Source organism: Pongo abelii, chromosome 10 (assembly GCF_028885655.2).
Source record: "Pongo abelii isolate AG06213 chromosome 10, NHGRI_mPonAbe1-v2.0_pri, whole genome shotgun sequence".
Lineage (NCBI taxonomy): Eukaryota > Metazoa > Chordata > Mammalia > Primates > Hominidae > Pongo > Pongo abelii.
The window spans coordinates 63,742,554-64,002,432 of NC_071995.2; the positions used below are offsets into that span (position 1 = coordinate 63,742,554).

A 259,879-nucleotide genomic window follows, 5' to 3' on the forward strand; every position below is an offset into this window, starting at 1 on the left:
TGAATAGTCTCTAAAGGCAGCTAAGGCTGAATACGTGGAAGTGGGCCATGTCTGGTTATACTGACATCAACAAGTATTTGAAAGGAATTGAACTACATAATTGTACCATTTTGCTTGTTGGTATTTGTAAAATATTTTTTGTGTCTTCTATGAAAACTCCCTCCAGTCATGAATGTTTTATTAATTTATTTGTTGCCCATCAACCTTATGCACACTGCTATATGAAACAATAGAGGAAATGTGGTCACTACCCTGGAGAACTGTGCTGCTCAGTTCTTGGGCTTTCTTCCCATGCCTCAGGACCTGTTGTAATGTTTTGGTTATTTTTTAAAGTATTTCCTAGTAATTAAGATGCATGTCTGAAAAATTATGTATAATGTCAGAGGCCCAAAACCTTGGGATCTGACACCGGCTGGATTTCTTTTTGGATCCTTGGGAACTTTGGCTTCATTTAAATTAGAAAACTCATCTTTTGAAACTACAGGCTTTTTTTTTTTTTTTTTTTTTTTTAAGCCTCCTGTATTCTCTGTAGATCTTATTTGGCTCACTGGTTAGTCACCTGGTCTTTTAACTTGGGCCAAGCTTTCTCTGAATACCAGAAGGATTTCAAAAGTAGATGTTTAAAGACATCTGATCCCTGATGTATTGCTTAAAATCATCATCTACACATGTATATACATAAATATATTTTTAAAAATATTAACTTGGTATTTTTTAAGCATTTTCTATGTTAGGAAATATACTACATTCAGATTTTTTTCCTATTGAATTTAAAATCAAAACAGACATATGTGAGTCAAACAACAAAAACTGTAAAAATACCTGTATGGTTTAAAATGATTTGCCTGGGGAGAAGAATATCTTATGATTTGAAAATGGGAAAGAAGTTTTATCATGGAAGGAAAAAAAGACATCATGCTCGAGGAAAAAGGACGAGTTTCATGCGTAGACATTGGGAATGGATTACAGGCATGACTCAGCAGGAGGTCGGAGCTGTCGGCACATCACAGTGTGGCACCATTGTGAACTTGTTGATAGAATGTTTTGTAATTGTTCTCAAGTCAGCCAGTATATGAATATTTTGTCTTCTGAGTCAGCAAAGAGAAGAATATTCATCACCTATTTCATTAGTATTTCCTTTCTTTTCTTCACCTGTAAGTGTCTAACAAAATATTTTATCTTAGGTACCTAATAAGTATTTATTGATGAATAACTTCACTGTTTAAATCAGCTCATTGGCATGTCTACTGATAAAAGAAAAGGGGGGCCGGGCATGGTGGCTTACACCTGTAATCCCAGCACTTTGGGAGGCCGAGGCAGGCGGATCACGAGGTCAGGAGATCGAGACCATCCTGGCTAACACGGTGAAACCTTGTCTCTACTAAAAATACAAAAAAATTAGCCAAGCATGGTGGTGGGCACCTGTAGTGGTGGGAGGCTGAGCAGGAGAATGGCGTGAACTCGGATGGCGGAGCTTGCAGTGAGCAGAGATTGGCCACTGCACTCCAGCCTGGGGACACAGCAAGACTCCGTCTCAAAAAAAAAAAAAAAAAGAATGAACTTAAAAATTCTGGAGAGAAAATGCATACATTCCAGAATTGTTTAAAAGACAACCTTTAAAATGGTTCTAGATGAATTTATCAAAGTTGATTTCAAGTGATAGCAATTTGTCAATAGATGAATTGGCCCTATGACTCATTTGCCCATTTAATGATTCATAATTTTGTTCTGACAAGTAATAAAGTAACAGGAATGTCTGTTTCAGTGAGGCTGCTCAATATATAGCTTACTTTGGAGGAAGACAATTTCTTGGGTTTAAAAAAATTCAGATATCAGGCATATCATCCATCTCAATGAATTTTTTAAATAGTATAGTGAATTTTAAATAGTTTAGTGAAGTGAAACCAATCTCTTGCTTTTCCTGCCTCCTATAATTTACAGATTTTCTTTCTTGACAGGGAGAGAAAGGAGTTGCATTACAAGTATGGACTAGGAATATTTTTATACATGGATAAGGAGAGGCTTGTATGCCTGTGACTGTGAGTCATGAACTGATATAAATGGGAGTGTGAAGATACTCAATGGTTTTAAGATTGGAATTTTTCAAGTGGTTGTGCCAAGAACTACAAAGCAACAAGTTCTTGGTGAATCAATAATGTTGAAAATTGTTTTGTTGGCAAATTGGTTTTTTAATGAATCGGTAGTCAATCACTTACTACTTGACTAATTTTCTTCACACTGGTCTATCTCTTATGAAATAATCTTCCCTCTCCATTAGACACCCACTTATCCGGATGCCAAAACCAGCCTTATCTGGAAGCAGGTAAATGAAGCTGCTGCCATATTTCCCAGCCCCCATAGCTTTATAATGATAAATTGTTTTATTCCACGTAAAGAAAAACAATCTTTCAAGGTGTCTTTTTGGAGAATTAGTTATTGAACATTTCAATGTGATAACATTAAAAACAAGATTTCATTTTAACCACTAAAATGGCTTAGCCATAACTCCTAATAGAGGTATGGCCTAGAATGTAAAAGAAAGTACTTGGCTGTGTATAAAAGAAAGGGAGAGAGAAGAAGAGTAAATGTAGAAAAATGAGTGAAAATGCCGCAGGCTGTAAGAAATAGAAGAAAGATGCCTGAAGACATAAAATGGCATAGGGCTATTAGAGTCTGGTAGGTGCTTATGTACATGGGTGTGTATCCTGGTATGAGACAAAGAAGGTTAAGTGTATGTGCATCTTAAAGATAGAAGGTCCACTCTCCCAAAATATTCAACCTTTTCAAAATATTCAGCATCATATAGTGGCTAATAGATATAAGTAATTTCCAGGCTTACTCTGTTGATGTCACCCTGTCCCTATGTCTTAGCAATTGGAATGGGGATTCAAGGACTGGAAAGCAGGGTATTGGGTCTGACATTCTAATGGCATTGGACAAACTCCTCTCCACTTGTGTTTTCAGTGGTGACAGCCAGAGATTAATGGCAAGAGGGTACTAGAATTGACTGTGTGAATAATGAAAGGTACTAGGGGTCACTGCCAAAATACTGATCCACATTCTTTTCTGTTATCAGGACACTGGCATCCATGGAAAAAAAAAAGTCTTTGTAGAAAAAAACTCTAGTATTATTCTACCTAGTTTCTCTTTGCAACTTGTGCAATGTGCCCAGAGTTTTAAATTGGTCTTTCTATTCTTCAAATAAGAAACTGTTCTTATTTAAAGAACAGTTCTTAGTGTTCTTATTTCAAGTATCAGTGCAGAGCCCAGATTTCTGTCCAACCTGTTTTCCCAACACAAAGAAACTAAACTTGAGGTCCTTGGAAATTCTGCTTGGTATGAGTCTTTGTCTTTCCATTTGATTTTTCTTTTTCCTCCTCTTGTTTTCACTAGATTGAACTCCATGCCTTTCTTCTTTGAAAAAACAGAGCTGCATCAGGCATGGGGATCAGGAAAAGGTTTTTTCATCTCCATGATTTTGGTAGCAATACAGACATCTGGCAGCAAGGAGTATAAAAAAACTTCTTTACCTTTTTTACTTATTTTAAGGAAGCCATTATTTCAGGTAGAGGACATCAACTAACATATTCTTGCAGGCATTGAGCTCTTTCTTTCAAGACCTCCATTGGTGATCAAACTAAATATTTAAAAGGACATTCCTGTAAACAAAAGCATGGTCTGCATTCACAAACCATTTTCAACAAGATCTCTTTCCAGTCAAGACTCTGACCATCTGCTTGCCATCTTATATTTTTAAATATTATTCTGTCAAATACATGCTCTGTCAATGCAGGTAAAGGAATACTTGAAAAATCTGAACATACACAAATCAGTGGGTCCAGATGACATGAATCCAAAAGTCTGGAGGGAATTAGCTAATGCAGACTTGCAAATAAGTGCCCCAAACAGAGCAGCTTGACAATATTTTATCAAACTGCCCTTCTTTCAGGAAGTACACAGATAGTAAAATAAATACAATCAACATTCCCTTTGACTCTCCTGGTAGCAACTGTTACCTTGGACAGGTTACCATTTACAAGGCTGCACGTATGAACTTACTCTAAAAGCAAAGCCAAAAAAAAAAAAAAAAAAAGGAGCATATCACCAACAAAGAGCAAACAAACAAACAAAAAAAAAGAATTAGTATTTTCTAAAGATTATAGAGATAGTCTGTAATTTGTTATTGACTAAGAGTACCTTTGAGATCCAAAAAAGGGTAACCAGGCCAGATGCAGTGGCTCACACCTATACTCCCAGCACTTTGGGAGGCCATGGTGGGCGGACAACTTGAGGTCGGAAGTTTGAGACCAGCCTGGCCAACAGAGTGAAACCCCGTCTCTACCAAAAATACAAAAATTAGCCAGGTGTGTTGGTGGACACCTGTAATACCAGCTACCTGGGAGGCTGAGGCAGGAAAATCGTTGAACCTGGGAGGCAGAGGTTACAGTGAGCTGAGATCGCACCACTGCACTCAAGCCCAGGTGACAGAGCAAGACTTTGTCTAAAAATAAATAAATAAATGGATAACCACACAGGAGATGTGGCTGAGAGGTTCAAGGCAGACAATTCAGGACTGTGAGCCAGAAGGACCCTGAGTCTGGTCTTGTTTGTCATCTGTCTGTGCAACCACAGCCATGGACCTTGCATGGGCAAAAGCTGGGCTAAGCAAGAGAGTATGACAGAAGTAATGCTATACCAGCTCCAGGCCTATTCTTCAGAGAACCAGTAACTTCCACCCTGGCCACTTGAAAGCCATCCACCATGTAACAAGTTGAACTACCCTAAGACTCCCATGTTGTGTGGAAGCCCAAGCTAGTCATCTGGAGAGAGTGAAGTGAGTGGTGGTGGGGGTGGGGAGGAGAGCTAGGGGGAGAGTAGGGAGAAAGCTCTTCTAGCCACCGTGGCATCCTAGTATGGATTCCAGACAAGTAAATAAAGAAGCCATCTTGGACATTCCAGCCCCAGAAGATGCCGTATGAAGGGGAACAAAAGAACCCAGCCAATATCCAGAACAGAGAGCCCAGCTATATGGCCCCAGTTGATCTGGCCCCGTTATTTCCAACTGTCCAAATCACCTCAACTGAGGCCTCAGGTATTGTGAAGCAGAAACCACCATCCGTACTCTGCCCTCCTTGAACTCCTGATTCATAGAACCATGAGCTTAACAAAATGATTTTAAGGGGGTGAGGGGGCAAGGGGTTACACAGCAAAAGGTAGAACTAACAACTTTTCTTTTACTTCAGGAAATTTTATTCCTTTTATTCCTTGTGTTTCTCTACTTTGTTGTTCCTATTTTCCTTTTTCTTCCTCTATTTATTGCTATTTTTCTCTACTCATCATGCTAAGATAATTAAGCATATTTTAAAATTTGTTTTGTTTGCAAATGAGATGAGTTTTGGTATGCTCCCCTGTCCACCCCACTACTTGTATATTATCTTATTTTATTATTTATTTATTTATTCATTTAAATAAATTTATTTATTCATTTATTTATTTATTTAAAGACAGGTTGCTTGGGCTGGAGTACAGTGAGTGGTGTGATTGTAGCTCACTGAAGCCTCATCATTCATTATTTTAAAATGAAGTGAGTTGTACTTGAAATTTCCTCTCAGAAAACTAGATTAATCGATTCTATTTTCATGTAGACACCAATGACCTAAACCTTTAAAAATGTATGTAAATATGAAAAACTGGAAAGAAATAGAATGTCCAACAAAATAACTAAATACAATGCAACTGATTAAAAAATGCTCCACTGACTGTATCTGGAGCAGCCATTGCTATCTCTTTGCTTCACCTCTGAACACTCTCACCTGCTAACCCTGATCCAGTTACAAAAGCCCTGGTACTGTTCCTCTAGCGTACCAGGCATGCTCCCTTTGCCTCTGCTGTTTCCCCTGCCTGGAAGATTTCAAGAAATGCACACAATGTGCCTTCTTTCTTCTTTGGGGTTCTGATTATCAATGTAGCCTTCCTTGACCATTGCACATACGACATGAGACTCCTCCCTTTCCTAACATGCTCTATCTCGCTTGCCCTGCTTGATTTTTCTCCTTAACGCCTCTCACCATCTGCTGTATCATGTATTCACTTATTTATTTATTCATTGTTTTCTCCCACTAGAATATCAGCTCCATGAGGGCTGAGACTGTGTAGTCTTGTTCAGGGTCTGTCCCTGGCATCTCTAGTACTGTATGGCATATGGTAAATATGAGTCAAGGAAGCATGCTGTGCAGCTGAGATGCAATGGATTTTAACTTCTGTCAAAGCTACTAACAATACGTCATTAAGAGAAAAGAACAGGTTACAGAAAAGTATGGAGAGTTTATACATATGCTTTGAAAAAAGTATAATAGTCTTGACTGGATGCATAACTAGAAATGAGAAAGGTCCTCATTTTGTCAGCTGGGTGTAAAATTGGAGGAAGCGTTGGTGCTCCCACCTGTGTGACAGAACAGCACAGGTTACCAAGAGAATGGAACAGGTTGTGGGTGATGCAGGAAAGGGAAGGGGAGGCAGAACACAGGCTGAGCCAGAAGCAGAGGCAGCACTAACTTTCCTACCCAGCGGCCATTTCCTCCTTGCCCTTACCAACAAAATCCTTATGTCGTTGAAAGGAGCGAGGGGCCCAGCCAAAAATACTCACTTTCCTGAACTCCTTGCAGCTAGGAGACCATGCGAAAAGTGCTGGCTAATGAGAATTAAAGCAAAAGTTTCAATAAAAGCTTTAACTTTTCTGATAAAGGCACTACCCTTTCCTCAGAAAGTTCCTTTGAAACTTTTTGTTGCATTCTTTTAGTAACTCGTGTGCTATTCCGTCGCCCAGGTTAAAGCACCAAGGCTTCCTCCAATTTTACACCCAGCTGACAAAATGAGAACCTTCTCTTTTCTAGTTATGCACCCAGTTGACACTATTACACTTTTTTCAAAGCATATGTATCAACTCTCCATGCCATTGTGTGATCTGTTCTTCTCTCTCAATTACTGAGGGGGGCACTGCTTCTCTCCTTCCTGCCACAGAAGGATATGAGGCCTGGAGCTGCAGCAGCCATCTTGTGACAAAGAGGCACCAGCTGTGAGGCAGAGGCTTTCATGATAAGAATGGTGAAATGGAGCAATAGAAAGAGCCTGGGTCCTGGCCAGGCATGGTGGCTTACACCTGTAATCCCAGCACTTTGGGAGGCCAAGGAGGGTGAATCACGAGGTCAGGAGTTCGAGACCAGCCTGGCCAACATGGTGAAACCCTGTCCTTACTAAAAATACAGAAAATTAGCTAGGCGTGGTGGGCGCCTGTACTCCCAGCTACTGGGGAGGCTGAGGCAGGAAAATCCCTTGAACCTGGGAGGCAGAGGTTGCAGTGAATCGAGATCACACCACTGCACTTGCCCGGGAGACAGAGTGAAGCTCTGTCTCAAAAGAAAAAAAAAAAAAGAAAGAGCCTGCATCCTATGGCTGGGCACAGTGGCTCATGCCTGTAATCCCAGTACTTTGGGAGGCTGAGGCAGGCAGATCACCTAAGGTCAAGAGTTTGAGACTAGCCTGGCCAACAGGGTGAAACCCCGTCTCTTCAAAAATACAAAAAAAAAAAAAAAATTAGGTGGGCATTATGGTGGGAGCCTGTAATCCCAGCTACTTGGGAGGCTGAGGCAGAAGAATTGCTTGAACCTAGGAGGTGGAGGTTGCAGTGAGCTGAGATCACACCATTGCACTCCAGCCTGGGCAACAGAGCAAGACGGAGGAAGGAAGGAAGGAAGGGAGGGAGGGAGGGAGGGAAGGGAGGGAGGGAGAGAGGGAGGGAGGGTCGGTCCTGAAGGCATCGTGGAGCTGCTGCACGGTCTTCATGTTATTTCCTGTAGACTTATCATAGCAGCCAAACATGATCCTAATAGATACTTTTGGATTTTCCTCCTTCTTCTGTCAACTTACCATTTTTCGACAATGACATATGTTATTTATATAGCTAAAACAATCGTGTGTGTGTGTATGTGTGGGCACGCATACACATATATTTGAGGATGGTTGTGAAAAAAACATTTGGTTAGTCTGAAGCTAAGGCAGGAATTTTTTCTTCCCTTGCCCACTTACCCCAGAGGAGAGAACTAGATCCCGAATTGTTGGACCAGCCACCCTCTCTTATGACACTTTGTTTTGTCCAAATACTAGACCCTTTGTGATCTCAGATCCCTTTGTAATGAACTGCCCTGGTGAACTGGCCCCTGTGTGAGCCAAACAGATTTGAGTTTTGTAGCTAATAACCTAAGATAGAAATGAATTGAATTGTCTCCTTCTACTTGGACTTCTGATGGCAAATAGCAGATTAAAAAGAATTTGAAGAGAAAAGAACATATCTCCATAGGCTTGGAGCAAAACTTCGTTAATCTGAAACTCTCTGCTCCCATTTTTGCCTAAGCTGAGCCTAATTTCTGCTTGCCTGTCTTAGGGGAGATCCTTCATGCAGAATCAACCCCTCCAAAAGAGAAGAGTACAGATGATGCAGCTTGTATACCTCTCAGCTCCTCCTACCGCAGTGTCTCTTCTCCGCATCACAGCCCAGTAGTGAATCCAAATTTTTCTTGCCTGTGGCACCTAATCCACTATATCTCCTGGACCCTGCTTCTTCCTCCTATTCACATTATTGAAATTTGAGGCAGCCCAGTTAATAACACACTGCTTTCTCCCACTTAAATTCTGGACCAAGTAAGAAATAAGACAAAAGAGTAAGGCAGAGAGGAATACAAAATATATTTTTACTGATGATGCTGATGTTGGCCAATGTTTCCCCTATCAGCAAGTTGGCTTGCAGAATGAGACAGACTGACCAACCCAGTCAGAGGCTGCATTTGGCAACCATAAATCCTCCCCGGAGAAGAGGTCTGTCCCTGCAAAACTTGTAACATGAAAAAGTAAGGCAATATGCTGTCTTCTCATAAATCAGCAGCTCCCAAAAATAAAATGAAGAGGAAGGGCTGGTCAATGCATGCCCAGTTTCTTTCCAAACCCATCAGTCAGACCAACTCACTCTTTTTCCTGGCTGAGGTCCCTGGTTAGTTCACTCCTTGCCTTCCCCACTCCATCCAGGCCAAAGCTTGCCTGCCCTCCCCTTGCTTCACCCCCAGACAACATCCCCCACATGTCCAGCTCCCGCTCCCTGCATGAAGCCACCCCAGTGCAGGGTGGCAGGTGCTCCAACTCTCCTTTCTACTCTTCCATAGACAAAGGTTTAATCTCTTCTAACTGTCTCAATTACCTGTATGACCTTTGTATCACTTCGGTCTCAGTCTGAAGCTCTTACTCTAGAGAAATACTCTGTTGACAGGGAACATGTGAAAAGACATATAGAGTCCCCCCACTCAGCTCTGACTTCTAGAATTATGGAGAAGAAAGTAGTCTTTTTCTATAGTGTTAGAAAGAGAAAGTCTACTTTCAGCTTCAGGAAAAGGGCACAGGCTTTGGCACAAAACATACTTTAGTTCCCAATCTGGTTCTGCCATCTTCTTGCTCTTACATCTAGCACACTTGGTTTAACTTAAGATTTGGTATCTTTGAGAAAGGAGTGTATTCATATCATGGCTACCATGCAGAACATCTTTTATAAGTATTCCTGGGACAATGCCCAAAACACAGGAGATAATCAAGAAATATTGGTTTCCATCTCCCATATCCAACCTAATAGTAGAAAAGTTTCACTTCTCGAGGTTTATATTCTCATTTTCTAGTCTTCAGGTCAGCCTAGTCTTTGGATTAGTCTATCTTCTCCCATCTTAGGATGATACATCTAAGTTTTAAAAAGATATTTCTTATTTCTTTCCAGATTCTCTGCTGAAGCCAAGCATGATCCAAAGGCAAAAACTTTCTCATAGTCCACAGTCAATATGGCTGCTACAGGATACAATGAAAACCCTTAGGGACAGTGATTGTTCTTCCAAGACCCATCTGCTGACGCTGATGTGAAGAGGCATTTCGTATACCTAACCTAACGAACATCGAACATCATAACTTAGCCTAGCCTATTTTAAACATGCTCAGAATACTTACATTAGCCTACAGTTCGGTAAAAATCCTCTAACATAGAGACTCTTTTATGATAAAGTGTTAAATATCTCATGTAATTTATGGAATATTGTACTGAAAGTGAAAAACAGAATGGTTGCATGGGTACCATCATAAAGTAGAAAAATCGTACTTCAAACCATCTGCAACCATCTGTAGTCTCGAGCACTCATCATGTCTGTACTCTATGACACTCATCCCAAGCTAGTATGATTACTCGTTTGTGAATGGACTTTTCAAAAGTATCTCCATAACTTATTCTGTGAATGCCCAGCACCCAACCTAGGCTCAGGGACACTGGGCTTTAAGTAATGTTTACCAATGAATGAATGAATGACCAAAGGCCAAATAATTGATTCAAAAGACTCTTTATATAAAAGCACCATGGAAAAGTGTTGTTACCATGATTGTTTTCCATAAGTCAATTTTATGTAAAATAATAATTTCCTCCAATATAACACAGGGAGGATTCCCTTTGGACAATAGCCATGCGTGTCATAGATTTTTCTTTCTTGCCAGACTCCAAAGACATCTAGTCACTTCTATTGGCACTGATTGGTCTATTAAGGATGTCTCAAGTGAATGGGTGTCCTTAAAATAGTGTTTTCCTCTCAGCTAGTTGGGAGGCTGAGGTGAGAGGATCACTTGAGCCCAGGGAGATTGAGGCTGCAGTGAACTGTGATCGTGCCACTGCACTCCAGCCTGGGTGACAGAATGAGATCTTGTCTCAAACAAATAAATAAATAGTGTTTTCTCATTGGTTTACATCATAATTTTGGAGATATTTTGATTTTATTCTAATAAAATGACTTTAGTTTCAATGTTTGCCTATCTCCTGAGAAGTTACCATTCAGAATCTTTTTGTAATGTAAATTCTCCTAATTTATATGTTGTCAAGTTTGGGTTGTAGTATACTGTATTTGGCTCGCTTAAAGCAGGGCACACCTGAATTAGCTTTTGAGATAAAAGGAAGGCAAAGAAAATTGATTGTGAGCAAAACATCTGATATAGTTTCAGTTGCAAAGTTCGAATTTTCTGAATGGGATCAAAATGGCATAGTTTGAAATGTGGCTGAAATGTCTACACACCTGAAAGCAATGGTGGTGAAGTTCTTATACCATATTTCCTGGTGTATTTCTCTTTAGGTATTTCCACATATGTACACATATATTGGGGAAAGCAAATGAACTTCCCTTTTTCTTCCCTAGAATCATTTACATCCCATACTTGTTATACGAAAATGGCCACTCATTCTTGGATCCATTTATTTATGTAGATTTTGCTTTGACTTTACCAAACAAGAAAAAGAGCTGAATTTAAATAGCAATGAAATTCTGCTTGCTGCTATGAGAAGGACTGTCCTCAAAGATCTCTTCTCTTGCCACTCCACCTTCCAGTTATGCTTTGTCCTTTATCCCACGTAACAAATCTTTATCTAGCACTGGCTAAGGGTTAGGCACTATGGTAAGTGAGGGAGATGCTGTCCCTCCCCGCACTGAGCTTACAATCAAAGGGATGTTTTATGAAAATAACCAGTCATATCTGGGAATAGAGCCAATTACAGTGTCCAGATCAGAAACTGGCCTCAATTAAAAGTGATACTGATAAGAGTATCAAAAATGTATCAAAAGTGATATTCATCCCATATTTTGCCCACATTTATCTTCCTAGAATGTTTTTTCTACAGTGCTGGATTTACCCCTTGGAGCCACACAGAATAACGCTTATCTGTGCTCTGCAAGATGTTTCAGGTTTTAAAAAACAGCCACCTTCTCCCTCTGACTGATCTCTCCTTTAAGGCCAAGTAGACCCTGCTCCTTCAACACTCTGACATAATTGAATTTTTTTGGAGACAGAGTCTCTCTCACTTTGTCACTCAGGCTGGAGTGCAGTGGTGAGATCATAGCTCACTGCAGCCTCCACCTCCCAGGCTTGAGTGATCTTTCTTCCTCGGCCTCCTGAGTAGCCGGGGACACAGGCACACACCACCATGCCTGGCTAAATTTTTTATTTTGTATTTTGTAGAACCAAGGTATCTCACTATGTTGCCCAAGCTGATCTGAACTCCTGGGCTTAAGTGATCCTCCCACCTCAGCCTCCCAAAGTTCTGGGATTACAGATGTGAGCCATCATACCTGGCCTGAAATAACTGTGAATTCCCTCAAACCTCTGTACTTAGATAACTAACCTCTGTAGCTAGATTTTGCAACAAATGACCAAAAACCTAACATCAAGTGGTTTAAACAATATAGGAGTATATTTCTCTGTGTAAAATTTCAGGTAAGTGATTTACCTCTAGTGTGGTGCTCCATAATACCACAGACCCAGGCTCTGGCCAGCTTGTTGCTCTCCCCTACTTCACTTGCATCTCAGGATCTAAGTGGTAGCACCCAAGTTCTAAGCAGCAGGGTAGAGGAAGGGGAAAAAAGAAGGGCAAAACAGTGGATGGATGCACGCAGTCCCTTAGGAAGTGTGTCCAGAAGCGGCCACTCTGCTTCTGTTTCATTGATCTTAGCTACATGCCTGCACCCACATGGAAGGGAAATTGGGAAATGAAATGTGTTCTAGGGAGCCATAGGCCTTCCTAAAACTTGGAGGTACTGTTGCTTTAGAAGAAAGGGACATGCATACTGAAGCAATCAGCTTTACTTACCACACTCTCTCCTTGTGCTCTCTGGTCTCTCATGAAGTGCTGTGGCCAATATGTCACTGCTTTTTTTTTTTTAAAATGAAAGATATTACACTGCAAAAATAGCAATTTTATTTCATCATATACAGATGTAGGAAAGTCCTTGTACTTTTCTAAATCAAATTAAATCTAACCGTGTGCCTTGTCTCACCATGCTAATGAAAAATTCAATGTCCTTTATCCAGTATTGCCTCTTTAGGGTCACATGAAAGTAGGATTGAGGTTTAGAAGGCATTATGTGGATCCTGGAAATTGAGGAACGTGGCTTTTATTTTCAGGCCATCATAATCCCCCATGAGAGTTTCATTGTCCAAGTCCTGTATGCTCCATGTGAAGACAGGAGACCCTGCTCTTTTCACTCCAGGCTTGGGCCTTAGGGTCTTTGCCAAAGCTAAAATGAAACCCTTGATGCTGGGTGCCCAGCCTTCCTCAGTGCGCTGTGCAGTCATTTCTTTCCAGGATCCTGTGACTTCCCCAGGGTGCTATAAAGCAAAGATCCCTCCATTCCCTTCTCAGGTTTGCAGAATCTCCCCCTTCCCAGGACCAGCCTTTTCTGTCTTTACCCTCCAAGCATATTCTGTGATTTCTCCAATTCTGGATCAGCCCAACATCATTTCCCCTCAGAAGACTTAAAGAAAATAATTTTTGCCTTTTTTTGGAGTAGTGTGGTAGAAGGAGATTCTGGCATCCGTCAGTTTTTGTGATTGCTGTTTCACGTTTGTGTCTTGTTTTGTTTACTCTAACCCTGGTATAATTCATTAATGCAGTCTTAAATCAGGTGGATCATTTTCATAATCATGTTATATTGCTGACCAGTATCAGGAATTGAGCTCCTCTGCTAGTAACAGATATTCAACTAGAGGCATAACTAGTTAAGAGATTATTGTTTCATATAAAGAAATTCCTGTGGTAGTCCAGTCCAGAGTTGGAACAGAAGCTTCAGAATGTCATCAGGGACTCACTGCTCCCTTGCCTTCCTCCTCTGCCACCCTTATTGATGTCCATCATCAAAGACACAATGTGGCTGCTAGAGCTCCAGCCATTACATCTGTGTTCCAGGCAGGAAGAACGGGAGGGGCAAGAGCAAATGAGACACACCTCCCAGATGAGTAAATACCCTTTAAATAGCTATCTTTAAACTTATGTGCAAAAAATTCCATTTAAATCTCATGGCCAAACCTTTCTTCATGGGATGCTGGAAAATACAGTTCTAGCACATTGCTGCTCCAAATAAAATCCAGATTTTATCATCAAGGAAGAAGGGAAAGTGAAAATCTATAAGCAACACAATTTCTGTCTACTGTGTATTATTGCTAACTCATGTGTCTATCTCTTGGTTTATACAGTTAGCTATTAATATTTGCACCCAAGCAAAGAACTCAATTTTGTCTTATTACTATTGAGTTCCCATTGCAGCCTATGAACATATTTTAAAATCCAACATGTTCATTATTCCTTGCAGCTAAATCACCTATACATGTGATTTAAGTGAGCCAGCTGCTAAAAAGCTGTTTCTGACTATATACCAGTTGGTGAGGTGTTGAAGAGATGGTAACAATCCCATTTCCAAATATTTTCCTCTGATGCCTTCAGCTTCAAAGATTTCCATCTCTTATTTCATAACTTTGAGATCTGTTTGAACAATTTTTGCTTTTTATTTTTGCAGGGACATCTATTGCTAGAGAGATGCAGGGGTTTTTGTTGTTGTTGTTGTTGTTATTGGCGTCTTTTTTTTTAGAGATGGGGTCTGGCTCTGTCACCCAGGCTGGAATGCAGTGGTGCTATCATAGCTCACTGCAGCCTAGATCTCCAGGGCTCAAGTGGAGATGCAGTTTTTATTTCAAAAAAAAAAAAAAAAAAAAAGAAGAAGAAGAAAGAAAAACAAAACAAAACAAAAAATTTCCAGTTCATCTTCCCTTTCTTTCATTTTATTAAGTTTAGTTACGTTATTAAAGTGTTACCCTACATTCCTTTTCTCCTTTTTTAGAAAATATTTTACCTAAATTAAGAAAACATTCCATGATGTATACCTATATCAAAACATCACCCTCTACTCCATAAATAAAATTAAATAGGTATATAAAAGATAAAGCTTTTAAATAATTTTGACCAAAAAAGTTCTAAACATAATGTAAGAAGCATAATACCAATTCTTTACATCAGAAAATTGGCATAAGATACAAAATTGTGACTAGTTTTCTTTGACTAATACTTTAATAATGTTTCATCAAAATTTTGGAAAAAAAAAAACAAACCACTTTGTTTAACATTTTTTTCTTGCCAAACCTTTTGTATCAGCCTGATAGCCTCTCTGACTCATTACACATAATTGAGTGATTCTTACAAGACAAATAAAACCAAAACAAAAGAAACTTTAAAAATAACAGAAGAATTATTTCTGCAGCATCAACTTTGCCTTGTCAATTATCAAGTCCTCTCCCCTTTTTGAGAGCTGTGGAGTAATCTTTCTAAATAAATATACCTTTTTTTTCCATTAGAGATTTTAGTTGGGCATATAATCATCTGGGTGGGAAGATTTGTTCAGGATTTTTTTTTAATTGAGAATTGAGTCGTGCCATTGACCTTGTTTCTGATTTCAAGCTTTTTGTTTTTTAACTTTTATTTTAAGTTCAGAGGTACAAGTGCAGGTTTGTTACGTAGGTAAACTTGTGTCACGAGGGTTTGTTGGTGCAGATTATTTCATCACCCAGGCATCAAGCCTAGTACCCATTAGTTATTTTTCCTGATCCTCTCCCACTCCACCCTCTGATAGGCCCCACAGTGTGTTCTTCCCTTCTTCAAGCTTTTTTAAAAATGTGGAAATAATGACATTGCAACAACAACAACAAAGGATTATTTTTGAACTTAAAACTAGCATCAAATAGTGAGAGAAATAGATCATCATCACTAATTCCAGCTCCCGCTTTCTTGAATCCTTATTCACAAAATACTCTTTCAGCTTCTTTTCTCTCTCAATGGAAATTGATGGTCCTTTGCAACATTTTAAAATCTGTACACTCGCCTTGAAGGTAAAGGGCCCCAGCCTTCTCCCTGAGGGGAAAGGAAATTATTTGCATTTCTTCCTGATGAATCAGACATGCACACACACATACACGCACACACACACACACAGACACACACACAGACACACACACACACACACACACACACTCCTTGATTTATCAGTAGCTCTTTGGTGGGATGTTCTGTTACAAGCTGAGACTCCCATTCATGAACTCGATCACTTATTCACTGTGTGCATTTGGGTACATTGGAAACCTTTGTGAGTCTCAGTTTCCTCACCTGTTAAATGGGGATAATAATATCTTCCATGCAGGATTTTTAGGGTTAAGGGGATAACGAGATGCATCTAATATAGTAAATCCTCATTCAGGATGGAATAAGTAAGATTAGTTCATCTTTTTTAACTTTCTGTATTTCATTGTTAATGCATGAAGTTGAATATCACAGTTTGTAACATGCTGCTCTGAAACCTATAAGAAACACTGAACTGACCAGGAGTACCTGCAAATGTATGCTGTGAGGCATACATTTGGTGGCAAGAACGAGAGAAAGCATTTATTGAATGAATTTCATGTGCCAAATACTGTCCAGATGTTAGTACTTTTATTTTTTTCAGAACGTCTCTGAGGGAGCAGTATTGCCCTAATCTGGAGGAACATGAGGCACAGAGAGGTTTAAGTCACAAAGCTAATCCATGGCCAGTTGAGAGTTGATTCTCTGTATGCAGGAGGCTTGTGCCCTGTGGAAGTGGAATTCTAAGACAGATCCCAAGATTCCCACTCCTCAGTGTCTGTGTCCTGTGCGATCCAATTCACTTGAGTGTGGGTTGGACTTTTGAATATGATGGGATAACCACTCCTGTCATTACATTCTGGCAGAAGTCAGGAAGATTCTCCTGCTGGCTTTGAAGAAAACAGCTGCCTTTGAAGAAAACAGCTGCCTTGAGAGGATCAGGTGGCTAGGGCCTGAGGGCGATCTCTGGGAGCTGACAGTGACCCCTGCCAACAGCTAGCATGAACCTGGGACCTCAGTCCTACAACCACAAGTTACTGAATTCTACCAACATTGTGAATGAACTTGGAAGAGGACCCTGAGCTCCAGCCGAGAGCCACAGCATGGCTAACATCTTGATTTCAGTCTTGTGAGACCCTGAGCAGAGAACCTGGGAGTGCCATGCCAAGATTTCTGACCTACAGAAAGTGTGAAATAATAAATGGGTGTTGTAAGCTGCTGAGTGTGTGGGAATTTGTTACACTGCAAAAGAAAACTAATACGTGCCTTTTCTACCAGGCTCTGCTGGACCCACACTCAGGTGACAGCAAATTCAGCTTCTGTATGCTCATCTATCAGATACTGGCCCGGAATGCTGGGTCAATACCTTTTTAAAGAGGAACTAATAATGCTTGTCTTTCCTACCTGAAAGAGTAGCTGGGAAGTTCATCTGAAATGGTGAACACAAATGTTCCTATGGAATACAAAGTGCTACACAACGGTGATTGTATTAGTCCATTCTCACACTGCTGTAAAGAACTACTTGAGACTGGGAACTTCATGAAGAAAAGACAGGTGATTGACTCACAGTTCTGCAGGCTGTACAGGAAGGATGGCTGGGGAGGCCTCAGGAAACTTACAATCATGGCCAAAGGTGAATGGGAAGCAGGCACATCTTACCATGGTGGAGGAGAGAGAGAAAGAACAAGGGGGGAAGTGCCACGCACTTTTAAACCATCAGACCTTGTGAGGACTCACTCACTATCAGGAGAACAGCCTGGGGAAATCCATCCCCAGGATCCAATCACCTCCCACCAGGTTCCTCCCCCAACATTGGGAATTACAATTCAACATGATATTTATGTGGGGACACAGAGCCAAGCATATCAGTGATATTCAAAATGTTAAACAACCAGTTCAGCACGAGGGGCAACTGATCAGAAAGGATATGGTCACATCGATTACCTGGAAATATTTCTTGTAGGGCAGATGTAAAAGATAGTTCCAGGTTCAAATATTGATGTATGAAAGCCTGGGGCGTGGTCAGGCCAGGGGGAGGTCAAGTTTATAAAGGAAGCTCCTCCATCAACATTCTCCTCTGTATGTCTCAAAGTTTTGCCTTCACACCTATTTTCTTTATTTTATTTTTTTATTTTTTATTTTATTATTATCATACTTTAAGTTTTAGGGTACATGTGCACAATGTGCAGGTTAGTTACATATGTATACATGTGCCATGCTGGTGTGCTGCACCCATTAACTCATCATTTAGCATTAGGTATATCTCCAAATGCTATCCCTCCCCCTTCCCCCCACCCTACAACAGTCCCCAGAGTGTGATGTCCCCCTTCCTGTGTCCATGTGTTCTCATTGTTCAATTCCCACCTATGAGTGAGAACATGTGGTGTTTGGTTTTTTGTCCTTGCGATAGTTGACTGAGAATGATGATTTCCAATTTCATCCATGTCTCTACAAAGGACATGAACTCATCCTTTTTTATGGCTGCATAGTATTCCATGGTGTATATGGGCCACATTTTCTTAATCCAGTCTATCATTGTTGGACATTTGGGTTGGTTCCAAGTCTTTGCTATTGTGAATAGTGCCGCAATAAACATACGTGTGCATGTGTCTTTATAGCAGCATGATTTATAGTCCTTTGGGTATATACCCAGTAATGGGATGGCTGGGTCAAATGGTATTTCTAGTTCTAGATTCCTGAGGAATCGCCACACTGACTTCCACAAGGGTTGAACTAGTTTACAGTCCCACCAACAGTGTAAAAGTGTTCCTATTTCTCCACATCCTCTCCAACACCTGTTGTTTCCTGACTTTTTAATGATCTTCATTCTAACTGGTGTGAGATGGTATCTCATTGTGGTTTTGATTTGCATTTCTCTGATGGCCAGTGATGGTGAGCATTTTTTCATGTGTTTTTTGGCTGCATAAATGTCTTCTTTTGAGAAGTGTCTGTTCATGTCCTTCGCCCACTTTTTGATGGGGTTGTTTGTTTTTTTCTTGTAAATTTGTTGGAGTTCATTGTAGATTCTGGATATTAGCCCTTTGTCAGATGAGTAGGTTGCGAAAATTTTCTCCCATTTTGTAGGTTGCCTGTTCACTCTGATGGTAGTTTCTTTTGCTGTGCAGAAGCTCTTGAGTTTAATTAGATCCCATTTGTCCATTTTGGCTTTTGTTGCCATTGCTTTTGGTGTTTTAGTCATGAAGTCCTTGCCCATGCCTATGTCCTGAATGGTAATGCCTAGGTTTTCTTCTAGGGTTTTTATGAAATTCTCTCATATTTTCAACAAACATCACATCAACATATCCTTCTAAAATTTGTGAAAAATACTCCACTTTTAGAGATTGTGTTCTAAATGTTTATGCTCTCCCCAATTCTGAGAAACAATGGTACCATTAGCTCTTCCCTGAGTCTGCTCAAGAAAAATAAAATAGAGAGATTATTTAATGCTGAAATGTATACTACTGAATGAGATATGAGGTTGTTTCTTTTGAAGTGTCATTCACATGGATTCAATTTGACTGTGTAGATGCAAATTTTGACCTTCAACATCTACCTTTTTCCTGCAGATATTTTGCTTTTTTTCCCTGCAGGTATTTTTGTATTGTTTCCTAGGCTCAAGCTGTCCAAAGTGTCTCAGTTGATTTAGTAGCCTAATTGTGCAGTGGCATATTTAAAAGTCATTATTTTCATCATCTATTAAATGTAGCCCAGAACAGTTTAAAAAATTGGGTGAGGCATTTTTGCAAAAGCATTTATGATGTGGGCTGCCAAGGAATGTGCAGCTGCAGGAGCTTCTTTCTCTAATCTCGGACTTTTACTTGAAAATGTATTAAGGGTGGATACCTGTGAAGAAGAACCAATTTGATCTCCCAAGTATTGCACCCGTTGGAGAGTGAGACACACCTTGTTTGAACATGCTGACTCTATTGTTCCCAGGAAGTGTTAGTTGTTACAAAATAGCCCTTTTATATCGAAACGAACTGCTTTACCTTGGATAGCATTTGTTATCTTGCTAGTTCTTAACATCTTTGAAGAGTGGATCCTGAGCAGTGGTGAACTGGTAAATGTTTAACAACAGGCTTGGAGGTAGGGAGAACCCGATTTGTTGCATTTGCCAATTTCCTCGGTGTAAATACTCCTACCATAACCAATTTCAAGCTATCAAAGTTAGGACACTGAATGTAGAGTTGGGAATAAATGTGCAGTGGTACACCATCATATAATATTTTTTTTACCATACAGATACAATAGACATACATAATCCCAGGAGTAAAGGTAACAGTAAAATGGAGTGAAATAATTAGGAAGTGATGATCTTTGACAATTTGTTAACTTCCTTTGTCATATAACTTATTTAATTGTAATTTTGTCTCATTTAAACTTCAATAATGGCCATGGTTAACAACCAGCTCCAGTTCACCACTGAGCCTGAGTCAAGAGGATTAATTAATGTTGCTGGATGATAATAACACTGAAGTCATTCTGCTTTATTTTTGATGGAGGCACCAAAAATCCAAGAATAAGGCAAGACATTCCAAGTACCGCATATTAAAATGTGGAATGCTAGGCTACCTGAGTGGGACTTGCAAAGGCGATGACCAAGTTGGTCAGCATCATCTTCCAGTTGAGTTGGAAGAGGTAGGGAGAGAATTTCCATGGGAAAAAATTGTTGGATTGTACTTCAATACAAGTAACAGGAACTTCAAGAGGACCTCTAAGAAAACTTATATGTACCAGTTGGAGTGTAGGAACATGCGGACTGGATCTGAGACCCAGTAAGAACAGTAAGGGTAAAGTCTATGGCTGTGACCACAGCACTGTGTCTGGTCACAGAATAAGGAAGCCTGCAGTGGGAGCAAACTTCACCTTCATTGATAGTGAGCAAAAGATGCTCAGGTCAAAGGTAGCCAGCATGGGGCTGCCTTAAAAGGGATCCTACTCAAGAGGCTAAGTGCTCTAGCAGAACAATGGGACCTTAACAATGAAGTAAGCACCCCAAAAGTCCTCCAAAGAGACAATGTTAATCGGACAGCTATGTCAAGGTGGTGGCAGTCAGAGACCACTGGCCAAGGATCACTAAGGAGCCAGCAATAGCCTTGCCTGGGAGAAAGAACCAACTTTGGAGTATCTACCTTCCCAGGGGCCATCAACGCCATGTTGCAGCTCCTCCTTTCATCTCCTCTATAACTTGATGTACCCTCCAAGGGTCAGAAACACCAGCTAGAGGGAAGAGGAGGGGAGAAAGGAAGTGAAGAAGGGGAATAAAATAGCAATGCCCATGACCCAATAAAGTTTACATGGAAAGCTCTAAATTGAATAAAGTTTGGTTACAGTGTGTTGGACTTTGTGATGATTACACTGGATCATTTTAAATGCCCAAATGAAGGAACTATTTGTTTATTACCCAAGAACAATGGGAAAAACTAGAGAAATTGCCCAATATTTCATCTGGGGGAGGGGAGGGAAGCAATCCAGAAATCAAATTTGCAGAACAGTGTAAAAACAAAGGTAGAAGTTTGGATTCTCCTTATAACCTATTGATGCAAAATCAGTCAATAAACAAATACAACTATATTTTTGGAAGATTTTCTGAGTGCATTAAGTACTTTAAAACCCTTACCTGGCCAGGTACTGTGGCTCATGCCTGTAATCTCAACACTTTGGGAAACCAGGGCTGGAAGATAGCTTGAGGCCAGGAGGTCAAGACCAACCTGGGCAACATAGCAAGACCCTGCATCTTAAAAAAAAGAAAGAAAGAAAGGAAGAAAAGAAAAGAAACAAAAGAGAAAAAAAACCCTAACCAATTGCTACTTAAATAAAAGATGAAGATAAGTCATAGGGCCTTTTCAAGTGAAAACTACAATAAGAACTTAGAAACATTTTTTGGAATTAAATATAAATATTTCACAAGGAATCTTGTAATTGGGTGCCAAACTTGTCCTCCTCAATTCCAATTCATAAATCTTCACAAAAAGATAATAGAAAAGATAAGCTGCCTTATGAAAGTTAGAGTGAATATCACTTCCCATAGGCTGTCTAAATACTAACATAGTAAGGAGCTAAAACTTATTTTGATAATTATTTACATAATAATTTTCAACTACAGAACACCAAACAACTGCTTTCTTCTAAACTACCAGACTTACTTTTTGTTTGGAACTGTACAAAGTGCACAGCAACCAAATTCTTTTTAAAAGGTATTTCAACTTTTACATACTCAAATTCATGAATGTAAAAGTAATTGTAGAGTGGTGGGTTATTTTGGGGGATGGGCTGGGAGTAAGTGGAAAAACTCTCAAGTTCCATGAAACAGCCTTACGTCTGTTCCAATTTACTACTAGAAATTATATGCACAACAATGATTAGGCCCAGAAAAGTCAATGAGGTTACTAGGCAAGGAGGCCACACACTCTCTTCCCAAGAGGGGTAGGTTACCAGGCTGCAGCCTCTACTCAGATCATATTGTCTAAAGAAAGAAGCAGTTTTCTTTTAACAGTCACACAGCAAAAGAAGCAAAAAAGAGGACATAGGAAAAATGATACAACACTGTTAGGTCCCTTTCAATTTACAAATCCGGTGTTCTGTGATGGACATGCAGACTGGAATGCCCATGGGGACTGGGAAAATTGAAGAAAAGAAAAAGGAAAGCAGACAGTTATGAGAAAAGACTACAACACAAACACTGCGGTAAATAGCTTTTGGCACTCCATCAGCGTCAGGGAGCAACAGGGAGCAACAGAGAGCGAGGAGGAGTGCGGTGAACTGTAGACGATGCCGCAGTCAGTGCTTGCTGACTGTGCCAAGTGACAAAGTGAATCCAGCAGCTACGGTCTTCCAAGTTTTATAACGCCCTGGTTTTTCAAATGTTGCCAACTAATTTTAAAAATTGAAAACACTGTGTTGACTAAATCAAACATGGGTGCTCTATGAGCTATGGTATGTGACCAAAGTATTTTTCATCCAATATTAATAATAATAATAATTCAATATTGTTCAGATTCTTTTATAATGCTTACTAGTGACTGGAACTAAGTTCTTCACATGTATAAACTCTTTTAATTCAGACAAATACATAACATCATATTAACCAAGAGCCCAATGTAAATTTCATGGCCAAGTATATCGATTTCCATTGTATATTTGGGGGCCAGAGAAAGGATCACTGGAGGAGGGGTGGTCTGCTGTCCCAGTGGACCCAAACCAGGACCCCATTTCATACTTGGCCCCCATGTGACCACATGCTAACCAGGAGACAAGGCAATGCTTTGGGTCTCTGCACCTCAATGTCCCCTTTCTTAGTAAATGGCCACAAGCTTCTTCAGGGAAGTAAAGGGGAGTCATTATTGTGTTCATTTGCTAAGCTATTGGAGGGTCCTCCCTCCTGGGGACTTTGCTTCTTCAGTCACTGAGTACCAGGTTGAAAAACTGGCTTAGGTTCAGAAACATTTTGCTGGGGTGACTGCCCTCAGCCTCCTGACCATTCATCCTTCAGTTCTTTTGATTTTATGGATTGAGCAGTACCCTTGCTGGCTGCCCATCTACTTTGCCCTCAGGGACACTGTATTCTACTAACAATTCCATAACATTCTTGTCAGAGACCCATCTCACTGCCTTTATGGCGTTGCCCCTGATTGGATCATCATGTCCACCTCGTGGGCTTATCACCCCCATTGCTATCAGGGATGGCATCTCCTACCATCAGCCCTAACCTACAGGGCACAGCCACCACTAAACTTCCTAGGGATGCTGATGCCCCTCTTAATAGCATAACCCTTTTTGCTTGGCAAATAGTGCTTCACTTCCTCCCAAGCCTCCTGCGGATCAAGGGCCTCTGGTGGTTTTCTGGCCTTACACAGTATACTCACTCCAACATGTCAATTTCCTTGAGCTTTGAAACCCCTTCTCGTGCCATCTATCATGGCAATTCTGGCAGGTATACACATGTCTGCTTAGCGCTCTGTTACTTTTTCTAGGAGTCATCTTATAGTGTATTTGTACCATTCCCAAGGTCCTTGCCAAGGTGTTTAATTCTATATCCTGGGTAAATTCTCCCTTTCTAACTTTACATTTCACCACTGTTGATCAAGCATTCACAGAATCCAGACCTGTGGACCCTCATCTGGCTCCTGCCAGTTTGCCAGCTCTTTGGAGTCTAGTCCCTTTCCTCTCATGTCAGGTTCAACACATCCTCAGCTGGGTGAAAGGGAGGGAATCCTAGCTATGGGCCCAGCAAGGAGCAAGGAAATGTGCTAGTCCTTAACTGGGAAGAGTATGCCCCTTGTTCGTGCTCAGTAGGTTCAGGTTCAGGGAGGTCTGCGAATTCACTTCCTTCCTTCCTTCTTTTCATTTTTCTTTCATTCTTTCCTTTGTTCTTTCTTTCCTTTTTTTTTTTTTTTTGGACACAGAGTTTTGTCAGGTCACCTACGCTAACGTGCAGAAATGCGATCACAGCTCACTGCAGCCTCAACCTCATGGACTTAAGTGATCTTCCCACTTCAGCCTCCCGGTAGCTGGGACCATAGGTGCGTGCCACCATGTCTGCCTAATTTTGTTTCTTTTTTGTAGGGATGAGGTCCCATTATGTTGCCCAGCCCCGTCTCGAACACCTGGGTTCAAATGATTCTCCCATCTTGGCCTCCCAAAGTTCTGGGATTTACAGGCATGAGCCACCGCGCCCAGCAGTCTGTGAATTCGTGATTCTCATGCACACTAATCCAGATGTCCCATCCATTGCCAGAGTCATTCCCCTGCTCCCACCCAGTCAGGGCCCTGACCTTGGCATAAGGGATCTGCTGTGCTCGAGAGCTTAACCTTTTGAGCTCTGCTACTATAGGGACAAAGTCCTGCATCTGAAACTCAGCTTTCTCTGCCTTCACTCCACAAGGCGAGAGCCTCTCTGTGCTACCAAAGATGCTCTTTCTGGCTTTCACATTTAGCTTTTAGTCAATTTTAGCTTTTTTGTCAGCTAGTTATTTTTGGTTTTTTGTCATAAATTTTTTTTCAGAGCATTAATCATGCTTAGGAATGGCAAACCAATTCCATCAGCCTCTAGTTACTTTTTCCCACACCTTTCTCAAACTCCACACCAGGTAATACTTTCACTTCCATAGGTCACCTGTAAGTACATCATCCCAGTTCACCACTGGCAGAAGTGTTAACCATTGCATTGCTACTTTGTACTAGAGGTTGCCTGGCCACCACCTACCCCAGTGATAGGATTTGAATTGCCAGTCAAGACCTCCAAATTCCACCCCAGGATCTGCCTTCTTAACCATTCCTGATGCCAATTGTCACTGGTTGAGTTCCCCAGGAGGCAGCCTATGAAATGGAAATTAGAGGTCAAGTTTATTATGAAGCCTCTAAGGATCTCTACCTGCAGAAGAGAAGTGGCAAAAGCAGGATTGCGCAAAGGGAGAATCAAGCTGTGATGCAGTCTCAACCAACACTGCAGCTGATTCTACAGGGATCTCTGAAGCTGGGATGACCTCTGTAGCTGTGTTGTCCTGAGCTGGGGTGAGAGGTTGGCCTTTCTACACCAACACTGATCAGTCATTGGATGCAAGCATCTTGGAAAAGGGGCATGACCTTGGGTGAGGCAGCTGTCTTCAGCCAACACAATCCCCATAGAGAGCTGACAGCTGAGGGCTCTGTGCTGGCAGTGCTCCCAGCAGCTGGGAGAGTATGGCCTTCATCCCTGAAAGGGGTTCTGGGTGGTGAATCCCAGTGTCCACCACACCCGGTATTCAAGGCTCTCTTAGCCAGATATTCCTAGCTTGGTGAATCACTTTCTGCAAAGGTGAATATTAACATTAAACATTTGCAGATAATAGCTAAATAATACTGTGGTCCTGGACTTTACTCCCCAGGTAAACTTTAGACTTCATCTCCCAGGACCCTCTGTCATTCTTGGTGTTCCCTATTCACACCAGTGTTCTCTAAACCCACAACTCAGGGACAGGACTCTGTGCCTTTGGGAACACCAGGTCCTAAGGCTGAAATTGCCTTTCTTCTTTGTCCTTCTGGCTAACTCCTGGTTACCTTTTAATGCCTGCCTCAAATGTTACCTCCACTGTGACACTTTCATCTAGTCCCCAATTACAGTTATTTGCAACTTTCCTTTTGTTCCTACAAGGATCTGATAGTATAGGACTTAGCAGTGCATATTCTTAACACTATGAGCTAAACTTCACAGCTAGACTTCACCTTGATTGAAATCTTACTTCTGATATTTTGGAGTTGTGGAACCTCGAGTAAGTTATTCACCTTATCCCAGCCTCAGTTTTCTTATCTGTAAAAGAGGGATCTATCTCATTAGTGTTATTGTGGGGATTAAATGAATTAAAATGAGAAAATCACTTTAAACTGTGCAATGCACATAAGGTGTGATACACATCTTTGCCATTGCCTCACTGTAACTGTTATACCTTGGACCTCATTAGTTGGCTGGTCAGGAGCAAGGACAATTTCTTATTTGGCCTTAAACAGCCAACTATTAGCACAGTGACTGGCACAGAGAAGACAACGATAAACACTCACTGAGTAAAGTCGGTATTTATTTAAGATCTACAAATCTAGCACCAGAATAATAAGCTAATAGTGTGATATGTTGTAGCCTTGAAGAAATTTACATATGTTTTTCTTTGTGATGGCAGTGTTAAACCACTGTTTCCCAAAGTGTCTTCAATGGAACACTGGTTCTGCAAAATTATCCACAAAAATGAATTCAGTGGTCAAATATGCTTGGGAAATGGTACACATACTACTGGATTCACATTAGCATATTAAGGTCTCTACAAAGTTCTCGAGATATGTGGTGGTTTTAATATATACTCACAAATTCTTTGACACTTCTCCCTCCAATAATTGGAGTTTATTTCCCTTCCCATTGCATATAGGCTGAACTTAGTGACAGAATTCTAGTGAATAGATTGTGATAGAATTGACAGTGTGTGACTCCCAAGACTAGGTTATAAAAGGCATGGCAGCCCCCTCCTTGCTCTCTCTTGGTCCCTCACTCTGGAAGAAGACAGTTGCTATGTCTCAAAGAGAAGCCCACATGGCAAAGAATGAATGCCTCTGCCAACAGCCACAAGAGTGCACTATCCTGGAAGTGGAAACCTCCATACCCACTGTAAAGTGAAGCAAATATGGCCTGAGGACTCCTTACGTCTATACTTGAGTCCTTGTGAATGAACCATAACCTAACTTAATAGGAAAACACAAGATTGAAAACCTAAGTTAGGAGTATGTGCCTGTAACAATAGCTGAGTCTTGGTCAATCCCAGCAGCTGTACTTCAACCACTCATCACCACTGAGTGTTCAAACTGTGTTCAAATAAGGCAAATGCTGAGCTGTAACCAGTCCAGCTGTTTCGGCACCTCACTTCCGATTTCTGTACGTTACTTGACTTTTTTTGTCTATAAATTTGTTCTGACCATGAGGCATCCCTGGAGTTTCTCTGAATCTGCTGTGATTCTGGGGGCTGCCTGATTCCCAAATCATTCATTACTCAATTAAAGTCCTTTAAATTTAATTCGGTTGAACACCACTCAAGCCTTCAGATGACTGTGGTCTTGTAAGGCACCTTGACTACAACCTCACGAGAGTCCTCCAGCCAGAACCATCCAGTTAAGATGCTAAATTTGGGAGGAATTTGTTATGTAGCAATAGATAATGAATGTATAATGAAACATGTTTAACTTTATACAGTTCAATGTTTAACCCAGGACACTGATCCCACATTATACCTATTAATACTGTAGCCCATTCTTTTGTTAGAATGTTGAAAATCACTATATAATTAAATTTTATCAAGTTTTTCTGAAGCTCTGTTTTAAATCTTTTAGAAATAACCATTTAAAAAATCATTCTATACTTGATATCTTAAAATATGAAAACACTGTCATACTATAACCTCTATGCTTTCTAAATATCAGATTTAACATCTTTGTTCTACTTAAATACCATCTTCTCCTTTAAGAGTAATTTCACTTTTGTTAACCAGAGATTCATGTGTGGTTTTAAAATATGTAGCAGGTTTTATTATTTAGGTGCATTTTAATGTGCCTCATTTAAATTAATTTCTATCACATTCAGATTAAGCATTAAATATTTTATCTAAAATGAAAGAATTTGAGAATTTCCTGAAAGTGATTCTTTTCTCTCAAAAGAAAAGTCTTTCCAGCTTAATGTTATTGCTACATCAGCTCTTTAAAAACTCACTTAAAAATATGTTTATATCTCTAAATAAATAATAAAATCAGTGGTGCAGGCTTTGTTTTGGTATATTCAGATCTATGCCTATAAATATTCAAAGCACACTGCTGTTAATCAGTATTTTCCTTGGGTGGTTTATCAGAATTTGAGGTTATACCGTAACAAGCTAGCTTTCAAGTTCAATGCAGTTAGTATTGCATTTGTTTAATTATAGCGTTTTAGACATTTCAATTTCCTCTACTGAGTTTGCATGCCGAGAAGTCCTTTGAAGCTCAAATACTTAGCCACCTCCTTACTCTAAGGAAGTTTGGAGAGTGCACAGATTTTTCATCAGTTAAGGAAAAGCAGACTTTTTTTGTTGTTGTTTGTTTGTTTGTTTGTTTTTTAACCATTGCGTGGGTTAAGGGAAGAGCTGGACAGAGAAGCAGGATGGGAGGAATTGGGCATCTTTCTCTGTGCCTGACCCACAGCTTCTCAATCCATCTTCATCATTTTCTTTGAAGTGAATACCAGACTCCCAGACACACCAATTTTCAAATGTAAGAATCAAACACATTCCAAAGCCAAATGTAAAGAAATTTAAGTTTCACGGCTGTTTTACATTAACCTAATCTGTGATCTTCCCAAATAGTATGAATAATTATGAAGACCTAAGTAACAGATGAAGCCTGTGATTGCCTTATAGTTGGTTAACTTTATTGAGATACTCTTCTTCAGTATCACAACCAAAATAAGAAAAATTGGTATCATAAAATTTATGGCTCTGGGCTTTAGAATTGCATGAATTCTAAAATAAACACTAATAGAAATTAGTTAAGCACAGTGTTAGACTCCTTACATACATCACCTCTCTTTATGCTCAAATAAGTCCTTAAAGATGTGAAGTATTTCTAGCTCCATTTTCCAGAAAGGAAACTGAGTCCCTGAGGAGTAATTTGTATCAGAGATTATAACTAATGATTATTATTGGAAATAGATTTGTCTTGATATCAAAATCACAAATAACTAGAGGAATCATTATTTTAACCCTATTACCATAATGTTTGCCCATTTAAACTAAAAAGTTCTGCTTATAGGCTATCCTTTAATTGATAGAAGTACTACATATAACAACAGATTTCAGTACGAAGACAGAAGTTGCCGTTTGTTTATAAGATTTTATCTGCTTTCCTGTTGTACCTTGAAGTATATCAGGTATATCAATTCTATAATCAACTATGATAATTAGGGGGACAACCAATGCCCCAGAGGGAGCATTTTCTAGTGATTATATCATAGATACATAATAATATCTTTATAAGCTAAGCAGGAAAACATTCTCAGAAGCATATTGTTCAGGTCAGTGATTTTAAAAGAATTCCATAGGATGAATAGCCCCTCTGTCAGAATAAAAGTTGTGGCACAAATTCCATTTTAATTCTCTTTTCTCAGTCACTTGGAACTTTCTCAGAAAATTTCTTTCCAAGTGAAACTGTCCCTGGTGACTGCCTTCCAAATGTGATTTTTTTTTTTTTGTAAAAGGAAAATTTGTTTTTTCATCTAAGAAGAAAATAGTTATTCAGTCACTTTTTTTTCAAAGGCTTTTAAGTATAAATACCTCAAAATGCAAATTGTTAAATACTTAAAATTTTATGTAAAATTAGGCAGCATTTAATTATTGTTCTTCTTGTTATAGCATATGAGAAATTAGGAAAATCATCTAGAATTTTCCAGAGTTCAATAAATCGCTTACCATATTGAAAAATTGGAGTTGAAAGCAAGACTGGCTTTATAGAGCTATAGTTGGATTGAACTTGACTAAACACTTGATTAAGGTTTAATTCACAGTGATTTATCCACATAACCTGTCATGGAGTCAAGATAAAACATCACAGGCCTTTCTGTTCAAACGACATTAAGGCCTGTAGCAAAGCTGACAAAGCTGTCTTATTGGGATTCGTCTCTACGCCTTTAATGATTTGCCTTTGTTAAAGGAAATCTTCCTTAAGTTGAGCTTAGCAGCTCCCTAGGATCTACAGTGCCAAGGTCTTCTTCAGCCTTAAGGTTGAACAACTGAATATCTCCACCCTCCCACCCTTCCTAACCTGAGAATACAGAACGCCTGACTTTTTGCATGTGAATTTATCCTCATGTTGTTCACACAAGTACAGTGCCAGAAAACGTTATAAGGTAGGCACACAATAGACTTCACTATTTCAAGGAGTATTTCACCTGCAAAATCTGTTGAACTACACATTGTCAGATATTATTCAGAAAGAAAAGTCATTTTGTACCATGTAAAATATAAGAAATATTAACCAGCAAATAAATTCATAAAACATTAACTCAGCAATGTTCTGATCATCTGAGCATATGTTTATGCCTGACAACAGAACTCTAACACTAACTTGTGCTGGACACTGTTGAGACACTTTATAAGCAATAAAGATCAAACGTGATAGTAAATTATATATTGTTTTGGAGAAAGTGATTTGATTGCAAGTCACAAAAAAATAAAAAGCATATTAAATAAGCTGCAAATGTCTGTCTTAAGTTTAAGAAGTCTGAAGGCAGTTGATCCTGGCTGGAATGGTTTTCCCAAATGGCAAAAGTTCACCTCCTTCCAGGTGGTTGTCTTGCTATGTGAAGCCTGCTTTTCAAGATCACTTCATGTTCGAAGATGGCTGCTGAGACTCCAGACATCACATCTCCATTTCAGTCTACGTGAGGAAGATGCTAAAAAAGGGCATGCATTGTATCATGATTTTCATTTACATTCCATTTGCTAAAATTACTCAGATGGCTTCACCTAGCTGTAAGAAAAGTTAAGAAATGTCATCTTTATTAGGTTTTTTTTTTTTTTTTTTTTAAGGGAGTCTTGCTCGCTCTGTCGCCCAGGCTGGGATGCAGTGGTGCAATCTTGGCTCACTGCAACCTCCACCTCCTGGGTTCAAGCGATTGCCCTGCTTCAGCCTCCCAAGTAGCTAGGATTACAGGCAGCTGCCATCACGACCGGCTGATTTTTTTTTTTTTTTTTTGTATTTTTAGTAGAGTTAGGGTACTGCCTTGTTGGCCAACCTGGTCTCAACCTTCTGACCTCAAGTAATCCACCTGCCTTGGCCTCCCAAAGTGCTGGGAGTACAGGCGTGAGCCACCACAACTGGCCAGAAATGTCTTTATTCTTGAAGGCCATATGTGCAGCTAAAACTCAGGAGTTTACCTTGTGGAGGAAGAATAGATATTTGAGGCAAAACTAAATTTCAGCCCCGCATATGATTAATGAATACAATAAAATTGTATAAAGTTACAGCAATTACAAAATAGGTGGAGCAGGAGAAAACCTGGTAAAGACTGAGATATTTGAATTAGCTGGAACAAGAACACAAAAATCAATTATCGTGGAACATTTCCTTTTGTGCATCACTGTCACAAGATCTTCTCAAGGTCTTTAAGCTTAAACATCTTCAAAGTTAAGATCTGGCTTAAAAGTTGCATCTGCACATTCTAAACCAAAGTTGATACTTGGCAATTAATGAGTAAATTCAGATTGTATAGTTAGCAGTCCAAAGGTTGAAAAAAATTCCATGTTGAATCAAGAATTGCCCTGGTTGCCACTGTATGGTATGTTTATGCTTAAATATTTATGATCTCCTGGAAAGATCTTATTCCTAAGAAAATATGAATAATGTCATCCTTGCTATTTAGTACTTGGCTCTAGTGTACATTGCTCAAATATTTTAGCAACCTAAAGTTCTCATTTTTTCCCTACATTTTTTTCTGTTTAAACAAGAGAGAAAATGATTTAGTTCATTTCAATATAAAAATACAATGTAGAGGCCAGGTGCAGTGGCTCACGCCTGTGATCCCAGCACTTTGGGAGGCCAAAGCAGGTGGACCACTTGAGGTCAGGAGTTCCAGGTGAGCCTGACCAACATGGGGAAACCCTGTCTCTGATAAAAATACAAAATTAGCCAGACATGGTGGCGCATGCCTGTAATCCCAGCTACTTGGGAGGCTGAGGCAGGAGAATCGCTTGAACCCAGGAGGCAGATGTTACAGTGAGCCAAGATCATGCCATTGCACTCAAGCCTGGGCAACAAGAGCTTAACTCCGTCTCAAAAAAAAAAAAAAAAACAGAAAAAAGAAATAGAATATTTAAAAATGCAGGTGATACTAATGAAATACATAATGAGTGCAAGATACCTACTTCAAAGGATTGTCATGAGGATTAATGAATTTATGTAAGTATGCTTAGTTTTAAGCTAATATTACTTTAATTTTTAAAATAGTCACAAAGTGTTATATACAATTACACATAAAAACATATTTTAGGCTGGGCGCAGTGGCTCACGCCTGTAATCCCAGCACTTTGGGAGGCCGAGGCGGGTGGATCACGAGGTCAGGAGATCGAGACCATCCTGGCTAACACAGTGAAACCCTGTCTCTACTAAGAATACAAAAAATTAGCCGGGCGAGGTGGCGGGTGCCTGTAGTCCCAGCTATTCGAGAGGCTGAGGCAGGAGAATGGCGTGAACCCCGGGGTGCGGAGCCTGCAGTGAGCCGAGATATTGCCACTGCACTCCAGCCTGGACGACAGCGAGACTCCGTCTCAAAAACAACAACAACAACAACAACAAAACATATTTTAAAGTGCTTTCATGGCAAAGTAAATGGATGGAGGTTAGAGATTTGTGATTTTACCGAGTAAGATCTATAATTCACAGAACCACCAAAATATCAAAAGTCAAAATCAACTTTCCTTTTTCTTGTGAAGTTCATTTAATTTTGTTGTTATTGTTGTTTTCTTTTCTGAGACAGGGTCTTGCTCTGTCTCCCAGACTGGAGTGCAGTGGTGTGATCATGGCTCATTGCAGCCTTGACCTCCTGGGCCCAAGCGATCCTCCCATCTCAGTCTTCCAAGTAGCTGGGATTACAGGCATGCACCACCATATCTGGCTAATTTTTTTCATTTTTGTAGAAACAAGGTCTCTCTATGTTGCCCAGGCTGGTCTCAAACTCCTGGGCTTGAGTGATCCTCCTGCTGTGGCCTCCCAAAGTGCTGGGATCACAGATGTGAGCTGCCTTGCCTGGCCCATTTAATTTTTTAGAATTACAGGTTTAATATTTTCTCTTTGCTGCCAAGGATGTTCCCTTTAAAGATATTTCAATAGTGCCCTGAAATATATCCATATGTATGTCTATATCTACATCTATACTGTATATTTAAACAGTTTTGCCACATGCTTAGAAACTGTGCCTTGAAATAACTTATCAGTGGTCCAAGACCTACCAAAAGAGCCTTGTTCGAGACATAATGAACACATGTACAAAGATTGCTTTTTAGCTTCCAATTCCTAAGCCCAAGTCGTACTGCATTTGCTATAATGGAGCAATATATTATCTTGAAAAGTACTGTGTAAGCATTTTTTTGGTAGTTGAGCTAACATAAAATTTTAAAGAATGAATATATCACAGTAAAAAACTGTAAAATATGGAACATTGCATCATTTGTTTGCATTTCATATAAATATCAATATTGCTATTTCCAAAGAAAATATGGTAGAATATTAATTCTGATTAGAAAAATAAGTATTGTTAATGAGCCAAGCACATTAGATATTTGTCTTGCAGCTTTGTTATAGTTTTGTTAAATAAAAAACTCTACTAAAAGAAGAAAATTGTGTTACCTTTGGGCCCTATTTTGCAATTTTTAACGTAGGCAGAAACCTCCTCTACTTTCCTGGGAGCATGCTCTAATTAAGCATGATGAGCATATTTCAATTAAGGTTTATATTTCATAGTATTTTCCCACGTGTTAGTGCCTAGGTCCATAAATAAAACCAAGAGAATCACATGGCTCTATAAGAAGGTCCCACTCTGTGCTTCTGATAGTGCATATATGTGACTCCAAATGTCTGTGCAGCCAGTAGTTACAACGCTTTTTCTTACTGAAATTATCATTATAGCATCAATTTTAACCATTTTCTGGCTAATGGTTATAGGTTGTAATGTCCCACAAGAGAAGTGCAAAGTTATCCATTCTTGATGGTTCACGGTGTTGGAGGGACTCAGAGGTACAGGTCATCTGGAATGGCAGTGTGCAAAGAACGTTAGTGGTATGCATTGTTGCAGTCATTTTTTAATATGGGCACTAAGAATTGAATTCCAGGTTAAGGTCTTATTAATATTACTTGACCCAGGAACCTGAGGTAGTTACCCAGTGTCTGCAGCTTTCAGACTAATAACTAGGTGTGCTCACTGAATTATTTCCTTAAGTATCAGCTTTTCAAAGGACTTCCCTGCATACAAAATCAGCAGTTGAGATGTCAAAAAATATGTAGGTAAATAAATGCAAGTTCTCACTCCAGAAAACACCAAATGCGTTCCATTGAGCGAATGTATAGAGATATCAACAAAACAGGGAAGTGTATAAAAAGGAGTTGTCAGCAATCATAAAATTGTGCTGGCTGGTCTGCTCACAGAAAACACTAATCTATTAGAGCGACTCACTCATTTTTTTCCCACCCTGAGGCAGGGGAATAGCATGATTATAATAGTAGAAGCATGAAAAAGTTATGGTCCATCAGAGACTTTCTGATGGTTAAATGAAACTTACCATTTGATTTTAGTTTAGAATTAAAACAATGAGGTTGACAGGTTTCTTTTTTTCAAACTGACCATTTGACTTTAGTGTATTAAAACTGTTAAACTGATTTGACCAAAACTACCCTTAACTTTCCTCTGGATTCTGTCTCCTGAGAGATCAAGCCTCAGCTAATAGATCATGCTTCTTAACCCCAAGAAAATCTTCAGTGAAGCCATCCACATGTTTTTTTTCCTTGCAGTCATTTTTAATTCTTTAGCAAAACATTGTGGAAGCAACTTAGCAGTCTTGTTCTTCCTCTGTTGGGTTTCTGAAATGACTGGAAATGTGACATCAGTGTTTAGGGAGAGCTTCCTTTACAAAACTCAAAAGAAATCATTCTAGACAAAAAGATTATGAGCAAATGGAGCCTGTGTTCTATTTGTTTGATGACAAGTCTCAGATTAATCCTGGAGCTCAATAATCCTTTCCCATTGGCTTAAATGTTGATTTCGTTTTACAGGTGGATTGATTTTTTTGTGACAAGGTCTTCTCTGTTGCCCAGGCTGGAGTGCAGTGGCACGATTTTGGCTCACTGCAGCCTCAACCCCCTGGGCTCAGGTGATCCTCCTGCCTCAGCCTCCTGAATGGTTGGGACTACAGGAGCATGCCACCCCTCCTGGCTAATGTTTTTTTTTTTTTTTTTTTTTTTTTTTTTTTGTAGAGACAGGGTCTCACCAGGCTGCCAAGGCTGGTCTCAAACTCCTGGACTCAAGCGATCTGCCCACCTTGACCTCCCAGAGTGCTGGGATCACAGGTGTGAGCCACCACACCCAGCCAAAGCTTTACAGATTTTTGTCTCTGACTTTTCTGTTTTAAGGCAGCAGTGTGTGGTGGGTTGCACTGTATCCCACAAAAATGTATGTACAGGTTCTAACCCCTGATTCTGTGAATGTGACCTTGTCTGGAAGTAGGGTAATTGCAGATGTAATTAAGTTGAGGATCTCAAGATGAGATCATCCTGGATGCAGGATGGGCCCTAACGATAATGGTTGGTGTCTTTATAAGAGAAAGGAGAAGGAGATTTGAGACACAAACATGCAGAGAGGAAAGCGACATGAAGACGGAAGCAAAGACTAGAGTGGTAAACCTACAAACCAAGGGTTGCCAGCTGTAACCAGAAGCTGGAAGAGAGGCATAGAAGATTCTCCCTTAGAGTCTCTGGAAGAAACCAACCCTGCTGGTGTCTTGATTGCAGGCTTCTGGCTTTTAGAATAGATTTCTGTTACACACAATTGGTAGTAATTTTTTATGTCAGCCCTAGGAAACTGATATATAATGTAAGTCTCCTGTGTGGTTCTAGGGACAATTCTTTTTCAAGAGGCTGTCAGAATGTTACAGGTACAGCCACAGAAGGCAGAACAACTGATGCTTCACCATCAGCTGCTTCCATCACAGAGATCGGTACTCACACAACCATTTGTTGGCCTTAGTTGGTGGAAGTGTGTGGCCAGGATGAAAGCCCATGGTGTGCTTGCAAATATCAGTGTTGTGGATAAACAGTCTGATTACTCCTACGCAAAGTGCAGATTTCTTTGACCAGAAATGCCCACACCAACTACCCATAGTTACAAACCTAACTTAAGACAAACCCATGTTTTCTGTGACAATGTAAGTCAGATGACAACACCTCCCATTTCCTGAAGGCAGCACTTTTTTCCTGAGCATAGTACGAGAGGAAAGGAAAGAAGAATGGGATGATGAGGAAAGACAGGAAAGCAGAGAGAGAGAGAGAAAGAGAGGAAGGAAAACCCTATTCACATCTGAAACGTGGAACGTACCACATTAGCATTAAAATCAAACTGCTCGCTGGGCAATGCTCATAGAATATTTGAATGTATTGTTCAATCAAACCTTGTCTATCTTCTTCATTGACCACAGAAAGGTAAATTCATTGGCACAGTTGACCAGTGCAAGATGGAAGGGCCTGGAGGAGAGCTGGGATGAGGGAGGCCAGCAGCCACCTCTTAAGGGCAGCTGAAGTCCTCACACACTCAGACCTCATCTGCATAGCAAGGCAGTTGGGCCCCTTCTGTCTGCACATTAGCCTGAGTGTCATCACAGCCCATTTCAGCACGCTGTTGAAATTCATGCTGTCTCCATTTCTCATCGGATGGAATAAGTAAACCAGCACCAGTGACAACACTGAAGCTTGTGGCTAATCAGAAATTTTCTGTGTGCTAACATATTTTTCTTTTATTTGGGGGTTAGGTCTTTAGTGAAACAGAACTTCCTCTGCCTTTTTCCCTTCCTCCCTCCATGCCCCTCTTCCCTCTTAATTTCACAAAGTGGAGGGGAATTCACAGGACAGGATATCTGGCTTTATGCCACTCTGTCCTGCAATTGAACAGTCACCAGATGAAAGGAATGATGGTATTTAAGAACAAACAAAAGGAAAATATAAATCATTTGGGTAGCAGATATGTGTAATTTACTCTAGTTTTCTGTTTCAACTTTTAAAAGAATGCAAGATCTTAGACAATAGAGAGTCAGAAATAGGTCAGTTATAGCACTCAATCTCCCTCAGTTAGGGTCATCACAAAAACACTATTTATAAACATATGGTGCAACTTCATGGAATTAAAAGAATAGTGGATCCAATTTGCCATCTCCATCCACAATGTCCCAGGAGTCGTGAAAACCTGCTCCTTGTGGAGTCATTTTAAGCATTCTCAGCAAATCTTTCAGACTCTCTGGATTCCACAGCATAACTCTATTTTCAGCTATGGACTTGGGCTCCAGGTCTCACCTCTTTGTTCTCCATCAGCCCCAATATTTATGGAAAAGTGTCATTTAATGGCACATCAATGTTGGTGAAGGCTGTACATGTCTAAGGAAAATGAAATATTTGGCACAACATCAACCACAACATCTCTAGTTTGTATCCATTTGCATTCTATTCTGTGCAATTCTGACAGATCAACATTCCTAAAGGCTAGATTTAATCCTTGGAGTCCCTACAAGTAACCTTGGGCTTCTGCCGACCATGAAATGCTTAGACTGGCCTCATGGCCCTCCATGGTCTGGCCTATGCTAGCTGTCTGCTCTTACCTTTTGCTGCTCCCTTTCATACACTCTTCCAGATGGAATAATTTAAGTCACATGTATGTATCAGGCTTTACTTCTTCCCCTTTGATTAACCATTCACTTGACCTTATTTTTTCTTCTCTCTCCCTGCCTCATATGTCATGCCTTTACATTATTTTGAGTGTTATTTGTATGTTGGGTCTTGCTCCTACTCAACTGTAAGCTCTTAGGTGAAGGGACTTATTCACTTTTATTCCCTCTCCCTCTTTATTAGCACCTAGCACAGTGCTCTGTGTACAACAGACACTCCATAGTTATTTGCTGACTGCAAATATGAACAAATAAATGATAAGTAGATTAAAAGCTGAAAGATGAACATCAAATAATTTAAATCATGGCTTGGAAAGACATAAATGGGGAAAATAAATCTAAATCACATGTCATTCATAATTCATGAGAAAAATACTATACTTCGAATCATTTTATATTGTTACCCTGTGTTACAATTATTAAACTGGAGCGCTCCCACTTAAAATGTCTGTGTATGGGTCAGGCTTGGTGGCTTACATCAGTAATCCCAGCAGTTTGAAAGGCTAAAATGGGAAGATTGCTTTGAGGCCAGGAGTTTGAGACCAGCCTAGACAACATAGAGACTCTATCTCTACCAAAAAAAAAAAATTAATTAGTCGGGTGTACTACTTAGTAGCTACTGTGTGCTACTCCCAGCTACTCGGGAAGCTGAAGTGGGAGGATCACTTGAGCTCAGGAGTTTGAGGCTGCAGTGAGCTACGATCATGCCACTCACTGCAATTCAGCCTGGGTGACAGAGTTAGACCATGTCTCTAAAAAAAATAATAAAATTCTGTGTATAGTATATGTTGTGAGAGAAGTTAGGTTGGTAAATTATTATGTCATGTCAGTATTAATGTTATTTTTATGCTATTTCCTGTAAATGAATTTGGAGAAATGCACATTTTAAGACTGTATTACAAAAGAAATTCTATCTTGAGTTCTGTTGCCAAGCCACTAAAAATTCAGTTGTTCATACTGAAGTTCAGGTGAAGTCATCCAAACACCTCAAGGAATTTTTTCCTTGTACTGCATGATTGCTCATCTGAACACAAGAGGAAAATTTATATGTTATAAATATTTGATTGGCATTTTTATCTGAAAAGGAAAATACTAAAAAAGCATAAAATAGTACAGAATCCTTGTTAAAAGATTTAATCAAAAGGAAGAGCAATCTGCTTTTCTACAAGATGCATATTCAGTGAATAACCAAGGAGTTGTATGCTTTCATAGAAAGTGTGGAAAGACATGATTTCAACTTTTGATAATTATTTCCTTGTTAATAACAAAGGCTTTGGAGTATCATGGCTCTAAGCATCAAAAAGCAAAAGAGAGATATCAGATTGAATACAAGACAAAAAAAGCTCTAGCCCATTAAAAAAAAAAAAAGACACAAAAGCATTATCATCTCCTTCCAGAGTTTCTCTCCCTGATCCTAAACGCTGCATCCTCACATGACTTCAAGCTTCAAGGGTAGAGAAGATAAGAAAAATGAAGTGATGGGGGAGAGGACAGGAAAATGGGAAGAAAGTGGGATAAGGGAGCTGGAGGGAGGATGCTCAGGAGTGGTTAGAATCACAAAGAAATGGGGAATGGAATAAAACCTGCTATAAGCACCAGAGACAAACAAGGCTAATTGAAGATGTTTGTGTCCTGTGTGATGTTCTACACCTGCTACTCCTGCTACTACAATCTAGTGGATGCCATGTGCCAGGTATGGTTCTGAGTATTTTACATATATTAAATCATTGAAGCTCATGGCACACCTACTAAGTGAAAGTCACAGAAAGCCTGACCCAAACAGTGTCAAACAAAACAAAAAAGGAAATAGGTTGGGTCTAGAACAGAGGCATCCTTCAGGCTGGGATTTATTCAAGGCTTACATAGTGTATCCCTTTTTCCATTTCTTTTCCTCAACTGGTGCTATATTGACTCCAGACCCTAGCAAGCTCCCCACTCCTAGTCCCAAAATGGTTGCCTACAGCTATGAGCTAGGTACATATTTCCTGTTCAATTAAAATGGAAATTTCTATTGTACTTGGAAAAAATATGCAAAAATTTCATGATCGTCCAGTAGAAAAAAACTTGCCTATCTTTTCAACTTCTTCTCAGGCCCATTGTACCACTTGTACTCTACACTTCTATCACATGGGCCTCTTTAAAGTCTGAAATCCATCAGGCTCTTTGGTGGGAGTGGAGGTGGGTAGAAATAAAGATTAAATAAAGGTCCTGGAATTTGTTGCCCTGATTTGGCAGATTTGCTCTTGTGATCAATCCCATGAACCAATCCTACTTTGAGGAATGTGGGAATTGATGGTTGTCTTAAGCCAATTATATAGATCACCCCTGAAGCCAAGTGGGACCAATTCTATCCAAACTGGATTGATGAAAAATTCAAGGAACCCTTAGAAAGGGGGCAAGAAGAGAATCCTCATAATAATAGACTGGTGAAAATGAACGTAAAAGTAGATGGCTAAACATAAAAAAAGCAAAGAATAAAAATCTAAAATATTTTTGTAATACTGTTAATAGTATGTCTATATTTTCATATGTGTATATATATACATGCATGTATCTATATTGAGGTGCAAGCAAGAGAAACCAATGTATGCTAATTTAGACAGAAAGGGAGATTTTTTAAAAGGGATTTTGACTGATACAGAATCTCCTGAAAGTTGAGTGTCTTAGGTAGATTGCCAGGAAGCAGACCCTGGAGAATTTATGTCTTAGTGATTTATTAAATGATGCCAGGAGAAGCCAACTAGAGAGTGGGGAAGTAAGGCAGGGAATGGGAGAAAGCCCACACCCATCAAGGGTGCTATCCTAGGCAAAGGTAGTTTCAGCCTGATCCCACAGGGGAACTGTATAGCGGAAGTTATGGCTGTCTTGCCCCAACTCAAGGCACAGAAGCTGGGCTTTCTTATTCCACATCTCTGAATCATTGGTTAAGAGTGCTCCTTGGAAGGCAAATTCCTAGGATTTCCAGCTCTCTATGCATTCTGGCAAAAGCTAGCTCTACAAGCCAGAGGACAGCCCTTGAGAGAAAGATTTAGGCACTGGCTTTTGAAATAGAAAGCACCTCAGATGCTGGGGAGAAGGAACACAGAAAATAGCAAAAAAGGATCCAGTGAGACCTGGGCAATGCACAAATGCAATGCACCAGTTTGAAACAATCAGCTTTCAATTTACACAAGCAGTAACAATGCTCCAAATCACACCCTGCAGCTGTCCCATGCACCATCAGGGAAATCTCTGATGCTGCTGGTGCCCTGCCAGCACCACTACCCACTGCTGCATCTAATTGCTGACTGCAGTCATTGCCTCATCCTCACTCCCATGGATTCTGCCTGTCACCTGCTCTTGGAATCTCTAACTTCTAAAGTCTAGCATTTATGGAATACTACACAGCCACACAAAATAATGAAATCATATCTTTTGCAGCAACATGGATGCAGGTGAAGGCCATTATCCTTAGTGAAATTAATACAGGAACAGAAAATCAAATACCATATGTTCTCACTTATAAGTGGCAGCTAAACACTGGTTACTCATGGACATAAAAATAGGAACAACAGACACTGGGGAATACTGGGGAGGGGGAAGGAGGGAAGGGAACAACAGTTGAAAAACTAACTGTTGGTTACTATGCTCAGGACACGGGTGACAGTATCATTCATACCCCGAACTTCAATATCATGTAATGTACTCATGTAACAAACCTGCACATGTACCCCCTGAATCTAAAATAAGTTGAAATTACAAAAAACAAAAAATAAAATACAACAAAATTTAGGGTGCTAAGTGATGGCAGCCAGGGTGTGTTTATACATCAGCTTCAAGAAATGCCAGAAAAGGGAATATCTGGCAATTTTAGCTGCCATATCAAGAGGCAAGATCCACCTCATTAAATACTAGGTGGGAATTCCCAAAACACAGGGAGAAGATGATGATGTTGTGTAGAAAAAAAAAAAAAAGTAAGTGGTATTCACTCCACACACAAATGCATAAAACATTTAGAACTAGGCCGGGCACAGTGGCTCACGCCTGTAATCCCAGCACTTGGGGAGGCCCAGATGGGTGGATCATGAGGTCAGGAGATCGAGGTCATCCTGGCTAACACAGTGAAATCCCGTCTCTACTAAAAATACAAAAAAATAGCCAGGTGTGGTGGCGGGCGCCTGTAGTCCCAGCTACTTAGGAGGCTGAGGCAGGAGAATGGCATGAGCCCAGGAGGCGGAGCTTGCAGTGAGCAGAGATCGTGCCACTGCACTCCAGCCTAGGCGACAGAGTGAGACTCTGCTGCAAAAAAAAAAAAAAAATCCATTTAGAATTAACAAGAAATTGCCATCAGAAATTACCTCTGGGGAGTGGAACCAGAGCTATAGTTTCAGGAGTGGGTGAAAGAAGATTCTTACTTCTCATTTTATATGTTTCGGTGGTATTTAAGAATTTTATAAGCGACATATGTTTCTTTTTTTGATTTCAAAGAACGGGTTTACTTTTTAAGAAGACCTGTCTCTTTATTTAGAACTGCTTTTAAAAAGAGGCTGGAATGTTTTAATTAAATTATGTACCCTCTGCTTTCAGGAAGGGAGGCCACTCAGATTTGGTGGCGGTGGTTACCATTCATTTTTTCATTCATTTATCAAAGATTTATTGATTGTATGCAAGGCCCAAGGGATAGAAAGATGAAAGACAGGGCCTCTGTTCTCAAGGAGGGAATTAATGTTATGATGATAAATGTCTTTGAATGTCTTGGGTTTTGTGTTATTTTCTTACATATTGGTGAACCTTTTACTTCAGATAGTAAGTACCCTTTACTATACAGCTTTAACTAGATTTACTTACTTTTTTCCTATTAAATGGAATTAGGAAATATAAGTTGTACATCTTCACAATGATTTCCAAGCTAAATGATGTTGGTGGGGTCTTTGAAATGAGTTACTGTGGAAGTATTTTATGCTCTTGAACTTCATTCAAGAATTCAATTTAACTTCATTTAAAGATTTCATTAGAATTAGGTGACATCACCTTATGTTTTGTGTTGGATTGCAAAAGACTTATTGCTAGCCAGATGTGTTCCTTTTGCTGATAGTAATATAAGCATTCTAAAAGTTCTAATTTCTAAGCCTTGGATTTAATACAAAACCATAGGTAATAAAGATGTATAAAAATCTAGCACTGAGTCCGGATGTGGTGGCTCATGCCTGTAATCCCAGCACTTTGGGAGGTCAAGGTGGGTGGATCACCTGAGGTCAGGAGTTCAAGACCAGCCTGGCAAACACAGTGAAACCCCATCTCTACTAAAAATACAAAAATTAGCCAGGCGTGGTGGCGGGCACCTGTAATCCCAGCTACCCAGGAGGCTGAGATAGGAAAATCGCTAGAACCCGGCAGGCAGCAGCTGCAGCGAGCCAAGATCATGCCACTGCACTCCAGCCTGGGCTGCAGAGCAAGACTTCATCTTAAAAAATAAATTTAAAAAAATTGGCTGGGCGCGGTGGCTCACGCCAGCACTTTGGGAGGCCAAGGTGGGCGGATCACCAGGTCAGGAGATCGAGACCATCCTGGCTAACACGGTGAAACCCCGTCTCTACTAAAAATACAAAAAATTAGCCAGGTGTGGTGGCGGGCGCCTGTAGTCCCAGCTACTCTGGAGGCTGAGGCAGGAGAATGGCGTGGACCCGGGAGGCGGAGCTTGCAGTAAGCCAAGATCGGGCCACTGCATTCCACCATGGGTGACAGGGTGAGACTCTGTCTCAAAAAAATAAATAAAATAAAATAAAATAAAATTTAAAAATTAATAATAAATAAATAAATCTAGCATTGAATTCTTCTGTCTTCCTGACACCTAGTATTGATTTATGGAACATTTATGATATGGTCAAGCCAAGTGGTAGCTTGAAGGAGGATGCTTTATCCCACCCTCGACAATCACTCTCAGTCCCCCCAAAGCCACCTTAGGCAAGGAGCTGGCTGTGTGAATGCAGCAGCGGGATGAATCCAGCCCCTTCTAGCAATCAGCTTATCTCCCCTGATGCCTCCTCTCTAGATACTCTGGCGCTACTACTGCTTTAAAACTGGCTGAACTAAAAGAATGCGCTAGTCTTTTTTTTTTTTTTTGACAGAGTCTTGCTCTGTCACCCAGATCGGAGTGCACTGGCATGATCACGACTCACTGCAGCCTTGAACTCCTGGGTTCAAGCAATCCTCCAACCTCAGCCTCCCAAGTAGCTGGAACCACAAGTGTGCACTACCACGCCCAGCTAATCATTTTTTTATTAATTTTTGGTACAGAGATAATCTCTCTATGTTGCCTAGGCTGGTCTTGAACTGCTGGGCCCAAGTTATCCTTCTACCTTGGCCTCCCAAAGTGCTGGGCTTCATGAGCCACCATGCCTGGCCTACCACTCTTAAGGTAGTCAAAACTCTTTCGTTTGGAATTAATTTGTTATGTAAATCATGTTTTAAATCCATCTTTACATTCTGAAATAAAACATGTCAATTCAGTTGGTTAAAGCAATGTTTTCAATCTGTATTCCATGGAACCCTAGGGCTCTGCAGAGGCCTCTTAGGACAGTGAGAGGCAGAGTTTAAGAGAGAGGCTAAGGGGTTGAAGCTTTAGAGCTCTGCTTCCCTGCCCCAGCTCAATGACTTTCCTCTTAACTTTCTATGCATTGGGCTTCCATATAAAAGTTCGTTTGGAAAAGGTTTCTGCTGATAAACATAATAAATACTTTAAATTTAAGATGTGCACTCTCTTCGACTCAGAAATGTAACTTTTAGAAACCATTCTGCAGAAATATTTGCACACATGCTCAGAGATGTATGTATCAAGAGCTCCTTTATCATTGTTTTGTAATGACAGTAAATTGGAAACAATCTAATATTCTTCAATAGGGGCATAGTTATGCAAATTATACTATGAAATACTATACAGCTGATAAAAATTCATGGAAAGATCTTTTGGACATGTTAAGTTTTTTAAGAGCATTTTTCAATACAATGTGAAGAGCATGGTCCCATTTATGTAAAAGAAAACTGTATATCTGCCTATTATATACATGTAAGTGCTTGGAATAAAGAACTAGAAGGGTATATATGAACTGTTTCCAGTCATTACCTCTGGGGAGGATAATATGTAGACTTGGGAGGCTGGTAAAGAGGTACTTTTACATTTTACTCCAACTATTTCTCAATTTTTGAATGTTCTACGATGAGAATTCATTCAAGTATAACTTGTGTACATTATTAAATAAATATTTTTTCCAAGAGTTTGGAAACCACTGAGTTAAAGCCTGGTGCTAATGAGGCCATGAATGTATACCTTTTCCCTATATAGGCATGTTGGTACCTCATAGAGAAAATCTCTTTGTCTGACAAAGACTGCACCCCATATAACCCCAGCAAGCTTTTGCAACCACACATGGCACTTGTCTCAATCAAGATCAAGTGAGAGGGTTTGACTGGTTAATTGCTGGCCCCCCAGGTCACAGCATGTGTTTTGTTGGTAGGTTTGTGGCTTCATCCTTTGTTCTTCATTTTAAATGGCTTTATTGAGATATATCACACAATTAACCCATTTACAGTATACAATTCACTGGTTTTTAGTATACTCACAGTTGTGAAACCATTACCAAAATCAATTTAGAACATTTTCATCACTCCAAAAAGAAATCCTTCACTTATTAACAATCATTCCTCATCCCTCCCCCTATTATCCCCAAGCCACAAATTTACTTTCTGTATCAATAGATTTGCCTACTTTGGACATTTCATATAAATGGAATAATATAGTATGTGGCCTTTTGGGTCTAGCTTATATCAGTTAGCATAATGTCATTCACGTTGTAGCATGTGTCAGTACTTCATTCCTTTTTTATTGCTGGGTAATATTCTATTGTATGGAAACATCACATTGAGTTTATTCATTCATCAATTGGTGGACACTTGTGCTATTTCCATTTTTTGGCTATTATGAATAGTACCACTATAAGCATTCATGCATAAGCTTTTATGTGGATGTATGTTTTAATTTCTCCTGGTGGTATGTCCAGGAGTGAAATTGCTGGGTCATATGATGATTCCACTTTTAACATTTTAAGGAACTGCCAGACTGTTTTCCAAAGTGGCGACATCATTTTACATTCCCACCAGCAATTTATGAATGTTCCAATTTCTCCATATCTTCACCAGCACTTATTTCATCTCTCTTTTTAATCATAGTCATCCTAGTTGGTGGGGAGCTGCTGTATATGTTATTGTGTTCTTTAGAATGACCACTTGTATGAATTAGGCTTCTGCTCCAATACTATTGCCTATAAACAATCTCAAAATTCTCTGGCTTGAACCATAAGCATATGTTTCTTCCTTATGGGTTTGCAAGTTGACTGTGGTTTTACTGGGCTTGGCTTGGCAGTAGTTCTGATCTGTTTCATGTGTCTTCAACCTAGGACCAGGCATGCTCTTCTCACAGGGAATCTCAGAACCTCAAGCAGCAAGCAGAAATACTCTGTGGCCTGGGACTGGCACTTGTTATTTCTGCTCTCAAACCTTTGTCCAAAAAGTTCATGTTGCCAAACCCAACTTCAATGAAGCCAGTAAGTAAACAGTGGCTCACAGTGGCAAAGGGCAAGAGTGTATAATTGTATTAAGTAAGGAAGAGTTGGAAACAGTAATCCGGTCTACTTTACCACTCAATTCTCTGTCCCCAGTTCCATCCTCTTTCTCAGTTTTCAGCACTGCTTAGCCATTATGTTATTATTATAAATTGATGTCATTCAAAATTCCATGTCTCTCAAATCTCAGAAACTCTCTTAATTCCCCTAAGAACTCATTTCCCAACTTCTCCATTTGAGACAACACCACCCAAATTTAGAATTATTAAAAGACCAAATGATTAAGAATTACAGTGTCTTTCTCCCATCAAGCCTACTCCTCTTTTGTATTAAATGCTGCTAGCTGCTATGCAATGATGTTTTTTTTTTCAAAACAAAAACAAAAACAAAACAAAACAAAAAAAAGGTGTTTTTTTTCTGGTAATGTTCTTTTTCCCAGCCTCCCTTACTTGCAGCTGGGGTTGACCCTGTGGTGAAACTCTGTTGTAGACTTCTGGAAAAATTTGGTTTCCTTGTCATTGTCCTTGACATTGAAGATAATTCAATGTCCTTGTCATTTTCTTAGTATTGTTTTGTCTAGGTCATGGATATGAAACTAGAGGTGGAGTGACCATACTTTAACCATAAGGTGATCACAGCAAGGAAAACCAGACGCAAAGAATTGGGACATAGAATGGAAGAAGGCACATGAACACTGATAACATATGGAACTCTGACTCAGCTGGCATACTCACTTCTGGAGTTTTTGTTGTGTCACTATCTTGTTGATAAAGCATCAGTACCTTTGCACCAACTATCAAGTAATTTACAAACTCCTTAGTGTGGTAATTAAGATGTTCCAAAGTCGTCTCTAAACTTCTAATCTTTCATGTCATGATTATTCTTTGATTTACCACTAACTGACCACCCAAGATCTATTCTTCATCCTTCTCTGCCCTGCTGTGTGCCCTACCTAGAGGGTGATGCTGGTAGCCCAAGTCAGCCAGGACCCCTTGCTTGTTAGCTACTTGTTGAGTTTGGCCAATGGGATGCACTGGCATAAGGAAGCAAGAGTGGGAAGAGAAAAAATTCAGGATATTTCTTCCCACTGCCCTGCTTTGGTGCTTTCCTTCTGGCAATGGCCATTTGCTTCCTGACCTCAGCTACTACCAGGTAGCTCCTCCTCCAGGGCTCCAAATCTCACTGGGTCTTCAACATGATTTCTTCCCCTTACCCCTTAAGCCCTAGAGTGATAATGGCTCTCCATTGCTGCCAAAATCTAGGTGCCTTAACATGTCTATTTTATTCTTATAACCCTGTCCAATCTCTATACATGGTCCTTGCATTCTAGTGCCTTCACAAGAACCATCTGCAGTGAATTGTTTCCAGCTGGCATCTGACTAATATAGTAAAACCTCTCCTGGCACATACATTTGGGCTTGTATTTCAGCAACTTTTCTCATAATCCTCCCTTTGCTTGAAATCCCTGTCCTCCCATCTCTGTGTCTAGCTGTCCTTCAAGGCCTTCTCAAAACACCACTCCTCCCAATAGCCTCCCTTAATCCCCACAACATGGGAAATCTCTTCTTTCCTTGAACTCACTCAGCACATACTTGATAGTAATTATATTTTTCTGGTTTAAATTATAGTGACTTATGTACATGCAACTCTGGGCAGTTGGTAAACACTTTGAAGTCTGAACCCACATCGAGGTCTGATTTGTTTTTGTTTTTCTTTTTCTTCTTTTTGCTTCTTCCCAAACTTTGCTTCTCTCTCCCAAAAGCTTGGCACCAAATGGGTACTGTTTCATTCATTTGTATTACTACTTATTACTACTTACTACTTATTACTGCTTCTTATTAGCACTACAAGAGATACCAGTTACAATGAACACTTTATCAAAAAATAGAAAACGATGGAACAGACTAAAATTTTCCTTTTGGTGATAATGCATTTGTTGCACTTAAAATATACAATAATCATTCACCTATGATACAAATATGATAAGTGATTTTATTTTTATTTTAATATTTTCAGGTGATAAATTTGGTTTTCTCCCAACACTTTTATTGGGTATCATAGAAAAAAAATGTATAAGCCAATATTCATCTGTAACTGAGGGTTATCTACCATTATAAGTTAGAATCAGAGGTATAAAGTTGTTTCCTAACCCAATGTTTTTCTGGTTCCTCTGCTCTAGGAAGTTCTAGAGATTATTTCCAAGAGTGGGAATGGGGGATAATGGGAACCAGTGCCAGGGTGGGAAAACATGAACTATAATTGATGAACTGCTGGAGGCTCAGAGTATGCAAGCCTAAGAGTTGGAAAACTCCATGGGGTTCCAGCCATGGGGTTGTCCACACTTCTGTGAGTTTTATGTAAAGGATCTCTACCACGTCTTCACAGTGATTATCTGAGAAAAATCTTCTCATGCTTCTGGCAAGGGAAGGGGAAAATAACCCATTTTGAAACTTGCAACAGCATTCTGTCCCTAACAAGGCCTGCTCTCAGGAGAAACTATTAACTGGAATCCAATCTATTGGGGTCTTACTAGAGCCTAACCTACTTGAAGGAAGGAAAATAACCCCAGCCTCCTATAGCCATCCTGCTCCACCTAACAGGCAGGGGAAAGAAGTGAGAAGCACTCAGTTCAGGGGCACAGGCTCACCAAAAAGTGCAACCTGATCATAGGACTATAGAAGACTCTCTCCCCTTCACACCTTAGGATTACATTACTGAAGGTCTAGTCACCTCAGTTGTTTATACCCAGTACAGCATGTCCACCTTTCAACAAAAATGGCAATGCACACTAAAAGACAAAAAAACGCAGTCTGAGTGACTGAACAAGCATCAGAGCCAGAGTCAGAAATGGGAGGAATGTTGGAATTATCAAATGAAAAATTCTTAAAAACTATGATAAGTATGTAGATGTCTCTAATGAAAAAAGTAGAGAGTATATAAGAACAGATTATAATGTAAGCAGAAAGATGGAAATTCTAAAAAAGAATAAAAAGGAAATGCTAGAGATCAAAATACTGTAACAGAAATAAAAAATGCTTTCGGTGAGCTCATTAGTAGACTAGACATGACTCAGGGAACAATCTCAGAACTTAAGGATATGACATTAGAAACTTCCAAAACAGTAAAGCAAAGAGAAAAAAGATTCAAAAAACCAGAACAGAATATCCACGAATTGTGGGACAACTATAAAAGGTGTAACATGCACATAATAGGAATAGCAAAAAAAGAAAGAAACAGAAGTAATATTTGAAGCAATAGTGACTGGGAATTTCCCCAAAGTATTGTCAGACACCAAACCACAAATCCAGGAAGCTCAGTGAACACCAAGGACAAACACAAAAACACCCACCCGAACTCAAAACAAACAAACAACAAAAACTACACCTGGCTATAATATATTCAAACATCAGAAAATTAGAGATAAAGAAAAAGTCTTGAAAGAAGACAGAGGAAACAAACATTTTACCCATAGAAGAACAAAGATATAATTACATCAGACTTCTCAGAAACCATGCAAGCAAGAAGAAAGTGGAATTAAATATTTAGAGCACTGAAAGAAAAAAAAAATCTGTCAACCTAGAATTCTGCACCTTGTAAAATTATTCTTCAAAAGTGAAAGAGAAATAAAGACTCAAAGACAGACTAAAATTGAGGGAATTTGTTGCCAGTAGAACTGCCTTACAAGAAATGTTAAAGATCTCTTCAGGGAGAAAGAAAGTGATAGAGCTCAGAATCTCAGATCTACATAAAGAAAGGCAGCACATCAGAGAAGGAATAAGTGAAAGTAAAATAAAAACGTTTCTTTTCCTTTTTTTTAGTTGATCTAACAGATAACAGTTTCTTCAAAATAGCAAGCAACTGTGTAGTTGTATATATATATTTACACACATACTTATATATTCTTATGTGTAAATAAAGCAAATAACAGTAAGAGACAATAAAAGGGAGGGAGGAAGGAATTAGGGATGTTTTGTTATTGTAAGGTATTTGCACTACCCATAAAGTGGTATAGTGTTATTTGAAAGTGGACTTGAATTTATTGTAAATGTATATTGCAAGTAAGAAAAAGTTTAAAAAATACAATTTATGGGTCGGGCGCAGTGGCTCATACCTATAATCCCAGCACTTTGGGAGGCCGAGGTGGGTGGATCACAAGGTCAGGAGATCAAGACCATCCTGGCTAACACCGTGAAACCCCGTCTCTACTAACATACAAAAATATTAGCCGGGAGTGGTGGCAGGCGCCTGTAGTCCCAGCTGCTCAGGAGGCTGAGGCAGGAGAATGGTGTGAACCTAGGGAGGCAGAACTTGCAGTGAGCCAAGATTGCGCCACTGCACTATAGCCTGGGTGACAGAGCGAGACTCCGTCTCCAAAAAAAAAAAAAAAAGTACAATTTATGTGCTATGAAAAGAGACAAAATAGATTCATATAGAATACTCAGTTAAAACCACGAAAGGCAGAAAAAGAGTGGAAGACCAAATAGGAACAAAGAAGGGCAACAAATAAAAAGCAGTGACAAATCATAGATATTAATCCAACTGTATCATCAGTAATCACTTTGAATAGCAATAGTCTAAATGCACTGATTAAAAGTTCAAAGTGGATCAAAAAATAAGACAGACCCAAGTATATGTTATCTATAAGAAACCCACTTTACATATAAAAAAACATAGATTGAAAGTAAAGGGATGGAGAAAGATACACCACACTAACACTAATCACAAGAAAGAGGAAGTAACTATATTAATTTCAGACACAGCAGACTTCAGAGCAAGGAAAGTTATCTTTTAAAAGGGAGCATTATATAACAACAAATAGGTCAGTTCTCCAAGAAGGCATAACAATTCTTAATGTATATGTGCCTAACAACAGAGCATCAAAATACATGAGGCAAAAAACAAATAGAATTGCTTTGTTTTCTGAGGAACTTCTATACTGTTTTCCATCATGGCTGTACTAATTTATTTTCCCACCAACCATGTGCAAGAGTTACCCTTTCTCTTCATCCTCATAAGCATCCGTTATTTTTTGTCTTTTTGATAACAGGCATCTTAAGTGGTGTGAGATGATATCTCATTGTGGTTTTGACTTGCATTTCCCTGATGATTAGTGGAGTATTTTTTCATACATCTGTTGGCCATTTGTATATCTTCTTTTGAGAAATGTATATTCAGATCATTTGCCCATTTTAAAATTGGATCGTTTGTTTTATTGCTGTTGCATTGTTTGAATTCCTTATATATTCTGGTTATTAATCCCTTCAGATGGAGAGTTTGCAGATATTTTCGCTCATTCTGTAGGTTGTCTTTTCACTCTTGATTGTTTCCTTTGCTCTGCAGAAGCATTTTAGTTTGATATAATCCTATTTTATATAAATCTACAGTAATCAAAGCAGTGTGATATTTGTTAAAGAATAGACAGGCCAGACGTGCTGGCTCACGCCTGTAATCCCAGCACTTTGGGAGGCCAAGGCGGGCGGATCATGAGGTCAGGAGATCGAGACCATACTGGTTAACAAGGTGAAACCCCGTCTCTACTAAAAAACACAAAAAAACGTTAGCCGGGCGTGGTGGCGGGCGCCTGTAGTCCCAGCTACTCCGGAGGCTGAGGCAGGAAAAGGGCGTGAAACTGGCAGGCGGCGCTTGCAGTGAGCCGAGTTCGCGCCACTGCACCCCAGCCTGGGTGACAGAGCGAGACTCCGTCTCAAAAAAAAAAAAAAAAAAACAGACAGACAATGGAACAGAATAGAGTCAAGAAATAGACCTACATAAATACAGCCAACTGATCTTTGACAAAGAAGCAAAGGCAATACAATGAAGCAAAGATAATCTTTCTAACAAATGGTGCAGGAAAAACTGGATGTCCAAATCCCCCCCACCCCAAAAAAAAAAGAATCCAGTGGGACTGCTCTGAAAAGGGAACACTTTTACTGCTGGTACGAATGTAAATTAGTACAACCACTATGGAAAACAGTATGGTGATTCCTCAAAGAACTAAAAGTAGAACTACCATTTGATCCAGCAATCCCACTACTATGTATCTATCCAGAGGAAAAGAAGTCATTATATGCAAAAAAACATGTGCACACACGTTTATAGCAGCACAATTAGCAATTGCAAAAGTATGGAACCAGTCTAAATGCCCATCAACCAACGAGTGGATAAAGAAAATGTGGTATATATATCTATATATATCTATCTATCTATATATAAATGTGGTATATATATATATATAAATGTGGTATATATATATATATATATATGCACATACACACACCATGGAATACTACTCAGCCATGAAAAAGAATGAAATAGTGGCATAGGCCGCAACCTGGATGCAGTTGGAGACCATTATTCTAAGCGAAGTAACTCAGGAATGGAAAACCATTATATGTTCTCACTTATAAGTGGGAGCTAAGCTATGAGGATGCAAAGGCATAAGAATAATATCATGTACTTTGGGGACAGGCGGGCAGGAGGGAAGGGTTAAAGGATAAAAGACAATACTTTGGGTGCAGTGTGCACTGCTCAGGTGATGGGTGCAACAAAATCTCAGAAATCACCACTGAAGAACTTTTCCATGCAACCAAACACCACCTGTTCCCCAAAAACTATTGAAATTAAACACACACATACACACACACACACAATAAATCTAGATACAGACCCTATATTTTTCACAAAAATTAACTAAAATAAATCTATGATTTATTAATAAATGTAAAATGCAAAATTATAAAACTCCTAGAAGATAGCATAGGAGAAAACCTAGATGACTTTGAGTATGGCAATGATTTTTTAGATACAGTGCCACAGGCATGATCCATGAAAGAAATAATGAATAATCTGGGCTTTACAAAAATTAAAAACTTTGCGCTGCAAAAGACAATGTCAAGAAAGTGAGAAAACAAGTCACAAACTGGGAGAAAATATTTGCAAAAGTCACTTCTGATAAAGAACTCTTATTGAAAATATACAAAGAACTCTTCAAACTCAAAAATAAGTAAATAAAAAAAACCTATTTTAAAAAATAGGCAAAAGACCTGACCACAACAGAAGATATACAGATGGCAAATAAGCATATGAAAAGATGGTCAACATCATGTGTCATTAGGGAATTGCAAATTGAAACCACAGTCAGATACCGCTACACACCTATTAGAATGGCCAAAATCCAAAACTCGTAACACCAAAAGCTGGCAAGGATGTGGATGGAGCAACAGGGACTCTCATTCTTTGCTTGTGGGAATGCAAAATGGTAATGGTATAGCTGCTTTGGAAGACAGTTTGGCAGTTTTTTACAGAGCTAAACATACTCTTACCAATCCAGCAGTTGTGCTCCATGTTCTTTACTCAAAAGAATTGAAAACTTATGTTCACACACACACAAAAAAACCTGGCACATGGATGTTTATAGCAGATTTATTCATAATTGTCAAAATTTGCAAGCAACCAAGATATCCTTCACTTTGTGAGTGGATAAACTGCAGTACATCCAAACAATAAAATGTTATTTGGTGCTAAAAAGAAATTAGCTATCAAGCCATGACAAGGCATGGAGAAAACTTAAATGCATATTACTAACTGAAAGAAGCATATCTGAAAAGGATACATATGGTGTGATTCCAACTTGATGAAATCTAGAAAAGGCAAAACTATTGAAACAGTAAAAATATCAGTGGCTGACAGAGATTAGGTGGGAGGGGAGATGATGAGCAATGCATAGGGATTTTTAGGGCAGTAAAACTATTATTCTGTATGTGACTACAATGGTGGATACGTGTCATTCTACATTTGTCAAAACTCATAGGATATACATCAACAAGAGTGAACCCTACAGTAAACTATGGACCTTGGGCAATAATGATACGTTAGTGTAGGTTCATGGATTGTAACAAATGGTGTCAATGTACATATAGCTCGGGAGGTTGTATGTATGTGGAGACACAGAATATATGGGAACTCTCTGTACTTGCCACTCTATTTTGCTGTGAACCTAAAAGTGCTGTAAAAATAAAATTCATTGATTTTTCTAAAAATCTAGTCACATTATAACTTTTGCCAATCACGCATGGATTGCATATTTTATCAATTAAGAATTACGTTTGACTGTTCATGACAGAGAATGGCTTGAACCGGGAAGTGGAGGTTGCAGTGAGCCGAGATTGCACCATTGCACTCCAGCTTGGGCAACAAGAGCGAAACCCCGTCTCAAAACAAAACAAAACAAAACAAACAACAACAACAAAAAAAGGTCATAAATTATAATGTGCAGTATGAACCTATATTTGTTCACTTAAAGTCCGGAAGGATTAAAATAGTTTTAGAGTTTTCTCTCAGTGGTGTGATAATTGGGGAATTTTCTTCTTTACTTTTCTGTCGCCTGCATTTTCAACAATGCATTTTCTATTACAGTTGTGATAAGAGAAAAAGAACAATAACAATAACTGATCAGAAAAAGAAAGAAATCCTTCTAAAAGCAGTGAAGAATGGATTTTTACAATATAAGACTGAAAGCTAGGAGACCATGGAGAAAGACAGTGAAGTAATCCAAATGAGAAGGGGAGGGAGCCCTAACTAAGGCAGTGACAGTGGGGTGGGAAGTAGAGTCAAGAAATACTTAGAAGGCAGAATTAGAGGGACCTGGTGATCATTTGATGTGGAAAGAGAAGGATCTAGATTGATTCCTAGCTAAGTGTGATTCCTGGTTAATAGTGATTGGTAAGAAAAGAAAATCGTTTTGGGTAGAAAATTATGGGCCAGTTTCTATGGCTATGTAACAATTCACCCAAAAACCTAGTGAATGAAGAACAAACACAACATGTGTTTTACTCCTAAATCTGCACTTGGGTCAGAGCTCAGCAGGGGTCTCTCCTCTTTCTTCTGCTTCACATCTGCTTGGAGTGGCTTAAAGGCAGTTGGGGGTGGGGGCCTGGAATTATCTGAATGTTCATGCACTCACTTATCAGGCAGCTGATGGGAAGATAAATGTTTGAGACCTGTCACAGCAAGGGCTCCTTGGCATTTCTATCTCTGTGTGGCCTCTGCCAAGCTCTCTCCAGCATGGTGGCTTCAAGGCAGCTAAGCTTCTCACATGTCGATTCAGGAATTCCAAGGTGGCAGGAGGAAGGCACGGGGAGAGAGAGATTGAGATCAAGGCACCAATTGTATTAACCGTGTTTGTAACCTTGTGTTATCCAGTCTCCAAAATGGTACAGCATGATTTCTACTGCCTTTTATTTATTACAAGCATGTTAGTAAAATTGACCCACGTTTAAGAAGAGTGGAAATTAGATTTCACCCTTTGTGGGAAGAATGTTGAAGAATTTACAAACATGTTCTTAAACCACCACAGATGATCAATTCAGTTTTACAGACACTGAGTTTGAATTTCTGGGTGCCTTAGTCTGGTTCCTGAGCAAACAAGAGTCTTGGGTAAGGATTAATCCTTATGCTTTATTTGAGAAGTACACACTCAAGGCAGTGAAAGTAAGGAAAAATGAAGATAAGGCAGGGAAGGATGGAAAGCAATTCAAGATGATGCTGGTAACTACTACCCAATTACCCCAAAGAGACAGGGCAGGTGGCTTGGTAGGAGTGATGCAACCACGTGGGGCATTTCCAGATAAATTCCAGATAAAGTCATTGTGCTTTGGAGCTTGGTGACATTTCACGGATGGTGAAAGGAGAGGAAGTTTATTTAACTAGATCCCTCCTGTATTAGTTTTCAATGGCTGCATAACAAATTACCACAAACTTAATGACTTAAAATATGGTTAAAATACCCATTTAATAGCTCACAGTTTTGTGAGTCAGAAGCCAGGTATGGGGTGGCTGGGGTTCTTACTCAGGGTATCATAAGGCTGAAATCAAGGTGTCGGCCTGGCTGTGCTATTGTCTGAAGGCTCTGGGGAAGACTCCACTTTCAAGCTTGTTCTTGTTGTTGGTAGAATTCAGTTCCTTGTGATTGGAGAACAGAGGTCCTTATTTCCTTGTTAGATGTTGGTCTGGGCTGCCCTCAGCTCCTAGAAACCACTCACATTCCTTGCCACCCATGTCCTCCATCTTCAAAAAGCTATGGTATGAGTCAAATCCTTCTTGAGCCAGAGGAAACTCTCTGCTTTAAACACACATTTGGTATGATTCCTCTGGATAATTTTCTTGTCTGAAGGTCAGTATGTCAGGTAATACAACCTAGTCACAGGAGTGAAGGCCAGCCAGTGATTATGTACTCATGTACACCTCGAGGCAGAAGATCTTGGGTGCCATTCTCCTACTACACCTCCTGTCCCTAAATCTGATTTCAAAGCCCATGTTCTTCCTGCTACCCAAAGCTGCTTGATAATATATGGAGACCGAGATTGCTTGGGGCTGACAATACAATGTCAGTAGATGAAAGGCAGACATGAAACTCTTCCATTTCTGTTCTGGTTCCATGACTTTTGTTGAAAGGAATGTTCTGTGAATCCCAGCATGTATTAAGTGCTCAATAAATAGAGCTGAATGAATGATGGATTGGACAGAGGAGAGTACTGGAAGACTTAATGCGATAAGTAAATAGATTTTAAATGAAGATCTAATTGTGTTAATAGAGATTCTCTCTAGTTCTAGATGAATTACATTTCTGAGTCCTGAGAGAATAACAGGTGAGATTTCTGCAAAATCAACTCAACTCAATATATGTTTCTTGAATGAAAGAGTGAACAAATTTATTTTGTTTGGTGATCCTCTGACTACAGGACTAGGAAGCCTATCTGAAAGAATTTAAAACCCCAAAGCTAATTTGGCAGCATATATTTGTTCTTGATAATACTGTAGAGAAACTGTTAGAGATAATCTCTCCTACATTTCATTAACTATTAAGCATTAAAGACACAATTATTATTATTATTATTATTATTTTCTTTTTGAGATGGAGTCTCGCTCTGTCACCCAGGCTAGAGTGCAGTGGCGTGATCTCGGTTTACTGCAACCTCCGCCTCCCGGGTTCACACCATTCTCCTGCCTCAGCCTCCCGACTAGCTGGGACTACAGGTGCCCGCCACTTTTTTGTATTTTTAGTAGAGACAGGGTTTCACTGTGTTAGACAGGATGGTCTCGATCTCCTGACCTCGTGATCCACCCACCTCGGCCTCCCAAAGTGCTGGGATTACAGGCGTTAGCCACCGCGCCCGGCCCACAATTATTATTAAATAATGAATTATTAAAGACATAATTTCTAAATTGTGGGTTTGAGCAGTGCAAATGACCTTATATTAAAACACATGAAATGTTTTTCAGCCAAGGTAGAATGCAAAGCTCTGAAGGCCAGATTATGTGTTTATTTTGCTTTGTTTTGTTTTGTGTGTGTGTGTGTGTGTGTGTGTGTGTGTGTTTTGAGACAGGGTCTCACTCTGTCACCCAGGCTGAAGTACAGCGGTACCATCATTGCTCACTGTAGTTGTGACCTCTTGGGCTCAAGTGATCCTCTCACCTTAGCCTCTTGAGTAGCTGAGACTATAGGTGCACATCACCATGACTGGCTAATTTTTTTATTTTTTGAAGAGACAGGGTCCCACTATGTTGCCCAGGCTGGTCTCGAACTCCTGGCCTCAAGTGATCCTCCCACCTCAGCCTCCCAGAGTGCTAGGATTACAGGCATGAGCCACTTCACCTAGCCTATGTGTTTACATTGTACTTCACTAAACTTCTATTTACATACACACACGAGTACTATGCATTCTGTTCAATCAATATTAGTTATAATTTTTTTCTGTGACCTTATATAGATTCAATTCCAAAATACCTGATTATTATAAATTTCCATTTAATTACACATGAAATATATTCATGATTAATCAGTTATAATCTGAGTAAATCCTTAAATAATTCTTTTTAATTTGTGAATGTATTAAGGTGTCAACATATCATGATAAAGTGCAATATGAGAACTTAAATCTCCTTGTCACAGATGCATCTTTCTTTCATTAAAAGAATGCCAAAGGTATTTTAGTATATCTAACGCTTTTCTCATCCTGTATGGCATGTTCTTTAAAATAGTAAATTTATTATAGGTTCCTTCGTCGTTGTAATAAATTAATAACTACCAGAAGTCTATCATGAACAGATGAACAGAACACTACCTAGACAAGACTAGTGCAAAAAAAAAAAAAAAAAAAAAAAGAGGTACTTGAAATGCTACCTGTCTTCTGGGAATATACATAAAATTTACATATAAGCATGTGTATTAGTCCATTCTCACACTGCTATGAAGAAAAACCCGAGATTGGGTATTTAGAAAGGAAAGAGATTTAATTGATTCACAGTTCTGCATGGCTGGGGAGGCCTCAGGAAACTTACAATCATGGCAGAAGGCAAAGAGGAAGCAAGACACCTTCTTCGCAAAGCAGTAGGAAGGAGAAGTATGAGAGCTGAGCAAAGGGGGGAGCCCATTATAAAACCATCAGATCTTGTGAACACTTACTCACTATCATGAGAATAGCATGGGAGAACCACCCCCATGACTCAGTGACCTCCCACCGTGTCCCAACCACCATACGTAGGGATTATGGGATGAGTTTTGGGTGGAGACAGAGCCAAACCATAGCAGCATGTATACCACCAAAATAGAAAAGACACCACCTAGTATGTGATAACATAGTGCTAAGACACCTTGAATTCTAAGATACATCCCAAATTCCAAGATGTTAAAGATGAAAATACAATATATCTTAATAGTTTTCATACATATGTACTATATATCTAAGACAGAAATTTTACATGTGATATTCTCAATCCTAGTCTACTTATTTTTTAAATGATGTTATGGGTTTGCTAAATTAATTTTACCACCCACTAATTGGCTGACCTGATCTAAACACTAATCTACATCATGTGTCACAGATAATTAAAAGCCTTGTTAACATATACAACCAAGGTGCTAATTGCTCAATTCTATCGTGGGTGCAGAAGAAGAAAAGACACAGTTGAATATGGACAGAAACTACCTGGAAAGTTTTCAAATTAGAAAGAAGAATTGAGCCTTGAATATATGGATAAGATATGGTGTGATAAAGAAGAGGCAGTGAACGGTTAAGAAACTTAAACTGGGGGAAAAACCCTCAGATGTAAATGTAAAAAAAAATTACTTTCCTTAAAAATAAAATCTAACCATTTAACATTATTTTAAAAATATATAAGAACACCTTTTTGTATAGTAAAAGTCTCAATAATTTCAAAGATTACAACAAATTTTAATGTTTCACCTACAGAAAGTATACAGAACTCTGAAAAATCAAATACAGCTTCCAAAGAATGAAAATATATAAAATTGATTTAAATAGAACTTGATACAATATTTGTTTTATACCCTTGTTATAAATTCAAAAGGGGTCAAATAGTCTAATAGCAAAATGATAGCAGCCTGAAAACAAGTGGCTGTATATTCTCCCACCCCCAATTTTTCTGTGCTTCTCTTATATTCAAAGATTAATGCAAAAACAAAATTTTGGAATCCCCTCTTTGCTGACGTCCGTACACATTACCAAAAAAAAAAAAAAAAAAAAATCCTAGGATATAATGAGGTATACAGCACAAAACCGGCTGGCTGAACTCCTCAGTGACTCCCCTTCATTCACCTTCAGAATTTCTCTCTACTCCTGGCAAAAAGTGAGCAAACAAACACAAACCCAAAAACCTATTTTGTACGTGTATGTGAAATGTGCACACCACAGTGCAAATATGTGATCATAGTTTTTAAATGTGCACGCTTGGCAGTTAGGAAATGTCCCTGTAATCGTTAGGTGAAACTTCAATCCCTTTGATGAAGATACCATCTTTGAGCCAAGCCCTGACAGAAAACCTTTGGTTCCTGTTAGACCCCTCCCTCCCCAGTCAGCTGCTGGGCTCCATCCGGAGGGGTGGAGGCTCCCTCTCTCCATTACAGCTAAGCGTTCCCAGACCCAAGAGAAACCCTGGGTTCCTGCAGAGCACTCAACGTGCAGCAGAGTGTCCCAGCTCTGCAAAGGGCAGCTGGAAATGGATTTAAAATGGCAACGCGGACCAATCAGCGCTGCCGCGCCAAAGCAGACATTTACACGCGCCTCCTCCACAGGCACAGTGGAACCTGGCGGTGCCTAACTCCTGCTTAGGGCTGCAAAGTAGGCGTTTTTATTCCACGGTGGTCTGTATCTTTGAAAAAAATAAATTCTTCCCCAGGTGAAAGTTTTTATTTTGGGATTAGTCCAAAATAATTTGGGGTGTGATGTGTGAAAATCTGAACCTAATTTTTTCAGAGTTTTGTGTTATTCAAGGATGAAAAGAGGTACATTTAAAAATGTACTCCACCTTTTAAAAACGGACTGTGGCCATTATGGTGTTCACATAACTCAGAAACAGCCCAGGCTATAAAATTAGGACTTGGCAGAAAGAGAGTTCTCAGGCAGAAGGTTAAATCGAGGTAAACTGAAGGGAGAGTTGGGCAGTGAGTGCAATTGTGGCGTTAGGAATCTACAAGGTGCCCTTTACCCTGGGAACGTCGGATCCCCGGGGAGGGGGATGAGGAGGGAACTTCGGTTGCCTCTAGTCTTTCCTGGAGAAAAAAGTTCAATGAAGAAGCTGGGGCGCTCTGTGTGTGCACATTGTTTTCACGTGTCTGCGAATGTGCATGTCTATCTGCGTGCCTGTGTGTATGTGTGTGTGTAAATGCGTGTGTTTACCAGCGCATGAATGCCCCCGTGTCCACGTGTATCTGCGTGCATGTGCTTACACGCGTGTTCGTGTGTATCTGCATGCATGTCTCCGTGTATGTGCGCGCTCGCCCGCCCGCAGGCTCTGTGGTGAGGGCATTCCGAGGCGGAGTACGGCTGTCAGGGGCCCTCTCCCACTCCTCTGCAGTCCCTTCCCACTCACAGTGAACCGGTGCGCTGCCTGAGGTGCAGCCTAGACGCTTCCTGCAAAGTGTTGGCTCGGCACGGTAGAGGCGCAGGTAAAGGCCAAGCCCCGAAACGTGGCTCCAGGACAGTCACGTTCCCGCGCCTTCCCAGGACAACTGCCCAGGGGTGACCTCGAGAGGCGGGTGGAGCTAGGCCCACGGCGAGCCAGCCCGGGATCCCCGGCCTGTCCCTTTAACCCCGCCGCCGGGCGGGAGCACGTGAGCGGGGCTCCGGGTGGCACCCGGGCGCCGCCGCCGCCGAGGCAGTTGTATTTCGAACGCTGCCTCTGGCTAGCAGCCAGGCGCCTTGGCTCGGCGGTCCGCCTGGCCTCCCTCCTCCTCATACTTTTCTTCCTGCGCAACCCCCTCCCCTTTATCCGCCCACGATTAGAGGTGGGCACTCCCCCCCACCACCCCCTCCCCAAGCGCAAGCGCGCGCACGCACACACACCACACACACTCACACTCACACACACTCACACACACTCATCCCACTTGAATCTTGGGGCAGAAACTCAGAAAACTTCCAGCCCGGGCAGCGCGCGCTTGGTGCAAGACTCAGGAGCTAGCAGCCCGTCCCCCTCCGTCTCTCCGGTGCCGCCGCCGCCTGCTCCCGCCACCCGAGGAGGCGCGGTGCCACCCACTACTCTGTCCTCTGCCTGTGCTCCGTGCCCGACCCTATCCCGGCGGAATCTCCCTATCCTCCTTTGCTTTCCGACTGCCCAAGGCACTTTCAATCTCAATCTCTTCTCTCTCTCTCTCTCTCTCTGTCTCTCTCTCTCTCTCTCTCTCGCAGGGTGGGGGGAAGAGGAGGAGGAATTCTTTCCCCGCCTAACATTTCAAGGGACACAATTCACTCCAAGTCTCTTCCCTTTCCAAGCCGCTTCCGAAGTGCTCCCGGTGCCCGCAACTCCTGATCCCAACCCGCGAGAGGAGCCTCTGCGACCTCAAAGCCTCTCTTCCTTCTCCCTCGCTTCCCTCCTCCTCTCGCTACCTCCACCTCCACCGCCACCTCCACCTCCGGCACCCACCCACCGCCGCCGCCGCCGCCGCCACCGGCAGCGCCTCCTCCCCTCCTCCTCCTCCTCCCCTCTTCTCTTTTTGGCAGCCGCTGGACGTCCGGTGTTGATGGTGGCAGCGGCGGCAGCCTAAGCAACAGCAGCCCTTGCAGCCCGCCAGCTCGCGCTCGCCCCGCCGGCGTCCCCAGCCCTATCACCTCATCTCCCGAAAGGTGCTGGGCAGCTCCGGGGCGGTCGAGGCGAAGCGGCTGCAGCGGCGGTAGCGGCGGCGGGAGGCAGGATGAGCGCACGCGGTGAGGGCGCGGGGCAGCCGTCCACTTCAGCCCAGGGACAACCTGCCGCCCCAGCGCCTCAGAAGAGAGGACGCGGCCGCCCCAGGAAGCAGCAGCAAGTCAGTACGCTGGCGCGGTGGGGGCACCAGCCCACCCCGTCCCCACTGCCGGGGCCCAGACACGCGCGGGGCGGCCGGAGTGCGGGAGCCCAGTCGCCGCGGCCGTCTCACACTGCCCGCCGGCCGGCTGGGGGGAGCGGCGCAGACCCCACGAGTGCGCCGCGCGGCCCCGGGGCACCAGCAACCCTCCGGGCGGGGAGGTGGGGAGCCGCGGCGGGCGGCCTGGGGAAGGCGGGAGGTGGGGTCGGGCGAAGCGCGTCCTCGGACTTTCGCTATTGTGCACGGCCCCGAGTGGCGCGGTGTCGCCCGGTGACTGGAAGCGACCGGGATCCGACAAACCCGAGCTCGCAGGCGCTTTCCGAGCTGCTTTTGCAACTGCCCGGGAGGAAGGAGGTGCCGGGGACCCGGGCGCTTCGGCCGATTTGGGCTGAAGGGGCTAGAGTCCTGGGGGCCGGAGGCTCTTTCTCCCGCCTCCAGGGGCTGCTGGCGGGTCGGGGGCTGGCGCGCCGCAGCCGCCCCCTTGGCGCCCTCCTCCAAGCTCTTGGTGGCCCAAGACTCGCGCCCTCCCGACAAAGAACGCGTGGAGACCCGGCTGCCTGGTCCTCTTTGGGCTCTTTAAATATGCGGCAGCCGCCGGAGGGAGCCCGGGGCAGGGGCTACGGGAAGCCTGGTTCCCCGCGGGACGGGGTTAACTCGCCCAGCTAAGGGCGCGTTGAAAGGAGTGTCCAAGAGAGTGCAGGGTAGCCAGGGTCGCTTTCTCGTCAGGGGCCCGGTCCCCCTTTTGCCCCTGGATCTCGCGCCTCAGAGCTGCAGCCATTAAATGCTCTTCTCCAAGGCCAGTGGCCGGGGGTTGAGTAGGGGACGATCGAGGGGCGCCCGGGACCCTGCGGAGTGGAGGGTTTTGTCTGCGGATGCAACCAATTAAGCGTGCAGCCGGCGCTTGCAGAGCTGCGCTCAACGCGCAGGGCTGGGGGTTTTGTTCGCCGTAATTTCCAAGCCGCGGCGGGCAGGGTTGGAGCGGGATATGTCTATTGAGAACATTTAAACTCCACTTTCTCGGGCTTTAAAACTTCCTCGCTCCTTAGTCTTAAATCGCTTCCTTCATGGCAAACACGCCGATTAGAAAATAGTCCTAGAGTCCAAAAGTTGTCCGAGAGCAAGGTGGGGAAACTGAACAATGTTTGCTTGCCAGTGCATTTCAGAAAAATTGAGAGTTGTACCTTTTTGAAATCATCAAAGGAAACAAGCCGATCTAGAGGCCCCTGAGTTTTCCCGCTCTGCCCAAGCGACACTTTACACCGCATTTGAATCCTGTTTTACACCTCCCAGGAAGTCTCTGCCCTCCCCCACTTTTTTCCCACCCGCCACCCAGCTCTAACTCACTAATTACCCCCCCTCCAAAAAAATAAAATCCAAAAGGAATTACAATGGGGTCTGGAGGTGATTGGATACTTTACCTTTGAGTTAAGGCAGAATTCACAAAGAAAGAAAAATGTGTCTCCGATGTGTTTGCTCTCGATGTGCCCACTGGTGCTAGTGGTCCCACAGAAGCTTGCAGGGAACCTTCCCGAATTCTCTAAATGGGATGCGAATTTTCATTGAGGACGTTCATAGGTTTTAAGTTAATTAGCCTCACTTAATCACCGAATCTGAATGAAATGTGAATAGATGATTCACTGGATAAATATTTGGGATCTGGAATATTAATCATCGCATTCTCTTAACCACTTGAGTATTTACTACTTGGCATAGGAGCCATTTAAAGTTTTGCTAAACCTAGTGATTGCTTCCATTTCTCATTCCCAGACACTCCATTCCTCCTCGCTTTTACCCCCTTTTAGTTTTCTCCACTCCACCCCCATAAGAGTTTTCTCAAAAGAAAGTTTTGAAGAAAATATGTTTATTTTTATCAAAAGATATTTAAATTTAGACTGGAGGCCATGCCTGCATCTCCAAAAGGAAGTGGAGAATTGAAGCAATTAACTAGATAATTCAAGCAAAACCTCCCACCATAGATTTACTATAATTATTTGGAAATTTTAGGGGGAATGGAGTTATTTTGAACTGAAGAACTTGAATAATTGCTCCAGTATTTCACTCAGAATGTGTCAGTTGAATCATAATCCACCTAGAAGGCAGGTATACAAAGATGATTAAAAGCCACCTTTTCAATATGGAAGATTGTTGAAATATCTGTGATGGTAGCTTCGTATTTCTGTTGTTTGAAATGCTAGTATAATGGAGAGTGGTGTTCGTTTAAAATGCTTATTATTCCTATGAGTTGCCAAATGCATAGCCCTGTAAACTTTACACCTTAAAAGTATATGACTTTCTTTCTAGAACATGCCTCTTCAGTCTTTGTTACCATTTTAGGTTTGAAGTAGAATCTAGTTTTCATATACAAAACAGAGTTTCCTCTTTGAACCCTTGCATTAAAAGTATAGTTATTTCCCCTTTCTGTAAACTCTGTACCATCATCATCCATTTATGCTTGAACTGAACGTCTTCCAACAGCTCTTTTGAGCAGCACATGCAGAAAATATAGCTAAAGAGTCAGGGTCAATTTCTTTCAGACATTCTTGCCACAACAGCATTTTTTTTCCCTCACAATTAGGAACCAACCGGTGAGCCCTCTCCTAAGAGACCCAGGGGAAGACCTAAAGGCAGCAAAAACAAGAGTCCCTCTAAAGCAGCTCAAAAGGTGAGATTTCTCAAGTCAAGCTCTCCTAACTTCATCAATGACTGACTACAGGAGCCTGCCTGTAACTTTCCCATTCTAACTCCGCAGCTAGGAATTTGTTCCAACTGGGTAACGCAAGACTCATTTCTTACATTTAACATTAGTTAGATATGAGTTAACCTTTTTTCTAAGCAGATGCTCAGCATAAAAAGTTTATGAAGATACTTAACAGTGTTGTTTTTAAACAAACAGCCACCAAATAATTTGAACCTTAAAACGGGTAGAAGTGAGGAAGGAAGGAGTGGTGGGGGGGCGGGATGGAAAATGACACAATTAATATTTGCACCAGTTGTAAATAGTTAAAAACAAATCAAAACTATAGATTTTGCCTGGTGGTAAAGTTTTTGCAATTTCCTCTGAAAAATGATAGAGATTGATTTACTTTGTGCTTATTACATGGCTACTGCAAACCAAATCCCCCTATTAAAGTACTTTGCCAAATAGATGATAATTAGAAGTAAATCTAGTTGTAGCATAGTGGAAAAATTTCATGAATTTTACAGCTTTAATTTTGATAATAAAGTATACTGTTTGTTTTACAATAAACCTGCAGTATAGTATATCATAATCTCAAAATGCCTTTTCATCAAGTGACGTAGAAATGTCTGAATTGGACAATGAGACTTTTTAAAACAAATATCTCTTTTTGGGCAGAATAGAACCCAGTTAAGTGTAATATTCAGTGTTTTTCTTAATAAATTTAAACTTGCAGTTTAAGATAACTTCAGGTTGGCTGTGTTTAAGCTAGCAAAGAGGAACTATGTCAGGGTTAATGCATGTATAGAGAAGTACCAGTCACTTTTTTGACTTTATAAATAAATTGGAAAAAAAAGTTTCTGCGTCTTATTTGTAGGTTTGTGTAGTAATTGAGAACAAAGTTTCAAAAATCAGAACTAAATTTGGATATACCTTTTCACCGGTTTTGGGTACTCCATGTACAGTATTTGTTAGAAAGGACTATATGCTCATCGTTTGGGGATTAATGTTTTGTGTGGTTTTCTTTGTGACTGTGGGTACTAACTGTAATATATGTAAACTGCCATAGCAACTAATGGTACATATAAAGTTATTTAAGAAGTTACTATGAGTTCTTGTCTGTTTTAACAGTTTTGAACAGAGTTGAGGAGCATATTTTTAATATATTTAAATTTAATTGCTTCTTAGAGTTTAGATTTGTGTTTCTTATTTAATCAATAAACTTTAAAATAGCTCTAACCTTGTTATTTAAAAACGGCAATATATAATCTGGTATTTTTAATATGAGTACTTTATATTTGTTTCATTTTATCTCATTTATAAATTAACTAAAAAGGACTGATTTTACCAAGGAGTTTTTCTATGTTGTGTAAGTGTGGAGTTTACCTAATTTACTTTTATTCTAAGGAGATGCACAAATGAATATCTTGTTAGCTAACACGCATTTAAGCTGTGGTGTAATTCCTCTGAAAAACACATCATGATAATATCTCCTAGGAAGAAATCTTTAAATTTCACCATAAATAAGTAATTTGAAATTTCATACTAAAAAGGAAAATGAATTGTCTCCCATATTTTACTGTATTTCATGTTTTTTGGATGAATAGATAGAAACGCTCCCATTGCCTCCTCTTCATTTTAAAAAGCTTACCACTGACTAACAAAATTTGTATTGAGAAAAGGGAAGCTGAAACTAGTGCCTAGTTTACCACCTAAAGTAAAATTTTTAAAGTTGATCTATTCCTAAGTAAGGGTTGATTTATTTTTAGTGACTCTAGTGACAGGCGTTTGTAAATGACCCCCCTAAGCCACTCATCTTTCTGAAAATTCTTCATGTGTATGCATACATTATTCCAATTTCCAAAACAGAAGTAGGCTTTCTTTTTTCTAAAGATTCCTTCTCCAGAATCTTTCATTCTTTCAGACACAATTATTTCCTACAATGGTGTTATAAAAATCCCTCTTGTAATAAAAATGAATAAATACATTTGCCCATAACATGACTTATTTTTCTTCAGTTTTATAAATTACGCTTCATCTGGAGAAGAGAATACCTTGCAAAATAATGAATGACATTGATGAATCGTTCATGGCATGTATAAACTTAAGGTATTTTCACTTTCAAATCAGAATTTGTTAAGCATGTTATTATTCTATATAAACATGATTTTCAAACATATTTGTTTATTAAGCATATATTGTGTTCTAACAAAACATATATGTTCGTCAGGATTTTGCAATGCAAATCTTTTTAGAAAAAGTTATATTGTTCATAACATGTAAGATAAACATACCCTGTGAGACTGACCAGAATAGATATGAGAAGTCTTCTATGAGTAACAAAGTGAGTGTTTTCCTGTAAACTGAGACCCATCACAATGCAAAATACATTGCAAAGACTGGTAAGTATATGAGAAGAAAGAAGCCTAAAATTAGAGGAGCTGCAATGCACACTGAAATCCTGATGGTTATATACTTAAAATTTCTTGCTGCTTGGAGTTTCTTGACTTACAAAGTTTATATTTGGGTTCAGTAACTGGCCTTGGGACATTTGAAAACAAAGCTGTTGATTAGAAAATTAACAGTGTGAAACTGGACAATGCATGCAGAATGCTGCAAGACCAAGTGAATGACTACTAAATTAGCCATCACTTTAATTTCAAACCGTATTCAGTAGAAAATTGATTTATATAATATGTAAAACAAAGACATTTATAAAAACACAATTCCCTATGCTTGGAACTTTTGGAAGAGAAGATAATTATTCTTCAGTCTACTTAATATTCCATTAAAACTAATTACTATGCATGACCATTGTGTGATGATTCTAGTCATTCCTCAGAACTCCAATCTGAGTGCTCAAAATTTGTCCCTGAATCAGTTTCATATAGTTACCTGAATAAAAGAAATCAGAAGTTAAAGTTTTCCTGAATAATTCATTTGTCCATGTGTGTATATGTCTGTGTGGGCATATCTTTACCCTTTTATTTATTTTTTAGTCTGAGGTACACCTATGACCAGTTATGTCTTAACTTCCTTTTTTGTTTTGTTTTGCTTTGCTTTCCTTTCCTGGTTGTGCTGGATGGAAATCTTTGCATTTTTACAGTTCCCAGATGGTTAGAGAGAAAGAAGTTATAATCTCCTTTAGTTTAGGGTTTTGTTGTACTTTTTTAATCATGACAGAATACTGGAGGGGTTGTCACTAATTCTTCAGTGTTGAAGGTCTCAAGTCAAATTCATCTTTAAGTTTTAAGCCAATTCTCATTCACATATTTTAGGAAGTTTTTTTTCTGAGGTTGAATTAAGTTTTATTGGAAGGAAAATGAAAATTAAAAAAAAAGATCTCAGGTGTGAGATAACCCTATTTCATCATGTCATGTATTTGCTTCACCACCCTTTTGGCTTTAGGTGTAATGGACAGATCTAGGGAGCAAAGTGCAGAATGAAAATATCTAGATAAAGTAGTTATAGTTAAAATAATGTGTTCAGAGTAAATGTTTAATCTCTGTGTTCAATTTGCTATAAAAAGAAGGCCTGAATTAATTAGATACTGTAAAGACTACTTCATGCTCCTTCTAATCATTTGCATTCCTAGAAATGTGGTTTGCTTTTCATAATCATTACCCACACCAATCACAGATATTTTAAGAAGAGAGAAGATAGTTTTAGTCACCATTTCAGAAAAATCATTCAGCATAAATGCTGAGTGAAGACAGAATTTTCTTCAGAATATAGTAGGCCTAATTAAAAGGAGAAACCAAAGACATTATTATAGGTGAGTTAAGGAAAGGTAACTTTGGAAGTTATCATATAATTCTGGCCTATGGTTTCTAAATTAAACTACTATGATTTAGTTTAATTCCTCTGTGTTTCAATGGGCAGGTAAGTTTTATTGTGAGATTCAGGGCCCTATCTGAGGGTACAAATGAATTCAGCAGGTGAAATTAAGTAAAGCCCAACTGTTGTTCCATTATCTTGATATTTAGGCTGACTTACCTAAACAATTGACTCATTTTTTTCTTTCACTTTGCCAGGGAAGACAAAGCCTTACTTAATGCACCAGCACATTCTATCTGGCAATGCTTTTAATTATCACAGATTATGATCCAAATATGGGAGATTGAAATACATTTGAATTATCTTATGAAGTAATTTTATTTCAAGGGACCTATAGTTCTACTTCTCTGGAAGCTCTCATCCTTCTGAACTCTTCTGAACTTGAAGTCTCCTCATTTCTCTGGCTGACCTACATTCCTGGCTCATTTTTATCTCAAGTTCTCAACAGATCATTTTGCTAAGGAGATAGAATATACCAGATTGGTATTCTATTGCATTTCAGTTCTTTCTCAAGAATAGATGGGTGCTGAAGAGGATTTTATGTCAGTTAAATCATTCAAACATGTCTTGTCTTGTTAGTTGACTTTCTGCAGTTTACAGAGCAGAAGGCACAAAGTGGAAACTGAATTAATTTCACTGATTCTGAAGGTTTTAGTTATGAATCTTTGTTCTGCCAACCAAGAGAAAAGGGGAAATAGAGAACTGTTATCTGTTAGGGCATTGCATTATTTCATATTGTTTTAATACACTGAGCAATTTTGAATGGCATATTCTATTTAAATTAGAGAAGAGTAGTGCAGGCATTCTCTTTTGTCTAGGATAATGTTTGCTCAGAAGGTAACTCCTGTGATCAATAGCAATGATCTCTTGTATCATTGCTATTGATGTTTATGATTACAAAAAAGGTAGAGAGAAGATTTGGAGGAGAAGAATCTTAAACTTTGAAAATGATAACTTTGCCTGTCATTTGGCTTTGGTTTTAATTTAGTGTTTGTATACATGAAGATAAGCATGTGCAAAATAAGGACACCAGAGTTGACAGTAAGGGCTAACTTGGGTAATAAGCAGGAACTACAATGGGTGATGGAAGTTACTTATATTTTCTATTGGAAAATATATTGTGATAGCAAATTGTAATGTCTCTTCAAGGCTAAAAGTGTTGCATGTAAAATTAGGAAACTTACAGAACTGGATTATCAAAAAGGTAAAATGAGAATTTCCTCAGTACTTAGTAGGATTGATTCATAGAGTTGATTTTGATATCAGTGTACATTGATTTATACTGTTTATATTTTTAAAAATAGCAACTGAAGGAAATAAAATGTGTTTTCTAGGCTTTGGATAGTGGGCTTCATGCAGATCAAGATACATGCAAACAAGACAGGGCACCTTCACACCCAAATATTTTTCTAGTTTTTTTTTTGGTACAGATGCACTGATGGATTTGCAGTGGGGGAGTTCTGGCTATATCATAGTACATAAAAAAATATGATGAGAGAACTTGTAATAGCAAAAAATTAATAGCCACCTAAACCTGACCCTGAAGTCAGAATTGAATTATTCTTAGTTTCCAACCTCTGCTCTTGTCCATGTGTTTGTAGGAAACTTGGAAATACATTACTTTTAACTAATTTGATTTTCACCCTAGAAGGTTATCTTTTATTTTTTAAATTTTCCCATGGCAGTTTTATTTTATATGGGAATAGCTCTCCAAAGAACAGACACTTTACTGCATTGAAATCAGATTGGGTCTCAGTTCTGCTACCTGTGAACATGGGCAGGTTGCTTAATCTCCCATTTGTAAAACAGGGGAAGTAACACCTGCCCTGCCCTACTGAAGTAAGATAACGCTTGGAAAGTCACTTTGGAAACTAAGAGAATTGGTAAGTATTATATTTGTGGGTAGCATTTTAAAATAAGGGGAGGGAAAAGAAATTACATTTGACTAAGTGCTAAATGCCATAGCTTTTGTCAGGCACTTTACATATATGTTAGCTCCTTTAATCCTCTGATTTAGGCATTGTGGTCTTCATTCCACAAATGAGAAAACTGTGATTCAAAGATGTAAACAGGACATATCTGATATTCAACTCTGGTAAATGGTAGCACCTGGGTTTGAATTCACTTTAATTCTAAAGCTTATACTCTTTCCACTACCATGTGCTCCCGAATGTTCTGTAAAATATTTGTTACAAGGTAGATTTCTGTTATCTCCAGTAACCTGAAATGCAGGTTGGAAATTACGCTTTGGGAAACCTTTGAAGGGCCACTCCAAAGGTTATAAAGGGGTTGGAAATGTATGCCTTCTGCGACTGATACCCACAAGACTTCTGGCTCCCAAATATATCATGAGGCTATGTCTTTGGGAATTGTAACACATCCAGAAGCTTTCTTCTTTGCTAAATGAGAGGGCTAGGTGAAATTATCTCTAGTTTTACTGAACTCTAGAATTCTGATGATAAGAGGGAAATAAGACACACATATAGTATAAACACTTTTCCTTCCTTTCTTTTTTCCTTCCTTTCCTCTTGCCCTCCCTCCCTCCCTTCTTCCTCCTTCCTTTTTTTCCTTCCTTCCTTCTTTCCTTCCCTCCCTCGCTCCCTCCCTTCCTCCCTTCCTCCCTCCCTCTCTTCCTCCCTTCCTCTCTCTTTGCCTCCCTCCCTCCCTCCCCTCCTTCAACAAGTATATAGTGAACACCTCCTGTACACGAGGCACTAGTGCTAAGCACTGCTTTCAAGCTCAACAGATGTATTTGCTAGTGAATTTCTTTCCTAATTAGTTTTTAAAATGTGCAGTACATTGAAGAGCCTGGAGTACAGAACTTCTTAGAGAAAGAAATAATTATATTTCCCATTTAACATTTCTCCCAGTCTTCATGGACTTGCTTCTAAATATATCATAAAATTAAGTGTACAGTTTTGAATCTAAAGTTTAAAACATAAAAATATTAATGAGGGCAAACAAGGGAGAAATGACACTTTTAATGAGATATGATTGTTATAAATATTCGCATAATAGTGCTGGTAATAGTCTGAAATTTCAGTTCTTACCAATGAGAATTCCAACCATATCTCCGTTTTCTCTCTTGATGTGAGCAATAAATAGTGAGAATTAGTTATGTCTCTGTTATACATGGGTTTGTAGTATAAAGCCAAGTTCTATTCTGGCAAAGGAAAACCAAATATACACTTCTACAGTATTGCATATGTTAAAACAAAACAAGCCTCCTGAATGTTTTGTTTGTCTTTTTTGAAAAATAATATCCTGAAGAGCATTAAACACAGGAAAACAATATTAAAGCTGATGTTTTCCAATATGTAAAAATCCTGGATCTAAGCTGGTTTACAAACTAAAACCCTAACTTGTTTTGCAGCCTTTGTGGAGTTTGATTAGAATGATTAAATAATGTGGGTTTTAAAGAACAATGAAAACCTCCCAGATTGACGCCACACAGCACAGCTAATGTGTTTCTTCTAGATGTAGTCTCAGAAGAGGGTTTCAGTTTACATGTAACACTGGCCTGAACGACCAAGGAGCAAGTTTGCTTTTAACAAGTCCGAGTGATAATCGTGATATTTTGCCCTTTAGTTAATCGTGCAAATTTTATTTCTCAATAGGCTTTTTGTAAATGAGATGCTCATTTAAAAGTCATCTTATTTGCAGGGCTTTTTCTGTTTTTGAGAGATTTGCTTTCTCTGACTTTGAAATACAGTGAAACCCTTTCAGAAAAAAAAAAAAAAAACTCTCTCTTCAATAGATTTTAGATACACCCGGATCACATCATGGCCCCTGAAACATAACAACCGTGCAGAAAAAGCCTGGTGTAGCACTGTTAACTTCTAAAGTCAACGGGCTCCTTCTCCCACCCCAACTTCACACCCCCTTTTCAATAAAAAGGATTTCTATTTTCCATGTTTGTGTAATTTACTACTGGGTTAACTGTGCAATCTTACAGTTGCTTCCAAAGATTAAGTCAGATGCTGCTCCGGTGCTAGAGAACTCCATACTCATGTATAACTCACTATGCAATAGCCAAAGGGATCCTTAAAAGCCTCATTCTAAAGGTGACAGATGGGTGTGAAGGAATACTTGCATTGACCAAGCCTCCTGTGAGAGGAAACTAACTTGAAGAAAAACTCCCTTTCTGGGAGGCCGAGGCGGGCGGATTACGAGGTCAGGAGATGGAGACCATCCTGGCTAACACGGTGAAACCCTGTCTCTACTAAAAATACAAAAAATTAGCCAGGTGTGGTGGCAGGTGCCTGTAGTCCCAGCTACTTGGGAGGCTGAGGCAGGAGAATGGAGTGAACCTGGGAGGTGCAGCTTGCAGTGAGCAGAGATTGTGCCACTGCACTCTAGCCTGGGCGACAGAGCGAGACTCCGTCTCAAAAAGCAAAAAAAAAAAAAAGAAGAAAAGAAAAATTCCCTTTAAGGGTTCCATCTAGTTAGGAGTGAAAGAACACTTATGGAGCACCTCATGGGAGGCAGGAACTTTCTAAGTACTTCTAGGAATGACTTCTCACAGGAGGAGTCATCTCCATTGCACAGATGAAACCAAATTGAGGTCTTCAAGGACCTGCCCAAAGTCATAAAGCTAAAATGGAAGAGGAGGAATTGGAATCTAAGCGTTCCAAGGTAGAGTCTGTGATCTTCTCAGGGCACCTGCCTCTCCATGAGGCAATGCTCTGAAGAGGGTATGATTTACTTGACACTCTGGGCTTTCGATAAATTCATGCCCTTGGGACTGAAGGTAAGACAATGCCACTAACATCTGACAATAAATGGTTCCTTTGTGGAGCCATTCAAAAGTAATAAACAATGATTCAGAGTGTCCAAATCTGATGGTTAGATAGAACCCCTAAAGGCTACCAGGTTTCCTTTTGTTCTGGGAAATTAACTGAATCAGTGACAATTTTAGTTTCCTAAAGTATTTTTTATGGTAGCAAATGCTTGTATACTACCAGGTAGTGGCATTGTTAAGAGGCTAGGAGCACAGTCTTTACAGTTAGACAAAACTGGGTTCAAATCCCAGGCCTGCCACTTACCTGCTTTGTTTGTGACCTTGAGCCAGTTGTATACCTAACCTATCTAAGACTTAGTTGTTCATCTACAAAATAAGAGAAATAATAATACCCACTTTATAAGGCTGCTGTAAGGATTAACGTAACACATGTGACTGACAATCGAGTGCCTGGGATATTTAAATGCTCAATATGTGTGAGTTAACATTACAGTCATATAGAGTTTGGGTTAATTCATGGGACCTGTTGGATAGTAATGCCAGATCAGGGAGATACTATTTGGTGAGAAATGTTGTGGCTTCTTTTATCTCTTATCTACCTGTCTGTCTACCTGCCTATCCATCTATCTGTTTGTCAACTATCATGTAAAGCTATCTGTTTTTACCAGGCAGATTGAAGAGAAAAAGAGGAAAGTTTCATTTGGCAGTGTAGACAATCAGTGTCACTGTACCAAGTACCCCCACTGGCTGCTACAGTCAATATCACTATACCAAGTACCCCCCACCGGCTGCTAACTCAGATAACAAAAGTAAAACGTGGAACAAGGTATCCTGGTTCAAGTTACCTGTATTTGTGTGTTAATATAGCCATGGATGATTCTTATACATGAAACAATATGTACTAAGTTTTCTTTATCCTAAAAAGTAGGAACACATGTTTTTATAGATGTATGTGATATGTGTGTGTATTGATGTGTTGTTGTGTCTGAAGATTGGACTAGGGCTGACAAAAACAGTGAAAAACTAATTGCTTTATAAATAATGTTAACAACTGTGACATCAGAAAAATCTTCTGTGAAGTAAAGCAATGAAACAAACTCTCAAGATAGAAATGTATTCGTGTTAAGTGTGGGATTATTGTTAATAAAGTACATTTTTAATTAGTCATTATTTCTAGGCACATAATAGTTTTCATCACTGGGACAAACTGATGATTTCTGCCTGCTTTTTTTCCCTCTGCTTTAGGTGAACTGATTGACAGGTGATTGTTTCAGGCAAGGAACATTAAATTAAACATGTAGAAGCGTGCAATGTTTGTTATTTTGAATTAGAATGCTTGTGTATTCTTTTTCACATTTATACTTGCTTTTGACTACCAATATAGGTAGAAGAGCTTTGTAAATTGTAAAGTAATATATCAATATTAATTTTTGCAACTTTAGTTGTGACATGGAAAGAATCTTGATCATCTTAAGAAATATTAATTTTCTAAAATATTAACTTATGTAGTTACAGAATGTGGGGATAATGTTTTTAATATGGACAGAAATAAAAGCAAAATAGCTTTTGAAAAAGCATTTTCATGTACGTCAGAAGAGATCACTACAGGGGGAGTCTTTTAGGGTGAGGGGTTGCATAGGTACTTCTTTACATCATGCAATGAAGAAGAATCTACTCAGAAATGTGGAAAAAGATTAACGTTAGAGGAGACGAAGTTTGTTAAAAAAAAAAAAATCGATACGTCATCTGCAAAGCAGAACATTCTTACTTCAAATGTATCTCTTGGTGCAGTACTTATAAACAATGTCAGGTAGAAAATTATAATGACTTCCTTTTTCATTTGCAGAAAGCAGAAGCCACTGGAGAAAAACGGCCAAGAGGCAGACCCAGGAAATGGGTGAGTAATAAGATATAATTTTTCTTCTTTTTTTGTAAAGAAAAATTTCTGTTGTATTAAATGAGCAAAGTTTTATTTCGTCGATTACATGAATTTCCAACTTCTGGTTTGATGAATCTTTGAAAGGGTTAAGGCAAGAGACAAATTATCATCACTTTCTACCACTAGGCTCCAGGTGTTTATGTAGAACACTTTTCTTTCCTGAAGGTGGACTCATTTTTCTATCTCTTATCAACATCAAAAGAGGCTCCACTCTTCCTTCAAATGGGGTAACAATGAGATGATTTGTTCAGTAGATTGAGTAACTAAAGTTAAAGGGTATTATGAAACCTTGGAAGTTGATTACAAATGGTGATAAAATTCATACACAATGTGTATGTGATAACTTTTTAATGTTTTTCTTTTTCTTTTTTTTTTTTTGGTTTTCTCCATGGCTTTTTTTTTGGACACATCTCGTTTTCTAGGTGGTTTGTGTTTTCTTTTTCACATGGCTTTGTTAGGAAGCAAGGGTTTATTTCGAGTTTTTCTTGCTTCCCTTAGTAGTCATTCTCCACATGCAAACATTAGAGATAGCTGTATCCATACAAGTGCATTTGATCCTATAGGCACACAGATCCTGTATCTTTTGAGGCCAGAAATTCAGTGGTCACTGAAGAGCTTTGCTAATTTTACTGCTTGAACTCTGTTCCCTTGGTTGCTGTGTTACCCACGTTCTTCTGGTCTGTCTTTCCCACTGACGGAGAAAAGAAGTCCTAAAAATGAATGAAATCGTTTCTCAAGAAGGATGAGAGTATCCTTTACACCCAGTGTTGCATATGATGGGTTCTTTGGCTTTCCTTTTTCCTCTTCCCCAGTTCTTTCTTCATGCTCCAAATTTTAAAAAGTTTTTTTTTTTTCTGTTATGCTGGATTATGTGTTCCTGTTTGCCATTCTTTTCTCCTCTAGAGTTCTGTATCACTTTCTATTTACACTTTGGTATTGCCTTTCATTTAATTTATTCATCTTGTATTTTTCCTCTGCTCAACATGTGTTGGAATTAGATTTCTTAGCATAAGGAAATGGGATGATCTTTAGATGAAAAACATCTCAGTGTTAAAGTGTAACCTTAAAGTAAGGATATTTCATTCAAGCTTCTGTTCATTAAATTAGTTCTCTCCAAACCTACTTATCAACTGGTGATCATCTAGCCTGTGCTTGATTACCTTTAAAGTTAGGGAACTTGCTACCTCTCAAGGCTGCCTCTTTTTTTCTAGGAAAGCTCTGAACATCAGAAAATTATTCCATCTGACTACCTGTAACTTCAGTCCACTGTCTCTAGGTCATCCTCCTGGGAATATACAGAGTAATTGTTTTCACTTTCACTCATGATAGCCCTGCAAATGATTGAGGACAATTAATACATACTGTTTGTATGTATCTGTGTTTTTATGTAACACATACTCCAGTTTTCTCATTTTTTCCCCATAAAGGAACATTCTTGTTATTCTTTTCTGAACATGTTTGTTCTTTAATCTTTTGAAAGATGTCACCTAGAACTAAATATCATATTTCAGGTGTGGGTTCCATAAACAGTGGGTTTATCACCTTCCTCGTTGTACATATGGTTCCAGTTATCAATTGCTGCTTAGTTAACCACTCTAAAACTTAATAGTGTAAAAAAACTATTTTATTATGCATATGGATTCTTTGGGTCAAGGATAGGCAGGGTAGAGCAGAAAGTCTTGTCTCTGCTCCATGATGTCTGGGGCCTCCACTGGGGAGACTCAAGCATCAGGGGATGACTCTAATACTTGGGATCCAGAATCTGGAGCTGTTTCACTTACAAATCTGGTGCTTTATCACGATTGGCTGGAAATCTGGGCGGATCTGGGAGTGCGTGCACTGGATCACCCATACATGGCCTCCCCAGGATAATCAGCCTTCTTACATGCACTCAGAGCTCCCTCTGGGAATTTTCTGGTAACTGAGGAGGAAGCTGCAAGGCCTTTTTTGCCATAGTCTCAGAAGTCAAAAACTGCTGCTTCCATTATACTCTAATGAGCACATTGTTGACTAAGTTGATACTGGCATACATATCAAACAGAGATCTGCTATTTTCTAAGCATCAGAACTCTGAAAGGACATCCCATACCATTGAACTAATTAATAAGAAAGACGTGTATAATCTTTCTAATAGGCAACATAATAGAAAATAGATGAGTTCTTTGAAGCCATGGGATTAATGTGGCTAAAATGAAATAAAATAAATTGCAAGCAAATACAATGGCAGTTAACAAGCAAACTAACCTCCATCAAATGGGACCTCTTAACTCTCTCAGCCTTTCATCTCCTCTGCCTTTGGGCTGTCCTATAATGGTCACCAATTCACCTCCATAGGTTAGAGTCCTGTCTTCTCAGAACCTTCCTATGGCTCCACATCTGGCCAGATAATTAATTACAGCCTGCCCTAATACTTCGAAGTCATTCAGTTTACATCTACCTTTCTTTACAATTTTCTTTCTCACCACGCATCCTTAAACAGTTGATGATTCAGCCAAGCAGGAGTTAACTATAGAGCAATTAAAAGATTTATATGTTTTTTTTCTTAACGGGTTCTTGCTAATTTAGGGGGGATCTGGATTCCAGGCATCCGATCTTCCTGTTGGGTAAGAAGCACATGTGAGGCCTCCACCACAGAAATCCTTGTCTTTCTGAGAATAGCTGGGTCATTTTCTTTGACTCTCCTGGTTTCTAATTTTTACTGGCTGTGAGAATGGAAAGTATTATGTGGTGAATTGTTACAAGTCCCTGATTTGGTCCCCAAAGAAGAGTTGTTCTACTGAGAAGAGGAAATAAAAGGAAATTGTATATTTTTTCTAGACAGTGTGTTTCCTCTTTGCTTGTATATCTTCTGTTGGGTAGAGTACGCAGCCAGTCACAGCAAGGCATTCCGTTCAATGGCATTCTTTGCTGGAAAGCTTGTGCTGAAGAAATAAATCATTGCATTTTCCATAGGAAATGGGCTTATACTTTATAGCAAGTTCAGTTCTTTCCAACAGTGTCATTCACCAATTTCCTTGAGTTAGAGATATATTTTTGAACCGACTGGATTCATTAGGTATATGGGTTAGAAGCCAAATTGTTCCCCTTTTATTCTTGTGGAATATTTTGCTTTGTTTTAAAGTTCTTGTGCTTCTAAAACTTGTTCCAGTAGATATTATAGATTCATGTAAGAGGCCTGGGGAAAGATACCTACCGAGGAATCCTCTGATCTGATGTAATTGGGATCCATATGGGTAGGTGTGGGAGAGAAACTTGCATCAGTCTTGCTTTCAGAGGGGATGAAGCATTGGCCAATCCAGTGATCTAATGAGTGTGTTAGCTAGATTTGCTTAAGAACACTTCTATTGTTTACTTTAATTCCCTTCATCTTTTTTTTTTTTTAAATCTTCCTAGTTTGAACTGGATTTCAGATCTATTGTTTTTATGAGGTGGTCTGATTTTCATGTGTATGTGTGTGTGTAGAAGAGGCTAGAGGTAAATTGGGTCTCTTTTTTTCCTGGCTTTTTATAGTTAAGAGCTCAGGCTCTGGATTCAGATGGCTTGGGTTCAAATTCTAGCCCGTCACTTAGCTAACTGGAGTCTTAAGAAATCACATGACCTTTAAAGGTCCAGTTTCCTCATCTGCAAAAGGTATATTTCTCATAGAGTTGTAAGGATTAAATGAGATAATGCATGCAAAGGGCTTAATAAAGAGCATGGCACATAGGAAGTGCTCAGTAAATGTTGGAAATTATGATTAATTTCACTGTACACTTTCATTTTGACATTAGCTGTAGGCTAAACCTTAATTACTTACAGCCACCAGTAGTTACACATAGAATGAAGTAACAGAGTTATATGTCAGACTAACCAAGTACCCTTGAAAGTATCATTATGTCCTCAATATATTTATGCTGAATATTAATCAAGTTTAAGAACTGCTTATAAATAATACTAAAGAACATTTTAATTCTCTTTGCTATTAAGGAGGAGTTTTACACTGCAGCTTAGAAGCCTTTCTTCCAATAGTAGAGATTTGGTGTCATGTGGTGTTCATCAGTTTGAAAAGAAGTATTTCTGCTGTTTGCCTCAAGATGTACATACAGAGATGTGGTGATTCTCAGAACTTCTATAGAATTCCATTAGCCAGTCCTGCCAATTGAAATTTGGCATTTAATATTTGCATTTTTCTATTCTTGCCTATGAAAGGAGCTCATCACATACCTAGTTTAGTGATGGAAAGTATTTGGAGAAAGTTTTAGAGAGTGAGGCTTAGGCTCAAGAATACAATGAAGTAATAAAGTTGTTAACCTCATGTATAAAATCCTCCATCCAGATGTTGCTTAGTGATGCAGCTAGTGCTTCTGGAGGAAAAGAAGCAAGAACTAAATAATGAAGACTACATCAGTGGGAACAAGTGATACTTTTAGGTGTTTTGTTCTCAGAATATTTTAAAAGAAAGGAAATTAACAACAGAAGAAAAATATTTCCCAATATGAATTAATGGTTTTTAAAAGAAAAAAAAATCTTTCTGGAGATACTAAGATTGACCTAGAAATTGATCCAAGGACCAGATGCTTAAACTTCACTTCAATTGGTCACTAGAAAGATCCCAGCAATCCCCAGCTGGTTTCTCAGGCTGCTGATTCCCTTTATTTGGTAATGGGGTGTGTGCAGTACGTTGATTAAAAAATATGCATTTCCATTCCATTGCTTTTGAAGGGGGGCAGTTGTCTTTCTCTTTTTAAAGAGCTTGTGATACACAGGAAAGTGATGTAATTTTATTTATTAGACAAACATGAGGATTCTAGATAAGACAACAAGGGTTTTTTCCCCCTAGTTTATTGAAATCTAGAAATTTAAGTGATGATTTGAGGATCGAGAAGGGAGAACTGAATCAAAATAAAATCTACTACACACATTCTTTGGTTTTGGAATTCTTTGGCCTTATTTTAAAGATCCCAAGAATTAATGTATTGAAGAACCTGGAAATCTGATTTTGAAGCTAAAACATTAAGTTTTACATGTCCATTACTTTTTCCCTCCAGAGGTTTGCTACTTAAACACACACACATGCACACGCACACACACAAAACAAAAACTTTTAGCCGTTTGTAATTTAAGACTTTCCTTGTTGAAAGTGGCCGGGCGTGGTGGCTCATGCCTATAATCCCAGCACTTTGGGAGGCTGAGGCGTGCAGATCACTTGAGGCCAGGAGTTCGAGACCAGCTTGGCCAACATGGTGAAACCCCATGTCTATCAATAATACAAAAACTACCTGAGTGTGGTGGCCCATGCCTGTAGTCCCAGCTATTCAGGAGGCTGAGGTAGGAGAATTGCTTGAACCTGGGAGGCAGAGGTTGCAGTGAGCTTGGTGATCATGCCACTGCACTACAGCCTGGGCAACAGAGCAAGACTCCATCTCAAAAAAAAAAAAAAAGAAACTGAAATATATAACTGCAATGTTTAGAAAGGAATATCCAATAATGTAGATTGCAGATAATTGCAACTTTGTACTGGAGTCGGAGGGGAAGAAATAGCTTTGATATAACATCAAAAACTGTCTGCTAATGGAATGTGTGAAGGTGAAATCATTTTCCCTTAGACCCTTGCCATTATCACATGCTTTAAAAAACAGGAGATGCTCTTTTTAAAACAACTGCATTTTTAAAATATATGCTTAGTAATTAAATATAAATTTACTGATGCATATAATGCATTCAAAGTTGGTAAGTAATATTTTCTGAAACTATCTTTTCCTTTGCAATATTTTATGATAAAAATAGAGTACTTTTCAAATTTTTTCGCTATGGGGAAAAGTAGCTTAATATTATTTTAATAGTTTACCACAAAATTCACTAAAATGATTATTTAAAATTAAAAGATTAAATATGAAAACACTAATAAGTCATATCTAAAAGGCAAGAATTGAATTTGATCATTCATGTTTTGATTCAATACTAACATCTTTTTCATTTGTTTTAATATGTAAGTGCTATTCTTAATTATTCTGTTAAATGAAGACTTTCAAAAAAAGAGATTGATAATCTGCCCTACTTCGTCAGCCAGTTCATCCAGTTTAGCATGGCCAACCTCTACCAGACCCTAACCATTTAGGATTATAAAAACATTGACTGCAGAGTCTGAAGCTCCAGTGGCTTTGCTGCTGTGCCAAAATAGCATCGACTATCACCAAGGAAGAAGAGATTTTTCTCACTTGTGTGGAGTGGCAAATTCTAGACAGGAGGTAGTTCATAAAAATATCTTATTTCTCCATATGCTATCATCAGATCAGTAGAGTCCTGGCCAAGACAGTAATCTCAATTTTTAATTCTAATAAAATGACAAATGTAGAATCAGTGACCATTTTGTATGACAACAAATGTATGTAAGACTTTCCTTACACAGTATACTATCCCTACTCCCATACACGTATTTACCTACATTCACCTTACTGTAAGTGTTTATGGATGGTAGTAAATATTTCTAAAAGGTTGGAAATCCCCACGCTGTATATTAATAAAATTAATATGCCACATTTTTTTTTACTAGGTAAACAAGTGAAATGATTATATTCCAGGAGAACATTTTTGTTGTGTTTTTAAAGGTGGAGCCTGCTTTTATAAGGGTTGTTGTTTTTGTTTTGTTTTGTTTTGTTTTTGAGACAGTTTTGCTCTGTCACCCAGGTTGGAGTGCAGTGGCACAATCTCGGCTCATTGCAGTTTCTGCCTCCCAGGTTCAAGTGATTCTCCTATCTCAGCCTCCTGAGTAGCTGGGACAATAGTCCCACGCCACCATGCCTGGCTAATTTTTGTTTTGTTAGTAGAGACGCAGTTTCGCCATGTTGGCCAGGCTGGTCTCGAACTCCTGACTTCAGGTGATCCTCCCACCTCAGCCTCCAAAAGTGTTGGGATTACAGGCGTGAGCCACTGCTCACGGCCTTTAAGATTTTTTTTAAAAATCAAGGAATTCCTGATTCTAAACTCTTCAATACTTGACACAAACATTTAAACATTTTTGACAACAAAAGATGGGATGAAACCAAGCCTACTCCTTGTACTCCAGATTGAAAAAAGGACCTCTGCATTTTGATGGGCTGAATACCTTCGGGCAGGTTGCTTAATTTATCCATGCCTTTTCTCATGTTTAAGTGCCTGACAGGAACATTCTGTCCGTAACTAATGGCTGTCAAGCATTTATGGTTGTAAAACACAAAAACCTTTATTGCTGCAGCCAGCTCTATCATCCAGGGACTGATTATTGAGTTTGTGACGATCCAGCCTCTTGTCCCCTTCTTTGCTTTGTTTTCTCTGCTCCCCCCTGCTGCCTGCCCTTTGGCCATTTCACTGCTCATTAGCGCCTCCACCAGATGGGGGGCAGGGTCAGGAACAGGGGGTCAGCTCTGGTAAAAGGCTTGGTAAGAAGGAGGCAGAGAGTAACAGCCAACGTAAGGTTTTCAGATTATCTACATCCAGGCTCGCCCCCAACCCTGTCCTCAGGAATCACTGAATGCAGCCATGACACTGAAATTTGCTTTTCATTCATTTTTTCATTCTTATAATAAACGTGGTTTTATAAGTTAGTTAAAAAGTCTTTTTCAGGATGCCGTAGTAAACAAGAGTCCCTTTTGAGCATTTCCTTAGTAAACGATGAATGGCTGCCGGTCAAGCTTGTTCTGGCAAGTCCTTCGCCTCTGTTCAGATTCAGAAGAATGGCATCAAATCTATGCTTACATTAGACTCAGGTTGTGGAACGTAGTTCTTTCAATTCAGGTTTAGGGAATTTGTCTGATGATGCTGAAAGAGTCCTGTTTGGGTGTTAAGAGGCCACAGAGCTAACCCTAACTATATGACCAAGGAAAGCCCGTGTTATCACATTGTACTGTAATTTCAGTGCATTAACTCAGAAAATGCACCTCGAGTGCCTCTTTAAAGGTGATGTTGTGCAGAAGGCACAGCATGTACAGGACAGAGATAGAGACAGAGGCTACTGAAACACTTTTTTTTTTTTTTGTTCACCTATTTGGTTGCTTGTCTCTTTCTTGGCTGGATCATTTAAACCCTAGAGTTCCAATTCTGAGACCCTTTGATTTTGTGATTTTCCCATTTGTCTAAACATTTTGCCAAAGCCTTCTGACATTATTATGAATCAAGTCTGTGCTGAGTCCTAGGGATGCCAAGGCTGACAAGATAGGTGGGGCTGCCTTTGGGGAATTTATAGTCTGGGGAGCTCTAAGGAGATAACCTGATACCTGCCAGGTAGATTATTATTCTGTGCTTCAGATGTTAGGAGGCTAAATTAAATAACAGTTTTCAAGTATTTTGAGCTCTTTAGAATTTAAGTCCTTCCATAGAAGTAATTATATTACTTTCCAAATCCTAATGACACACTGTTTGAATTTACCTATGTTAACACCATGATTTGAATGTATGTGTATATGTATACATTCATACTATATATATATACACACACACACACACACACACTTATATATGATATATGAATTGGTTGTGCTGTGCGCTGTGTGCCTGGGGTTACATTCTCTCATTATCATCACAGCAAATATTAAAGCTAATACAAAATGTATACAGATTTGATTTATCAAAGTAGTCAAATTTTATCTAGTTAGTATTGGCTTAAAAAGATAGGTGTTAAATCGTCAGATACAGGCTCCAAAAAGAGGGAGAAAAAGGGAATCAGAAAAACCAGGAAAATTCTGTTGAGCCATTTAACATATGGTGATCTTATTTTTCCTCTTTGTGCATACTCAATATAATTTATGTTTATCAAATAATTTTTAAATCACCAGGTCTTATAGCAACTTAATTATATACTTTAATATTTCTGAATAGTGCAGCCCTTTGTGTTTTAAAATGAGCTCTTTGAGGGTTGGGTGCATATCTCCTATTTATCTTTTTACCGTCAGCACCTAGGACATAGGAGGGAATTCAGCAAAGTGATTAAGAGCTCAGACTGCCTGGGTTCAGGTATCAGCTTAATCAAGGCAAGTTGTTGATCATCCCAGCCCCAGTTTCCCTGTGTGTAAAACAAAGGGTAATCATAGTTTTTGTCTGGTAGGATTGTTTCATAAGAATTAAATGAGAAGCCATCAAAAAAACTTTATTCAGCATGTGGCAATCTCTCAATAGGTCATAATTGTTGATGTTAGTACAGTCCCAGGCCCATAATGGTGCTTACTAAATGTTCCATGAGTAGGATGACAGTTTTTCTTTAGTGTGTATAAAGCATGGACTTTGAATTTTTGTTTTCCAGTAATGAATGTGGATTTGAATTACATTCTTTGACTTAAAAAAAAACCAAACTAATGATTTGTATATCCAAAGAGGCTACAGTAGGTTTTTTTTTTAAAAAAAGCACAACCTATAGGCATCAAAGCAGTATTTGTAATAATTTTGAATTCCATCTTATGCCTCTCCACTAAAGAAGTGAGCTGCTAGCCACTATCACCCAGGCCCGATAGAAACTTCGAATGTCTTGCCGTATATTAATGTTTCCATTCCCTCACTCCTGGAAATAGCATTCTGCTTTCCAAAATAGACTCTTGTGCTGTACCTTAGAAGGATTTTTGTCACAATTTTGGGTCATCAGAAAAACAGAAGACAGCTTTATTGGCCAAACCTCATGAACTAATTTTCTAAGGTAGTTTCTCTCTCTCTCTCTCTTTTTTACAAAAAACTTATTTTAATGGCCTATTTGTGTCCCATTTTCTTTCTGTTAATTTTTAGTACCAACATGAGAATAAAGAAAAGTAAAAAGTCAATAACTCTATTTGTTTCTTTCAAGGGCATTTGAAAGCACTTAAAGTGATATATTAAGGCAGTAGGGTGTACAACTAAAGATTTACTGGGGACAACAATCTGAAATCCTAGGCTTACTTCAACATGGGAGTAAGTACTTCAGTTAGAATAATAGGTAGCAATGTTACATAACTTAACAGTTTAAGCATTACCAATAACGGAAGTGCAGGTTTACCAAGTTCCCAGAAAACCCAAATATCTTCAATATTAAGGCAGTTCCCTGGTGCAGGAGGCACTAAATCCCAAGAAGGTGAGATAATAACTATATGTGCATGGAGGAACATGGACTCATACGATTATGGTTGGTAATGTTCTAGAAAGCACTATTTGTTTTGCGGTCCCTTATTATTTCCTGTTCAGAATGATTCTGATGTCAGAGAAGATACATCCTACGCAGTTTGTGTCAGAAGCTGATCCTCGAGTGTAATTTCCTTATTACAGGGTCTCTGTCCCTACATTTTCTTTCCTGCCATTATTCTCTCAGGTAGTCCAACTTCAGTATTCTTTAAATTCTCTAGCGGAAACTTGATGAGGCATTTGCATGCCTGGGCCCACTCTCCTAGGGGTGGAGTTAGAATGTATGAACATGGCCATCTTTGTGGCCCCTCATTCTCTTGAGAGATGGACATTTTTGGCACTGGTTGCACACCTTATAAGTTTTAAGGAAAGGATGAAAAGGCAATGAGTGATAATGCTGTCCATCTTATAACATGTTCATTTTTGTGCTATTACTAAATTTAAATTTCTCTTTTAAGAGAAAGTATAGTTTGATTTACAAATCAATAAATAAATCCCTTATTCCCCTTTCATATCTTTGGACTATATATTTTCCATATATATTTGGTGAAAAATATCTCATTCCCAGTCCTAATTCTCCTTATTATAATTTCTTTCATAGCAATGTGATAGAGTTTAATGACATTGTTTGGATTTGCTATTGAGATTTTCCTAAATGAGAGTGGTCATTTCCAGACTACCAAACCAAGACAATGGTAGGCTCTGTATTTTTTTTTTTTTTTTTTTTTTTTTTTTTTTTTTTTTTTGAGGCTGAAGTGCAGTGGCACGATCCTGGCTCACTGCAACCTCCGCCTCCCAGGTTCAGGCTATTCTTGAGCCACAGCCTCCCGAGCAGCTGGGATTACAGGTGGCTGCCACCACGCCTGGCTAATTTTTGTATTTTTAGTAGAGACAGGATTTCACCATGTTGGCCAGGCTGGTCTCAAACTTCTGGCCTCAAATGGTCCGCCTGCTTCAGCCTCCCATAGTGCTGGGATTACAGGCGTGAGCCACTGCGGCTAGCCTCTATTTTTTATTTAGTATTGCCCTTCCTCTATTGGTAGTTGAATTTTTTGTGGATATTAAAATTTGTCATCAATTCAGCCAGGCTTAAAGTTTTGTGCCTTCCATCCTGTTTAGACAATTGATGAGCTACATAAAACCATTTAAAATCCATAATTTTATAAGCAATAAATAGGTAATTTTTTCTAACATATAGTCCGCCTCGCTATTAAATCACTCATCTTAGTGGAGATCAGTTGGGATCCTTTTCAACTGTTAAGACCTGTGGGAACAAAACTGTTACAGCTATGACCCTATTTGCACTGTTGGAAGTTCTTAGGGAGCCACAGTATTTACAGGAAACTAATTCACACGAAACTCACTTGTACTGCATTGTTTCCTGCTATGATAAAGCAAATGGGTTATGTATATTATTGCTTTAATAGAATGATCAATGTACTTAGATTGTATAGTGTGAGAGAGCTTGGCCTTACATAGTCACAGTATGAAGAGACCGAATTTTTTTTTTTTTTAACTGAAAAAAAGACTTTTCTGCTGGGATTGTAATAATGTGGTAAGTATTCAGACTTACTATTTGCTATCTTTGAAACAAATATATTACAATAAACATTTAGAGAAGCTGACATTTTATATCCATAAGGCAAACACAAAATTTCCCAATTTGTATGAAAATTTGGGTGTTTTACCCTGTGGCTTTATTTTTTTTTTATTTTTGAGTCTGAGATATTTTTGTGTCCAAGAAAATGTTTAGATTAATTCACTTGCAGTCTTGAAGTTATCTTTGGTAGAAAAACATCCTTATGTGTATGAAAAAAGCAATTTAGAAAGGAGATTTCATGAGCATCCTTGACAGTAGTGTACAAGTTTAATCGTCTTTCCTGTGACAGGAGGGTCTTCGTGTATTCAACCTAGAATTTCTCCTTTTACGGTTCTTAGTCCATTTCCTCTTGTCTTGTTCTTAATGGTGACAGAGAACATCTGCTATGTTCCTCTTCAAAACATATCTTCCTACTTGGGGTACTGTAAAGTGTACATACTTTGGGTCCTAACATATCTGCATTTGAGTCTGAACCTTATCACTTACTAACCTTAGGCCTTTGTTACCTCTCTGAGACTAAATTTCTTCTTTTGTGAAATGAGGCTGGTAATATCTCCATTGTAGTTTTAGCTAAAGTATCCAGTACCTAGTAAATGCTCAAAATACCATTATTTTGGCCTGGCACAGTGGCTCAGGCCTGTAATTCCAGCACTTTGGGAGGCCGAGGCAGGTCAATCACCTGAGGTCAGGAGTTCGAGACCAGCTTGGCCAACAAGGTGAAACTCCATCTCTACTAAAAATACAAAAAATTAGCCAGGTGTGGTGGCTCATGCCTGTAATCCTAGCTACTTGGGAGGCTGAAGCCGGAGAATCACTTGAACCCGGGAGGCAGAGGTTGCAGTGAGCTGAGATCCCACCATGGCACTCCAGCCTGGGTGACAAGAGCGAAACTCCATCTCAAAAACAAAAACAAAAACCAAGAAATTAGACAGCTGTGGTGGCAAGCTCCTGTAATTCCAGCTGCTCAGGAGGCTGAGGCAGGAGTATCGCTTGAACTCAGGAGGCGGAGTTTGGAGTGAGCCAAGATCACGCCACTGCCTGGGCAACAAAGCGAGACTCTGTCTCAAAACAAAAACAACAAAAAATCATTAGTTTTAAACCCTGTGAAAATATGTTGTCAGCTTTCCATTTTCCACAATAACATTCTTAAGTCTTTCTCACTATGTCCTGTTTTTCTAACCCACTAATCATGGTTCTGAATGAGACTTCAAATGATATGGTAGATGGAACACTACGTTCGTGATGAAAGCCCTTTCTGACTTGCATTCTGACTTAATGAATTTCTAGCTTTGTGACCTTGGACAGGTGACTTATCCTTGAACCTGCTTGCTCTTATGTAAAAGGGGAATAATAATTGTCATATCTTCTTTGTCTTCCTCTCTGGGTTGTGGTCAGAATAATATAAGAAAGTAATTTGTAATTTACAAATAAAGCAACTTGCAATCATAAGGTAACAGCAGTAAGTATCAGCAATTAAAATTTCATACACTAGCTGGATGCAGGGGCTCATGCCTATAATCCCAGCACTTGGGGAGGCTAAGGCAGGTGGATCACCTGAGGTCAGGAGTTCGAGACCTGCCTGGCCAACATGGTGAAACCCCATCTCTACTAAAGAAAAAAATACAAAAATTAGCTGAGCATGGTGGTGCGCTGCTGTAATCCCAGCTACTCGGGAGGCTGAAGCCAAAGAATCTCTTGAACCCGGGAGGTGGAGGTTGCAGTGAGCTGAGATTGTATCACTGCACTCTGGCCTGGGTGACAGAGTGAGACTCTGCTTCAAAAAATAATAATAATAATAATTAAAATTTCATATACTACAATAGGGTGAATGAAATTGTTCCTGTTATTTATATAACTTCTAACACTTAGCTTGCTATCTTCAGCTTTTCCCTTGTCTTATCTAATGGTTTATGAGGCATTTACTCTTTTTCCATTTCCATCTGCTCTTATGGTTGAAAGGCTAAAACTGACAACTTTCAGATGTATCACAGAGACATATCAAAAGAATTCCAACATGAAAGGTATTGGGTTCGTGTGCAGAAGTAGTGAATAAATAAGCAGGGTTGGGTGAGGTTAAGAGAGTGCCACATGATCTAAGTGGTAATAAACAGGTGAAGTGCCCAGGAGAGAGAGATGAGCAGAAGAGACCTCTCCAGTAGTAGACATTGAAGAGGAGGATTTTAGAATTCGTCTCCTAAGTCATTCACTGCCAAATTCCAACAGAACATCATGGACAAAACATATCTAAATGAGAAGGAAACTTTGGGACATTGAGGATTGATTGGAGTGGAAGTGACCTGGAAGCCTGCAGTGATCCCAGGCAGGAGAGGACAATGGCCATGTCTGCAGTGGTACAGTCTGAGGGGGAAGGTTGTGGACTCATATGTGGAGAACTGGGAGTGTGGCACTGGAGAAGACCAGTTGGAAAATTGATTGTCCTAGCTGTGAGAGCTGAACCATGAGGAATGTCTAAGAGCACTGAAACTGGGGAGAAAAGAAAATAGCGTGGACATGGTAATGCTTAAATGAATACTTACATATGATACTGGCTTAATATTTTAAATCTATTGAATATACTGTTCAAGTTCATAGAAGCAAGAAACTTCCCCCCATATTTGTACTGTATTAATCTTTTGGTTTCCTTGCCTCAATTCAGTTTTGTTTCATGTTTAATTATGGGGCTGAAAGTACATAAGTTTGAGTAGTCTAGAGTGGAATGTGGTTAAATATCCCTGCAGATTACTTTATGTGTTTCAGTATTCTAATAAAATCAGCCGCAGTGATCCATATGGGATTTGTAGATGCTGTTTTCCCGAGGCCCTTTTCTCTATGGCTGTCTGTGACCTTAGCCATTGAATCGCTTAATCGTTTTTGGCCTCCTAAGTCAGTGATTCTGAGCGGGCAGAGTGGTAATGTGATGTCATGTCTGGGGCATGAGCCTGCATCCTCGCCGCACAGGGGTCCCACCCTTCCTGGTCTAGGCAGCTCAATGCACAGTGCTTGGCGCATCGTGAGTGCTCAATAAATTCAGTCGCTTTTCCCGTCTCTCTTTGGATCTCAAATAGAAATATCCAAATTTGGGAATGCCACCAAAGCATTAGGTTCCCTAATTAAAGTCCATAGTAAAAGCTGAGGCAGATGTGTAGGAATGCAGTTCCAGATACTGTAGTTAATCTAGGAGAGATGATCGCACTGTATTTACAACAAGGCTTCCCATGCTCATGAATCATAATAAGAACTCTTACAGGATTAATGAGTTTTAACTTAATGAGTTTTAACTTAATACAGAATTTTTAAACTATGTGTAATACTGGGACATTTCAAAGTGTTTGTCATGAAAAATGGCTGATGGAGGTACACATTTTGAGACATTCTGTGTTACACCTACGTTGTTTGTTATCTTGTTGACATTTTCTGTTCCTTTTACAAAAAGGTCAGAAGGAAGGCCCTCCACATTTTCTGTAGATTGCTAGATAAGCAATCCATCAAGATAGAAAGGAACATTTTGATAGCCTTACACATTTATGTTTTTCAAAATAAAAAAATTCTTTAAATAAAACTTTCTTTCGTGCCCTTTCTCTGGTAGAGAGAAAAATTAGCCCCCTTTTCTTTCAGAGACATGCCTTGTGCGCTTTGCCCAGTTTTCCCCTAATGCTGGCATTTTGTAAAACTGTAGAACGAGATCTCAATTAGGATGTTGACATTCATACAATCCATTCATCGCAATTAGATTTCCCCAGTTTCGCATGTACTTATTTGTGTGTGTGTATGTGTGAGCATCAAGTTATATACAACTTTATCACATGTAGGTTCATGTATTCACTACCAGAGGTATTATTATTTTTTAAGTTCCAGGGTGCATGTGCAGGATGTGCAGGTTTGTTACACAGGTAAATGTGTGCCATGGTGGTTTGCTGCATCTATCAACCCATCAGCTAGGTATTAAGCCCAACATGCATTAGCTATTCTTCCTGATGCTCTCCCTCCCAACTCCAGTATTCTTTTAAGACTGTCAGTTGCTCAGGAGTTTGTGGCACATCCCATGATGACATACACTAAATGTGTCTTCTCTAAGTACACAAGAACTTTGCGTGACTGTAGGAATGTGGGGAGAGGAATTCTGGCCCATGGTTCCTGTCTTTGGCTGTGCAGTTACTCTTTCACATTCCCTCATTATAAAGGTCTGGCTGGCCCTGGCAAAATCATAGGTGGGCTTGGCACACAGCAAACTGCTTGCCTGAAGTAACTTACACTTTTGTACTGCACTCAGAGTTCTGCCAACTTCAGAGGCCAGGAAAGAAAGAAAGGATTGGCCTGGGAGTGTTACACACCTGCTTTTCCTGAGGGCACATACAACAGGCGTATTTGAGTACCTGCTTGCCCTTTGGGATATATTGAAACACATGCCTGTATCGTCCTGAAGTTGTGGATGAATACCTTCATCCCCTGGAAATTGCTTGTTTCACATAGATATTAAATGTCCATGTGGGCAGATATTCATTAAGGAAACTGTCCTGTTAATTGTACTTTGGCTATCTGGCCCAGTCTCTAGAACAATTATAGTAGAACCACGTCATCTTGACACATTTAGGAAGATCCACATTTGAGAATGCCACTGTAATGTTTAGGTTCCCCAAATAAAAATTTCACATTACAACCATGTCTCTCTCTTTCCTTTCTCTCTCTCTCTCTTTCTCATTCTCTCTGTCTCTCTCTCTCTCACACACACACACACACACACACACACACACACACACACAGCAAAGCTGTGCTAAGATGCAAACACTAGGCAGATGGCCAAGTTGCCCCTCCAGGTTAAATGTCTCAGGCCTGCACTGTAGTCTGAGAAAAAATGGATTTGCAAACAGCTCAAACTGTGAATATTAACATTTAAGAATGGCCAAGGTCTATTGCATTCCACTAGTCACTCCTAGAATCTGAGTGTTTGTTTAGGTAACCAGAACACAGATGATGATAATAATGATTGAGCATAGTAACTGAAGAGTAAAACACTATCAATGTGATCATTATGGGGTTCTTTTAGAGAATACATTTAGTATATTTGGACCCAAAGCCCTATTGGATCCTAAATCCCAGCTATGCTGTGGCATACAAAGAGCTGTTTTTCTTTTTCTTTTTTTTTTGGACTAATGCTTTTTGACTATTGGCACTTCAAATATCTACTAATTACAAGTGATATTCTTTATTTTTGGTGGCAACTATTATCTTATTTAAACAAAATCATGCTTTTGAATCAGCTGTAGACATTTTTGACAATCTTGGAAGTACAGAAAAAGTTATATTTGAAAGAAAATAATTATAGAATATCAGCATATGCTGCTGTTGCTTCCATAGCAAACTCCTTTGGGCCTTACTCAACCAAAATAAATGTGGCCACATTGCTGCGGTAGGCATGGCTCTAGGCAAACGGAAGACTGCAATTCTGTTTCCTGTGTCCTGCTTTCTGTCCCTGAGGTCCAAGCAATGCCAGAACAGTGAATTTGAAAGTATTAAAATGTTGGTCTGTGTGGTCCTTGGTCTTCCCATCTATAAAGCTAGACTTGGTGTAGAAGTTATATAGTTAAATCCTCTTATATTCTACAGGTGACAAAATGAAAACCCAGAGCAATTGTGTCCAGTTCAAGACCATGCAACCTTGTTAGCTCTGACAAGAGCCAGGTTTCCTGACTTCTAGTCCATTGCTTATCCCTGTAGCAAGCCGCTTCCTCTTGCCTCACCCGATCTTCCTTGGATTTCCATTGGGAATGTTGACCACAGTTCTGATAAATCTCTTCCTTCAGGTCCTGTGTTAGTTTCTTCAGGGCTGTCGTAACAAAGTGCCACAAACTTGGGTGCCTTACCACAACAGAAATTTGCTCTTTCACAGACTGGAAACTGGGAGTCTGACATCATGGTGTTGGCAGGGCCGTGCACTCCCTGAAGGCTCTAGGGAAGAATCTGTTCCATCACTTTCCCTTCACTTCTGGTGCTGTTGGTAATCCTTGATGCTCCTTGGCTTTTATATGCATTGCTCCATTCTCTGTCTCAGTTGCCACATGGTGATAATAGCAGTTCCTGTGTGTCTGTGTCTCTTTTCCTCTTATAAGGACACCAGCCATATTTGATCAGGGCCCACCCCACTGACTTCATCTTACCTTGATTATATCTGCCAATACCTTATTTCCAAATAAGGTCACATTCATAGGGACAAGGTGGGTTAGGGCTTCACTATATCTTTTTAGGGGACACAATTCAACCCATAACAGTTCTTTATAACTTTAAACCTGTTAGAACCAGGCTGGTATTTGTAATGCATAATGAGAAACTGCAGTGAATTTCATTAAGTGTAAAGCATCATATCCAACATTTGTAGTTTGTTACAATAACACATTCAAAAGATTTATAGACTGTTTTTGGTGTGATTTTTGGATTAATTCCCTCTTTTGAAGACATTTGTTGGGTTTAGTTTATTTTAAGGAAGGAATGAATAGACCTGAAAACACCTAATTTTTATTTTCAATTTAGCCTGGAAGCTAGCAAAAGCTTTTGCAGAGAACTGAAACTGTGTCACAGAGCACCAGCACTGTATTTGTTATCATTTTGGCCTTCAGTTTTATTAATGCTTGTTTGATGTGTTAAGCCTCTAGCTAAGACAAAAAGACAGAACTTTAGGGTTTTTTTTTTGTTTTAGCAGTAATAAAGTCTAGAATAAAATGTTTGCTCTATAATATTTAATGGTGTGTGTTCGATTTTTAAACCAAAATTTAAAAGAAAGAAATCTCATTCTCATTCAGCACTGTCAAATGTATTCATTCCCCCAGACTTCACTGGTTGAATATAATAATTTGTGTGTATAAACAGTCTTCCTGACTGCATTCTCTTTAATATTCGTTTATCAATTTGGGAGGAAATTTCCAAATAACCTTTATTTGTACCTTAAAAAAATAGTTTTAAACGAAGTCATGGGAATGGATTGCTGTGTCTTTTACTGACTTTTATATATGTGATTCCAAACCTTCCTTTAAATTAATGTCTTTTAACTTCAAATACACCTCTTCCCATAAGGCTAGTCCCCATTTCCTATAATCTTACAGACCTAGGAGAACAATATTTTCCCTTCTGTCGTTTTGATAATTACGTCCTCTGTGCTCAGTGGTGGCCTATTAACTCCCATGAATACCATGGGCTTGCAAAATAGCCTCAAATTTCCATATATTGGAACTGTGAGAATTTTCTATAATGGTGCTTTAGCAATAATGATGGAGGTGCAGGCATTTCCTGAGGATTAATGACCAGCTGGGAGGAACCAGTGGCCCTTGGCTCTGCCTCCCAGCCAGCCATTAATTCTAAGGAAATGTCTTTTGCTGAGGTCGTTATTGCTATTATAAGCTTAAAATGGAAAAACATAATAGGCGTATGAGTTATTTTTATGGGTTGATGCAGTTTCCAATGGTATGTACTAATTTGAGAAAATGAATGTGTATACATACAAGAGTAAGTCAGATTGTTAGACTCATCCCTCAGTATTCCATATGTTTTGTGACTGATTTTACAGTTCTCTCTACCTTTCTCATTTATAAAAAAAAAAAGAAAGAAAGAAAGAAAATTTGATTCAGCAATTCCTAAAAGTGTTGTATTCAGTGACACCTTTGGAAACACCAGTTTCTGTTATCAACTTCAAATAATAGGTTTTATGTATGATCTAAAGGGAAAACAGGTTTTATGTATGTTTTTCAATCCTGTGATAATTTTTCTTTTAGAATGAAACGTTGCAAGAAATGAAAAATAAAAAAAACCACTCTGTAACGATTTTGCTGTGCTCCTTTGATTTTTCTCTGTTTTTGTTTAACAGGTTCCTTATATTTGTACCTTTACATATTGAATTCATGAGAGTTATGCACAGCCTAGTTATTCGACATTCCAGGGGTTTTAAAAAAATGTATATTAAATATTGCAGTAATGGTGAATGCTTTAACATAAAACCACAAAAAACCTCCTAAAAATAAAGCCAAAGAGTCAAAATCTCACTCCCTGTGCTTCTTTCTGATTCTTTTTAAAAGGCAGCCCTTCTTGTACAGTATTTCTACTTTTTATTCTAATCAACTGGCCTGTTGCATTATTTTTACGTAGATTGCTAACAAGGTTTTTGGAGAAACATTCTTAAAAGTCATAAAAGGGAAAATCTTGACAGTTCTGGAATATTGCCACCCTTGACCTTTTGGAGAAATGTAGACAGCATCTCCCAGGCATGACGCCTAGGGATCGTGTTTATCTGTCATCAGTTGGTGACTCCATGTTTATTGAGCACTGGCTATAAGCCAGACTTGGTGAGGGACTGAAACAATTACAAGACACAGTTCTGCACTGGAAGAAATAGGAATCAACCTAAGATTTCCTGTCCTGCTAGGTCATCAGGTTCCTGTCCCACTACTTTCCTTCCTCTACCAAATTCACTTATAGCCTCTAAGTAGTGTAACTATCAATAGCACCGCTTTCACTCCCCAAAGTGTCCTAATTTGGAGAGTAAGTTGTATGATCACCCTACCTACAGTCTGCCTGTTTTCCAGTGCACACTTTGTCTCTCCCCCGCTCTTGTTACATGTGTGTTCTGAGGCCACTTCCAGATTGTTCTTCCTCTGTCATTACTCCAGCATGTCATTGCTCTGCTCAGAAACTGCTAACTGGGTCTTCATTTGTGATTAAATAATACCATTTTTCTTATATACATGTAGCCGAAAGCTCTATTTCCAATATGGAAATAACCAAGAGTAAACATCCTATTCCATGAACAGGACAAACACTTACTTTCTCACCTTCACTTTTACCTGCAATTTCCTTCTCCCATTTTCAGCTGCTTAAAATCTTCTTTAATCTTCAAAGTCCAGTTTAGACAGCACCTTTTATGAATTAGCTCCTTACTGCCCTAGTCAGAAGTGGGCTGTCTCATCCCTGGAGGAGGGTAAACACGCATTGCAGATGCTTCTCAACTTGCCATGGGGTTATGTCCTGATACACTCATTGGAAATCGAAAATATCATCAGTCAAAAATGCATTTAGGCCGTGTACGGTGGCTTACTTTTGTAGTCCCAGTATTTTGGGAACCTGAGGTGGGAGGATTGCTTGAGCCCAGGAGTTTGAGACCAGCCTGGGCAATATAGTAACGCCCCATCTCTAAATATATATATATATATATATATATATATATATATAAAAAATTAACCAGGTGTGTGGTGGCACACACCTATAGTCCCAGCTACTCGGGAGGCTGAGGTGGGAAAATGCTTGAGCCTGGCATCTCTAGGCTTCAGTGAGCCATGACTGTGCTACTGCACTCCAGCCTGGGCAACAGAGCAAGACTCTGTCTGAAAAGAAAAGAAAAGAGAAAAGGAAAAAGGGCATTTAAGACATCTCACCTACTGAACATCCTAGCTTTGCCTAGCCTACCTTAAATATGCTCAGAACACTTACACTGCCTACAGTCTAAGCATATTTACATTAAATATGCTCGGAACACTTACACTGGCCTACAGTCATCTTACACAAAGCCTGTTTTATAAGAAAGTGTTGAATATCTCATGTAACTTACTGAATACTGTACTGAAAGTGAAAAACAGAATGGTTGTATGGGTATTTGAAGTACAATTTCTACTGAACGTGTATCACTTTCACACCATCGTAAAGCCAAAAAATTCCAGTCAGGTCATCATAGGTCGGGGACTGTCTGTATGAATGCCTTGCTTTCATTATAGCATTCTCCATTTTCTCTTGTACTGGTAATTTTTGAACAGTTATCTTTACCAGTTTTGTAAACTCCTTGAGAACAGTTTTGCATTTTCTTCAAAACCTAGGACTGTGGCATACAGTAACTGCTTAATACAATATTTGTTAAATGAGGAACAAAAAATACGTGGCTGGGCTACTCAGGTCATTCCCACAAAATGATTTCTTTAAACTGCGTAATTGGAAGTTTTTGTTTTTTCAAAAAAGTATGTCCACAGTATTATGTCATTAATTACTGTACCCTGAGGAATTACTGCTGCTGCTAATCTCTTGGATCCAGTACTTAGAGACATAAATATAAGTGACATTAGCACTGCTACTGTTCAATGAGATTACAAAATAGAAAGTAGACATAGAAGCAGATGTTGGAAAATATCCTCAAAGATAACAAAATGTAGAATATCTTACTAGGCCTGCTTCAGGGACATAGGCTAAGCTGAAGCTGCCACACATGGTGTTTGACTTCATGGCACACTTTTCTGCAGAACTGGAAAGAGATGTGTCTACTTTGGGGCATTTTCTTCAAAATTTAAAAAAAAAAATGTGTCTATGATTGATTTTAAAAAAGAAAATTTAGGCCGGGTGCGGTGGCTCATGCCTGTAATCCCAGCACTTTGAGAGGCCAAGTCGGGTGGATCACGAGGTCTGGAGTTCGAGACCATCCTGGCCAACGTGGTGAAACCCCATCTCTATTGAAAATACAAAAAATGAGTGGGCATGGTGACACATGCCTGTGGTCCCAGCTACTTGGGAGGCTGAGGCAGGAGAATCGCTTGAACCTGGGAGGCGGAGGTTGCAGTGAGCCCAGATCATGCCACTGCACCTCCAGCCTGGCGACAGAGCAAGACTCCGTCTCAAAACAAAACAAAACAAAACAAAACAAAAAAAGGTAATTTAAAGAAACAATACATGCTGTTGTATTGGATGGATAAAACAGAGAGTTCCATGTGACAAAACCTGTATGTAAACATATTTCTTATTTTTTAATCATCGTTTTATGTATGTGGGTCACTATGGAACACTGAGTTCAGAAAATAAATTACTTTTCTTTTCAAAATATTGCATTGGTAGTTTCATCTCGTTTTAGGTAATATTGATTTATCCTAAATTGGTAAAAAAAAAACCAAAAACTAGATACTATATATATTTAATTTAAGCACCTTGTAGTTCCATGGAAAACAAACTGATAAAATTTTAAGAGTAAATTGAGTAAATAAATATAGATTATACTTAAATTTTTTTCTCTCTATGAACTGGCTTTACAGATATACTTTAACATTTAATATACCAACATATTTTTCAAAAAAAAAAATCCGTTTTTGTGCAACATGTTTCTTTTTTTTTTTTTCTTGGAATGAAATTTCGCTCTTGTTGCCCAGGCTGGAACGCAATGGCCCGATCTCGGCTCACTGCAACCTCTGCCTCCCGGGTTCAAGCGATTCTCCTGCCTCAGCCTCCTGAGTATCTGGGATTACAGGCACCCGCCACCACGCCCGGCTAATTTTTGTATATTTAGTAGAGACGGGGTTTCACCATGTTGATCAGGCTGGTCTAGGTCTTCTGACCTCAGGTGATCCACCCGCCTCGGCCTCCCAAAGTGCCGGGATTACAGGCCTGAGCCACCACGCCCTGCTGTGCAACATGTTTCTAAGTGAACAGTATGACTTCAGAGAGTCATACTGTTTTAAGAGAGTTAACAAAAGAATAAGCATTGGATATACTTACCTTTTTTCAAATGTTATAACAAATTTACCAAAACGCACCATACACACACACACACACACACACATTCCACAACTTCAAACAACAGAAAATGGGATTCTGTCTGTCTCTGTGTCCCACAGTCAGTACCACCACCACTACTAGAGTTTGCTTTTATTATAGTATTATCAATTTTCTGCAAATAAGCCTAAATGTCTTAGGTAGTTCTACATTTTTATATTACACAGTAATTGAGGAAAAACTAAATATTTTTGAAAGTGCATTTAAAATACTACTTTAGAACAATTAATCTACTTGGGTGTACAAAATGAAAGCCAGTTGTTAGAAATCTCTTATACTACAAAAATTAAAAAAGTGTTAAGCATCAAGGATTAGACCTGGACTAGAAGCGTGGGTCACTTGGTGTGGATGACCATGCAACTCAAGAAGAGGAAGAGTGGATTTAGAATTCAAGATAGAGATGAAACACTCATGTACTTAGTGTGTGTGAAGTTTAGGAGAGGGAGCTGAGCTGATGGAGCCATGGGTCGCAGTAGCTGAAGCCATGGCTCGCAGTAGCTGAAGCCATGGCTGTGGCTAAAGATCCCAAGAGAATGTGGAAAATGAAACGTGATATAGAAAGTGGAGAAGAAAGGGAATATGGGGACCACTGCACACAAAGGAGATAATATAGGTTGTTAACTGCCAACGGCAGTATGTGGACCAGTGGTCTTTACTACATCCTTCCCCAGCTGTCCCACCGTCCACACGAACTTACGTATGCTTCCCTTGCTCTACCCCACCCGTGCTCAGCTCATGGTAATTGGCATGGCTGTTTCATATCTACTAGGTCACTAGACTGAGCTTACCATTGGGATAACCAACAACAGCAGTGAACCTTAAATCCTGACAACACTATCAGCACTTAAGTAGAGCTGGGGAATGAAACTAGAATTCTTTTGGGGTCAGATAATTAACTCATATCTAGTGACACCCCATTTTGCCTCTGGAAAAGTTAAGGTTTTGTTGCGCAATTAGCTTTACAGAATGGAGCATTTCTGTTGGTTTACTAAAATTGTTAAGCCAAAATAGGGCACAAGTGCAAGTCCTGGCTCCAGAAGTTGGCTGTACCTTCCTTTCTGCAGTACAAGGTGAACATCTGTAAAGAAGAGTGCAATGTCCCGGGTGTGTTTAAACTCCCTGCCTTGGCTTTAAACTAAAACTGTTAAGCCAAAACAGGGCACAAGTGCAAGTCCTGGTTCCAGAAATTGGCTGCACCTTCCTTTCTGCAGTATGAGGTGAACATCTGTAAAGAAGAGTACAGTGTCCCTGGTGTGTTTACACTGACTGCCTTGTTTTCAAGGATCATTAGATTTCAAAGAAAAAAACATCACAACAATGTCCTTTGCATGGACCAGATGATGAGAAACTAAATTGTAATTTGGGATTCATTCACAAGAAAAGGCCTGAATGGTTTTCCCATGGACAGGATCTTGGAGGTTAGGAATACCAAATCCTGTGCCCAGCTCAGTCTCACTGACTAGGGAACATTGTCTTTAGACTATAGAAGTCACAACCCTCACCCCAAAACATGAAGTATTCAAACCTTTTGAAGGGTGTGATGTTTCCAGGTAATTTGGCTTGGCGCAGGAATTGCATTTATGCCCAACTTTGGCTAAGCGATTTTAGTAGTCCAACAAAAATGCTCTGTTCTGTAAAGCTAATTGCAAAACAATCTTCACTTCTCCAGATGGAAAACGGGATATGAAAATCCACCAAAGGAAAGAAATATCATTTCCCGCACTGTGGCTCTGCAATCTTAGAATGGTTCCATGAATATTATGTATGTGCAGTAAACATTTATGACCTTATTTAGGTCCAAGCAGCATGAGGGATTTTGTGCTAGTAGTTGTTGATGAGCACTACAAATAGGAATCCTTTATATCTGAGGTATCCATAGTAACTAAGTAGCGCCCATTTCCATCGTGCTTATTTGCTTCCAACCTGCCAACCATGCTTAGACTCTGAGGGCTCCAAGATTCCTAATTCATAAAAAAACACCCCAGAGAGGTGGGTAAGTGCTTTTCAGAAAAAGCAAACTTAAGCAAGTGATTTTAAGAGATTTGAAGAGTGCTACACGGCAGCCAAGATGATAATTTTTGGCCCAAATATAAATTTAATTGAGTAGTGTTATAAAGACAAAATTACATAGCCAGAAACAGAATTATGAGCATTAGGAAAATAATAGTGTTGTCTTGCATCTCCTTGAAATCCCCTCTTATGTTACTCACTCCACTGTTGACTATTTTGCAGATAGCACACATTCACCTTGCATTTGGCAGGGAACACCAGCTTTGCTATGAATGCTCACAATTTTTGTAATACAGGGAAATATTTAACATACTAGGAAAAAAAGGTCTAAATTCATTAACATTAATATTGTAATGTTCATATAATCCTCTTTTCTTAGGACACACTCACTACAAATGATTTTATAGTGTTTCCATTTAACACACATAGTAGCTTTTCTTATGGATTGTATGGGCAGTGCCGTTGAACAGAAGCATAAAATTGTCAGTGGCCTATATTTTTTAGATTATTTAACTATGATTAGAAATATTTTGATCCATTTTTTCACTTCAGCTCTTTTTCATATTAGTGCACACTTGACCCTTGAACAATACAGGTTTGAGTTGGACGGGTCCACTTATATGTAGATTTCTTTCAGTAAAAGTTACACCGAGTGCTCCTGCCTCTCCTGCCTCTTCTTCCACCTCTTCTCCCTCTTCTGCCTCTGTTACCCCTGAAACAGCAAGACCAACCCCTCCTCATCCTCAGCCTCCTCAACATGAAGACAATAAAGATGAAAACCTTTATGATGATCCATTTCTACTTAATGAGTAGTGAACAAATTTTCTCTCTTGCTTTTCTTATTTTTTTTTGTAGTTTACATGTAGTTTGTAAGGATGCAGTATATAATAATATCACATACAAAATATTTGTTAATCGACTGTGTTATCAGTGAGGCTTGCAGTCAACAGTAGGCTATTAGTAGTTAAGTTTTGTGGAGTCAAAAGTTTTGCATGGATTTTTGTTGGATTTCTGACTTCACAGGGAGTCAGTGCCCCAACCCCTGCATTGTTCAAGGGTCAATTGTATTTTTGTCTGATTTCATGAGGGTGAACTTTTTATACTATACTTTTACAGATAGAAATGAAAGTACTTAGTAATAATTGAACATATGTACAGTAAAAATATTATAGCTGTTGTTTTAAAATAATTGTATTAAATTGAAACCTAAGTTAGTCTTCAGGCTTTTTAAGGTTTTCAAATTTGAACTGGAATGTGATGCAGAATGCGCTAGAATAACATTTCTCCATTTCTCCAGTGTCAAGATGGGAAGGCACATATTCTAAGCGTCTGTATCTCCATCTATTTTTCTTTTTTTTTTTTGAGACAGAGTCTCGCTCTGTCACCCAGGCTGGAGTGCAGTGGCTCGATCTCGGCTCACTGCAAGCTCCGTCTCCCAGGTTCATGCCATTCTCCTGCCTCAGCCTCCCAAGTAGCTGGGACTACAGGCGCCTGCCACCACGCCCGGCTAATTTTTTTTTTGGTATTTTTAGTAGAGATGGGGTTTCACTGTGTTAGCCAGGATGGTCTCGATCTCCTGACCTCGTGATCCGCCCACCTCGGCCTCCCAAAGTGCTGGGATTACAGGCGTGAGCCACCACGCCCAGCCATCCCCATCTATTTTTCACTAATATTCAAGCTATAGTTGCTGGCTAAAATGATGGAGCATCAGAATTTGTGAACTCTGGGAATCATAGCAAGTGTATAACTATAATTCCTTTGTGTCTAAGGAGGGTGGACCTCTATATTAGAGAGAAAATTTACAAACATTGGGGAAAAGACAGAAATTGAGACTGACTCCTAAGGAAACATCTGTTCACTCACTCAGCAAACATTTAGCCCACTCTGCTAATGCTAGGCACTGTGCTAGATATTTGGAGAGACACTGGAGAAAACTTAAGGTCCCTAGTCTTGTGGCTCTTACATTCTAGAGAGGGATTATAAATGACGGCATAGTTATTAAAAAAACAAAGATGATGATTTGAAGCCTTATAAGAGCAAAGAAGGAAAGTGAACCAAGTTAATGTAATGGAGAGTATTGGAGTAGGCGAGGCTGCTTTAGATCAGAGAGTCTGGGTGGACTTGATGGAGGAGGTCGTGGATAGCCTTGCAGCTGGTAGACCTGTGGGCAACATTAACAGCAGATAGGACGGCAGGGTTAGGGGCTAACTGAGCATTCACCTTTGTCTTCTTTTTCCCCTTGGTTATGAGTGTGACAAGGTGGAACATCCAAGGGATATGTTGCAGGTGTCGTAAGAGTCAGGTAAAAGGCAAGATGATTCATTATATCTGTTCTTTTTGTGATACCCATGGAACTACCTATAAGCTTCAAAGTGAAATAAACATTACCTCTTCTACCTTAGCCCGCTTCTCATTCTTCATTACAAATTTAAGAAGGCAGTTATTAATGTTAATAGTCATTCTTCTTTTCAGCAGTGCTAACTTTAAAAAAAAATCACTAGCACTTAGCTGAGATGCAGCTGACATGTACCAAGATTGCTTGCCATTGCCCTCTCAACCCATCTGAGTCAAATTTTTCTTTCTGCTGCTGTTTTCCTTCTGCTGCCATTTTTCTTTCTGCTGCTGTCAAGATGGGAACATGTGCCTTCCCATCTTGACGCTGGTAGAGAGAGAGATTGAGAGATTGAGGGGGGAGAAATCAGTTCTGATTTTCTAGTTTCTAAACACTGCAGAAGAACAAAGTAGAGAAGAAAGAGGAGAGTGTGTGAGGAAAGAAATGGCAAGAGGTATATGAGATAACTTAGCAGGGAGTTAAATCACTAGCTCACATAATGACAAAAAAACGTTGACACTAAATTGAGGGCCTGCCATTTTTGTTAACTGGTATCCCTGAATGTAGCTAATGGCACAAGCTACGTAGAAACAGGCCCTGGTCCTGTTTTTGCAATGAGCAGAAATCTAGCCCACTGAGACATTGAGTTCTTTTCTAACTTTTTGCTCTGTTGAGAACATCTTTGCTTTTGGATACAAAGGCAGCATGAAAATCCGGAGGCCTTCTCAGGAAGGGGAACTTCTAGGAACTTAATCTGCTAGTGGGAGAGCCAGGAACCAGCACACTTGGAGTGTCATCTGAGCAGGAGGAGTCAGAATTGGCTGGCCAGTTTTCCCTTAATGAGTGTTTATTATGTTTAAGCTACAGAACTAATTACTGTGAAAAGACATAAAGGAACGAGAAGACCAAAACCGTATCCTCATGATACTGACAAATCAGTTGGACTGAGCACACATGAATCAACTGAAGAACACTTCTGCCAAGTTCAAGTTGTGTAAAAGTGGAGGATATGAGTCTTGTGGGGACACAGAATTGAGGCATGAGCTATTAGTCAGAGTCGTAAGGCTGCCTGCAGGAGAAGAACTTTGGATGGAGTTTTGAAGGAAGTGAGGAAAAGATCTGAATTAACATATTAACACATAAAGCTTGTCATCTAAACAGGACTAGAAGCATCTCGAGGGTAAGAACGTGCCTTTTCTTTCTTACACATTCCCAGAAGACCCACATTCCTCGTTGGGCTCTCTGTAACAGTATTTACTAAGCACTTGAATAACTGGACATGGGCACCATGTTGCTAAGTTGATTAAAGGTTGGTCTTCCACTCTGCCACTGGCCACAGCACAAAGTGAAAACAGATGTCACAAGCACCTTGTAGATCTGTCCCTTTTTTCTTCTGATGTTCACCCTCCTTTTGAGCTCTTTCTTTCTCCAACATTGCTTACAAAATAATCTTTCTGCATCTGAGAGGGAGCAAATATTCAGTAACTTTCTGCAGCTGTCCTCACTAAAGAGGAGAATCTGTTGAATGCCACTGGAAATGTAAGGATCTCTTGTGACAGTAACGTCTCAGGGGAAAACTAGTGGTTAAATTGTTAATTCTTTGAGTCTGAAACTTTTTTCATTTGCAGTGCAGATAAGTGCCTGATCTTGCAGTATCACGTTTCTGACTTCTTTGTTCTGGCTTCATTTTTTTTCCCAAAATGCCATTTTCATTTGTTCTTAGAGTTCAGAACATGTCAAAGAGCTTCTCTGAGCAGTAGGTGGTTTTACAGAGCCCACAGAGAAGGAAAACTAAATATCCCGAATGCAGTCCACTAGGATCATGGAGGAGTCAGATTACTCTCCGGACTTTGCTGTGTCTGCTTGTGAAACAGGAAAGGGAGAACTGAGGCAATGAGTCACCTCATTTGGGCCCAAAGCACCACCTATGTTGAATATGGAGAAAATTTGAAGCAAGAGTTTCTTTTTATACATAATCACCATTTGTACATAATCACCATTTTCTCCATGGTTCTTATCCAATTCAGTGCATCTTAAAGGATGGCGTATGGAATCATGTTATAGCAGAAAAATCCAGGTACTATCACTCTTGCCTGTTTCTACCTAACTCTTTCATTTAAACTCTCACTAGAATCTACAGGAACTGTTAGCATCAATTTTAATAAGTTGTCAACTAAGTGATTAGTGGTATTTATTGGTTATTTTTGACAAAATAATAGAATCATCAAATTTTGAAGTTGAGAAGTAAAGTAAAAATTTGTGCCAAACCCCAAATGTAGACAAGGTCATATTATAAACATTAATGCTGTCCCAAACTGCCAATGCATTGCATAGAACTGAGTTTAGCAGGTTACCGTTGAGTTCCTCTACTTATGCTTTAAGAGGCTGGCATTGGTAAGCCGCTACACTTTCTTGGTCAATGAGGCAGAAACCCCTTTGCAAAACACTCAACTGATGAAAAGATTAGCTAGAATGACTCTAGGAACTGTTTTCTAAGGATCTGACTCATTGATTCCTTTTTTTTGTAGGGTTCTCTGGGCCAAGTTAGTTTGAGTATGTATCATTTAAAATAGGATATTACCATCACCATCATCATGTACATTCATAAATCAAAGCGAGATTAGAGAAGGAATATGGTGGATCACAGAGCAACTCAGAAAGATGACAGCAACAACTAGGAAATGAAACACCATGGTTGTATTTCAGGAACCCTACCCAGCAGAAAGGAATTACCATAGCTCCTAAAATTCCATCTGGGTGGTTGATGGAGCCTCAAGTAATCTGACACCGTAGCCCATGCTCCCCTTTTGCTACCTGCTGAAGTTAGCAGGGAAAAGTCAAAGAGGGTGCTGTCAGTGGGGTCAATTCTTAGGGATCATAGTGAACCACCCTACATTGCACTGACTCTTTCCCACAAAATGGGCTAGAGATAGCAGCTCTCCTTATGCATTTAAGAAAGAATGGTCAAAAAATACAATTCACATTTTATTCTGGTGTATACCATTTTGACAGTGTTTTACAGTGTAGGTAATATGAATGGAAGTATTTAAACACAGTCCTGTTTAATATTCTTAGCCAGTACTTATTAAATGCCTACCAAGCCTGGCATTGTTCTAGAGACCTCAAAATACACCTTTAAAAACATATTTTATTGACAGTTGTATAAATGAAAAAAACAAGTCTCAGAAAATTAAAGTAACTTGCACAGATACACAAGCTAGAAAGTAATAAAACTGAATTTTGAACCCAGGTTTGTCAGACTCCAAAGTCCATGATTTTCTGCTCCATGTGGCCAACCCAGTTAGAAAGGTTATAAAAAATCTTAACAGTTTTTCAGCCCTTCTCACACTTAGCTTTAGGATTAAAAGTATTGGTCATGATTTGCAAAAAAAAAAAAAAAAAAAAAAAAGTAGTGCACAATATTCCAGCTATATTCAATAAACATTTGTTGAATACAATGTATGTATATACAGGTCATTATTACAGGTTTGTGTATAAGTAAACACAATATGGTCCTTAGCTTTAAGACCTTTCAGTGTAGGGGTAGATATGCATGTGCATACAACTTCTATTTATTTTTGAATTTCAACTATGTGTCAGGTGTTAGGCTGAGCACATTATGAACATTGTCTTGATTTATTATTTAATCCTTGTACGAGCCTTGTAAGGTAGTGGTTTTCGAAATATTTTTGCCAAAATGTAAATAGTAAAAAACAATATGTGAAGCCTTTATTCCAACTAGGTAAAATAAGGAAGGCTTTACAAAGGAGATGAATGACACTTCAGCTGAGTCCTAAAGAATGAATAGGATTCTAATAGAACAGCTGGGGGCAGGTGTGGTGGCTCACACCTGTAATCCCAGCACTTTGGGAGGCCAAGGCAGGCAGATCACCTTAGGTCAGGAGTTCGAGACCAGCCTGGCCACCATGCAAAAACCCGTCTCTACTAAAAATACAAAAATTAGCCGGGCATGGTGGCACATGCCTATAATCCCAGCTACTCGGAGGCTGAGGCAGGAGAATCACTTGAACCCATGAGGTGGAGGTTTCAGTGAGCCGAGATTGTGCCAATGCACTCTAGCCTGGGCAGGGGGAGACTCCATCTAAAAACAAAACAAAACAAAACAAAAAAAAACAGCTGGAAGAGGACTTTCCTGGGACAGGGCCTTCCATGTCACGTGAAAAGTAGGAGTAAATCAATGGAGGCAGGGAAATGTAGGGTGTATTTAGGTAAGAGCAGCTAGTTTGGATTGGATAGTGTACATTAGAGACATACCATGGGTGAAGGGGTGGATGTGGACAGTGAACCTAAACGCTTTGTGGTAGCAGATCACAGGGGCCATGCATACATGCTTAAGGAGATTGGATGTTACAGGAAATGGGAAGCTATTAAAGATTTCTAAGCAAGAGAATGACAGGTCAAATCCGACATGATTTAGGAAAACGTAGGCTCAGTCAGAAGCCATAGTCTAATGACCAACGCATCATAATTATTTGCTACACTAATTTTCTTCTTTAGAAGTCAGCTTTTAAGATATGTGTTTATAATACAGATTTATACAGTTTTACATGGTTGAAACAAAGAATAATAATATTTATTATGTAAGATTCAAATTTCAGTATCAACAAATAAAGTATTCCTGGGCACACTGCACCTATTGGTTCACGTGTTGTCTATACCTGCTTTCCTGCTACAGTGGCAGAGCTGAGTACCTGCCACAAAGACCGTCTGCCCAACAAAGCCTGAATTATTTACTATCTGACCCTTAAGAGAAGAAGTTTGCTGACTCCTGCTCTATTGCGTCTTTCTGGCCCTCTTAATCCATTTATACAGGTTTCTTCCTTTTGTGTGTGAATGGAAAATGAATTTAAGTTCATTAGTAGAAGCAAGAAACCTTTAGCTTGGCCTCCAGGTATTTTTTGTTTTCCTTCTCATGAGAATTTTGAATGTTCTATATCTAGATCCTAGAGGCTAAAGAATAATGACGCAGAATATGTTTTCTCCATTACTATATCCTCTTCCTATGGGGATTCTGAAGGTGAGGTTTTCCCTCTAGGTGAGAGAACTATATTCCTTTCCTAGGCAGATTCCATTTTAGTTCACACTCAGGCTGTCAGATGCACAGAACAATGTCACATGGGCTTCTTAAGACCTCTTAAAAATCACTTCCAGTTTGACTTCTGCCCATACTTTACTCTGTTAGTTTTCCTCAGAAAGGCTTGGCAATAGCAGAATAATCTTTGATTACCAACAATATATTTAATTTTCCTATTTGATATGCTGATGCCACAGAAAATAACCAATTGCCTTATGTGCTTTGTAGCTTTGTGCTCCACTGCATCATCACTTTCTTGGGTTTAGGGATCTGTGGGCATAGCAAAAGAAGGTGTGACAGCCTGTCCTTGTTAGACTGAAGCCAGTCTGAAGTGGCAGGGAGGCAACAGGATGCCAGCCAAATGAAACATATGCTCCAGATCTTTCGTCCAGTCCGGAGCCTAGTGTGACTTGGCTTCTGCCCCCTTCATCCTTCCTAGAGTCCCCCTACCCAAAATCCTCTAAATGAGGTCACCAGTAACCTCTTAACTGCAAAATCCAGGGGACACTTCTCAGTCCCCGTCCTGATGTCTCTTCTGAAATACCTGACACATCAGCCACGCCTCCTTATTTCAAGCTTGCCCTCCTTGGATGCCTGAAGGTAAACCTGTCCTGTGTTTCTTCTCTTGTCAAGAAGTTCCTTGCACCTGGGAGGCTCTTCTCTCTCTACCTGCCATCTGCACGTTGCTCGTCTCCAGGGTTATATCTGAGGTCCTCTATTTTTCATTCCATGTGTTCATTCTGAGTTAGCTCAGAAGGAAGTGTTTCAGTCACTGCCTGCATTGACTGACTGTATTCGTAGCTTATCTGAGTGCCATCATACACCTGGTCATCCTTGACTCGTCAGTCTCCATTTTCAACATTTGCAAAGTTCTGCCATTTATTACTCCTAAAGGTGCCTGGAGCTATATGTTTTGAGTTTTCTTTTCCTCCATTCCCACTGCCACATTCTTTGTACAAGTCTTTATCATCTCTCACTTAAACTATTTGCACCAGCCTCCTCCTAGTTTTCCTGCTGCCTCTACTCTTCTTTGTCCAGCTTACCTCCATTATCACTGCAAATGTTTTCTTCAGAACAGACACTTTATCACTCTCCTGCCAAACATTTTCAATGACTGCCATTCACCCAAGGGATAAAGTCTGAACTTCTTATGTTGATTATAGCACTGGGCCTAGTTTCTAATCTTGCCTCCTACCACCCACCAGTTGAAATCTTCACTTCCTTAGGACAGAAAGACCCGTTTTTCTGAAACTTCCATTAGGTCTTTCACACCTGTGCTCTTATTGGTATAGTCTTTACTTCCATTTGGACCAATCTCAACACATCTCCCAAGACCCAGTTCAAATATGGTGCCCCCCATCCCAACCTCTCCTGAAATTATTTCCTTCCTCTTTGTCTCATGGGAATTTGCACACACCTGAGGTAAAGGACATTTATCCGTCTACTATAATTATTTGTTTACATGTTTTTCATGCATGAAACTATGTCTCATCTTCCTTTGTATTTTCAATACAGAGCATAGTGTGTGTCTTATAAAAAGTATCCAAAGAATGAATGTGTCCAAGCCATGTGTCTGCACCTGTGCCGTGAGCCCTCTAGAGTCTGTTGTCTGGTGTGTTACAAATAAATAATGCTTTGAGCACCAAATATGGCAGCCATCAACAGAAATGGTTTATTTCCTTTTCTCAATATCTTTTTCATACTGAATCTAGGCTAAGTGTAGATGGCTATAAATAGTCATTCATGAAGTCAAATGCACCGGTGGGATTGGAGGATAGTATTTATTTTAGAAAAAAAGAAAGAAGGAAAAGAGGAGAGATGTCCAGTGTCACTATTAGTGAACCACATATATTATACTTTAATTTCCCTTATAAATATGAAAAGAGCTTGGTAGAAAGTAAGATATATAAAGCATGTCTACATGTGTTTTATGATGTGTATATATATATGTATGTAGATACATACATATATTTAAATGTGACCATTATCACATTACTCTGTTATATTTTATTATATTCATCCTCACAAAATTCATTGTTTTACCTCCAGTAATAAAGACAGGGAACTGAGGACTTGTTTTCAAGTCTTGCTTGCGATATTTGCCCGTGCTTGCACAACAGTAACAATAATGGCAGAATCATTTATTAGATGATTGAAAAGAGCAGGCACCCATGGAGGTTTAACATATGGTCGCTGTCCTTATGGAATTCAAAAATCACACACCAAAAAAGGTAGGTAACAATATAGGGCAGTTTGAGGTATGCCAATTAATGGCACACAGTTAGTGAGATTTTGTTTTTTATCTCTCCATGGCCTATTATAGCACTTTGCACACACTGGATAAACATTTGCTGAATGAGTGGACAATAAAACAGAAGCAAATTTGTACTAATTTTTCAATTATGTTTTCTTCCTTGTATGCATTAAACTAGAGCTGGGTTTTGGGCTGTGTTTGTTGACACCAGCTTGTTGGGAATAAGAGTAAGAATTTATCCTTTACAGTTTCATAGATCTCATTTGTCATCTACAAGAAAAGAAAACTTATTTTTGTTTTATAAACTTAAAATGTAAATTAATAAATATATAATATAAATAATAAAGCTATATAAATAATAGATATATGTAATGTACAGAATTTAAAACTATATAAAGTCTACTACTTAGTTGAAGACTTTGTCAGTCTTGCTGAGACACATTGAGTGAAAATATATATAAAAACCTTTAATGATGTGAGGTGAATACTCAAGAAATTTTAATCATCTTTTCAGTGGTAACGAATTATGCTCATACAACAAAGCCTAGGTTTCCAGCAGGAGGGAAACCATTTGAAGATGTGGTGCCCTTTAGAAATTGTTTAGAATCTTTTCAGAAGGAGGTGTAGTGTGACTCCAGGTGCCTCTCCAGGGTTGTTGAAGTGAGTGCAGGTGACCTCTATGTACTTGTTCTTCGAGCTGCTTTATAATAAGCAGCTCGCTACCCTGATTTACTTACAGAACCACCTTAAGACTTGGCAAGATATCTTTTTTTAAAAAAAAAAAAGTAATGGATAATCATAGTTCAAACTCATTTGTTTTTCTGTATGTATACATACAGGTAAACATTTTCACAAGTACGCTTAAAAATAGTAGAAGAGTTTCAAGATTTGCCCCAATGGGCTCATCTCTCCCTTTTCCAGTTTGGTGCTCCATCTCAGAAAAAGAGAGTCACATTTTGAGACAGATGTAGCTCTTTCTACAGATTTTTCCAGAGCAAGAAAATTGGGATCTCACACATCTGCAGTACTTATTTTATCTTCTCATCTCCCTTTATTCAACCAGAAAGGTTCCCCGCCCCCTCCAGTAATACTCTTTTAGAATTATCATGTAGCTTGATGCTATGGCCATAATGGGTTTTGTCTTGTTTTGTTTAATCACAGATGTAAAAATAAAAAGAAATGCTTATATTTAAATAGAGTTAATACAAGTAATTGTCCCAAAGTAGTCCCAAATTAATTTTTACTCCCCTGTTCTCATATGAGAAAATATACTGACAGTGGCTCAGTACCTGCTTGCTTTGCTTGTCTTACTGGCAATAATACCAGATGTATTTTATTTAATTGAATAGCTGTGTTCCTGAGTGAGTAAATGATACTATTCTAAGTTGATCTATTTACATACACTAGAACTTGCAGTTTATGACAACTGTTAGTTTATTATTTCAAAGATTATATTGTGTTGCAAATAAATATTTTATTCAGATTTTCATATATTCAGTTTTGTCTGTTTGTTTGTTTGTTTGTTTTGAGACAAAGTCTCTCTCTGTTGCCCAGGCTAGAGTGCAGTGGTGTGATCTCGGCTCACTGCAACCTCCACGTCACGGGTTCAAGCCATTCTCCTGCCTCAGCCTCCCGAGTAGTTAGGATTGCGGGCATATGCCACCATGCCCAGCAATTTTTTTTTTTTTTTAGTAAAGACAAGGTTTTACCAAGTTGGCCAGGCTGGCCTCGAACTCCTTACTTCAGGTGATCCACCTGACTCGGCCTTCCAAGGGGCTGGGATTATAGGCATGAGCCACTGTGCCCGGCCTTGTCTGTTTTTTTAATAGTAGGCCTACATAAGCCATTAGTCAACTTTCTGTGAGTTTGAGCTACCAACTTAGTGGATGTTTTTCTTTTTTTATTTGCCTTTTTTCTTTGAATTATTTTTGCTATCATTAGAGAATGGGCAAGGTTACTTAGTAGAGAATGAGCTCATCTCTGCTACTTCAGCTATTTTTAGAATCTGATTTTTTTTAAAAGTGGTTGGAGGAAAGAAATGAAACTGCATTCAACTAGAGTGACCTTGGTGGCCATTAGCATGGGGATTGGTGAGTTTTTCTCTTTGTTGATGTCTTCAGTTTTCAACAAAATTGCTTCTTTGGAAGTTTTTTCTTTTTCTCCTAAACTGGTTATATAGGAATGTAGTAGGTACAGGTCATTCCATTATATAAATGCGTGTTTATAAATGATTTACTTAGCTGTTCCAGCCTGTTAGTTAAGTATGTATTTAAGGCCTGTTTTTTCAAAAAAAAAAATATGTATATATAGAAAAAAAAATGGAAGCTCACAGAATGGATACTGAGTTGCTGAAAATTAGTTAGTCATTTGAATTTAAATCTTTTCAGGAGTTTTTGCATTAGGAATTTACACCATATACTCACTCTGAAACCATGGCATAAAAAGTATAATTAGTCACATCTATTAAAACAGTGAAAGAAAATATTTGGTAATTTTCTATTAGCCAGTAAGTTACTTTGCATAAGGCAATTGTGAATACTCTTTCTCTTCCTAATCTTAATATGTACACAACTATACATTCAATATTTCTTTCAAGAAAACCAAATCCTACAACTTTCAAGAAAACCAAATCCTACAAATCCAGAAAGAGATTCTAATTTGGTTGTTCTCCATTTCTCTTTATATCATTTATAAAGTAGGCAAAACAATTTCTGGCCTCTGATTTTTGAAAACCATAAAATCATTTCACCACTTAAGCCCAAACTTTCTAAATCAAATTTTTACTCTAAGAACATATACTTTCACCATTTATAAACCTTTCAAATTAAGGTTTTGAGTAGAACTTTCCAGACAGCCTCCGGAAACCATAGCAACACATGTCCCTAAAGCACATTATATTATATGGTGCTCTACCATAGATGCCCAGTATTTGCCACAGAAGGAACAGAACTTGTCTTACCCCATGAGTAGGCCAATTGGTCAGTGGAGGAGTGACAGGTGAGCAGTCAGCGAGGTGCTGGAGGAGGGTGGATATGGGGGGTGTGAAGGTTTAGGAGTAGAAAAACCTCACACTCGGGGCTCTGGGTTGCTGAGTGCTTTCTTTGCAGCCCTGGTTTGTGAAGTGATTTATGGGCCATACATCACCTTCCTGGTTGGCTTTGTTGACACCTTGTCACATTCTTGCTTGGACTTGAGGAATTCATTGTTCTTGTTTGAACTGATAAGAACAAAAAAAAAAAATGAAGAAAGAAAAAAGAAAGGTTTTCTCACTGAGACCTTGGGAAAAGCTAAGGGGGTGGAATGTTGACGTGGAGCGGCAGGCTGCACTTTCCCAAGCAATGCAGCCCTGCGTCTGCTGGCTGCTGCAGCAGCAGGGAAGCTTTGCCATTAGGAGTTCTGGCGGAAGCTTTATTTGCCCCGTGGAAGTAGTTTCCTGGCTTGGAGCTGTTCCTTTTTGCTAGAATGGTACTGTGGAGAGAGGCCTTAGGAGGGGTCAAGGAGAGAGGTTTTCCTTTGAGAACTGGGAGACATAATGGCTGAGAGGAGATTCCAATGGGAGGTAAAATGACCCCGGTCATTGGGAGAATGTAAAACACACGATGACTTGATGTGAGCTGGTCTCTCCAAAGTTCATCCTGCTGTACAGCATGCATTTTGGGCATGGTGCCATGCTGACCTTTCCCCCTTAATGTGTAGTGCCCCATGCTTCACTTAGTATTTTGGCAGCCTGCACACAGAGGCTGGCATTTGAGCCCAGTGCTTTGAAGAGAGCAAAAAAGTTTCAGAATGAGAACTCTTCAAGTCACTGGCTATACATAGGGTATTATCTCCCACGTCAATGAAGCAATGGATGACCTGCCTGGTCTTTTTTTAAGGCCTCTTCCCTTTTGTCTTTGCTTCAAAAAAAAAATTAATAGACTAAATTATTTTTCATCTAAGAGAAGTAAACAGGTCAGATCCTATGTTCCATATCATGGGATTGTAAATGCTCATATTTCCTTTTGTGAAAATATATTTTCTTTAAGAGCAGCCAAGCATGAACATACTGCATTCACTAATATTCTCTGTCATCATGCTACTGTTGATTGAAAGGAGAGGAACCTACTTGCACCCCAGCCAAGGGTGAGGTGTCCCAGGAAGTGTTCACACTTTTGTGTTATACTGTTAACAAGTTCATGTGTAATGTAATAAATCACTTTACCTGGAAGCGCCATTCACACATCCCCACTATGAACCCCATTTTGAACTGGAGCCATAGAAAACTGTTTTTAAGCTTCTTAAAATGGTTCTCTGCAACAATGTTTCTTGTAGAATGAGGATGTATAAAGTTGTTATAACATACTTGACTTTCCAAGTGGTCCCTGTAAACAAGGGATGCTTGAAGAACTGCCAAGCTAGGTAGCCAGAGATTGGGATTGAAGAGCTGACATTGTTCTAACACTGAATGCAAATGGAAATGACCTAATACATGTGTAATAGTAAAGCTAATAAACGTGTAACCGTACAGCAATTGCAGGATTAAAATAAGAAGCGAATTTTGGAAAGCGCACACTTTTTCTTTTGGGTCATCTACCTTGCTATGAAGTGATATTTTGAATAACATTTAAATATCTAAATATATGTATTGCCATTAATATTGACATCAAAGTTTCAACACATATCTGTTTTTAAAAATCTACAAGCCCAGTTTCCCCAGTTTCTTTATAACTCTGATGAGCCTGCTAGTTCTGCCTTTGCTTTTTTTCCAACTTGGAATCTACTCTGGTTTCCAGAATTAGGTTTATTGACAGTGTTTCACTGCTCTCTGCTGGAGAAGCCCAAAGCCAAGCCAGGCATCTAAGGCTCTAATGACTTGCAAGGAATGCAGGTGAGATGGCTCAGCTGATAAACTCCCAGCCTCTGAAATTAAACTCAACACAAGACTTATTCATACTAGTCGAAGATCACAGTTTACAAGCTGTGCTGTACAGGCTAGATATGGGTTTCTCAGAGAATAGTATAGGTAAGATAGAAAGTGTAATACTGCCTAAGCTCCAATTTCTTACTTCGAATGTTGTCCTTTGTAAAGATATCCTATATGATGTTGCACAGAAACTGTGCAGTTTCTCAAATCAATTTTCATCCTTCCATTTTTGACACATAGGTATAAACTTAATTCTGGTATGTACGTCTGAGACAGTAATCAACCATTCCCCTGAAAGAAAAAAAATAAAGAGCTTTTTTTATTTTTGAGACAGTGTCTAGCTCTGTTGCCCAGGCGGGAGTGCAGTGGCATGATCACGGCTCACTGCTGCCTTGACTTCCCTAGCTCTGGTGATCCTCCCTTCTCAGCCTCCCAAGTAGCTGGGACTACAGGCATGTGCCACCATACCCAGCTAATTTTTTTTTTTTTTTTTTTTTTGGTAGTGATGGGGCTTCGCCATGTTGCCCAGGCTGGTCTCGAATTCCTGGGCTCAAGCAATCCACCCACCTTGGCCCCCAAAAGTGCTGGGATTACAGGTGTGAGCCACCATGCCTGGCAATAAAGCACTTTTAACCAAAATATGTCAAATTTGAAACAAACTATATATAAAGTTTTTTTCTTCTAAACTTCATATTTAGTATGTGCATGGCCAGAAAAAAGAGAACAAGAGTATTTACCAAGTAAGCAAAAGTGTGTTATGACATTTTTTTCCTGAAACTTTTCTAGGTAAGAATAAACATTAATTTACATCTTCATTTGCATGAACACAAAACTCTACTATAATCTAGATGCTATACTTCTCACATTTAAAACAAAAGTACAAAAACAAAAACAGTAAACACTTTAGGTGAATGTTGTGTTAAATGTCTATATTGAGCGTATATGTACACATATATTTATGCATATGTGGATGTGTGTTTATACATATATTCTATGTATATATCCTTGGGTGGGAACAGGGAGCAAAGATCTAAGTATAACATATCTCCACAGGGATTTATGTTCTTTTCAGTCTGGTATCTTTTAACTTAAAAACAACTCGATGAATAGAAATCATAAAAGCCATCCTTACAACAGCATTAAAGTGCTATTCTATTCTGCAGCATTCCAAGTGAATTATTGCTGTGCTGTCAAAGAAAACAAAAACATTTGAGAAGGACTGTTTATTTTACAGTGGTTGACCAAAAGTATGCAAGTGGTTATAAAAAAATGTAGACAGCTAACGATGGGAGGTGCCACTTGCACATTCTGAAATCCATTCACAAACCTTTGACACTAACTCTTGATCACTGGAGATAATATTAGAAGCAAAGCATTTTTCACGGGGAAAATCCTAGCACTTTAAAAGCATTTCAGGTCAAAGCAAATAAATAAAACCTCTATCCCTCATCCTGTATCACTGGCATCTCCTCACTCACAGAACCTAATGGCATGATTGTTTTTTCCCAAGAAGAGCAAGAAAACTTTGCAAAAATATTTCTCTCAGAGGTTATGGCAATGAAGGATTTTTGTGCCATGGAACATGTGTTGCCCTTTGTATTTAAAGATTAAAATAAAAACTGCTGTTGACAATGTTAATAGATTCTTTCATTAAACAAATATTTCATTTTAGAGCTATATGGGAAATTAGAGACCTCAAACACAGTCCCTGTATATTAAAGATAACAAAATGTATACTTAAGGAAGATACATGACTTGCTTAAGGTCACACAGCAGGTAGCATGGAAGGATGAGTTAGAAGTACTAGTTCAGTGTTTGTATTTGTATGTTTTGTCTCAGAATCAGGCAATATACAGTTCAGACCTCATCGATATCTCCTGGTAAATGCTTATTTAATGTTTAAGAATTTTCACTGGTAAAGAGATTCTTATTCCAGGAGTCCAGGTCTTGGGGTTTAGGTTTCTTTTACTTAAAAAAAAAATTCCTCTGATAAGTGAGGATTCATTTAACTTTCTGGTGGATCATTAGGTAACTTTCAAGAAATGAGAATAATCATAACTGGCTCTATTTATCCTTAGCATGGGTTGAAAGATATGAAAAGTTCCTTGATATGACTGGCACAATTCTATCCCATAAAACCGCTTGTAAATATCGGTTGAAATAATGCCTGTAGGGAAAATTTTCAAATGTCCTTTCTGTCAATGCAGAAATGCCAGTGCAGCTTGTTTTCTGGGTGGTATGTAAGTTGTAGACAGGCACCACATTTTAGACATATTATGGTGATGCGGTGAATTGACAGGCAGTTTACCACCATTTCCGTGTATTAGATTATGTGTACCTCTGGCTATCCTGACGCTTTGCCCCCAAAGTGGAGATAGTGAAAGAGAAGGAGAGAGGGAGAAGAACTCCTCGCATCTGTGCCCCTACCTCAGCAGCTCCTCCTCCTTGTCTCTGAGGGTCTCCAGAGTTTGAGAGTTTGGTGTCATGTTGGCCCAAGAGACTGTTGTCCTTTTGACAGCTCGGCTGTTTGTGTCTCCAGAATGAAACATAATCAGATTTTTTTCAGATGTAGCATCTGCCTTCCCTCCAACATCCTTGGGTTAATCACGGGCTTGCTGGCCAGGATATGTAAATAAGACTTGGCTAAAAAACCCTTAAAGGATTATGAAGCAATCTTGCTTAATAGTAGCAGAACAAAACAAAACAAAAAACCACTCCAACAAATCCTCCTGTGTGCTACCAAGTAATGGAAAGATCCAGTTATGACTGGAACTGTCCTGGCCTGAGTATTGTCCTAGACCCAGAGGGAGCGAAGGAGGGAGGGAGGGAGGAAGAAAGAGAGAGTGGAGAAAATATGAGAGGAGGAGAGAAATTGCTGAAGGAGAGCTTCACTCACTGACTCCGCACACACTCCCTCCCAGTGGTTGCTAATGAAGATCCCGTGCTGGTGAAGGAAGCCTGCTGATCCCGGAACTGGCCTTGCGCGCAAGTGGTGGGATGACAGACACATTCCCTTCCTTGAACTGCACTCTTTTCTCTCGCACTCAGAGGTGGCCCGAGAGAGCCCCGGTAGGTCCCGGAGTATGTTCCATGCTGCAGAAGGCATGGAGAGATTCCAATTGCGGGGGTTCCTCCGTAGCCTTTGCAGCTGAACGTCTCCATCTCCTGTCCCTGGGCGGTCAGTCGCTGGCATGGCTCTGTGGAGTTTTACCTCCCAGTTGTCTATCACCAAAGCTGTCCACCCTGTCCGGAGGGGAATGAGCGTGGAAACCCCTGGCGGCTGTACTGACAAAAGCAACCTTAGTCAATGACAGAGCTGGGCAGGCGGCGAGGTCTTGCGGGCTGGCCTTTCTGCTGCTGGTAGGAAGATCATGTGCTGCTATTTCGGAGGCTCCTGCCAGTTGGCCCCTGCCCACCTTTTCTGTTCATACTGAAGCAGCCAGTAACTGAGAGAAAGAGGAAGCCTCGGCTGTGCTCCGGGCTGCGCTGCCAGGGTTGCGTCTGTAGTAGGTCCAGCAGCAAAAACAAAACAGGGCAGAGCCCAGGGAGGCCCCAGCCAGAGCAGCTGAGTGTGGAAACAAAAGCAGCCCGCCTGCCCTGGGAAGCTGCCGCAGGCTATGGAAGGGAACTTCTAGAGAGGCTGCATCCTCTCCAAGCCGGGAAACTGAGGCCTAGAAGACATGTGACCTATCTGAGCAGTGACCAAGCCAGGAGTAGAAATGTCTCCTGAGGGCCTGTCCCCACTGCTGTTTGGTTTTAATCACTCAGCTCTTAATAGTGTAAACCTGGACAAGTGACTTAACTCTCCCCAGCCTCCATCTCATCTGTAAAATGGGGATGAGAAAATACCTCTAAGGGTTGTTGTGACAATTAAATGAGAAAGTATAAACAAAGCACTTGGCACAATGCGCAGCCACTTACTGGGCCCTCAGTAAATGTTGGCTAGTTATGTGAACCAGAACTTGAGATGGAAGTGAAGCCGAAAAGATAGGGAGTTGTTCAAAAATACCTGATCTGCTAGGGAAATATTTTTTTAAAACAAGGCTGCTTTTCACAAGGAGGGGTAGGCACACTTGAATTAAGATCAGATTGATTATATGTTTTTGTTCAGCTTTGACGCTGAAATGTTTAATCAAATGGCAGACTCTACCCCGCTTCCAGGAAGAGCTCAACTCCAACTAGGAGGAAGCAGGTAATGTGAGCCGTGGCATCTTCCCCGTTTAGATTTCCTGAATCTTTGTTTATCTTCTTTGTCAATGTGCGTCTGAATCTTCCCAACAGAGTTTAAAATGTTCAACTTCAAAGTTATTCTGATGGAAAACACTTCCTAAGAGGCTGAAGGCTTACTCTAGGGGTGAAAGAAGAGGAAAGGCGATGGATCACACCTCATTTGTGGAAAATGTTAATGCTATGTGATCTTGCCTCCTTAGACCAAGATGGATGCAAAGGATAAGGAACTCAGTTTATAACAACAGATACTCCAAAAGTGCTTTGCATCCTGTTCTGACACTAACTGGTTGTGAATCACTTGTTAAAGATAAGGATAACAACAATACCATTTCCTGAGCCCTTACTGGGTGTCTGGTATTGTGCAAAGTACTCTCTATATATTACCTCAGTTTCCACAACAACTTTATGAAATATTTCTTCCTTTTGTGATGAGGAAAGTGAGACTTAGAGAGAAGTTAAATAACTTGTTCAAGATCACTCAGCTAATAAATGCTCCTATGTACTTAGTCATTGTGCTATGTCCTGCTTACCCCTTAATGTTAACCTTAATCCTAACTTGAATTTAGGTTAATGTCTATGCACCGCTGTTTTTTCACCTGCAAATCAAGGGCTGTACTAACAGTTTTGCTAAGGCCACTTCTTTGAAAATCGTAAATATTTCCAGAAAGAGGCACCGTTTACAATAAACATTCTTGCTTTCCAAATAAATTCTCCCCTATTAAAATCAATGTACCAGTTCTTATTTTCATACATGTGCATTGTTTAAGATAGAGAGTTCAGGACACAATTGAAAACTGGGAAAAATAATCTCGTGGTTCGGTTTGTTAGTTTGAGACGTAGTCTCACTCTGTCGCCCAGGCTAGAGTTCGGTGGCCCAATCTCAGCTCACTGCAACCTCCAACCTCCCAGGTTCAAGCAATTCTCTTGCCTCAGCCTCCTGGGTAACTGGGATTACAGGCGCGCACAACCACGCCCAACTAATTTTTGTGTTTTTAGTAGAGATGAGGTTTTGCCATGTTGGCCAGGTTGGTCTTGAACTCCTGACCTCAAGTGATCCACCCACCTCGGCCTCCCAAAGTGCTGGGATTACAGGTGTGAGCCACCATACCCGGCTCTCATATTTTTCATATACAGATTGAATATCCCTAATTTGAAAACCTGAAATCTGAAATGTTCCAAAATCCAAAACTTTTTGAGCAGTTACATGATATTTGAATGAACTGTTCATAGGAACATTTTGGATTTCAGATTTCCAGATTAGAGATACTGAAGAGGTAAGTATAAGACAAATATTCCAAAATCTGAAGAAAATCAGAAATGCAAAACAGTTCTGGTCTCAAGCATTTCAGACACTCAGCCTGTATTTGCATGCTCATAGCTGTTGGGAAAAGTTAACATATTCACCAAATTGTGCCTGGTCAATTGATAATGACTGATCAATATTAATGCACAAGTATATCTACTTTTGCTGTCAAGGGCAAAATTTAAACTTTACTTGCACTAGTCTTTATCTCTAAGGAAACTTGTACATTTATGCATGTAATTTGGTATCCTCAAGGTAAAAAGTCCAAATAGTCAGCATTATTTACTAAGTGAAATTTCTCTATTAAGATTTTTCATATCCTAATGGAATTATGCTTCTAAATTCTCAATATTTATTAGTATTGTTGAAATTTTGTGAATTAGACTCATCTAGATTAATATGTACTAGAATCATTACCTGTGTGAACTTGGACGAGTTTCTTAATCTATCTGGGCCTTAGTTGCCTCAGCTGCAAATTGGGAATGAAAATGGTATCATCATATTATAATGGTTGTTGAGAATATTAAATGAGCTAATTATGTAAAGTGCTTCAAATTGCACCTGGCACATAGTGCTATATGTGTTAATTAATTCTTTTAATCACTTGTGACTTCCAATTGATTCTATTTTAATTGATATAATATAATTTAATTTATAATTTATAATAATTTATAATTTAATTGATATAATTTGCTTCCTTTATCTCTCATGTATACAAATTAAATTTGTATAGAAAGTCTTCTCTTCTAAGAAATTTTCATTCTTCTACTTCACCCTCTCTTTAGCTCTGTAGTAAGTAGTTTCTGTTTATTTATTCCTTAGAACTTTATCTAGAGAAGCTTTTGATATTAAGCTGTGACATATAATGGATGAAATTACAGTCATTGAATTTATTTTCTCTGAATTACAGATTATTTTAGGTAGAATTTATCTTCCTTTTTTTTCTGGTGCCCAAGTCTTAGAGAAACATGTTTTCAGCCCTGATCCTGATAAATAGTGGGTTTTTTAAATGACATCACGAGATACATATTTCTCAGATACAAAGGATTGTTGTTATGTTCTTTTGGCCAGAAGACACTCATCTTCCTGGGAAATGTAGCCACAAAATGCTGGGTTTGAGTTTTATTAATATCCTTGTAGATTAAAAACAAAATGTTTTCCCTCTAAGTTTTTGTTCTTTTCCATTTGGCAAACCTGGTGATTTGCCACATGAGCCAATGTGTGTCTCATTTGCTTATTTTCTTGTGCACTAGCAGCCCTGGTGATAGCATCTGGAATGTGTGCAGTCCCTGGGAACAAATAACATGTTGGAAAATGGTTTACTTGGTGGCAGCAGGATCACTCATGCACCTGACAGCACATGCCACGTATCTCAAGCCATTTGCCTTTGGTAAAAGTAATTTTAAGATAGGCTGCCTCTCCCCAAATTTTTGTCCAAATAATAATAATAACAACAATGATAAGAAAAGATTTTTATAACCAATGACTTTGAGAGGCAGATTTTCAAAATTATTTTAATATTTGAGCTGATGATATCAACTATGCCATGAAATTTTGTTTTGTTTTGAGGGAAATTACTCAGTTAAATGGGGAGGAACCCTCAGTTCCAGGAATTGCCCACCCCTTTCCTGGAAAACACATGAATAAGCCACCCCCTTGTTTAGCATATAATCAAGAAATAACTTTAAGTATCCTTAGTCCAGCAGCCCAAGCTGCTGCTCTGCCTATGGAGTAGCCATTCTTGTATTCCTTTACTTTCCTAATAAACTTACTTTCACTTACGAAAAAATTACTAGGTTAAACTGAATCAAGAAAAAGATCAGACTTTGAAAACTTGGTTTACATATATATTATATATGTTGCTTTATTTTCACCATTCTTAAAAGCTGTTCATTGACTAAATGATACACAGATTTAAGAGGTTAGGAGACTGAGTGGAATTTAGACCGGACTGTTCTTAAACTGCTTTCAAGCTCATATTTCACTTAAGGGTGGGGACTCCCTGTCACCCTTAGTCCCTGTTTCCTCCTCATGGGGAGATTCTTTCTTTTTTTTTTTTTTTTTTTGAGACCGAGTCTCCCTCTATCGCCCAGGCTGGAGTGCAGTGGTGCAATCTCTGCTCACTGCAACCTCCACCTCCCAGGTTCAAGCGATTCTCCTGCCTCAGCCTCCCGAGTAGCTGGGACTACAGGCGTCCTCCCCATGCCCGGCTAATATTTGTAGTTTTGATAGAGATGGGGTTTCACCATATTGGCCAGGCTGGTCTCGAACTCCTGACCATGTGATCTGCCCACCTCGGCCTCCTAAAGTGCTGGGATTACAGGCGTGAGCCATCACGCCCGGCGGGGAGCTTCTTTTGATTCATCATTCTTGCAGGGAATTACTGAGAAGGACATGAGCTAAAAGACAACACAGAGGTGTTCAAGGAAGGAGGTGTGAATCCAACCAGTCCAGACCACTGAGTTCCAGAGAAATTTCCAGACAAAGCTTCTCAACCCACCAGCCAAGACCCAACCCACAGCGGTCACTTTCACTCTATCTTATCTTGAACATACTCTTGCTTTTTGAAGGCACAGTCTATAGAATTCCACATTTTCTGTTTTATTCATTGCCTTCCTCAGTTTCCCTTAATAAGTAAGCAAGACTTGAACTACAGGTTATGAAATTCTTGGGATTAATGACTGAACTAATTTAGAAAGAAATGCATGTTCCCCATGGCCCAAAAATGTAGAAAGCCAATTACCTAACTCTTATCTATTTGACAATTTAAATGATGCGTTTTCTATAAAGAGTTCATTACACAAACGCTGACTCTCCCCCTCATAAAATGGATGATATTTTAGTGAGGCGTTTCAAAGACAAAAGAATTTGATGACTCGGTCTAAGGCCAGTTCAATGAAGGCAATGAAAACCTTATCTTGGCTATTCTTTTTCGAGTTGGCATTCCAATGAGTCACCATATGGAAGAGGATTAAGAAAAATATTTTATACTTAGGCTAGGCACAGTGCTTCATGCCTGTAATCCCAGCACTTTGGGAGGCTGAGATGGATCGATCACCTGAGGTCAGGAGTTCAAAACCAGCCTGGCAACATGGCAAAACCCTGTCTCTACTAAAAATATGAAAATTAGCCTGGTGTGGTGGTGTGTACCTGTAATCCCATTACTTTGGGAGGCTGAGGCCGGTGGATCACTTGAGGTCAGGAGTTCGAGACCAGCCTGGCCAACATAGTGAAACTCCATCTCTACTAAAAATATACAAAAATTAGCTGGGCATGGTGGTGCGAGCCTGTAGTCCCAGCAACTCAGGAGGCTGAGGCAGGAGAATCACTTGAACCCAGGAGGCAGAGATTGCAGTGAGCCGAGATCACGCCTTTGCACTCCATCTCAAAAAAAAAAAAAAAATTTACAATTAGGATTTGTAAAATTCTAAAAATCTTAAAAGAACAATAGTTAAATCTTACCTTCTATAATTAAAATAATTAAATATTAAGGATTCTTTGGAGTTGCGTCATTAGGAGCTTTACAGTAAGATATCTTACTAGCCAATATTAGCCTGCCACAGGTAAATTTAAAAAAAAAAAAAGCAATGACAACAACATTTGAGTTTGTTAATCTAATTGCCCTTTCCTTGCCATCACTCCAAGGCATTAATGTGTCTTTTAGATGACTGCATTAAGTTTTCTATTAGAATTTCCTCTCCATCTCTCTCATACACACACACTCACACACACAGACACACACACACCCCCTAGCCATTGGTGTTTCTGAGTTTATGAATCCCCTTTCCATAGCGGTTTGGGAACATAGGATATAGTTTATGAGTTAGGGAGGCACAAATATGTTCTTAAAAGGAAACCTTCAAACCGACTGAGTGCAGTGGCACACGCCTGTAATCCCAGCACTTTAGGAGGCTGAGGCGGGTGGATCACTTGAGGTCAGGAGTTTGAGACCAGCCTGGCCAACATGGTAAAACCCTGTCTCTACTAAAAATATAAAAGTTAGCCGGGCGCAGTGGTGTGCGCCTATAATCCCAGCTACTCGGAGGCTGAGGCACGAGAATTGCTTGAACCCGGTAGGTGGAGGTTGCAGCTAGCCAAGATGGCGCCACTGCACTCCAGCCTGGGCGGCAGAGTGAGACTCAGTCCCCCCAAAAAAAAGAAAGAAAAGAAAAGAAACCTTAGAATAAAACTACCTTTGACTCATAGACTCATTCATCCAATAGGAATAGAGTGTCCGTGGTGTGCTAACTCTTTTTTTTTTTTGAGACAGAGTCTCACTCTGTCGCCCAGGCTGGAGGGCAGTGGCGCGATCTCTGCTCACTGCAAGCTCCGCCTCCCGGGTTCATGCCATTCTCCTGCCTCAGCCTCCCGAGTAGCTGGGACTACAGGCGCCCGCCACCACGCCCGGCTAACTTTTTGTATTTTTAGTAGAGACGGGGTTTCACCGTGTTAGCCAGGATGGTCTCGATCTCCTGACCTCGTGATCCGCCCGCCTCGGTCTTCCAAAGTGCTGGGATTACAGGTGTGAGCCACCGCGCCTGGCCCCATGGTGTGCTAACTCTTATGACAATGATGACATAGGGACCCAGGGACCACCCTCCCGTTAGAGATGCACCATGCTCAGCCCGTCTAACTTCGAGCCTGCTCTTTCCACCAATAATCAGCTGCCTTCTGTGCCCACACTAGGAGGAAGGATATATGCTTGATATCTTGTTTCATTATACTGTTGAATTTCATCATCACCCTACTCTTACCCACAAAAAATATCCAAAGTCTTAAATGTTTCTTAAAAGAAATATTACTTGTGCCCATTTTAATCTCCTGAACTTTATGACCCTTGTCCAATGTTCAACTAGATATTTAAGATTTCTTTCATTTGGCTTTTGGTAAGACTCATTTTTGGAATTAATACAGGATCACTGTTTGTTCTCCTCAAGTCCCAGAAAAGAAAAAGGGACTTTTTCCTACAAATCAAACTTCAGCATACCACGAGCTGCCAGTGTTATTTGCTATTTGTTCCTTGTCTTTTCCAACAAAGTGACCTTAGCACTGAATCAGGAATGCTTAGATGTAGATGTGCACAGAGGACCCTTTTTATAGTAAATATATCATAAATACATATCTAATAGGTAAATATACGTGTGTGTGTGTATATATATATATATATATACCCACAGATTTTTCAAAAGTGAATATTCTAGAGAGTTTCCATTCCAAGAATGCTCATTGAAAACACAGTACACAAGGCCAACAAGGAATAGGATAGAATATTCCAGCTTTGCAGAATGGTGAGTGAATTGGGCTTTGACTTTAAAGAGGTATGTAGGTGAGGAGTTGTTGACAAACCTTAGTTTGAAAGTGGTTTATGTCATGGGAAAGTACGTATCAGGGCTGTTGCGAGGATTATCTTATTTCTTTCTCACAGTAACTCAGTGCGGTAGACACTGTTATCATCCTCATTTCACTGATGAACAAACCAAGGCACAATGAGGTAAAGTCGTCTGCTGTAGGACTCAATAGCTGATGAATGAAAGAGCCAGGCAGGGCAGGCTGGCTTTAGAATTGTACTGTTTTGCTTCCTATTTCTTCCTACATCCTAGCCCCACTCACAAGGAAATCACTCTGAAAAATTCTTCTGTCTTATTCCCTAAAGACAATCAAGCCGTCTTCCTCCTAATTCTTACCCACTTGTATTTCTTCTATAATTGCTGCAAAAATGGTCCTACACAACAACAACATTGTCAACTCTCAGAGTAGAAAAAAAGCAAAGAACCTTACAAATTCCTCTGGGCTAATTTTATCAGCAAAACACTAAGCAAAATGAGAGTTGCCCAAGTCCTGAAAATCATTATGCCACAAAGTTAGTGGTTACCAAGTTCAGCCCACTATTTAAGTATAGTCATTTAAATAGGCCACTATTTAAAACATTGTGTTATCCTCATATACTCAACTCAATAGGACAGAGACCATGTTTTATGTCTCTTTGCATGTCCAGCCCTTAGCACAGCACCTGAGGCATATTCTTCAACAATTTATGCTTGTTGGATGAATGATGGACTGAATAAATTAATAGGTGTTCGCTTTTAGTTTTTTCAAAATCATGCTTACTTATTCATTTATATATTCTTGTGATTTGATCAATGCAAAGAAGAGCAAGATTGTCATCTAGCATTATCCTGAATACTATTTAATATATTTCTATAATGTTGCCTAAGGTATATATCTTTTGTTTTGTTGTTTTGGAAACTATACTACCCAATTGACTCAAGCAAGCTACATATACCATGAAAATCAGCATTGTTCTCCCTCACAACCCCCATGCACACATACCCAGCTTTCAGATAGACCTGAACGCCATGAAAGGGAAGTCCTTCTTGGATTAAGCTGAGATTACTGCTTCTTCAGTATATTCTTTTTTTTTTTTTTTTTTTTTTTTTGAGATGGAGTCTCACTCTGTCACCCAGGCTGAAGTGCAGTGGCGCGATCTTGGCTCACTGCAACCTCCGCCTCCTGGTTCAAGTGATTCTCCTGCCTCAGCCTCCTGAGTAGCTGGGATCCCAGGCGTGCATCACCATGCCCAGCTAACTTTTTTTGTATTTTTTGTAGAGATGGAGTTTCACCATGTCACCATGTTGGCCAGGCTGATCTCGAACTCCTGACCTCAAATGATCTGCCTGCCTTGGCCTCCCAAAGTGCTGGGATTATAGGCATGAGCCATAGCGCCCGGCCGACTTCTTCAATATATTCGTATATGTGAATTGAGCCTTCCATTTCTTCTTTTACCTCCTCTTCCTTCCATTGGAACCAGTTGACTTTTTAATGTAAAGTATAGAAACTCAGCCGCTCTAACCCTGTTTTGATTCCAAACCCTTGTACCTACCAGGCCATTTAGGAAGACTGGGATAAATAAGCATTGTAACTCCAGGGAGCTTTCTAGTTTCATGATCCATTTCTGCTTCTTAGGGGCCAGACAGTGCTGGGCTTACAGGAGACTCAGCCAGAAAACTGGCAAGTCGATTAATCTGTAGTTAACCACAGCAATAAATGAACACAAAGGAAATGCAGATGTAAGTAGGGGATAAACTTTGAGTGGTTCCATCAGTAGTGATTCATGATGTTGAACTACAATAATATTTTCCTCCACACACTCTCCCAGTTCCCATTGTGACACTGGAGCAGCATTTAGGGAAGACAGTTAGGCTTGGGGGTGCGTTCTGTGGTCATGGCTGTGGAAGATTGGTCCTACGGCTGTTAATCTGGCTGACAAATGTTTCATCAACATGCATTGTTGAAAGTGACATGATGCACAGTGCTAGTTAAGAGAGTTGCATAAATAATAAAATTCCCAAGAGGGGAGAAGAGCAGTTTTCCTGGCTTCTCCAAGTTTGAGATGCAGAATCAGAAGCGGTAGACTAGAGAGAGAAGAGACAGGACACTAGCTTGGGTTCCAGCCCCAACTCTGCTGCCCTGTGCTGCGTGGCTGCAGCAAGTGACTTATCTAATAACGGTGGGTCTCAGTTTCCTCACTCATAGTATTAATGATAATTTCTCAGGAGTATTAAATGAGAGTGTGAGTTTAAAGAGCCCAGTCCCGTGCCCAGCACAATGGAGGCTACCCTCCAAAGGTCAGTCCCTTTTTCTGTGTGTTTCATCCTCTCTTGGCAGCCTGTTTGCTGCATCTCTCAGCTGACTTTTGTCCCTTCCTGCTCACTTAGTCAATTCAGAGATTACAGTTTGTACAATAATGCGCTGCCTTGTCTTCTCGCTGGTGAATCTGGACCGGAGTGCTCTGCCTCTGCGCCGACACTCACTCTGATGGTCTTGGCTGGAGGACAGAGGCTGCTGGCAAAAACCTAAGAGGGAACATACCGTGGTAGCAGCATGAAAGAATTTGGCAAGGAGGTGCTCGTCACATGATTGTGATTCATACTGTACTCTCAAAATGTGGCAGGAGGGCTAGGAGAGACTTTTAATGCCAGCACACAGAGCAGAGACACTCATTTTCAAACATCACATTCTTTTTATAGTACAGGCATGCCTCACAGGGAAAATATTGAACTTGGCCTGCCAGCACCACGAGAGTCATCCCAACTGTGATTTTATTGCTTGAGTCACTCCCTGAATCAGATACTGGCTGCATGGAGGAAGTCTTCTATTAGGGATGCTTTGAAATTGTGTTTTTAATTAATTAACACCAACTCTGGGCAGGTTTTTCATTTACTCCTAGCTGACTCTTTTTTTTTTCTTTTCTTTTTTTGCCTGAAACTTGTTAGACATTTTTGTAAGGTCTCAGTTGGATCGCTTTTAAGTATCTTGGTGAAAGAGTCATCTGTGTTGGGCGAACAAAGCGAGGGGACCCTTCAAAGTAGAGTTTGTCATCTCCAAGAGAATCTGATCCATGGGAACGGGGTCGTCGGGAAAACGGTCCCTAAAAGTCTGGCATAACACTTTTTGATGCTTTCAGCCATCCTCAATCCATTCATCCTGTTGTTAAAACTTAAAACTAGAGCTGGCCAGCTGTTGAGAAAAGTCCTCAGTTTTATTTCAACCAAATGGTGCTGCCTCCTGGGGCTGGAAGGGGGCTGACTTCAAGCACAATTATAAATGTGTAGCTCTTTCAAGCGGCGGAAACCTACAAAATGGCCTTGATTCACAGGGCCCCTCTGGCTCAAAGACTCTCTGCTTCCCGTGTGTCATAAATCTGTATCTGCATCAAAAAGTGTAAAGACGGCAGTGTATGGAAGTCCCTCTTCCTCTGCGAGTGTGTCTATGACAGATTTATACTGATGGCTACACTGCACCCCGGTCACAGGCTCCTATTATAGTCATGCCCCACTGACTCAGCCCCCATTTCCTGTGGAAGGGGAGACAAGGTCCTGCATGAAGGAGGGTGAAATTACAGCTCAACTCTAATTGCTGTTAGTACAGGAGGACCTTTAAGGGCTGCAGCAAGACCCATTTTGTTCATAGCAACATCTACTGTCTCCTCACCCCGGTGTGGTCACAGCTAAAACCTAAGGCATGTAGTTTCATGACAAGATCTGCCATGACAGGGTACTCCAGAATTCAACAAGGCCAAATGGATACATGCGAAAAGAACAAACCACCTCATTTGTTATAGTTTTTGTTTCTTCAAAGTGGTTTTCTTTTTCTTCCTGAGGGTACAAGTTTCAAATGTGGAAATTTTTTAAGGTAGCATTGAATCCACCTCTCTATTAGTATTTGCAAATGGATGCAGAACAGGACTGGTTTTTGAAACCACCTCCTTGTTAGAGATTTTTCATCCTTCGCGAACATTGCAGGGTTTCAGAGGTAGCGGCTGGTGAGAACCTTCTTGTGTTTGACTGCCACCTTCAAGGTTTAGAGCTGTCCTGCATTTCAGGGGGTGAATGGCTACTGGTAAAGAGGTCAAAATGAGCTTTATTTCAAGAGTTAAGCAATGAAGTTGCAAAGTTTAATTGGTCTAATTTTGGGAGATAAGGATGGAAAGGGAAGTATGTTAGGATAGGTTGAATCCTCTAAGAGGAGAAAAGGCAAAACTGTTGTTTGACTTTCCCACTGTATTTAGAGTATAGCCTTCAAGGGGTAGCTGTTCCTTCTTGTGTTGGTATGGCTCAGAGCACTCGAAAATGTCACTGGCTGAAGAAGAGTGCTTGTGATGATATTTTTTAATTCATTTTTTTTTGTAGATTTTAGTACTATAAAGAAATGATACATAGAGGGGAGTACAAACTTGTCTAGCTAACAATTGGTATTATGGTTTTGAATGCACAGTTCTGATTAAATTATATACATTTCTTCCGTTGGTCAACTTATCGTGAGCCTGGTTGTATGCCTCTGGTGTTTGTATGATATCCACCGCATTTTTTTCTAACGTGTTAAGGATTCTGTTTTAAATAGAAAATCAGATTGCAGTTTGAAAAACTTAGTTTTAAAACTCTACCATCTGCTAGATTTGTGAAAGAGGATCTGGTAAATGAAAATTGTGTGTGTATGTGTGTGGTTTATTTTATAAGCACTGCATATTTCTTTGATGATCTATTTTCCAAGCTCATTCTTATCTTTTAGAAGATGTTTCAAGGATTTATGCATCTGGCAAGATTTCAGAGAACTCCATAGTGGTGGAGATGTACACTCCATTTATAGGGAATCCTGAATCAGGGTCATTCAGAGCATTTATTTTGTTTTGTGCTTAAATCTATTTCTGCTCTGGACATTTCTTTCAAATGGATCATTTTTACATGGTCAAATCTAAGCATTTTATTCATAAGAACTCTAATAATAAAGCTTTTTCAGTCCAGACATAGGTGGAAATTTGCAAAATGCATCAGGAAAGTATGGCAATTGTTTTTCAAGCCATCTTGTATTTGAGAAAGTATTGCATTCATTAGTGTTTGCAAAACTACATTTAATGGTGCAAAAGTAAAGTTGACCTCTCCCTTTTGGTGCACAGATGTATAAACTTTATGGAAGTACACCCCAAGGTAGAGACTTATTGGAGTAACTCTTAGAAAGGGCAAAGTTGGCCATAAACAGTGATGCAATAACCCCACAATTATGTATGCTCAATTATTTGGAAGGGAAGTCTGGGAGAAGTGTTTTATATGATTACATGGGCAAATAAGAAGTGAGTGTGGAGAAGCACGGTCCAAAGGTTTGCATTTGTTGTGTATATCCCAAATAGCATCCTAATACAGCTTTATAATGTAAATCCACCGGTACTAGTAAAATGGCACTTAAAACAAATTGTAAAATGAAGAACATTTGCAAAGCAATAAAGACACCACCTTTGCAATCACTTTACTACAGTTTTGAAAAATGTTAGTGAATAGCTCTCCAAAGATGCAAATAAATAATATTTTATTAGATTTCAGCCTAGGAGAAAGGGGAGGAAAACCTTCAACTAGAATTACATGATTATTGCTTTGCTCCTCCCTCAACCCAGCAAACATTAAAATGGAACATAAAGCAAGTCTATAACAAGATTTATGAGGAAAGGTATTACACTTAGGGGCACATTGTGCAGAAAAGTCATTAAAATTGTTTGGGCCTTAAGAAGGGGAAAAAAAAACCTTCTGAGAAAAATGAGAAACTCAGATGTATCAAAATGCCTTCCTTATGATTACCTAAGGCTTTAGGTTTTTAAAAGCCATTGTACCTAAAGGTTCTGATTCATTCTCTATTGTGGCAGCTTTTTCCTACCAGACAAAACTGAAAGATTTTGTTTCTCTAGGAAACATACTTAAAGAAGTATAGTAGACCTGGCATTCCTTTTGCATGCTCTGGTAGACCCCGGCTCTTGTATAATAAAAACAATATAGGCATGTTATATTTGCCATATGTTAGTTAGGGGGTTTCAGCAAACAAATACCTCCTTGTGCACAGAAGTAGATGAAAGCAAAGCTTACTGATGTCTAGGGTCCCTATGCCTTAACTTACCTCCTTTGTCCTACTTAGTCTGCCTAGCAGACTTCTTTCTGGTTGGTTGTATGCATATTTGGATAATGGTGATAGCTCAGCATATTCTTTATGCTTTGTTCCACTCTGAGGACGGCTAGTACACTCGATTCAGTATTATATGCTTTCCGATTTCCTTGCCTGATGCTTCTGTGTTATGCCAAATCTCAGTTTATTCTGTCAGTAAAGTTGAGGAGAGTGAGTGAGGAGTGCGTGTGCATGTGTGTGTTTTCTTATCTGTGAAGTTTTAACTTTGGCTTACTGTTTAACCAGGAAACTCAGCGGGACAAAGGAGATCTAAATAAAACTATATTCCTGTTGAGAATCTCCAAGGTTCTGCAATACTATAAAATGGTGGTTTGAGTAGAAGTTCTGTAGTTCATCCTTATCAGAGTAATGGTTTTGGGGTTTTTGAAAAGGAATGTTTCAAGGAGGTCTTTGAAAACCATTTTCTTCAAATGTTCACTGCATCTGAGATCCCATTTTTGTCCCTTTATTTGCTCCAGAATACCGCCCAACTGCCAACAAAGAAGGGCCTGTGCTCCCAGGAATTTTCTGCATTCCTCTCTGGAGTAGGCATTTTTCTCAGCTACAAAGGCCCTTTGGCGAATTCCCTCTAATCATTGGATTTGCCCTGGGCTCTGATAGGTGCCATTCATGGACTTGGTCTGCTGTTTGATGGGGCTGAGGCATTAATGGGATCTTTTCATGATAAACAAAACTGGGTAACATTACCAGAGGGATCACAAAGCTGCTGTTGTGGGGGGAGTGTGGTGCTTTCTCTCTCTTTCTCTTTCTCTCTCTGCTTTTTCCTTCTTCCTCCTCTTCTCCCTGTTCTTTTTATGAACGCACATTTGTGTGCGTGTGCAGCATGGCCATTTCTAGAAGCAGATCTTCTGACCTTTGCTGCTACTCGTAAGTCAATGGCCAATGGCAAGGCCTTTGTTGAACATAAGACGATTCTATAAACTGATCTGATCTACAGTAGCTTCACAGGCTGCGGGGAGGTCCGTGTTTTCTTAATTGATTAAACACTGGAAGAACACTGCATGAAGAATCTGATTTTGAGATCTTTCTTACATGCTGGCATTTAATTACTGAAAGTATCTGGTAGTTGAGATGAATGAGTCTGTGGGAATAAATACTTAACACAAGAATTCAACTTCATGTGGCTGCTGTGGTGGTATATCCCTGGCTGTGTTATCAATGCCAGACTGAATGGGGTAACTGGTCACTGTTGTTGTATCCTATTTGCTTCTAAAAAGAATGCAAAAATGGTTAGTTGAAACCTGATTCCTGCAATAGTGAAGAAGTGAAATTAGAATTATTTTAGATGATGAACACTATTTTTTAAAAATTTTTATTTTTGTGGGTATGTAGGTGTGCATATTTGTGGTGTATGTGAGAGATTTTGATGTGGGCATACAATGCTTAATAATCACATTGGGGTAAATGAGGTATTCATCACCTCAAGCATTTATCCTTTGTGTTGCAAACAATTCAGTTACACTCTTAGTTATTTTTTAATGTACACTTAAATTATTATTGACCATAGTCACCCTGGTGCATAACACTGTTTTTTTGATGAAAAGAAACTGACAGTACAAACTAGAGAACTTGCGGTCATATTAACGGCATTATTTTTAAGTTTCTGAGAAAATTAAGGAAAAAGTTTCTTATTTTAAATGGAAATCTCTGATGTAATTTGGGAATAAATAGTACATTAGGCATCCTGATAGAGGTAATTCTACTTACTTGCCATGCATTTTCTTATGTTCCATCTGAATACTGGGGCTCAGGCAAAAGGACAAAAAGGAGTGGTCAGGGAGAGCACAGAGTGAGCAAGCGTGCAGAGCAGCGATTTAAAAGTCAAAAGGAATGTTAGGTTAAGGGAGAATGGGTGAAAAGCAATGCTTATTATTTCTCCTAAAGCAATAAGAAAGGCCGGGCGTGGTGGCTCACGCCTGTAATCCCAGCACTGTGGGAGGCCGAAGCGGGCAGATCACCTGAGGTCAGGAGTTTGAGACCACCCTGGCCAACGTGGTAAAACCCTGTCTCTACTAAAATTACAAAAATTCGCTGGGCATGGTGGCACGCCCCTGTTGTAATCCCAGCTACTTGAGAGGCTGAGGCAGGAGAAATCACTTGAACCCGGGATGTGGAGGTTGCGGTGAGCTGAGATCGCGCCATTGCACTCCAGCCTGGGTGACAAGAGCAAAACTCCATCTCAAAAAAAAAAAAAAAAGTTAAATGATTCATCCATCGGAAGGGATAGCACAGTGCCCTCGTGTTTCCACCAGCCACTGATGCTAATTCTTCATTTTAATTTTGCCTTGACTTCCTGGCTAAGTGTAGGTATTTTAATATGAGTTTCAGCCTCCAACTAAATAACAAACAGGACACCAGGTTTCTGTCTAGCCAAGGTGTCGTGATGCTGTTTAACAGCCCCCAAATCCCTACCTCAATACATTTTAAAATATCCAGGTGCTGTAAGTCGGATGGGAAAAAGTTTGACAGCTAGTCAAAGAGGAGAGAAAGTCATTACCTTCGGTAGAGCAGCACTTTATTCATTTTTTTTCAGGTTTTGCTTTTTGATTAATGCTTTTTGTTATCATCTGTTCAGTATAACATATTGTAAATCATAAACTCAGGGTTCAGATCTTTCAGAGACTTTTGCAACTTGAAAGGTGGAGCTTCCCAGCCTCAACGGAAATCTGCAGTGGCTAGTGTTTCCCACAGGGCCCCATTATCCAGGCCTGGAAAGGTGCTAACGAGGCATCTTTTTTTTCTCATGAAGAAAACATCATGCATTTTAAAATATCGGTGTTATCTGATATTCACATGTTTCATACATATGGTTACGGTACATATTCAACAGCCCTTAAGGGCTTAAATATCCTTTGTCTCTACTGTAATCCTGGTGGTAGCCACTATACAATGAGCACCTACTATGTCCAGCACTTGATTCACATTATCCTTAATCCTCCTAGCCTCATTGCCAAATCATGTTACGATTATTCTCATTTTAAAGATGAGGAGGCCGGGCGTGGGCTCACGCCTTTAATCCCAGCACTTTGGGAGGCCGAGGCGGGCAGATCACAAGGTCAGGAGATCGAGACCATCCTGGCTAACACGGTGAAACTCCGTCTCTACTAAAAATACAAAAAATTAGCTGGGCGTGGTGGCGGGCGCCTGTAGTCCCAGCTACTCGAGAGGCTGAGGCAGGAGAATGGCACGAACCCGGGAGGCTGAGCTTGCAGTGAGCAGAGATTGTGCCACTGCACTCCAGACTGGGCAACAGAGTGAGACTCCGTCTCAAAAAAAACGAAAAAAAATGAGGAAACTGGGGCTTAGGGAGGTTCTAGTGTTAAAAGACAATGGAGTCAATTTCCAGCGATGCCTGGCAAGTGGCACTGACTGTGTTCATCCTATTTTGCCTTCTCGTCAGTTTGTAACTCGTGCTTCTGAACAGATGAAAACTTAAAAGTTTAGTTGAATATCCAAATGTTTCCAAATATCCTTATATTTCATAGCTTGTAGTTTATGACACATTTGGGAGCAAGTCCTTTCCAATGTTTATTTATTCTCTATAGTACCTACATTTAACTTTTTTCTCCCATAATGACTTCCGATCCTACTTCTCCCTGATTCAGTATTCACTCCATTACCTCACTGGCTCTCTTCCTTATTATCTGTCACAGGACACACACACTTTGGAAAAATCTGCCTTGTGATATGATAATTGCAGGATGTTTTCTGAATTGCAGAAGGCTGGAGTAGAGGGGGATGAGGGTTTGAATCAAGTTTATCTCTGGATGAGAGGAATTTTGGCCTGGGAAGGGAACTGGAAACATTCTGACCAGCTTTCCAAATGCTGGTTAAGGAAAAGCCTAACTCACTCTAGACTGTGCTCTGCATTCTAGACATTTTATCATGGTCTGTACCCTTTAGGATCTTATATTCTGAGGAAGAAAGTGATTATTTCCCAGGTTGTGTTATTTTTATGAAGAGAATTGAAGCTCTTTTATCTCTGGATAGTTTTCATTTTAATTTATAGATATCCCACTACATCTTAGGAAAGCTGATATTTTTAGTTCCAAACTACTGGATCACATTTTACCTGCCAGCACTTTTGCTACCTGAGTAGTTTCCTGACACTTGGGGTTTTTCTACTACTCAAGTTAGACACTAAGGCAACTATGCAGGGAATTTAAGCAAATAATAAAATCAAAATAGGAGGGAAACCTTTCGTCTCAATCATCTGAATATTTTGTAGTTTTAAAATCTTTACGGATAGGGTAATATTTTAATACTTACAAGATAATGACTTCATTATTTTAGATTATCTTGTATATGTAATTTACATTACTCTTCTAACTGCAGTAAGCAAATTAGGTCATGTTTACTCTGTAGTCAGTGAAAACGATTTGTTCGAATTGAGTTCTCCTTGGATTATTTCAGTCATAACTACCTCTCTATTAGAGAGAAAGGTCACTAATTATCAGCCTCTCTGCATTCTCTAAGAGGGCCTTAATGCACTCTAAATTTGTACATGAAGATTTTGTTAAGAAAATACTAGATCTTACATGACTAAATGGCACGCTACTATTCCAATGAGCTTGTTTTTAGTTTTACTTCTCTCCTGGACTCCTTTTCAGGGTGTTTTCAAGCAAGGTAGAATCTGTTCCTAGGTCACAGCATAGCTGAATGCCAGAGAGCAGAACTTACCCAGACCCGAATCTTGAACCTGGTTCAGGTAGAAACCAGACAAGTGTCATTAAGTTTTCCTCTTAGTAGCCACAGCAAGCTCACAGCAGCCTCTAGCCAAGGACCAAGTGTATCAAAGGAGACTGACCAGCACTGTGGACTGCAGTGAATGCATAGAGTGGGACATGGAGACCACAGGGACAATTTTATTTTTTCTCGTTCTCTGAAAGACCACTAGGAACAAAATGAGCCCAATTTTTGTAGTACAAGCGCTGGTAATTACTGAACACTCACTCAATTCAGTTAATAAAGCTAAATATACCCAAACTGGCCATTGTTTTGAAGGGAGATTTTGTGGTGTGCTGGAGGCAGGTTGGAGCCAACTGTTACATTTTTAGGAAGTTTGGGAGCTGGTTGTTAAACATAGCCATTACTAAAAATTAACATATATAAATGTATAATTAAATAAATTATGTTTAAAAACAGGCAATGTGTAAAGCTCATCATTTCCAAGTTATTCTTCTGGACTTTACTATTATTTATGCTCTTGATGTTACTTATGTTTATTGTATTTATGTGGAGAAATACTCCACATATTATGTGTGGTATGCCACCTCCCATTTCTTTCCAGCTCTGTGTTTAGTGATGACACGTTGGCAGCTGAAATTGACCATGGTAGGAGCATTTACACTACAGAAATTGGCAAATGCTACAGATAGGACTTGACACATTGTTTTGATTATTATCTAGACTTTAAAAAATTATTGAGAACATTTTAATAATGCAGGTTAAACTTAATAATACCTGCAGCCTTTACATTATAAATAGCATAAAACATTTAAGGAGATATTCTTTGGATACTCAAAAACTATCATCCGGTTTAGCAAAGAAGTCACTCACATTATTGATGAATGAGTAAACCTCTGACTTCACTGTTTCACTTTGGTTTTACTTATTGATGGAAAGAAAAGTATCAACCAATGTTCATGTTGAAACTGCACTTATTTGTTAATGACATGAGCTGTTTCTTTGCTGAAATGAATAGTCACCAAGCATTTATTTGTTGTCTGATTTTGTGACACTGTTGTTGGTGATAGAATTACAAAAACCGATACTGAATTTTGCAAGAAATAGTAAGTGAAACAAGTTACAGGTGTATGGAATTTGAAAACAGAGTATCACATATTTTATTATCACTTGTCAATTATTTACTAAACATTCCTTAAATCACTAATTTTATAATAAACTTATGAATATGTATATATGCACACATTGTTTTTTCTCCCAGAGATCCTGACGTTAAACATTTACTAGATAATGGAAGACAATGGACGCCTTATGACATGAATCCATAAATCCCCCACAATTTTCTGTTGAGTCCTATTTTTAGATCCTTGTTATTCGAAGGACACAAGCAGAACTTTTCAAACAAAATAAAACACACACACAAACCTAAGAAACATGATCTCCACCAACTTAATATTCTGAAGTATGTGAAAACGAAGTGTTTTATGTGAGAACCATAGAAATGTTTTTCAAATATAGTTAAAATGGATGGTGTTGATTAACTTACTTTATAAAAACTTTTCTTAGTTTATTCTCTGAGAAATAACTATGTAGCAAACTTTGTCCTGGGCTCTGCACCAATATAAGGAGGACTTGGTGCCTGTTTCCCAGGTTGAGTTTAAATGTTTGCTCTAATATGGATCATCCTACTTTTAAGAGTTTTTTTTTCTTTCCAAATAAATAGCTAAAGAGCCATTTTCAGTTTCTTAAGAGAACTGACGTGAATTTGTGAAGACCGTTGATCATCTTAATTTGTCTTCCATAGATAGTAATAAACAAACAATATCGAACACCTGTTATGTGCTACATTCTATACCAGGCACGTTCCTCAAATCTAATCTTTTGAAAATCTCTGTGAGCTCAGTTATAATATCTTCATTTTACACAAAAATGAGACATTATACTGGTAATAAATGATGAAGATGAGATTTGAGTTCAGGTTTTTCTGACTCAAAAATTCTCTGTCTTTTCTGAAAAAATGTTTTACCCCAAGAGCCCTTGAAGAAGAAAACAATCAAAAATTATATTCCTTTAAATTACTGAACACACACTGAGCCTGGGGAAATGCTTTCATCAAGTGTGAGAATAAAACTAAGTGACAGCTGGATGGCCAGATCCATTTTCTGCAGTAGATAGCAGAGTCTGAGAAAACAGCTGCCCAGAAATGAGGAAATGGAACAGACAGTATGTTTTGGTATCTTTTTACATTCAGAAGAAAGTAGAGAACCATATTCTGAGGTCATTAGTCATCTCTGATACAACCAAATTTTTGACCTGCTGATACTACAGGATTTAATTGTGAAACTCATGGTGTGGCCTAAGATAATTCCAACTTCCTCACTCTCCTCTTGTCCCATACAAAATATCAATGTACTAATTAGTACTTACCAATACTAATTCAAAATTTTATATCTAAATTTTGTAGAGTGAGATAGTTATATAAACCAAGTAGTAGTATTAGAAAAAAAATAAAGCAAGCTGAAACAGGATCTAAGAGAAGAAAGAAAATACATTATTCGTATATATTGGTCTAAATGTTGCCCTAGTTTTTGTTTGTTTGTTTGTTTTGGTTTGGTTGCTTTTTTAAAGAAACAAGCACCAGGATATGAGATGTCACTGGGAATACTATTTCCCTTCAGCTGCTTTATATTTCATTGTCTCTTGGTCTAGAATGTGTTTATATACATATAAATATATTCTCCACCAAATATACAATTTGGAACTAATGGCTTTGCTGATTGAAAAGACTGAAACTTGTGTCACTTCACTAAAGCATTTCCTAAAAACAAATGCCATAAAGTTAAGTGTATATATGGCCAATGTATGCTAGAAAATAAAGGGACATGTAGGATTTTAAATCAATTGATTTTTCAGCCATCAGTTTGAGTAACATAAATTGCAGACTATTAGGAAACTTTGGAGAAATGCATAGGCTCACAGTAAAAGGATCTGAGTGGGGAAAAAATTACCTTCTAGGGAAAGCCAAAAAGACTGTAGTCACAAGAGCAGAATGAACATACTGAGACATCACCGGGGAGGTGGGGGCAGAGCAAGGGTCTCTGGTAAACAGGAGCCACTGTGAGAAGGATCCAAGGTAAAAGGTTCGAGACATCACAGTGAGTATTTTTTTTTAGGTTAAATGTTAGCAAAATGCTTCTGACAGGCCTGTCAAACACTGTATCCGTGGACCTACAGAGGCTGTTTGTGTTCCAAGAGTAGTGCTTTTTCATTCTGAGGAAGAATAGGGATTCGATCACAGAATTTCTGAACTCAGAGTTATGTCACGTCTTTTGGCTTTTTGATTGGTGAGAAGTAGGCTTCTGTGGATAACTAGCAGATAACAGATAACATCCATTTTTGTTGCTGGAATGAAATAAGACCCAACACTGGCAAATTTACGTTCATGATAACGGCCTAGAGCCGCTTGATTTCCTAGTGGAGATAAAGAGGTAATGTTTTATTTGGGGGAAGTGGGGTTATATTTGTCAGTATGTAGTAGTAAATAACAAAACCAAACACATCACGTAGTGATCCATGAGCAGTAATGATAATATCTTGAATTTGTACAGTAATTTGTAAAGCACTAGTTAATCAGAGAGAACTTTAAATCATTAGCTTCATTTTCCAGAGGCCCTGGGCCAGAGATGTCTGACAGATCTGTTCAACGTCATAGAATTAACTCATGGGTTGAGAGGCTCGGCCTAGAATCTGGGCATACTGCTTCCACCCAGTGTGTTCCTTGGCTCACTGAGTGACCAAAGCACCGCAGTCATCCAGTCTACCTCTAGATTATAGACTCATCTAACAATTGAAGCTGCAGAGCAATTCATTTTTAAATGACTTCTAATATGAAGCACTACACAATTATCAGTATGCCCTTTTCACATAGAATTGGGACCTATCTTGTTTTTCCACAGTAGAAAGCATCCAGAATCAAGACAGTGCAAGCCACCTTCTCCAGTTCCTTAGCAATTGTTCTTTAACTTATTTTTTTGCTGCAACTTTACAACTAAAGAATTACTGTTTTATAAATGAATAAAACAAGGTGCAAGAGAATGGTTCTGATATGCGCAACTGGTTGATTTGATGATTCTGAATGATGTGTTTATTAATTGATTTAAATAATTGTTTTTGACATTTTGAGGATTAAATTTCTGGCTAGTTTGATGATATTAACTACTTATTTTAAAACTCTTAAACATCTTACATATATATAACTGTACAACCAAGTCAGCTTTTGGTTAGGTAAATTATAGAGTGAAACTGTATAGAGTGAAAATTTTTTTCACTTTGGGAGGCCGAGGTGGGCAGATCACCTGAGGTCAGGAGTTCAAAAGCAGCCTGGCCAACATGGTGAAACCGCATCTCTACTAAAAATACAAAATTTAGCTGGGCATGGTGGCGGGCACCTATAATCCCAGCTACTTGGGAGGCTGAGGCACGAGAATTGCTTGAACCCGAGAGGCAGAGGTTGCAGTGAGTCAAGATCGTGCCACTGCACTCCAGCCTGGGCAACAGAGCGAGACTCCATCTCAAAAAAAAAAAATTTATTTTAATTGCAGATAAATAGAAAGTCTTTGAAATGCATGTCCTAATTTTTATTTCTTAGAGGTGTGGCTTTATGATTATTTTGGGAGTAGGTTATAATGAATTGACTTTATCTCTCTCACACACACACACACACACACACACACACACACACATATAATAGAAAATAAGGATAAATACTAAAATGGGCATTTTTCTGTATAATTAACAATATTGATATAGTCAGTTAAACCAAATGAAATAGCCGTTTTTGTAAGTTAAAAAAATGGTTGAATATTGTCTATTTCTCGTGCTTTATTCTGCTTAATTTTGTTTACGTGTTTATCAAGCTTCTTCTGTGGGATTCCATTGTATTTTGAAACCAAGCTCTCTTCCAGAAGAAAAAGAAAATGGAAAAAAAAATTACCAATATTCAAATATTTTGATTGTTCATTATTACAGTTTTATAGGTTGAGGAATAGAAAGAAAAAGCAGAAGACAAATAAAATACCTCATGTCCAAACCTGTGTGTGGACACTAACTCCATGGCACAGACATGTCATCACTCAACTCCACTTCTTCTGAGAATAGCCACACAGTGTGCATGACAATGCCTGCCCTGTATATGCACAGTACTCTTTGCACGCTTCTACTTACATAAGGAATATTTTTCTTTAAAAAATACTTTCCTTAAAAACACATATATTCTTAAACTAATACATTCTCTTTAGAAATTTTAGATGATTCATAAAAGCTGAAGGAATAAAATAAAATTGTCAAATCTTACTACTCAGAAGAAATCAGTTAATATTTTAGTGTAAATTTTTTATCTATGAAGTAAACAATTTTAAAAGCTAAATATAGAGTCTCATTTAGAAAATATGGATTATACCTTGTGTAATTTTGTATTCAGCTCTTTACACTTCACATTATATTGTTTCCCAAGTCATTAAATATTCTTCTAAGTAACCAGATTAGATCAGCAATAGTTCACTTAAAACAGTGAACAAGCTGCATTAAAAACCAGCCAGAGCCTTACCAAAGAGCTGATGCTATGAATACCAATCATAGCTTAGTTGCTGTTCCATATGTTAATTTAATTTGACAGAGTAAGAGTCTTTGAAGTCCTAATTCTCTTTTGCATCCAATAAACCAGTTTTTATAGTGCGTGAACTTTTAGACATCAGCCTGCAGCTAAACTCATGTCGGGAAGTTGCCAGTCACACGTAACAATGGCTGGAGGGGCGTTCCTTTGGAAGTCTTGTGGGAGAGGTGAGGGGACTGTCAGGGGTCACTTGGGGGGGTCAGTGCCTCTGATGATAGCATCTTATGGGCATACAGATTTGTTGCCATTTTATGTGAGCTCTTGAAGGTTGATTTCTACAGAAATGGGTCCACAGTAGCCCAGCAACATTCATTAATAAGTGTTTAGGTGCATCTTTGTGTTTATTCATGGGCTTTGTAGCTTCAGAAGGAAAAAGCTAAGCACAAGTGTCTTGCTAGTATGTTGTTTCACTTCCCATACTTCAGCAAGAAGGTGACTCTCTAGTCTTCCCTACCATCAGCATTTAGAATCCGCGTGGTGAGTTAGTTCAACTCATAGAATACTATTGGGGATATTTTTTGTTTGATGCTGATTAGGGCTGCTGGTAACCACTAGAAGGGTAGAGGGGGAAAGAAACAGGGCATTAGAGAAGAAGATCATAAAGAAAAAGGTTAAAAATAACAAATTATGCTAAACATTAAGTTCTGTAGAGTAAGGATTTTAAGTTTTTTTATTACTCTTTTTTAGATTGTACGTTCTTTGAGGGCAGAAACCATGCTTATAAGATATTACAAGTTTAAGAGCTGATGTTACTGTCTAATAGTTATTCTGGAGGTTCAACGTCAAATATAGTGTCCTAATTGCTACAAACATTAAAGATCAAGACCCTGTGGAAATGGGTTTCTTTTCCAATTACTGATCACCTCCAGTGTGCCAGGACCTGTCCAAGGCTAGCATTTGACTCCAAAGGTGTATGGGCATTCCCTATACCTGAAAACGAGTGGGAGCCAAGCATGTGAACTGTTAACTTCAATATAAAGGCGTTGCCGGGCGCGGTGGCTCACACCTGTAATCCCAGCACTTTGGGAGGCCGAGGCAGGTGGATCACGAGGTCAGGAGTTCAAGACCAGCCTGGCCAACATTGTGAAAATCCATCTCTACTAAAAACAAACAAAAAAAAATACAAAAATGAGCCAGGTGTGGTGATGTATGCCTGTAATCCCAGCTACTCCGGAGGCTGAGGCAGGAAAATCCCTTGAACCAGGGAGGCGGAGGTTGCAGCGAACCGAGATCATGCCACTGCACTCCAGCCTGGACAACAGAGTGAGAGACTCCGTCTCAAAAAAAAAAAAAAAAAAAAGGTTGGGGATAAAGTGCTCTGATAGTCATATGCTGAGAGTTCTGGGCCTCTCAGCATTTGTGCAAAGTTAGGGGATCACTCAACAATCAATTAACTAGCATAAAAGAGCAATTCAGAGAGGACTCTATGCCCCTCTTTGGAAGGACCTAGGAGGCCTATTCTTTGGGGAGTTCTTCATCAATGACAGAGATTTGAGAATAGGGAACCAAAAGATAGGGTGGCCACTTACAAGGCACACAAGCCAACGTTTAGGGAAATTGGTGATTAGCAGGAAATTGTTGGACAAGTGCTTAATTTTTCAAGTAAGGATGTTTCTAGGTAACAATCCTGTTGTGGCCACATGGTTCTGGGAAGTGGTAGACATGGGATTAAGCAGCTGCACTGGATAGTAATGATGTAATTGGGTTTCCAACATAATTTCCCAGTCCTTCTACTGCTTCTGGGTGGTTTCAACGACTGTATGACCTAAGTTTCATTTTGGCAGTCCATTTCCAGCTGTACCATTGCTTTTCAACCATTACAAAGGTAGCTTGACTCTCTCTTTACACTTAATTACTCAAATCTTTGTCCTTTAAATAAAATTGAGATATCCATAGAGTCTGCCAATTGAGCATTTAGAGGAAACCACACACTCTTTGTGGAGAAAAGAAGGCCAAATTAGACAATCAAGTGTACCAACAATTTGCTTAAGTTTGGTATAATTTTGTTGAAGATTAACTTATTTTCATGGTGAGTTATGGTATTGCATGGAAAGCACACTTTACATTACTGTACCTGACTGTCAAACAGCCATTACATGTGAAGGGCAGCCTGTATACAGGCTGGGTTTCCCCTTCCTGCTTGGGAACAGGTACGGGGAACTGTTGGCATGAGTCATTCTCCTTAGCTCGGCATATCTCACACACATATTGTAGTTCTATTCTCTGTGTGATTTACTACTCTGTGTGATTTCTTACTCATACATTCCAACATCTCTAGATTTTTCCTCATCTCTTCAAAGTCTCATTCAGTTGTCTTCCAGATATTTCCCTTCACATCCTTTCTTTTTTTTCCTTTGCCTTTCTCTTTGTTATTACCCTTTCTACATTTTCAAAATGAGTTTCATATGTCTCCAGTTGTTGCTGGGAAGTAGATTTAGATGGTCCTCTCTTCGTTTATCCACAGCTATTTTAGTGCACAGTGTTAAAATTATTTGTTTATGCATCTATTTCTTCCTTGAAGGAACTTTCATCTTTAACGTCTTCCTTGGCATCTAATGGGGACTTAATAGATGCCTATGTTTTTAACCATTGTAATTTTAGTAAGAAAGTTTATTCTGCTTTCCCGATAGTCAATTCACAAACAGACTTTTGCAACCCAACTCCCATATAGATTGAGGAGTTTCTGCAATGTGGTCAACTACAGCAAAAGGCTTTTTTTGTTACAAAACTCTAATCTTGATCTACTTTGGCCTGACCTGAATTCCACTATAATTACCTTTACAACATATATCCTACCATCATCTTAAAAAGGTTTACTTCTGAACACATCCGCTGGCAGAAGATTTGTTTTGCTTTCTTTTCTAGGAAATTGTAGCTTAGCAAACTATGAGACTGTCTGACTTTAATTTTTCTTACTTTCTAACAGTTGATCTAATTTTTTTAAAGTAAATAGATTACCTTTAATTTGCTTATTATGCTCAATAATCATACATTAGCAATGTAATAATTTTAATAACAGAAAGTACATCTACATCTCTACTGTTTGTATGTAAGTCCCATACCTGGGAGCCACAATACTTTCAAAAGTGCACATCAAAGTAATTGTTTTGTCTGGCACCAGCACAAATTTCTGCTGGGACCTGCCCCATTTAATATAAATTATATTACCTGTGGAATTTAAAAGGATGTAAGGTGTAGCGTGCCCTGCAGGCAGGAAATTTAAACTATGGATTGCCTTCTTTTTTTTTTAATCTCTGATTTATTCCTGTAATGTGGAACATTTAGCATCCCTAATTTCCATTTAATCTTTTTACAGGCATATTTTGAATTTTTCAGTCATAGAGAAGACAAAGTTAGAAATCCTATTATTCTCTCAGGCTAGCTTGAGAATGAAAAATATCTAAAGCTAGGGGTGAAGTGGGAAAGAGATGTCATTATCTGAAGGAGTCTATTTACAAACCAACCAACCAACAAAGAAAAAAAGCGATGATGAAGAAAAATAGGGAGCTTTGACCTAATTTAACCAAAAACCATCAAGCCTCAAACCTGATGTCTTTGCCTCTTTTTTGCCTATATAGACGTGAATGTAGGAGTAGCACATCCACGGGAATGAATATGGAGATATAACCTCATCTCCTTAAATCCATTGAACATAGTTTTATACCCTGCTTAGAGGACCAAGATGTTACCTTTTAAGCCTGTAGGGGGAAACACATGCAAACCCAGCTGTTCAGGTGGAGAACTCTGGCTTCCACATTCACACCCTCGGTGACCTATTTGGTTCACGAAGTCCTCTCTTAGGAGATTGCTGCATGCACATCATCTTGGATGTTGAATGTACAGAATACTTTCACTAGGACCAGTAAAAAGGGCAAATAAAGCTAACAGCACAAAAGAGGATATATTGAAAAGAGGTAGAGAGGAAGGAAGGAAGGAGAGAGAGCGTACACTAGAGAAGAAAACTAGAGGAGCTAAAGACCAAAGCAATGAAGACGAGGCTCCTGTCCACCTCCCCTCTTTGTGTTCCAGGTGGTTCTCACACTCATTTTTACTCAGCCACAGCTAAAAACATGCTCCTTTCTCTGCCCTTAGTCAGGGGAAGGGGCCTCTGCTCAGTCTCTTAATTCAGTCATTGCCTAACCATTCTCATGAAACAGGTCCCCATCACCAAGAGCAGATACCTTCTCCAGGTTTTTTTCTTTTTTATTCAATAATCCAAGTATTCTCTCAAATACTAATATTGCAGTCATGAACAATAGTCACTGCTGACCGAGGTACTGCATTAAATCTTTTATATCTCACTTAAAAATCTTTACACCGTACTCACTCCTCACGCCTACCGCATAGGTTCTGTTGTCCCAGTGTTATAGATTATTGAATAAGATGTTCTGTATCTTTAGCCATGAATATAAACGCATGTAGTTGATAATTCTACATAAGATTTTGGTGTTTTTCCTTTGCTCCTGCATGCATTTCTCTCTGTTCAGTGTCTGTGGTCCCTGAATTTTCATGACATCTTCTGGTAGGAACTTGGGGTACTAGGTCCTCAGACACTTTTTACAGTTTTCTCCTTTTTTTTCTTTTTAAAACATCTTATTAGTTCTTGGGGTACTGTCCAACAGAAACTGAAATGCACATCTCCATAGTTTTCTTTTGGTTTCTTATATGTTTCCTTTTGACTTAGAAAAGAAAAGGGGGCTAAATACCCTTTGTTCCAAGCGTTGACTGAATTCAAAGGCGCAAATTCAACTCAAGTTTTTGAACTGTATAGACCAGTTAGTAGCAATTAGTAGTCACTGAATGCCAGTGGTTAAGAGAGGTGGTGTTTAGCTTCCTTCCACCTCATTCTCTATTCACCTTTATCCTTTCAGCATTAGAGCCCCCACAGATTCTGCAGCAATGGGCAAGATCTTTGAGAGGAACAATATTAAGAAATAAGGCTTCAGATATGCAGAGGACATTTTCTAATCTTAAAAGCTGATATCAAACAATAGAACTATATTTCAAAACGACACTCCATGTATCCAACTCAATTGGTATACTTTGATGACTTACATTAGCATTTAAGGTACAAGCAAATTTTTAGAAGATGCCTCTAGATTCAAGTGTTGGAGGTAGGGAGCAGCTGGTCTTTGTTGTTAGAAAAACAGATATTCAAAGGTTGGGATAACAGATGAACCATCTCTACCACTTGACTTTAGTTTTTAGATAAGAAGATAGCTTAATAATGGGCTGGTTGTTGAGAGGATCAGCCTTCTAAAAACCTTAATATGCTTTCAGTCTTCCCTGGAAACAGGTGATAGGGTAGTTAGCATCCACATCCTCTGCTCAACAGAGCAGCTTCTCTGCTGGCACATTGCTTGGCAGGACTCCAAGGAAAGCTGTGTGATGACAGCAAGATTAAGATCCAGGAAGCAAGACCAGGTCATAGGCTCTAAGTTGTCCATTTCTTCTATTCTCTTAGCATGTTCGATTCCACAAACATGGCTTATTCCGAAAGCCAATCCTCCTAATGAGCATTTGGTCATTAGAATTTTCATCAATACCAAACGGAATTACATTTGGAACCCCTTTTGGTCTTTCTTGTCATACCCGAGATGATGAGATCCTTTATTCTCTAAGTGCCCCTTATGCACACACCCAGCCAGGGCATCCATGTAGAAATAAGAACTTACCATGGTAAATGGTCAGTATTGTTGAATCTCCAAGATGTGGAGTTCACCACATTTAACTGTATGTTTATTAACAATTCCATTCTAAAAATTATGTTACAAGCATGGCCAAACAGAAATGAAACTATGATAGTGGCATCTCTATACTAAAAGTCTACTCTCTATGGATCTGGCCATATCTACACTTATAGATAATACATTGTATGGAAGTTCTAGTGTCAGAGCTTCAGGTGATCCCTGATTTAGATACCGTATTAACTGTATCTTTCCACTAGTCTTTCTGTTTATGTTCTCTTTACAATCCCCAAACACCCAATAGTTTGCAACCCTTACCATACTTCACAGAATGATTCTTCAGTAAATGATAAATATTAAATTTTTAAATTTATGCATATTATTTTTGTAAGCTAATCAAATTTTTTACGTTAAAGTGAACTTGATATATTTTTATATTCTGTCATTTATTTCTCCATTAAGTGCACAGCTTTAAAAATTTTCAGTGCTGCAATAATAGGCCAAAAAGTGTGACCTCATGTATTTTAAATTTAAATAAATGAATGAATATACAAATGAAAGAAAGAATGTCCCCTGGGAGCACTCTTCATAGTGGGCCTCAGCAAAATAAAGAACAAAAGCTTCTAGACCTTGCTTCCTGCTCTGTCTAGAACCCTTCTGAAACTCATTTCCTCCAATCTGTAGAGTGGCAGGGGAGTCCTAGATACTTGGGTCCTTTTCATTGTCCTGTTCACGCTGAATTATCAGTTTTATTTAGCAGTTATAAGTGATTCACATTGAAGTTAAAGGAACAACCTGAGGAGGTGTTGTTCACAGAGAGCCAACCCTCAGAATGTGTTTGAAAGCATAGGTTTTGATTCTGGAAAGAATCCTGGATTTGGAATCTATTCCTGGATTTAATGTCAAGCCGTAGCTCCATCAGCTATTTACTGGATGAGTCCCTCTTCCTCTCTGGCCCACAGTTTTCACAAGTCTAAAATGTGGATTGTCATAGGATGATCATGCTGAATGGGGCATTTTAGTTTCTAAAATGAGAACATTATTCATCTATATAAATATAAAGTTAAAAAAGAAGCTGTTTTAGGGATGACAAAAACTCTCAAAGCAGTCCTTTAGCACTTCTGTGTCCCTGCTCTGAGGCAGGACCACTCTTAAATTCTTCCATTCAGATAAAAAATCTATATTGTTTGAAAATACCTTCAGAGGAGATGTGATAGGAATTTGCTTCACAAGCACAGTTACACTAGACGTTATTAAAACAAAAAGGTTTTAATTAATTACTTATAAACATGAGTCTCTTGTTTTCTGTGTAGTTCTCCATACAACAGTTCTTCTGTTCCTCCATTCCTTCTGCCATTTTGTGCTATTTTTTCCTTCTGCCATTTTGTACCATTCTGTGGCAGTTTGCCTCTCCTTCCTTTTCTCTGGTCAACTCCTTCAGTGGTCTTCCCCATTTTAAACAAACTTCACTTCTCCGCTTTTCTCCGGGGTCAGTCATCTTGACTTCTGCACAGGAAGAAGATCCCACAATCTTCCTCAGTCACTGAGTCCAATAAGTGCAATCCTTCTGGTAAGGAAACTTGCCTTCTTGTTGCAGTTGAAGCCCATTTCCTATTCTTATTTCTTCAGAGCCCATTTCAAAACAGCTGGTTACCATCCTTTAGGTTAGTCCTTCCTAGACAGTACTTCAAAAACATTATATCATTTTTCAGTCTTTTTTTATCAAGCATGAGTTATAGAACTTCCTTTAACTTTTTCTCATAAGGCGTATTATTCAGCCTTTTAATAAGTAGCAGGGTGTAATTGAAAGAATATGGACTTTGTAGTTAGACCTAGATTTGAATCTGGGCCATGTTACTCACTAGCTGTTTGACCCCACTCAGAGCTCATGACTTCTCTGAACGTAAGTTCCCTCATCTGTCAGGTGGGGTTCATGGGACCTGTCTCACAGGGTCCCCATCACAGCTGATGTGTGTAGTGTTCCTGATGTGTCATCAGTGCCCTAAGAAGTGTTGGTTACCCTTCCTCTTCCCTTTCGTTATACTCTCCTCTACATCAGGTCACTATTTCCTGGCACTTATGGAGCCTAGGGTTGAACCCAATGTTGAGAATTTGAAATAATTGTCTTTATTCATCCCCCTGCAACATGCTTTTTAAAAAATGTTTTGGTTGTTTGTTGTTGTTATCGTTGTTGTTTTTGAGACGGAGTCTTGTTTTTGTTGCCCAGGCTGGAGTGCAATGGCGCAATCTCGGCTCATTGCAACCTCCACCTCCCAGGTTCAAGCAATTCTCCTGCCTCAGGCTCCTGAGTAGCTGGGATTACAGGCACCCACCACCACACCCAGCTAATTTTTGTATTTTTAGTAGAGGCGGGGTTTCACCATGTTGGCCAGGCTGGTCTCGAACTCCTGACCTCAGGTGAGCCACCCACCTTGGCCTCTCAAAGTGCTGGGAATACAGGCATAAGCCATCACGCCTGGTCTAAAAAGTGTCTATTAGTGTTCCATCACTAGATCTCTTCTGAGGTATTCATGCCATATGCCCCGTCCTGATGTCATATCCACAGGACAATCTACTACCAAGAACCATCTCCAAGAAGAAAACATCTCTGGGAAACAGTATCAAAAGGAGTCACTGAATTGTCATTGGAGGAGTCCAGGATAGCTCTTCACCTTATTTTCACCTTGAGGAATTGTCCGTTACATCTATGAGCCTTACGTGTGGCTTTCTCCAATACAGAAACCTATCAGGTGTCTTTCAGATCATTTCAAAACACTGGGTTATTCTTTCTTATGTTTCCACCTGAAGTCTGCATCCCAAGATGCAGTTTCACTGCTACCCCATATGGCACCCTTGTGCGAATTTGAAAAAAGTACTCACTCTAGGCACATGCAGAGCCATGCCTGGGGGGACAGCTTAGAGAGTAGAGGGTGGGCTGAACTCCAGTTACTCTCGTACAGGGATCCACCTTTTTGCAGAAATCACAGTGTGGCTATGGTGTGGTTTGATTTCATAAAACAGATGCTTAAAAAGTATTCACTGTCTCTGTCTCTTCAGTGCCATGTAATATCACATGACTTTCCTTTCTCATTCCATTGGTATTTTCCTGTATCTTTTATCCTCTGTGCAGTTTGTCAGTAACATTTCATTCCCAGCTTCAGATGAACTGCCATGACTTCTACCACTTCCAGCTATTTCTTTGGATGCACCTTTGAATACCTACCTTGACTTACTTTTTTTTTTTTTTTTTTGTGGAGTTACTCTTTGGGTTTAAATTTTGGACATTTGGGTATTAACCCAAATAGATTTTGCTAAAAATTTCCACATTGTATTAACAGATTCTTAGTAATAGCACATTGACAAAATCAAGATAGTTAATTCATATTAACGTTGCTTCCCCCTCTTCTCTACCACGCCTCTAGAGATGACTTAACTGAGCATCCAAATGACCTAACCCAGGGTACTGGAGGGAAAGAGGGAATGGGTGACCATCAGTCTTAAATAATCTACACACTAATAACTTTCCTAGGAAGTGAGAGTCCAGTCGTTCTAAGAGGAGTACCGTGCTGTCATCCTTGCCGGAAAAGAAGATCCTTTTATACTAGGCCCACAACTTTGGACAAGTCCTCCATAGAACAGTAAGGGAGTGCAGTGGACCACTACATTTTCCAGGGCTCAGGAAAATTGGTTCTGGTGATCAATGAAGCTGCAAGTCTGAGGCAGCTGGTTCCATGTTCAGTAACTGATAGGTATTCTTACATTCATCTCAAGGAGGTAGAAGAATACTTTAATATAAAAAATGTGTAAAAAGGGATGAAGATTAAGAAGTGGAAAACTTGAAGATAAGCCAGAGGCAAAATTTCCTGACAGCATGATGTACTGGACTGCAGATAGGTCTTTTGATGGATATGCTTGCAATTCCATTGTTACATTTATCTTGTCTGCATTTTTCCGAATTTATTTCTAATGTGTCTGCTAGGCCAGTACCTCCCTGGGAACATAATATAAAAACAACTATTAAGTAAATAGAATAGCTTAAACAATACGCATATAACTCCAGCTTGAAGCATTTTTTTAATTCTCTTTAAATTACTAGAAAACACGTGACAGGAACTATTCCCGATCCGTCTTAGGATGTGCAGGATGCCCCAAAAAGCTTTTCCTGTTTACTACTTTTTTGAGTGTATGAATATATGTTTTTTGACTTTGAGATAGTTAATATCCAGAAGAGTTCTTTGGCTATGGAAATAGCCTTGAAGGCTTGGGTCTGGGAAAATAATAGAGAGAAAGAGTTACTAGGGCTTAGTAGAAGAATTGAGGGAAGGATGCAGGGAAAAGGGGACAATAAATAGAAAGAGGAAGCTGGTGAAGGTAGACTTTGGCAGCTGGGGCAACGGCACTTGGGCCGCTTACATGAGGTAGCCCGCAGAGGCAACTTTGGGTGGAGAGAGAATAAAATCTGGTTTTGACATGTTTGTTTTAGATGGCAATGAAATGTCTAGCCTATATATTTTGTAGACATTGAGAAATAAGGGACTGAAAAGAGGAAGAGGAGTCAGGGCTGAAGATGGGGATCTAGGGCTCATCTGAGTATAGGTGGTAATTGAATCCTTATGGCTGCACTAAGGGAATAAGTAGAGAAAGAAAAGATGAGCTAGGAGCCCCTGGCTGAACCCCAGGGGCACTAAGTGGTAATGCATGGAGGGAGGGGGAGAAGTTAAAAGAAGGAAGAAAAAGCAGACAGAAATATCTGAGGAGTCCCAGGGCCTAAGGTCCGTGCCACTGAGGCCGTGAGAATGTTGAGAAGGCAGCACAGATCCCTGGAATGGGGGAGCCACTAAGAAGTTAAGTAAGAAGCCATTGTGTTTGACAGCTTCCATAAAAGCAAATGACAAAAGCTAGGACTGCAGAGAGGTGAAACCAGGGCCGAATCTGGGTCTGGTCTGGATTGTTTCCTCCATGATCTCTAGCACAGAGCTTTATAAGATAGTGTTGGTTTAACGAATGAGGGAGGGAATGAGTGAATGACTGAATCAAGCAAGTAAGCAGATATAGAAACATGGGCGTTTTCATAAAGCAGAGTACTCAACAGTGCCTGTGAGCATCACTGACAGGCCAAACACATAAAACAGGCAGAAGGGAGAAAAGGAATTGAGAAAAAGAAGGACAAGGAAGAAACGGAAGGGGGAAGGAAAGAGCAGTAAGAACTGAAAAAGGCTGGGGTTTCCTGGAGTGTGCAGTTATGGAGCCCTAGATCTGTGGGTTTGGCCCTTACTTTGCTTGTATCTCTAGTTGTTTCTTTGACATTCATCTTGTCTCTGTGATGAAACTTTAAGTTTCTTAGCAAAGACAAGAACTACTATTGTGTATCTCTTTAGTACCTAATACAATTCTACAAGCATTTACTTTATACTTGATAACAGGTGGAGAGAAAGAAAGCAGGTTTTCAGTAATTTCTAAAAGTGAAGAATTATCTAGAAATTTAGTCAGTGAAAACATCCAGTTTTGATAAGTCAAACTAAAACATCCATTCTTCACTCAGAGGAGGCTTTTAAACTTGGATTTTCTAAGTAATTTACTCAAAGCCCTGTCTCTCAAAGACCCTCTTGTGAAATGCCCTTGTGAAGTGCTTGTGAAATGGCCTTTTGAGTTAGCTCCACAAAATGTCCTTCCTAATCTTAGCAAAATGAAGAAATGGGTCGAAATGATTTGAAATATGCTTCTCTGTCTCTTCCTTTACCTCTTTTTGGTTTCATTTTCGTAAGAGTACCTGTCAGCATTTGCAGATGAACTAAAGATAGTGTCGTTCTGGAGGGAAATCACATGTTCCTTTGATTTTGTGATGAAAGGACTTATAAAGAGAAGTGGAGCTTGGTTAGAAAGGGGAGATGTACACATGGGAAATGTAAGCAGGGCTGGTGAGAAAACTTGGTGGTGGTGTTTAATTAATTTTGAAACTGGGAAATAGTTCTATAGTTAATCTGTAAGTTTTTTTATGCTGAATGCTTGGAAAATTTCAACTTTTTTATTTTCAGCCACTTTGTATGCAGTGATGACATAAATAAGAAAAATGGCCTTGAAAACATCAAAAATGTAATTTTCACCTTCTTATGCTTTAAAAACACCTGAATGCACTTTTCTCAAACTTTTAAGAAAAGAAACAAAACTCAGATTTTGGTAAAGATCAAGATGAATGGTGTTGACAAATTTCAGGAGGCTGGAGAGTCTGAAAATAGTCCTATGGATGACATCTGTATGTAACTTTATAATGCTCTACAACAGATGCTCCTATAAGGGCAACAGAGAAATAGCTAGAAAAGGTAACAATGTTACTTATTTTATTAAATATGTAAGAATTGTTTGCATCCATTTCCTGGCAGTATTTCCTATTTTTAGGAGTGAGGTGAATGATGTTGTAGAGCTGGAGATACCAGTGGGCTGACTACAATTTGAGTCACTCAAGGTGACTCAAAGCACCTTGAGATGTAAAAAAACGTTTCTGTAGGAGGGAAGGGGTACGGTTCTGATAAATCTCTCAGCAGGATGAAAAAGAAAAGGGAGGTCTAGACAGTCTTGTTTCATCTGATAGAATTTTCCCACAGAAGATGGGCAAACATCAGATAAGAACATTTATCAGACCTCACACATTTTACAGCCACATCCCTTTGGGAACATTGCGCAGCATAGACTTTCTAAGTCCTGAAAATGGAAGACAGAAAGCACTATAAAAAATATGGACTGGCGCCCTGAGAAACAAGTCTTTATTACTCACCCTAACATATACATTTGGCATTTTGGTGTACTTGTTAAATGATACATAAAACCGTATCACTAATGAAAATACAGTAGTAGTCCATGAGCTCTGGGCTCAAAAGAAAGCAAAAGTAAATTAAGCAAAATATCTACTTTAAAAAAAAATGTTAGTGATCCCATTGGAAAACTAAATATATGCTGACCCACTTTCCTATTCTGCTCTTGCCTGATTTTCATAACAGTGGGTGAATGCAGAGGAGCCTTGAGCAAGATTGCAGAAAGCAGGTACCTATAGACGATTAATCCCAAACTTGAGAAGCAAGAACGAGTAAGCTGGCAACCTAGGAGATGCCTTAGTAGTAAGTGCAGGTGATGCCAGGGCAGATTTTTGCCAATGAAATAAGAATTTAAGAAAAATGTTAAATTCATGTAATGTTATTTCAAAGGCTAATCCAATAATTCTTAAACATTTATGCAAATCTGCCATTTTCTCACTCTGGAAGACAGATAAAGAGAACCACGTGGGAAGATATAGCATGTTCTATTACTTGCCATTAAATTGATAAGAATTACAATGTCTGTGAATCCATCAATACCACTGAAGGACATGCAGTGGAATCAAATAGGTGGCAGAATAGGTATATGAATCATATAACAAATCTTTTCACCAGATGGTGTTCAGATTTGCCGTTTATTTATGGCTTATTGAATATTATCCTGCTTTTCCTCAATCCACAAAGGATTCAAAGCTTCTTACAAAGAACACCTTGGGCCTCAGGCAACCAGTTTTTAATGACGAAAGATGGACTCTGAAGTCCATGACATTTAGTAATTTGTCACTTTTCTTGTGCACAAAGTTGAATTCTGGCTCCGGGAAGCTGATGTTTGGGAGAAAATCATTTAGTTGTGGATGAAGTGAGCCAATACATAGCTGGTAGTCCCAATATGACTTGTTTGTTTCCTAATTTGAGTTTACATAGTAACTCTTTTAAAGAAACAAAACCATTTTTTAGTGGTGGGGGAGTTCTTTGTGAAAATAGCCATGAAGTGACAGATGAGTCCTGGGTAGAAGCTGGAAAAGGAGTTAACTTGCGGTCTGAGGATGTGCACAGGAAACGCTTGCCTCTAGATAGTAATACAGTTTCAGGAGAAATCTCCAAACCTGAGTGAACTATTTCCTGGATTCTTAAGTTTAGAGACTGTGAATCTGGGGGCTTGCCAAGTCCTCAAAAACATCCAGCACCTACTAAAATATAATAGAAAATCTAGAAAAAAAAGAGAAAAAGACAAGGAACATGTAGATTTGTTTAGAATGCATATTTTAGATGCAATTCTCCTATTACCAACTGATATGGTTTGCCTGTGTCCCCACCCAAATGTCAACTCGAATTGTATCTCCCAGAATTCCCATGTGTTGTGTGAGGGACTCAGTGGGAGGTAACTGAATCATGGGGGCCAGTCTTTCCCATGCTATTCTCATGATAGTGAATAAGTCTCACAGGATCTGATGGGTTTATCAGGGGTTTCCACTTTTGCTTCTTCCTCATTTTCTCTTGCCACTGCCATGTAAGAAGTGCCGTTCGCCTCCCGCCATGATTCTGGGGCCTCCCCAGCCATGTGGAACTGTAAGTCCGATTAAACCTCTTTTTCTTCCCACTCTCAGGTATGTCTTTATCGGCAGCGTGAAAACAGACTAATACAGTAAATTGGTACCAGGAGAGTGGGGCATTGCTGAAAAGATACCTGAAAATGTGGAAGCGACTTTGGAACTGGGCAACAGGCAGAGATTGGAACAGTTTGAAGGGCTCACAAGAAGACAGGAAAATGTGGGAATGTTTGGAACTTCCTAGAGACTTGTTGAATAGCTTTGCCCAAAGTGCTGATAGTGATATGGACAATAAAATCCAGGTTGAGGTGGTCTCAGATGGAGATGAGGACCTTGTTGGGAACTGGCGCAAAGGTGACTTGTTATATTTTAGCAAAGAGACTGGTGGCATTTTGCCACTGCCCTAGAGATTTGTGGAACTTTGAACTTGAGAGAGATGATTTAGAGTATCTTGCAGAAGAAATTTCTAAGCAGCAAAGCATTCAAGAGGTGACTTGGGTACTGTTAAAGGCATTCAGTTTTTTTTTGTTTTTTTTTTTGAGACGGAGTCTCGCTCTGTCGCCCAGGCTGGAGTGCAGTGGCAGGATCTCAGCTCACTGCAAGCTCCGCCTCCCGGGTTCACGCCATTCTCCTGCCTCAGCCTGCCAAGTAGCTGGGACTACAGGTGCCCGTCACCACACCTGGCTAATTTTTTTATTTTTAGTAGAGACGGGGTTTCACCGCATTAGCCTGGATGGTCTCGATCTCCTGACCTCATGATCCGCCCACCTTGGCCTCCCAAAGTGCTGGGATTACAGGCGTGAGCCACCGTGCCTGGCAGGCATTAAGTTTTATAAGGGAAGCAGAGCATAAAAGTTTGGAAGATTTGCAGCCTGACTATGCAATAGAAAAGAAAAAAATCTCATTTTCTGAGGAGAAATTCAAGCCAGCTGCAGAAATTTGCATAAGTAGCAAGGAGCCTAATGTTAACCCCAAGACCATGGGGGAAATGTCTCCAGACGATGTCAGAGACTTTTACGGCAGCCTGTCCCATCACAGGCCTGGAGATCCAGGAGAAAAAGTGGTTTTGTGGGCCAGGCCCAGGGTCTCCATGCTGTGTGCAGCCTACGGACTTGGTGCCCTGTGTCCCAGCAGCTCCAGCTGTGGCTGCAAGGAACCAACGTACAGCTTGGGCTGTGGCTTTGGAGAGTGGAAGCCCCAAGCCTTGGCAGCTTCCACATGGTGTTGAATCTGTGGGTGTACGGAAGTCAAGAATTGAGGTTTGCCAACCTCCACCTAGATTTCAGGAGATGTATGAAAACGCCTGGATGCCCAGGCAGAAATTTGCTGCAGGGGAAGTGCTCTCGTGAAGAACCTCTGGTAGGGCCACGGGGAAGGGAAATGTGGGGTCGGAGCCCCCACACAGAGTCCCAACTGGGACACTGCCTAGTGGAGTTGTGAGAAGAGGGTCACCGTCCCCCAGGCCCCAGAATGGTAGATCTACTGACAGCTTTCACTATGTGTCTGGAAAAGCCACAGACACTCAACACCAGCCCATGAAAGCAGCTGGGAGGGAGGCTGTACCCAGCAAAGCCACAAGGGCGGAGCTGCCTAAGACCATAGGAACCAACCTCTTACATCAGTATGACCTGGATGTGAGACCTGGTGTCAAAGGAGATAACTCTGGAGCTTTAAAATGTGACTGCCTCACAGGATTTCAGACTTCCATGGGCCCTGTATCCCCTTTATTTTGGCCAATTTCTCTCATTTGGAATGGCTGTATTTACCCAATACCTGTACCCCCCTTGTATCTAGGAAGTAACTAGCTTGCTTTTGATTTTACAGGCTCATACACGGAAGGGATTTGCCTTGTCACAGATTAGACTTTGGACTGTGAACTTTTGGGTTAATGCTGAAATGAGTTAAGATTTTGGGGGACTGTTGGGAAGGCATGATTGGTTTTGAAATGTGTAGATATGAGATTTGGAGGGGCCAGGAGCAGAATGATATGGTTTGGCTGTGTCCCCACCCAATGTCAACTCGAATTGTAGCTCTCAGAATTTCCAAGTGTAGTGAGAAGGACCCAGGGGAGATAACTGAATCATGGGGGCCGGTCTTTCCTGTGCTATTCTCATGATAGTGAATAAGTCTTATGAGATCTGATAGGTTTTTCAGGAGTTTCCGCCTTTGCCTCTTCCTCATTTTCTCTTGCCGCCACCATGTAAGAAGTGTCTTTTGCCTACCACCATGATTCTGAGGCCTCCCCAGCCATGTGGAACTGTAAGTCCAACTAAACCTTTTTCTTCCCAGTCTTGGGTATGTCTTTATCAGCAGCATGAAAATGGACTAATACACCAACCTTGGGAAACTTCATTGCATGACCATTTCCCTAGTTTCTTCAACTGGAAACGAGGGGAAGCTGCTCATCCCCACCAATTGTTGTGCCCCAAAGAAGGGCAGCATGGTCCTCCTGCTAATTTAGTTGGTAAACTTGGGCCCAATCAAGTAAAAAAAGAAGAAAAAAATCCCTATGGGCATTCTTAAAGAAGATCCCTCAAGAAATAAAAGAACATGGTTCTGGGTCCTTTCCCAATCCCAAAGGAGAGCAGCTCCATTTTTATGATTTATATAAAATGATGTTCTGAAGACTGGGGATTAGGGCAGAGAATGAGGAAGTGGAATGTTTCTTTGATGAAGGAACACTCACCACCCACTAGGGGCTTCCCTGTGTTACATTCAGACCACTGTCAGTTCCTGGGCTTTCAGGGACTAAGCTGGTACAGTAGTGGGCTCCCCTTGCCAGCTACAGCACTGGACCAGTCCAACAAAATATATTTTGAGGCGAGGATCAAACAACTTAGTGAATAACGGAAGCTCCTGTAGGCTCCTGTACCCTGTGGGAACCTAGAAAAGTATGGTAGGACAGCAACATAAGGGCCATTTTCTGGCTTCAAATGGGAGCTCTAGAGCTCCGATTGGAGATGCCAGACTTTATCACCCTTAAGAAAGTCATTCTCGCCGGGTGTGGTAGCTCATGCCTGTAATCCCAGCACTGTGGGAGACAGGGGCGAGTGGATCATCTGAGGTCGGGAGTTCAAGACCACCCTGACCGACGTGGAGAAACCCCGTCTCTACTAAAAAATACAAAATTAGCCAGGTGTGATGGCACATGCCAGTAGTCCCAGCCACTTGGGAGGCTGAGGTAGGAGAATCGCTTGCACCTGTAGGGGTGGAGGTTGCAGTGAGCCAAGATCGCACCATTGCACTCCAGCCTGGGCAACAAGAGCAACACCCCATCTCAAAAAAACAAAACAAAACAAAAAAGCAAACAAAAAAACCAGGAAAGTCATTCTCTGACCCCACCCCCAGCCTACCTTGGGAAGGATACTATTTAATAGTAACTTAAATTCCTCTTAGGGTAGGGAAGGTCCATCTTGTCTTGGCTTATTCAGGGCAGTGGAAGCTTTACCCACTTCCTACTCTTCTTCATGTTATTGAAGCCCAGTTAAAATGAACCAACTTAGAATATAAAATTATTTTAATATTTCTTCATCTGACTTCTAATCCCGTTGTTCTTTTTGCTGTATCTGAAGATAGTCCCAACTTCTCAAATATGTTATTAATTTCTGGGCTGTAAAGTGAATATGGAAGAGGGACTCAAATTTTGTAAATGCTGTGGGGTTACAAATCACCAATTGTCCTCTGCCTCTGTGTTGCCTCAGCCTACCGCCAGACCTCCCTACACACACACACACACACACACACACACACACACACACACACATCCCTGAAGTCACTCTAAATATCGGTAATTATGAAGTTGGCCAGGCGTGGTGGCTCACGCCTGTAATCCCAGCACTTTGGGAGACTGAGGCGGGCGGATGGCTTGAGGTCAAGAGATCAAGACCATCCCGGCCAACATGGTGAAAACCCGTCTCTACTAAAAATACAAAAATTAGCTGGGCGTTGTGGCGCGTGCCTGTAGTCCCAGCTACTCAGGAGGCTGAGACAGGAGAATCACTTGAACCCAGGAGGCACTGGTTGCAGCGAGCCGAGATCCTGCCAGCCTGGCAATAGAGCAAGACTCCATCTCCAAAAAACAAAAAAAGGAATTATGAAGTCTTTGGCAACTTCCTGAGGCCTTCCAACTCTCTCCCAGCCTTTCAGAACAGGTCTTCCTATTTTCTTCCATCCCTCTTCTGCCATTCTGTCATATTTCTAGAGTGGGGCTGGCAATAAAACTATCAGAGAAGAAAGAAACCATATGTTCTGAGGTAAAATTTAACAGAATAAAGAAAGAATGCCATTAATTTCCAGCCCTTGAAAATGCCCAGAAGCTTCCAAGCAGACCCTCCTTAAAAGTTTCCATCTACTGTCTTTTATTAAACCCTGGTATTCCTCAAATGTGAAATTCCTTTCTGAATTGTTAAAATATTTTTATAAATAAAAAAACTCAATTAATTTTGAGTAGCTCAAAAGTATCTTTTCTACAATTTCTAAAGTAATATGCTACATTTTAGGTTATAAGTTTTTGCCACCAGGTGTGACTCTAACTACTCTTTTATATCTTTTGTTCGCTCAAGGTAAAACATGTCCCAAATTTGAAACAAATTGACTTTTGGACAATTTCTAATAAGCATTTGGGTGGTCCTGAGCAGGAGGAACTTCTTCTAGTTTATGAAGTAGCTAAGGAAAACATCTTAGACAATTTTAAGTTCCAAGAACTTAGCCCGACCAAGTAACCTGACTTGCAACTTAGGCGTTTAATTAGGAGCAATTTGGACACCAGAGTTCCGATTCTGCTCTTGGTGCCATCTTTATCTTTGGGGAAGTGTTCTGCTTACAGCTTATATTTTGTGAACATCGTTTCCTGTATATCTTTTTGTCTAATACGGCACTTCAAACATAGTAGGCATTTGGAAATTGCTCCCTGAACTGAATTAAATGCAAGGTTAATTCATGGTTGTACATGATGTTGGAGTAAAAAATGAAATAAAATGAAAAGCACTATCACTTACTGCGGTTAAGTCATGTCAAGCGATCATTAAGTTTTCCATAATCTTGCAGATCTTTGAATGAGAATGCGGATCTTGGGGCATTTTCAGTTGTGTGCACTGACATGTGAATGTGTGTGTGCCCTCACATAAGTTCTTACATAGCAGAAGGAAGGAAGTTGTGAAAGGGGAGAAAATAGAGCTATTGACTGCAGAGCCATAAAGCTGTTTTTAGAATGACTGCTTCTGTTGTATTGGGGAACGCTTCCTTTGAGAAGGGGTATATTATGCATCCTCTTTCCATTAAGTCTATTTTTGGAAGAAATTACAGAAGATAATATATTACCAGCTCCCAGGGATCTCTTATCAACATAGCCTCTGTTCTCATTACACACCTGCTTAGAGCAAAATAAATTATTCTGTCCTCAGGAATGCCAACCCCAGACAATCAAAATCTTCACTAAATCACTGTATTTATTAGGGAAGCTTGGATTTTTGAAAAGTGTTAACTCTGCCCCTAAAAGCAGTAAGCGAGAGCTAACAAGAGTGGAGTCTTGTGGTTGAGCATTCAATCAGCTTCAACAGGGGCAAAGTCTAGGAATTGTTTTCAAAACAGTGTGGAGCTTCCTACTCAGGGGGAAGATTTATCTGCATTTGGCAATTACTCCGGTTACCTTGGAACAAGAAATTTACTCCTCAGTCGTTTTACAAATTAAGTGTTTAACTTCGTCTCTATAGAATTAATGCCTGGGAGGTGGGGAGAGGGAGGCAGAGCAGAGGCTTTCAAGGCCAGTTCCCAAGTTTGACATTTAAAGTGACAGTAGCAATTTTTTCTCTAACTGCAAGAGTGTGAAGTTCTGTTTCCACCTAATTGCAGTTTGCATCCTGCAAGTATATTGATTTAGACATTAAAACAACTTAAATGTTTAGCAGTAAAAAGTTGTTTAATCATTAAACCACTACCATTTTCTTTTGCCCTTTAAACCTGCTTTCAATCAGCAGATGCTGATTTGGATGCTGGTTTACAGTCTCATTAACCATGAAGCTCACAAAGGAAAGGTTGTGGCAGCAGTGGGAAGCTCTGAAACACCCTCATTGTCACATGAAACATTCAGTGAGACATTCAGCTGTCTCACAACACACACAGCTCTGAGAGAGGTTTGGTGACAGAAATGCAGCCTCCAATTCCAGAAGCAGCACCCTGTTCATTCCAGGAAAGGAAAAAAAAGTGCTTTTCTGCATGACCATGTTGATCACTGTTACCATGCAGTAATCAGGGGTCTTTTTGCCGCTTAAGTGTAACGGGAGGAGGGTATATCATTGCAGACTCCTAGGTCAATGGCGTGGATGTTACTCTTTTGCAAAGCAAGGAGGAGTTGCAGTGTTTCATGGCCTTTTTTCAACACACGGGAGTTTTATCACTCATTTTAAAAGCACAACTTAACACCATTTTCAAACTGAGTTCCAGCCCTGGATTGTTTTTTTACAAAATGGCCCCTTTCCCCTCATAGTAAGATGGCCATGGGTGCCCATTAATTGCTACACTTGTAGGAACTGAATTTATTCCCTTCATAGTAGAAAAACCAAGCTTATTTTCTGAAACTTAATCCTGTGAGCTACCATCCACGGCCATACCAGGCTCCAGGAAGGGATCACAACTTTCTGGAGAGATGAATTGCTGCTTTAACAAAGGCTACGTGAGCCTTTTGATTCCATATCCTGCCTCCACTAGATGTTTGGTTTTGCTGCCAAATATAAAAACCACACTGGAAAAGACAGTTCTTCACTTTTAAGTAGCTGTGTGATAGAAAATTGGTAATTAGTTCAGTTTTGAGGAAGACAGGGACAAACTCTTCTTTACGTTTTATAAAATCACAAATTATGACAGTGATCTCCATTTGAGATGGACAAATGGAAACCTAGCAAGTTCCAGAGACTTGTCCAAGATCTTGTAGCTAATTATTAGAAGCAGGAAATGGGTTAGAAACTAGAACCTTGACTTACAGCTAATTGTATTTTCGGCTATCCAAACATCTTTACTGGATTAATATAAACTTCTCTTGTCCTCAGGTAATACAAATACCTGTCCTCATGGAAAATAAAGGCTTACTGGTCTGTCTCTTTCTCTCTCTCTCTCTGTATCTCTGTGTGTGTGTGTGTGTATATATTTTTTATATATGTATGTATATATAAAATATGTATGTATATATGTATGTGTATATATGTATATACATACATATATACATACATATTTCTGTCACCCAAAATATGTATGTGAGTATATACATATGTACGTATGTATGTATATATGTGTGTGTATATATTATATATTTTATAAAGATATATATTCAGTCATATATTGCTTAACGATAGGGGTACATTCTGAGAAATGCATCTTTAGGCAATTTCATTGTTGTGTTAACATCAAAGAGTGTACTTACACAAACCTAGATAGTACAGCCTACTGCACATCTAGGCTAAATGGTGTATCCCATTGCTCCTAATCTACAAACCTGTACAGCATGTTACTGTACTGAAACTGTAGGCAATTGTAACACAATAGTAAGTATTTGTGTATCGAAACATATCTAAACATAGAAAAGGTACAGTAAAAATACAGCATAAAATATTTTAAAATGGTACACCTGTATAGGGCACTTACCATGGATGGAAATTGCCGGACTGGAAGTTGTGGTTGCTCTGGGTGAGTCAGTGAGTGAGTGGTGAGTGAATGTGACAGCCTAGAACATTACTGTACACTATGTAGACTTTATAAACACAGTACACTTGGGCTACACTAAATTTATAAAAAATATTTTTCCTGGCCAGGCGCGGTGGCTCACGCCTGTAATCCCAGCACTTTGGGAGGCCGAGGCGGGCAGATCACGAGGTCAGGAGATCGAGACCATCCTGGCTAACACGGTGAAACCCCATCTCTACTGAAAATACAAAAAATTAGCCGGGCGAGGTGCCGGGTGCCTGTAGTCCCAGCTACGCAGGAGGCTGAGGCAGGAGAATGGCGAACCCCAGGGGGCGGAGCCTGCAGTGAGCCGAGATCGCACCACTGCACTCCAGCCTGGGCGACAGCGAGACTCCGCCTCAAAAAAAAAAAAAAAAATTTTTTCTTTCTTCAATAATAAATTAACCTTTGCTTACTGTAACTTTTTTACTCTATAAACTTTAAATTTTTTTAACTTTTTTACTCTTTGTAATAAAACTTCACTTAAAACACGAACACATTATGTAGCTGTACAAAAATATTTTTCTTTATATCTTTATAAGCTTTTTTCTATTTTGAAAATTTTAATTTTTTTTAAATTTTCAAACTTTTTGGCTAACAACTAAGACATAGCACACACATTTGCCTAGGCACACATAGGGTGTGGATCATCAAAATGTCAGTAGGCAATAGGAATTTTTCAACTCCATTGTAATCTTCTGAGACCACCACCATATATGCAGTTCCGTCGTTGAGTGAAACGACATTATGTGGTACATGGCTGTATTTATATCTGTATAAAGATTACACATATATAAAGGATGCAAAGACAAAGAGTACATATATATTTATATATGTAGTGTACTGTATATATGCATGTATGTATGTATGTATGTATCTTACTTTGGGATTTCCATTTTTCTAATCTTCTTACCATTTTAAGAATTGGTCTATGCACAGCAAACTTTTAGAATCACAATTAAAATATTCAGAGAAGTAGCCAAGTTTTTGTATAGCTGTTTGGATACTGTGCAGACAAGTTCTACATTTCCCTGTTCTCTAAACTCCTTCCTACATAAATACTGAGAACTGTTCTCTGGCCAAAGTTTGTCAAACCATTTCTCTGAGTAACAAGACTTCCTCGTGTTTTCCATACTCTATAGTTCAGTGTTGCAGCCTTCCCATACTTGATTTTTAAAGCGGAGTTTTGTTTTGTTTGTTCATAGTGCATTATGACTATAAAATTTAAATACCTTTCCTCTTTGAAGATAAAAGGAAGTAATCCTAATTTTAAACACTTACTCGTTTTAAAAAATTGAAAAAAAGTATCAATTTGATATGTCTAAAGAGACCTATGTATATATGTATTAGATATTTATATACATACATATATGTACATATGTAATATATGTCATATATGTATTTTAGAAATCTGCAGATTTAAAAAAGGAGTGTTTAGATTGCAGAAGACCTATCCCTAAACCCCGAATCCCAGAATTCTTAAGCTAGAAGGGCTCTTGAGAGGTGATCTTATCTATAAAGAGATGTATGTTTAAGGAGCTAATTTACACACGTAGATAACAAAACCTTACACCAACTCTTCAAGCACATGAAGCACCTTACACGAAGCACTTTGGTGAATACTCATTTCTACTCAATTTTAAACTAAATTCAACTGAAAATACCTCATTTTAAAGAGGATATTCAGTTGACTCACTGGGGAAAAACAATTGGATAAACTGGTTGTTTGCCCTTACCCAGATAAAATCACTGATGAGTTGATTGCATTTTTGTAACGTGTCAAGACACAGGTGGCTTTAATAGTCACACACATTAACTATGGGATATGTGGCGAGGAATGGAGGTTTTTATATACAGAAGTAAGAACTGCAGAGGGGGGAGCCATAAAAGATGGAAAAAGATGAGAAGAAAAAGGACAGAGATGATACACTCAAGAAAAGCTGCCTATTTCAGAGTAGAATATATTGTAAGCCCCAGTATAGTTGAATGCTTACAAGAGGAGAAGCTTTCAGCAACTCGTTTGTTTCTTAATGTATATATTATATCTGAACAGAATGCTTCTTTCCTGTGAGCTAGACAGTGGGAAGTAATCTAACTTCAATCTTGTTTGGTGTGTAAATAAAACCTTAGAAAGGGTCTGTTGAACTTTGGACAGGCAAGCTCCATGAGCTCTCCCTCACTCTTTGAGGCAGGTTAAAGGGTATGGCCATGACCATCACCTTAATCCTTCAGGGACTATTTACAAAAGATTGGAAAATGTGCCCAGGGCCCGTACCTGCCCCTCTGTGGAACTAGACCAACTCAAGTGGGCTGGCAGGCAAGCCTGGCTTTCATGGGGACAGAAGAGAGAGTTTGCGGTGAGCTTGGCATCTTTCAACACATGCTTTTTGGCTTCTCCTACTGAATTTGTAATTTCCATGATATTTGGTGGGAAAATGGACACCGGCCTCTTTTCCTTTTTGTCTGCTGCTTTGCAGCTATTGGGATTCTGCGCCTTGGGATAATGAAGCAGTCTGTCATTTCCTCCCCCTAAATAATGCATTACAAAGTGGAAATGCAAATTTCCTGTGCAAGCTCTAAGTAGCAGGTGGTATTTCCTTAATATATTGTTTTTGACCTTTGGGGAAATTGGTATTACGAGCTGACTTTGGAAAATTAAAATAGCATCAAGGTCCTACATTTTAAATAAGACAATCAATATCTTAATTTTTAAAAATCAGACTAGATTACGATACCAGGAAAAGACATGCATATTTTGCTTTTATGTGTTAAAGTTTTGTAATTCAGGGAGGATAAGTAAAGGGATATGGTGCAGCTGAACTTTCTAATTCACTAAGACAGGAAAAAAGGAAGGAAAAAAATGTATATTTTTAAGTTTCAATTTAAACCTTTGTTATTAACTAAATGCTTTGGTACGATCAGTCATACAAAGAGTTAAATTAAGCATGGAGCTGTTCAGATGGCAAATCTGAGTTGAGCTGAAGGTAAAAGACATCTGTATTTTTCATTCATTTGCTCAGCAGCACTAAATTTCAAGCTTGTTTTTTGTTCAGCATCAAAGAAAAGGTTGTTTTATGGTTATTGGATTTTTTTTAACCCACATATTTCATGAAAGGGACTCAAGTCACTGGGTCTTTATATTCTTTTAAGTTATTTTTCTGCCCACAGCCCTTCTGCAAGTCATCTTGTTGAAGAGAGAAAACATAATTTCATTCTTTTTCTCTTCCTTTGAAGAAAAAAATTTAAGAGATTTAAATACCTTTCACATTTTGGAACTTCCTTCTTTACCCCCTCCCGAAACCATCATCTCACAACTATGTAAAGCAATCAAATGTTGAAAGACTTAAGAGATTTTCCCTCCCATAAATATCCTTTATATACTTATAACTGTTCTACTTATCAAGGGCAACAAGAATGGAACCCAGGAGCTAAGTTTATAGATGTGTGTGTGTGTGTGTGTGTGTGTGTGTGTTTGTGTGTGTATCAGTATATCTAGATGTGTCCAAATGTACATGGTATTTCTAGCATACAAATTGCTGATTAGGCATCTATGTCCCTTTCTCCTCTAAAACCTCTAAGTGCATGGATCTATTAGTGGATGGGTGCCAGAACGACACAGTCAATGAAGGACTGAAATATTTACCAAACCCAAGAAATGAAGGTTTGTCTGAATAGTTTAAACTTGACAGGAGGCTGAGACAAGAGGATCACTTGAGTCTAGGAGTTCGAGGCTACAGGGAGCTCTATCATCATGCCCCTGCACTCCAGCCTGGGCGATAGAGCAAGACCCTGTCTCTCAAAAAAATAAAATAAATTTGAGTAGTGTAAACTATGTACACTTGGATAGTCCGGTTACCTTCATTCTTTAATTGTTCCATAGCATATATTTGGCTTCAATGTCCAGGTTTTTGAGCACAAGAAATCTGCATTTTCATTCTAAGAAGTATAAAACAAGATAGTTATATTTCATGTAAGGTTCACATTGTCACTGCACCTCTTCTTCCCAGAAGGAAGAGGAAGTGAGAGCTGGAGTCAAAACTGGGTACTGTAAATGCTCATCTAATCTTGGAATCTCAGAGGATATTAATTTTCCAGATAGTTGAGTTATTGCCTTCAAATTTTAACTTCAAATTTTGTTAATGTGGTTGTATATGAAAATTTAGCCAATGTGCATGATCTGTGTGTCTCAAACTACATTTATGAATTCACTGAATGTAATTTTATGTGTCTCTTGATAATGTTTGATTGTTAACATAAGCATCACTAGACTTGTCAAGTGGCAAAGATCATATTCTTTCATTCTTTCTTCCTTTCTCATTTCTTGAATGCAGGCTATATGCCAGGAACTATGTACCCACCCTGGTGCTTGGTGTATAGAAGGCACTCAATGAATGTATGTTGAATAAATGAAAAAAATAAATGAATAAACAAATTCAATGGATAGTTAAAAGGATAGTTTCAATTCTGTAAACCCTAATTTGGGTGTAGGACCAGTCACAGTGCCATGACAGATAGAGCTATTTGGTGATAAATAGTGTGGAATGTATTTACCACCAGGCAGTAATGCCCTGTCCCTCCTTGAATAGTACTACAGATATGAGAGTGCTTTTTTAAATTTTTAATCATTGGCCATTTTCTCATGAAATTGGAGGGAAACTGTGCAGCAACAGGACTCTCTGGGAATTGTGACAAGTCTACCGTCTACAAAATTTGTGTTCAAGACAAAACCTAAAGCAGCCATCTTTCAAAAGGATATCCTCACTTTCTAAAAAACAACTATTGCAATGACTATAGCCAGTGAGGTTGTTCTTGCCACTGCCATTCAAAACATCAGTGATTTTGGCATCTTGGGCACATATCACAGACACCAACTTGTTTTTTATTTCCCACACCTCTGTCCCATATATGCTAAGTTTATTTTTGGGCTGTGACAGAGGAGCATTCCTTATCACTTTGAGAAGTTCAGCTAGGATATTTAGGGGATGAATTGCATTCTTACGAATTCTTTATCAAGATTACACTCCTATCTAGTGTAATGTGAAGGTAAAGTAGGGCCTTTGGAGGTAGACTAGCATAGGTTTGAAATGTTTCCTTCATTCATTATCAGCTGCCAAGAGTAACCTGGGGATATTTCCATGCTTCGTAAACGTGGTGTCTTCATATACATGCTGATATACAGGAAAGACCTTTGCAGAACTCCATGAAAGTTTGTTTTTATTATTGTACCAAAAATTACATATACCTGACCAGACACAAAATTAAGCTGTAAGTTTTCTTTAAGCCTCCTTAATATTTTGTCCTTTAAGCATAAGCGATCTTGCAAAGCACCCCTTTAATTTATCCTGTGTAAACAATCACTATAGTCTGCAAAATAGATTGCATTGCACTTCTTATGAAATCCATTTTGTAATAACATTTTGTATACGGAATGATGCATTCAATGAATGAGGTAATTAATGCTAAAGGATAAAAAGATTATTTAAAAAATTTACCAAACTATACCTTGCTTCCTCAGTAGCTATGCATAGGTAAGTCTGTTATTCTGAAATTATGGTTGACTGAAAGAACAAATATAAAAGATAGTGGGAGGTATCCATCAAAAATGTCTTTATCTTTTTAAACACTGGTATGCACTCTATAAGCATAGAGTGCTTATAAGCATATTCTATAAGCATAGAGTAAGCAAAAGTGACAATTTTTCCCTAATCACTAAATGTTTATTAACCTTGTAAGAAGAGTTAACCTGTCCTTAATTTGTTTGAACCCATGGGGCCATGAACAAACACCATAATAGAGTGAAGAAAGCAATGCCAACGTAGACCAATTTTATCAGTAATATAGAACTGTCCTGGGACAGAGTATGCCCAGATATGAGTTCTCAGAAAAAGCCACAGAACTCTTCTGTAAACTCCTTTTATCAACTATATCCTACCTCCTCTTCTGCCTCAGCTTGCAGTAGCAGAAAAAGTTTACATGTGTTTGTATATTCACTGAACAGTAGCCCTCAAAGAATAGGGAATTCTCACATCTTTTTAAAAAGAGCCACTTAAAGAAAATACATTCTAAGTGCTTTAATTCAGATTTAAATGGCTACATTGCGAGATATTATTCCATATAATTGGAGTAATTGTGAATTTATACAGATTTTCAACAGTGGCACTGTGTAACCATTGATAAAATACAGGGGGGTGGGGGGATAAAACCAGTATTGCGTGGATCCAATGACATTTTCCCATGCTCACTTTTTCCAGTTGTGTAGCAATGACCATATTCTTTAATAACATCAGCGTACTTTTATGCTTCGGTCTTTTTCCTTTTCATTAGGAGAACACTGGAATTCACGCTATAGAATGGTTCCTTTTAACCCCAGCCCACTTGTGCAACGACATTCCTGTGATTTTACTATCTAATATGTTGTGGCTATAACCAGAGAATGCAAAATCTGTCTTCCTGAGAGCCTTGGCCTCTATGTTTTCTACCAAATCATACCTCCATTTTCTCTATAAAGGCTGTTGGTACACCCACAAATGTCATCTGTTTGTGATGAGCAGAACTGAGACACTTTTGTTCTGATGCTTACATTTGTTCACATGAATAGAAGTTCCTCACTTGAAAGTGATTTGCACATAGGTTGAGGAACTGTGAATGAAATCACTCAACCTAGAGGCTGGCATTCTTCATGCTGCTGGCTGTTGATTTCTTCATCTTCTCCCTGAAGACCCTGCATGAGTGGTGAGTATCCATAAAGCACCGGGAGACCCAGACACCTCTGTGGCAGCCAAGCAGGTGTTACCCTGCAGGACTAGAGGGATCTTAAGAGCAAGAGAAGGAAAGAGTGACTTCTCTCACCAGCGGTCAGAGCAGAAAGTGCAGAGCAGCAAGTTGCAGGTGCTGGCAGTGATGGCTTCTGAACTGAAGAGCAACCAAACCCTCCTATGTAACCCTGTCACCACAGCTCAAAGGGAGGCTTTCTTGCCCCCCAGTAGAAGGGAAGTGACAGAGCCTGTATGGCTTTGCATCCTGAAAATACTGTAGTTGTTGCGTCTGTTGGGGAAGCATCAAGAAAATTAGATTGTTCCAACATTCAAGCTCTTCCATATTAGCTTTGTGTTCCATTTGATGTCAAACAATAGGCTGAAAAATTAGCTTAATTCTAAGCTTATATGTATATAGGGAATTTTATCAATTATTAGCACCATTGTAACTTGTTAAACAGTGAACTTGTAGTTGAATGTGATCTATTAGATGGCTGCTTAACATTTGCTCGAGAATAATCTATTAGTCATCTGAGCACAAAGTAGCTATTTGAAAATTTGTTGAGTAAATGACATCTCTTTGACAGAAATATCTGCATAATTGCAGTGTGTTATACATGCTCGTTATAGCCTAACTACGCCTGTTTGAATTTGGGTTTTTCTTTTTTTTTTTCTGTCTGCCTAACACACATGCAGACATCATAGTGGGAATACTTACTGTTATGATCTTGGAGAAAAGTGTATCTCTTGACTCTTTAACAGCCTAAGCATACTAAAGGTAGTCTGTAAGCAACACATAACTTTGAACATGGAAAAATTGTTTGCTTTTAATGAAATTCTAATTTTGTAACTTGCTGAGAGTTATTTTTAGAGAGTGGTAACTTTTGAAGAAAAAGAAGCTTTTTTTTTTTTCTTTTAAATCCTGAAATGTAATTGGTAGTCATTAATTAAATTTTATAAAATAGATGTTCCTTTCAAAAGCAATCTCAAACAATAGTACATTTTAAAGTCTGGATCTCTTTCCCAGCAGCCCAGGGTGTTTTGAAGACAGGAGAACAAGGGAAGTACTTTAAGCTGTAAAGTCTTGCAGGGTAGCAGTTAAGTGCTTAAGGCACTGCATTCTTGATGCAGCGTCCTGTTACAGTAATATTATGAAAAAAAGCTACAGGGAATTCTCATACATGTCTAATACATATAGCTTTAATGTTCATGTGGCTGGACCCATTCAAAAATGGAATCTGTGGGTCAGATGTAGTTTGCAAGCCACTATTATTAAGCTGTTTTCCTTTTACTATTAAGTAATGGTTCCTTGTTAATATTATGAATGCGTGTGTTCTTTGCTCTCTCTGTAAATCTTTTGTTCCATTCATTTTTTTTTTTTTTTGGCCTTACAAGAATGTGGGGGGAGGATATCCCTATCCACAAATCAAGTACTTTAAATAGCCAGGCTAGAGCTGAATGAAGGAAATCAGTCTAGATAACATCTTTGTGAAATGTATGCCTATGAACTCTGCGTCACACAATACAAAGGAAATTCCCATTGTCCTGCACAAGTTAGGTGAACAAAGCACATAAAAAATCCTGTTCTGGTTGCCATACATGTTCCTTTGCAGCTGAAACTAGAATTCCAAAGGCCACAGAAACGGCCAGGCTTAAGTGACTAATTTGCAAATCAGAGAGTGCAGGTTTTACATTGATAATACAGAGAGACCTGTAATCATTCATCACAGTGGTACAACATTTTTTGATACTGAACACTGCAAATCATAAACAATAAGGATTACATGACCACTGCTGCTACGGTGACTACTACTGCCATCACCAGCACCCTCCCTAGTGCTATTAAATAATGCTTATTAAGTTCTTTCAGCCAGCAACTGTGCTATGTACTTTAGTGGCATTCATCATATTTAATCACCCCAGCAACCCAATGAGGAATCCACTTTATACAATTAAGGAAATTGAAGTTTAAATTGCTACCAGGTCACACAGCTTACGTATACCTGGTCTCATACTTGATCTCAGAGGTCTTTCTGGCCCCAAAGCCCTGTTCTTCCCCACTATCTTGAACTTCCTTTCCCTGTATGTGAAGGGAATGGAACTCAGCAGGTACCAAGATGTCACCTCCTAACCCTTACAAAGCCCAGTGAGTTATTTGGAGGAGAATTTTTCCCAAGGCCAAAAAGCTGCCCGTGTAATACTCCAAAGTAACTTCCATATCCTGGAAAGAGCAACTACAATCAAAGATAGCACCTTACAAACATCCTTCCTTTATTTAAAAAAATTAAAATTTTTTTAAAAGCTACCACCACCAACAGTTCTTCCCAAGATCAGAGAGATACCTGCACATCTGGCAATAAGCCCAGACATACCAAACTGTGTATTATCTAGAGCCAGGGACTTGAATACCACTGCATCTGCAGCGAGACAAGCATCTCATTTCAATAGACAACTTGTTCCTAGAGTGGGATACTCCTCTGCTGAACTGACAGGGAGCCGGAAGAGCGGCATGGAACAGAGAGAATAGTTATGACTGGGCAGCAGACAGCCCCAAGCACAACCGCAGGTTCTGCTCTTCTTCAACTTAACCAAGCAGAACTGCAGTTGACTCCCATTAAAAGTCAGTAGACATTTAGTCAGCTTCCAGAATGTGGGCAGAAGCTCATGTTAGTTATTTACTACCCATCTCTGGAATTCCTTTTGGACATGACCAATGAGTTACAGCTGGTCTTTAGGCAGTATGGCACACTCATTAACTAGCTGTCAGGAACAGCTACACCCTTTGGTCCACAAATCTGGATTTGCCAGAGGAAAATTCCAAACAGACTAGGAAAGCAAAAACCACTGACACCATCTCCATAATAACTGTAAAACTGAAACATATACATGCTACAAAGAGGGCTGTTCTTCTAACTCCTCAGAAACAATTTGACAAGGCAAACACTTTATGCACTAGTCCTGGACAAACAATACAAAGAAAAATCTTGTGCAGCTGATTTCAGGGTCAAGAGGGCGCTTCTTACCAACCCTCAAAGACAAACCAGCACAGAGAATAGTAAAATGTGCAAAGCCAAACCGGTTGCTACTCTCTATCCATTCCCCAACTTCCTTTGTTCACAGAAAGTGACCCTCTCCATGGCCCTGGGGTAAATCTGATTTGTCCATGGTGGTCATGCTGGTCCCATTCCCCTTGCGAGGCAGGTCTGGCCTGTTAAAAAGGGCCGTGAAATCTGCAGGGACTGTCAGAAGAGACTCTCTCCTTCTGCTGGACCTTGACATTTCTGGAAGTGCCACTATGAATGGACACTGCAAATGGCTGTACCCATTTTTTGACTCTGAAGGAAATAGACTGAGAATAAATGTCAACTGGAACAGCAGAAAGAAAGAATCTGAAGCTCCGACATTTCTTGACCTACTGAATTTACCAACTTTAAACATGCGTCATCTCCAGGCTTGTTGTTATGTTAAGTAAATAATATCCTTATTATTAAATCAGTTTGAGTTGGGGTTCACTGTTATACCCAAAAGCATACAGTAGGAATTATCTTTGGTGGGCTATTTGAGACTCATCAGAATTCATTATCTACAGTCTTACAAATTGGTTGGATTTCCATTACCTCCTTACATACACTGATCTGCAGGAAATATGGGGAGATCAAATTATATTTAATATGTCCTTTAAAATATACTCATTTTCTTCTATCCACTTTTGGAACTCCAAAAAAGTAACTCTCTCATGCTAACAACTCCCTTGTTAGAGAAAAGAATTGTAGGTGTGTAAGCATTGCTTTCCCGTGACAATGTTTTTTTTAAATTATTTATTTATTTAGAGACAGGGTCTCACTCTGTCACCTAGGCTGGAGTGCAGTGGCACAATTACAGCTCATGGCAGCCTCGACCTCCCCAGGCTCAGGTGATCCTACTACCTCAGCCTCCTGAGTAGTTGAGACTACTACTATCAAATGGGTAGCATGTACCATCACACCCAGCTGATTTTTGTACTTTTTTTAGAGATAAGAGTTTTGCCATGTTGACCATGCCGGCCTCGAACTTCTAGGTTCAAGCCATCCTCTCACCTTATCCTCCCAAGCAGGTCACTGGGCCCCCCAAATCTAAGAGTCATGTCCAGGAATCAGCATTTCTAACAAGCACTCTTTTATGAGATATATGGAAGGTATGACTTAGCGCTTGAGGAAGAAGAGCTAGAAGAGGAAGAGAACTTCTTCCAGGCAATGAGAGGCTTAGAAATTAGTTGGAAACCTTTTTTGAATATTTACTTCTTCCAGAAGACTAGAAACATGGTAGGGACTGAGTGAGTCAGGTAGATGGCCAATTTCCCTGCTTTGGGAAGATTCTTCCTGAAATTTTCCACTGGTGTTATGGTCTGCTCAATGTTTGTAAACACAGCTTCTCTGATACTGGAGCATGAAGCAGTGTGTCAGTAGCTTTGACTAGTAATGTGCCTTAATGTAAATATATATAAATATTATATGTACACACACACATGCACACATACAAGCTTTTTTTTTTTTTCTTTTTGAGACCGAGTCTCGCTCTGTCACCCAGGCTAGAGCACAGCGGCGTGATCTCAGCTCACTGCAAGCACTCCGCTTCCCAGGGTCAAGCTATTCTTTTGCCTCAGCCTCCTGAGCAGCTGTGAATACAGGCACCCGCCACCACGCCTGCCTAATTTTTGTACTTTTAGTAGAGATGGGGTTTCACCATGTTGGCCAGGCTGGTCTTGAACTCCTGACCTCAGGTGATCCACCTGCCTTGGCCTCCCAAAGTGCTGGGATTATAGGTGTGAGCCACCATGCCTGGCCACATACAAGCTTTAAATGAAGTCTTTTAAATGACTTCCTCTGTATTTATGTATCATAAGTAAAAAATAATGTCATGGATGGTAACATTCTAAAGAAATGAACACATGCACAGGAGCACCAGCCAGTGAACACAGAGACCATACTGGACAAGGGATTAAAGGCAAGAGACGTGGAGATTTCTTGAGTAGAAAGCCATGTGGATGGGAAGGGGAGAGACGTGATGATGTAGATGGGCCTACATCATTATGGGAAAGACTCGTATGGCATCTGTATGGGGAACAAGCATTTTTATTCTTCTCCATATTTTGGTCACAGACAATAACACATAATACATGAGACTGTAAAGTCCAGAGATACAGGAACTGTGCCTGTATATTTTCTATATCATAGATACCACAGAATTTATAGCTAACATTTGTAACATAATCAAATATCATAGCAGGTGATAAACGAGAGAAAAAAAACAAAAATAAGTCATTAACATTTATCATGGATATTTTAGCCTTCATAGCCTTACCTGAATTTCTTTTCTATAGAGTTTTCAAAAGGAATAATAGAAATAAAAGGATTAAAGAAAGCATAGATAGATAGATATAGCTATAAATAAGAATAGCAGGATAGGGTTTCTACTTTTATAGAAATCTAGTGAGAAACAAGATGCTCTTTATATTTCTAAAACATCTTGAACTTTTTGATGAGAAAACTTTTTTCAGAGCAAAGCTGTTATTATAAAAATAGTATTCTAGTGCTGATTTGTCCTTTAAATATATTAGAAACATTCTTTTGAACTAAGATCTTTTAAATTGTTACATTAAAATGCAGTTTTTCTCCTTATTTGGTCATTTTTCTTCTTAGTGAAATCATAGTCCAAGGAAGCTAGATTTTTATTATGTTTTTAAAAACAGATGCTATTTTTATAGATAAAAGAGGATGGTTGCCTATAACACTGATTTTCTTCATAAAAAAATAAGAAGCACAGAATATGCTGAATAATTGCCCAAAATTCTTTTCTGGGGCAGTGTAGAATAGTGGGAAGGGAAAAAGATGCAGAGCTATATAACCTGGGCGGGTGCTATAGCTTCATTATATGCTGGCCTTGGAATGTTTTGCAAGTCAATTACTGTCTTTTGGATTCAGCTTCTGCATGCATGAATCTGAATGGCAATACTTCTGTACATGGTTGTTGTAAGGGTTAAAATGAATCAGTGCACTTTTAAATCACATTACAAACTATGTGTCACTGTTATATGACACATACAAACTATGTGTCACTGTTATATGACACATACAAACTATGTGTCATTATCATCATATGGTCGATATCAACAAAATGAAAACTCATGTCATCTCATCTTGAAATGAAAGAATGTTTGATTCCATGAATGTGATCGTGAAGCCAAGTTCAGAGAGACATTTCTGGAATATTCTATACAATGCTAAACAAAGATAAGCAGTTTTTAAGTTAACAGAATGCTGAACCCAGAATCATGCATTTTAGAGAAGTTGAGCTGGGTTAGGTAGTTCAAGACAGTTGCCTGAAGCTCCGCTTAGGTTTGAGATGGAGTAGATTTGGAAGACAAGATGAATGAAGTATTTGATTTTCTAAAAAAGGGAATGGAGACATTTTAATTTACAGCTTCTGAGGAAAGGTCATCAATCCAGAGAAGACCATGAAGGAAGGTCCAGGAAGAAGATATTCTCTGGAAAGGCCAGGGTGTCAGGGCCACTGTGGAAGTGTGAGCATGTAGCAGAAAGAACTCACTTCACAACTGTTTAAAAACGTTAAGGATATAAGCTAATGTTCGGGAATAGTTAATGTTTCTCGGAGTGAATATTAAGCTTCCTCCAAGGAAAACAACTCAACTGCTAAAGTCAGCCCTAAACTAGTGCCAAGAAAATAGTGCTAAATTAGGATTCTAGGAGAGATATGACTCAGTTAAGTATCATAGAGCGCTCAACCCATAAACTATTCATTTGCAGTCCTTGAGAACATAAGAGATTACAAATAAATGTACTGACTCTTTCCTTAAGGAAAAGAAATGCCTAAAATCATGATTCAGCTTTTTAAATTCAGTTTCCATGTGTAACTGTTATAGCTGCTGGGAAATACTTGATAGTCAAATCATTTTGTAAAACCATTTTCAAATGTTTAGTCTAAGACCGGGCAAATGTTCTTGGAACCAAACAAATTTTCTGAGTATTGATTCTAAATCTCTTTAGTCAGAATGAAAGTACTAAGAACTGTTTTAAAAATCATATTATTTCTATAAGCTTATGGGCAAGCATACAAGAAAAGATATACATGTTACATGTCAAATTGTGTATATCTAGTTCAAGTCCTGATCTGATTTCATATAATCTCTATCTGAATAACTGGCCAAATGTCAAGAAGATGCATATCTTAAAGGGACTTTCAAGTATATTGCCAATGTGATTGGAGTATTAACAACAAATTTGGATATTAATTCTTCGTAATCTCCAATAGCATCTAATTTCATTTCCATTATTTCATAGATGCCTCCTTTTCATCTAATATTGAGCATTAATTAGTCATTATTTGGCTGGAGTTGACATTAGCTAAAGTTTGAACTTAGGGTATAGCATCTGTGCATACGTGTTTGATTTGTGAAAACCCAGCAGCATGGCAGTTCAAATATTTATTCATTGTCTTGTGCTGGCTTTTAAGCACATGTGCGTATGCAAAGTGACCTAGCTTTGTGAATGGTCATACACAGAGAAAAAGAAATACATATAGAATAAATAATTTGAGCCTTAAAAAAAAAGTATATATATATGTGTGTGTATATATATATATGTATAGCGTTCCTTTTTTGAAAACTTGTAGCGTAAGGAAATAGGACTGAAACATTCATTATTTTCTATGAAGTAACATTAGTCTCACAATTTTTACTCCACTTTTTGACCAAGGGTGGATTTTTCCCCTAAAATCTTAGAGAATCATAAAAATTGAGATGAAAAGTCAACTCCTGAGACTGTGTATTCCTTTACCCCACCTGTGTGTGACTGTTTACTTCAGACTGCTTTATGTTCCCCAGAGCACAACCATCTCCTGTAAAACAAAAATGCCTATTAAACTGCTATAACTCGGGAGCACACCAGAGCATCCCCTTAACACTAACCGTGGTTTGACAACACTATCCCCAAACCACATCTTTTGCTTTCTAATTTGTTAAGCTTAATTGTAATCTTTAACTTTCCAAAGTGAAGGCAAAGAAATTTTCTTAATGTATTTCTTTGTGATAGGGAAAAAAGTGATACTTTTCTTCTACTTTGTCTTCAAATTTCTTATGGAATTTTTTTTCAGTGACCTTATCTCTACTTTCTCATTTTCTCTATTATAAAGAAAATAGTCATCTCTTCTTTCCTACATTTATCTTTTCCATATTTGATGAACACGCCTCCCCACACTTAAGAAAACATTGTAGGAAAAAATATTAATCTAAAATTGTACATTGTACTCTAATATCTGTTTTTCATTTGTCTCCCCCATTAGACTCTAGGTTTCTTGAAAGATTTCTTCTTTGTTTTCTACACCCAGTTCCTGTCTGTCATATAGTTCAAATATCAATTAGTATTTGATGAGCCAATGAACCACTTCATCAGGTCAGGATCCAGAAGGCTGCATTTTGAAACTAATCATGACACTGTGATTTTTAAAGGGCTTCCCATTGATCTTTTCACTCCATTCCAAAGGTGTCTGAAAGGCACCAGAGGGAAGGCAAAAACTCTAAAGTATCAGCCCCCCAATCTGTTCTCATGAGAGCTGCTATGGCTCATTGCCACACATACACAGTCTGATGTTAATCAACACTAACTAGAGCAGCTTGTGGCTATTCTCATCCTTGAGCAGATGAAACGAGGCCAGCAGCAGTGAGGGCACTTTGCTATAATCATCCAATAAATACTTTTGAAATGATGCTTACTTTTGTCTTTTGCATTAAAGTCTAAGCGCAAAGCCAAGTAGAATAGAAAATAAAGAACACTTCCCCTCTTCCACAATACCAAGCAGAAATTCCAGAGATTTTGCCAAAACTCCCCCATAGATTTATCACTTCTTAGGAGACTTTGTACAGAGAACTACAAAATCTCCTTTGCACCATAAGGGCCAGATGTTGCTGTGGAATTGTAACCACCCATAGCTATATGTATACACACATTGCACAGTCATCTCTAAATGCACAGAGGAGGCACAAGGAATGGAAGTTAAGACCTAACCTAGGCTTTTTCTAGGTTCAGAGAAAACTCTGACTAGCTACTCCTGTTAGATGGTTTCTCCTCTTTACCAAAGCCTCCCATCACTAGGGGGCAGGTTCATTCCCAACTTAGGAAGCACTATAACAGAAAAGCTTTCAACCCCAGAAAAGTGGTGCCTAGAGGTGTGATTTGTATAGCTAGCTATAGCTGAGTCTCATCCTCACAATGTTGCAACAACATTTGATCTGAAATAAATCCTTCAAACTTCAGATATACCATATTCCTATCTAATTATCAAATACATTCCTTAGGTACATTAAAACTTTTTGATCACTTACTATTGTAGAATACCTCGAACTGAACTCCCCTACATCTGAACGATACCTGAGTTGACCATTAATTTTAAATTTAATTCAAAGTGACAGTTTTCATTCTAGACCTTCCTTGGATAGCCACAGAGAAGTGTTATGTACAAATTATTTCAGTCATCCAGTTTCAATGAAGAGGTAGAGTTCAGGTGGATTTGGAGTGGGTATGAGAATCTAGCCAGATGGCCACAAAGACAGTCCTGGTGCTCTGGAAGAAGTACCACAGCATAAGCAAGAAACTGGAACACCACACCTGGTATAGGCCAATCCCTCTTTTCACTGCAATCTGGCAGTCTTTGGTAAAATAAGTGTAAGGGGAAGGATCCAGGCTGGAGAGGAGTGAGCAGAAAAATTGAGTACAGGATCTCAGAAGGTACAAAAAGGTACGCAGAAGGTACAAAAATCTGTTGCCTAATACAGCCTAATGACAAGTCACAAAAATTACTCTTACTGAATTAGAAAGACCTTATCTTGATTGTATGGGATTAAACCATATGAAATTGCTGATAATTGATTGGTTTTGACCTACAAAAATGCCAGTTCATGTGGCTCAACCTGATAGTATGAGTCACACGGGGTGAATGCTATGAAGACGCTCTGCCTCCACCTGTCCTGGTGATACAGGTCTGCAGGAGGATTTGCATCTAGAAATCAGAGATTTTTAAGACTCAGAGTCTTGCTATGTTGCCCATAATGGAATGCAGTGACTACTCACAGGTGCAATCATAGCACACTGCAGCCTCGAACTTCTGGACTCAAGAGTCCTCTTGCCTCAGTCTCCTAAGTAGCTGGGACTAAAAGCATGTGCCAACATGCTTAGCCCTAAGATTTTTTTTTTTTTACTTAACTTCCCCTGGAGCGCCAGTTTTTCGTTGAGTGGCCTCAGGGGCATCCTGGGAGGGCAGAGATGGGTTCGAGTGGAGGCCACGTGAATGAGTCTCAGAAATACCATTTTGTCTACTTTCTGTTGTACGGTTCCACATAAGATCTAACATAAAAGGTGTGGGGGAGGTTCTTATGCTTTAAAAAAAAAAAGTGATTCAAAGCCTCCAAAGCCTGAAGTTCATTCTTTGAAAAGTGACCCAAACACAAATCTTGACATTCTGGAATACTGAAGTTTTAAAACTGTAAATCCAGAGGGCCATGAACAAGTATGTCGATCACATAATTTCATGAAAGGCAAATTCTTGATAATGGTCATCCTCCTTCAGCCAGGTAAATGTCAAATTCAAAGAAAATGTATTCAGGACAGCAGCACTATGAAATTTCTGAGGATAAGAGCATATTTCACAGCACATAAATGAAAGTGGATCTTGGTGAATGTTCTATACAGAGAGAAAGGTTGTGTTTTGAACCTTTGCATAACTTTGGACAAAGAGTGAAGAAGGATATTGTTCACACCACAAGTCAAAACTACTCCCATCAATGTGCCCAATTACACAAGTCGAGGCTGCTGCTGGCCTTGATGGTTCATGGCCATTTGGAGTGTTTGCAGAGAGATTTGATGATTACTTGTCTAGAATTTGAGCTGTGTCTACTTATTCAATATTTTGGGACATTTTTTCTATAAATAACCAGTCAATTTTGTCTAGAAATCAGTGAAGTGATTAAGTAATAGGTCTATGTATTTATTGAAATGTTGTCTATATGGTAGGGATATATTCGTCTGTCAGTTCAAGCAGATAAAACTGGCTACACTTGTGTGGATACAAACATGATCATAAGCCTCACTAGTTCAATGAGCTGGCTTACATCTAAAGGACTCTTTTGGAAGTTGAAAAACAAATATCTTTTGCATAAACATTTTTAATATGACACCATATTTAACTTAAAATTTTAAATAACAGATGATCCTGTGAGATGCTATTTTGTGAGGTGTGAAAGGCCCCCAAAATGTAACTCTCATTGAGGAATTTTTATAGAAATTAGGGTTTTTATATTCTTTATTAGTAAATAGCTAGAAGATCTGTCTTATACTATATTGCTATGAGAATGGAAAACAATCTACATGAAAAAAGATTATGCTATGGCACAGAAGTACCTATTGGTTGAACAATGGTCATATGATTTTAAAACAAAATCATATGATTTTAAAACAAAGTGGGCAAAATCACCTACTACTGCCTGGCAAGAAGCAAAGGATCTAATTATATTAAAATTCTGCTGCTTATGTTAAACACAGAGACTCATCTGCACAGACAGCCATGTGAAGGGCTTCTTTCTTTCTAAGGTCAACTTAAGACCCTTTACATAATAATCATGCTTGCTTTACCATACATTGTGCCTAATTTAAAAAAAAAAATAAGTTGGTAAGCTCAATTCAAGCCTCTTTTTATTTAATGTTTAGATTAGCACTAAAATGAACTACTAATGTCTGCGTCCTTTGTTAGCAAGGATTTTCTTTCAATACCTACCAGAAGGAGTGGCTTAGCTGTCTGAGTATCAGCTTTAAAATACCTAGACTTCCTGGAACCATAGATTGTATTCTTAGGAGGGCTGAGGAACTTCTTAATTATTCTGAAATAGGTGGAATGGCAGACCATTTCCTACACAAGTGTCTTTCTACAAAATCTTAAAAATCTAAATACTCTGTGGATTTTAAAAATTCAGTAACTTTTTTTCTTCCATTTGGAGAAATGCTCGTTTGCTGTATGACCTCAGAAATCCAAAAATATGTCCTTTCCTTTTGCTTATCCTCTACAGTTTCTTAGCATGTTGTACCCTAAGCTATTTGTATATTTACAAATATACAAATGATATTTATTTGCTTAAGCATTATACTTTCAATTGTGGCTGAGCTAGTCCATTCTAAGGGCTAGACTGCAGAGAACTACTCACTGAAATCCAAGTAGTTAGAAAGAGCCCTTTTAAGCTTCACATGATATGTTCAACTCATGGGGTCTTTGAGTTCTCACCATTTTTTTTTCTTTTGAGGCAGAGTCTTGCTCCGTCACCCAGGCGGGAGTGCAACGGTGTGATCATAGCTTACTGCAGCCATAACCTCCTAGGCTCAAGCAGTCCTCCCACCTCAGTCTCCTGAGTAGCTGGGAGTACAGGCATGCACCACTACACCTGGCTAATTATTTTTAATAGAGATGAAGTCTTGCTAGGTTGCCCAGGCTGGTCTCAAACTCGTGAGCTCAAACAATCCTCTCAAAGCGCTGAGATTACCGGCATGAGCCACCACACCCGGCCACAGTTCTGTTTTAACATCTATTAATCCAAAACATTTCTTCAAAGTCCTTTGGTCAAATGCTTTTTGACCAAAGTCAATGCTGCTATTGATGTTTTATTCTGGGAGGAAGCTCTATTTCACCCCACTGTATTTTAGAAGTTTCAATGCAACCATGGAATGAGGATTTTCATTACAAGCTTTTTGAAAGGTGCAGTAGTCTCAACATAATGAACTCAAAATCTCAGTGCATTGAAGGGTTTGTATGTCAAGTTGACGAAGTGCCTAAATTGTATAAACTCCCTATGTGCACACTTAGAATTGGATCATCAGATTTGTCTAAACAATTTGAAAGGCTTTGCTATCTGTTCACTGAACAGTCATTATGATGTCCACACCTTTAAGAGGGACTCAGCCCCTCCACAACTGATAATGAAGGAAGAATGTCCAAGTGAGGTGAGGCAGCTGGACTTTGCAGGTCTGACTCTTGTCCCCCAGATTCACTTTTCATCAGCAACCTGGAGGAATCAGAACTAGGCCCTGCTGAACAATCTGGAGATGAAAATCAAAGCCGGGAAGTACAGCTTCTCCTGGATTGGATCTCGATTTGACGTTTTTCTTTTTTCTTTTTTTCAAGGAACAGACTGAGTTTCTTCAGAGCATTATATCAGGGATTAAGAGAATCAGTAGACTCGGGTTATTTTGGTTTTAGAAAAAGATCTCAGAAGATTATTTAAATTCCCTATGCCTTGGTTTCCCTGTGAGAAAATGAAAACAGTAAGGCTTGGACCGTCCCAGTAACAAAGGGGCAGATGTTAAAAATATAAAGGATTCTAGCTTTTATATAGGAAATGCATGTGCAAAATATTACTCATTTATTAAGGTGCGTGAAAATTTACTGTTAACAACACAGAAGACTAATATGTATCATTGATGTTATTCAGGTCTTATAAAACTCCAGTGGCCAGTCGTGTTTTTAATGCCAAGAACCCCGAGGAGCAACTGGTTTCTAAGAATCAACACTTAGTTCTGAGCCCAGAGATGCCCCAAGGAAGATAAGAGACTTACAGTTTGTTTGGCATCCAAAAAGCTTTCCAGACAGCAGTTTGTTTCCTTTCCCTTTTTATGAATGGTGGTAGTATTATGCTTCAGTCTGCGTTTTCTACCAAAGCCATTCATAAAAATAAAAACAAAACAAAATAACAACAACAAAAACTTTCTCGGCACAGTCTGGAGCCATTGGGTGCCAGAGGCTGGGAAAACATCCTGGCAGCCATAACCCCAACCAACATTGAAAGTATTCAAGGGTCTGTTTGTTTGGTGGTCTGAAAAGTATGAAGTGCTGTGTCTGAGGGTAGCTGGTAGAAGTTCCGTGACACAGACTAGGCCGGGAGCCAGGGCTGGCAGAGATTCAGACATTGTCTTTCCCCTCATTGAAGTGTCAGGACCTAATTCATGGAAAATTGGGTGAGCTGGCAGCCCTTTCAGAGGATTTCATTGAGCTGCAGTGTGCAGGAGTCACATGAATGCGGGAGCCTCGGCCAAAAAAGGAGGGGGATTTCTGAGCAGTAGGAACCAGTCAGCCTGCAAGAATGTGTGTGGATTTGAAACGGTTTGGGAGTAAACATGTATACAGGTGTAGTCGACAGGGAAAAAGGGGAGGAAGACGAGTGCTCTCTTCTTCCAAATGACCCTTTGGAAATGAATCCTCTATTAGCTCACGCTTTTGTGTCCTAAGAGGCAAGAAGTCCTCATTGTTCCTGGTTCGATTTCCCCTGGAGAAAATATCATCTCAAAACTTGGGCTTTTGTGATGACATCATCTTTACTGTGATTTAAAGTCAAAGGGAAGAACGTCTTTTCCTTTGAGCAAAAGTACCTTGCCATTTATTTTATTTTTATCCTGTCCATCTAAAAAAAAAAAAAAAGTTCTGATGATTTTTATATGGAATTTTTAATGTACCAGCAATAAACCACTGTACCTCTGAGAGGAAGGGGCTCTCAGAATGAATGAACAGGGGCTAGTAAATAGTGAACGTAATCTAACTGCTGTTATTTGGGAGAACTGTAGCAATTTTATTTTTCACTGGTGCAAGAAAGCATGTCACTATCCACATCAGAGTACCTCAGGTGTACTCACAAATCTCAGTGATGTGTAGATAGAATAATACATGCCTATATTCAAACACGAAAGTCAGGACTGGAAGTAAATAATCCATCGAAAAGCTTAGGCTTCAAATCCATCTTTTATAATGCCAAAGTAATAACAAGTATTTTCTAATATTCTATTGGAAAGTTAGGCATGCAGAAAAACATTCCCTCGAATGTTTAACTCAAAAGAGGAGAGTTTTGCTCTACACATACAATAGATATAGATATAACACAATATAACACAATATTCTTCCTATGATACCATCAAGAAACTGAACAAACTCACAGCATTATTTGCAAATCATAAGGGACTTGAATGCAAAACATTAAAACAACTTACAACTTTGTCATGAAGAGATAGCAAATTTTTTTTAAATGGGCAAAGGATTTAAATAAACATTTCTCCCCAGGAGACATATAAATGGCCAATAAGCGCACGAAAAGATGCTCAACATCATTAGTTGTGAGAAAAATTCAAATTGAAACAGCAATGATGTTTAACTTCACACCCATTTGGATGTCTATAAGCAAAAAGACAGGCAATAACAAGCATTGGCATGTATATGGAGCAAGTGGAACTCCAGATTCATTGCTGGTGGGACTGTAAAATGGTACAGCTGCTTTAGAAAACGGTCTGGCAGCTCCTCAAAAAGTGAAACAAAGAATTACAATATGAACCAGCGATTCCACTCCCAGATAGATACCCAAGAATGAAAACATGTTCGCACAAAAACGTGTATATAAATGTTCATAGTAGCATTATTCATAATAGCCAAAAGGTGGAAACACCCCAGATGTCCACCAGCTAATGAATGGATAGGTAAAATGTGGTATATCCATACAAGGGAATATTATTTAGCATAAAAAGGAATGAACTGCTGATGCTACCACATGGATGACCCTAGAAAACCCTAGGCCAGTGAAAGAAGCCACACACAAAAGACTCTACACATATTGTATGATTCCACTTACATGAAATGTCAAGATAGGTAAATTTGTAGAGATAGAAAGTAGATTCATGGTCACTTAGGCAGGGGAGGTGGCTAGGGATGTGGAGGGTAGTGGGGAGTAACCACTAATGGGTACAAGATTTCTTTTAGAGGAGATGAAAGTGTTCTAAGTTAGACTGTGGTGATGATTGCACAACCCTCTGAATATACTAAAATATACTTTCAATGAGTGAATTGTGTGGTATGTAAATTACGTCTCAATGAAGGTGTTTGAAAAAAATAAAATATTAACAAATTAGGTACCTTCGCTCCTCAGTTTTGTGATATATAGGCTAAAAACAAAGTGAATCAAACAATTAAGTTTCTTTCAAGCTAGTTGGCTTGTATGCCAGAATTTAATTGGGAATTGTTTTCACTGAGATAACCTATGTTGTATTTCCTTAATATAGAGAGATCATGAATAAACAGTTTTCTTTTTTTTGAGATAGGGTGTTGCTCTGTCACCCAGGCTGGAGTGCAGTGGCATGATCACGGCTCACTGCAGCCTTGACCTTTCTTGGCTCAGGTGATCCTTCCATTTAGGCCTCTGAGTAGTGGGACTACAGTTGCAATGCCACCACACCCTGTTAACTTTTGTACTGTTTGTAGAGACAGGGTTTCACCGTGTTGCCCAGCCTGGTCTGGAACTCCTGGGCTCAAGCCATCCATCCGCCTCTGCCTCCCAAAGTGCTGGGATTATAAGCATGAGCCACCATGCCTGGCCAAGTATAAACACTTTTAATGTTGTATATACCAGTTGAACTTTATACTTTCCTCTTTTCTTTGCAGACAAGTATCTATATTTAAAATATGTACACCTAATTTTTTCTATAATGTATATTTTCTTTTAAAAGATATCTTTTTCTTTTCCTCCTTAGCCACAACAAGTTGTTCAGAAGAAGCCTGCTCAGGTAAGACATAGTCATTAATTCTTTTCTCCCAATTAATATAAAAAGTGAAATATGTACTGAAAAATGTCCCCAAACTAAACTTTATTTCACATTTTCTTAATTTTGATTATCATCTTGCAGTATTCCTGAAAATGTGTTGTAGCCTTCAAAGTTAGGAATACATAGTCTGCAATCGTACCAGGAAAACCTCCCAAAATGTAAGGTCTTAAGTGTACAAAGCAAATATAAATTCTTTTACAAATAAAACTATTTTATTACATTGCCTCATATGTAAAACAAATATTTAATCTTATCCTGTATTTTACCAATTCTTAAACATCAGATTTTGTCCTTCCAACTGACTGTCTATATTCTGTTGACTTGACACCAGACTTATATCTAATGATTCATGACTGGAAACGTATTTCTTCATTGAACCATTTCATAATATTTGATGATCCCAAAACACTCCAAAGAATGCTGGAATACTTGGAAGTTAAGTTATACTAACTTGCAGACTGATGCATTCTTAGAGCTTATTTAAATAACTTGAATCACAGTCTCTGAAGTTTTTGGCAACATCAAATTGGGAAATAGCTCTACGTCTCTTGCCCCATATTCCTGGAGCACCTTGTCCTCACTATAATCTATACATAGAAACATTAAAAAAACATATTTATTGAGGAAGCATATCTTGAAGAAAACAAAACTGAAGTATAAATTAACCAGGATTGCTAATAATGTGAGCCATTATTAAAGTATAAGAATGTTCTGCTGTTCTCTTCCCTTCTGGATGTAAATAGTCATTGGAGATCTAGGTGGTAACATGCTGAACCTGCTAAAATAAGTAGTAAGCAGTGTCATGAGCTATCAAATTAAGTAGAACTCTTTCATGTAATTTTAAGTATCCATGAAATCTTTTTCCCTAGAAGTCTTTACAAATCTACCTTGCATCCTATTTTCTTAGGTCAATGTTGCCTTGCCTGGGAAGGACCACCTGGGCAATCTTATATATCTACTATTCTCTAAAAATGCCACTTAGAAGAGAATTGAAACTTCCAAACACATGAAAGGATCCAGGGAAAGTGTCTTCAAACAACTACATATGAGCTTTAAGTGGAATAAAAACAGAGTTACCATGAAAAAAATCATTATCATTGTGCTCCCATACCTAAAAGCTAAGAGTGGGAGAGGGGGCTAAAAAGACCCAGTGTTTGTGTATCTTTAAGCAATATTTAAAAATATATATATATAAACAAAAACTTGACATTTTAAGTAGGAGAACCCAAAAATATTTAGCTTCTCATCCTTTATCTGTACAAAAATCAAGAGAAAGTAAATTGATAATTCTGTGCATTTGAGTCAAAGGATGAGGCAGAGTTCACATTTGCATCACAGGCTGTGAACTATAGATTAATAACTTTATGTGGTTTGTTAATATTGATTCAGCCCCTGTGCTTAATGTCATAGGGAAGATGAGTCAAACAAAGAAAAACAGTCACTGCATCTGAGAAATGTATTTATATGTATATGCCTGTGTCCTATCCAGTGGTATGCTGGAACCGGCCCTTGTGAGCAAATAGTGAACATCTTTTCTGAATTCCGTGTTCAGTGATGTCAAGTAGGTAGCTTGAAATCCACTACGGTGGGAGTATTTACACCATGGAAAGTGACAAATACTACAAATCAGGACTTTTTTTTTTCCTGAGGAGCAAATAGTTAAACATTTACCTCCCCAGCATGGCCCCACCCTTGAGCGATTCTGTTTATTTGGTCTGGAGATATATCAGTATTTTTTGTGAACTCCCTAAGTGAGTTTAATGTGCAACTAGAGATGAAGACACTCCGTGAAAACACATGAGAGGATGTCTGAACATTTGTTGAGCAAATGACCACAGAATGTCAATGTGTATGGGACACACGGGGGATACAGATGAATGAGTGGAATGCCTCAGGTTATCAAGGGGATGATAAGACTGGAATTTTCTTGTTTTGTTTGATTTTGTTGTTGTTGAGTTGCAGAAGGGAAAACTGAAACATAAATTAAGGGAAAGAAATTACAGATGAGATGAATGGCATATACAAAGGTAGAGAGGCAAGAACAAATACACCATAGGTGGAGATTATTAATGTGGCTAGAACTGATTGCAAGTTGGACATTAATACATTAAGAAATAATATAAGTGAAATCACAGTTTTTTTCCCAAGAGAATCCAAAATCTCAAAGAAGCCACAAGCGGACTGAGTTGATCTTCAAGGATCAGTCTGGCTATCTTACAGACCCTGTTCCAGATTTGCCCTTTATAGGAGAGTTCAGACTCAGAATTATAAAAAAGAACATGAGCTTATTGGGCTATCTAATTTATATTGTCTAATGACACAGTGATGAATTATATAAACATGAAAACTACGTGAAAGTTCGTGAAAGCTAATGTAAATTTTACACTACATTCAAAAGAATCTCTTCCTTTTCCATCTGTTTCTTTCAAAATACCCTCCCAGATGGCTTTCCCATGTGGCAATGTGGATTAACTCAGCCTCATATCCTTCCTTCAACAGCACTTTGAGGGGTTACATTCAGAATCGCTTTTGAGGTGGTAAAAATTTTAGCACAACTAAATATTTTACATCTAAAGAAAAGGGCTCGGCAGTGTGTAAACAGACCTACATTTTTCTTTCTGGCCCCATCACTGGGCTAATTAATTTCTCTTTGCTCTATTTATCCATCTAGGAAATGGGATAATAATAATGCCTTTTCCCTTACTCCCAAGAACATTACATAAAATTCATAATTATATAAATTCCAGGTAGCATTATTACATTCTGACTTATTTTTGACTGTTAAGTTTTTCATTTCCAGAGATTTATAGTCTCAAAAATTCTAGAATCCTGATTTATTCCAAAGTACTTCCTCTTTGACATCAAGTGTTTTCATTGAATGTTTTTTAAGGCAGGAATTTTTTAGCTGGAGGAAATTTTCTAGTAATTGCTCCATCCTATCATTAGGGCTAAAGCATTTAGAATCATCTTCCTAGCATTTATGTCACACGTATACAGAATTACAAAGGCTCTGTGGTGAAGTATCCTCATACTGCTCAATGCTGAAGTCTCCTCAGAACTTCAAGAATGACCCTTGTTGAACCTGGGGTACAAAGCAGCAGAGTTTATTCTGACGAGACGAATTCAGAATTATGATAAATCTCAGCACCTACATACGCACTTGTGTTTGTGTATACAAGTACATGCATCTAGAGAGAAATGAAAAGTGAAGGACCACCCTGTTGCAGGGGTTTGTGTTTGGGAAATCCACCAGGTGTCATCAGCTGCAAACATCAAGTGTGTCCCATAATCCTAATGAGAGAGTTAATAGTCTCTTAAAAAGCTAAAGGGGAAAATCTGTAATATGCACGTTAACTTTTTTCTAAAATTCCAAAACCAATGAAAACAGCTTACAAAATAACTCTACTATATTTGCACTTCAAGTGATAAACAATAAATTAAAATCAGCTAATTAGAAATAAATAGAAATGAGGCTGGGTGCGGTGGCTCACGCCTGTAATCCCAACACTTTGGGAGGTCAGGAGTTCGAGACCAGCCTGGCCAACATGGTGAAGCCCCGTGTCTACCAAATACACAAAAATTAGCCGGGTGTGTCAGTGGGCACCTATAATCCCAGCTACTCGGGAGGCTGAGGCAGGAGAATCGCTTGAACCTGGTTGGCGGGGGAGGGTTGCCGTGAGCAGAGATTGTGCCACTGCACTCCAGCCTGGGTGACAGCGAGACTCCATCTCAAAAGAAAGAAAGAAAGAAATAGAAATGAGCTCGTTTTTTAGCAATTTGAGCAGTTGAATTCTCAGTCATATGAATTACATTCTTAACTCTAGTAGGAAATGGTGGTAGGTTTTTCTTTTTCTTTTTTTAAAAAAAGAAACACGATAAAAGTACCAGATTATTATTATTATTAGAGGGTGCTTTGTTACTCAAGTTTTTACTTTGATAAAAATAAGCCTCTCTCCATCTGAGTTGTCTAAAAATGTTTCGCTAGTTTATCAGGTATTTGATCGTTTATTGCTATTACCCTTTTAAGGCTTTAACCTGAGACTTAAAGGGACTCCCTAAATGTAATTCAGACATTTTTCTCTCACCTTTCTTCTACCCAAAGGGAAAACAGGTTTTTAAAATCCTAGCAGCTCTCCACCCTTTCAATCTACTTTCCCCATTGTTGTACAGCCCTGGCAAACGATGCCTCTGGCAATTAGGACAGGTATAAACCTGCTCCTTTTCAATTTCCCAATGAGAGGATTGCAAAGTTTTCAGTTTCTAAAAGACTGGAAACAAAGCTCTCTGTTTCAAAAAAAAGAGTTTTTACTTGCGAGTAACATCTTCTGTGGGTGGTGTGCACCCGGGCAAAGAAATCTCAGTAAGCCTTGATTATCACGGGATTTCTTCCCCCTCAAAATAAAATGTTGAATGTTTTTACAGAGACTTCAAGGGCAGTTTTAAGGATGTTTATATTTCAGACAACCTAAACATTGTTTGGAGCAAAATGAGAGATTTCATTTTGGGACAAGCAAGTTGATGAATTGCAGTCAGCATCTCGTTCTCAAAGAAGGCATTTTTACTGGGGGCTTTTAGTCTAGACATACAAAGAGGGAAGGAGGAAAGGGGAAAGCATTCTCACTCGAACACTCATCTTTTACATGGTACCTTGGCCAGTGCAGTAAATAGTTCATAATAAATCAGACTTACAAATACTCACTCGTCTGCTCACTCAAGGAGCATAATGATTTATACAGCCTAAGTCACAAAGATTACTGATGTATTTTTTTTCTTGCTTATGCACTTTCAAGCTAGTAAAACATCTTGTGGGCCAGTAAATGTTTAGTACCAACTGGCAAAACACGAAGAATCATATCAAAGGCTGCCCTGAGTTGCACTGTTCTGTTGTGTAGGAAATACTTTTTGACTTAACCTCTGATCTCTGACATCACAAAGGTCAAGGGAAAAGGAGACAGCAAAGTAGAAACCAAGGTTTAACCCTTAGTAAAGTAGCTCAAGGACACAGAAGCACAGGGAAATTGGAGGGCAGAGGAAGCGTATCAAAATGATTATTAACTGTAAACAGATGAAGTAATTAGCTTAGCTAACAGTTGTAATACAGGAATATTGGCAGGATGAAGTCAGCGGTTCTTGGCAGGAAATGTTTTATAGAGATGACAACTTCTAACAGAAGTGAAAGAACATCACTCAATTTAGGGCAACTTATAAAACTCCAAAAAGCAAAATTTAGTGTTTCTGGACTTGACAAATTTGCTGTGAGAGTTTTTTTTTAAGTATGACTGTTTCTGTGTGGGGAAGTCTGTGCATTAGGCTCAAAACAAAATGGCAGTGGCTGCCTGCATTTCCCCTTCATATTGCAGAATTTTCCTCTACATTTTGATGTGTACTGGATAACAACCAATTATTTACTCAATATATAATCTTTCTTCTTACTCTCCAAACTTGCTGACCCAAATTAATGTGGAACAAATAGCAATTGGCTTTAAAACCTGGTCTTTCTAAGAAAATCCTTAATGGTTGCATAGAAATATGTTGCATTGCCTCAGACACTTACATTCAGGAAATGTTTGCTGGACGCTCAAATGTCTACTGAGAAATTGTTAACTTACTGTTATTGATATCTTTATAATCTTACTCAAAAGTCATAACTCAGGATAATGAAAAACGTTTGGTGCAATAATGATTAAAATCCACAAATGTTCTGTTCCCTGGTCTCAAATACAACACCTATGCAAAATTTTACACATCTACAAAACAAAGGGAAAAGGTTTTTCCTAGTCTATGCCACTAATAAGCACATCTGGAATATAACCCTTAAGCAGTTTTTAATCATAATTTAAAGCTACTTTGCATAAAAATAAGAACATTCCACAACAGTTGTGGAAACATTGAAATAAATTTTCTTCTTCTGGGCTGGGCACGGTGGCTCATGCCTGTTATCCCAGCACTTTGGGAGGCCCAGGCAGAAGTATTCCTTGAGCCCAGGAGTTTGAGACCAGCCTGAGCAACATAGTGAGACTTCATCTCTATTTAAAAAAAAAAAAAAAAAAAATTCCCTTCTTTTGAATACTTTGTTTATGCAAAAATCCTTTTGCTGTCTTTAGCTATTTTTTTAAATGCAGTGTTCCTGCAATATGAATTGAACCTGGCATGGAAAACTGATCAAACCGGTAATCCTCAGAAATCATGACTCCTGAAACTTGCAATTAGTTTATACCTAAAATGATTTCCCTATTTGAAAAATGTGCCTACCATCTCCAGATTTTTTAAAAATGGCCCTTTATCCCAGAAAGGAGAAATTCATTGTATCCCAGAGACCAGCGTTACTTCTGTTGCAATATTTTCAGTGATGGAACTCTGTTGAGGCTACAGACAAGAAAAGCAGGAGAGCATTTTAGGAATCTAAGATTTTTTATTTTACTTTCCTCTGGGGACCTTCTTTAATAGTTTTTTTCTTTCTTAAGAACCTATCCTTGAATCACAGGTAAAGAAATAATCACAGAATGAGTAACTGACATTAATAATCACAGCTTCACACTATAGTCTTACTGGATTTTTACTCTTTTTCAGGGTTTCCCCAAGTGGTGGTCACATTTCTCACACAACCCTGCAGTGTAGATAGACATGTATAGTCATTACTGGGCTGACACGGTGGGACTAAGACCTGCTAGTGCCATGGTTGGCATCTATGATTAGTGAGGTCCAAGATCAACCTTCTTTACATTAAACATGCCCTAGCAAGACCTTCAAACCGACTTTATTAAGCTGATGCTAACGCACACAAAGAAGTCCTAACAATTCTATGTTTTTATATACATAATGCAAAAATAAAGACAAGATCAGGTACAAGTGCTGTCAATATCTCAACTTCTTGTCTCCTTTTGAAAAACATATTTCCCGCCTAGCATTTCCACCAGAATCCCTTGCTCTTGCCAGATTATATGGTTTATATATGTTCCATTTAACATGTTTTTTAAAAATCTGCTGTAGAGTTTTCCTAGTTGGGGGAAATAATCACTTTCCATTAAGTTAAACAGTCCCAATAAATTTTAAATGAAAATATCTGACAGAGAAATAGAAAAACTGAGCTTTGTGGTCTTGCCGGTCACTTAGCTACAGATGGAACTTGAAAAACTGGTTCCTGGTCATTGCTGCTGAAGAGAGAGAGCCCTTTATTTCTGTTGTGACAGGACTGACTCAAGATACTCATGAATGTGGAAAACTCCTAAGTGTGTCATTCTGAGTTCCTGAGAAGTTGAACATACACAGATGACAAAAAAGAATGCCATTTAGCCATAACTACCCTTTCTAGATTACCAAGTATTTGTAGGTTTATTGGCAAGATAGCTTAAATTACGTATGTATTTCTGGCCTGCAACATCATGTAATAGAATAGTTGCAGAATTCTTTGCAGTTAAGAAAAAAAAAAAAGATAAGGACTTATTAAAGCTGACATGGACTTCTGTGATTTTTGCACTCCGTACCACACACAAAGGAGGGCATCGTGGTGACAACACCCCTGTGTTTGTATTTCCCGGTTCCATTTAGAATTCACTGGCCTCTTCTACTGCAGACCTGCTGTTCAGTCTGCATCTGAAAATTAAACCCAGAGCTTCAGCTCTTAGCATTAAATATTGAACTTTCTTCCAGCACACACCCTCATCCATGCCTGTATGGTAAGTCTGATTAAATTCAAGACATTTTAAAATTCTGTCAGCCTTAGGAGTTAAGTGTGGATATTGGGCTGCATCATGCATGATGGCTGGGAGCTTTTCAGTGTTTAGAGGCCTTAGTGGCTGGTGCTCATAAAAATGTCACTGTGTACTTGCACTTTGAAAAGTCCTTTCATCTGAACATTCCTGAAGCCCCATTCCAACAGGTAAGCCTTCTTGACCAAAGAGCGGCTGTTTAGCCTTCCCACCCTGCCGCTAGACCCTAAGGAGATGTGTTCAACTCTTGGCTACAGTTTTCATTTCCTTATTACTTCAGGGCTCCTCTTGGGAGCTACACAAGCTCAAAGGTCCTTTGACCATTAGGTGACAAATGCGAAGCAATTTTTTTAAAACATGTCAAGGTAAAAGCTATTGTCTATAACACACGGCCATGTCTTTTCTTTTTTTTTCTTTTCATTTCAGACGGAGTCTTGCTCTGTCACCCAGGCTGGAGTGCAGTGGCACCATCTCGGCTGACTGCAAGCTCCACTTCCTGGGTTCACACCATTCTCCTGCCTCAGCCTCCCAAGTAGCTGGGACTACAGGTGCCCGCTACCACACCTGGCTAATTTTTTGTATTTTTAGTAGAGATGGGGTTTCACCGTGTTAGCCAGGATGGTCTGGATCTCCTGACCTTGTGATCTGCCTGCCTAGGCCTCCCAAAGTGCTGGGATTACAGGCAGGAGCCACCATACCTAGCCCCAGCCATGTCTTTTAAGTTATTAAAGATGATTGAAGCTCAGGGGTCCCTACCAACTCCTCAGTTACAGAAACAGGACTCTTTGGGGATGTCGGAGCCAGCTGCTTATTCTCCATGTCACCTGTTTCTGTTCCCTCTTTGCACCACAGAAGCACCCTGTGTTAAGTCTGGCCAAACCATGACACTTAGGGGAGCTGAGAATGGGTTTTCCAACCTCATTCCTGACAGGGAGGATTTTTCTTCTCTTCATTGAATGCACACTTGTCATACAGAATCCACACATGTAACCAAAGACCAAGTCACTGGGAAGGTGAGAGCTGAGGTTTGCAGAGGTGGGAAGAGCCACCTGCCCCACCACATCACGCCTTTGGGAACCATTCCTTCCTTTGAAGGGTGGCCAGCCAGGGCTATGCCAAGAAGAGAGAGCTCTCCACTAACTAGACATTTGAGAAAAGCATCATTCTGAGCATGTGAGAGCCACATTGCCTCCAAACCTTTAATGGAGTGAGACTCCCACCCTCTGACATCCTAGTCATGTTCCCAGTACTAACTGATAGTTACTAGTAGAATTCCAAGGTCAGCAGAAAGATACATTAATAAAACAACTATCCACATTGTCTTAAGGACAGTTAAGGAAACAACATGACCTACTACCATTTTCATCTGAATTGTGTCTAAAGGGTTGGAATTCAGGAGTTTCAGGAGCTCACATCAAGCAAAGTTTCTGGGAATGTTTTGAAAAGCTGATCACATTCCATCTAGTACAAGGTCTTTGTTAAGTTCATGGCCTGAAAATTCTGCTTCCTTCTGGATTTGAAAGTACCTTGGTTTCCGGATAATATAGAAAAATCAAACAGTTAGAAATTGAATAATTACAGCTCAATCCAGGAGGTCTGCCAGCTTGACTGAGTTCTATTAATTTGTTAACCGTAAGAAGGAATAAAATATACCTGCTGGCTTTTATGCCGTGGTCTGTTTCAGAGTAGTCACCTAAGTCCACACCTCATGTCAGAATGAGAAGTGAATCATCTGGGGACAAATGAGGTGTGTATCTGCCTAACAGCTTAGTGACTTTCTGGAATTTAAATATTAAGTGAAAGGACAGGGTCACAGGGCAGCTGATCTTTGACTCATCTGTCTTTCGTCTGCCCATGGCTTTAATCATGCTACATCCTCCTTTGTGGCCAGGGCTCCACAGAGAATCTCAGGGTCATGGCCTGTTGCCTAGTCAAGAGGTATAAACCTGCTGCTTAAATATGTGAGGCCCACAGTTTGGGGGTTGGGAGTTAAAGAGGAGGTAGCCTCATACGTTCCACTTTTCCCACAAAACCCAAAGCAGACTAAACAAAACCGGTGTGAAATCTCATGACTTGATGCTGCCGTGGTTATATTTTTCAAGCTGTAATCCATTCATTTGTATGTGTGTTTATTCCCAGGATTTACAGCTTGCTCAGTCTTCAGGGGGAAAGAGAATATTTGAAACCTTTTGCAAAGGGTTTGAAGTATGCAGTAGCCTGTGATTAAAGCCCAGGATGGTGTGTGTGTGTGTGTGTGTGTGTGTGTGTGTGTTTGTGTGTGTGTGTGTATTCATGTGAATGTGTGAGTGCCCGTTCATGTGGGTTTTTTTTCTTCCATTTGCTGCTTTTACGCAAAAGCGTCACACATGGTAGCATTTAGGAGTCCCTTCACAGCTGAAGTGTTTCAAACACTAATGAATGGAAGTTTGGTCATATAATGCAGACAAGCTTTAAGGCATGCTTTACTGAATGGTGTACTGTAGTGACCTGGGAAAGGAAGAGAGGTATAAATTGTGTCGGTTAGCCACCCAGACAAAATGAAGCCATGTGGAAAATCAAATCTATTAAAGTATGAAGACTGTTATAAGCTGTTTTAAGCTGGCCATTCTTAAAGGGGCTCGGTCTGCTGCAGGAGTAAATGTTTACCTCTTCCCCCAGATCTTTTTCACATGCCGTCTTATGAGACAATGTGCAGCATTTGATAAAAATCATCCTCTCACTAACGACGCTTTTATCGGAAATGTTTATTGTCTCCGCTTTACCACCCATGTCCTGAAAGGTACTGCACATTTGTTAAATAAGCAAAAGGAAAGAGAACTTTGCGGCTCAAGCCGGCTCACAGAAACCCCAACAAATTCCAGAGCCATAAGGAATCAGAAAAAGGAAAAGGGAAGGAGGAGTTAGATTTATATGAAGAGGGGGGCCTTGCAAAAACATATATATTAGATTTTCTCTGCTTGGCTAGCCCACCATCAAATGTTTGGTCGATGAGGATTAGTATTGAGATTGAGCAGTTACGCCGAACTTGGGTCACTGTCTCAAAATGTGCTTTAATAAATACAGGGGGGAGGAAATGGATTTGGGAAGGCTCGTTGTCAGCTCTGCCCCTGCTCTCACACTGCCTCTGCACAGTGGTGTAGCGGTCACACACAGGTGTTGGCACCAGTACCAACCCGACCCAAATCCTGGTCCCACACACCCTGTAATTTTGGGCACATTACTTGTCTGTGCCTTGGTTTTCTCAGATGTAAAACAGGAATATTAACAGAAGGTGCCTAAGCATCTGGTAAGCACTCTAAAAATACCAGCTATTATTACCAGTATCTGGAGGGTGGGTTCATTTATACCTTAAGAAAGGATCCCCCTAACTCTATTTTTCTTGTGTGCCGGTTTTTAAAACTGATGAATGGCATGCTGTCGAGAAAAATTTATCCATTCCTATTTTTTTCTAATTGGTGAGTAAGTGTGCATTGCCCTGACATTCTCTGGACAGCAAACAATTGAATTTGCTGACCAGCCGCCATGATGTCAAGCCTTAAGTCAACAGTGGCTAATGACCGCTCTGGGAAAAAACAACACCTTGATTCCTCAATTACGGTTTAAGAAGCCCTGGGAATGAGGGCTCGCCAGTCATCGTCATCGTCTTTTGAGGCAAGCATAATATGCTGTGGAAACAGGTTACCTCTCAACTGTTGGCAAGAGCAGCCCAAACAGTATAACGATTGAGCGTCATGGCTGTGCCCTTTGTGTGTTCCAGGAGGAAACTGAAGAGACATCCTCACAAGAGTCTGCCGAAGAGGACTAGGGGGCGCCAACGTTCGATTTCTACCTCAGCAGCAGTTGGATCTTTTGAAGGGAGAAGACACTGCAGTGACCACTTATTCTGTATTGCCATGGTCTTTCCACTTTCATCTGGGGTGGGGTGGGGTGGGGTGTGGGAGGGTGGGGGTGGGGTGGGGAGAAATCACATAACCTTAAAAAGGACTATATTAATCACCTTCTTTGTAATCCCTTCACAGTCCCAGGTTTAGTGAAAAACTGCTGTAAACACAGGGGACACAGCTTAACAATGCAACTTTTAATTACTGTTTTCTTTTTTCTTAACCTACTAATAGTTTGTTGATCTGATAAGCAAGAGTGGGCGGGTGAGAAAAACCGAATTGGGTTTAGTCAATCACTGCACTGCATGCAAACAAGAAACGTGTCACACTTGTGACGTCGGGCATTCATATAGGAAGAACGCGGTGTGTAACACTGTGTACACCTCAAATACCACCCCAACCCACTCCCTGTAGTGAATCCTCTGTTTAGAACACCAAAGATAAGGACTAGATACTACTTTCTCTTTTTCGTATAATCTTGTAGACACTTACTTGATGATTTTTAACTTTTTATTTCTAAATGAGACGAAATGCTGATGTATCCTTTCGTTCAGCTAACAAACTAGAAAAGGTTATGTTCATTTTTCAAAAAGGGAAGTAAGCAAACAAATATTGCCAACTCTTCTATTTATGGATATCACACATATCAGCAGGAGTAATAAATTTACTCACAGCACTTGTTTTCAGGACAACACTTCATTTTTAGGAAATCTACTTCCTACAGAGCCAAAATGCCATTTAGCAATAAATAACACTTGTCAGCCTCAGAGCATTTAAGGAAACTAGACAAGTAAAATTATCCTCTTTGTAATTTAATGAAAAGGTACAACAGAATAATGCATGATGAACTCACCTAATTATGAGGTGGGAGGAGCGAAATCTAAATTTCTTTTGCTATAGTTATACATCAATTTAAAAAGCAAAAAAAAAAAAAAGGGGGCAATCTCTCTCTGTGTCTTTCTCTCTCTCTCTTCCTCTCCCTCTCTCTTTTCATTGTGTATCAGTTTCCATGAAAGACCTGAATACCACTTACCTCAAATTAAGCATATGTGTTACTTCAAGTAATACGTTTTGACATAAGATGGTTGACCGAGGTGCTTTTCTTCGGCTTGAGTTCACCATCTCTTCATTCAAACTGCACTTTTAGCCAGAGATGCAATATATCCCCACTACTCAATACTACCTCTGAATGTTACAACGAATTTACAGTCTAGTACTTATTACATGCTGCTATACACAAGCAATGCAAGAAAAAAACTTACTGGGTAGGTGATTCTAATCATCTGCAGTTCTTTTTGTACACTTAATTACAGTTAAAGAAGCAATCTCCTTACTGTGTTTCAGCATGACTATGTATTTTTCTATGTTTTTTTAATTAAAAATTTTTACAAATACTTGTTTCAGCTTCTCTGCTAGATTTCTACATTAACTTGAAAATTTTTTAACCAAGTCGCTCCTAGGTTCTTAAGGATAATTTTCCTCAATCACACTACACATCACACAAGATTTGACTGTAATATTTAAATATTACCCTCCAAGTCTGTACCTCAAATGAATTGTTTAAGGAAATGGACTAATTGACTTGCAAAGACCTACCTCCAGACTTCAAAAGGAATGAACTTGTTACTTGCAGCATTCATTTGTTTTTTGCAATGTTTGAAATAGTTCAAACTGCAGCTATCCCTAGTCAAAACTATTTTTGTAAAAGACATTTGATAGAAAGGAACACATTTTTACATACTTTTGCAAAATAAGTAAATAATAAATAAAATAAAAGCCAACCTTCAAAGAAACTTGAAGCTTTGTAGGTGAGATGCAACAAGCCCTGCTTTTGCATAATGCAATCAAAAATATGTGTTTTTAAGATTAGTTAAATATAAGAAAATGCTTGACAAATATTTTCATGTATTTTACACAAATGTGATTTTTGTAATATGTCTCAACCAGATTTATTTTAAACGCTTCTTATGTAGAGTTTTTATGCCTTTCTCTCCTAGTGAGTGTGCTGACTTTTTAACATGGTATTATCAACTGGGCCAGGAGGTAGTTTCTCGTGACAGCTTTTGTCAGTATGGCTTTTAGTACTGAAGCCAAATGAAACTCAAAACCATCTCTCTTCCAGCTGCTTCAGGGAGGTAGTTTCAAAGGCCACATACCTCTCTGAGACTGGCAGATCGCTCACTGTTGTGAATCACCAAAGGAGCTATGGAGAGAATTAAAACTCAACATTACTGTTAACTGTGCATTAAATAAGCAAATAAACAGTGGCTCATAAAAATAAAAGTCGCATTCCATATCTTTGGATGGGCCTTTTAGAAACCTCATTGGCCAGCTGATAAAATTGAAGCAATCGCTCATGTTGGCCAAACATGGTGCACCGAGTGATTTCCATCTCTGGTGAAGTTACACTTTTATTTCCCGTACGTTGTACAATCAAAACACACTACTACCTCTTAAGTCCCAGTATACCTCATTTTTCATACTGAAAAAAAAGCTTGTGGCCAATGGAACAGTAAGAACATCATAAAATTTTTATATATATAGTTTATTTTTGTGGGAGATAAATTTTATAGGACTGTTCTTTGCTGTTGTTGGTCGCAGCTAAATAAGACTGGACATTTAACTTTTCTACCATTTCTGCAAGTTAGGTATGTTTGCAGGAGAAAAGTATCAAGACGTTTAACTGCAGTTGACTTTCTCCCTGTTCCTTTGAGTGTCTTCTAACTTTATTCTTTGTTCCTTATGTAGAATTGCTGTCTATGATTGTACTTTGAATCGCTTGCTTGTTGAAAATATTTCTTTAGTGGATTATCACTGTCTGTTCTGCACAATAAACATAACAGCCTCTGTGATCCCCATGTGTTTTGATTCCTACTCTTTGTTACAGTTCCATTAAATGAGTAATAAAGTTTGGTCAAAACAGATCAAGGAGGGAGACACTCACAAGTCATTTTGTTGCACCCCTTGCACACATCTTGGCTCACATGTACATAAAGTGTGTTTTACATATCATACTCCTTCAATCAACTGCCCTGAACTCGGCTTTCAGATTTTGACATTTAGTTCTACAGAGACAATCTTAGAAGAAGCGTGAAGAACAAGCTGTAGTTCCAAACTACAGAATTTTTACTTCAGGCTAGCATCTACAAACTTTGTAAGGGAAGTAGCTAATGCACTAGTTGTCTTTGAAGTAACATTGGAAAGAGATCCGGAAGTTTGATGAAAAGAGTAAGAAATGAAAGCCAAAAAGTGTCTCCTAGATAGGAGCCTTTTAACTCTAAAAACTACTAGCAGAGTCAGAATGATTCTACCAAGTTCAAGGTCAACTTGACACTTAAGTTGCTAATTATGAATAAATCCAGGATTTTTAAAAAGTTAAAACTTTTGGTTTGTACTATCACCGTTGTTACTCAAATTTTCTTCATTTAGCTTCTTAGAAGGAGAAATTTGTTTCTAGGAAAAGCTTGCCAATTTTAAGACGTCTACTGTCAGGAAATTTGTTAAATGTATTATTTCATTCCTGAATTCATTCACTTATTCTCACAGCCAATATTCTGTGAGTACCTTACTGAGTTGTCCTGAAAAGTGGCTGCATCCTGAAGCCCCTGCCAATACCAAGGACAAATCACAGGCCCTCTCACAAAAAGCCTTTATGGTCACCATCAGAGAGGGAGAATGAGTTTCAACCAACGTAGCATTTCACATGGGAGCGTGGGGACGGTATGTACCTTTTAATGGGCTGAGGATGCTCAACTCTTTGGTGAGTTCAGGAATAGTAAGTGGTTTAGGAGTCTAGGCAGAAATAAAAATAGAATTTAGGAATGAATACCATCCAGCTAGGAGGCATATGATGCAAACTCCAACTGTAACAAAACTTCAGAGAAGTGAAACATAAGAAGCCCAAGACCAGCACAGTGGCGCACTCCTATAGTTTCAGCTACTCAGGAGGCTAAAGCAGGAGGGTCACTTAAGTCCAGGAGTTGGAGGCTGCAGTACACTGTGATCACACCTCTGAATAGCCACTGCACTTCAGTCTGAGCAACACAGCAAAACTCTGTCTCTCAAATCAAAAACAAAAAAAAAGCCCAAGAGCAGAGAGAAGACGGCAGATTTGATGCTCTTCTTTTCAAGTTAGTTTTATTTCTGTGAGATGACTTTTTATTGAGCAAGACTAATTTCTAGAGTTAGGTAAGGTCATTCTTGAGCAATTACTCTTCAGATCTAGGAATTCTGGCCTAAAAGTGGAAGAAAAGTTGAATCAAAATATTTTTGAAATACATAATTCAGATAGACAACAACCAGGGGGGGTCAAAAGGCAACAACAGGGGTCTACACCCCTAGTCTGAGTTCAGCCATCTGTAAAACTTGGCAATCTTTCTTCTGAAGTAGGAGGGAAATGGCTGCAGATATGACCCTCTCTCCTCCATCCTCAGCCTCTGTATTTGGGACTCCACCCAAGCTAAGCCAGTCATGCCTTGGTTCCACTCTCATACCAAGACCCAGTTGCGGTCCATGGGAAAATGCTTCATGTCAGTGAGCAATACTCCACTTTGTACCTAGTTTGCAATAGTTAGGTTCTTGTTTTTGCCTTTGAGCCTAACTCACCACCTTGATGATCTGCCTCCACTCCATGAGTAAGCCCATCTCAGCCTTCCCAGGGCCCTAAATTCTTCCCCTGTACTGCCACCAACCCTAAGGTTGACCCTTGTGTCCCATCTCCCTTTCTTCTATTCAATTACCTATTTTCTCACTCTTGGAATTTGCTTGTCCTGTGGCTTCCTTAGTCCTAGTTTAAGCATACATTCTTGAGGATGTGAAATAGCAACATTTGAGAATGCTACACTGCCAGAACCCAGACTGTAGGGTATCTACCTTGAAAGAAACTGGCTATGTGAGGAAAATGGTAGACACAGATCTAGCTCTAGTAGTGTGCTGCTGCTGAGAATCTAGAGAGTTTGGAGAAAAGAGGAGCCCTTTAACACACTGCCATGTTCTCCCCAAATCCTGGAGATCTCAAAAGCGTCAATGTCCTCCTAAGTCAGATCTCTGACTGATGTCTGCTGTTCCGCTGGGCACATTGGCCAGGTTTTAGAGGAACCTAAGGAAAAGGAGCTGCCATTTAAGTGGCAATGCTCCAAGAGATGCAATGAAACAAAGACAAAGTTGATATTAAAATGCAGATAGTTTAGTCTAGTGCAGGCTAGCAGCTCCTGCCCTAGAAATGAATGGCTGTGTTAGCCAGGATCCCTTCAGCTGCACAAGACATAAACCCAATGCAGAATGGCTTAAGCCAAACAAAACAAAACAAAATATGTAGTAGCTGATAAACTAGGAAGTCCAGGATGTGGATCTTTAGGTATGGCTTGATCCAGGGACCCAAGGATGTGGCAAGAACTATAGTCTGTGTATAACCTATAGTTCAGCTTTTCTCTATCTTGCCTTCATTCTTGGATAGGTTATCTTCTAGTGATGACAGGGTAGCTGCTAGAAGCCCCAGACCCACATCATCTTGGTCTAGCAAACTCTGAAGAAAGATCCTTTTTTTTTTTTCAATATTTCTAACAAAATCTTGGGGTTGAATACTGTTGGGCAAATTTGGATCTCAGGCCAATCACTATAAAATCATTCTGGCCAGAAGTGGGTGGGAGTGGGGAGAAAACAGTGATTGGTTAGATCAGATGTGGGTCACATGTCTGTCCCCAGAGCCAGTCCATAAAGGCGGACCTCAGTAAGTGAGAGGGAGGGAAGAGAGGAGGCCCAGCCCCATGTGAAACATGAAATGAGAGACGCCCCAAAGACAAGCCCAAGCCCACATCCAGGAAAAGGGAAAACAGATACAGGAGAGAAGAAAGATAGCAGCTGCCTGTTACAATGGCACAGCCAACAACTCTCACTTAACACCCGGAAACTGAGGTGAGACGAATGTGAGCAAGGCTGAAGAATGTCACAGACTTTACCATGAACGTGAATGGAAATAAAATACCCTGAGAATTGTTGGTCTGGCAGTGGACTTTGCAGGGGGATAAAGACACCTCATTTAGAGGCACTGAGAGTTTGCTGTTTCTTACCATGAAACAATTTAGCCTATCTTGACTGGGACAAGTAATGACAACTCTTTTTGCATCATCAGTTTTTTGCTTACAAACCACTTTCACAAATTTTCTTTCTTTTCATCTTCAGCACCATGGTGAGTAATATAGCAGGCATTATTATTATTATATTTATTTTACAGATGGGTTAACTGAGGCTCAGAGAGCATAAGTGACTGACTTGGGAAGACAGCTAGTAAATGGCAAAGCCATAATGTAATCTCAGATTCCTCACTGTCCTCTAGACTGGTGTACACCCACAGAGTATTGCATGCAATTGCTGCTCAGGATGAAACTCCTCTTGGGTGCACAACCCTAACATAGTTAATCCTAGCTTCCCAAGCTTCAGTCAGATTTTCCAAAGTTATACTTTCAAAGGGAACACTGAAATAGCAGCACACTCAGTCTCTAAGTCTTCAGTACCCTTCAGTTGGAATGATTCTGTTGCATTGTGGAACAGCTAAACCTAGCTATTCATCCCATTTAGCAATCTAAGAATATATACCAAGAGACTATGAGCTCTATCAGGTTGAGGGGATTCTCGAAATTGCAAGTAAGTTGGCCATAAGACTCAGAACATTCTGCAAAACCAGTAACATTTAAGGTCCCATTCCTCTATCTTTAGTCTAGTCCCCAAATCTGTAGGCTTGTCGAAGTTTCCTGTGGCCTCGTCTCTGAAATCAGGCATTAAGTGGGCTGATACATGGTAATTATTTATTACAACGGGATACATTTAGCCATAAAACAATTATGTTTAGCCTAATCCCAGCCAACTTAATCACGTCATGAAAAATAAAACCTATATTTACACCAGCTAATGAAAACGTGAAACTTATCTAAATCCATAAGATATGTTGTACTGCCCGTCCAACTATTACAGAAGTCATCTTTACAAGACAAAGGTCTTCAAATATCTCGTGAATGTGTCTGCTTTCTCTTCGTCACCATTGCCACTACTACAGTTCAAGCACCACTGCATTTTTATGCTCCATGTGCTCTTACCCACTTCAATTTTTTCTCTACCCACAGCCAGTGTCATCTTTTGAACAACAGAAATCCAATCACAAAATTAATGGTCTCAGTAAAATTCAAAATCTTTCCTATGGTCCAAATGGCCTGACAGTCTGGCTCCTTCTTCCTTTTTGAGCCCGAGCTCTCTCAGTCTTCCTTACTTTGTGCTCACTTGCCTTACAGTGGCTTGGAATGCACCTTTCTCTTTCCTATAACCTTGAGCACTTTTTCCCAGGCTCTGGTACCCCCTGTTTGGAATTCTTTTCCTCCTCGGCCTCTCTTCCACTCTGGCCAACCTCCTCCTCAGTCTTCAGATCTCAGTTGAAATGTTTCTCTGTCTAGGGTAGCCTCTCTGCCTTCTTACTCCCAACTCTGACATACAGTCAGGTCCTCTAGTGCAAAGGTCGCCAGACCCCATTACCAAACCATTACCAGTTTGTAGTTTGTGGCCTGTTAAGAACTGGTCTGCACAGCAGGAGGCAAGTGGCAAGCAAGGGAGCACTTCCACCCATGCTTCGCCTCCTGTCAGTTCAGCGGTGGCATTAGATTCTCACAGGAGCACAAACCCTATCGTGAACCGCGCATGCAAGGGATCTAGCTTGTGCGTTCCTTATGAGAATCTAAGATGGAAGAGTTCCATCCAGAAACCATCCCTGACTCCCAACATTCCGGTCCATGGAAAAGTTGTCTTCCATGAAACCAGTTCCTAGTGCCAAAAAGTTTGGTGACCCTCCCCAAGTGTATATTCTCTCTTTTTTCATTTGTATAATTTAAGGGGTACAAGTGCAATTTTGTTACATGGATCTGTTGCATAGTGGTGAAGTCTGAGCTTTTAGTGTAGCCATTACCCAAATAATGTACATTTTACCCATTAGGTAGTTTCTCATCATCCACCCCCCACCCTTTATAGTCTCCTATGCCTATCATTCCACACTCTAGGTTCATGTGTACACATTATTTAGCTCCCGCTTATAAGTGAGAATATGTGGTATTTGACTTCCTATTTCTGAGTTGTTTCACTTAAAATAATGGCCTCAAGATCCATTCATGTTACTGCAAAAGACATGATTTCATTCTTTTTTATGGTTGTATATATACACTGCATTTTCTTTAATCATCTGTTGATAGACACTTCAGTTGATCCCCTGTTTTTGCTATTGTTGAATACTGAATATATTCAAAAATATATTGAATATATTCTCTTGTAACACCCTAGACGTCTCCCTGGTAGCAATTACTGAAGTTGTCATTAACCAATTGTGTGATGTGCCCCTGTGGAGCATGAGAGCAGGTCTGTCTTGCCACCTTTGTCTTTCTAGCACCTGGCACAGTGGTGGAACACAGTTCCTCTTCCAAAACTGCTTGAATGAAATGAACCATACCCAGTTTCCTCTGCACTTAGCAGACAGATTCTTTCTAGCATCCTCTCACCTGGCCTTTTCCTAGAGCCCTCCTGTCCTTCAACACCCTACTAACCTTCACTCAGAACTTATTTTCCCTCCCCTGTGCAAGGCTCTGCACTCCAAGCCTCTCTCTGTTGCCACCCCATCACTTCTTCAACACAGCCAATGTAATCCCTCCTCTGCCCCATTTGTATGAGTTCAACTTTCTACCAGCATGTTCACCCTGAAAAAGCATCTGCTAAACAAATGAATTGACAACAGATGCTCCATAGACAAACACCTAACACAGTGTCTCAGATATAGTGTGCCCTGGGAACAGAGAGTTGTTGCTCTGAACTACTCGGCATCTATTTTACCTCTGCTAACAGAACTTTTTTTTTCTTCAGGAGATTTCTCTCTTCACCCAGCCTGTGAGATTCAGCTGGAGCTGACATCCAATCCCTGGTGGCAGGGGAGGGTATGTGACTTAGTTCAGACCAGTGGCTATATTTTGACCCTCTGATTGGTTCAAGCAGAGGCACACAACCCAAGGCATGCCCATGATGTTTAATGTCACACTTTTCTGGGACTGGTAGGAAAGTCAGCCCTTCTCACTCTGGTAGACTTGAAGCTGGTAGACTGTATGCCTGTAGCTTCTGAAGAAGAGTGGTGAGGAGGAAGCCCTGTGGCCACAGCATTGGATGAGCTTGTCAGACAATGAATCCAGCACAGAGGAAAGCAGAGACAAGATTTGGAGACAGACCAAGTGTTGAAGACATTATTTAAGCCACCGGATTTCTTTGTGCCTGGAGATTTTCAGTTACACGAGCTAATAAAGTTCCTTCTTTTCTTGAAGTTTGTCAGATTTGGGTTTCTCTCATTTTCACCCAGAAGAATCCTGATGATGCCATAAACTAAAGCATCAGTAAATACAGGAATGAGTGAAAGTCGACAAAAATGACCTTCAGAAGACCCTATTCTAGCCATGGTTCTGCAACTCTCAGAGGCTGAGACCTTGGACAAACTCTGAGTTCCCATCTCCTTACCTATAGACTGAGCTTGGCGGTTGACCTTTATCTCCTTATCTATAGACTGACCTTTAATATTGTTTCTGGGTTTAAAATTCTATAATTCTGTGATACTAAGATGTCCACAAATCTTAAACACAACAGAACTAGTTCACAGAGGTGAGAATTTAGTTTAAGAGCCTGTAGAGGAAATAGTACTGAGTCGAGGGACCTTTCATGGGTCTGACATATCTCACGTGTGCACAGCTTCCTAGTCTATTTCCAAGTTAGAGAAATGAGGAAACTCCTGGGCTGATAACAGAACCTACTGAAGTTTGAAACCCACAAATAACAAAATAGCAACCCCACAGGCAGCAGTGGAGTTTCATGAGACTGCTTGTTTTTTTCAGTATGTGTTTGTGTGTGTGTGTACATACATACACATATACATATGTATATGTGTATATAGGCATGTATCCATATATATGCATATATATGTATAATATTACTTTAAGTTACATATATGCAGGATATGTCTTTTCTTAAATTTAAGATAATATAAAGTCATTCATAATTAACCATATATAGTAACAATAATAATAACAGTGATAACAATTAAAAATCCTAGCCAGAGGCTAGTAAAGAAAGTAGAGCTAGTGAAGAAAGTAAATGAAACATCACGTATCATGGCACATGGATCAGTGTAAGAAAATGTGCTATTATTCTGGTCATAATGGAAAACAAGATATAGATTTGTAACTGACATGGTTTCAGCTTTTAACTAAATATTTCTCTGGAACTCCATTTGAATCACAAGGGCATTCTGCATGGAGTATTCTTCCTACCGAAGGAACAACTGCCATATGGAAATGGACATTGAGCCAGAGTCTAATCTTACATCATTCAATGAAAATCCTCCTACAATCATTATTAATAGTATCCTGATTTATGCATTTTCCGTTAGAGTTATGTTAACTGAAAATCTAGCTTCACACATAAGACTATCAAACTAGAATCATTCTCTATTTCTTCTTACTATTCATTTGTATATCCTTGAGGCCATTCCAAGGAATTCTTTTCTATTTGATTTGTTGTTTCTGAGCCTGTCACATAACTTGAAATAAAAAAATGAAATCTTGCCCAATTTCCCAATGATCACAGACAATCACACCTCCTTAAACAATTATCTTTCAACTAGCCTCAGATTAACATTTTAGAACCACCTTTAAAATTTCTTTTCATGGCCATGTCCTGAATGGTATTGCCTAGGTTTTCTTCTAGGGTTTTTATTGTTTTAGGTCTTATGTTTAAGTCTTTAATTCATCTTGTGTTAATTTTTGTATAAGGTATAAGGAAAGGGTCCAGTTTCTGTTTTCTGCATATGGCTAGCCAGTTTTCCCAAAACCATTTGTTAAATAGGGAATCCTTTCCCCATTGCTTGTTTTTCTCTTGTTTGTCAAAGATCAGATGATTGTCGATGTATGGCATTATATCTGAGTCCTCTGTTCTGTTCCATTGTTCTATATATCTGTTTTGGTACCAGTACCACGCTGTTTTGGTTACTGTAGCCTTGTAGTATAGTTTGAAGTCAGGTAGCATGATGCTTCCAGCTTTGTTCTTTTTGGTTAGGATCGTCTTGGCTATATGGGCTCTTTTTTGGTTCCATATGAAATTTAAAGTAGTTTTTTCTAATTCTGTGAAGAAAGTCAGTGGTAGCTTGATGGGGATAGCACTGAATCTACAAATTACTTTGGGCAGTATGGCCATTTTCATGATATTGATTCTTCCTATCCATGAGCATGGAATGTTTTTCCATTTGTTTGTGTCTTATTTCCTTGAGCAGTAGTTTGCAGTTCTCCTTGAAGAGGTCCTTCACATCCCTTATAAGTTGTATTTGTAGGTATTTTATTCTCTTTGTAGCAATTGTGAATGGGTGTTCACTCATGATTTGGCTCCCTGTTTGTCTGTTACTGGTGTATAGGAATGCTTGTGATTTTTGCGCATTGATTTTGTATCCTGAGACTTTACTGAATTTGCTTATCAGCTTAAGGAGATTTTGGGCTGAGATGGAGGGGTTTTCTAAATATACAATCATGTCATAAAACACCAAAAGCAATGGCGACAAAAGCCAAAACTGACAAATGGGATCTAATTAAACTAAAGAGCTTATGTACAGCAAAAGAAACTATCATCAGAGTGAACAGGCAACCTACAGAATGGGAGAAAATTTTTGCAATCTATCCATCTGACAAAGGGCTAATACCCAGAATCTATAAGGTACTAAAACAAATTTAAAAGAAACAAACAACCCCATCAACATGTGGGCAAAGGATAGGAACAGACACTTCTCAAAAGAAGATACTTACGCAGCCAACAAACGTATGAAGAAAAGCTCATCATCACTGGTCATTAGAGAAATGCAAATGAAAACCACAATGAGATACCATCTCATGACAGTTAGGATGGCTATCATTAAAAAGTCAGGAAACAACAGATCCTGGAGAAGATGTGGAGAAATAGGAATGCTTTTACACTGTTGGTGGAAGTGTTAATTAGTTCAACCATTATGGAAGACAGTGTGGCGATTCCTCAAGGATCTAGAACCAGAAATACCATTTGACTCAGCAATACCATTATTGGATACATACCCAAAGGATTATAAATCATTCTACTGTAAAGACACATGCACATGTATGTTTATTGTAGCACTGTTCACAATAGCAAAGACTTGGAACCAACCAAAATGCCCATCAATGATAGACTGGATAAAGAAAATGTGGCACATATACACCACGGAACACTATGCAGCCATAAAAAAGGATGAGTTCATGTCCTTTGCAGAGACATGGATGAAGCTGGAAACCATCATTTTCAGCAAACTAACACAGGAACAGAAAACCAAACACTACATGTTGTCACTCATAAGTGGGAGTTGAACAATGAGAACACATGGACGCAGGGAGGGGAACATCACACACTGGGGCCTGTCAGTGGGTGGGGGCTAGGCGAGGGATAGCACTAGGATTACATGTATACCTATGTAACGGACCTGCATGTTCTGCAAGTGTATCCCAGAATTTAAAGTATAATAATAATAATAATAAAATTTCCTTTAAAATTTTTAATATCATTTGTGAGGGCATTCAGTGCATATTAGCTCTGGTCCAATGAAGAGAGATAGGAAAAGCATGGAGGAGGCTGGGCATGGTGGCTCATGCCTGTAATCCTAGCAATTTGGGAGGTTGATGCAGGTGGATCACCTGAGGTCAGGAGTTTGAGACCAGGCTGGCCAACATGGTGAAACCCTATCTCTACTAAAAATACAAAAATTAGCCAGGCCTGGTGGTGCATGCCTGTAATCCCAGCTACTCGGGAGGCTGAGGCAGGAGAATCGCTTGCACCTGGGAGGCAGAGGTTGCAGTGAGCCGAGGTCACGCCATTGCACTCCAGCCTGGGCGACAGAACGAGACTCTGTCTCAAAAAAGAAAAAAAAAAAGACATGGAGGAGCTATGATGCTTCCTATGGCCTCTCCTCCCCCAGTGGAGGGGGTAGTGGATGACAGGGAGAAGGAACTGTATTGAAAACATTTTTGCTTCACATAATCCAGAACCTGATCTCATGAGTGATAAGGCAAGTTAACTTTTCAATACGGTCTTCGTTAACTATTATTCAAAGGCTCTGAAGAAATAGGAAAACATAACAACTTTCTCTCACCTATTTGTCAAACCATAAATAAGAGGCTAGGTTATAGCATGTGGCACCAACCATTCTGAAAGCATTTTACTTTCTTCTTTCATGGGGCTGTAAAATTATATGGTGCATTCTTAATTTACTTAGGAAATGGCTGGAGGAAAAGAGCTTAGGAAATATTCATTTCCTATGGAACACAGGAAATCTGCATAACCTTCTCTCTATCTCTTTCCCTTCACTTTTGGGTTTAGGCCAATATTTTTTAACTCATTAGCCTTTAACTGAGCAGTTGTTTAACACATCTGAGGGTTGTTTAGGTTGTCATTTTTCACATAATCAGTGTGTGCAAACTAAAGTGGAACTGTACACAGTGACAGTGGCTTTCTTTCATTCATTCAACATGTTTACCGAGCACCTACTATGTTCCAGGCACTATGCCATGTATTGGAACTACCAAGAGAAATAGTCCAGTCTCTGCACCCATGAAGAATAAAGTCCAGCAGGAGAAACTGAAAACAAATGTCATGGTTGAGGGGATAGATACTCCATCTCCATAAAGTGATTCTTTCACATTCCATGCCTGTAACAAAGTATCTCATGTATGCTGTAAATGTACACACCTACTATGTACCCACAAAAATTCAAAATAAAAAAATTTAAAGAAAACAAACAGCAGTGATAATAGAGTATATGAAGGAAAATGCCAGAGGGATGCACCCAGAACTGTAGGAGGTACAGCATCCCCATTTAGGTGGCGCCATTGTTGAGAATGGCATCTCTAAGGAGGGCACAGCTAAACTGAACCTGAAAGATGAGAAGGAGTTTAGCCAAGCAAAAAGGAAAAGGGAAGTGGAGGATGTTCCCAATAGATCCATAACATAGTCTACACATCAGCACCATGCAGACAAAAGAATTGTGCTAAAAAGATTTTTAAAACAACTATCCATGTTTACATTACATCACTGTAATGACTGAAGAATGAGTTGGCATGTTATCTGGTTCCGTGTGCTCTTGAACAACTAACTGGTGGATGACAATGTGCCAGCACAACTCCGGGCACAGACAGAGTGAAGCAGATCAGAGCTGAGGCTCAGAAATGACTCTGTCAGAAGCCATTTCATGTTGTGAAAATCTCATGAATTTCCTGAAACAAAGGTCATTTATACTCCAGATGAACAGACAGGAAGATAAATGTAGGAAGAAGGGTGGTGGGAAAGCAAGCAGAGGACACCAACAGATGTTTCCAAAAGAGTGTATACACAACTTTTCCTTCACTTTCTATAGCTCCTGTTGCAACAAATCCTGTTGACAAGCACTGTTGCAGTTCTACAAGAATGCCCTAGTAAACACAAATGATATTCTTAAAAGTATTGTATGATGCTTTTTCCTTGCATTTTAAGGACATGAATAGGCATATCAAATTCATACCTGTTATGAGGATTGATAAGCAGAATTTATCCAATTGAGTTTATGTTACTAAATATTTATATTTTTGGATTGAGTTTTTCTCTATTTTTAGGCTAACTCCAGATGTTTTCAATCCATGCACGATGACAACAGAGATGTAATACATTCTTCAGTAATACACATAAAGCTTAGCACAATGCCTGGCATGTAATAAGTGTTCAATGCTCAATAAATGTTAGCTATTATTATTGTTGATATGACCTCTTTACAGAAAATAAACAGAAAATGTTTTCTGAGACATGTACACTCTTTTAAAATCAACAATACAAGCACATGATGAAAAAAGCAAGTAGTTCACAAAATCTTATAATGAAAAACAATGGTGACTTGCTTCCTCCTGCCCACAGCCTCTCTTCTTATTCCTCAGATACAACTAATTGCCTTTCACTTTTTCAGCTGTCCCATCAGGTGTTTGCTTTCCTATTTTTAAATTATAGACGTGTATCTTTTTATTGATTAACTCATTCCAGGCATTATCAATTGACATCTTTCCATGGCAGATGAGGATTTAGGTCTCTCGCATTATTTCCTTTCGTCATTCACTCAAGAAATAATAATAGCTAATATTATTATTTTGAGACAGGGTCTCTCTCTGTGGCTGTGGTGCAGTGGCGTGATCAATCTTGGCTCACTGCAACCTCCACCTCCTGGGCTCAAGCCAATCTCCCACCTCAGCCTCCCAAGTAGCTGGGACTACACAGGAACATGCAACTACGCCAGGCTAATTTTTTGTATTTTTTGTAGAGACGGGGTCTCACTATGTTGCCCAGGCTGGTCTCAAACACCTGAGCTCAAAAGATCTGCCCAACTTGGCCTCTCAAAGTGCTAGGATTACAGGCATGATCCACTATGCCTGGCCAACTCAACAAATAATTATTGAACACCCAGAGTGCTAAGCACTTATCTAGGCACTGAGGATACCGCAGTGAACAAAACTGACAAAAACTCCTTGCCTGCAAGAAGTTTACATTCTAGTGGGTAAGAGAGACATTAAACATGTCAGAGGGTTACATGTTCAATGGAGAAAAATTTAGTTGGCGAGGAGGATATGGAGCACTGGCTAGAGAGGACTACAGTTTAAATACTTTGGTCATGAAATGCCTCTCTGAGAAGTTGACATTTGACAAGACTCTAACTTTGGGAATTTTCTGATGTTTCTTTGATAATTTCTTTGCCTTCATTTTCTCTCTTCTACTTTTTTGGATACCCTATTAATCAAATGTTGAACTTGCTGGTTTAATCCTCTACAATGCTTGGATTTTCTTTTCTACCTTTCTCTGTCTTTGAATTTTTGTTCTATTCTCTGGGAGATTTTCTTGATTTTCTGTTTTTAACTCTTCATACAACAAGTTATGTGGAGGTCTTTTTACTTGAGACTCTTCAGTTGTCCTGGAAAGTCACCTCTGAATTCCAGGCTTGGGACAGAAACCAGGATGTTGACATTTTATGCCCAAAGAAATAGACAGAAGTCAAGTGATCCATGTAATCCCTCTGTTTTTAGACCTAAGCCCAAATCCCATCCACTACTGTACCTGGAATTCCAGAATCCAAAATTTTCCTGGTATTCCTCTGGACAAATCTGATTGATTTACTTTTTCTTTATCTTCATCTGTGGGCAAAGAGGCTGCCTCCTCTGGTCTGCTAACTCTGTGCTTCAGAAACGTGTGGAAAATTCTTATCTGCTATGGACTCCTATACTATTCTCTTCTTTTTTTATAAATATATGGAGTACAAGTGTGATATGGTTTGGCTGTGTCCCCACCCAAATCTCACCTTGAATTGTAATCATCCCTACATGTCAAGGACAGGGCCAGGTGGAGATAATGGAATCATGGGGGCAGTTTCCCCCATCCTGTTCTTGTGGTAGTGAATAAGTCGCATGAGATCTCATGGTTTTATAAATTAAAGTTCCCCTGCACAAGCTTTCTTGTCTGCCTCCATGCAAGATGTGACTTTGCTCCTCCTTTGCCTTCTGCCATGATTGTGAGGCTTCCCCAGCCATGTGGAACTGTGAGTCAATTAAACCTGTTTTCTTTATAAACTGCCAGTCTCTGGTATGTCTTTATTAGCAGCGTGACAACAGACTAATACAAAGTGTAATTGTGTTACATGCATAGATTGAGTACTGGTGAACTCAAGGCTTTTAGGGTATCTCCCATCTGAATAATGTACATTTACCCATTAGGTAATTTTTCTTTGTTTGTTTGTTTTTGTTTTTGTTTTTGTTTTGAGACAGAGTCTTGCTCTGTTGCCCAGGCTGGAGTGCAGTGGCACAATCTCGACTCACTGCAACCTCCGCCTCCCGGGTTCAAGCAATTCTCCCACCTCAGCCTCCCGAGTAGCTGGGATTACAGGCACATGCCACCATTCCCAGCTAATTTTTGTATTTTCAGTAGAGACAGGGTTTCACCATGTTGGCCAGGCTGGTCTCAAAATCCTGGCCTCAAATGATCTGCCCACGTCAGCCTCCTGAAGTGCTGGGATTACAGGCGTGAGCCACTGTGCCCAGCCACCATCAGGTAATTTCTTATCATCCACCTGCCTCCCAGACCTTCATCTTTCTGAGTCTCCAGTGTCTATCATTCCACATCCTATGTCCATGTGTACACATTATTTAGCTTCCATTTATAAGTGAGAACATGCAGTATTTGTCTTTCTGCGTCTGTGTTGTTTCACTTACAATAATGGCCTCAAGTTCCATTCATGTTGCTGCAGAAGACATGATTTCATTCTTTTGATGGCTGAATAGTATTCCATTGTGTATGTACACCACATTTTCTTTATCCAATCATCTGTTGATGGGAAATTAGGTTGATTGCATATCTTTGCTACTGTGAATAGTGCTGTGATAAACATATGGGTACAGGTATCTTTTTGATATAATGGTTTCTTGTTATCAGTATGTGAAATATAATGAGTAGATACCCAGTAGTGGGATTGCTGGATCAAATGGTGTTTTCTAGCGATTTGAGAAATCTCCAAACTGTTTTTCACAGAGGTTGTATTAATTTACATTCTTACCTACAGTGTATGTGAGTTTCCATCTCTCTGTATCCACACCAACATGTTATTTTTTGTCATTTTAATAATAGCCATTCTGACTGGTGTAGGATGATATTTCATTGTGGTTTTAATTTGCATTTCTCTGATGATTAGTGATGTTAAGTATTTTTTCACATGCCTGTTGGCCATTTGTATGTCTTCTCTTGAAAAAATAAAAAGGCTATTTATGTCCTTTGCCCACCTTTTTCTTTTTTTTAATTTTTATATTTTTAGTAGAGAAGAGGAGTTTTGCCACTTTGTCCAGGCTGGTCTCGAACTCCTGACCTCAAGTTATCCACCCGCCTCAGCCTCCCAAAGTGTTGGGATTACAGGAGTGAGCCACTATGCCTGCCCTTTGCCCACATTTTAATGGGAATATTTTTGTCCTCATGAATCTGTATAGCCTTTGCTATAATTGTAATGAGGTTTAGGGAAAAAAGGGAAAATTAATGTATTGGCTCATCTGCTCTCTATTATTGGATATCCGTGTACAATTTTAAAAAGCATTTGTTGATTGCTATAATTTCCATCATATACATACATATATGTACATTTCCCCACATATTTATCCAATATACATATTACATATGTTATATATATGTGTGTGTGTGTATTATGTGTATGTGTGTGTGCAAATATGTGTGTATAATCTTTTTTCCATCATTCTACTCTTTTGGAGGTAAGATATGTAAACTCAAGAAATATCATTAATCTCAAATACATAAAGTTCTGTAACTATGTTTCAAAGTGAAAGGTCATCGTACATGTTAGGACCCACAAAATGGCTGGAGTATAGATTTGATTTAGGGAGAAGAAACTGATTACAGAAGATGCTGGAGAGAAATTTTTTTTAATGGAGACTGACCCTGAAAGACCATATAAGCAAAGTTAAGCAGTTTGAAATTTATTCTATGATCTGTTGAGAACCACTGAATGAGTTGAACAGAGAATACTATAATCAGATTTATATTTTAGAAAATTCACTGGCTACAGCAGAAAGAATTTAGTAGAGGGCAAAGCAGAGATGAGGATCAGTTAGAAAGTGATTGCAATGACAGTAGAGATGGACAGCACGGGGTCAATTTGAGAGATATTTGGGAAATAGAGTTGATGAGTCTTGGTGTTTGTTAGAAGTGGGGGTGGGAGTGGAAAGAGGACCCCAGGATGATTCCTGGTTCTGACTTAGGCAGGCAGGTTCTGGTGCCATTCACCAAGATAGGAAGGATAGAAAAACTGGGTTAAGAAGAAGCTGATGTGAGGAGAGGGAAGAGATCAGAAGCCAACTACACATGCTAAGGCCACAGCCAACTACAGACCTCCCTGTGAAGGGAAGAGCAATCTCCCTTGAATGTAGATTGAAGCACTGATTCATATCTCCTGCAGGACACTGACTAGAGAGAGTGATTTGGGGACCAACGTAAGAATGGGACTGTCTATTACTTAAGAGTCCACAGAAAAAACACCACATTTTCCAGAATTTGCATCCAGGGACACAGAAAATTTACTCCCATTGAATAAATTCAAAATTGTATTTTTGTTACAACCCATGCATCATAGATTGAAGATACTAATTACAGCTATATAAAATTCTGTACTCTTCCAATTGAAAATACACATTCTTTCCAAGTACACATAAAACTTTTATCAAAATTGACCACATAACCAGGTCACAAAGGACAGCTCAAAATTTTTCAAAAATGTAATCTCATAGAGATTACATTAGTAAAGCACATTATCCCTAAATTAGACACCAGCAATAACAATATAGAAAGGAAGATATATTTTGATTAAATGCACCTCCAAATAATTCATGGATTAAAGAGGAAATGACAATGGAAATTACAAAATATTTAGACCTAAACAACCATAAAAGCCCTACATATTGAAATGTATGGGGTATGGCTAAAGTGGTCCTTAGACATTAATTTACAACTTCAAATGTTTCTTTAAAGGGATACTGAAAACAAATAAGCATTTACTTTAAGAAAATACATTAAGTCATTGAAGGAGACTAGATACCAATGTAAGAGCTTGTCATTTTTCATATATACAAAACATTACTGGGTAAACAAATAAACTCTTGTTTGCCCCAAGTAAAATTTATTTCAGCCAAGTAATAAAAATGCTAATTTCATTTACTCTGCCCTTTTTGTCTTTTCTTTCCATTTATTTATTTATTTATTTTTGAAATAGGGTCTCACTTTCTCATCCATGCTGGAGTGTAGTGGTGCGATCATGGCTTAATTTAGCCTTGGCCTCCTGGGTTCAAGCAATCCTCCTGCCTCAGCCTCCCAAGTAGCAGGGACTACAGACATGCACCACCATCCTTGGCTAATTTTTAAATTTTTTGTACAGATAAGGTCTCATCAAGTTGCCCAGGCTGGTCTCGAACTTCTTGGCTCAAGCAATTTTCCCACTTTAGCCTCCCAAAGTGTTGGGATTACAGATGTGAGCCCTGACACCCAGCCCTATTTGTCTTTTTTATATTTGTATTGAATAAAACTATGGTGGACTGGTAGATATTCGGCTTTCTCATATATATTATGTATACATAATATCTGTATATAATACAATAGGATTCTCTGTGCGTGTGTCTGTGTATAATAAAGTTCTACTTGTTCAAATTATCTCTAAATAGAAAACAGCTCTGAGAGAAGCAAGAGTTGAAGGATGAATAAGAACAGGGGCCCCATGTTCAGACAGCACTGAATTCTATCTCCACTTTACCTTGTATTAGCTGGGCAACTTGGGCACATCTCTGTAACCTCTGAACACTCCACTTTCTTTCTCTGTAAATTGTATATGCTGGAGCCTGGATACCAGCCATAGATGAGCATTGTGATGAATACCAGTCACTTTATATGGAGCACTCACCTTGCTGCCTAGAAGTGGCAACGATCACTACACAGTAGGTACTGGAACTAGAAAAGAAATAATACTTTATGGTAGAAGAGAACTTTTAATTTTGACAAGCATTTCAGTGTACATTTTTCACTTGGCTTTTGATATTCATAGCTGGTAGGTTTGATCAGGCCTTATTCTCATTTTACAATAGGGCAGCTAAGTCCCAGAGAGCTTAAGTGCTTTGTCTAAAATTGCAAAGCTAGTTAGTGACTGTCTGGTTTTGGAACCTGATTTCCTAACTCCCCCGAGCTTCGTTCTTCCTATGATATGTCCCAGTAGGAGTGCTACTTAGAGATCTCCTGTAAGGGACCTTCGTTCTAAGCAGCTTAAGTAGGACCCAGATTCACTTATTTATCTTTTAAGACAGTAGAAAAATCAATACTCTATAAAAATGTGGACAAAGAGCTCTCTTAGAACAAAAAGACCTGTAAAATTTGGCACATTCTTTTTCTAAAAAATTAATTTATAATTTACATAAAAATTGACCCTTTCTAGTATACAATTTTGTAAGTGTTGACAGACATCTGCAGTTGTGTGAGCATCATGACAATCCAAACAGAGCAGCTCCATCACCCCACAACTTCCTCTGTATCACTCTGTAGTTAGCTTCTTCCCTTAACCCCAGTTACTGGCAATCACTGATCTGTATTCTGTCCCTATAGTTTGTTCTTCTCCAGAAAGTCACAAAGTGGCAAACAGTATGTAGCCTTTTGATTTTGAGTCTGGCTTGGCATTGTGCACTAGAAATTCATCCACGTTGTTGAATTCACTTATGGTCTGTCCATTTTGATTCCTGAGTAGTATTCCATCAGATGAATGTACCACCATTTGTTTATTTTATTTTATTTTTTATTTTTTTAAATTATACTTCAATGTGCAGGTTTGTTACATATGTATATATGTGCCATGTTGGTGTGCTGCACCCATTAACTCATCACTTACATTAGGTATATCTCCTTATCCTATGCCTCCCCCCTACCCCCATCCCACAACAGGCCCCGGTGTGTGATGTTCCCCTTCCTGTGTCCATGTGTTCTCATTGTTCAATTCCCACCTATGAGTGAGAAAATGAGGTGTTTGGTTTTCTGTCCTCGGGATAGTTTGCTGAGAATGATGGTTTCCAGCTTCATCCATGTCCCTACAAAGGACATGAACTCATCCTTTTTTATGGCTGCATAGTATTCCATGGTGTATATGTGCCACATTTTCTTAATCCAGTCTATCATTGATGGACATTTGGGTTGGTTCCAAGTCTTTGCTATTGTGAATAGTGCCACAATAAACATACGTGTGCATGTGTCTTTATAGCAGCATGATTTATAATCCTTTGGGTATATACACAGTAACGGGATGGCTGGGTCAAATGGTATTTCTAGTTCTAGATCCTTGAGGAATCGCCACATTGTCTTCCACAATTGTTGGACTAGTTTACAGTCCCACCAACAGTGTAAAAGTGTTCCTATTTCTCCACATACATTCCCCCATTAAGAGATACTTGGATTGTTTCCGGATTTTGGTGATTACAAATAAAGCCACTGTAAACATGTGCACATAAATTTTCCCATGAACATAAATTTTCATGTCTCTTGGGTAAATACCTAGAAGTATAATTGCTCTATGATACAACTTTCAAAGAACCATCAGGCTGTCACATTTGCATTCCCACCAGCGATGTGTGAGAGTTCTGGTTCCTCTAATTCTTGCAAGCACTCAGTATTATCATGATTTTTTTTGTTGTTTTTAATTTTTTTTTAGCCATTCTAATTGATGTTAAGTAACATTGTGTTTCACTAGAGGTATTTGTAATGATAATAACCTAAGGATCCCTGTTCAAACAAACAACCATTCTAACTGACAGGGGAAGTGTAAACAGTCCCTAATCAATAATTTTGCTAGTTGTTTTTCTTTCTTATCCAGTTGGGCATATAACTTACATATACATATGAGTGCACAAACACACAAAAACCTAAATCTCACTACTTTTGCAATTGTTATTCTTTTGCACCATCAGAAAGGAATTTTTTTCCTAGGGATTGAGGAATAGTATGTGTTCATCTACACTTTTCCAACAAGGAATATACAAATACTTGCACGGCATGATAAGCAGAATAATGGCTGTCAAAGATGTCCATGTCCTAATATGCAGAGCCTGTGAATATGTGACAATACGTAGCAAGAGGGAATTAATACTGCAGATGGAACTACGTTTGCTACTCAGCAGACCTTGGGATGGGGACCGTGTCATGGATTATCCGGGTGGGGCAATGTAATCACAAGAGGTATTATGAAAATGAAAGAGGGAGGGAGGAGAGTCAGTATCAGAGTGATACAGCACGAGAAAGACTCAACCCATTATTGCTGGCTTTGAAGAGGGAAGTAGGTCATAAGCCGAGGAGTGTAGGCACCCTCTAGAAGGCACAGGATGCAAGGAAACAGATTCTCCCCTAAAGCCTTCAGAAGGAACACAGTTCCACTGATGCCATGATTTTAGCTCAGTGACACCTGTTAATATTTTTGACTTCTGACCTCCAGAAACTCAAGAGAATGAATTTGTGTTGTTTGAAGCCACTGAGTTTATGGTAATTTGTTACAGCAGCAATTAGACACTGATACTGTTCATACTTACTTTACCTTACAAGGAGAAAGGCTAGGTGGGCACCAACTGGACTAATTTCTGAAGGGTCTTCCTTCCCACAAGCCCACAGAAGCAATATTAACTGCTTCTATTATTAACACAAACAATATTAAGTGTTTGTGATCCCTGCCTTTGTTACAGTTCCTCAGAATACAGTCCTGGGACATCTTCTTATCCCTTTCCCCTTCTTTCTGTCCCTGGAGCTTCACCCACACTCATGGCTTTAGATACTGTCTGTGTATGTTTAGATACCACATGTGTATGGATGATTCACACGTTTATATCTCTCACTTAGCCTTCCTTTCAGAGCTCCATTCCAGAATATCTCCATGTCGATATTCACTGGGATCTCAAGCATAATGTGTCCAAAATGGAACTCTTGATTTTCTATCCCCAACCTCCGTCCTTACATCCCTAAGTTGCCTTTCCCTAGATGTCTCCAATTTCTTATGAAAGAAACTAGTCAAAAACAGTTGACACCTTTCCTCTACATGCAGTTACCAAGTCTTGTCAAGTCTGCCTTCAGATACATCTCTAATCTACTCTATCTCTCTCTGTTTGTCATCATCACTTTAGTCTGAGCTATCCTCATCTACTCCCTGAGTGACTGCGACAGCCTCCTAATATCCTTGTTAACCCCTGGTGCTCCTTTCCAATTCATTCTCCACACTGCAGCCAGAGTGACCTGAGCATTCCAACTTCCTTCTGACCTCAGGGCCTTCATACAAACTATTCTTTCTGCTTGGAACATATTTCTCCCAACTTTCCAAGTGACTCTTCATCCTTCAGACTTCATTTGTTAGACAGATCTCCCCTGGCAAGTAATTCTTATAACCTGTTATTTTTTCTCATAGTTTTTATCAAAATCTATAACAATATTTGCACTTAATTTCTGTAACCTGGGCAGTTCCAAGATGGTGAATAGGAACAGCTCCAGTCTACAGCTCCCAGCGTGAGTGACACAGAAGATGGGTGATTTCTGCATTTCCAACTGAGGTACCGGGTTCATCTCACTGGGGCTTGTCGGACAGTGGGTGCAGGACAGTGGGTGCAGTGCACCGAGCTTGAGCCGAAGTAGGGCGAGGCATCGCCTCATCTGGGAAGTGCAAGGGGTCAGGGAATTCCCTTTCATAGACAAACAAAGCTGTGACAGATGGCACCTGGAAAATCGGGTCACTCCCACCCTAATACTGAGCTTTTCCAATGGTCTTAGCAAACGGCACACCAGGAGATTATATCTCGTGCCTGGCTTGGAGGGTCCCACGCCCACAGAGCCTTGCTTATTGCTAGCAAAGCAGTCTGAGATCAAACTGCAAGGCAGCAGCAAGTCTGGGGGAGGGGCGCCTGCCATTGCTGAGGCTTGAGTAGGTAAACAAAGCAGCTGGGAAGCTCGAACTGGGTGGAGCCCACTGCAGCTCAAGGAGGCCTGCCTGCCTCTGTAGACTCCACCTCTGGGGCCAGGGCATAGCCGAACAAAAGGCAGCAGAAACCTCTGCAGACTTAAATGTCCCTGTCTGACAGCTTTGAAGAGAGTAGTGGTTCTCCTAGCATGGAGTTTGAGATCTGAGAACGGACAGACTGCCTCCTCAAGTGTGTCCCTGACCCCCAAGTAGCCTATCTGTGAGGCACCCCCGAGTAGGGGCAGACTGACACCTCACACAGCAGGGTACCCTTCTGAGACGAAACTTCCAGAGGAACGATCAGGCAGCAACATTTGCTGTTCAGCAATATTTGCTGTTCTGCAGCCTCCACTGCTGATACCTAGGCAAACAGGGTCTGGAGTGGACCTCCAGCAAACTCCAACATACATGCAGCTGAGGGTCCTGACTGTTAGAAGGAAAACTAACAAACAGAAAGGACATCCACACCAAAACCCCATCTGTACGTCACCATCATCAAAGACTAAAGGTAGATAAAACCACAAAGATGGGAGAGAAACAGAGCAGAAAAGCTGAAAATTCTAAAAATCAGAGTGCCTCTCCTCCTCCAAAGGAACGCAGCTCCTCACCAGCAATGGAACAAAGCTGGACGGAGAATGACTTTGATGAGCTGAGAGAAGAAGGCTTCAGACGATCAAACTTCTCTGAGCTAAAGGAGGAAGTTTGAACCCATCGCAAAGAAGTTAAAAACCTTGAAAACAGATTAGATGAATGGCTAACTAGAATAACCAATGCAGAGAAGTCCTTAAAGGACCTGTTGGAGCTGAAAACCATGGCACCAGAACTACGTGACAAATACACAAGCTTCAGTAGCTGATTCAATCAACTGGAAGAAAGGGTATCAGTGATGGAAGATCAAATGAATGAAATGAAGCGAGAAGAGAAGTTTAGAGAAAAAAGAATAAAAAGAAATGAACAAAGCCTCCAAGAAATATGGGACTATGTGAAAAGACCAAATCTACTTTTGATTGGTGTACCTGAAAGTGACGGGGAGAATGGAACCAAGTTGGAAAACACTCTGCAGGATATTATCCAGGAGAACTTCCCCAACCTAGCAAGGCAGGCCAACATTCAAATTCAGGAAATACAGAGAACTCCACAAAGATACTCCTCGAGAGGAGCAACTCCAAGACACATAACTGTCAGATTCGCCAAGGTTGAAATGAAGGAAAAAATGTTAAGGACAGCCAGAGAGAAAGGTTGGGATACCACAAAGGGAAGCCCATCAGATTAACAGCTGATCTCTCAGCAGAAACTCTACAAGCCAGAAGAGAGTGGGGGCCAATATTCAACATTCTTAAAGAAAAGAATTTTAAATCCAGAATTTCATATCCAGCCAAACTAAGCTTCATAAGTGAAGGAGAAATAAAATCCTTTACAGACAAGCAAATGCTGAGAGATTTTGTCACCACCGGTCTGCCCTAAAAGAGCTCCTGAAGGAAGCACTAAATATGGAAAGGAACAACCGGTACCAGCCACTGCAAAAACATGCCAAATTGTAAAGACCGTTGATGCTAGGAAGAAACTGCATCAACTAACGAGCAAAATAACCAGCTAACATCATAATGACAGGATCAAATTCACACATAACAATATTAATCTTAAATGTAAATGGGCTAAATGCGCCAATTAAAAGACACAGACTGGCAAATTGGATAAAGAGTCAAGCCCCATCAGTGTGCTGTATTCAGGAAACCCATCTCATGTGCAGAGACACACATAGGCTCAAAATAAAGGGATGGAGGAAGATCTACAAAGTAAATGGAAAATAAAAAAAGGCAGGGGTTGCAATCCTAGTCTCTGATAAAAAAAACTTTAAACCAATAAAGATCAAAAGAGACAAAAAAGGCCATTACATAATGGTAAAGGGAGCAATTCAACAAGAAGAGCTAACTATCCTAAATATATATGCACCCAATACGGGAGCACCCAGATTCATAAAGCAAGTCCTTAGAGACCTACAAAGAGACTTAGACTCCCACACAATAATAATGGGAGACTTTAACACCCCACTGTCAACATTAGACAGATCAATGAGACAGAAAGTTAACAAGGATATCCAGGAATTGAATTCAGCTCTATTAAGACATCTACAGAACTTTCCACCCCAAATCAACAGAATATACATTCTTCTAGCACCACACTGCACCTATTCCAAAATTGACCACATAGTTGGAAGTAAAGTACACCTCAGCAAATGTAAAAGAACAGAAATTATAATAAACTGTCTCTCAGACCACAGTAGAATCAAACTAGAACTCAGGATTAAGAAACTCACTCAAAACCGCACAACTACATGGAAACTGAACAACCTGCTCCTGAATGACTGCTGGGTACATAATGAAATGAAGGCAGAAATAAAGATGTTCTTTGAAACCAATGAGAACGAAGACACAACATACCAGGATCTCTGGGACACATTTAAAGCAGTGTGTAGAGGGAAATTTATAGCACTAAATGCCCACAAGAGAAAGCAGGAAAGATCTAAAATTGACACCCTAACATCACAGTTAAAAGAACTAGAGAAGCAAGAACAAACACATTCAAAAGCTAGCAGAAGGCAAGAAATAACTAAGATCAGAGCAGAACTGAAGGAGATAGACACACAAAAAACTCTTCAAAAAATCACTGAATCCAGGAGCTGGTTTTTTGAAAAGATCAACAAAATTGATAGACCACTAGCAAGACTGATAAAGAAGAAAAGAGAGAAGAATCAAACAGATGCAATAAAAAATGATAAAGGGGATATCACCACCGATCCCACAGAAATACAAACTACCATCAGAGAATACCATAAACACCTCTACGCAAATAAACTAGAAAATCTAGAAGAAATGGATAAATTCCTCAACACATACACCCTCCCAAGACTAAACCAGGAAGAAGTTGAATCTCTGAATAGACCAGTAACAGGCTCTGCAATTGAGGCAATAATAAATAGCTTACCAACCAAAAAAAGTCCAGGACCAGACGGATTCACAGTTGAATTCTACCAGAGCTACAAGGAGGAGCTGGTACCATTCCTTCTGAAACTATTCCAATCAACAGAGTAAGAGGGAATCCTCTGTAACTCATTTTATGAGGCCAGCATCATCCTGATACCAAGGCCTGGCAGAGACACACACAAAAAAAGAATTTTAGACCAATATCACTGATGAACATCGATGCAAAAATCTGCAATAAAATACTGGCAAACTGAATCCAGTAGCACATCAAAAAGCTTATCCACCATGATCAAGTGGGCTTCATCCCTGGGATGCAAGGCTGTTTCAACATACGCAAATCAATAAATGTAATCCAGCAAATAAACAGAACCAAAGACAAAAACCACATGGTTATCTCAATAGACACAGAAAAGGCCTTTGACAAAATTCGACAGCCCTTCATGCTAAAAACTCTCAGTAAATTAGGTATTGATGGGACGTATCTCAAAATAATAAGAGCTATCTATGACAAACCCACAGCCAATATCATACTGAATGGGCAAAAACTGGAAGCATTCCCTTTAAAAACTGGCACAAGACAGGGATGCCCTCTCTCACCACTCCTATTCAACATAGTGTTGGAAGTTCTGGCCAGGGCAATCAGGCAGGAGAAAGAAATAAAGGGTATTCAATTAGGAAAAGAGGAAGTCAAATTGTCCCTGTCTGCAGACGACATTATTGTATATCTAGAAAACCCCATCGTCTCAGCCCAAAATCTCCTTAAGCTGATAAGCAACCTCAGCAAAGTCTCAGGATACAAAATCACTGTGCAAAAATCACAAGCATTCTTATACACCAATAACAGACAAACAGAGAGCCAAATCATGAGTGAACTCCCATTCACAATTGCTTCAAAGAGAATAAAATACCAAGGAATCCAACTTACAAGGGATATGTAGGACCTCTTCAAGGAGAACTACAAACCACTGCTCAACGAAATAAAAGAGGACACAAACAAATGGAAGAACATTCCATGCTCATGGATAGGAAGACTCAATATCATGAAAATGGCCATACTGCCCAAGGTAATTTATACATTCAATGCCATCCCCATCAAGCTACCAATGACTTTCTTCACAGAATTGGAAAAAACTACTTTAAAGTTCATATGGAACCAAAAAAGAGCCTGCATTGCCAAGAGAATCCTAAGCCAAAAGAACAAAGCTGGAGGCATCACGCTACCTGACTTCAAACTATACTACAAGGCTACAGTAACCGAAACAGCATGGTATTGGTACCAAAACAGCATGGTACTGGTACCAAAACAGAACTGGTACCAAAACTGTTCTGTTCCATATAGACAAATGGAACAGAACAGAGCCCTCAGAAATAATACCGCACATCTACAACCATCTGATCTTTGACAAACCTGACAAAAACAAGAAATGGGGAAAGGATTCCCTTTTTAACAAATGGTGCTGGGAAAACTGGCTAGCCATATATAGAAAGCTGAAACTGGATCCCTTCCTGACACCTTATACAAAAATTAATTCAAGATGGATTAAAGACTTAAATGTTAGACCTAAAACCATAAAAACCCTAGAAGAAAACCTAGGCAATACCATTCAGGACATAGGCATGGGCAAGGGCTTCATGTCTAAACACCAAAAGCAACGGCAACAAAAGCCAAAATTGGCAAATGGGATCTAATGAAACTAAAGAGCTTCTGCACAGCAAAAGAAACTACCATCAGAGTGAACAGCCAACCTACAGAATGGGAGAAAATTTTTGCAATCTACTCATCTGACAAAGGGCTAATATCTGGAATCTACAAAGAACTCAAACAAATTTACAAGAAAAAAACAAACAACCCCATCAAAAAGTGGGCAAAGGATATGAACAGACACTTCTCAAAAGAAGACATTTTTGCAGCCAACAGACACATAAAAAATGCTCATCATCACTGGCCATCAGAGAAATGCAAATCAAAACCACAATGAGATATCGCCTCACACCAGTTAGAATGGCGATCATTAAAAAGTCAGGAAACAACAGGTGCTGGAGAGGATGTGGAGAAATAGGAACACTTTGACACTGTTGGTGGGACTGTAAACTAGTTCAACCCTTGTGGAAGTCAGTGTGGCGATTCCTCAAGGATCTAGAACTAGAAATACCATTTGACCCAGCCATCCCATTACTGAGTATATACCCAAAGGATTATAAATCATGCTGCTATAAAGACACATGCACATGTATGTTTATTGCGGCACTATTCACAATAGCAAAGACTTGGAACCAACCCAAATGTCCGTCAATGATAGACTGGATTAAGAAAATGTGGCACATATACACGATGGAATACTATGCAGCCATAAGAAAGGATGAGTTCATGTCCTCTGTAGGGACATGGATGAAGCTGGAAACCATCATTCTCAGCAAACTATTGCAAGGACAAAAAACCAAACACCGCATGTTCTCACTCATAGGTGGGAATTGAACAATGAGAACACATGGACACAGGAAGGGGAACATCACACACCGGGGCCTGTTGTGGGGTGGGGGAATGGGGTAGGGATAGCATTAGGAGATACACCTAATGTTAAATGATGAGTTAATGGGTGCAGCACACCAACATGGCACGTGTATACATATGTAACAAACCTGCACATTGTGCACATGTACCCTAGAACTTAAAGTATAATAAATATATATATATATATATATATATATATATAAAGAAAATGTGGCAAAAAAAAAAAAGAAAGAAAAGAAAAAAAGAAGTCTAACACATACGGAAAAAAAAATTTTTTCTGTAACCCTTACTAGTGTGTAAGCTCCTGGGGCAGACACCACATCAAGTGTATCTGTCTCTGTATTGCGAGTCCCAGGCACATTGCCCGACACATAGCAGGTGCTCAATAATGTTTGAGGAAGGAAGATGAATTTCAGTAAAGGAAATAGAACTTATTAAGATCTCCTATCCCATCCCCTCCTGGAGATTATTTCTTTCTCTTTCTTCCACGTGGCTATCTTTGCCACTTATGCTTACCTTCACTAGGCAGTGTCATATGCTCTGAAACCTTCCTGCAGCATCAAAACACCGTCCTGTCACATTACCACTGGGACTCTGCCCTCTTCTGGTCAATATGGGAACTGATTTTTTTTTTTCCTGGTGCTATTTGAATGGATGATTAAGGGCTAACCTATTTTCCTTCTTAGTATTTCTATCTTAATTGTCAATTTCTGGAAAAACAAGAACTAGCCCCAAAGTAAAGACTTCAATCCATTTCTGTTTAGTAATATGTGTATAAATCAAGTCCATTACCAAATTCATGAGGGATGAATCCATGTATACAACCATGGCAGTCTTCTTTCATGAATTTAAGACCTATTTATTGACTACCAATGTTAAAAGAAAAACTTCCGCTGAATTAAATTTAAAGGAGTCTAATTAAGCAATGAACAATTCATGAATCGGGCAGCCCCCAAGATCACAGCAGATTCACAGATACTCCAGGAATGCCTATGGTCAGAACAAATTTATAGACAAAAAAAGGAAGTGATGTACAGAAATCAGAGGTGAGGTACAGAAACTGCTGGATTGGTTACAGATTGCTGTTTGCCTCATTTGAACACAGTTTGAACACTCAGCAGTGTACAAGTGGTTGAAGTATGGCTGCTGGGATTGGCCAAGTCTCAGCTATAGTTTCAGGGCATATTCCTAAGTTAGGTTTTCAATCTTGTCGGCCTATTAAGTTAGGTTGCAGTTCACCCACAAGGACTTAAATAAAGAAGTACAGAGTCCTTCTCAGACAATATTTAGTTTGCTTTAACAAATCCCCACTTTTGGTCATTTTTCTCAATTTTGAGACATTGACCAAAACATTAGTCATTGATGTCACTATCACCATGGTAAATGTACTTATTTGGTCTTGAAACCTACTGGGAAACAGTAGAACAGTGAGTTTTGCAAAGGTAGGAACAAGGGCTTGAGTACAAGTTACCTCCTTATGCTGGAACATTCTGTTTACAGGAGAAAAACAAAACCTGGTCTATTCTAAGATGTATGTGTTTGCTTAAAGTCTTAGTTTGATTACATCACATGTAGCATGAGCGACTCCATTTTTGTTTGCTTTGGTCTGCTGGGGCCTAGTGCATGAACTCAGTCCAAAACAACGGCCTCCCGTAATTTTGCTTTAAAAAATCTCCCTTTTTGGGTCAGGTTCTCACTTAGGTGAGAGTGTGACCAAAACTTCGGGCCTTAGCACCACATTCAGTTACCACCATTTTGGGTTTCCAGTCTCAGCATGTCATTCATAGGTTACGGTGTCCTTATGTTTGCACACTTCTTTCAGCTCTTGTCATTGCAGTGAAGACAGACCATTTGACATTCTAGAGATGGCTGCATGCAAACATTTAAAACCTTTGAGAGAATACAGTATGCCAGGGAGACTGTTAATATGACTTTGGGGAGGATAATACCAAGAATTTGGAGTATGCTCCTTACTAGGGTCCCCACAAACCAAACCACCTAAAATCAAATAGATTAGAGAATGAGCTAGACAAAGAGTCTACTCACTTAACTAAGCAGTCTCTTAGTTAATCCCCTACAAGTGAATCTCTATAATCTACATTTGATGTATTTCTCCATAGGCCACGAGGGCCAGCAGCTGCACAGATACTTTTCTGTTCAGCCACTAAATAATCTAGAGCAATTCTATTATTTAGCATAACTTTCACAAGAGAATTTAAGTCTGTTGTGTAACCATAGCCTTTATGGTAGAATCTGCTACAGAGACTATCATGAGGGATACATTTCTAGTCATTGCCTCTTTTACTCCAAGCCATGAAGAAAGAACCTAACAAATGATGCCTTTCTTGAAGAGTGAAGGCCTCCTGGCAATGTTCTCTTTAACCCATGATGTGGGTTAAGAAGAGTGAACCAGTGTTCTGTTTTTGACTGATTATGAGGCAATGTATGTACCACTAAAGTTTCTTATCTACATTAGGCCTTCTTTTATTTATTTATTTTTTTGAGATACAGTCTTACTCAGTTGCCCAGGCTGGAGTGCACTGGTGCGATCTCGGCTCGCTGCAGCCTCTGCCTCCCGGGTTCAAGTGATTCTCCTGCCTCAGCCTCCCGAGTAGCTGGGACTACAGGTGCAAAACCATGCCCAGCTAATTTTTGTATTTTTAGTAGAGATGGGGTTTCACCATGTTGGCCAGGATGGTCTCGATCTCCTGACCTCGTGATTTACCTGCCTTGGCCCCCAAAGTGCTGGGATTACAGGCGTGAGCCATTGCCCCCAGCCAGGTCTTCATTTTTTATCTATCAAAGTATAAGGTTATCCATGTATACGGCTGTTTGCAAAATCCTTCACAAATAAAAGTATAACCCATAAGTGCACACAACAGACCCCCTTTTCATTTCTATTGTTCATAGACACATAAACAAGGAAAAAATATTCAAAGATAAGAGTCTCATGAGAGTAGAGAAGACTTGATCCATGATCTCGGGAAAAGTTGCTCACATCAAGGATGCCATCTTCTGGAGAGAAACTTTCCTGGTTAGCTTTACCTTAAGGATTCCAGCGGGTGTACATTTCCAAGAGTGTGGAGGGACCCTTCTCAGCTGTGACATTATGAACCCAAAGTTCAAGTGTCCAAAGTCTGTTGCAGTGTAAATGGAAGGGCAGTCTTTCCCTGATACTTTCAGAAGATCCCGTTTTCAGGTTCTAGTTTGTGAAGGAGTTGACTGTCCTCAGTAAAACATAAAAAGCTTTCTTTAGCTGGTGAAATTACACTGTAGCATAATAATGTACTGTTATAACATCAGTCCTCTTGCATGAGAGAACTTTTCTATAACCAGAAAACATGCATTGAAAATGACAATTGAATGAAATCCCTTTATAAAATGTTTAAATGAACCATCAGGTAACCAAATGTACCTGAAGCTTTGATTGTTTTCCCAGGAATATGGGTTGGACAAACCAAACAGGGTTATACACTGTTTATCAATTTATAAGTTACCACACCAATATATTTAATTTTGATTATTTTATCTTTTCCATGATGAGTTATAGAATGCAGGACTTTTAATAACAAAAGCTTTAAGGGCTCAGGAAGAACAAGGCAGCTGTCCTGGTCCTCCAAGAATCCATCCTTAACATTGGACTTATGTTCTCTTGAACACCAGGTGTTTTTCCAATTTAGGTGCATAGCACTGATAACTGACAGGTTACCATAGGTAATTTGACTTAGACTATGGAACTCATTCAAATTGCATATATAAACAATTTCAGTATTGGCTGATTTAGCATGAAAATCTGGCAAAGTATTTTCTTGGTATTTAATTAATTTTTGTTCTACTTGGGTTAGTAGTTTTATAACCCAGTCAGTCTTTTCAGTAACATTCCAGGAATTTTTACCCAGTCCAAATGATATGATTCTAAAGTTATCAGAAACCTGTATTCAAGACTGCTTTTCAGGGTTCTTTCTATCCTTTCATGAACCTCCTAAAAAACATTAGCATATTCTAGGATTTTGTATGCTTATGAAGTTTTCAGAAACTGCACTAGCATTAACCAATTAACTGGAAATAACTTTAAATAGTCATAGTTAAAAATACAATTGACAAGGAAATTTGGTTCTTTCTATGGTCTACAATAACAACATAATAACCATAATTATAATTGATAGCATATAGACATATTAGAATTTTAGAAATCCCATGCAATTTTGGAACATATTGATGATATGCACTAGAATGTAACCTAAAGATGTATAACCTAAAACCTATAAACATTATTTCTTATTTTGACGATACTTCCCATGTAACTTTACATACCAAATAATCCTGTTTACCTCTTTTTCAGTTGTTTCAGGGGCCCTATGTAGCATCCCAAAGTTAGAGGTCAGAAAAGACAATTTTGAAGCTGAAATTTGATTTTGGGAAGCCTTTCAAATATGTTAAAGCTTTAAAACACTTGATATTATGAGATAGAATTCCAGGTCACCACAAGCCATTCATTTAGCCAAAATAATGAGTTTTAAAAATTTTTAAGGCAAAAACCTTTACATATTGATAGAGGGAAGATTTAGCTTTCCAAATAATCTGTCTCTTGTCTTTCCCTTCTTTTTTCAGTAGTTTATTCAAAAGGCAAACAAAAGTCTTTCATTATCCTTTGATATTACATGAAAATCTTCTTTGAGAGGGAACCAAACTTCACACTTCCATTAATCTACTATTAATGTCAACCCCAATTTTTAGTAACACTTATAGACAAATTGATCAATTTAATCCGTTTGGCCAAAAGATGAGATTCTCATAAACTTTTATAACCCTTTACAATTTTTGTTAAAGACCAGATCAGCACTCTAAGAAAAACCTGTTATGCTTTTATTTTAATGTTCAATTTACAGAAAAACTGGATAATACCACCTTTAACTTTAGCCAATATGGTTACAAACAGAATGTTTTACAATTAATTTTACACAGCTTCCACAACTTGCTCAAAGCTTTAGCAGTTTTTTTTTTTTTTTTTTTTGAGGCAGAGTTTCACTCTGTTACCCAGGCTGAAGTGCAACGGCACAATTTTGGCTCACTGCAACCTCTGCCTCCCAGGTTCCAGCAATTCTCCCACCTCAGCCTCCACAATAGCAGGTGTGTGCCACCATACCCAGCTAATTTTTTGTATTTTTAGTAGAGATGGGGTTTCACCATGTTGGCCAGACTGGTCTTGAATTCCTGACCTCAAGTGATCTGCATGCCTTGGCTTCTTAAAGTGCTAGGATTATAGGCATGAGCCACCGCACCTGGCCCAAACCTTTAGCTTTGTCTTATTTAATTCAAAACAATCCTTTAACCCTCTAAACTGGGTAAAAATTTACCTTCTTATGCCTTCTTATAATTTTTTTTTACCAAAAGCATATTTCACTTTCCTTATACACCTTGAATATAAAACTGCTTTTTCAGTATCTCAATTACATGTGATAATGGTAACTCTTAGCAACTTTTATTTTTGGTGCATAAATTTCGTTTCAAAAGTCTTTTCATGACTTGCACAGATCATCTACAACATCCTTGGACTTTCTCACTTGTCCTAAACGTCCCTTTTTTAAAACTAGTTATTTTACTTTAGGACAAGAATTTACCATACAAGATCCTTTCTTTCATAAAATTTCTTTTCTTTATAATCTTCTTTGCATAGCTAAGGGGCATGGCTATTTCCACATGTTCCCAGGCCTTATCTAGAATCTAATGTCTCCAAGGTAGGTAAATTGAACAATTTTCAAAAGTCAAAGCAGTTTATGACCTTAAAGCATTTAGCAAACCTAATATCTGACCTGCCTAATTTAGAACAAATGTCTTTATTTTACCAATAATCTTTTAAACTTTTTATTTCCCAAAGATTGCTAAGGTTACATGAACTAAAAAGCCTTACAATTTTTATTTTTCTTTCAAAAAATTTTCTTTAAATGCTTATTTTTCTTTAAGCCAATTCGTTAGAGCTCTTTTATATAAACATCACACATACAACATATATATATAACTATACAGATAGACAGATAGAAGAAGATCCAGTAGTTGTAAGATTTTTCTTTTGCCAGTTTTTAAGTTGTTTAACTGGATTACTGGCTTTAGGGTGGAGTCCTTGGAGAGACAGGGCCAGGAAAGCATGCAGTTTCTACAGCCCAATATAATAAACAGACACAGCTGGAAGGCAAATCAGATCTCCAGAAAGTAAGGGTCCCATTCCCATTTTTATAACAGATCCTGGATCCCAAAAAGAGGGGATCAGCTCATCTCCCATGGGATTCTTATCTCTCAGTTGGGGGTGGGGACATTTCCGTAACTTCTAGGTGGCCAAGAGCATGCTTCTCTTATCCAAACATGCAGAGCTAAGTATCTCCCCATAATTGCCATTAGCCATCCCCAAAAGTATATTTCCAATCTAGTTACTACATACCAACCCTCTCTTATAATGCAAAGTAATTTCTGATACCCCCCAAAGTCAAAAACGTCAGATAATGCCATGCAAAAGAGAACAGAGCCTTAGATTTTTGAGAGGGAACTGTCAGGTGGCTAGAATACAGTAAGCCAGGAGTAAACTGTCAGAGATGAAGAAAGAGAGGTAGCCAGGAGACTAGTCAGAGACAGCATTGTGACCACTGCAAAGACCGTGGATTTTATTCTAAATGTGACATAAAGATATTGAAAAGATTTGAGCACAGGATCAACATGATACTACTTATATTTTAAGAGGATGACTGTCACTGTTAGGACTTTAGGAGGAAGCAGGGAGTTGGCGGAAGAGAAGAAACAGATGAATCACGAGGCACAGTGCAGCAACAAGAGATGAAAGGTAATAGTGGCTTGGACTACAATGGTAGTGGGAGAAGGTGAATACCTGGTCAGATTCAATAATTTGTTTTGAAGTTAATGCCAATAGGATTAGGAGATGGGTTTGATACAGGCTGTGGTAGAAAGAAAGGAGTCCAGGATAATGTCAAGGTTTTATGTCACAGGAAGAAGGAGAAGGTTCCATTTAGGTAACAATATGTAAAAAATAATAGCAGCATGTTGCAACCCACACACATTTTATTAAAGAGTTCATGAATTCTGTTAACTTAGGATCCTTCTGCTCTAAAGGCTAACATCATCCTTCCAGCTCCCAGGGAAACACTTCTCTATATCACTTGCCCCATATCCTTGTAAGTTTCTGACTGTCATGTCCAACCTGCAGCCCAGGGGCCACAAGTAGCCCAGGATGGTTTTGAATGCAGCCCAACACAAATTCATAAACTTTCCTGAAATATTATGAAATTTTTTGTGTTTTTTTTACCTTATCAGGTATTGTTAGTGTTTCATGTATTTTATATGTGACCCAAGATAACTCTTCTTCCAATGTGGCCCAGGGAAGCCAAAAGATTGGACACCCTGGTACAGGTTGCACCATTGCCAACACTGGAGATTAACACTGCTTTGAGTAAGAAGACGATTTGAGCAGTAGAAACACTTGGGTGAGAGAGAAAACCAAATGAGCATGTCGCATAAATGACATCATTTCCCAGTAGTACTGAGCATCAAGTTTCTTGCTTCTCATGATGTTCCAATTTGTGACCTTGGACATGCTTACCAATGAGCTATTCGAGATAATGATGTAACTATTCAACTGAATAATTCAATGAGATAATAATCCAAAAAGCATATGGCTTCTGAAGAAAACAATTTGTAACTTAAAAAAATCACATTACTTTTAAATTTATATATGTAGGTCTCAGTCTAACTAATGTGTGAAATGTAATATTGATTCTTAACACTGATAATAAGATGAACACTGAACATTAGATTTGCAAAAAGCTTTACTTCTATAAAACATTTGATAAATGTGATTAACTTCAAAAAACTAAATTTAAATACGTGAAAATTAGGAGATGAAGGCGGAGTCATGCAGAATGAAGTTTTGAACACGAGCTCTGTTAAGGGATCAGTTGCATTTTCTTACTGGTAGGGAATCAGCCTACCTCAGACACCTGGGCATCAATCCACTGGTGTGAATGTTTTTGGAGACGGACAAATTTTATTTAAATAATTTTGAAATTTTGTTATATATTAATAATCACATGTATTTATATTTTGCCTTTCAATTTTGTAGGTTATTTTAAATAGAAGAAATAACTTTTTTGAAAACACACCAAAATAATTTTAATTTTATAATTTTGACATTTACTCTAATATATTTTTATAAGATATATTCAATTTTATATCCACTAAATATATTTTATTAATTCTTTAGATCATTAATGGCAATGTAGCACACATTCGATGAAAAACTCATTATAACATAACAAATGATTTTGCAAAGTCAAGAAAAATCTATTTTATAGAATGACTATATAAAAATGTACATACTAACGTATAACAATGTATGAATTATATATATCTATATTATTTTCAGCCTGTAAATTAAATAATGTTTAATAATACTTGTTCAATTCCACTTAATCATCTTTGTTATTTTGCCAATGAAAACAATGCATTTACTCATATTTTTATTCTGTCTGTTATTATAATAATATATTTGACAAGGAAGTAGGAGAGAATATCTTTTATTTGACCAGGGTTAGCTTGATTTATAACTTCTTAAACATTTGGTATTTGGGTGTTGGTGCTCTTGCCTAGGCCCTATAAATATTCCAGACAGCTTTGTTGTTCACAGAGAAGACTGTGATTAACTCTGTCTGGAGGGTCAGAGAAAGCTTCACTCAGGAGGTGCTGTCAGTCTGGAGGTTCAGAGAAAGCTTCACCGAGGATAGGGTCATGAAGGGCAGTTAGGAGCTCATCAGTGGGTGAGCTTTCCATCAGACAATGGAAGAAGGGCATTCAGAGCACAAGAACAGCACATGCAAACTGGGTGGCCATGTTCTGTGAAATGCAGTACGTTTGACCTAGTTGGATATAGTTATGTGGGACTAGGGGAATGGTTGGGCATGGAGCTAGAAATATGACTCAGAGAAAGACATCTTTTGCTCTCCAGGAGTTTGAAAGGAGTCTGGTGGCAGTCATGGTGCATATCTTAGGAAATACTTTGAGTGACAGATCCTGATACAAATGTCTTTGCTATTCTACCCAGCCCAGGATCTTTTGTTTTGTGTTTTTTTTGAGACAGGGTCTTGCTCTGTTGCCCAGTCTAGAGTGCAGTGGCATGGTTTCTGCTCACTGCAACCTCCGTTTTCCACAGCCCAGGATCTTAAACCAAGTAAATTCTTGGAATATTTGCTGAATTGAAGTGAAAAAAAATTACATATTTGAATTTATTCTTTTTTTTTTTTTTTTTTTGAGACGGAGTTTCGTTCTTGTTGCCCAGGTTGGAGTGCAATGGCATGACCTTGGCTCACTGCAACCTCTGCCTCCTGGGTTCAAGCAATTCTTCTGCTTCAGCCTCCCGAGTAGCTGGGATTACAGGCATGCGCCACCACCCCCGGCTAATTTTGTATTTTTAGTAGAGACGGAGTTTCTCCATGTTGGTCAGGCTGGTCTTGAACACCCAACCTCAGGTGATCTGCCCACCTCAGCCTCCCAAAGTGCTGGGATTATAGGCGTGAGCCACCATGCCCAGCCGAATTTATTCTTAAGGCTACTTGTTAGAAATGCTATGAGAGAGTTGAAGCCTTGCAAACAATAAAATATTAATTAAAATTAACATAATGAATTATGATTATCACCAATAATATTAATAACTGCCTTCTGTCAATAAACTAGTACATGATGATCAGTATGTTACATGCTCTAGATGACTTATCTTTCTTTTTTTTCCCAGCTCATAAAATGATCACAAATACATGAAATATCTCTTAATTCTCACATGAATGCTGATATAGATGGGCTATCAAGGGACAGTGAGATGAATTCACCTGCCCTTATACAGCTAATAAGTGACAGACCAGAAGTCTAAACTCAGGTTGGCTTGGATCTAGAAAGATTTGGAAGGTGTCCCCCATCCTCCCACCCCCTCCCCACAAGGAACAGGCAGTGCTTTTAAAATAGTTCAAAGGATTGTAATCGCCCTCAAAATGCACCACTTTGTGGGGTTTTTTTCTCTCCTGGCAACTTTACAAGGTTTGCACAATGGCCACATCTATATGATAAACAGATGGAGCATGCACTGTTTCCATCAGTGAAACACACAATGGATTGGTGCTGGGGTTTCTGTGGGAGGTGAAGGGACTCACCAGCCAGTAAGAGAACACAGATATTCAACTGACAGAGCTAGGGGACAAGGGTTTCCTTTCGCAGGATTCCTAAGTGCTGTCAGTAAGAATCTGTTTGCCCCATCAAGGGATCAGTTGAGAGACACATTTGCCCCCAAACTGGAAGTACTGGAATCTATTATAAATGTTTAGAAGAATGTAACTATTAAGAGAAGGGAAAGAATTACTTCATGGTATACAAAAATTTGATGAAGAGATTTCCTTACATGTGAATCTCAGTTACTTGGAGCCAGATGATGGGAGAGTTTGCTTAAGAAAGATGAGGGAGCTGGGCCACCAGGTATGGTTTTGCAGGTTGTTCACTGCACGAGGGTACCTGGCTGGAATAGCAAGTGAGACCAAAACCCAGCAAGCACTCTGCTTGCCAACTCATCCACACTGGTGCAGGGTTTCATCTGCCCAGGAGAAGGGAACTTTGCTTGAATATGTATGTATTCACCAAATGTACCAGTGGCAGCTCAGCCCTAGAGCGCCTCCTCTTTAAGGGTGCCAGTGGTGACATTACGCATTTCTCCTCAGTCTTCCAAATCTCCACCACAACTTGGAGCATTTGAGAGACTATATAGAGTAGTAGCCTCTAGCAGTGCACTACCAAGTTCAGTAGCTACTAGTCACGTGTGGCTTTTGAACAGTTGGAATGTGGCTGTTGCAAATTGAGATATAAAATACACACCACGTATGTAAAATGTAAAATACACACCAGATTTTAAAGACTTTATATGAAAAAAGAATAAAAAGTATTCATTAATAATTTGATTACATGTTAAAATGAAATATTTTTATATATTAGATTAAACATTATTAAAATTAATTTCACATCTTTTTACTTTTTAAATGCAGCTATTAGAAATTTTGAAATTCTCTAATTGGCTTACATTATACAGTTGACCTTTAAACAACACAAGTTTGAGTTACTCAGGCTCACTCATGCATGGATTTTCTTCCATCTCTGCCGCCCCTCAGACAGCAAGACCAATCCTCCTCTTCCTCCCCCTCCTCCTCCTCCTCAGGTTACTCAGTGTGAAGACAATGAAGATGAAGACCTTTATGGTGATCCACTTCCACTTAATGAATAGTAAATATATTTTCTCTTCCTTATGATTTTCTTATGACATTTTCTTTTCTCTAGCTTACTTTACTCTAAGAATGCAGTACATAATACATATAACATGTAAAATATGTGTCAATCAACTGTTTTTATTATTATAAGGCTTCTGGTCAACAGTAGGCTATTCATAATTAGGTTTTGGGGGGTCAGAAGTTACATACGGTTTTCAATTCTGCAGGGTGGGGGTACCTTGGTGCCCCTAACCCCCACGTTGTTTGAGGGTCAACTGCATTTCACTTGGACAATATCGCACTAGAGTCAGGCAGAGGTGGTTTAAACCCCCACCCATCCACTTATCAGCACTGCTTCTTCAGGCAAGTTTCTTTTTTTGTTTGTTTGTTGGTTTCTCAAGACAGAGTCTCACTCTGTCATCCAGGCTGAAGTGCAGTGGCGTGATCTCAGCTCACTGCAACCTCTGCCTTCCGGGTTGAAGCGATTCTCCTGCCTCAGCCTCTCAAGTAGCGGGGACTACAGGTGCACACCAACACACTTGGCTAATTTTTGTATTTTCAGTAGAGATGGGGTTTCGCCATGTTGGCCAGGCTGGTTTCAAACTCCTGACCTCTAGTAATCCACCCTCCTTGTCCTCCCAAAGTGCTGGGATTACAGGCAAGAGCCACCGCGCTCGGCCTTCAGGCAAGTTTCTTAAGTGTTTATTTTCTGTAAACATCACTTCATAAACTTACAGAGTTGTTCTAAAGATTAAATGAGGTAATGCATGCATCCTGACACTGCACTAGCACGTAAACATTATTATTACAGTGTTCCGGTCACAGTTCCCCCAAAGAGAGGGACAGGAGACACAAGTGGATACTCCCAGCATTCCAATGCACAGGTACAAATTGAGGGCCAGAATCAAGCCATAGCCTTTATACAAGGAAGGAGATCTTGCAAAGGGCCTTACCTTTGAGCACTGTTTTTTGTTGTTGTTTTGTTTTGTTTGAGATGGAGTCTCGCTCTGTTACACAGGCTGGAGTGCAGTGGCACCATCTCAGCTCACTGCAACCTCTGCCTCCTGGGTTCAAGTGATTCTCCTGCCTCAGCCTCCCAAGTAGCTGAGATACTAGGCACGTGCCACCATGCCCGGCTAATTTTTTGTATTTTTAGTAGAGAAGGGGTTTCACCATGTTGGCCAGACTGGTCTTGAACTCCTGACCTGAAGTGATCCATCTGCCTCGGCCTCCCAAAGTGCTGGGATTATAGGCCTGTTTTTCTCTTTTCAGAAATCCTGCCTTTGTTCCCTAGAAGCCTGCTCTCTAAGTACTCTAAGGAAGCATTCTTGCTGGAGTCATCTGGAGCCAGCTACCTACGCCACTGCCCCACGGGGCCCTACATGGTAAGGTGCTCAGGGCAGTGATATAGCTCTGTTCTCTTCACTAGGCTCTACACTGGGGCTCAGTTCTAGGTGATGTGTTTTCAGGAGCACTATTTTTTGTTTGTAAACATACTGCCCTTTTCCCCTCATAGGAGACTGAAAAGAAAACAAACAAACAAAACCCAACAAGCTGCTCTGCAACCACGATACTCACCGCTACGTGTGTATCCAGCTTGTTCTTGGACAGGTAAAGGTAGGAGGGAATGTTCATAGTTTTCATTTTTGAAAAAGCCTCAAAGATCTGTATAAATCCTTGGTCCAGACATGTTTCTTTGTGGGCACATTGACAACGTTTCGACTCATAAATGAGGAAGCGAGGACAGATGTGTTAATCTGAATGCTCAACTTCTGAACAAGACTGAATATTCGTTCATCTACTCATTCTACATTTCAAAGGGGTTCACACCAGATTTCCAGGAGCGCACAAGTTGCAACCTGAGTCAATTCCCTCGATCACAACTGTCATTTTTCTCTCAACCCGAACCTCAGGTGGCTCAGTCATTTGTTTGTTCACTTTCCCGCTAAGGCTTGTCCCTGGAATGCCACAGCTGCAGAGTTCCCCACAAAAACAAGGCTTCTGACTAACTGATACACTCAAAACTTACTGATAAAGAAAGCAGCAATATCCTATGCTTGAAGACGACAAAAAGAAAAAATAAAAATAAGGAAAAGAAACAGCAATGAAGACGAGGAGGGTGTCACTGTCTGCTGATTGGATCTGCACCCAGAGAGCCGTGCACTTTTCTGAGTTTTAAAATTTTCCAACCAAAATCAGCACAAACTGTTAAGTTTTGTGCTGAAGATTGTGGGGACAGGAGGTTAGAATAAAAGGCAAGTGATGAATATCATTTATTTAAGAAATCTGGACTCAATTGACCATCATGATTGTTCTCAGTTTTGCACTATAAAAATATTTAGTTAAAAGGTTTCTGCCCTGTTCCTGTTTCTCTTTGCCCCTTCACGATTCCATTCTGTTTTCAGTATTTCATCAGCTGGGAAATTTTATTTTTGAGTTCTGAAAACAGAGAGGCATGGTCTTCAAGCCATAGGTTGATTTTCATTGGGAAAATGTTGAATAAATGTTTGGTAGGCTCAAGACACGAAATGAAAGGAGATGCAAAGATAAATGAATGCTGCATGTGCCTTCACGGCATTTCAGTCTAGAGGAAGAGCTTAGATGTATATTTAATCATCCACAAACATTTATTAAATGTTTACTTGGCTTACTACATGCCAAGCATGTTCTCAGTATCAGGAACAAAGCAAAGACATTGCTGTCATGTGGCTCATATTCTAGGAGGAGGAGACAAACAGTAAAGAAATAACTATAATGTGCCTGATATTATAGTACCAACTTAGTGCTGTTCACCAAATAATTCTGGCTCTCCCCCTTGCTGGGCACATGGTGACATCACTCTTCCCTTCCCTTTTTGAAGTTAGGTGTGACTTGTTATGACCAATGACACAGGAGCAGAAATCACATATATCACTAGCAGGCAGAGGTTTTAAGAGTCAGTGCACAACCCACCACATATCCCATCACCACTGCTGCAGTAATTGCAGAAACACGTGTTAAATGATGCCTCGTCACTCTTCAACCCTGGGCCATTACCATGATCAGAGGCTCCTGCTGACCTGCAGTAGACATGTAGTGTGAGCAAGACAAATGTTTGCTTTTTTAGCCACTCACATTTGAGGATTATCAGTTACCCACAACATAGTCAGATCTTTTCTGAGAAGATGGGTTGGCTAAGTACTCTGTAGAAAAACCAAGCAGGGTTAAGGATATAAAGGAATGGTGTGAGAGGAAGTGGTTCCTATATCAAATAGGGTGGTTAGGGAGGTCCTCTCTGATAAATTAATATTTGGGCAGAGATCTGAAAGAAATCAGAGTGCCAGCCATGAGGATTTCTGGGTGAAGAACATCTCAGGCAGATAAATAGGCAAGCACAAATGTCCTGAGACAGGAGCGTGCTTGGAATGTGTGATGAGACCAGTGTGGCCAAAGCACAATGTGAATGGAGGAGAGTGGTAGGAAATGAATTTGGAAAGGTCGGTGGGCATAACAGAGGAGGGCTTTATGGTCTGCATGTGGTATATGTTAAAATCAAGTGTGACGCAAAGTCAGAGGCGTGTGAGATGACAGTAGATGAACAGCATTTGAGCTGGTCATCTTTGATGCTTATCACTACCTCATCGTTTATGTCTAACTCATCATCAAATCCTAATGATCTCTTGGATCTCTTCCCTCTGCCCTGCCCTTGTCAGCCCCGCAGCCACCACTTTGGTTCCAGGCTTATTAGCCTTTACCTGAACCATTGCAGTAGCTCTCTAACTGACCAAGTCCTTTCATTCTTATAGCCCTCAAATGAATCTAATCTATTACAGCCACTGCCTCCAGGAATGAATCCTTTAACAACTCAAAACTGATCAAGTTACACAGCCCTGGTTATAACACATCCATGGCTCCACACTCCCTAATGAAAAACAAAACAAACCCAACTATTTAGCATGGAATGCGAGACTCTTCCTATGAAAACCTACAAGTCCCCCCCTCCAGTCTTGACCTCACCATCACTCTTTCTTCCTCATCTCCAGAATTCTCTCACTTCTTCAGCTTCCTACACATCACTTTGTTTCATACTTTCATGTCTTTGCACTCATTCCCTTGGCCTCTCCAGATCCTTATCTGCCAGCATCACTCAAAACCCTGTTTCATCATGGCCTCCTTTGCAAAACTTCCTGTGGCACTGATCCAGTTAGGTTCCCCTCTCCTTTACCTTAGCATTTTAAAGACTACATCCATGGCTGCACGTATGACCTAGTATATATTACCTGTTTATGTGGCTGCTCCTCTTCCAGTGTGTATGTACTTTGAGAATGGAAACGTGTGATTCACTTCTGTTATCAGGGGAGGGGCCTGTACAGTTCTTCCTCCACCGTGGGGTGATTGTGATGTCTCCTTCAAAAGCACCCTCTGAGTTTCCAGACCTTGCCTCCAAACCTGTTGTCTCCCAAACCTGTTGCCCATGCTTTGCTTCTAACTTTTGGTTTTACTCTCTGTCAAATGCTTTGGACTTAATATTTTCAACCCTTCCACATTTCCGCCCTCAGGCTTTGCACTGGACACCCAAAACATACCACCTGGGGCCTGCTTGGATCAATCCTGGTACCTGGACCACTTCCAGAGCCAAGGTCCTATTCGCAGTCCAGTAGTTGGGCATTGCACACTGCTGTATACAAGAGCTGCTTCACACAGGACTGCAGAACTGAACTGCCCTCATGTTGCTTCACTTTCTGTCTTCTTCACTGTGCACTAGCTTAGGAAAATAGCAGAGCTTTCTTCAATTCTCCCCCAAGCTGACTCAACATAAAGCAAAGTTTCAAAAGGTTTGAAAGGTGAGTGGCAGCAGCTTCCTATAGCAGTTTGGGTGGTCCCACCAGGGCCCATCAAACTTACCTTACCTACCTTTCTTTATCTCCACCCACCCTGGTGCCTTTCTACCTTGAGTTGCTGGAAATGCCTTCAGAGCCCCCACATAGGAATAGAGTTTGTAGAATTTGTCTAAGCCTGTCTGAAATAGGGGTATGGAAACCACAAGAATGAAGTTGTGGGTTTTTTTTAAATACTTGGCAATTCTTCCCAAATATGCATTCTGATATGGATGAGGAGACAGAATGAGATCCTTGTCGGACTCTGTTATGTCAGCATGAATCTCCTCCTAGGGCCATTTTGCCTCAAAGAGTATGTTTTGAATCTTTTTGTCCTGGAAAAACCCACAGGAGCTGTGAGTAAGGATGGTGGCATGCAGGGGCCCAGGTGTGGGCTGGAACAGTTCTTGCTGCCAGCTCCAGAGTTCCTGGGAAAGCAGTATGATAGTGGTAGGAAGAATTTCTAGGCAATACTGCTTTCAGGGAATAAAGGTGAAAGTGAAGGGAAAATTAAGCTCACAAATGAAAATGAAAGATAAAGTAGCCTTTCTTTTCTCTGGCCTGATTAAGCTTATTACTCTTTCGTTGATGAAAATAGGATCCAACATGAGGATTTTAAGCTTGTGCTGTCCATGGTGGCTCCATATCTAGAAGGTGTTTTTAATAAAAGGAGTGCTCAGATCACTGGCTGGAAGAAAGAGCACCCAAGCACATCAGAGATGTCATGGTTAGTCCCAGATCTCACAAAGGGAACCAAAGAATTGACCAACCCCACACAGGTCAGGTCTCTTATGTTTGAAGCCTTCATAGTGGCCTAAAAACATCTGCATGAAGCCTCCACATGGTAGACAACTGGATGCTTGATATCTCCTCTATTTTCTTATTTTGGCATAGATTAATGGCTTATGATATTGCATCACAGTGGTTTATTAAAACCAGAACTAACTTCCCTTTAATTTTAGTTATGAGTGAGGTTTATTCAGAGACCATTGCGAATGGGTAGGAATCAACTAGAAAGGTGTAAAACTTGTTTTCAGATAGAGCCCCTTTGCTCCCAATGTTGGAAATAAGGTCCTAATCCCAAAGTTAGGTAATTTTCAGGTCACCCCAGTGACCACTGGAGAGACAAGAGAAGCCAGGGAGAGAGTTTCTCTGAGAATCAGTCAGAAGTCTAGGCCTGTGTCTCTCAACCTTGATTGCATAGTAAGATCACCTGGGAGTTTGTGTGTGTGTGTGTGTGTGCGTGCATGTGTGTGTGTGTTTAATTCCCAGAGAAGGCAGACAAGCTCAAGAGGTCTTCAGATGGAAAACTAGAGCCATTACCTGAGTAGCTGTAATGCAGCTGCTCCCTCAACTCTGCGGTAATAGGGAGGTATTAAAGATATTGGATCAGATATTTCACCCCCTGCAGAGAAGTCTTGATGCTGCCTACGAAGTCTTCTCTTGCTTAAAGGTGCTTCCCCACTCCCCAGAATACAAAGTTCAATGCATAGCATCTCTGAGAATCAGACCTCTTTCCCTTGTTCCCAGCTTCCCAAGAATTCCACCATTCCAGTTTTTTTCTAGGTATCTAACCTTATCTACATAGCCATGTATCTGAGTGATGGCTGACTCCATCCCTATATCAAGGTAAGTGTCTAAGCCAGATGTTGGCAAACTATGGCCCTTGGGCCAAATCCAGTCTGCCACTTGTTTTTGAAAATAAAGTTTTATTGGAACACAGTCATGCTCTTTCATGTACACATTACCTATGGCAGTTTTTGCACTACATCAGCAGAGTTGAGTAGTTGCAACATATGATATGGTCCACAAAACATAAAATATTTATAGTTTGGGTTTTTACAGAAAGTGCTTGTGAATCCTGGTCTAAGTCTTTTGGCTCAGAGACAGATTTAGAAGTGACAACATGAGCTATTTCAGGCCAACCAAGTATGATGAGGTGTCTGCTACAGCTTCCTAAAAAGACAGAACAGGAAGAGAGACCCCTGTCCATCCTCTGACCATTGCTATGTCTGGATATGAGAGTCAACCCCTTGAAGACTCCTTGAAGAGGAGGTGTGGAAAGAACTTATGTCCTTGATGACACTGTTGAGTCTCTCAATCATCCAACTTTGCAGAATTCCCCACTCCAGACTTCTTAATATCTGACATACTAACTACCTGTATTGCTTAAATCAGTTTCTGATGGGGTGCAATATTATTTGCATGTTAAATATCCTGAGTCAAATATAAATTACTAAACTTGACTCCAAGAGAAATATTAAGCTAAAAAATACCAATACACATTTAAAAATTTCGTAGATAGATCATTGTCAATAATCTATCCACAAAACAAAGAACAGATTCATAGAGTATACCAAGCCCTCAAAGAACAGATAACTTATTTTACACAACAGTTATAGAAACTATAAAAGGGAGATGCTCTCCATATCCTTTTTATGAAGCTAGAAAAACTTTGATATTAAAAGTGCATAAGGGCAGTATAGTATGAGAAAAAATGTATAATAGACATAGCTATGAACATAGGTACACAAACTTTTCATAACACCCAATATCTGTTACTTTTTAACCGAAGAAAGTAAGGAAGCAAAAGAAAGGGAGAAGAAGAGAGAAAAAGAGAGAGAGAGAAAGATAAAAAGAGAAAGAAGGAAAAAAGCAAGCAAGAAAAAAACATTTAATAAATTTGCAATAAAAAGACATTTTCTTAATCTGATATAAGTACCTGTAAACAACCTAAAGCAGATGTCATACTAAACTTGAAAATCAAAAGTGTTACCTTTAAAGCCAGGAACATGGTAAAGAAACTATTACTGCTTCTATTCAGGACAAAAATACAGAAACAAAAAAATAAGAGAGTGATAAGAACTGAAAAAGTGAAACAATATGTTCAATATTAGCTGGTGATATTGTTGTCTACATAAAAAATTGAAGATATTCCACAACTGGGTTAATCAAAGTAATGATGGCTCCTCAAGGTTCCTGGATAGAAAAGCAATATACAAAAACAATAGCTATGCTATAAATAATAAACATTTATTTAGAAAATGAAACTAAACAAAAGCTCCCATTCACAATGATGGCAAAAAAAGGAACATACAAATTTTTAAAAAGATGTACAACATTGTAATAAAAATATGAATATGTATTAAAATACTTCAACAAATAAATGAAAAATTATAGAATGCTAATAGTTAGAAAGACTCAATGCCGTAAACATGATAATTTTTCCCAAATTAACCTGTAAATCTAATTAAAGTTCAACATGATTTTTGCTGAACTTGACAAGCTAATCCTAAAATTCACACAGAAGAATAAAAGATCAAGAGTCATCAAGAAAACTTTGAAAAATAAAAAGAAGAAGGGAGACACCTTGCCCTCTCAAATATCAGGATTTGTTATAGAGTTTTAGTGTTTAAAACAACGTGGTACTATCTTGAGGATAAACAGATGGACTCATGCAACAGAAACAAACATTCACATTTAGAGAATGTGGTATATGTAGTTCTGGTGTTGGGGGCCCTTGAAAGAGGCAAAATAAATAGTGGGAAAAGAATGAGCTATCTAATAAATGAGGCTGAGAACATTGGCTATACTTATGGTTTAAAAAAAAATCCTACGAAACCTTTATATGAAAAAGAATTCCAGGTTAATTAAGGCCCTAAGTATGAAATGCAAATTTTTCATATTATGAGATAACAATATTGAGGATACAAACAAAGGAAAATCTTTATGATCTTGAAGTAGGGAAGAATTTCCTAAATAAAACATAAAATTTACCTTATTGAAGTAATTAAAAATTTTTAGATGGCAAAGACTGTCTGAACAAAATTTAAAGGCACACTATTGGAAGAAGATGTAGAAGAAAACCCCAAGAAAATATTACTATACAAGGTATACATTTTAAAAATCTATAAATAAATACAAAAAAACAATCAGATAGAAAAATTGGTAAATGACATGAACAGGCAATTTACAACAAAAGGAAGGTAAATGGCTAATAACCACATGGAAAAGTTTTCAACTTCCCTAGTGATTAGGAAAATATGAATTAGACAAAAATGAGATAACACTTTATACCAAGCAATTTGGCAAAAACTAAGAAGTCTCACAACATTTGTGTTAATGAGGAAGTGTTTGAAAGCAGTGTTCACCGATAGTGGCAGTGTACATTTGTACAACCATTTGGGAAATAATTCCTGCTAAAAGTGAAAATGCTTGTACTCAGCACTTCTCTTGCTGAATGCTAGAGGTGTTTGCACACATGCATAAGAATATTCACTGTAGCATTTTGTAATAGTAGTAGAACAATTGGGAGAAAAAATTTTATGTTGATTAGTAAAAATATAAATTAGGCCAGGTGCGGTGGCTCACGCCTGTAATCCCAACACTTTGGGAAGCCAAGGAGGGTGGATCACCTGAGGTCATGAGTTTGAAACCAGCCTGGCCAACATGGCAAAACCCGGTGTCTACTAAAAATATAAAAATTAGCCAGGCGTGGTGGCATGCGCCTGTAATCCCAGCTACCCAGGAGGCTGAGGCAGGAGAATCACTGGAACCTGGGAGTCAGAGGCTGCAGCGAGCCAAGATCCTGCCACTGAACTCCAGCCTGGGCAGCAAAGCAAGACTCCATCTCAAAATATATATACATATGTATGTATAATGTAATTTATAAAATGAACCAGATCACCATATGCAATATAGATAAATCCCATAAACACAATATTGAGTTTTTAAAGAAACTGAAAAGGATATGTATAATAGATTTAACAGTGAAAATTTGTATTATATAAAATAACATGTGATTTGTGGGTATATACATACGTAGTAAAAATATAGAAACATGGTTAGATTACTTTTGGATGAGGGAGGAAAGAAAATTGGAAGAGAGTACCTCCAAATCTATAACATTTTATTCCTAAAGCAATAAATCTGAGGCAAATATGGTGACACTGACCTGGCTACCTAGACTCTGAACAGTGGAGGCATGACTGAAAACAAAATCTTGACACACTCCACGCATAGCAGCTGGCACCTGAGCCCTGAGTAGGTATCCTACAGGCTCAGCTTGCCACCTGGCCAAGCCAGATTCTCCTGTCTCCAGCCTGTCAGCCACACTCAGAGACATGCCTTTCCTAATAGGGACAGAAACAGTCCCCAGCTGTGATGGTTAATTTTATGTGTCAAATTGACTGGGTTGCAAGATGCTCAGATATTTGATCAAACATTATTTTGGGTGTCTCTGTGAGGTGTTTTTGGATGAGATTCATATTTAAAGCAGTGGACTTTGAGAAAAGCAGGTTGCCCTTTGTAAAGTGTGTGGGCCTCATCTTATCATTCAAACGCTTGGATAGAACAAAAAGGCTGACCCTCCCCCAAGTAAAAGTTTTTTTAACAGCCTTTGAACAGGGCCATCACCTTTTTCCTGCCTTTGCACTTGAACTGAAACACCAGTTCTTTCTGAGTTTCACCCTGATGCCCTTTGAACTGAAATGACATCATTGGCTCTGCGGGGTCTCCAGCTTGCTAACTGGTTCTGCAGATTTGGGGACTTGCCAGCCTTCATAATCACATGAGCCAATTTCTTATACTAAATCTCTTTTCATATATATACCCTATTGGCTCTGCTTCTCTGGCGAACTCTCATTAATACATCCATTTTTTTGTTATTAAAAGATCTACCCCATTTCTCTTCCTCTGAAACTCATCCCCCAAAGCTTAGACTCATTGCTGGATTGGGCTTCCTGTTGGGTAGCAAAACTTTTCCTCCACACTCTTTATTCTCTTAGTCTGTATTTTTTCTTTAATAATGGCAAGTTGTTATATTTAACATATATTTAATACATATTTATATTTAATATATATTTAATAACTATTTAACAGTCAATCTTTATTATTTGGAGATTCCACATTTGCAAATTTGCCTACTTGCTAAGATTTGTGTGTAGCCTCCAAATCAGACCAAGCAGCACTTTCACGGTTCTTTGTGGACAAGCATTGAGTGGTGAAGAATTTGAATCACCTGATGCACACTTCCCCAGCTGAAGTGAAATGAGGCCACACTCTACCTTCTTTTTATCTATCATACTCTAAACAAGTGTTCTTTTTGTGGTCTATCCAGTGCCATTTTTTTTTTTTTTTGCATTTTTGTGCTTTTTCTTGTGATTTTACTGTTTAAAATAGCCCCCAAATGTTTTGCTGAAGTACTAGTGTCTAGTGTTCCTAAGTGAAGAAAGCTGTGCTTTCCTTTTTGGAGAAAATAAGTGTACATTTAAGCTTCATTCAGTCAAGTTATAGCGCTGTTGCTGTGAGTTCAATGTTAATGAATTAACCATATATATGAAATACAGTGTTTTAAACAGAAACACACACAAAGCAAGGTTAGGTGTCAATTGGTTGATGAAAATGTGGCTGATCTGAGGCTCACAGGAACTTAACCCTGTGTTTCTCCTAAGAGCAGTGGTTCAGTATTCAGTAACTCAGTGTTCACAGTAACTTTGCAGGACATTGCTACTGCAAATAATGAAAATCAACCACCAGGTGCAGTGGCTCACACCTAGAATCCCAGCATGTTGGGAGGCCAAGACAGGAGGATTGCTTGATCCCAGAAGTATGAGACCAGCCTGAAAAACATATAGAGACCTCGTCTCTCAAAAATAATAAAAGATATTAGCTAGGTATGATGGTACATGCCTGTGGTCCCAGCTACTTGGGAGGCTGAAGTGGGAGGATAGCCTGAGCCCAGAAGGTCAAGACTAAAATGAGCCATCATGCCACTACACTCCAGCCTGGGTGACAGAGTGAGACTATGTCTGAAAAAATAAAGAAAGAAGGAAAGAGAGAGAGACAGAGAGAGAGAGAGAGAAAGAGCGAGAAAGGAAAGGAAAGGAAAAGAGAAAAGAAAAAAGAAAGATGGAAATAAAGAAAGTCAACTGTATGTTTAAAAATCTAAGTTGTGGGTGAGTATCTGAATGTATTTTTTAAAATGGTTTATAAAAAACACAAGACTTCTTTTGTATGTGTAAAATATATCATAATTTTAAACCATTTTTAAAAATAAAAGGGCATTCATTGATGCCAAATCTTAGTGTATGACAGAGAGACTGAGGGGGCAGACTGAGGGGGCAGGCAGACAAGCAGGTGTCTGATCGTGAAGAGGCAGTAGGCAAAAGGAATACATTTGAATTTTATTCAGAACCGAAATAATTAACTCATGCTGGCAAAAGATTTTGTTAGATTACTCATTCCCTTCTCTCTCCCCTCTTCATCCTGCTTTCTATAACTTTCTCACCCAACTATCAAGGGACCCAAATATCTGGTGCATCCCTATTCAAGGATGTACATTTCTAGATATCTCATTTTCACAATAAGTCTGACTCCATTTCTGATGTTTGAACTTCTGTCAGCTTTTAGGCCTCACCCTCCCTCTTTCCCCTGTCCCACAAGTCAGTAAGCTGATAAGAAATTCTGGATGTTCTCTCCTTTGGCACTGGTGAGAGATTCAAACCACATAAGTCCTTTGCCTGTACAGGCACCCTCAGCCCAGACCCACCACCTAAACACTGTAAAAGCACCAAACCCATCTCCTTTCCTTGTCTTTTAAGCCATTTTCAGATTCCATGGATATTCCTTTTCTGCTCCTTCCAGAAATGCCTCAATCATGTAAGTATCAAAACTTTTCATGTTCTCTCGGTATATGTGTGGCATCATCAATCTCTGCATCCAAGCCAAATTATGGGTGGGGGTTCCGTTGTATTTTTGCAGAAGGACTATTACACTTTCAATGTAGAAAAACTATTCCAGGATTAAGAATGAACTGACATGATCTAAGGTCTTGGGGGAGATAAACATTGAGAGATTAATAAAACTAAGCATACACTTTTGAAAAATCAAAACAAAATAACATATTTGGTGACTGATCTGCAAAAAAGACTCATTTGTCTAGGTGTGGTGGCTCACGCCTGTAATCCCAGCACTTTGGGAGGCTGAGGCTGGCAGATCACTTGAGGTCAGGAGTTCAAAACCAGCCTGACCAACATGGTGAAACCCCATTTCCATTAAACATACAAAAATTAGCCGGGTGTGGGGGTGCATGTCTGTAATCCCAGCTGGGATTACAGGAGGCTGATGCAGGAAAATCGCTTGAACCTGGGAGGCAGAGGTTGTAGTGAGCCAAAATCACACTACTGCACTCCAGCCTGGGCAACAGAGTGAGGCTCTCTCAATAAATAAATAAATAAATAAGACTCATTTGGTTTTGAGTCTTGTTGTAAATGCAATGTACTTTAACCTGACTACCATCTTATTCTTATGATACGATGAGAGATAAATAGGAGTCTTTGTAGATTTATCTAAACTGTTTATTACACGGCTGGTGCTATTATTTTTCCTTTTCATTGTATAGTCCCATCACTGTGGATGAAAAGAGAAACATGAGTCCCTGAAGAGCTCTCTTACTTTTGTTGCACCTCTTTAGACCACCATGCTCCATAGCTATGTCTCACCTGGAACACAGAGGAATGTAGAATCCTCCCCATTAATGGCAGAGCCATAAATTGCTGTATCTGCCATATGACCCTGTCCCTTGCTATTGCATAAAACGTGGTCAGCTAAAGGCCTGCCACTCTGCACTTGAGCTAGGAAATTCTTCCCCATATTTACTCAAAATGGAAAGTGCAGCCATAACAAAGTACCTGTAATTAGAATAAGCCATCAGCTAAATGTATTATTACAATTTATTGGCAGGATAACAATAGCTGCTACGTTCTGTGCATCTACCATAACCAAAATCATTTCTTCTGTTTTCCTGAGGCAGCTTTCCCCTTCCTGGGCTATAATAACAAGGTATTTCCCCTTCCTGGGCTATAATAGCAAAATAAATGCCAAGAAACATAATTTAATGAGGAAAAAAGACAAATACCAAATATTTAGTATTTACAAAATATTATCCCTTTTGTACTTCCCAAAATTCAAAGGGCCAGAATTTGAACCAAGATACATCTGACTCCAAAGCTTGTCATCTTTATACCTATGGACTTTACCAGGCAACACTAATCACTGAACAGTCATTACCCACATTCTTTTTTGCTAAAAATAGAATCCTGATTTTGTTCAGCTGTCAGGTGGCCGGGTGCTTCACAGAAATGTGTTCTCTTCCCAGCCCAGAAGTGACCTTTGATGAGGTTAAATCAAATTTGATAGTTCCATCCCTTTTCTAGCTATTGATTGAGCAGTGGACATGTGACCCAACCCTGTCAAATAAGACATGTAGAAAGTTTGCTGAGAGACTTCTTGGGACATTTTTCTTCCCTTAAAATATAATGATACGAGTCTATTGATTTTTCTTATGTTTTTATTTTATTGATTTATTTGTATTTATTTTTGCTTTTTTGTTCCTCTGGATATGTTTGCAGGGATGTGATGCACAGAACATTGGTAGTCATGTTGCGACATTGGGGGAAATTATACTAAGGGAACACAACAATATCCTGAGAATACCAGAATGGAAAAATATAAAGAACCTAGATCCCTAACAAAATTGCTGAAAAGTTTAACTAAACCTTGTACCTCCACTGTTCTCTTCAAATGAGATAATTTAAAACTTTTGGTTTGGGTATTTTGATTGGGTTTTCTGTTACTTGAGGTCCAAAATGATCTTGCTGACACTTGGTCTATAAAATGAGATTTATTACCTGTAGATGTTTTAAAAACCTAGAAATAAATTTTCTTATAAATCAAGAAACAGTATTTCTGGATCCTTTATTGGATGTAGAAAGCAGGAAAGAATATCATCCAACACTTATAACCAATAAGAAAAAAAGATAATTTACAAAATTATAACTTCTCTTGAATCTATCACAGGGCTATGGTCACAAGGCAGACACAACTAACTTAAGAAATTCAAAGAAAGACAGGTGCCTTCAAGGAGAGTACCTGCTTGCCTGCAGCAAACACCAGATACCATCCAAGCTGGTAAGAAAAAAATCAGCCAAAATTTTTAACAGACTGTTAAAGGTCAAATGGGATAGTATAGGGTATAGAGTTTAGAGTGACAGTATAGAACTACTGAGAGCCACAAACATAAAGGGTATTCACATCTACTTGCAGGCTCTTCTCCACAGATGCTGAGCGCTCATGAGAAAAATTAAAGACAGGATGAGATTCCAGAGAAAACATCACTGTGGTACAGACTTGCAGGGAAGAGCAGCCACTGAGGCAAAGGCTTGAAGATATACCCATTTCTTTCTCTCCTCAGAAAAAAAAAAAAAAAAAAGCCTTATCCTGCTGAGAGAAAAACAACAACAACAACAAAAAAAACTATGTCACCATCAGGGCACTGGTAGAGACTCATTGTAGCTGGGGAAAGGAACAGAAAAACCTTCTGGGGAAGGGCAGGAATATATCCTAAGTCTAGACCATTAGAGATCATTAGAGATTTCCTACTGCTGGGCAAATAAAAATATCACAGAGAAAGCCCCACCTCTAAGACCCAAGGACAGAGCACCTATCTGAGACTGAGACTGAACCAGAACAACAAAGAACGCCTCCATTCCACTCTCAACACCAGGCTAGCAAGCTCAATAAACAAGTAATAGCAGTCTTCGAGAGCATTGAGAGAGAACTTAACAAAGCATAGGCACAAAGGGAAGACCTAAATCTGAGGATGAAGCAGACATTGAGAAAAACCCTCTGACAAACTACTCTCCACCTAAGCACAAGGTAACGCTAGAAGTTGAAGCCTGTGACACATTGAGAGTAACCATAACAGGAAGATAGCATACACCCAGTCTAACTCCTGACTTGATTGAATCAATCCCATACACTAGAAGCCTAGCAAAAAGCCATAAATATTTGCTTCAGTCTTTGCTGTCTACAAAAAAGTGTCCAGTTTTCAACCAAAAATTGCAAGATACACAAAGCAGCACATAAAAAGAATATATCATTAAGAGACAAAGTAATTAACACAACTACATTCAATTATGAGAGATATTTTGGAACTATCAAACAGCAACTTTAAAATAACTATAATTAATATGCTAAAGGATCTAGTGAAAAACATCATTAATTTGCATGATCACAAGGAAAGGATCAGCAAAAAGATGGAAACTATAAGAAAAATGCTAGAATGAAAAGCATGATAAAAGAGATGAAGAATACTGGAGAATGATGAAAGCATGAGGATGAATAGGCATTGTCTGGCTTCATTCCCTCTCACCCTCAAGAAATCTAACTAGCAATTATCCACAGGCAAAAATACCATCCTGAATACTGGGAGTGAATGTGACATCCCCTTGGACTGAAGAACCTAGAAAAGCTGCAGTCAAATGATAAGAGGAGAAATTCTTTTGAACCACACTGCACCTTCCTCAAGCCAGCATAGTGCCACACAGAGATAATTTCCCTGGACCCACAATTTCTGTAGTAGAAAAAAAATGAGTTGGAGATGGATAGTCAACTTCCCCATCGTTCTCTCTTTTTCTCTCCTCAGGAAAAAAAAAAAAAAAAAAGCCTTATCTCGCTGAGGGAAAAACAACAACAAAAACTATGTCACCATCAGGGCACTGGTAGAGACCCATTGTAGCTGGGGAAAGGAATAGAAAAACCTTCTGGGGAAAGGCAGGAATATATCTTAAGTTTAGACCATTAGAGATCATTAGAGATTTCCTACTTCTGGGCAAATAAAAATCCTCCTTTGCAGGAGGATTGTTTCTCTTATCACACAGAGAACAATTGGGAGTACTGACAGGGCTAGAACATGTGGGGTCAGTTAGAAACAAAAAACAGGAGTGAGGCTCACAGTGACCAGTGCACAAATCTTGGTGGTGGTTCTGCATTCCAGCCAATTTCTAAATGACTCACAGATCAAAAAGGAAATTATAAGGAGATTTGGAAAATATTCTGAATTGAATAAAAAATAAAAACACAAGACAACAAAATATGCAAGATGTGGTCAAAGCAATGCTTTGGGGAAAATTTATAGAACTGAAATGCTTGTATTAGAAGAGAAGAAATATTTCAAATCCATGATGTAAGCTTTTGCCTTAAGAAACTTGATAAAGAGAGCAAAGTAAACCCAAAGGAAGAAAATCATAAAGATCAGAGCAGAAGTCAATGAAACTGATAGCAGAAAAATTATGGGAAATATTACTAATTAATATAATTAATTAATAAACTGACAAAAAAGAGAGAGAAGACACAAATTACAAATATCAGAAATGGAAGAATAAATATCACTATGTAACCTACAGCTATTTAAAGGATAATAGAAAACCAATTATGTATCCATAGATTTGACAACTTAGATGAAATGGACACATTTCTTGAGACGCAAGCTTCCAAATTTCCTTCAAGAAGAAATAGATTAGTCTTATATATTTTTTAAAAATTCATTTTTAATTAAAATCCTTCCAACAAAGAAAATTCCAGGCCCAGATGACTTCACAGCTCTATCATTTTCTACATTTGCTTCAGTTTTGATTCTCTACTCTGGGCTTCATAGTTATTAGATTTTTATTTTTTCAAAACAGGGTCTCACTCCATCACCCAGGCTGGAGTGCAGTGGTATGACTATGGCTAACTGCAGTCTCAACCTCCTGGGCTCAAGCAATTCTCCCACTTCAGCCACCTGAGTAGCTGGGACTACAGCCACACAGAACCATGCCCAGCTAATTTTTAATTTTTTTGCAGAGATAAGGTTTCACTCTGTTGCCCAGGCTGGTCTTGAACTCCTAAGCTCAAACAATCCTCCTGACTCAGCTTCCCAAAGCACTGAGATTACAGGTGTAAGCCACTGCAACTGGCTAATTATTTGACCTTTGTGTGTGAATATTGTTTGTGTTATAACTACAGAATTATTTTTTGGATATTAAGTTCATAGAAATTTAGTTTAAAATGTTATTACTACACTATCTTAGATTCATGATCATTTTTCAATTAATGACTTTATAAGCACCATTAAAGCTATCCCCACAACTCCATGAAAAGGGGAGGCAAATGGAATCATGGGGAACAGAAGTTAAACAACTCTTTCAGCCTCATGCTAAATTGATCAGTTCAAATGAGTTCAACTATAAGTCAAGGGCCTTGAGTCTTGTCTGCTGCACTCCTGTGACTGGACTAACTGGGTCTGGCTACTGTGCAAGGTCAAAAATACACAACCAAAAACTGTCAAGCTAAGGGAGAAATCAAGAGTTGGACTAAGATTACCACGCCAGAGCTAGACACACAAAAATGAAGATCTGAGACAAAGCAGACACAGTCAGCAGGAAGCAAGGACGACTGAGAGCTTTGCAAGTCTGAATTAGGCTTTCAAGCCATAGTAGGACAAACCAGAGGTCAAAGGGGAGGTCCAGAGGAAATTCAACCCTTCAGGCTTTCTGCTGAAATAGGATGGGGTCAAGGAGGCCAATTGGCAGCTTAGAGAAGAGAGCCTGAGGCTGAATATCTGGTTCTACCTGGGGTGTGTGTCTTATACTCTTTCTGATCTGGTTCACAGATTAACTTTTGCATGCTCAATTCACTCACCCTGCTCCCCCACAAGGTCCAGAACTGATCAGTAAACTCAGCTGAACAGTGGATTTTGTGAAATAAAAAAAGCCAAGACAGTTGATTGAATGAATGTCAGCAATTCGTTAGATGTTTTGGTGTCCTTTGGACAGAGCTTATTCGTAATCACTCTTGCTTAATGTTTTAAAGTATGATCT

At 39.4% G+C, this 259,879-nt stretch overlaps 1 protein-coding gene across 8 annotated transcripts; it reads left to right on the top strand.

The window, feature by feature from the left end:
* Nucleotides 1-61,481: 61,481 nt before the first annotated feature.
* Nucleotides 61,482-202,751, top strand: HMGA2 (high mobility group AT-hook 2). 8 transcript variants are annotated; one of them, XM_002823485.6, is made up of 5 exons: nt 61,482-62,649; nt 65,264-65,350; nt 75,790-75,840; nt 188,238-188,270; nt 199,776-202,751. In XM_002823485.6, the coding sequence occupies exons 1-5, from the start codon at nt 62,539-62,541 to the stop codon at nt 199,821-199,823; spliced, it is 330 nt and encodes a 109-aa protein (XP_002823531.1). In that variant the 5' UTR covers nt 61,482-62,538; the 3' UTR covers nt 199,824-202,751. The 8 variants fall into 8 exon arrangements, with proteins under 8 accessions (XP_002823531.1, XP_009246271.1, XP_009246269.1 ...); XM_009247996.4 differs by lacking the exon at nt 199,776-202,751 and adding an exon at nt 189,217-189,466 and having other exon boundaries at nt 61,506-62,649; XM_009247994.4 differs by lacking the exons at nt 188,238-188,270; nt 199,776-202,751 and adding an exon at nt 79,849-81,321 and having other exon boundaries at nt 61,541-62,649.
* The last annotated feature ends 57,128 nt before the right edge of the window (nt 202,752-259,879 follow it).

What these genes read in the sequence shown, in the direction of transcription:
- HMGA2 (XM_009247996.4), top strand. Translation starts at nt 62,539, where the DNA reads ATGAGCGCACGCGGTGAGGGCGCGGGGCAGCCGTCCACTTCAGCCCAG. An exon ending in GAGGCAGACCCAGGAAATGG is followed by an intron (nt 75,841 to 188,237) that starts GTGAGTAATAAG and finishes TTTCCTCCTTAG; the next exon opens with CCACAACAAGTTGTTCAGAA. An exon ending in TTCAGAAGAAGCCTGCTCAG is followed by an intron (nt 188,271 to 189,216) that starts GTAAGACATAGT and finishes CTATTTTCTTAG; the next exon opens with GTCAATGTTGCCTTGCCTGG.